This window comes from Mesoplodon densirostris, chromosome 19 (genome assembly GCF_025265405.1).
Source record: "Mesoplodon densirostris isolate mMesDen1 chromosome 19, mMesDen1 primary haplotype, whole genome shotgun sequence".
Taxonomy (NCBI): domain Eukaryota; kingdom Metazoa; phylum Chordata; class Mammalia; order Artiodactyla; family Ziphiidae; genus Mesoplodon; species Mesoplodon densirostris.
In genome coordinates, this window is record NC_082679.1 from 58,464,819 (window position 1) to 58,753,176 (window position 288,358).

General features: G+C 42.6%; 1 protein-coding gene across 1 annotated transcript; it reads right to left on the reverse strand.

Moving 5' to 3' along the window:
- Positions 1 to 35,410: 35,410 nt before the first annotated feature.
- CDYL2 (chromodomain Y like 2) lies at positions 35,411 to 212,446 on the reverse strand. Its single transcript, XM_060084158.1, has 7 exons — positions 212,187 to 212,446; positions 90,576 to 91,164; positions 56,531 to 56,748; positions 47,056 to 47,228; positions 40,657 to 40,867; positions 38,735 to 38,878; positions 35,411 to 36,170 (listed from the first exon to the last, which is right to left on the reverse strand). Exons 1-7 carry the CDS (start codon positions 212,208 to 212,210, stop codon positions 36,012 to 36,014), a joined length of 1,518 nt encoding a protein of 505 aa, XP_059940141.1. The 5' UTR covers positions 212,211 to 212,446; the 3' UTR covers positions 35,411 to 36,011.
- Positions 212,447 to 288,358: the final 75,912 nt, after the last annotated feature.

The following is a 288,358-nucleotide window of genomic DNA, read 5'->3' on the forward strand; positions in this document are numbered from 1 at the left end:
TCTACCCAGCACCCGGCAGGTACTTGAACCTGTTACATCTCTTTCCCATGTCCAAGGCAGGACAGCCCTTCTGTGTGGCCACACGCCTCGAATCATAAAATCCCCAGGGTTAGAAGGAACCATAAACGTCCGGGCATCCTGGAGTCCTGAATCACCTCGAATCACTCCCATCTCTCCCTGAAGAGTATTACAGTAGCTTCTGAATGAAATAAGCAGGGACAGCAGAGCCATCCCGGCCATCTCTCCGGCTTTATTGTGCTACAATCAGCACGGCCATCTCGTGTGGAGATGAAGCTGTGAAGGGCGGATATTAAAGCCACGGGCCGCGCTCAGCTTCCTCAGATCAGAGGCCAGATCCCCCACCAGCTGCTCCGAGCCACATCTGCACCCCTCGACCCCTGGCTGGCAGCGAGGAGGGCTCTGTCCTGGGGTGATGGGGGCCCCCCTGCGTGTTAGCACCCACCCTTCCTGAGAAGAGGGTCTTCCTGCAACATAAGCTAAAAGAGCAAAAAGCTATTAAAGAGATGGAGGTGGGGAGGAACATAGCATGCATGGAATTGTCCTCTCTTTTGAAAAGAAAATTCATTGTTTTCGAATAATCCGTGGCATTGATCTGTATTGTAAGAGCAGGCTTTGACCTCTTCCCCTCAGCAGAAAGGGATCATGGGGCCCTCATATCAACAAGGAGGACCTGGTTAAGATTAATAGTTGCCATTTATGTGCAAGGCACTATTTTCAATGTTTAACAGTCTTTGAAGGAGGTCTGTCCATCTTTGATTTACAGGTGAGGAAATGAAGACTCCGAGAAGGTAAATGGCTGATCCCGACCCATGCGGCTGGTGGTGATGAGCTGAGACCCACGCCCAGCTCCGTCTGCCTCTAAGCTGGATTCTCAAGCAGAGCTATTGCCAGGGATTTGGGTTCAAAATGTGGTTTAGTTTCCTAGAGCTGCCATAACAAAGTATCATAAACTGGGTGGCGAAGACAACAGAAAGTATTCTCTCCCAGCTCTGGAGGCTAAGATCCTTCCTGGCCTCTTCCCAGCTTCTGCTGGTGGCCAGCAATCTTTGGAGGACTTCAGTTTGCAGCTGCATCACTCCAATCTCTGCCTCTGGCATCACGTGGCCTTCTTCCCTCTGTGTGTGTCTCTGTCCCTGTTTGTCTTCTCATTTTCTTAAAAGGGCACCAGTCATACTAAAGGAGAGGCCCACACTACGCCAGTATGACCTCGTCCTAACTAATTACATCTGTGATGACCCTATTAACCAGTAAAGTCCATTCTTAGGTACTGTGGAGAGTTAGTACTTCAGTGTCTTTTGGGGGGACACAATTTAATCTATAACAGAGGACAAGCACCCAGAAACTCAGTTTCGAAACAAGATTCAGAGACAATGAGGAGAGACCTGGCCTCCTCCCCGACAGAGGGACCCCCAGATGGACACTTAATGCCTTTGGTCTTGAGTCTCTCTCTCCATCTTTGTCCACCTGTTACAAAGGGGATGGGCCCAGAGGAAGAAGCCAGCTCACCACTGCACTGTAGTAGGAATAAGAAAGAACCTGGGAGGAGGGAGGGTCAGTCTTTTAAATGTGGCACCCTCCAAACTGCAGTGTTCTGGGGAAAAACCTCTACAAACCTGTTCTGGTTAAGACTTTACTCTTATAAAACACACCTCATTAAACTGAGACAGGGTTCTCAGTTGCAAGCACGGAAACAAACTCGAGATGATTTTAGCTGAAAGGGAATCTATTTTAAAGAGAGGGTCTGGCTCACACAGTAGCTGGGAAGAATGCAGGACCTGGCTGTAACAACAGCCAGGAACAAGAGAATCTGAGAGCCAGAACCACAGTCAGAGTGAGAACCAGCACAGTGAGGACGCTGGTGCCACTGACCACTGACCATGGCCTCACTGCCATGGACCCATTGCCATAGCTGCCCAGAGGCCTTGGATATTACTGCTGAGGCCACCACAACTACCAGCAAAGATTCTCCACTGTCCCTGACTTTGGGGGGCCACTAGCTCCAGATTTAAAATCATTGGTTGCCACAATGAGGTATCACCTCACACCAGTCAGAATGGCCATCATCAAAAAATCTACAAACAATACATGCTGGAGAGGGTGTGGAGAAAAGGGAACCCTCCTGCACTGTTGGTGGGAATGTACATTGATACAGCCACTATGGAGAACAGTATGGAGGTTCCTTAAAAAACTAAAAATAGAACAACCATATGACTCAGCAATCCCACTACTGGATATATATCCTGAGAAAACCATAATTCAGAAAAATACATGTACTGCAACGTTCATTGCAGCATTATTTACAATAGCCAGGACGGCAACCAAAATGTCCTTTGACAGATGAAAGGATAAAGAAGATGTGGCACATATATCCAATGGAGTATTACTCAGCCATAAAAAGGAATGAAATAGAGTTATCTGTAATGAAGTGGATGGACCTAGAGTCTGTCATACAGAGTGAAGTAAGTCAGAAAGAGAAAAGCAAATACCAAATGCTAATGCACATATATGGAATCTAAAAAAACGGTACTGATGAACCTAGTGGCAGGGCAGGAATAAAGACGCAGATGTAGAGAACAGACTTGAGGACACAGGCGGGGAAGGGGAAGCTGGGATGAAGTGAGAGAGTAGCACTGACATAGATACACTACCAAGTGTAAAATAGATAGCTAGTGGGAAGCAGCTGCATAACACAGGGAGATCAGCTTGGTGCTTTGTGACCACCTAGAGGGGTGGGATAGGGAGGGTGGGAGGGAGACGCAAGAGGGAGGGGATATGGGGATATATGTATGCATATAGCTGATTCACTTTGCTGTACAGCAGAAACTAACACAACACTGTAAAGCAATTATACTCCAGTAAAGATGTTAAAAACAAATAAATAAAATAACATCATTGGTTGAGCCTCACACATCAGGGATCTAGCTGCAAGGGAGTCTGGGAAATCATGTATTTAGCTTTTTTTAGCTTCAATAGAGAGAGGTGGCCTCCTACAATAAGCCATACACTAAGAAATTTCTCAAATGTGGGAAGGAGTTTCAAATGTTGGGCAAATAGTGAAAAATAGCGCTCAGGGAAGATTAAACCTGCTTATCCAAGAGCAAAGGTAAGATGGGGATGGCAGAAAGTAAATTAGGGATTGCCACGGGTTACAGATGGGGGAGTAAGAAGAGGGCACACATGGGTGCAGGGTTTCTTTTCTGAAGTGAAGAAAATGCTCTGAAATTAGTGATGATAGTCGTACAATCAAACTGTATGCTTTAAGAGGGTGACTTTTATGTTACGTGAACTATATCTTAATGAAAAAAAGAAGTCTCAGAGAGGGATCCAGGCTCCTCATATTTGCAGGAGAAAGAGGACTCCGGGTCACAGCAATGTAATAGGCTGGACATGGGGGCATGTATACACGGGGCAGAGGAACATCTCCTCAACTTTCCCATGAAGAGAACACAACTTGATAGACGCGCGTTGGTCTGGGGGAATGGAGCAGAGTGAGCCAAACAAGTCAGTGGTCCCAAACATCCCATTTTCTATGGGAAAATATTCCACTTCACTGCTAATTGGGTCACAACGAATATACACATTCCTGCTACTCCTGCTCAGAAAGTCCACTGGTGATGGTCTTCCACTTGAGATGAAAACTTTAAAAAAATAAACTCATTGCGGGGAAGGCGATAGAGAACTAGGATATGGATTATATCATACCTGCCCTAGACCCTGTGCCAGGCACTGCCTACTGAATCCCATCCCCAGTTCTGTGAAGGGAAATTATTATCTCCCTTTTGCACATGAGAAAAATGAGCCACAGGGAAACCAGATGACTGGCCTCTAGGTTGTCTGACTTCAGAGCCCTGCTACCTTCACCACCACAGCTTCCTTGAGTGTATTTAGACAGGATGCAACGTTCCATGAGAATAACTGAGGTTGGCGGGTGGGGAAAGCAAGAGGAGAAAGAACAGAGGAGTAGCTACAGGAGGTAATAAATGACTTTTAAGAACAGGGATGTTTAAATTTTTAACTTTTGGGGATGTGCCTCTGCAAAGCCTTAGCCAAGTCTGTGGTCGAAGCACAGGTCTTAACTAAATGAGGACTAAATGAGGACCTTTATTGGCAAGGGCTGGTTGATTAAAGAAAATGTTTCTCATTTGGATAAGATTTAGAGATGGAACTTTCTAACAGAAGCCAGAAGTCTGATCTAAAATTGAACTTGAGGTTGTAAAACCACTTTGGAATTCACAGGCATTGCAACTGATCATAACTCAATCTTAGGGGGCAGGGAGACCCCCTTTATTGTGAGGATCCCACATTTCTTACCCCCAACATTAGACTTGGAGCCCTGGGCAAGATCAAGATCTGGCTCACTTTAGAACAAATAATCCTAAAATGTATATGGAACCATAAAAGACCCAGAATTGCCAAAGCAATCCTGAGAAAAAAGAACAAAGCAGGAGGCATAACTCTCCCAGACTTCAGACAATACTACAAAGCTACAGTAACCAAAACAGCATGGTATCGGCACAAAAACAGACATATGGATCAATGGAACAGAACAGAGAGCCCGGAAATAAACCCACACACCTATGGTCAATTAATCTTCCACAAAGGAGGCAAAAATATAAAATGAGAAAAAGACAGTCTCTTCAGCAAATGGTGTTGGGAAAGCTGGACAGCTGCATGTAAATCAGTGAAGTTAGAGCACACCCTCACACCATACACAAAAATAAACTCAAAATGGCTTAAAGACTTAAATATAAGACATGACACCATAAAACTCCTAGGAGAGAATATAGGCAAAACATTCTCTGACATCGATTGTACCAATGTTTTCTTAGGTCAATCTCCCTAGGTAATAGAAATAAAATAAAAAATAAACAAGTAGGACCTAATGGAGCTAACAAGCTTTTGTACAGCAAAGGAAACCATAAACAAAATGAAATGAAAACCTACAGACTGCGAGAAAATATTTGCAAATTATGCAACCAACAAGGGCTTAATTTCCAAAATATACAAAAGGCTCATACAACAAAAAACCAAACAACCCAATCAAAAAATGGGTAGAAGACCTAAATAGATATTTCTCCAAAGAAGACATACAGATGGCCAACAGGCACTTGAAACAGTGCTGAACATCACTAATTATTAGAGAACTGCAAATCAAAACTACAGCGAGGTACCACCTCACACCAGCCAGAATGGCCATTATTTTAAAATCTACAAATAACAAATACTGGAGAGGGTGTGGAGAAAAGGGAACCCTCCTACATTGTTGGTGGGAATGTAAATTGATGCAGCCACAATGGAAAACAATATGAAGGTTCCACAAAAAACTAAAAATAGAGTTGCCATATATGATCCAGCAATCCCACTCCTGGGCATATATCCAGACAAAACTAGAATTCAAAAAGATACATGTACCCCTATGTTCATAGCAGCGCTATTTACAATAGCCAAGACATGAAAGCAACCTAAATGTCCATCAACAAAGGAATGGATAAAGAAGATGTGGTACATATATACAATGGAGTATTACTCAGCCATAAAAAAGAATGAAATAATGCCATTTGCAGCAACATGGATGGACCTAGAGATTATCATACTAAGTGAAGTTAAGGCAGAAAGAGAAAGATAAATACCATATGATATCAGTTATATGTGGAATCTAAAATATGACACAGAAGAACTTATTTACAAAACAGAAACAGACTCACAGACATAGAGAACAGACTTGTGGTTGTCAAGGGGGAGGGGGAATGGGGGAGGGATGGATTGGGAGTTTGGGATTAGCAGATGCAAACTATTCTATAGAGAATGGATAAACAATAAGGTCTTACTGTATAGCACAGGGAACTATATTCAGTATCCTGCGATAAACTGTAATGGAAAAGAATATGAAACAGAATTTATATATATGTATGTATGTGTATATATATATATATATATATATATATATATATATATATGGATAACTGAATCACTTTGCTGAACAGCAGAAATTAACACAACATTGTAAATCAACTACACTTCAATAAAATAATTTTTTTAAAAACAGACCTGGTTCACCTTTGTGGTACCATTGACTAGCACATGGCAGGGACTCAATAAATGTTTGCTCAATGAATAAATTCAGGAATAAGTCCTCATATCACTAGATCACTAAATAAGTCAGAAACTGTATTTGCCTAAATAAGTCAGAAATTGTATTTGCCTACAAGTAAGAACCTAATTGCAGTATTAAAATGGATAAGAAGTCTGAAGGTGAGCAGTTGAAGTCTATGTCACAATGTTACAAATGTGCTTCTACCGTTCTGTTCTTTCATCTTTATCACCCATCTTCATGGTGTCAGGATGGCTGCTGTACCTCCAGATATCATGCCCACATCTAGAGGAAGAAGAGGGAAGAGACCAGTGGTTTTCTCTGAGCCAGGTTCTAGTTGAGAAGGGAAGCCTTTCCCAGGAACTTCTGCCTAGATTTCACTCATCAGAACTGCCTACAAGGGGTGCTGGGAATTTAAGTAGAGCAGAAGAGAGTTAAATAAATAGATGATTAAAGCAAGATACAGTAACTAAGGGAGGGAGGATCTCCCTCGTCATTCTTTGCAACCAAACTGGGGATCTATTTGGAATTCAAGCATTGCTCGTATCATTCTGAGAGTGATGACTGCTGTCAGAGACCATGGTAGAGGGAGGCCTGCCAATGAGAAAACCGAGGCTTGGGGAGATTAAGCTGTCGCAAGTTACACAGCTGGAGCTCAAAACCAACCCGAGGGGACTTCGAAGCTCAGGGTCATTCTGTTCCCTCCCTGGGCCAGGCCGGTGGGATTCTCCTGGCCCAGGGAGAGGATGGCCTGGAAGGGAGGCGTGAGTGGCCCCTCATCCTCTTGTCCTCCAGGACTGGTCCTGGAGATGTGTGTGGGAGCTTTCTCAGAGGCCTCGCTGGCGAAGCACACCGTCTGCCGGCAAAGTCTTAACATCAAACAAATTAAAGGCCTCTCAGCTCCGCAGCCCTGTTCCTACCTCACAGCCAGGGGTGGAGGGATGACGCTGGGGCCATGGGGACTCTGACTCACCACCGGGAGCTGACAGCACTGAGTGCTGCAGCATATTAGATGGGGAAGGAGGGGTGAGGGTGGAGAGCAGCCCCGTGCTCTCAGGGAGCAGGGGTCTGGACTGGGCTGGACCCTGACTTGAGGGGGACCCACACGGCCTTCCCCTCACCCTGGGACATCCCTGCCATGGTGGCTCAGGTCATACACCAGGCCCCTCTACCAGCCTTGCCCAAAGTTCATGAAACCGCATTAGGAGAAACGACAAAGTGCTCAGAGAGTAGGGGATGGTCTCTCCTGTGACTCATTTACCGGGATCCAGACTCAGCAGGAGAGAGGGGGCAGACGGAGAACCCAAAAGCGTCCCGGAGCAGCGCTGTCCAACCTTGCCTTGGCCATGACCAGACACACCACACCCTGGTAGATCCAAATACAGAACGGAACGAATCTGCACAAAGCAATCCTTACCTTTACTACCTGCAATACCCTGTCTGTGCTGTACCTTATTCTATCCTGTTTTCTTTTCCTTTTTAGTTTTTTGCAAATGCTGGTTGTCACCCACAAAAATGACATCACGAATCCATGAGGGAGAAGCCCGCAATTAGAATTTCGGTGAGTTACTACGTGGGCACTGTGCAATTGAACTGGGTTTGAACTGGCTGGCCTCAGAATCCAGCCAAGTGACTTAGCGTCTGACCTCCGGCCACTTTTCTTAATCACTCATACCATGTTCCCAGTTGCTGGCCTCCATTCTGGACCAGGGCATGGCCTCCTGACTGGTCTCCCTAAAATGCACCCTGGAACCCCCTCCTTGCACATTCCGTGCACAGCCTGTGGTGTATTTGTAAGCATGAGCATGCCAGCCCTTGCTCAATGCCTTCACGCTTTCCCTTTGATCTCTGGACGAAGACAAAGCTTCTGCCTTGGCTGACAAGCCAGTGACATGTGAGTGGTTTGACCCACCTGTCCCACCCCTCCCCACCTAGAGCACAGCCCGCACCTCAAATCCCCTCCCCCTCCAACCCCTTCTCGCAGCTCCAAACACACCCATTCTCCTGAGTGTCCTGTCAGCATCCTCACCATGCTCCCTCTTGCCACAGGGACTTTGCATGTCCTTTTTCCTCACCTCTTTACCTGCTTCACTCCTATCATCTGTCCTTCAGTTCTCAATTCAAAGTCACTTCCTCTGAGAAGCCTTCCCTGACTTCCTGAGCGAAGTCAAACCCCCCAGATGACCCCTTGGACTGCACTCCTCACCTGTCACGGTTGCAGTTCTACATTATTTAGAGAGTTACTGAGTTAATCCATTAGACTCCCAGACCAGGACTTCTCAGTCCCCCTGGGCATTAGAATCAACTAGAGACATTTCTAAGACTGCAGAAGACTGACTCCCTGCAACTGGACTATCACCCCTACCCCCCCACCCCTTCCAATTCAGTTACTGGGGGGGGGGGCGTGGCTTCCCAGCAGGGAGGAGAACCACTAGGCTGGTCTCTCAGCCTCATGATGGCAGGAGTGAGGTCAGCTTTCCACCCCACCATGTGCCCTAGTGCCTAGCTCTGCTTTAGAGTGTGTGGAAGGGAGGGAGGGAAGGGAGACGGAGAAAGAGGAGGGAAGGGGGGAAAGAAGGAAGGAGGAAGGGGGAGGTGAAGGAGGGAAGGAAGTAAGCGAAGGGAGGACAAGCAGCCTCCTTAAGGAGGATGCAACTTCCAACACAAAGAAGCTAAGGCTTTGCTTGTCTCAGTTCCAGCCCCTGGAAGATGCTGAGGGCCTGGAGGAACCGAGCAGGCTGGCAGCGTGAGAACCGTCGCCCCCCTCGGGGTCCCAGCTTACTGGGGTGCGTCTGCTGGCCCTGAAGCCTCCCCCAAAGCAGAGGAGGTGCCCTCACAGCCGGGGTGGGGTAGGGAATAGTTCTGAACGGCTGTAGGACAGGACAGGATTTCACCTCCATTCCCGCTCCGACCTCACACAAAGGGGCGCAGCTGCACTGACTCTCGTCCAAGCTCCTTCCTGTCTGGGTGACAGTACCCCAAGCCCGTGGGGCTGTAAGGGCAGGAGGACCGCCGGTTAGGGACAGAGCCTGTCCCTCAGCTAGGGGGTCCTGGGAATAGAGCACCCAACAAAAGGACAGCCCTCGGCCTCCCACAGCTTGCAGCACAGCAGGGAAGAAATATGTCAAATACGTAAATTGTAACAACCAATGAACTAAAGCATCACGGCTGTGCAAAATGCTGCCGGCGGGGGAGCGGGGAGGGTGGCGATGGGGAGGCATAAGGAGCAATGGCCTTGGAGCCACTCAGACCTGGGTCTGGGATGCACCTTCCACCTGTGGAATCTTGGACAGGTGGCCCCACTTCTCAGCCTCAGTTTTCCTAACTGTAAAATGGAGATAATAAGATGCCCTCATGAGGCTGTTTGTGGGGCAGAAATGCGATAATCTGTCTAAAGCGCTTAGCACTCTGTCTGTCCTGGAGTGAGCACCCGTCAGAGATGGGTGTTATCTCTGTTCCCAAGCGCAGATGTCAAAATTAAGGCTCAGAGGACAGAAGTCGGGCGCTGGGGAGACCTGGTCAGCTGTGTGTTTGAGGAACATTATTCTTTTGCTGGCTCCTCTCCACTCCAGCTTCGAAAGCTCATCACCTTCTGCTCTTCCTGACACTGTTTTCCCAGGTAGTCTTATCCTGTCCCATGGTTAGAATTCTACCTATAAGCTGATGACTCCCACATTTATATCACCACCCCTGGCCTCTGCCCTCAATGCTAGACTCATCCATCTTAGTCCACTACTTAGTCCACTCGACTGTCTAGTGGGCATCTCAAAATAAACACTGCCAAGGAAACCTCTTGATCGGCACCCTCACCCCCAAGTCTGCTCTCTTCCCATCTCAGAAAGGGGCCTCGATTCCTCCCTTCCCCTCACAGCCCACAGCCCATCCATCAGCAAGTCCTATTGTTCCTGCCTCTAAAATAAATCCCCAATCCACTTACTCCTCTTCACTACCACCGGCATCATCAAGGGCTCCACGATGGCTCACTCCTGGGGTCAGCAGGATAATGGCCCCCAAAGATGCCCACATCCTAGTCCCTGGGATCTGTGGATGTGTGACCTGACACAGCAAATGGGACTCTGCAGATGTGATTAAGTTAAGGATCTTGGGATGGTGAGAGGATCTGGGGTCATTCAGGTGGGTCCGATGTAATCAGGAGGGTCAGAGGCAGAGAAGGAGATGTGACAGGAACAGAGGTCGCAATCTCTCACAACAGAGAGAGATTGCAAAATGGCATGGTGCCAGCTTTCAAGGTGCAGAAGGAGCCACAAGCCAACAAAGGCAGGTGCCTCTAGAAGCTAGAAAAGAAAGGCAAGGACCAGATTCTCCCGTAAAGGCTCCAGAGGAGCCAGCCCTGCCCACACCTTGATTTAACCCAGGGAGACTCATTTCAGACTTCTGACCTACAGACAGTAGGACAATAAATTTGTGCTGTTTCAAGACACCAAGTTTGGGTTAAGTTTGTTACAGCAGCAAGAAGAACCTAATCCACCTCTGCACTGCCCTCACCTAACTGGTCCCTCTCTTCCTTCTGTTCCCTCCAGTCCATTCTTGCCATGGCAGACAACATGGGCTTTTGAAAAACATATATCAGATCACAACATCTGGTACATAATACCCTCTGATGAGTTCCATTGTATTATATATATATATATATATATATATATATATATATATATATATATATATATACACACACACACATACATATTTATTTATTTACTTGTTTGTTTATTTAAAATTTTTGGCTGCATTGGGTCTTCGTTGCTGCGCGGCAAGCAGGGGTTACCCTTAGTTGCGGTGCACGGGCTTCTCATTGTGGTGGTTTCTCTTGTTGCGGAGCATGGGCTCTAGGCATGCAGGCTTCAGTAGTTGTGGCACATGGGCTCAGTAGTTGTGGTGTGCAGGCTCAGTAGTTGTGGCTCGTGGGCTTAGTTGCTCCGTGGCATGTGGGATCTTCCCGGACCAGGGATCACACCCATGTCCCGTGCGTTGGCAGGTGGATTCTTCACCACCGCGCCACCAGGGAAGTCTGCTTCCATTGTATTTAGAATACAATTTCATCTCTTTATTGTGGCCGAAGAAGTCCTTCGATTCCTGGCCCCTGCCAGTCTCTCTGACCCCCTCCTCCCTCCCAGGACCCCCACAGCCCCCCACTTTTCCTCCAGGCTCTAGTCGCCCAGGACACCTTTCTGCTCCATGAGTGACTCTAGCTTGTTGCCACCTCAGGGCATTGGCTCTGCTGTTTCTCTTCCAAGGACACTTCCGTCACCTGTTATCAAGAGTCTAGCCTGAGGTCTCCTCTGACGACACCCTCCTGTTGAAGAAGCCCCTCTTGCTTTAACAAACGTTGGCCATGTTCCCCCATTTTACTTCCTTCCTGGCATTTATCAGTAGCTAAAACGATCTTGTTCATTTATTTATTTTTTTGCCTACAACTGTGCGTTTGCAGGGGAGGAGGGGTTTTTTGTCTCTCCTCTACATCCCCCAAATTATCAGCTCCATGGGAGCTATTTGTTTGTCTAATTGTTTCTTGCTGCTCTGGCACCGTAATGATTCCTGGGGTTAGCAGTACTCAAAACTTGTCTGTTTTAATGTCTGAGTGAATGAGTGAGCGAATGAATGAATGAATGAATGGACAGTGCAGCAGCTGGTACAGAGTCAGTGCTCAATAAAGGTTGTTTATTTAATATTATCCTCATCATGACGATCACCATGAGAAAGCTTGTTGTTAAGAACAGAGCCCTGCACACGTGTGGCATCCTCATTACTTCATTAGCTCCCCTCTAAGGGGATAACCAGCTGGGACGGCTTTGGGGCTCAGCAACACCCCCCCCCCGCAAGAGTCAAACTGGAAGACACAGGGGCCCGTGATGGGTGCAGGAAGTCTGGGCTGGCAGAGACCCAGTCTGGTGGCCAGAAGGGAGGGCAGAAACTTCCTTGGGGGAGATATTTGTGTTATTCCAAGTGCTAAACTCAGAGAGGCAACAAATGCCCGCTCTCAGCGCACAGACACACACACACACCACCTCAGCCCCAACAGGGCCTTGCCAGGCAGATCCAGCAAACGAGGAAGCTCTGGAGAATGGATTTGCAGGCGCCTCCCTGGGCACCATCTGGAGCGGCCCTCACATCATTAATACCCCCTGCAGCTGAGCACATGCTTTTTATTGGGATGAGTATAAATAAACAGCAACAGGAGCCTTGAAAGAAATGACCCCCAAAGGAAACCTGATCCTCAGGCAATTAGAACACTTCTGTTCAGCTAATTGCCGGCTGAAACAGTGATCTGGGTGCCAGTTCTCAAAAGGCGCCAGCGCTGGCCACCCCAGGCTGATGGCAGTCTCCCATACGGCCTGGTGCTGGGAGATGGCGCTCCAGCAGGTGTCCCGGAGGGTGTGGAGAGGACATTTTACCCCTCCAGGGACAGTTAGCAAAGCCTGGAGACATTTTTTGTTATTCCAACTGGCATTTAGTGGGTAGAGGCCAAGGATGCTGCTAAACATTCTGCAATGCACAGAACGGCCTCCAGACCAGAGAACTATCAGCTCAGAAGGTCAAGAGCGCTGAGGCTAAGAAACTCTCGTCCAGGGCGGGGAGAGGCCTACAAGGGCAGAAGCTTCTAATGAGTTCCAAACACCCACTGCAGGCCAAACACTTTGTCAAACACAGATTGCAGTCACTGAATCCTCAAAACATTATTGTGAGGTTTAATCGCCATCCTCATTTTACAGTTAGGGAAACTGAAACTTAAAGTGGTTTTTAAAAGGAGGCAGCTTGCCCAAGATCACCACGCCGGTCAACACAGAGCCGGATCTCAAAGCTGAACTGATGCCACAAAGCCTGAGCTTTCCCCTCCAAGCTGGACCATCACTCACCGTTATAAAGCCCCACCCTATGCTGGTCACTCTGACATAAGCATCTTCTGGACCCTATGGGACATGTGAAACGGTGGGAAAAGTGGGGCCTTTGGCTTCCTGTGGACCTGAATTCAATGTTCTGCTCTGCCATTTTTACCTGCCACACAACAGGTTATAGGCATGCTAATGAAACTCTCTAGGCCTCAGCTTCCTCATCTGTAAAATGGGCTGATAATGTGACCCATCAGAGGGTTTTCATGATATTTCACTTTGAACAGTGCCCAGAGCATCGAGGACCTCAACAAACAGTAGCTATAAGTGTGATTGTTACTAATGAGTTTGAAATTCAGAGCCACAGAGGTGCTGACTTTCATTAGGGAAGTGGGGCCATGTGGAGCGAGTAGGAGGAACTGCAGGTGGAGGGTGAGAAGGGGAGGGGGTTTGGGGGGTAGTGGGGAGTCGTTTCTACGGCTGCCAGAACGCTTGCCTCTAACTCCCCTCTGCGCTCCTTCCTTTGGGGAAAGCCTTGTATTTTGTTTACTGGTGAAAGTAACAAAAAGTAATGATTCTCTGTCTCACCAAATACCCAAATCTATAAAGTTCCAAATAGGACAAACCCTGTCTAGAGAAGCAGGCTGATGTGAGGATGGGGGAACTTCCCTACAGCTTGCTAGGCCACCTGGCTTCGAACTTCTCCCACCCTGGCCTTCTCTCCAATGGAAGGGAAGAGAACTAACACTTTACAACCTGTTCTGTGCAAGTGCTTTTGACGCAGCTCTTCCAATTTTCCCAGAAGTGCCTATGAAGTCCTGGCATTCCCATTTCACAGTTGGGGAAACTGAGGCCCAGGGAGGTTTATTAATTTTCCCAAATTGCTTAGCTGGGAAATGGAGATCTGAGCCCTGACTCCAATGCTGGTGTCTTTAAACACTTCACCTCAAGCCCTCGGCGCTTATGCAAGATGGCGGCAAGATTGATGAGTCCACTAGGACCTTCTCTCTAGCTCCTATCCCACTGGTATATGTTGGCCAGAGTGAGCATATTCCCCAAGCCCCAGACCAGGCCCCTAGTCTGAAGAGATTAGTGTACTCAAAGGGCAGAGGGGACTGAGAATCAAGACCCTCTAGAACAGCACCAAGAGAACTTTTTTGCAACGATGCAAATGTTCTATATCTATGTATCCAATATGGTCACCACCAGCCACAGGTGATGGTACATCTGAAATGTGGCTAGCGTAACTGCGGAACTCAATTTTTCATTTTATTTTATTTTAAATAATTGAATGTTAAAATTTAAATAGTCACAAATGGCCAGTGGCTCCCATATTGGACAGTGCAGAGAAGATGTAGGACTCTCAGTCTCTGAGCTTTGTGCCAACCATGTGCTTCTGAGAGCTCCCTTCCACAGGAGTTTCAGGTTTAAGATCCATTAGCCCTCAACTGCTCTGGGCACCTGGATGAGAAAGCCTCTTGGATGAGCTGACCTCATAAAGGATTGTCTCATTCATGTTTCCAGTCTACAGACACGTGCTGAGACCCTACTGTTTGTCAAGCCCGAACTGGGTATGGGTACCATCCCAACCCAGGAGGAGCTCTAGGGCTACTAGGAATAGTTAAAGAATAACAATAATCATGACATAATGATAATGATGATGATGAGGGTAGTGATGATGACAATGGTGATGATGATAATGGTGATGATTGTGATGGCGATGATTGTGATGGCGATGATTGTGATGATGGTGATGGTAATGGTGAATGATGATGCTATTGATGACAAAGGCAATATATATGTGGTAAGAATATGGACTTGGAGTCACTCTCTGGATTCAAATCCACATTCCACCATTTACTAGCTATGAGACCATGGGCAAGTTATTTGGTCTCTTTAACCCTCAGATCTCTTTTGAAAAATTAGGTTAATAAAAGCATGTCTCCCTAAGGTGGTTGAGAGCATTAAATAAAATATATAATGTGCATAGCATAGCGTGACACATAGGGAGGACCAATTAAATGTTAGCTATTATTATTATTATTATGTATTATTAGTATTATACACTACCACTGATTCAGGGCACACTATTTCCCAAATTGTTTTACACAATCTCAATTAGTCTTCACACTGACTCTACTCTCCTTCCCATTTGACAGATAAGAAAACTGAGGCTCAGATAAATTTAAAGGATTTGCCCAGGTTCTTAGAGCAAGTGGCAGTGCTGTGATTTGAGCCCCAGTCTACATACCTTCAAAACTTTTTAAGTTGCTTAATTGTCCAGGATGCTACAAATCAGAAACGTTAGGGGCTCTCAACATGGCACTTGCAGAAAGAGAAAGAGCTGTGTGACACGGATAAGTCCCTTCACTTCTCAGATCCTCAGGTGCCTTGGCCGTGAAACACTGTACAGATGTTGCAGAATCACATGGGTGAGTAAATAAGACAGCCCGTGTAAAAAGCGTTTCATGGAGCTTTCGCACATGGAACACTCATTATCAGCTCATTTTATCAACTAGCATTAAATCACTGAGCGTAAGCCTGGCACACAGGCTATGAATGCTGCCCCCTGACCTTTTCTCCATGCCCCCAGCCCCTTTAACGACACAGCACTAATCTCCAAACTGTTTTATCTCAGTGGGACAAAGGCAAGTGTTATTTCCCCACATGGCTTTTGACTGCCTGTCAAGGCACAGTGCGGAGGGAAGCAGCTCCAGGAAGCGGTTCTCTGCAGGGCTGCGCCTCTGCTGCAGACCCTCCCCGGGGCTGGGGGCAACCCGCCGCCCCTGATTATCACCCTGGGGAATCGAAGTGCAGAGGCTCTGTGAGAAACCCTGAAATTACTAACAATCAGCTGGGGTCAGAACCACCGGGGGAAGGGAGAGGGTATTTATAAACCGGGCGTCAGTGACTGAGCCTTCGGGAACCCGAGAGGGGAGCAGGCTCCCCACCCCGCAGGCAAACCAAAGAGGAAAAACACCAACACGCTCCGAGCTTGGGCCCAGGTCAAAAGCCACAGAGGGTGCATCCAAGTCCCCTTCTAAATTTAGAACATTCAGCCAAACCAGTTCTCCGGCTCACCCAGCATCTCTCCCCTTGGCTGGACCGGGACGTTCTTCCAAGAGCCAACCACACAGATGGGAGACCAGATCCCAACCCACTTTGTCTCTGGTTTTGTGCCCATCGCACTGACAGCCAGGACCCCTGGGGCCTTTCTCACACCTGAGACAGCGAGTTCAGATGTTCTTGCTGGCTGCGGACGCCAACCAGCTGCAGATCCTCAGACAAGCATCTCAAGCTTCCTATGTCTCAGATGTTCATCTATAGCATGAGTGAACCTAACCCAGTGGCATATGGTGGGCACCCAACCCGTGTGGCTGGACCGAGATGGAAACGAACCTGAAAGCCCCTGTTCTGAGTCTCTCTTTCCTTCTCTTTGACAAAGTTCAATACATTTACTTAAATATTACCTGTGTGTGTTCCAGGCTCTATTTTTAGGCCAGGGATAAAAACAGGGGTCATGGTAATTGTAATCAAAATATATTTCTCTATCCTTGACCCTCATCTACCATTGAGTGGCATCTAGCCCATCTTTAAAGGCCTCCTGTTATTCTAGTACCACTACCTCCACTGATAGCTGCAATAATAATAATAATAACAACAATAACCATAGCAACTAGCAGCTACTGAGGACTTACTGTGTACAGACATTGGGTAATTTTATATAATTTAATTCAATTATTTATAGCACATATATCTATCTATCTCAGAAACAAGGTTCATTTGACCCAACAATTAAAATTATACAACAGCAATACCAGGGACTTCCCCAGCAATCCAGTAGTTAGGACTCCACACTTTCACTGCCAAGGGCCCAGGTTCGATCCCTGGTCGGGGGACTAAGATCCCACAGCCATGAGACGTGGTGAAGAAAAATAAAAATAAATTTAAAAACCAGCAACATCAGTAACAATGCTCTTCTAATTCTCTCATGTAATCCTCACGTTGGCCCTATGACATGCGACCTCACCTCCCTGATTGAGTCCACAGGGGCGTCGTACATAAACTCAAGAACACGCCCCTCTTGGGTACCCCATGGAATCTGTCTGCCATGTATCCCTCCTGGCCGGCTCGGGCTCCACCTCTCTATGGGAGGGTCACTGTTGTCCCCAAAGCACCATCGCCCTGCACTATGCCCTCTAGCATGACGTCATGCCGTGCTCCAACAGCCACCCCCAACTGGGAAAGTACCTGTCCCCATTTGTGCTACATCCTGTTTCCCTGGTTACAAAACCCCGCAGCCGTGGGCGCTCAATGCCTCACCACGTTTTGATGGGTAGCAGGTCTCTGATTTTGTGCTCAGGCTTTATGGTAGCTGCCTTGCCCTTGGGAGTTCAGCAGGGAATTGTGTCCCTCACACAGCCCTGTTCCTGGTCTGGAGTCCATCTTCCCTCAGAATGTTTCTTTCCAGAGGCCTTGGGCAAATAACCCCATGAGGCCACTCCACCATCCTCTAGACTGGCCCAGATATCACCGCCTCCCAGGTGAACAAAAGAGTTTGTGCTGCCCAGCTGGGACTTCCACTCAGAAGATGGAGCTGCTGAACGGCCATGTCTTTCGGTTATCTTCTTAGTCCCAGGCTGGTTTCACAGTGACTCATCCGTGGTCTCCCTCTGCTGTTGTAAGAAACCCTGTGCATTGTTGAGACAACTGGTTAGCAGTACGAGTGCTTCTCTGCTCATGGTAAGTGCTCTGTGATGCAGGCTAAATCCCCTTCCTGAGTCCACGCACTCATCTCCTCAGGAAGGTAAAGGGTTCTTATGAGGTCAGACTCACGACTTCACCTCTTCAATTCCACATCCCCACCCCATGGGCTAACAGTAAGGAAGATGGGGGTTCTGAGCTGTCGACCAGAAATTCCAAAGCAAGATGTGCTTGAACTCTGAGCGTGTTTGGAATGAAGAAGCATCCCCCGATGTGGAATGACCATTGTCAACTGTAAGAACAGCCTGGCCCACACAGCACTGTCACGATGGCAGCTGGCTTGTGAAATGTTCTTGAAAGAAACAGCTCCGGCCACTTGGCTCCCGGCTGCTGCTTGCTACTCACCACGAAATTGCACGTGTTTGAAAAGTTGATGACATCTGGAGTTTTGGTCTTAATCAGGCTGCTTTTGGCACTACCTTTCCCGGCATGGAGCTCATTCTGGGTATTTTTCAAACTTGTATTTAGAGAATTCCATAGAAAAACCCCTACACTGAATCTTGCTAAAGCCACAGCTTGAAATTCCTTGACTTGCACATTTGTCTCATGGTTTGATGTGTATCAACACCGAGAAAGTTAGACCAGAGACCGTAAAGGTACAGCACCAAGCTATAACTAGATAGATTTCCCTCCATCTCCAGCCTTCAGGCCCAGCTCTGCCATGTCCCAGGTGTGAAGCTGGCAAATCACTTCTCTGGGTTTCTCTAACTTTGCCTAAAAAAATGGGGGAAATGACGTATGTAAAGCACTCAGAAATTAATTACATATTTTTAAAACAGAAGAACACTTTTAAAAAGTGTAACTATCATGTCATTATCCCACCAAAAAAATTACCAATAATTCCTCAGTATTATTCACACACAGGGCTTTTTTGTTCAAATCAGGATCTGACATAATCTTCACATGGCATTTGGTATGTATGTCTCTCCTAAATTCCCTCCTTCCATTGATATTTTCTCCTTTGAAATTCATCTGGTAAAGGAACCAAATGCTGAAACACTTTGTTCTGTACTTTTCCACATTCTGGATTTGATTAATTGCATTGATGGAGTTTTAATATATTTCTCTCCCATATATTACCTGGACATTGCAAGTTCTATTTAGAGGCAGGTGGTATTGTGTTTTGCCATGAGGAGGAAAATAATGTCCAGTTGTCTCCTTTTTGGTGAAATTAACAGGAATGGTGATCATTACCTAAATTTAATAACTCATGAGGGGTTGTGACTCAATCACTTTTTTTTTTAATTTTATTTTTGGCTGCATTGGGTCTTCATTACTGTGCACAGGCTTTCTCTAGTTGCGGGGAGCGGGGGCTACTCTTTGTTGCAGTGTGCGGGCTTCTCATTGCAGTGGCTTCTACTGTTGCACAGCATGGGCCCTAGAACATGTGGGCTTCAGTAGTTATGGCACGTGGGCTCAGTAGTTGTGGCTCACGGGCTCTAGAGTGCAGGCTCAGTAGTTGTGGTGCATGGGCTTAGTTGCTCTGTGGCATGTGGGATCTTCCCGGACCAGGGCTCAAACCTGTGCCCCTGCATTGGCAGGCGGATTCTTAACCACTGTGCCACCAGGGAAGTCCCTCAATCACTTTTAAGAGCACAAAAGGGGCCTAAGACCAAGAAGAATGAGGACCATCAGTACAGAGTAAAGCTCACAGAGCTTAAAACAAGACCACCCCACATTCCAAACCCAGCAGCTGCCATTTACTAGCTTGGACTAGTTATGGACTTGGAAAAGTTACTTAACCTCTTTGAGACTCAATTTCATTATCTGTAAAAAGAAGATCATAATATTATCCAACCAACTGGCTTGCTGTAAGGATTAAACAATGGATATAAAAGGCAGTGTATGAGAGCTGGAGGAACCATACTCCCCTACTTCAGACTATACTACAAAGCTACAGTAATCAAAACAGTGTGGTACTGGCACAAAAACAGACACACGGATCAACAGAACAGGATAGAGAGCCCAGAAATAAACCCATGTACTTATGATCAATTAATCTATAACACAGGAGGCAAGAATATACAATGGAGAATAGACAGTCTCTCCAATAAGTGGTGCAGGGAAAACTAGACAGCTACATGTAAAAGAATGAAATCGGAATATTCTCTAAAACCATATGCAAAAATAAACTCAAAATGGATTAAAAACCTAAATGTAAGACCACATACCATAAAGCTTCTGGAGAAAAACATAGGCAGAAGACTCTTTGACATAAATCACAGTGATTTTTTTTGCATCTATCCTAAAGTAAATAAAAGCAAAAATAAACAAATGGGACCTAATTAAACTTAAAAGCTTTCGCACAGCAAAGGAAACCATCAACAAAACAAAAAGACAACCTCCTGAATGGGAGAAACTATTTGCAAAAGATGTGACTCGTAAGAGATTAATATCCAACATACATATAAGCAGCTCAACATCAAAAAAACAAGCAACCCAATTAAAAATGGGCAGAAAGGGCTTCCCTGGTGGCGCAGTGGTTGAGGGTCCGCCTGCCGATGGAGGGGACGCGGGTTCGTGCCCCAGTCTGGGAAGATCCCACATGCCACAGAGCGGCTGGGCCCGTGAGCCATGGCCGCTGAGCCTGCACATCCAGAGCCTGTGCGTCCGGAGCCTGTGTTCTGCAACAGGAGAGGCCACAACACTGAGAGGCCCGCGTATCGCAAAAAAAAAAAAAGGGCAGAAGAACTAAATAGACATTTTTCCAAAGAGGAAATGCAGATGGCTCTTGGTGGTGGCATGGATGGATATTATTGAAGATGTGGGGAAGCCTAATCTCTCTCAGTTTCTTAATTGGGAACACTAAAGTAGAAAGTGGGATATCAGGATGGATTGATTAATGGGAGTACAACTATCCAAGTTGAGCTCCCTGGTAAAACATGAGTAGAAAACACCACAGGACCACCTACCTACCTCCTACCCCCAAGTGAATCTATTCTTTCTCCTCCCCTCATTTGAGACAGAGAAGCCAACAAATGGCAGCCCTCTTCCCAAGGGGGAACACCCAACCCCAGGGGAGAGATGCATATTTTTGTCTCCAGGACTTAGTCTCTCACTGAAAAACAAGGTCCAGTAGATGTTGGGTTCTCACTGATCAGGGGAGCACCGTCCTTGTCCATAGCGATATCTGAACAAGGGGTGGAAGGAGGTGGGAGCTGTCACCCCAGCACCTTGGAGACACTGGTGGGATTTCCTATAGGACAAGCAAAAGTGGGAATATGGGAAGGGAGAGAGGGCTTACCCCTGCAGTAATGAAAATGTGAAAGTGCCTTCTGTGGCTAAAATCTCCTCAAAATGATAATACCAGATGCTGACAAGTATATGGAGCCATAGGAACTCTCGCTCACTACTGGTGGGAATGCAAAATGGTACAGCCACTTTGGAAGACAGCTTGAGAGTTTCTTACAAAGCGAAACATAGTCTTTGCATACTATTCAGCAATTGCACTGCTACGTTTACTCAAGTAAGTTGAAAACTTATATTCAGACAAAAACCTGCACGTGAATATTTATAGCAGCTTTACTCACAACTGCCAAAACTTGGAAGTAACCAAGATGTCCTCCAATAGGTGAACGGATACACACACTATGGGACATCCAGACAGTAGAAATATAATCCAGCAATAAAAAGAAATCAGATGTCAAGTCACAAAGAAAACATGGAGGAAACTTAAGTGAAATAAGCCCATTTGAAAAAGCTACATACTGTATGAGTCCAACTATATGACAGTCAGGAAAAGGCCAAACGATTGCTGTGTAACAACATACCACAAACTTGGCAGCTTAGAACAACACAAATTTATCATCTCACAGTTTCCATGGGTCAGGAGTTGGGGCACAGTGTAGCTGAGTTCTTGGCTCAAGGTCTTGAGGCTGAAATCAAGGTGTCCCTTGGGGCTTGGCTCTCATCTGAGGCCCAGGTCCCCTTCCAATCTCACTCAGGGTTTTGGCAGAATTCACTGCCTTGTGTTTGTAGACTGAGGTCCCTGTATTCTTGCTACAAGCCACGGACTGGTGGCTGATCTCAGCTCCTAGAAACCTCCTGCCATTCCCTACCATGTGATTCTCTCCCTTTGGTCTCTCAAGTTTGAATCTCTAAATACTCCATCTCTGACTTCTAGTCTCATAAAGGTTCAACTGATTAGGGCAGGCCCACCTGCACTCAAGAACAGGGGATTATGTGGGGGTTGGAAATCTTGAAGCCATCTCAGCCTTCTGCCTACCATAGCCCCAAATCATTAAGCAGCTTTCTTAAACTAAACAGACTTGGTCTCCATCTGCAAAAGACACCAAGAAAGACCAAAGATAAGAAAATTATTTTATTTTTACACCCCCAGGATCAAAGCAGAAACACTTCTTTTTAGAAAAGAGAAAGAGCTGCAAAAAAATTGTTTTCTGTGACAAAGCGAAAGAGAGGCATGGACATATATACACTACCAAACGTAAGGTAGATAGATAGTGGGAAGCAGCCGCAGAGCACAGGGAGATCAGCTCGGTACTTTGTGACCGCCTGGAGGGGTGGGATGGGGAGGGTGGGAGGGAGGGAGATGCATAAGGGAAGGGATGTGGGAACAGATGTATATGTATGACTGATTCACTTTGTTATAAAGCAGAAATTAATTTAAAAAATTGTTTTCTTTTTTTAAAAAATAGAACAGCCATTTTCCCCTTCCTCCTGTTAAGTCAGGAAATATCCACCAGGAAGAGTTAAGTTTCTTTCACTCAAACTTAATTGAGTACCCAATGTTTGTAGGCACTATAGAAAGTAAAGGTAAATTTTCCTGCCCTCAAGGAGCAAACTGAACCGAGAATCCCATTCACTCATGTGTTCATTATTTTATTTCTTTATTTTCATTCAGCAAACATCATGTGGGCTCTCCCTCTGTGCAAGGCACAAAGCGCTGGAGATTTAAAACTGGTTTTTGCCTGCAAGCATACTCACAGTGTAAAAGCAACATCTTGAGTTGCAATATCATTTAATATTATTTTCAACTGCTTTAACGACAGTATCAGTTCTGACAGTTTGAATACAGTATACAGAAATCAGATTGTGGGTAGCATGGTGCAGCTGAAAGAAAAGAAGCCTTGGAATCTAAACTCAAATGACCAAGTTGACATCACCAGTGAGGGAACAAATGGGCATGATGGGATGCACTCTGAAAGATATAACATCACTTCTGTGATTGTCCTGCCAAAAATGCAGAGCCTGAATTTAATAATGGGGAAAGATGAGACAAACCCAAATTGAGGGGCATCCTACAAAATCTAACTAGCCTGTTATATTCTCTTCCAGCTGTCAAGGTCTAGAAAATCTTAGTTCCAGATTAAAGGAGAGTAAATAAATGTGATGCATGATCTTGGATTGGATTCTGGACCAGAAAAAGGACACTCATGAGACAATAGGTAAAGTCTAAATAATTAGATCATAATACTGTTATTAATGTTAATTTCCTGATTTTTATAATTGTGCCATGTTTTTGCAAGATGTTATCATTTGGGGGATCTGAGTGAAGGGTATGTGCAATTTGGGGGGTACAATTTTGGCAACTTTTTTTTTTTTTGCGGTACGCAGGCCTCTCACTGTTGTGGCCTCTCCTGTTGCAGAGCACAGGCTCCGGACGTGCAGGCTCAGCGGCCATGGCTCACAGGCCTAGCCGCTCTGCGGCATGTGGGATCTTCCCGGACTGGGGCACGAACCCACGTCCCCTGCATCGGCAGGCGGACTCCCAACCACTGCGCCACCAGGGAAGTCCCTTTGCAACTTTTTTATAAGTCAAATTATTTCAGAATGAAAAGACAAACAATACCGTATGCTAACACATATATATGGAATTTAAGAAAAAAAATGTCATGAAGAACCTAGGGGTAAGACAGGAATAAAGACACAGACCTACTAGAGAATGGACTTGAGGATATGGGGAGGGGGAAGGGTAAGCTGTGACAAAGTGAGAGAGCGGCATGGACATATATACACTACCAAACGTAAAATAGATAGCTAGTGGGAAGCAGCCGCATAGCATAGGGAGATCAGCTTGGTGCTTTGTGACCACCGAGAGGGGTGGGATAGGGAGGGCGGGAGGGAGGAAGTCGCAAGAGGGAAGAGATATGGGGACATATGTATAACTGATTCACTTTGTTATAAAGTGGAAACTAACACGCCATTGTAAAGCAATTATACTCCAATAAAGATGTAAAAAAAAAATTTTTTTAAAGACACATTGGAATTCCTACTCACTGCTTACTACTTTGTGTCCTTGAGCAAGTCACTTCACCTCTCTGAGCCCCAGTTTTCTCTCCTATTAGATCAAGGCATGCAAAGAGACTGGGCATAAAAACACTTTATAAGTAAGGAACTAATCTGAAATGAGTGTACATTATTTAGTTTTATGTCTGCATACGTTATTTCTCAATTCTTAAAACAAACAAGCAAAACCTGGAAGAGGTATCTGAAGCCAAGAGGAGCCGAGTCATCACATTATGTCACACCATGATGGCGGAAGACTTTGAACCCAGCTCTATTTGATTCCACACTTCAGGCTCTTCCTACTCCCCCAGGGCTGTTGCTATGATGATAATACTATAAGCAACGCAAGACAACAGGAGGAGGAGAAGGGGGAGAAAAAGACTCCACAATCAAACAGGAAATATGGCCCAGAGGAGACAGAATCTTAAAAGACACAACCGCAAGACTTCTAAAAAAAATTGTCAACCACAGCTCTGTTCTGTCAGAAATTGGCCCACAACGTCTGAATTTTCTCCTCTTTGTCAGTAACTGCTTGTCACCATCCAAATGTCTGTGAGAGCAGCCCATAAGCCCCTCTTTAGAAGTGAAAGTGTAAGCAAGTGTGGCTGCACAGGTGGCATCTTGGGACACCAAGTGTGGCATGAAGCTAGAACCCATCGGGTCCCCCGTCACCTCGAGACAGCTCATTTGCCATCTGTCCTGGTAAAGCCCAGGGCTCTGTGTTTGACCACAGCTGGAAAATCACAAGGACAAACTTTCCCCACCCTCGCCCACCGGGCACATCCCCGAGTGCTCTATTAGCGTGTGTGTGTTCCGTACACGATGGCTACACCTGCGGACCCCAACCGTCCTACAGCCACAAATCATTTTTAAGGCCCCTAATCCAGGAGGTTATTAAGTTACTTCCCACCAGTCACCATCTGGCTGGGGGGTTTCCAATGTGGGTGGGGTCTCCTGGCACTTCTCGATTTCCACAGCTTGGATGTCAGTCCCTGATGACAGACTTGCAGAGACTCTCCCTGCCTCCCAGTTCACGTCTTCCCCTCCTCCTCTGCATTCCAGCCATGTTTCCACTGCTTAAAGCGAAAGGGGAGGAGGTGGGTATCGGGCAATCAGCATGTATAGGACACCTACTACATGCCAGCCCCCCGCTATGGGAACTTTCTGCATTCGGTTCACATGAGCATCGTAATAACCGGTAATAGGAGTGATTGTGCCCATTGTACAGATTAGGAAATCAAGAGTGTGCCATTCATTAAAGTCAAATCAGAGATTTGAATGCAAGTTTGTCTGACCTTATAAAAATCATATACGTCATCTCTTTCCACTAACATCCTTGCCTTTGATCTCTCCAGTTGCTTCTCGGCAAAATCTCCCCACATTTTTTACAAACTGACAGTCCTTGAGGAGGAATTCTCATTGATCTATGCACACACTGGTGCTTACTGCCTGCCCGGTGCCCTGGACAGTCTATCAAGTGCACAGGTTTCCCCTCCCACCCTCCGTCGTGAACCCCCATGGTGGGTCTTGCCCCTGTTGTCCATTCTGTCACTGGGCGCTGGTGCGCAGCCAGCCACTCCAGATTGGTGCCCTGATCAGGCTTGTTGGCTCCTGGATGCTGACTTCTCAACTTGGCTCAGTGCCCAAAGGGCTCTCGCCCTCACCCCAGCTTAGGAAGGCACCCGGCCCATCCCTGGTCCAACGCCACTGCATCTGCATTTCCAGGAAGGGGTTTGGAGGATGGAGAAGTACAGAACTCACCAGAAACCTCAGAAGCCAAGAGTTTCTGATGCGGCTGCGTTAGGGAATCGCCAAGGAAAAGGGCACCAGGCCTCACACACGCTCGCATTTAATCCTCATGACAATCTTGAGAGAGGCAGTGTGAGCCCCACGTGCAGGAGGACACAGAGGCCAGAGAGGAAAAGGGTGTGCCAGGGTGTCACAGCCCGGGGACTTCTCTGGGGAAAAGGCTCCATCTGGCCATCAGCAGAGACAGGGTCTCGGCTGTGAGAGCAGAGGGACATTACCTGCGCTGAGTCCCCGACTTTGGCCCCTGGCCTTCACCAGCGTAAGTACTGATACGGCTACTCTTGATTTCATAACAGTGCTGTGCCAACAACGGTCCCAAAGATGTGTGTGTGTGTGTGTGTGTGTGTGTGTGTGTGTTTGTATATGTATGTAGGTAGGTATCCATCTATATACCTAATCTCATATTTTAAATAAATCTAATATATATATCTAATCTCATGCATATATATAAAGCTCATTTCATCACTAAAGAGTGACTATGCACATAGTGAAGACATGGAAACAACCTAAATGTCCATCGACAGAGGAATGGATAAAGAAGATGTGGCACAAATACACAATGGAACATTACTCAGCCATAAAAATGAATGAAATAATGCCATTTGCAGCAACATGGATGGATCTAGAGATTATCAAACTAAGTGAAGTAAGTCAGACAGAGAAAGACAAATACCATATGATAATCACTTATACGTGGAATCTAAAATATGACACAAATGAACCTATCTATGAAACAGAAACAGAATCATGGACATAGAGAAGAGACGGGTGGTTGCCAAGGGGGAAGGGGTTGGGGGAGGGATAGAGTGGGAGGTTGGGGTGAGCAGATGTGAGCTTTTATATACAGAATGGATGAACAACAAGGTCCTACTGTATAGCACAGAGAACTATGTTCAATATTCTAGGATAAACCATATGGAAAATAATATTTAAAAAAAAGAATGTATATACGTATGTAACTGAATCACTTTGCTGTACAGCAGAAATTAACACAACATTGTAAATCAACTATACTTCAATTTAAAGAAAAGAGTGACGAGGTGCCAACAGCTGTTCTAAACATTTTGTATATAGATAAAATCTCATTTACATATGTACATAATCTCATTTACATATGTACATAATCTCATTTATATATCTTTCCTATATGTGTATAAATCTTATCTATATAAAACCTCACATACATATACACATATGTAAATAACATTAAACCATTAAATAGTAACTATCTGTCAACTGTTCCAAAAATTACGTATAATGATACTTATATATAATCTCATTTGTGTAAATCTTGTATATATAAAATCTTGATATATGAAAATCTCATTTAATCATTAAAAAGGCTGTGTGCCAACTCTTAAATATTATATATAATCTAATTTTATATATTACTTTTACATATTTAAGTAAATCTCATGTATATAAAATCTCATATATACATCAGTCATGTGTATGTGTGCGTGTGTGCACGTACGCGCGTGTAAATCTCATTTAATCATTTAAAAACTCCTTCGGAGGCAGGCACAGCTGTAATCCCCAAAGGCTGAGCGAGCTCAAACACCCCGTGCATATAATACCAGGACTCAGCTGAGCTCCTGGCACCTCCACTCAGACCTGCTCCCCCAAGCCCTGGAGCGGTCCCTGCCTCAATTTGGGGGCAACTCCCGCTTTCCAGCTGCTCAGGCCCCAAATCCCAGGATCACCCTGGACTCAGTTCTCTCGCTCTTAGTCTGCCTTCAAAATACACTCAGGACTTCACTCCTTCTCATTACCTCAACTGCCCCATCCCAGAGTCAAGCCTTCGTTGAAGGCAGATGGACAATTACAAGAGTCTCCTCTGGGTCCCCTTACCCTCAGCCCCCTTTTGCCCACAGTCACAGAGCGAAATCTTAAAGCACAAGTCCGTCCCAGCCACGCCTTCCCACACCCTCCCACCTCCCTTTCATCTGAAGTCAAAGGAGAATGAGGCTTTAGCGATTTATATGTACCCCCTAAAACTTAGGGGACACAGTAGATTGGCATCTGACTCATGCCTGAGAAATTCAGCGAATAAGAGGCCAACTAGTTGACTGGTTAGTACACCAGTGCGGTAGTAGCTCCTGTTTGGAAGTTAGTTAGCTTGCACGCCCTGAGCTGTGTGGACAGAGGTTGCACGAATGCTCCCCTGAGCCACATGGGGACCAGGAGTGGCAAAGCGCTGACGTGGGGATCATCTTACCCTAAAGGGACAAACAGACCTCAGCTGACGAAGCTGGTAGTGGACCACCGGACTCCTAGGGACTGAAGAGGGAGTGATGGCCTGATGATATAGAGTTTACTTGGCAGTTATAAGAGACTGGCCACCATCAACTGAAGAGGTCACCAAGAAACCCATACGAGTTCCCTGAGAGTCTATGAGGCCCAGAGAAGGAAAGCCCCCCTGTGACAACAGGACCATTTGGTCCTTATAAAATCTTTCCAGCTCGCCCTAATCCAACGAGAAAAAGAAATGAAAGTCAGCAAGAATGAGTAAAGTCTTGAATGAAGTTGGAAGCATTGATGCTTAAATGGAACATGGCCATCTTTGACTACTGAATTGACACTGTGTTTGTGACTTTATATTATTTATTGGAAAGGTCCTACAGCCCACCTGTGCTGTCATCTAGGGTGAGGTCAGGACTATTCCATTAAGTCGACTTAAAGGGACAGTGAGAGACACAATAAAGTTGCTTCTGGGATTATACTCCATTACTGCTTATTCAATATATTGGCGACTCATTTAATTGTTGACGTGTCTAACCAGATAGGAGCCTCAGCCCACTTTCTCTTATGATTGGACAAGGGCTTCTTTCAGTATCATATCACATCAGTGTTAGCCTGTGAGAGACAGTTAAAGGAAGAAGGGTTTGTCTTATAGATGCTACACTCTGAAACATCTGAAAGGCCTCGTCCAGTCTCCTAGAAGGACCAGAAGCAGTCAGGAGCAAAGGACTTCCCAGGTTTGACCTTGACTACTTGGGATAGAGTCAGGACCTCAGAGAAAGGGTAAACAGGCACACAAGACGACAATGATGACACCAAGAACAAGAGAAAGGGAAAGGAAAGGGGACCAGCACAGGGGAGATCCTGGGCTCCAGCCAAGGCTGGCGGGCCCACACCGACAGAAAGGGGACCCGAGGCAAGATGAACAGTGAACGCTGCACAGTCCTCTATACTCTGCAGGTGTTCACGATTGTGCAGTGTTCTCTCTGGTACTGCGCTGTCAACACTCTGAGCATCACGGCAGGATTACATGCCTTTCTCACGTTCTTGGACCCCAAGCTTCGGTACGATGGGGAATGTCTGAGTCATCTGTGCCTGTCGGCACCTGTGCAGCCCGAGGCAGAGCAGGGGGCTCAATACTGCTGCTGGATGGACGGACAGGTAGATGTGACCTTGTGCAAATCCCTTTCCCAGAATTCCTTGCTGCCACGAGCCCCCCAAAGACTCCTTCTTGCTGTTGCCTGCAGCCTCCATGTCATCTCCGGAGCCAGGCGTCCTCAGCAGTGTGTCTTTCCTAAGAGCCACATGGTGATGACCGAGGCAGCGAGAAAGGATTCTGCATAATTCCTCAGTGACAAATACGGTCGTTAGCCACCTGCGGCCGCTGGGATTGTACAAAACCAAGCTCTCTGGAGGTTTACCTCGAGTGAGGAGGGGTCCCTATGCAAAGAAACATCCCAGGTATACTAGGGAAGGGGTGAATGAGCCCATCAACCTTCTGACAAACAATACCTGTGCCTTCCCAATCAACCACCAGCCTGAATAACTCGAAGCCTCAAGGCTGATGTGGGTGAGGGAGTCTCTGCTCCCCAGAAACCCGGACACAACTTAGAAGCCTCAGATGTCTCAACCCCCTGGAGGCCCCAGAAACTTCTCTGTTCAGAAACCACAGAACCTGTTTGAGAAACTTATGTGCAGGCTAACAAAGGGAGAACACAAGCAAACGCAGACGAAGTTTCAACCTTTTTATTCAAAGCAGCTTCTCACAATGTATAAATACTGCATATTAGCACACATGAAAAATACAACTTCTAAGGCACCCAGAAATGTGTTCATACACGTTACAGGACCATTCACAAAGAGAGTGTACAATTTGCTCTAGACAGTCAGCATTTGATAAATCAGAAGATTATTATCCCTCTGTACTGCACCCAGTCTCAGGGACTATTTACAGCATGGTGAGAAAGGGGCAGCTGTACCTGCTTTATAAGTCTATGAATTACTCATACTTACAGATATTCAGAACTAGTTAAAGACTCTCCCATGATAACCTGGCGAAAGAAAATGAGTAGCCTAATTTGCAAAGGTCTCCTTGGATTTTGGTGTGTGTGCTAGATCCATGATCAAATCCGAACACTCCCAGGGTAGGCTGGATACGTTTTTGGTAGCCTGCTTCATTATCAGAGGTTTGGTAATAAGCCTTACCACTAGAATCCCACTTCTTCAGTATCAATCATTTCTCAACTGGTTAATGGATGAATGATTTCATCATGGATGAAGATGGAGCATCACCTAGTGTGAGAAGTGAAGAAAATTCTTCTTGGGCTAAACAGGAAGTGGAATGGATTGATGGAGAACGAAAAGGAGGTGGAAATTGAGCAACTGCAGGATCTCCCTGCTCAGTGTAGACACATCTGAAGAACTCACGCTGGAGGCTTCTATTCAGATGGAGCAGTCCACACTGCTCAGATAACCTGAAGAATGCCAGCCCTCCACTCTTTATGGTACTGATATGGATAAAGGCTGGGACTACACAGCAGAAACACCAACCTGAGAGAGTGCATTTCAATCCGAAAAGCTCATCTTTCAGAGCCTTCTCAAGGTGACGACAAATCCTTCTGTAGGGCCAGCCAGGGGGAGCATGAGGTCGGTGGATGGGTGCAGTTTCTCTGTGCCATAAAGCATGTACGTCTCTGCCTAGATGTGCCCACAATCTATGAAACTCGTACTTTGCTGGAATAATGGAATTCTTTGGTCCTTGGTTTTATGAAAGGCAATTTTTTCACAATCCTGTCAGCATGGACATCAGCAAATGACTTCAAGCTGGGACGAATGGCACAGGGACACATTAAATACTAGATGGAAAACTCCACACCCTCCAAACTTCCCAGAGCCGCCTTAAGGAGCACCAACGTGAGGCCGGGTGTTGGGCCAATGAGGCGTGGTCAACCCACAGAGATGCCAGAGCCGAAGCTGAAAACTAGATGTCAGTTTCTCTGATTGACACACACACACTGCAAATATTTGAAGCAAATCTCCATCCTAATGGGAGATAAGTTGACTTTATGAACACTTATTTGAGATGAACCAAATAACTTGACTTTAGCTATTCTATGGCCCTGGTCTCAAGATCATCTTTAAAGCCTTGGTAAGGAGTCAGTAGGTAAGCAGGGCCAACTGAAAAGAATCATCATTAAAAAGAAAAATTTAAGTTCCAAATGTTAGTTGGTTTTATCAGATCCCAGACACAATGGACACACTGCCAGTGAGCTCCATGACTTACACGCCATTCAAACAGCCCCGGATAGACTGGCTCAGCTGATGTGTATGTTGTGCATCTAGTTTGCCTGTGCCCTGCTAAACTCAGGTTCAGTATGGCTTAACGCACCTAGTTCGCTGATAAGACACTCAGGACATGTGGGAATGCGGATTATGTACCTGAAATCGACTTCAGATTGTCTACACAGTAAGACTCACATGTAAACTTTGTTAGCATCTCTCAAGGAGTACTGACCACAGCCAGACTGGACGTTTCCAGGTCACCTGCAAGGAACCTGGAGTCAACCACCAAGGTCAGGAGCAGAAAATGCCATTGGTTCAAAACAAATGATGGACCAGCAGCCATCCCTGTGACCACATCTACACCATGTGAATAGTACGAAGGTGGCTCCAGAACACCTGTCCGTGGTCCCTTCGTATGGCCAAAGATAATCACCAAGGTGCCTATCTGGCCCCTGCCGCCATCAACTCAACCAAACTCTCCAGATTAGCCATGCCGTACAGACTGCACAGAGTCCATCCACATGGCTTACGCTACTTGGAAGAAACAACCCGTATTACCTTTTTTTTTTTTTTGCAACAAGCTTAAGGCTCTGTTCACAAACTCTGTCAACTGGCACACAGTGAGAATTTATGGGGAGATCTTCAACTACATATGTAGTTGCAAAGGTTGGAAAATTTACTGATCCTCATGGTAAGGCTTATTCACAAATTCAATACATTTTCAAGTTATACTTCAAACTCAATTACTTTGAGAAAAAGAAAATTAACCGGCTCTCTAACAACTTAAGAGCACTAGATTCTAATGGAAAACAAAAAACAAAAAACCATTGGCACCAAACCAGAATGCTATTTTGTTGAAAGAACAAGTGATATTAATGGAAAAGATTGCCTAAAACGCATATCCTAACTTACCACAGAGATATAAAAGTTTATATTCTGAAAATATATATTGTATTAAAGTCTGTAAGCATTTCAACCAAAATTTGCAGAAATAACTAAGCAACACTTATCTACAACAAAAATATACATGCAAGACAACCCCCAAATGGTTTCCGTTAAATATCTACAAAGGCAAAGTGTAGATTTTTAAAGATTATACAAAACCATTTACAGAGAATAAAATAAAATACTTAAGAAATCTCATTTAGAGTCTTAAATACTGTGTATATTAGTGAGGATGTCTAAACTAATATATACAACAGATCTAAGTATCTGAATACAGAAACACAGAAGAGAAGCAATTCTGCATTTTAAATATTCACTTAGGAAGATCTGAAGATGTTTCTATCTGTTTCTCTTTGTTAAAAAAATTTCCACAGAAACTAGACTGGAAAATTACATGAATGTGACTACATTTCAAATTAAAAAAAGTTTACAAAAAATTTTAAACCAACAATTAATAATGGGAAATGCAATTCAGCATCCAGTCAAGGCTATTTTTTAAATGTGGATATCTGGAGATACAGTTGCATTGATTAAAGTCTACTGTGATTATCATTTTTCCATCCTCATACTAAACTTCATATGGGAAAAACATATTTTCATGCTTCAGAGAGAACATTTCCTAGTTTACTTTATACCAAACAAGAATAACATTGAAAATCAATTCTCTACTACTTTCTCAGAGTTATCCAATTTCATTCCAAGAGGGTCACTTTTGATGGTTTTCACCCACAGTCATTATTTCAAAGCAGGAAGGGACATATGGGTATATCTACCTTAGGCTGAGGCTTCCAAATGGTGAGGGTCTCTGATGATCTTAGCAAAGTTCTCCAAAAAGTCCTCCTGGAACAAGGCTGTTAACGTGAATGTTCCACTGCAAGATGCTGGATGCTAATCACCAGGGGTTGGAGGAGAGGAGAGTTCTAACGCATGGCTAACAGGATGGCAAAGAATGGATTGTCCAGAAGGCTCCTTGACTAAAGAAGTACCCTCATCTTCCCACCATAGCTCTTCTTCCAACCCCAAAGGTAATTCTGGGATGGGGCTACCAAGACCAAGCATGATTCCTCCAAGAACCTGCCCTGGCTCTGGGATGTGAACGCCTGGGTGGGGAGGAGGCAAAGCAGAGTAGAGAGAGGGGAGAAAGGATCCTATGGGTGGAGAGAAGGTCCTGGGGTAGAAGACAAAAAGTGGGCCCTGTCTCAAGAAAGCTATGAGGTTAAACCCTGACACAACAACAGGTCTGGCAAATTCCAACCCAGGTCGATCAGCTGGAAGTTTCCTGGATCTCATCTATACATTATCAAAACAACTAACCAGAAAGTGAAAAATTCGGTGGTTTGGTCTACCCTGTAGCAAACAGATGTAATTGAGTTTTGCCCAATCTGTGGAACATCCTTGTAGAACTGACTGTATGGAAACAACCGAAACACAGACTGTCTTGTAAAACACCTCCTGTTATACACGAAACCTACAGGTTAACACCAGGCATTCCACCTTAGTGATGGTTTCACATTCCTACCTCATCATCAGAGATCCTTGAGGTGTTTAGAAGTTTAGATTTGATGATCCAAAGCTATGTTTTAGTTCAATGTTAAAACACTTCTGGTTTTTTCAGCAGGGAACAAAGATGGGCACTGAGCAAAAGGAATTTCCAAACTTCCTCTTCCATTCCAACGAGAATCCTAACACTGCTTCTAGAGACGTTGAACGTGGCTGCCCCTAGAAGGTAAAAAGAAAACGAAGTGCTCTTTCTTTAGATGACATAGGGATGGTTGAGAAGTTATCTGTCAAGGGTCAGGTTGTCTAGGGCCTTTGGTCTCAAAGGAAAAGACAAACCCAAATTGAGGTGTGACAACAGGTATTTGGGCAAAAGCAGGTGTTTCCCTGTAGAAACTCCCCATCATCTAGGTCTGCAGTTCCTATGGGAACCCCCGTGGAGCAAGGGGAGGGTACACTGGACTTCAGCCCCATCTTCCTCTGGCTGGATTCAGCCAGGGTGGCTGTCCCCCGGCCGAAGTGACAAGAAAGTGAGACATGTCCTCTTCCCTGACCCTCGAGAAGTCATGGGGAAACTCAGAAGGAGAGAGGCTTTCAACAGAGGGAACCAACACCATTTGGAGGATGGAGAATCCAGGTAAACTCAGGTTCACTGTTTAAAGGCCTATGTCTCTAGTTCTGCTACAGACGGTCCACCTGTTCTCCGAGACACAAAGCTCAGGGCCATGAGTCCTCTCCATCTTCCCAGTCCAGTGCATCCAGCTGCCTTCAGAGGAGGGAAGAGGACCAGAAAGGGAGAGAGAACTGTAACAATGACCCTCCCTCCCCTCAGCCGGCCTCCCCCTCCCCCAGCTGTGCCTAACTCTCACTGCTCACCTTTCTCTGCGGAAGGGTCAAGAGGGGCTGGTGACAAACAGAGGGTACTAGCAGGAGACGGGGGAGCAGGGGTCCTTGAGGACACCTGGTGGGGGGATTGTGACGGAAATGGAAAAATCCTGCCACTCTGGGAACCTAACGTTCTCTGGTGCTTGACCCTCGTACAGAACATGGTCCTGTCAATTCTTTGCTTGAACTCTGATGTTTACCTTCTCCTCTCCAACCAAAACCAAAACCCAAAACCAAAACCCCTCCTTCACCACAGCTGATCCAGGGACTTTGGGCTGATGGTCTGAATACAAATGCTGGAGCCCCCCTGCAGCCCACACGCCCTGGGACAGGAGGCCTCGTCCCTGGTTACTGCTCCATTACTGGACCATTCAGGCGGGAGGCCCCTTTATCTCCTTAAAGGGAGCAGAGTGAAGAGAAAACTCTTCCATGATTTCTCCCAAGAGCAAGTATTCAATTGTCATAGAACTGTTTTACACGCAGGAAATCTGGGGCAGGGCTATTCCTTTGATTCACAGAAATCCCGTTTTCATCTCTCTGAATTTTATTTCTACATGGTTCATTGCTAGAATGCACCAAACGGCATGAACCTTGTATGGGATTTGGTCCAGGGCAGTATGGAAATAATATCTGTGTGAACAACAGGTATCATAATATATAAACAAAAATAAATAAATTAAATAAGTCGGGTTAAAGAAAAAAAACATTTTCCTAGTAGTTATGTGTTTGCAAAACTAGCTTTACATATAATACACATAAATTATCAGAATTTCCACTTACATTGTTTTAAAAATATATATTTAACAAAATGCTCCTAAATGTACAATATCTGGGTTTGTAAATCACTCAACTGGGTTTTAAGACCAAGCCCTAAAAGTCACGCAGATTTGCATCAGAGAGGAGACCGAGGCTGGATCTACACAATCGTTCTGCTCATGGGTCTAGAAATTCCCTAAGATTGGTCGTCCCCTGTCACTGGATCTGTACTGAACCAGACAGAGCCATGGCAGCCAAGTTTCCAACTCAGAGGCACTGTGTAGACACAGCCTGAGTCAGAAGGATGGGGAAATTCCTGGACCAGGATGGTGCATTTCAGCAAGTGGGGAGAGGACAAGGGCACCTGGCAGAGGACTGGGAAGATACAGCCCTCGACAGCTCTCCAGCCAGTTGGGGTGGGGACACGGGGGAGGCCAAGTATGCTGCGTTTCCCATCGTCACACAAAACCAAACCAATGAGCAGCAACCAAAGCACACGAGGAAATGGACATGACCCTAGGTATAGAGAGACACCTTGACAGACTCCTTGGCCGGGAATACACTGTGCTCTGATTTCTGAAACACAGGGCAGAGCTGGAAGTCAGCTGCCCTTGAGCACTGGGCCCTCAGACTTCATAAATTTTGTCCTGCAGGTAGCTGAACAGGGAATCCAGGCCTTTGGAGGAACCCCAGAGCTGTTTGAGCATGAGGCATTCTTTCTCGTTCACATCTTCAAGCACCGACTTCAGGAAGCTCCGGACGAGGCATTTCGACTCCTCCAGCACCTGGAGGGAAACACACAAGCCTCATTAGCCTGGCGCCAGGGACTCTGTTCCAGAAGGGTGTACCTAGCCTCCTAATGTCCAAAGCCACAGGCGGTTGCCTCCTCCGGTCCGGGGCTTCCCAGGCCTCTGCCCTTGGCAACCGCCAGGAATGGATTGCAGGCATGCTGAGATGTCGAGCCCTCAGACCTTGGGATGGCTGAGTGGGACCCACATTAACCTCAACTGCAGGAGTGACACTGACATATACTCCGAGTCACTTTCTATGGATGTCATGAAAAAGTTTGGGAAATACTGCTTTCAACTCCCCATGCTACCTAAAGAATGGCTGGGATCACAGAGTAAGATAATTAAATGAACTCATGGTTGTCAAAGTATCCATGGGACCCACCCTGACAGCAATGCCCCTCGTTCAGGCTTAGTAGTTAAGAGTAGTAGTAATACAAGTAGTAATAAAAGTAGCAATCATTGTAATAGTAATAACAATGGCAGTAATTGTAGTAATGAGCAATAATAGTGATGACAATAGTAATGCTATAGTATTATAGCGATAACAGTAATGTTAGTGGTAGTAATCATGGTAACAACACCATAGTATTATAGCAACAGTAACAGTAATGCCAGTGGTTGTAATAATACTATAGTATTATAGTAGTGATAATGGCTGATATTCGTAATATAGTAGCAGTCACGGTAATAATAGTAATAATAATCATAATCATGAGTGGTAGCAAGCATGGTGATAAGAATAAGGCCACTACAAGCACTGTTAGCCGACCGGCTCTACGATAGGCACTTCTCCTGCATTCTTTTATTTCTTCCTCAAGTTAACTGCACAGCTAGGTAGTCACCTCCGCATTACAGATCAAAGATGTGAGCTCAGGAAGTGAAGGTGCCCCGAGCCGCCTGATGGACGTGCCCTGCCAACGCCTGGCTGATTCTGCAGGCTCCACGCTGCCTCAGTCTGGCAGAGGCATAGCCGGAAGCCGGGCGTCCGAGCATCCTTCCGCTGGCCTCCGCCATCCTCTGTGGACCTGGAGGCTTCGGTCCTCAGTCTCACAAAGCGCTTTCCAACAGAAAAAAGCAAGACAAGAGCTCCCTTGCTCAAGCAGGCTGGAAAGAGGCAGTGATCTTATCCCTCAGCTTGGGCTGGAGGCGAATGGGTGATGAGAAAGGGCTGGCAGACCAAGGGTGCCTCTCTCTTTCCAAGAATTGCTCCCAAGAACACCATCTCCTGGGGCCGTGGGGTAGATTCCCATCTCAGGTGAATCACCCCAAAGCTCCTGAATTCACACCTGTGGGTAGGAGAGGTTTCCTTGCAGTATTTCCTCAAAAGCCGGTTTCATCTGAGCACCTCCACTGCCCAGAGACCAAAACTCCTCAGTGGAGCCTTGGGGCCTTTCTCCTCCCTGCCTTTTCAGTCTTATCATCCCTCAACTAGCCCCTGCACCTGCTCACACCACCAGGAGCCGCTGCCTAGACTCCACGCAGGGTTTTGGACTTGTGTGGCCTCACTCACACCGTTTGCTCCGCTGAGAACTTCCACCCACCTCTCTGTGCAGCTGCCCCATGTCACCAATCATCCCTGTGTGCCCAGGCTCACGGGGTTTCCTGGGACTCGAGATTTTTGGTGTTAAAACGAGCAGAGTCTCAGGCAAAGTGGGACGAGTTGGTCACCAGAATCATCAGGAAGATTAAAAGAGAATTCACATAAAGGGATGAGCAAAGTGCTTGGCCCAACAAGGCTGCACCATCCCCACCCTGCCACTGTCACTGGGACCAACAGGCTTCCGGTGGGCAGAGCTGACACACAGTATGTGCCCAGTAAAGGCGGATGAGGCATATCAGGAGGGGAGTGGCAGCCGGGTGCAGGCTCGGGGTAGACAGGGAGAAGGAAGGGGGTGGTCACGGGTCAGCCGCACAATCCAGCCCAGCATCCCTGTGATGCTGAAGCACAGAAAGCGTCCGGGCCTGCTGCTCCCAAAGCACCTTCCTCATTTCCCACTCGGCCCTTTCTCCACCTTCAACGGGATATTTCCATACAGCGCTCAGAGCGACTTGGATGAGATAAAATCGACGCAATTAAAACCCGGTGTCTCCGCGGAGGTGTTATTTGTTTTTTAAGGTGTCTTCAGAGTCGAACAGGCAGGAGAAATGAGGTACCAGGACAGCGGAAACTGCTTTTTCTCGTCTCTCAACTGGCTTCACACCCTCTGTCCTTATTCGCCTTTCTCATTTCTTTGAAAACCATAGATGATTTGTATTTTCGTGCACGTTTAGGACTTTCTTTAAAGGCAACCCTTCTACCCCAGGGTATAAATCTCTTCTGTGAGGTTTTCACACTGGAGCTGATGGGGAATATCTAACAGTGCTGACCACCTCCCTCTGGATTTAAGCTCTCGGCACCGAGATGCGGTGTCTGTTAAATCACATACTCCTTTCACGTACTCCTTTCACGTACTCCCTGCGTGACCTTTGGCAAGTCAGTCACTCCCTTCTGGCCTCGTTGCCCTCACCTGTAAAATGGGTCTACTGCAAGCACAGGACACAGAGACTCGGGAACTCACCACCGCGCTGCAGGAGGCCATCTCCTTGACCCGCAGCATGACCTCCTGGCTGAATGTGGTTGGCCAGAAGACCTGTGACACCAGGCCTCTGCTGCACGCCTCCTGGGCGGTGAGCTTCCGCCCGCAGAAGAGCATCTCGTTGGCCTGAGAAAGCAAAGGCAGGAGAAGGCTGAGAGCCGGCACGCCTCCAAGCCTGCTCACGAGCCTGCCTGCTGTGGGCGACTGTCCCGGCTCCCAGAGTCAGCATCCTTAACTGGGGGCCAAAGATGCTTTGGGGGCTGCTTGCACACACCTGCGTCTACGTGCATCTTTCTGCACAGAGGGTCCACAGCTTTCACTGAATTCCCCTAAGAAGCCATGTCCCTGCAGGGGCTCCGCCTGCAATACCCACTGCCCCCCCCCACCCCCGTCTGGTGGCAGGGCTGCAGGAGGAGACGTGTGTCAGGCTGGGAACAGTTCACAGCTGATACCCCGTCCTCGGTGACTGATTCGGGGATGAGCAGGTGAGCCACCCGAGATGTTAAAGCTGTCTGTGAGGTCTCCAAGCTGGAGAGGGTGGGGAAGACTCTTCCTCCCTCTCTGGTGGCTTAAGTCACTGAGCCCAGGGCCACCTGCTGCTGTGGAGAGGGACGGGCTGCCAAGACAGCAGGGATGGAGAACAAGAGCCCTGCCGGCGCTGGGATTCCTGGGTGTGACACCCCCAAAAGGAGGCTCTACTGCTGGACCTGCCAGTTACGGCGACCGTTAAAATCCTTTCTTCCCCCCCTTTAAGCCAGTTCAAGTGTTTCCATCACCGGCAGCCAGAAAGGTCCCGAGTAAGACCATAATGCCAACGCAGAGAGGCACATCCCTCCCAGTGACCCGGGGCTGTGCACAGGCAGTGCCCAGGTACAAAGGGCAGAAACACCTCCTGCGTCCTGCCGTGTCCTCTGCGCCCCGCCCCCCAGAGACCTTCCCCTGACTTTGAAGCGTGCAGCTGTTGTACACAGTCTGGGAAGAGCAATGTGGGAAAGGTCCCGGGCACAGACAGAGCCCAGCGCAGTCACCCACTGACACCAACAGATGACTCTCCCGCTGGTAATCAGGGCAAGACGGTCATGGGCCCCACCTCCTTCACACAGCAGACAACCCAATCCCTTCCCTGCCTGCCGTCCACCTGCCTCCCCGGCCCTGCAGGCTTAGCGGCTCTCAGATGGATGTTGAAATGTCAAGCTCTCCCAGCCTGTGGATCTGTGCATGTGCTTCCCCTTTGTTCTGGTTCTCACTGGAGGGTCATGATGACCCAAGGGACAATCTTTCACGCCCAAGAAGAAAAATTTGTCAGGTCAGTAATAAGCCTGTGGATGCATCTGGTTGGACGTCTGAAGACAAATACACGTCATTGAACGTATTCAGAAACACCATCTCAGGAAGGAGAAATGCGAGGAAGGAACCCTGTAGAAGGAGCCAACCAGGACGCAGTCGGGAAGAACACGTCTCAATCAGCAACACTCTTGGAGTTTCAGAAATGATTGAAATAAAAGAAAGCGATCAGGCTGTACGAGGTTAACATTTTTGTGACCACGAAGGAACCGGGCAGAGCACAGGGGCCGAGATCAAAAGGGAAAGTGCCTGCTTCCAGGGCTCGCTGGCTGCCCCATCGTCCTACCGCTGCTGAGATGGTAAGCCGCGGAAAGCAGCCCCAGCTCCGGAGTCCAAATGGCCTTGCAATCCACTTGTTGGGCCTGCTGCATAGACACCAGCTGGCAGCAACTCTGGGAAGGCAGAGGAAGCTGACCCCAGATTCCGCAGGCCAGGAGCACCCCCGGGACTCTACCCACGTGAAGGGCTGTATCCTAAACCCAGGACAGAGGAGGGGTGCTGTGGGACCCCAAACCCATGGGTCACAGGGAAGGACCCGCTGCAGAGAGGAGGAGGCTTACCAGTGCAACACCCAGGATCTGGGGGAATGTATAGGAGGAACAGCCGGCGGGCGTGAGGCGGATGGTGGCGTAGGGGGTCTGAAACCAGGCTTTCTCGCTGGCCCACACGATGTCGCAGAGGGGCAGGATGGAGGCTCCTAGGCCCAGCGCGGGCCCATTGATCGCCACCACGATGGGCTTCTTAAACTGGATAAAGGCCTTCACAAAGTCCCTGGGGAAGAGAGAAGATCCTCTTTAGCAGGTTAGCAGGCCTGCTGAGACCCACGGACACCCCTGATTCTGTCGAGGCAGAAATAAGCTTCCCCAGGTGCTGGGAAGCACCCACAGATCATGAAGGAAGTGGGTGCTCAGCAGGGGTCTCATTCTCCCAGACACCAAGCCCCAGAGCTGCGGGCACAGGCGTGGCACACTTAGTGGGTGGTGCCAGATTTTCAGAGGGAAACTCATGGGGTGATCACGGTTTGCCCAGAGGGCCCCAGGTCATGCCCGTTGTCCCAGCACTGCACCAGGCTACCCTGTCCTTCCACCCCCAAGATACTGACAAAGTGTAAATATCCTTAAGGAAGATCACTTGAATGTTAAGGTTCTGAACAGAACCAAAAGGAGGGTGTTACAAGGAGGGGTACGTGAACTCAAGGAGGCAAGGAACATTCTAAGGGCACTGGCGAGGGTGGATATTGGTGGCTTTGACAGGATGAACCTCTTGTTATTCGAGGTGCTCCAAGGTTGGTCCAATGGTCACCCTGGGTGATGCTGTAGAGGGAAGTCAAGCTTCAGACGGTAGGCACAGGTGGGGATGGATGACATTTAAGAGTTCTTTCAGTCCTAGGATTGTCTGATTCTGAGTTACCTAAAGACATGCCAGACTCACCCAGGGTGGTTCCAGAATGCTGACAAGGGTCTCTATATTTGGGTGGCTTTGACCAAAATTGGGGCAGGACGCTGGGCTCCCCTGGAGGTGTGAGGCATCTGGCACCATGACTACGAATTAGGCGATATGCTATCTCCCTGCCCTTCTGCGTTGATCAAGGTTACAGCGTGCATCTTTAATATTAAACAGAGACACCTACAATAAACCTCTACTTCCTTGCCTTAGAACATTTTTCACCTTTCCCTTAGTTGCTGTATTAAGGTCTATGAAATTTTAATATTCATGTGGACATGGAGGAAAGATCCAGGATGTCTAGCAAAGCCTGCATCCCTCATTATTCTCAGGTGGAAGATCGGAAACTAACAAGAACTCATAAGAATAAAATCCAAACTCCTGACCATGACCTTGGTCTGCCTCTGCTTACCTCTCCAGACTTACCTCCTGTCTCTCTCACCCCTGCTCACTGTGCAGGAGCTGCATGGGCCTTCTGAGAGTTCTTGGAAAGCACCACTATCACAATTTGCAATTATCCTAATTATTTGCTTGCTTACTTGAGTTCTCCTCCCCCTTTAGTTCCTTAAGGGAACTCACAGGTCTGCCTTGGGCACTGCTTGGTCTCCATGCATACTGGAATTAACACTCAGTAAACAATCTCCCAGAATGAGAGCAAAGACTGCAGATGTGTGGCAGGGATGCATGAGCTATTCACCAGACCTGGTTTCCCTTCCCTCTTCTTCCTGAGGCTGCAGCTGGAACACGGTCCCCAGCCTCCCTTGCCGTTGGCTGTGGCCCAGTAACCAAGTGCTGGCCGATGGGATGTAAGTGGAAACCAAATACACACTTCCGGGCCTGATGCAGGGAAACCTCCCACCACACAGCCCCCCAAGCCCTCTCATCTTTTTTTTTTTTTTTTAGTTTCTGCTTTATAACAAAGTGAATCAGTCATACATATACATCTGTTCCCATATCCCTTCCCTCTTGCGTCTCCTTCCCTCTTGCGTCTCCCTCCCTCCCACCCTCCCTATCCCACCCCTCCAGGTGGTCACAAAGCACCGAGCTGATCAAGCCCTCTCATCTTGACAAGCTTGGCAATCTTGGCAAGCTTGGAAGACCTTTGTTGAGCCGCAAGATGGAAGGAGTTTGAGTTCCTGAGTCACCACTTGGAGGATAGTCATGGGCTGATCAGTAACTTCTGTTCTAGGTTCACATATATGTGAAGTAAATTTCTATCACAGCTGAGCTGTTATATATATTTGGGGTTCATTTGTTACAGCAGCCAATACTTAACTAATACAAATGTCGAGCTGATTTATCCCTTCTCAGTTGATACTATTCCCCCCGAATTCTTATCAAAAGATGTGGGTATCATGGTGATATGCTGGGATCAGATTGAACTGTGAGAAGACTGCTTAATACTCCACTGGGGTAGGGGGTATCTTAGAACCTACATGTTGTCATAAAAGTACACGCCCGGGCCTGAGACGTCAGATTTCCTGACTTGCGTGTGGTTCTGTGAGCAGATTCTCTGTGAGGTATCTCAGTCACTGCTGCCCCACTGTGGCTGACCCCAGAAGGATACTGCTGCACACAGGGAGACCTGGCACCATGGCCTTCTGAGTCCTGGTTTTCCAGTGGCCCATTTCCTGGCTTGACTTTCTAACTTCGTGGCCTCAGTCGCTGGTTTTAACAAGTGCTCTTTACCAAATGCAATTTGGAGTCTGCAGGAGATGCGGGGCTTCCTTGTAGGGTCCTTGGAACCACAGGGTTGGGGTGATTTTTAACAGATGTTCCACTCCTAAATCCCCTCATACGATTCCAGGATCTTGGATCTCAGAGTTGGGAAGGACTTTAAGAGGCATGGAGCCAAATCTTCCACTTGGTGCAGAATCCCCTCCACAGCCTCCCGAGGACACATCATGGCCTCTGTTGAACATTCTCAATGAAGAGGGTCCATCCCTATCAAGGCGCCTCCCTGCCGAGGCCCTTATGTGAGCCCCTCCGATACTCCTATTCACTCTGCTTCACCATCCACACGACAGTTCTTCCAGAATTCACCTGGGCCCTCATGACTTTCCAGAAGCTTCCCCTTCCAGACCCAGAGGCTTTCACGCTATTATTTCCAACTTGAACTCTGTGCAGGGGCACCAAGGACCCCCGAGGAGGGCTAAGGGGCCCAGGTGGGCTCAGCTCCGACCCTCCACCCCCAAGCTCCCGTTTCAGTCCAGCAGCCTCGTGAATTCATTTCCTTGATATAAAAATGTGATGCGCAGACTGCTCTCCCCATCCTTTTCCTCTCACCTCAAGCAGTAGATCTCTATCGCGAGGGCCTGCCGGATGTGGGAGCCAGACAACACACAGGATATTGCATGACAGACACTGCCGCTCAGATAGCTGATGCTGGTCTGGGTGGCGGGGCTGCGCTGGGGAGGTGGCTGGCTGTCTTCCCCCCACGTCAGAGTCCCTCGCTGCTCCCTCCCGGGCTGATGTGGCAGAAGGAGCAGGAACTTTGGGGTCTGAAAGACTTGGGGTCAAGTCTCAACACCGCCCCTCACTAGTGGGGAGACCTCGGACAAGTTACGCAGTCTCTGGAGCCTCATTTTACTTCTTGGAAAATGGGAAAGCCAGTGGGGTGTCCACAAGAATGAAATGTGATGGTCCACCAGGAGCACCAGCACAGTGCCTGGCACACAGGCCACTGCTATCATGGGCGGCGCATCGGCCAGGGAGGGTGGACACAGCTTTCGTTCCACTCTCAGTGGTCTGTAATCTGCTCACCTGGCCTGAAGGAGACTCAGCAAAATTCTGCACATGGGGATGTCTGGATCTCACCTGGAGCACTTGGCAACTGTGACCCCGTTATCCAGTCCCTTTAACCGGAGCCGTACAGTGCAGCCCTCCCACTGCCAAAGTTCAGAGCCAAGTCAGCCGGGGCGGGACCTGTGAGCACCAGGTACACATGGTGACAAGCATCCTGGGCCGCCCCCAGAAGCCCACTCCATAGTCAGACCCAGGCTTAGCTAGAACTTGCGGCTGGAAGTACCAGGAGTAACAATGAAAATAATCCTTTACACTTATTCTAAGTACTCATTCTGGGCCAGGCATGGGTCAAGTATTGCACACAAGTTATCTGATTCCTCTTTGTCCCAGCAGCCCGCCAGCAGGCCACCACATCCCCTGTGAGGAGTTCAGGTGAGGGCAGCCTCTCATCCAGGATTGGGCGGACAGCTTTGCTTGGATCCTGGATAGAGGCGCCTTCGGAATGAGTCATCTGAGCTCTTCCCACATCTGCCAGTCCATTCAGCGAACATCTGCAGAGGGTACACAGCTTCCCGGGCCATGCGCGCTCATGTCTTCTTTACGAAACTTTGAGGATGGGAAGGGAGCACCGCTGAGGGTACTGTGGCTGCGTGCCGAGAGCGTGCTTGTGCCGGGAGAATTGCAAGGGATGCCCGCAGGTGATAAGGTCCTGTGGCCAAAATATGTCCCAGCCATGCCAGATTGTGAACAAAGTTCTTTCACAAGAGACTGCTCAGACAGTAAATACGTTAACGTGCCTGGAAAATCCACAGGAGTGGGGACAGAACTCATTTACTGACAGAGCCCCTTGCTCACGATGCTGCTCTGGAAAGCTGCAGAACAGTCTCTGGGGAAGGTTTCTCTGCACTGTGTTCCTGAAACTGCTGGCGCGCTCAGTCAAGGTGCAGAAGCCTCTTGGTTAGTACGGGGTGGGGGTGCTCAACCCTGTCTTCATATTAGAAGCACCAAGGGAACTTTAAAACCCCCACCTCACACACATTAACTCATAAGCTCCTGGAGGGACCGTCGAGCAGCTGGGTTTTGGAAAAGCTCACTGGCCTGAGGACTGGTGGCCCAGGGGACACCCCCACTCCATCTCCCTGGGTCCCTGCCAGCCCACTAACTAGGAAACTCCACTTCCTCTGCCACCTTTCCCTTTGCTCTGCCTAAGAGAAACTCTCCTTCCTGATGAGATGGCAACTGTCTGAGCTCCACTGCCTGCGTTTCTCCAGAGACGAGGTCATGCGTTCAGCATCTCCTCCAGTTTGGGACTCCAGCTAATGCCACCAGTGAAATCCGTAAACCAGGTGAAGGGTACAGCCACGACTTTCCTCTGGCCACAGAGGTAGGCGCCCCATCTCTGATAGTCCCATAAATGAGAAGGGACGCTTATGGGGGACCCTGCTGGTCCCCTCACTATGTGACAAGGTGCCTGTGAAAAGACACAGCCGAGTGGAGCAAAGAACAAACGGCCGTGTACACGGCTGGACTATCTGCACATGGGCAGCCCGAGAGCAGCCTGAGACCACGACGCCTTTTCTAATAACTGCCTTCAGGTAGTCCACGTCTCTTCCAGCAAGAATTCTGCCACAGGAAGTGCACAGGGGTTTTAGAGCAGAGATTCTAGGGGATGCTTCCCCCTAACGAGGGACTCAGAACCCCACATGTGCAGGCATCCCTGTGTCACCTCTTGGAGGCTCTGCATCCCCTGGAAGCCTCCCTTGCCTGTGGGAATCAGCTTCCGGGAGACTCTGCCAGAGCCCAGTGAGACTGGAGGCCACAGAAAATCCCTAACACGCGGCCCGAGGCTCCACAACTCCACGCAGAGTAAGTGCTCCTTTTCAAGGGACCAGGAGGCATCACTGAACCGTGGCTTGTCTGAGGACCACATAAGATGCAGCAGTGGGCGTATGGGCCCTTCCCAGGATGGAGAACCCGTGACAGCCTTGCTGGAAATCACGATCACTTGCTTTTGACAAATGCATAAAGAATGGGGAAATAACTACCCTTCAGTGTCCCAGAGGAGACACTGATCTTTGGGGTTGGATGTCACCCCGAGGATCCCACTTTTTGCCCAAAGGCAATAAGACAGTGGGGGAAACATTCCCCACCCCGTTGGATCTGCATATACACAGCCCCCCACATCCGTCCTTCTCCCCAGGGCTGAGCCATGTCAGCTCCAGGAGGCAGGGACCCCCAGAAAAGCAAAGATTTCACCATCAGGCAGAGGGTGGGAGTAGTGTGTATAATACTTGGGCATTACCAGACACTGGGCTTAATACAAAGAAACAAAATCTCTTTTTGATCAAAAGAATAAAGTAGGATATAACCTAGAGTGTAAAAGCATCCCTAATTTTGGCAGGAAAACACTGGATGCCCAATTAAAATCTGAATTTCAGATAAACATCAAATAATTTTTTTAGTATATGTATATCCCACATACTGCATGGGTAGGGATATACCTAGGCTTTAGAAAATGTTTCACTGTTTGAAATTCAAATTTAACTGAGCAGTCTGTATTTTTTTTTATTATTAATTTTTTTTGGCTGCACCACGCAGCATGTGGGATCTTAGTTCCCCAACTATGGATGGAACCCGGGCCCCCAGCCACGGAAGCGTGGAGTCTTAACCACTGGACCGCCAGGGAAGTCCCTGAGCAGCCTGTATTTTTCAGTGGTAAACGTGGCAGCCCTAGGCAGGTCCCCAAGTGTTCGAACATGAGCAGGGCTCACCTGATGGCCTCTGCAATCCGGGTGCTCTCCTTCCTCCGGTCACTGGACAACCGGCCAATTAGGTAGGAGTAATCCAGGCCACTGCAGAACACGCTGCCCACGGCGCTAAGCAGCAGCAGTTTGCTGTCGTCCGTGGCCGCGTTGCAGAGCGCGCGCCGCACCTCCTTCATGATCTGTGGGCAGAGACGGATTTGCGGGGGTGAGTGTCCATTTGTAAGCCAGGGGCCTTCAGACCTATGCCGACCCCTGGGCGCAGAGGCCAGTCAGTCTACTCGGCCTGCGCAGGGAGCCTCCCCTGAACACACGCCACATCCAGACCAAGCAGTGAAACGCCAAACCAGGCACCCTGCACCATCCCGGAAGCAGCACAGAGCGCTACGGAGGTGCCAGTGGGGTCACTGGCTGCAGACTCGGAAGCCTGGCGTGCAGCCATCTAATCCCTGGTAAATCTCTGCAGATCTTCCTCCAGCGTTCGCTTGTTTAGCCCTTTCCGAGGGGTGGGGAAATATTCCTGTGCACAGCCCAGGTGAGGTATGTTAGCCATCACTAGAAGGCCCGGTTTAATTACACTCTTCTTAACCCTCAACTCCACTAAGATGCTCACGTGGGTCATAGGTGGCACGTAGGAAGTGGGCTTTGGCAACAGACCCAGAACGTTTTCCAGGTGCTGAGGAAAATAACCATGAAACACGTATTCTGTATCCAGCTAAACCATCATTCAAAGGCAAGGGTAAAGAGTAGGCATCTTCAGTTAAAAGAATGTCTGGGGCTTCCCTGGTGGCACAGTGGCTGAGAGTCCGCCTGCCGATGCAGGGGATGTGAGTTCGTGCCCCGGTCCGGGAAGATCCCACATGCCACGGAGCGGCTGGGCCCGTGAGCCATGGCCACTGAGCCTGCACGTCCGGAGCCTGTGCTCCGCAACGGGAGAGGCCACAACAGTGAGAGGCCCGTGTACTGCAAAAAAAAAAAAAAAGAATGTCTGCCACCCTTAGGCCCTCACTGAAAGAAATAAAAAAGGATGCACTTCAAGAAGAAGAAAACCATGTTCAGAAAGAAAAACTGACATGTAAGGAACAGCAACCAGCACAGAAAGTGGAGAATGTGTTAGTAAATCAATATAAGAATTGACTGTAAAAATCATCATACTGATAGTGGCTAATTGGAGGCTGGGGTTTTGCACAAGGTAGAACTATAGTCTTAGGCAATAATATTGGGTTAGATGACGAGAGTTAGGGCGTGCCGAGGTTATGTGTCTGGGAGTGGTGCAGAGGGTCGTGATCACGTTTAGGCTCCACTACGTGTACACAGCTTAAGGGAAACTTCTTAAAAGTACGTGAATTACAACGAATGGCTGCAGGGGAGGGGCAAAATAAAGAAAGCTCAATCACTCAATCCAACAGAAGTTAGGGAAGCAGGAAAAATAAGTGCAAAAAGTGCACAGTAAGAAAAAACAAGGCATTTACTTGCCTGAGTGGAGCTGACAGTCCAACAGGAGAGACAGTAAAGGCACGGGCTCTTAAAGGATTGTTATTAATGATTCAAAAGGCAGAATCACAGGGTATAGTGGGGAAATTTTATGAGAGCACTGTTTTTTAAATTGTAGTTTAAATGACAACCCCCCCCACCGCCCCGCTTAACTAAGCACTTAAGGGGGGTCAGGGATTGCATCTGTTAACTTCCACGCAACATTTTACTCCAAATAAAATTCCTGTAAGGTAGGGAATGGTATCCCAATCTTGCAGATGAAGCAAGGAAGACTCAGAGAAGCGAAGTAAGTGGTTCAAGGTCACCAGTAAGAGGCAGAACCAGGATGCAAATCTCACCCCTACGTCCCTTCTCTGTCCACGACTGCACACTGTAGGATGACTTAAATAAATGGATGAATCTTTGTGGGAAAAAAACCAGGCCTAGACGTCAATCTGAATCAAGACTCTCAGGGTCTGAGCTCTGTGAGAAGGACAGGAGAAGTACTTCCCACTCTTAACAGGGGATAAGCCACAGATACTCACTTTGAACATCAGAAAAGCTAACAGGCCACTATCATGTGGGTCCTTTAATCCATCTGCCTCCAGAAATAGACACACTCTCACCTAGATGTGAACTCTATTTCTCCGAGAGGCGAAGAAAACCCTGCTCTGAAGACATAAGCTGCACTTCTGCATGTGACTCCCCACGCGAGGGCACACGTACTTGTCAATTAGTAAAAACAAAATCAAACACAGCGGCTGCCTCCTTTACGAATTAAATGGAAAGTGGCTTTGTGTCTTGTTCATACAACAAAAGTACATGCTACATTTTAAATTTTAAAAATGTATATATCTAGTTAGTATGCCCTTCCTTTGCCTTTCTCGTGTTGATAATCCAATTTGGACTGATGGCTAAGGTGTCACCTTCTTGAAGGACCACGCCCCGTCCCACCACCAATTTTATAATGTAACTGGTGTGTTTAGAGTAAAAGGTTCTAAAATTATTAAACACTCCTTTGTCTTTTTTTTTTTTTTTTTTTTGCGGTACGCAGGCCTCTCACTGTTGTGGCCTCTCCCATTGCGGAGCACAGGCTCCGGACGCACAGGCTCAGCGGCCATGGCTCATGGGCCCAGCTGCTCCACGGCATGTGGGATCTTCCCGGACCAGGGCACGAACCAGTGTCCCCTGCATCAGCAGGCGGACGCTCAACCACTGCGCCACCAGGGAAGCCCTCCTTTGCCTTCTTAAACAGAACACATGGCACACGTGTAACTACCTCTCCATGGCAAGTGCTATAGCCTGTAAAGGAGCAGTCCCCTCAGAGGCTCCCAGGGCATGCTTCTGTTACAAAAGGTGCCAGACCATGGAGCATTTGGAAGTCCCAGGTCCGTTCTGGAGATTCACTGCCCCTGCTCTGCGCTTGCCAGCCACTACCTGCTCCTGCGTGAGTGTCTGCTAGAGAAAGCATGCTCCTCCCTGCTACTTCTACCTTTCGATCTGCCACGGGTTGGAAGCAGATGACCAAATCCATTAAAAGTGGGTATAGGGCTTCCCTGGTGGTGCAGTAGTTGAGAGTCCGCCTGCCGATGCAGGGGACACAGGTTCGTGCCCTGGTCCAGGAAGATCCCACATGCCGTGGAGCGGCTGGGCCCGTGCGCCACAACAACTGAGCCTGCGCGTCCGGAGCCTGTGCTCCGCAACAGGAGAGGCCACAACAGTGAGAGGCCCACGTACCGCAAGAAAAAAAAAAACGTGGGTATAAAAAGGGAGCAGACCAGGGTCCCTCTCTCTCCTTCATCTTTACTTGCTGAACTCAGTCACCCAGGGCCCGTCTCAACTGCGATCACTCTCACGAAGGCCTTCCCAAATACCCCAGACAAAATGCCACCCCCTCCTTTCCCTGACACCCCAACTACTTTAAACCCCTGCTCTGACACTTCTACAAACTCCCTGGGAGAACGTGTGTCTCCTTACTTCTTCCTGGTTCCTTCCTGATTTAAACCCCTGTGACAGGCAGCCTCTAAGGCAGAAGGTATTCACACCTGTGTGCAATCCCCTCCCCTCGAGTATAGACAGGACCTAGTGACCCACTTCTAACTGAGAGACTATGGTAAAGTGATGGGATGCCCCTTTCAAGAGGAGACTAAGATACAAGATGACTATAGCTTGTCTTGGCTGTCCTTTTTTTTTTTTTCCCTGGCTGCACTGCGAGGCTTGCGGGATCTTAGTTCCCCAACCAAGGATTGAACCCGAGCCCCAGCAGTGAAAGCGCCAAGTCCTAACCACTGGACCACCTGGGAATTCCCTCAGCCATCCTCTTTTGCTAAACCTCTTTCTTGGAGCTCTCGGTCTAGGGGATGCAGGCTGCCATGCTGTGAGCAGCCCTATGGAGAGGCTATGCCATAGTCCATGGGGAGTAGCCAATGACGAGGAACTGATGTCTCTGGCCAGTGAGAACCTGGGACCTGCCAGCAGCCAGCTGGAGGAGCCTGAAAGTGGAGCCTCCCTGACTGAAACTTCAGGTGAGAGTGCAGCTGCAGCCAACACCTCAACTGCAGCCTTGTGGGAGACTCTGAGGCAGAAGTACCCAGCTAAGCCAAGCCAGCACGCTTGACCCTCACAGACTGTGCTTGTTGTTTTAAGATGCTAAGTTTAGGGCAATGTGTTATGTCGTAGTATAACTAATACCATCCCTTAAGAGTTTAAATAAGGACTTCCCTGGTGGCTCAGTGGTTAAGAATCCACCTGCCAAATGAGGTGACACGGGTTCGATCCTTGGTCCGGGAAGATCCCACATGCCACGGAGCAACTAAGCCCGTGCGCCACAACTACTGAGCCTGTGCTCTAGAGCCTGCGAGCTACAACTACTGAGCCCACATGCCACAACTACTGAGCCCAGGTGCCACAACTACTAAACCTGCATGCCACAACTATGGAGCCCACATGCTGCAACTACTGAAGCCCGTGCACCTAGAGCCCATGCTCCGCAACAAGAGAAACCACCGCGATGAGAAGCCCACGCACAATGAAGAGTAGACCCCGCTCACCACAGCTAGAGAAAGCCCGTGCACAGCAACGAAGACCCAACACAGCCAAAAAAAAAAAAAAAAGAGCTTCAATAAAATAGTATTCTACTCATCTTTTAGCCCTATAACACCAGGAAATTGTGCATGTAACAGAATTTAATAAATGTTTGTTGGATTGAGTGAATGGCACAGTGTTTACCTCCTCAAGAAGTTTAGAGTCTAATGGAGGCAATCAGACATTTCACAAATTACCACACAGCTACACATACACTGACAACTGGGATGTGTTCTAGAAGGGAGAGTGCAGAGGCCACGAGAGACAGACATAACCTGATCCAGGAGGGGAAGGAAGACTTCCCTGTGGAAGCAGTGGCTGAGCTGACATCCTTAGGAACAGCAAGGTTCAGCTAAGCCAGGAGGGGAGGAAGGCTGCTTTAGTCAGAAAGACAAGCATGTACAAAGGCCCTGGGGCATGTGTGAGCATGAAGGAAAGCCAGGGTGACTAAAGTGCAGCGGGAGAGAAGAGTGGAAGTCCCAAATCCGTTCTTGAGATTCACTGCCCCTGCTCTGCACTTGCTAGCCATGCGATGTGAGATGAGGCTGGAGGGTCAGAAGCACCAGCCTCGCCAGCAACATTAGTTAAGGGTTTTGATTCTTATCAAGAATGAACAGGAGCCATTGATGTCTTTGGCGTGCGTGTGTTGGGGGTGGTGGTGTTGACTTGATCATATTTGCAGTTCCAACAGATCACTCTGCCTTCTGAAGAACGGATGACAGGGCAGGAAACGTGACAGTGGGCAGACTTGTTAGTAGGTTATTACAATAGTTCAGACAAAATAGCTAGTAGTGTGGACTCTCATGGTTGTGATGGAAACAGAAGGAAGCATATGAGAGCTATTTAAGAATTAACTGGCTTGCAGACGGTGTGGATATAGCAGATATGATCAAGAGGGTGTGAGGTGTGCCCCTGTGGAGGGTGGTGATCTGTCTGCCGAGGCTGGGAGCCACCAAGAAAACGAGGAACAGAGTGAGGGCCTGAGGTCCTCTCCTAATGGGAAAGTGAATGAGCTTTTAATCACCAAGACTCTGGACAATCTATTTTGCTGGCTCTTTCCTTAAGGGGCATTTTCATTATTTTCCTGGCTCTTTGCTATATTCCAGACAGGAGAAATATTACAACACACCTGCTAGCCTCAGAAGCTCGTTACTATACCCAGTAATGTATGAATTTCTGCCCATGAGGCCGACCCAGCCAACGTCACATATACAACTAGAAAAAGAATTCAGTTATGACCGTGAAGGAGGCCTCCCTCCAGTCCCTCCGTGAACGAGCAGGGCTGGGCCTGCTGGTGGCTGTTAAGTCACCTCCGTTTCATCTTAACAATGATAGGAACATTCACTGAATACCTCCTAGGTGCCAGGGACTCCAAGAGCCGCTTTTGCAGATATTATCTCTAATCCCACAGGGAAGATACTGTATAATTTCTGTAAATGAGAATGCTCAGAGAAGGAAAGTAATCCCAAGGTAACAGAAGAGGTAAATTAGTGGAAGGAGGATGCAAACCCGGTCTGCTAGGCTCCTGCGCTAACTCTCTACCCCTCCCTAACACCATCTCCTCATTTCAACAGGACCTTCATTTCGGGGCTACTTTACCCAGTTAGCCAATTTATCCATAGAGTCAATCCACTTTGGTTGCTGAAAGGGCTGAAAACACCCAATCAATGACCGTTTCTCCGTCTTCCTCCTGTTCTGTTACTGACAGACACCAATTAGGAGTAAACCCCCTAATTAACCAAGCCCACGCCTTGGGAGATGAGAACCTGGGCACCTTAAATCACTTGAATGCCACATGTTTCTGTGATGAGAAGGCAACAGTTAGTACACAGAGCTGCCCCAAAGAGACAGAATGAACTGGGAGACTTCTCATTTACTCGGTTTATCAGAGGAAAATACTGTGCCTTTTTCAAGCACGCTTTCTATTTTTTTTAAATAAATTTATTTATTTATTTTTGGCTGCGTTGGGTCTTCGTTGCTTTGCGTGGGCTTTCTCTAGTTGCAGCGAGTGGGGGCTACTCTTTGTTGCGGTGCGCGGGCTTCTCATTGCAGTGGCGTCTCTTGTTGCGGAGCACGGGCTCTAGGTGCGTGGGCTCAGTAGTTGTGGCGCACGGGCTTAGTTGCTCCGTGGCATGTGGGGTCTTCCTGGACCAGGGCTCGAACCCGTGTCCCCTGCATTGGCAGGCAGATTCTTAACCACTGTGCCACCATGGAAGTCCCAAGCACCCTTTTTAAAAGCAGTGAAGTAGAAAAAAAATCTAAGAAGGATTGGTCTCATGTGAATGTTTCATGATGAGCTTAAAATAACAAGGCTTCCAGGTGTATAAACATGTGAAGGAAGGGCGGCCTTTGGGGTGAACCACAGACCCCAGACTCTGAGTCCTACGCAGAGGTCTATACAGCAGAGAACCCTGAGGTGGTTCTGCTGAAGGTGGAGGGGGTAGAGACCCCCAAAACACCATGCTTAGAAGAGGGGCAACAAGCAACCAGCAGCCCCCCAACTCCACAGGCTTTAGCTGCTCTCTTCCCTCACAGGTTGACAAGCATTCCTGACTGTCACCCCACAATCCCGAAAAAGAGCCAGTCTATGTAAATCATAGTGACAAGACACGTGATTGCAAGTTCAAGGACACAGCACCTCCCACTCCACCCACTTCAGGGGCCACCCTGAGTGCACTGGACATACTGGGCAGTGCCAGGCCACCTAGCCAACTCCATCTGGCTGGGCGGCCGCTCCTTGACTGTGTCCCACCTAAAAGAAAACACACCCCTGTGGTTCACCCTCCAGGTCTGCATTGCTACGGTGGACACTGGAGTGCGGGATATTAAGGGACAGGAAAAGGGGGTTTGCACTGAACTGTCTTCAATGGGCCAGGCACTGGGCTGAGGGCCAGGACAAAAGGATGGGTGCAAGTGGTGAGGGCCCTGTCCTCCTGAAGCTCTGTGACCCCAGGCCTGTTCAGTTCTCTAGGCCTACCTTGTCTCCTCTGTAAGAGGTGGATCATAATAATCCTACATCAAAAGGGTACTGGTGGGATGAAATGGGATAAATAGCAAATATAAAGCCTGAAGAGCCGCTACTAGCCACACCATAGTCGTTTTTGTCATTGATCACTCTGCGCCCTGCCCCGGTCAGTCCAGTTGGAGAAGACTGCTCAGATGCATGTTTTCCTATATTTGCACCATTAACAATCTCTTCATTGCTCTAAGTATCCCATATTCTGAAGGGTGTTGTCTACCTAACTGCATTAAGCATTCCCTGTTTCCCTGTTCTCTTCATCTAAGACATAAGTAGGATTAGCATTTTAAAAAGTAATAGAGGAAAAAGATAAATTGGATTTCACCAACATTTTAAAAATTGTATATCAAAGACTGCTATCTAGAAAGGAAAAAGACAACCCATTGAATGGAAGTATCATAGCTCTGATAAGGGTCTAGTATCCAGAACATATAGAGAACGCTCAAAACTCAACAATAGGGCTTCCCTGGTGGCGCAGTGGTTGAGAGTTCGCCTGCCGATGCAGGGGACGCGGGTTTGTGCCCCGGTCCGGGAAGATCCCACATGCCGCGGAGCAGCTGGGCCCGTGAGCCATGGCTGCTGAGCCTGAGCGTCCGGAACCTGTGCTCCACAACAGGAGAGGCCACAACAGTGGGAGGCCCGTGTACCTCAAAACAAACAAACAAAAAAACCCTCAACAATTAAAAAAAAAATCCCATTTTTAAAACTAGGCAAAGGATTTGAATAGACATCTCTCCAAAGAAGGTAGACAAATGGCCAACAGGCACCTGAGAAGATGTCCAACATCATCAGTCAGTAGGAAAATGCAAATCAAAACCACAAGGAGACAGAACCTCACTCCCACTAAAACGGCTATAATAGAAAAGACAGACAATCATAAGTGCTGACAAAGATGTGGAGAAATTGGGACCATCACATACCACTGGTGGGGATGTGAAAGGGTCCAGCCACTGGGGAAAACAGTTCGGCAGTTCCTCAAAAAGTCAAATATGGAGTTACTATATGACCCAGCAATTCCGTAATCAGGAATATATCCAAGAAAACTGAAAACATATGTTCACACAAAAACATATATACAAATGTCCATAACATTATCTTTCATGATAGCCCAAAGTGGAGACAATCCAAATGTCCCTCAACTGGAGAACTAATAGACAAAAGGTGGCCTATCCACACATGGAAGAGGAATGAAGCACTGATCATGCTACCACATGTAGAAACCCCCAAAACGCTGTGCTGAGTGAAAGAAGCCAGTCATGGCAGACCATGTACTGTAGAATTCCATGTATACGAAATGTCCAGAATAGGCAAATCCATAGAGACAGAAAGGAGATTAGTGGTTGCCGGGGACTTGGGTGGGGGGAGAATGGGGTGACTGTTAGTGGGCACAGGGTTTCCTTTGGGGGTGATGAAACTGTTCTGGAATTAGTGCCGATGGTTGCACAACCTTGTGAATATACTAAACATCACTGAATGGTACATTTTAAAAGGGTAAAATTTATGGTATGTGAATTACATGTCAATTAAAAAAACTATAAGCGAGCTGTGTGAATATAATTCCATCTAAAGCAAAGAAATTTGACATGCTGATTATAATGCAGTTTTACTGGAAAAGCCCAAGATATGATGCTTGGTTTCGGGGGCTAATACTGACTAATTCTGTGACCGCAATCAGTTTATTGAATCTCTCTGTTTACCGGGGTCTTCATCTTCAAAATGGGATAATACAGTTACTGGTCATAAAGATCAGACGGATAACGTATGTAAGGTGATTAGTAAATTGGGTCCCGCGGTCAAGTCTGCACAAGTGTTGGCTGTCTCCATCAGCTCCTGAGGGCACAGAGAGAGAGCCAGCGCCCTACTGTGACTGCCTCAGAGTGACACCCACCTCCCATCCTGCCTCCTCACCTCAGGGGTCAGCGCGTTGTTGTCCGAGGTCTGGCTGGACAGCAGGATGTGCGTGAAGCCCTCTTCCTTGCGCACGACAATGTCCCGAAAGCGACAGTTGCTTTCGTTCTGGCGGACGCTGTACCTGAGCCTCTTGTCAAAGACGTAGTCCTTCTCTGCTTCCAGCTTCCTCTTCACGGGGCTGTGCAGGTTTAGTCCCCCGTTGGTCAGAGCAGAGCCTTCCAAAATCAGAGGAACAAAGTGAGAAACTGACTGGGGAACAGTCACACAGGAGTGTGATCAGAGAACGCTCAGATCTTCATGGAAAGGGTCCGATGTGGCCGGGACCCGTGTGCAGCTCTGCTCTGGGTGGTGAAGGGCCTGGGACTTAACGGCTACATCTCCAAACTTGGAAGAGCACAGAGGGGGCTCTCTGTGAATGACCCCATGCAATCCTTGATTCCCTCTCCCACACATCCACCCATGCGCATCCAGCTTCTGCTTGGATGCCTTCAGCAACAGGGAACCCGACAATGGCCATGAAACAAAAAAAACAAAACCAAAAAACTGCAGCTTTGCTCATAATAACCAAAAATCAGAAGCAACCAATATGCCCTTTACTAGGTGAATGGATAAACAAACTCTGGTTCATTCACACAATAGAATATTTGGCATAAAAAGAAATTCATTATCAAGCCACAAAAATACATGAATGAATCTGAAATGCGTATTACTAAGAAGCCACTCTGAAAAGGCTACACATTACATGATTCCAATTATGTGACATTCTAGAAAAGGCAAAAGTATAGAAACAGTAAAAAGATCAGTGGTTGCCAGGGGTTCAGGTGCAGTAAGAGGAGGGTGGAATTGGTGAAGTGTAGGGGATTTTTTTAGGGCAGTGAAACTACTCTATATGATACTAGGATGGTGAATATGAGACATAAAGCATTTGTCGAAACCTGAAGACCTACAGCATAGACAGTGAACCTTGAAGTATGCAAAATTCTTTTTTTTTAAATTAAGAGATGGAGGGAATCCAAGGATGGAATGCAGAATGTGATAAAAGAATCTAACTGTATGACAAATGTATGAAACCACCTCCCTGAAGGGGGGGGGGGGGAAGGCACTGACCTAAGTAACTTTAGGAATGAGTGGAGTCTGTAAAATTAAAGGCAAAATAACCTGCACAGAAGCAGTGTACTCCAGCTGATAAAGCTGATCACATGGAGGTAAGGACGAGTTAACATTACACATGAAGGCTGGAGTTGAACGATTACATAAACGGATGGCAGATGGGAAGAAGGTTTTTCAGGGTTGGAGTGGCAGTTTACAGGTAAGCAAGGGGAGGGGCCTAGAATGAGCAACGTGGTAATGGATGAGCATTGAAGACCTCAGTATGAACTCAATACAGATACAGATGGCTACATTCAGAAATATTTACAGATAAGCGTGTACAAACAGGTTAGTATATACTTGTGTATTTCCTTGCTCTGTCAGCTGAGAGGGCCCAGAGTCTGACATCCCAATAGCAGTGAGCACACCTGGGGCCCAGAGCTTGGTTTCATTCTCAATAACAGGAATCAGGGCTCTCTGGAGAAATGGCTGATTCCAGGACTGGGGCAAGAAACATGCAAGATAAGCTTGCAGAGGCTGAAAGGAAGGAAGTACTAAAAAAACAAACAAACAATAAATAAATAATAATAACAACAACCTTCACAATGATGGGGGTATGTCAAAAGGACACAGGAGTCAACTGAAAGAGCTTCCCATGGCCAAAGCCGGCAGAATCTGAGCAACGACATAAAGTCATATGTATTGCATTATAATTGAAAGTACAAAATAAATATCCATGAGTCCATACCGATATAATTAAATGAGATTAAATAAATGAATAAATGGCAGACAAGAGCCAAATCTCCCATGGAGAAGAATTCCAAACAGTTTATGTAGACGCTCTGCTGTCAAGGGGGTAGAACATCACTTCTTTAAGGGTGGGCTGCACAAAGTGACTTCCTTCCAAACGGTGTGGAAAGTTGGGGGGCTCAGGGGGGAGAGTAACAGTGGAGAAACCTGACTGTGGCAGATGGAGAAGTCAAAGCCTTGCTGGCCACGTGATCAAGACCAACGGCAACAGCGATAAGTCCTCGCGTGGTGTGCACCCCTGATACGATGTGAGGAGAAGGGCGCTGGACCTCTGGGGTCTTCCTCTCAGAAACCTACAATCCCAGTCTAATCATGCAAAAAAGGTCAGACAGATCCCAACGGAGAAGAGTTCTACAAAATACCTGATCAGTATACTTCAAAACTGTGAAGGTCATTAAAAACCAGGAAAGTCTGAGAAACTGTCACAGTGCAGAGGATCCTAAGGAGACATGACGACTAAGTGTGATGTGGGATCAGGATCTTGGAACAGACGTTAGGATAAGGTATGGACTTTAGTTGATAATGATGCATCAATAGCAGTTCATCAGCTGTAACAAATGTACCATACTAGTGAAGAAGTTCATAATAATAGGAGAGACTGAGTACGGGGTACACACGAACTCTATTATCTTTCCAAATGTTCTGGAAATCCAAAAAAGTGAAGTTCATTTTAAAGAGTACATTTTAAAATTAAGTTGACTTTAAAAAACAAAACAAAACAAAAAAACCCCCAAGAAAACCACTTCCCGGGCAATTCTGACATACAGGCAGGTTTGAGACCCTGGACCAGTGGTTCTTACACTTTTTTTTTTTTTTAAAGATCATGAACATCTTTGAAACACACCTATCTATCTATCTATCTATCTATCTACCTATCTATCTATCTATCTATGTTGGCTGTGCCGGGTCTTAGTTGCAGCATGCGGACTTCTTAGTTGCATCATGCAAACTCTTAGTTGCAGCATGCAGGCGGACCTAGTTCCCTGACCAGGGATCAACCCCAGGCCCCATGCATTGGGAGTGTGGAGTCTTACCCACGGGACCACCAGGGAAGTCCCCAGTTGTTCTTACACTTGAGCAGGCACCCGGATCACCTGGAGGACTGTTAAACCAGCCTGCTGGGCCCACCCCATGCTGCTACCCCTGCTGCCGTGACCAGGCTTTGAGAACCAGGGTCTGGATAACGTCAAGGTGGACTCAGATTCTTCGTTAGCATGGGGCGGGGGTCGTCTTGGAATCTCAAGAGCCAAGTCAAAGGCAGGGACCAGGAAATGCTTCCCTGGACCCTTTCCCTGCGTACCCCGTCCCCACCCAGACGAGCGCCCACCCCCAACGGGGCACAGAAGCAGCAGTGCCTGTGTCACCGGACAGCCTCCAAGAAGCCTCCTCATTTTGTACTTTTCCATTACCCACAGCAACTGGGCTTTGTCAAACACCATGATGTGGGTAAATGATTCAATGAACTCCGGAAAGTAAACGCGAGCATTTAATTAAAAGCCTTGTGTAAAGGGAGCTGTTTCTTCAGGGTCAACCTCAAAACCTCCAGCTCCTCAGAAGCTTCCTAATTAGAGCTGGCAGATCCGTGCTGGGGACCTGCTGGCAGAGGTCAGCGCATCATGGGAGCCACTCGCAGTGGCCACCAGCTCTTGCCCGTGAGAAGTCAGAAGCTCGGGGCTTGGGAAGATCAGTGCTTCCCGGGGCTGGGAGAGGTCTGATTAAACTCCTGCCCCACAACCAAGTCAAGGTGCTGCTTTACAATTATATGGAGGAGGAGGACCTGAGGGTTACCTTTTCTGAGCAGCTCTGTACGCTGCCTCTAAATTCCTCAACAGTCCTACAAAACTGCCATTCTTACTCCACTTTGCAGATAAGGAAAAGCGAGTAACTTGCTGGGAGCCATGAAGGTTTTAAGTGGCAGAGCCAGGATTACAGGCAGCTGCCTCTCCTCTTCTTCGTTCATTCAAAATCTAATTAGGGGCTTCCCTGGTGGGGGAGTGGTTAAGAATCCACCTGCCAATGCAAGGGACACAGGTTCGAGCCCTGGTCCAGGAAGATCCCACATGCTGCGCAGCAACTAAGCCCGTGTGCCACAGCTACTGAGCCTGTGCTCTAGAGTCCGAGAGCCACAACTACTGAGCCCACGAGCCACAACTACTGAGCCCGCGTGCCACAACTACTGAGCCCGCGCTCCGCAACAGAAGCCACTGCAATGAGAAGCCTGCACACCGCAATGAGGAGTAGCCCCCGTTCACCACAACTAGAGAGAGCCCGCACACAGCAACCAAGACCCAACACAGCCAAAAATAAAAATAGACAAATTTTAACAAATCTAATTAGTTATCACCTCCTATGGGCCAGCTATAACACTAGATGTTGGAGATGAAACAAAAATCAGAGAAATAAGGTCCATGCCGTCCCAGAGCTTGCTTCAGGCGTGGGAGGTGGAAAGTAAACAAGTAGACTAATAGTTAAAATAATGACAGATGGGAAAAGATACGGTGACATGATAAAAAATATTGGGTGGGGGGTTCTCTGTGAAGGAGCCCATGGTCTTTCTGTTAAAGCATAAGGGGAAGCAGCCCTTAAGGAACCATCTGACCAAATAATCCATAAAACTATGTGAGGAAAACAGACCTGTTTATTCTCTATTAGGACACATGGCTCACATCTCCAATGGTGACTTGGAAGATGCACCATCTCTGTGCCAGGGAAGGGAGGAAGCCTCCGTGAGGGCCCGGATTCACTCACGTACAGCTGCGTTAAGTTAACTTTCTGGACCTAACTCTGACCTCACACGGAGGTGCTCTCAAGCCCTCCTCTTCTGGGGAACCATGCCTCTGGAGAGATGGGGGCAGGCTGGCAGGGAAGGCACCATGGGATATAGAACATGCCGGAAGCATAGAAGTTTGGGGCTTTGCAGCCAGACAGCATGGGAATCCCAGCCCTGTGTTTGCTCATCAGGAGAAGCCAGGAAGCCACACGAGCCCTAGAGTGTCGTCTCTCCTTCGTCATAAGATGGGGTTAGTGGTACCTGCTTTTCATGGTTGTTCGGAGCTAATTTAATTAAGGAACTGATATGGGATTAGCAAGTGCCTGGCTCATTCTAGGCACTGCAGAAATGTTAGCTGAAGGATGCCAAGTCATTCCAAAAATGAGGAATTAGCTGGTGAGTCCTTGTAGCCCCGCCTCTCGCACTCCCAGCCCCACACACTCCCTCTAAGCCCGGGGAACAGACCCAGGAGAGATGGGTGAACACCCTGGTGAGCCCGAAGGCCAGAGTGAAAAACCAGTAGCGGCCGGCGTTCAAAGCTCCGCACCCCGTCCTCTCAGGGCTGCGAGGCTGGAGGTCACTATCCCTCCTCTGTGCCCTCACTTCCTGCACGCGGATGACTGCGAAGTGAAAGGACACGTGCTGTGCTTCTGGGACGAAGGAACCCCCCCGCCCCCGAATCAGGCTAGTTTCCTTCCTTCCACTCCCTTCAAGCCTTCTCACATTCCTTCCTTCAGAGTACACAGGAGTATTTCCCATTAGGAAGCCTCCATAAAATCATGCTCTGACACAGCCCCACTGCTCCAGACGTGCAGAGGTGACAGAGACAACACTGGGCTCACAAACAAGCATCTCTGTGTGTGTGTGGCAGAGCATCAGCACAAAGCTCGACATAGGGGTGGGGGCCAGGAGTGCTGGGCGGGAAGGGGACCCGGCGGACAGCAGAAACCAAGCCTCTCACTCGAGATGGGAGGAGGGACCCAGGGGATGGAAACCAGGCGACGGCGTGATGCCCTCCCACGAAGGCAGAACAACAGTGACAAAACCACGTGCTGTCCACGGCCAAGGCTTTATCGGGAGCTCTGGGCCAGGTGGAGGGAGAGAGAGGAAGCAAAGAAAGACAAAAACCAACTTCCCTCTTGAAATGAGCCTGTACACCAAAATTCTGAAATAGGAAGATACCTAATGCGCAGAATTCTAGCCAATAAAATCAATACTGGTGACAGGAACGAATCCAAATCAGATAAATTGAATATTATGAGACAATCTGACAAGGACTTTAGAATAGGAATGTTTAAAATGCTAAAAGTGATAGATGTGGGAAAAAGAGTCATTTAAAATAAATAAGAAATTCTCAGACAAAAGCACACAGAAAGGAAAAGAGCACAGGGGTAAGGTAAAGAACTTATTAAAAAGCAAATGACAAACAGGAAAAAATTTGCATATCACAGATAAAAGATCCTCAAATTGTAAAGAAATTTTAAACAGTGAGGACAAAAAGACCAAAATTCTTCCAGGAAAAAAAATGAACAGAAGACATGGACAGACAATCCACAAATACTACATAAAAATAGCCCTTAAATGTCAAAAAAGATTTCATCTTCACTCAAAAGAATCATGCAAACTAAAACTCGTAATAAAAGAAATGAAAGTTAAAACTACACTGAGGTACCATGTCTTACCCATTCACTTGGCAAAAGTTCAGAATCTTGACAGTATACTCTTCTAGAGAGGATGTGGGGAGCTGGGCCTTCTCTTAACTGTGGGTGGAATGCAAAATGGTACAACTACTATGGAAGGGAATTTGGCAACATGTGAGAAAACTGTTCATGCATGTACTCTCAACGTAGCAATCCCGCTTCTGGAAACATAACATAAAAATATACCAAAAAATATATATATATTTATTATTATTATTACTATTATTATTATTATTATTATATATTATTCCTTACAGCATTATTCACAATTGCAAAATATTGGAACTACCTAAACTTCCAAGCATAGATTAGGGATGTAAACTATGGTGTATCCACACAAAGGAATACTATGCAGCTCTAAAAAGAATGAAAACTATTTCTATGAATTGATGAGTGATTTCCAAAACATATCTTCAAGTAAAGAGAGGCAAGGTATAAAAGTATTTTACCTTTACTATAAGAAAGAAGGGAAAACAGATAAATCTGTTTATTTTTGCAAAAAGAAACAGAGGAAGAATAAGTCAGAAAACAATGAAACTGGATACCCACAGTGGTTGACAGAATAGAGCAGAAGGGATGGGGAAGGAGTATAGTTCTCTTCTACACTTCTGAGTATAGCTGACCCTCGAACAACGCAGGGGTTAAGGGCACCAACCCCATGCAGTAGAAAATCTGCATATAACTTTACAGTTGGTCCTCTGTGTCCACAGTTCTGCATCCATGGATGCAACCAACCATGGATCATGTAGTACTTATTTATTCGAGGGGGAGGATGATCAATACAAATAACTTTTGGACTCAATATAATGACTTATATACCCTCAAACAAATCTTGAATTCTTCTTAGTGGGTGTGCTTTTCGTAAGGGTAAGGGTGGAGCAATTCTACAATTATTTTATGAGAATTATAGGGTGAGCAAATGAGTAATTGTGTGATGTTATGGAGAAACAGCGTTCTCTCTGTGGGAGAAGGGACACACAAATATGGAATGTGGGAAGGCAAGGAAGAACTCAGTGGGATTAGAATGACATTGGAGGTATCAGTATGAACTCAGGGCTTTTAAAATTATATCTATTTCCTAGCTCCATGAGCTGAAAGGGCTTAGAAAAAATGAAGATCTCATAGCAATGAGCACAGTTAGACCCCAGATGTTGGCTTCTAAATACCACCCCCACTAAAATAATCCAGGACTTCCCAGAGAAATGGCTGCTTCCAAGGCTGGGACAGGCAAGGTACAAAGTGGGCTGGAAAGTCTTATTGTACCTGGAAGTAAGGAAGTGACCAAAAAAATAACCAGGCATGTCAAAAGGACATATGAAGCAGCTTGGAGGAGTTCCCATTGGCCAAATCTAGGACAATTTGAAAATAAAAGTAAATAAGGGGAAGAAATGGATTATAAACCATTGCATAAAATAATAATTTTCAAGTCTGAACTGATAATAGATAGAGATGATGATGATAGATTGATGGGAGGGAGTAAGGAAGGAAGGGAAGAAGGAAATTAGGAAAGAGATGGATGGGTAAGACAGAGGAAATAACATCATATGAAGTATTTCAGTGGAGATGAATAACTTGAATCTAGTCTTAAGGAAACATCAGACAGACTCAAAATGAGGAACACTCTGTAAAATAACTGGATGGTATTCTTCAAAAATGCCAGTGTTACTGAAGACAATGGAAGACCAAGGAACTGCTCCAGATTAAAGGGAACTAAAGAGACATGACAACTAAAGTCATCATAGGATTCTGGCCCGGATTCTATATTGGAGGAAAAAATAATCTAAAGAACATTACTGGGATAATAAGAAAAAAAATGGAATAAGAACCAAAGATTAGATAAAAGGATTCTATCAATGTTAAATTTCTTGAATTTTGTAACTGTACTGTGTTGACTTGAGAATATCTTTTTTCTTAGAAATACCTATACTAAATATCACTGGGGATGGAGGGAGGGATAAATTAGTAGTTTAGCACAGGGAACTGTATTCAATATCTTGTAATAACCTATAATGGAAAAGAATCTGAAAAACAATATATATATATGCATATATATATGTGTGTGTGTGTGTGTGTATACACACACATATATATATATATATGAAAAACTGAATCACTTTGCTGTACGCCTGAAACTAACACAACATTGTAAATCAACTATACTTCAGTAAAAACAAACAAACATAAAACAAACCACAAAAAATATTACTGTGTAAAGAGGCATGATGTATGCAATCTACACTCAAATGGTTCAGAAAAAGAATAATAATTTATATATAATCTGTATAATCATTTGTATATAAGTTCTAAGTGTGTACATATGTGTGAGTCTATGTATCTACATATACATGTACAGAAACACACATACACATACAGAGGAAGAGACAGCAAACATGGCAAAACGTTAAAAACTGGTAAATCCAAAAAGGATTACAATGTTTGATATGTTTGAAATTATTTTCAACTTATTATTTACAAGCAGTGACAGAGGCCTGAAAAAAATGAACTATCATCAAAATGCTGAGAGAAAATAACTATCAACCAAGAATTTTATACCCAGCTAAAACCACATTTAAAGGACCAAGAAATGGGTATTTTCAGATACCCCAAAACTAAAAGAGTTTATCTACCACAGACTCTAAAAGAATTATAAAGAGAAACTTCAGCAAATCAAAAAGTTAATTCATAGGAAGACAAGAGATAAAAGAAACACAGTTTGTTATTGTTAATTTAGTAAATGTAACTCCTGGCTGCAAAAATAATAAAAATAGTTTTTGGTGTTTAACAACACTGAGTGGACAAAACAAACACAAGAGGCTCATTGAGAAGTTAAAACCAAGTAGGGTCCTCCTTGTTATATCAACAGAAGGATATCACATCTGTTAGAAAAAATTCATAGTTGAGTATGTATGCTAAAATTTAAGAATACAAATACTATCTATGGTTAGCTTCCAAGTCAGCTCAGGGAGACGGAATATATAAAATGTACCAATTCACTTTAAAAGTATGAAAAGGGTAGGGGCTTGGGATGGGAGAGTGAGCAGAGAAACAGAATGATAATATTAAAATGCAAAATAGAATTAAAAAATCCAAATATATTAATAATCACATTAATTTGTGAGCAGGTTAGACTCCTATATTAAAAGATAGAGATGATCAGATTGGAGAAAAGAATAAAAGATCCAGGTGTGTGGAAGATTCCCTAAGGAGAGACTCTTGCAGACTGAAAAAGGCACCTCAACTCAGCTAGCAGGAGAAGGAAACCGGCCCAATCAACTGAGAAATGGTGGAAATACTCATAAAGTGTCAAGAAATGGTACACAGTTGTCACTGTGCGGCAGGAAGAGGTGTGTCAGAAAATGCACTGCAGTTTGTAAGACACACAAAGAGAAACAGAAGCTGTCCCGGGACGAGGGGTGAGCTTTCTGGGAGGACAGAGGGTAAAGGTCTGGGGGAGGCCACAGAGGACTGGACAGACGAGGGACAGACCACAGGACACTGCTGCACGCAGCATTAGCCACTCCAGGCAGGGCTCAGCGTCCGTGCCTACGTTCTCCACCAGGAACATGTCAAACCCCAGCACCGAAGAGCACCAAGCTTCCTCTGGACGTCGAGGAAGGAAGGAGAAGTTCAGACAGGACACCAAAGGATGCTATCCCCAGGGGAGGGTGTGTCATCTGTGCTGGTTTCACACTTAAGTCTTATTTAGGATCTTGGGCAGCTCTTTGTCATGGGCAACTGGGCTCGGAGCCATCTACACCTGCCCGGAACAATCCGCGATGGCTACTTCCAAGGTCGGTACAGCATCATCCTCAAAGTCCTTTCTCTCGATTCCTCACTGTAATGGAACAATCCTATTTTGTTGAGTGCTTATTATGTGATTCACATAGCTTACGTCGCCCAATCCTAAGAAGAACCCTATAAGACATCGTTTCAGCCACCTTTTAGAGGTGAGAAAAGCAAAACCGAAGGTCATGCCACTAGGAAGGGTCAGAATAGGGTTCAAGCTCTAAGAATCTTGACTTCAAAAGTGATGCTTGACTCAAGCAACAAGACTCGGAAACCGAACACTGGTCTCGGGCCCTCCCGCTGGTACTGGCTCTGAGGGATGTTCTGCTTTTCTTCCCAAGAGCCCACTGAACAAAGCAGGAAGGAGAATCTGGGTGCTACACCTGGCTCCAGGGTCACATGCAACTGTTACCAAGCCGAGCTCGTTTTACTGCATCATCATCATCTCTGTACCTGCCTGATGTCTCCACCTAACGGCGGGCTCTTCGGGGACAAACCTGAGAGTCACTCACTCTGTGTCTGCAGGACTGAGCACAGGGCCTGGAAGGCAGCACTGCTCAGCGCAGCGTCCATCAAGCGAATAAATGAGCAGAAAACAAACAAAGGCAAGTAACTGGAGCAGCCTCCTCACACCACATGGCAACTTCGCATTGAACACTCCTGATTTCGAAACACGTTCCTTGCTCATTTCTCAGCCTCTTGGCCACACTTCCAGATTGTGGTATTAGTCACACACATAGGAACGTCTGTTTCCTGAAATCAGGTTGCTCTCACACCTAGATGACTAACTCGCACTTACATCACGCCTGGCCCTTCTGCTTCACAACAGCCAGGCAGGACCTCACCTCTCAAAGGTGCCCAGGGAGAGAACACGGTGTGAGCGCTATGAAGTTTCCTTCCCTTGCGAAGAATATAGTAACAGTTTTTTGGGGTGTGAGCCATCAGGACACAGAAGGAAGACATCTCGAGACCAGAGTCACTCTCTCCCGGAATGCCTTTCCTCCCCTGCCCACCTGGTAATGGTCTCCTCATCATTCTCGACGCAGCTCTGCTGTGACCTGCTTAGGAATTCTTCCAGAGCAGCTCACCCCTCTTCTAGTGGCTGCTGGTACATCTTTTTTTTTTTTTTTTTTTTTTTTACAGCTTTTACTGACCTTCCCTCCATCCATTCAGCATGCAGTTCATGAGTGTCTAGGACAAACCTGGCTCCTGGGATACACTGATGGGCAGAGAGATGGATCCTGCGCATAAGAACTTACAGTCTGATTCAGCGCTGTCCTAGAGAACCCCCTACAATGCTGGAACTGTTTGATATTTGCACTGCTCAACAGAGTAGCCAACAGCTACATATGGCTACTGAAACTTAAAAACTTCCGTCTAATTTTAATGCACTGAATTCTAACTTTAACCACATGTGGCCGGTAGCTGCCGTACTGGACAGTGCAGGTAATCACGCAGCAGGATAATTACCTTGCATACCTTGCAAATCCTGACACTGCTTTTCTGGCACACCTGGCTCCCTCTTCACTGGCACACAGATTCTTAAAGGTAAGAACCATGTTAGCCTTTCCTGCATCTTTAGACTCAGTGCAACCCAGCACACAGAAGTGGCTCAATCACTGCTGAATAAATGAATGGGTGAACAAAGGAGCAAGTGCTAAACACATAACAGAGGACCTAGAGAAGTTTCTATCTCCTAACCAAAACCGGGAGAGTGAGAGCGAGAGGCTGGAGAGTAGGATAAGGAAATTGTGATGGATCTGCTGCTGTCCCCATAAAAAGGTGTGAATGTTAGGCACTTCCCGTCTGGCCCTTTTCCCCCAGCATCCCAGTCACGATCACCATCTTGGGAAGCAGACACATTCAGAGAGATAAGGGAGGGCTGGGAGCCCCCCCAGAGGGCACTTCACACTGGAGCACCTTCGGTTGCAAGCTGGGGAGAGGGCTGGGCAGAGGGGAGGCTTAAAATAAACAAGAGAGAAGACTCATCAGTTCCGCAGTTGAGGGAAACCACGCTTTGCTGACTGCGGGGTTAGGGTTTTCCAGCTGCACTTCTTAGAAGAGAAAGTGATAGTTTGTGCGCTTGAGAACCATTTCCTGGTCTGTGGTTGACTCACCGGAGATCCCTAAAGCGTGGACCGGTCTGAGGGTGCACTGGGAGGGGAAGTATGAGAGCGCAGAGTTACCGCACCGGGGCCTTCTTGTCTCTGCCCGTCAGAAGGAATGAGGTGCCACCAACAGATTCCGCAGGTGGGGACAGCAGCGCCTTTCCACAGAAGCGGGGCTGGGGGTCAGATCTCTAGAGGTGGGTGGGCCGGGGGCAGTGCTGAAGTTGAAAACACCCTCCCATCACTCCACCCACTCATGTGATGAGAGTTCAAAGAGCCCAACATACACTCAGTACTTGCACCAGTCACTTCATAGCTGGTCACTGTCCCAGCCCCTAACTGTCACCATGGACAGAATCCCTGATCTCAGAGCTGAATTCAATAGCAAGACTTGAATTTACAAGTACATTAAAAAAAAATCTTATTTAAGGCATTATGCTACGTGAAATAAGTCAGAGAAAGACAAATACTGTATATCACTTATATGTGGGATCTGAAAAAATACAACAAACTAGTGAATATTACCAAAAATGCAGACTCAGACATAAAGAACAAACTAGTGGTTACCAGTGGTGGGGAAGGGGCAGTATAGGTGTTGGAAAGTGGGAGGCACGAACTATTGGGTGTAATCAGGCTCAGAGATGTAGTACACCATGGGGGATATAGCCAATATTTTGTAGTAACTATAAATGGATTGTAACCTTTAAAACTGTATTAAAAAATAAATTAGCCAGGGCTTCCCTGGTGGTGCAGTGGTTGAGAGTCTGCCTGCCAATGCAGGGGACACGGGTTCGAGCCCTGGTCTGGGAAGGTCCCACATGCCGCGGAACGACTAGCCCCATGAGCCACAACTGCTGAGCCTGCGCGTCTGGAGCCTGTGCTCTGCAACAAGAGAGGCCGCGATAGTGAGAGGCCCGCGCACCACGATGAAGAGTGGCCCCCACTTGCCGCAACTAGAGAAAGCCCTCGCACAGAAACGAAGACCCAACACAGCCATAAATAAACAAACAAACAAACAAATATTTTTAAAAGGCAAAATTTAAATAAATAAATTAGCCAAATTAAAAAAAAATCTTCCTTGGCCATGTTAGTCACCATCTGGCATGTTATAATCATGCCTTATAAAATCTATACACTAGGAATTTCAAGAAAGCCTAGGCTCCCAAATTACTTCCAACTGTTAGGAGTGATGATGGTCACACATCTTACAATGTCTATTGCCAGTTGTCGAAATGTTTTAAACAGCAGAGCCTGAATTCAAAATGTAAAATAACCTGATTAAAAGGAAACTTTTCTACAGGTGAGATCACAGCTCCTGTGTTAAACCCCACCCAAGGCCACGCCGATCCTCAAAGCACTATTAGACCAGAATCCTGGCGCCCGGCAAAAGACTCCCTAGGGTCTCCAACGCAGAAAGCAACCCCACCGAAAAGCCATTTTCTCATCTGTTTTTGTCACTCCTCTGCTCACAAACTCTCCCTTCTGGCCTCACCCTATTTTCGAACTTCATCTCCCACGCCTACCCCTTAAACACCCTAATTTCCAGGATGATGTGAAGTTTCCTGCTTCTGGGCCATCTTCAGCTGCCCCTTGGCCCAGAATGCTGCTTCCGTCCACCTTCACACCTGGAATCCTCGGGGCCACCGGAAATGCTTCTCTTCCAGGCAGCTGACTCTTCTTCCCCAGGAATAGCCACCCCCGGGGGCCCCGATGGTGGTCTGTCTGGGGTCTTCCTGAGTGCTCAGCGCACTCGGATTTGCAGCTGGCCATCTGGGAGCATCTGATCCCTTAATTAGCTTAATAAGTTCTTTGGAAGATGAGGCTTGTCATCTCTAATCCCCAGTTCCCAACACACAGTGGGTACAAAGTAAATGCCTCTTTTTCCCTACTGAATTGCAGGAAAATATAATGATCTCAGAAGGCTAATGATCTCGGAAGAGCCAACTCTGACTACTGCTGAGGACACAAGTGACAGGGTCAGGGTCATCCCACCACCCAGAAGTGGGGCCTCTTGCGTTTGCCTTGCTGGTTGACATGAACGGAATGACAGTGAATATCCTAGTGTTGTTGAGAAGGCAACAGGGCACATGGCGGTAGGGAGGAAAGCATGCCTTTGAGTAAAGGGAGAGGCCCCATCAGCAGCGAGCCTGCCACCTAAGAAAGGAGAGAAGAGAAATTAACATCCGCCAGCACTGCCTGTGTGCAGGGACTCACCATTTAATCCTTTGTGGTGGGTACTGTTATCCCCCTAGGACAGAGGTGAAAACCAAGGCTTCAAAGCTGGAAACACTTGCCTAGAGTCCCTGGCTCAACAAGAGACGGTCTGTACTTGAACTCACAGACCCTCTGTCTCCAAAGCCCACCCTCAGTCTTTCCAGGCTCTTCCTCACCACAATGCCTCCAAAACCCACAACAACCTTACAGGAGAAATCCCAAAGCCCTTTATGTAAGCAGTCCTTCTCTTAAGAAATCCGCTGCATTTTCTCTTCCGCAGCGAAGGACGACACAAAATACAGAACATGTGACCCGAATGAAACACACTCTGCTGAAAAGGACATGCAGTGCCCTTGATGCAGGACAGGCAGGGTCTGAGCCCAGGGGCTTCCTTAGGAGCCGGTGAGACTGCGTGCATATTAAGGGTGGAGAAAGAAGCGCAGACAGCAGGGCCATGGGCAGGTGGTGAGAACAACTGTCAGACAAAGCTCTGGAGAGGGCATCCTTCAGGTGCTATCAAGAGCCCTGACGAAACATCGGCTCTCCGTGCCACCCCACCAGGAGCAGGTGTGCAATGTGAGAACGTGGGACAGTCTGCCTGGGGTGGGAGGTGCCATGGGTGGGCTTGACAGACATGCGACGATTCACAGGGGCTCAGGACCCCCACGTCTCCAAGCAGGAGAGGCTCCTTGCTTCTCTCTCTGGTTCGTCCATTCATTCACCCCCTCATTCGGTAGGTGTTTCTGAAGCACCTCCTATGTGCCCGGCAGGGTTAGGTGTTAGAGCTACAAGTGGAAGCAAAACTAGAGACCATCCCTGCCCTCATGAGCTGACAATCCAGAGAGGGAGGCAGCGGCTACTCGAGAAATCAGGCTGCGACCATTACAAACCGAGGTACGTGCTGTCAGCGAGGAAACACGGTTCTAGGTGTGGAGAAAACAGGAAGCTGACCTACCCTGGGAGTCAGGGGAGTTTCCATGGGGGGTACTGCTGCTTAGTGAGCCATGAAGGATGAGCAGAGGTTAAGTGCCCGCCTGAGGGCGGGCAGGGAGAGGCGTACACATGCCCAATACGGGGAGATGGCGTGGAGAAGGATGCGAGCGAGGCCAGACCAGAGAGGCTTCGCAGGGCTGGGGCGTGCGAGCTGCACAAGGGACTCTCTCAGCTTCTTCCAGAAAGAGTCCCCAACACCCTCCTACTGCAGGCTCTATCCATCCAGTTCTTAAGCCAACACTGCAGCTTCAGCCTCCCCTGCAGGGTGGTCCAGAATTGGCTGGGCTGCCGTGTTCTTTGCGATACGCTGATCCAAGGATCGGTGGGTGCTGTCATCTTCTCCCACAGGTCCTGCCTTTCTCCTTGCTCATTCTGGCTCATTCTATCAGACTCAGCTTGCATGTCACCTCCTTCAGGAAGCCCTCTCCTAACTCCCTTCCCAAGCTGGCTTAGGCACTCCTGCTTGTAACTCCCTCAATATCTTCTGTGTCTCTCCATCATGCTATGTGGGATTGCAACTATGTCTCAACAGTTCCTGGTATACAGTAGTCACTCAATGAGTACAGTTGAGTTTAAAAATATAACAAGGGATTAATATATACAATATATAAAATGCTCTGAAAAACAAATAGGAAAATACCAAGACCCAGCTAGAGAAACGAGCATAGGATTCAAATAATATAGCTAATATTTATCAAATGTCTACCATATGCCACGTAATAGTCTAAGGGATTTCTATGAATGAATTCACTTATTCTTTACCAAACCCCATGAGGCATGATTATATCTACATTTTTATGAATGAAGAATACAGCCCAGAGAAGCCAAGCAATTTGCCTGAAGCCACATGGCCAAATGCCTTGGTCCACCCACCATACTGAGTGTCACCTCCTGCTCTACTTGGCATGACGATACTTGGGCCCCTCCCAGGGAAGGAAACACAAGTAGGGGAACATGAGAAGATGATCACCCTCATTTGTAAACTGAAATCAAAACAACAGAGCTTGGAGAAGCATGATGAAGACTGGCAGCAGCCAGAGCTGGCAAGAGTGTGTGCCTTTGGAGGCATCTTGAACGCCCAACAGAGAGAGGACAGCTAAGTCCCTGCATACCATGAAACCCCAGGCGGCCAGAAAGGGGAAGCACATCCACATGCCTGACACAGATGGATTTTTAAATTTAAAACAAGATGTTCTCACCACCTCCAGTCTTTACCCAGATGCCACCTTCTCAGTGAGGCCTTGGCGTCTCACATGTGTGTGCTCGTGCGCCTGTGTGTATATACACCCACCACACCCAGAGACGTGGGATTATTCTTGTTCATCATTCCTTCAACAGATATTTGAGCAAACAGAACATTTTTACACATATAATACATAATGTGTAATATATATATATATATATATAATTTGCATAAGCTTAGAGAGTGGTCCAGAAAGATCTATAGGTAAATATTAACATCAGTCACCTCTAAATAGAATTTGGGAAAAAAGAAGGGTGGAACTTGAATTTTTTAAAAGCTTATACTTTCCATAGTGTTTTAATGTTTTAAACTGAAATAAGTTACTTTTTAACTTTAAAAAGGAAGGAAAGAAGGAAGGAAGGAGGGAAGGAAGGGGGGAGGGAGGGAGGGGGGAGGAAAGGGAGGGAAGGCGAGAAGGGAGGGAGGGAGGGAAGGAAGGGAGGGAGGGAAGGAAGGGAGGGAGGGAGGGAGAGAAGGGAGGGAGGGAGGGAAGAAAGGGAGGGAGGGAGGGAGAGAAGGGAGGGAGGGAGGGAAGGAAGGGAGAGAGGGAGGGAGAGAAGGAAGGGAGAGAGGGAGGGAGAGAAGGAAGGGAGGGAGGGAGGGAGGGAAAGAAGTCGGGGTGGGGAGAAAAGGGAAGGGGCATTTTGGAGACCTGCAGTTAGATAGGCCACCATCCCAACCCATTTCTCTCTCATGAAACCACCCTGAAATAGCAGTGAAGGAATAAATTTTTAGAAAGATATAAATACTCACAAGAAAAAGTGCAAGAAGGGACAAGAGTGGACAATGCATTTCACCATGGGGACAGGAAATAGGAAGAGGGAGGGCCAAGGTGACCGACCTGAAGTTTCCTCCAAGTGCCCAGGGAGGGAACGGGATGAGGCGGGGGCCGCTCCCCCAGAGCCTCTACAGCTCAGGACTTTGAGACGCCAAGGACCGGGGAGCGTGGCCGTGCCCAGCCGTGGACTCCAGGGGTCGGGGGGAGGGGGGCTCCAGAACTGAGTCAGAACTGCAGGAAGCCCCGGGGGGGACAGGGATCTGGGCCAAGGGCACCACAGAGGGTGCTGGGCTGGGCAGCCGAAGTGGACAGGTGGCAGCAGTGGAGGGCAGTCACAATCCCCTTCTCCACCTTCACCACTGACGTACAGGCCAGCAGGAGAGTTTGCTATTTCTGTCTTTTCTGACAGTTCATCCATAATTTAGGGTCAGGAAGTCATCAGGCAACCCTAAATCAAAAATGTAGAATCGTTCCTTCCATTGATTCCACTGATGACCTGCACAGCAGCTGGTCCTGTAAGTACAACTAGGGTCAGGTCCTCAGGCATCCAGGCATCGCCCACCCTGGCCCCGCCAGCCTTCTAGAAGTCTCCCTGAGTCTTTCCCTACACGCACCAGCCCCTTGGCCAAGCCCACCTCCTCCCCAGCCTGCAGGCACACCTTGCCCTCGCCTCCATCCTCCTTTGTCAAGGCTGGCAGCACACCATCCAGGTTCAGAGATGGGAGCAGACAAGCCACAAAGAGTCGATGAGCATGTGGAGAGAAGACCCAGCCTCAGTGGTAAGTGAAGAACCGTGAATCGGAGAGAGACCCCCCACAAACAATGCTGGCAAGACAATGGCAAAACTACAAATCAGACCTTGCTGGTTATTGTTAGATACTTGTACAGTCTTCTTTTTTTGCCAGGGAGAGGGGTAAAATCACCAGTACAAGCCTGCCTCTGGGAATTTATTCTAAGAAAATAATTGAGAAATAAAACAAGATAAAACCAAACTAGTTTAGACCCAACCTAAATGTCCAATGACAAGAGACTAAGAAAAATATTGTATGTTCTCTTGAAAAAATATAATGGCATGACTAAAATTACAAACATGAAGACCTGCCCAATGTGGAAATAGGCATATGCTATACTGAGTAGAAAAATGAAAATGCAAATGTTGTCATACAAAGTGTTTTCCACACACGCAGACACAAACACACATACATGTGCATGCACACACGTGAGCAGAACAGGCTTTTTCCCACTGTGTGATTAGGGTCTGGTAAGAAAGTCAGATATCACACATTTAAGGCAGTGTAAGAAAGTTTTTAAAGGCCCTGGATCTCAAAAAAAAAGGCTGGGTCAGAATTCTGACTCTACCACATTACCCTCTGGAGGTCCTAACTTCTGAAAGGCTCAGTTTCCTCACCTGTAAACTGGGGATGAAAAGATGACCTGGTTCATAGAGCTGTCAGGACTGCCTGAGGTACTGCATGTAAAATGCTGAGCCCCACACCCGACCCACAGCAAGGATGTAATAAATATATGTTATTGATGCCGTCACCGCTTTTGTCATTATTAGAGAGGCTCCAGCATTCGGAGGGCTTGAGCCAGCTTGTCTAAAATAAATGCTGATGTGGGATGCGTCACATGGAGATGCCTTGTGGAACTCAGAAAGTGCTTCCTGTCTTGTGGGAGCTGCTGTTCACCTCCCATCTCTTAAGATCAACAAGCAAACTTAAGCCAACTGGGCTTCCCTGGCAGCACAGTGGTTGGGAGTCCGCCTGCCGATGCAGGGGACACGGGTTCGTGTCCCGGTCCGGGAGGATCCCACATGCCGTGGAGCGACTGGGCCTGTGAGCCATGGCCGCTGAGCCTGCACGTCCAGAGCCTGTGCTCCGCAACGCGAGAGGCCACAACAGTGAGAGGCCCGCGTACCGCAAAAAAAAAAAAAAAAAACCTTACGCCAACTTCGGGGCCCGTCAGTCATTTACCAGTCCACACCAAGCAGATTATTCCATTTACATGCACTGTCTGATCCAGAGGACAAAATTCATGTTTCCTTGTTACCAACTGGTTTCTGCCCATACAAGAATATAAACCCACGTGCCTCAACTTTCTTCCCTCCACATTCTCCTACGGGCCAGTGGTCTGCTGAATAATGCACCCCCAAAGATGTCCTCATGCTAATCCCCAGAACCTGGGAATATGTGACCTGATGTGGCAAAAGGAACTTTGTAAATGTGTTTGAGGCTCTTGAGATGAGGAGATTACCCTAGATTACACTTTGAGTGGGCCCAGTCTCATCACAAGGGTCCTTATAAGAGAGAGGCAGGAGGGGCGGAGTCAGAGAAGGGGATGTGACAATGGAAGCAGAGGTCAGAGAGAGAGATGAGGGCCACAAACCGAGGAATGCGGGCGACCTCTAGAAACTGAAAAAGACAATTAACCCAATCCTCCCCTAGAGCCTCTAGAAGGAGCACAACCCTGCCAACCCATTTTAGACTTCTGATGTCCAAAACTATAAGAGTATAAATGTATGCTGCCTTAAGCCACCCGGTGTGTTACAGCAGCTGCAGGAAACTCATATGTGCTGTTAGCCCACTAAGGGCACTTGGATTTCATAGGTGGGATCTGGCATTCAGGAGTTGCATTGTGGCTCGATTCCAGCTCCACCTCCTGTGGCACTTGGACACATCTGAGAGGTGTGGGAAATGGGGGCATCTCTGCGGACAGCACTCAGGAGGGTCCCTAACACGTGGCAAGCACTAGCCATTTTTTTTATTCGACTTGTTGTTTCTTTTCCTTTTTGTTTGAAACAGCTTTGTTGAGATATAATTTACATACTATAAAATCCACCCATTCAAAGTATATGATTTAGTGATTAGCAAGTGTACTTGCAGAGTTGTGCAACCATCAGTCACTCCCCATTCCTTTTGTTCTCCCAGCCTCTGGCAACCACTAATCTACTTTCTGTCTCCATAGATTTGCCTGCTCTGGACCTTTCAAATAAACTGTCATACAGTAAGTGGTCTTCTGTGACTGGCTTCTTCCACTTAGCGTTGTGTTCTCAAGGGTCCTCCAGGCTGTAGCCTGTGTCAGTACTTCATTCCTTTTTACGACTGAGTAACATTCCATTGTATGGATGTAACAAATTTTGTTTACCCTTTCATCAGCTGATGGAGGCTGTTGACTTTTCTTTTTTGCTATTTCTTCTAGCACTGAAATAAACTTTGATAATTAAGGGAGTTCCCTTGAAGTGTTGTGAGTGTGCGGGGGCGTGTGTCTTTTAATCTAAAGCCTAGAGTTAAAAAAATGATATAAATGAACTTATTTACAAAACAGAAACAGACTCACAGATTTCAAAAACAAACTTATGGTTACCAAAGGGGAAAAGTGGAGGGGAGGAATAAATTAGGAGTTTGGGATTAACAGACACACACTACTATGTATAAAATAGACCTACCAACCAACAAGGACCTACTGTATAGCACAGGGAACTCTGCTCAGTATTCTGTGATAACCTACTTGGGAAAAGAATCTGAAAAAGAATGAATATATGTATACGTATAACTGAATCACTTTGCTGTACACCTGAAACTAACACTACACTGTAAATCAACTATACTCCAATAAAATTTTTAAAAAATAGAAAATAAAGCCTAGAGGAAAATCCTCAGGACTGGCAATTCCATCTCCCTAGAATGCCAAGCCAGCATCTTTGGAACCACCGAAGTATCTCATAGGAAGACTCAGGGATGCTGGCCAGAATGCTGCCCTAGGACCCTGGGGAGAGCTGTGCTGGTCTGAACCTAAATCCCTGAAGTGTCTTTTTATAAAACGGGTCACAGACCTCTGAGAGCGTCAGCATCCCCAGACCTGGCACCACCTAGCTCCTCCCTTTGGCACTCCATGTCCCCACCCCTCTGAGCCTCAGTTTCCCCATCTCTAAGCAAGGCTAATCATAGCTATCCTTGTTGTGTTGCTATGTTGTCAAGTTGCTAGGTCAGAGAGCCAGTGAGGGGATGAAATGATATGCACTGGTTAAACACAAACAGTGAGGTTTCCACTACAGTGGGAGCCCAGCACCACATTAGCAGCACCATTAATGGAGACTGGCTCTTTGCAGGGCCAGTGCAGGTGGAGCCAGAGCCCTGGTCCTGGGGGTCCACCCTGGTAGGAAGGGCTAGCTTTTCACCAACATCTGCAAACTGAATTTTACCATTGTTTTGAGACACTCTGCAGACAATGTACCCCTCTCACAGCTTGTGACTGGGGAGGGGGGCGACTTCTACTCCCCACTCCCCATCTTTTGTTCACCACTGACGAATGGGACTTGGAAACAGTTCCTAAGATTTTTTTTGAGAGCGGAAAACAGTATCGGAGCTGGCAGGGAAAGTAATCTGTCAATTTCCGAGTCTTGACAGTAGTCAAGATTCCATCAGCCTCCTCTGGATGCCAAAATCAAATCCGGAATTGGGGAACCCACAGGGAGAGTCGAATTCCCCCTTGGATTTGCCTTGCGTCAAGCTGACAGTCAGATTTTCCATCACAGCCAGGCACTTTCCACTCAGATGCAGCCGCCACGTTGGACAGGTCTGCACGTTACCCGTAAAAGGGTTTTAAGTTCATTCATTCACACAAGTTGCTCACTTGCCATGCTTTGAAAGACAAAACCTAAGAACCCCTTAGGCTTTGGTGGTTGTTATGTGTCTGGAAAATGACCCACTTTTGAAAAAACAAAAAGGTTGGTTAAAGTCTGCTGCCTGGGAGTGGGTGTTTCAAGTTTGTTAAAAGAACAGCTGTGCCCAGGGAAACGGATACCTGCCTTCACAAGAGGCCCCGCGTGGACACCCTCTTCAGACTTTCTGTGAGTCACCAGATGGCTTGGGGCCACTGCCCGCGCCACTGGGGACAAGCTGGGCACCTCCAGAAGCAGTGGTGATTCTAAAGGTCATGAACCAGGGTCAAGATCAGGGCATGGAACAAGATGTTTCTGAAACAATCACAATTTTGAGGAAGTATCAGGGAAATATAACAAGCCCAGGAGGGTTTTTCAGGACTTTTACCACTATACTCTTAAGTGAATCTAGCCTAAATTTTCCTTGTTCCTCCCTTCCTTGTCTGGTTTGGAAACCCAAGTTACACTGGTCTTTTCACAAGAGTTGGAATGTTTTCTCTTTTTCTGTTCCCTGCAACCATTTGGATATGAGAGGGAAAGTTTCTGTTCTAGAATATTAGGTAGGCTTGGTTGTAAAATCATCTGAGCCTTGTGTGCCTTCTTCCCGCTTTATATGAGAGATGTGTAAAGACTGATTTAATAATTTAAGAGTTATTGCCTGAGGGAGACCTTCAAGATGGCAGAGGAGTAAGACATGGAGATCACCTTCCTCCCCACAAATACATCAGAAATACATCTACACGTGGAACAACTCCTACAGAACACCTACTGAATGCTGGCAGAAGACCTCAGACCTCCCAAAAGGCAAGAAACTCCCCACATACCTGGCCGTGTGGCTGACAGGGTCTTGGTGCTCCAGCTGGGTGTCAGGGCTGTGCCTCTGAGGTGGGAGAGCCAAGTTCAGGACACTGGTCCACCAGAGACCTCCCAGCTCCACATGATATCAAATGGCGAAAATCTCCCAGAGATCTCCATGTCAACACTAAGACCCAGCTCCACTCAACAACCAGCAAGCTACGGTGCTGGACACCCTATGCCAAACAACTAGCAAGGCAGGAACACAACCCCACCCATTAGCAGAGAGGCAGCCTAAAATCATAATAAGGTCACAGACACACCAAAACACACCACCAGACATGGTCCTGCCCACCAGAAACACAAGATCCAGCCTCATCCACCAGAACACAGGCACTAGTCCCCTCCACCAGGAAGCCTGCACAACCCACTGAACCAACCTTAGCCACTGGGGGCAGACACCAAAAACAACAGGAACTACGAACCTGCAGCCTGCGAAAAGGAGACCCCAAACACAGTAACTTAAGCAAAATGAGAAGGCAGAGAAACACACAGCAGATGAAGGAGCAAAGTAAAAACCAACCAAACCAAACCATACAAATGAAGAGGAAATAGGCAGTCTACCTGAAAAAGAATCCAGAGTAATGATAGTAAACATGATCCAAAATCTTGGAAATAGAATGGAGAAAATACAAGAAATGTTTAACAAGGACCTAGAAGAACTAAAGAGAAAACAAACAATGATGAACAACACAATAAATGAAATTAAAAATTCTCTAGAAGAAATCAATAGCAGAGTAACTGAGGCAGAAGAACGGATAAGTGACCTGGAAGATAAAATAGTGGAAATAACTACTGCAGAGCAGAAGTAAGAAAACAGAATAAAAAGAAATGAGGACAGTCTTAGAGACCTCTGGGACAACATTAAACACACCAACATTTGAATTATAGGGGTCCCAGAAGAAGAAGAGAAAAACAAAGGGACTGAAAAAATATTTGAAGAGATTATAGGTGAAAACTTCCTTAATATGGGAAAGGAAATAGCCAATCAAGTCCAGGAAGCTCAGAGAGTCCCATACAGGATAAATCTGAAGAGAAACATGCCAAGACACATATTAAGCAAACTATCAAAAATTAAATACAAGGAAAAAATATTAGAAGCAGCAAGGGAAAAACAACACATAACATACAAGGGAATCCCCATAAGGTTAACAGCTGATCTTTCAGCAGAAACTCTGCAAGCCAGAAGGGAGTGGCAGGACATATTTAAAGTGATAAAAGGGAAAAATCTACAACCAAGATTACTCTACCCAGCAAGAATCTCATTCAGATTTGACAGAGAAATTAAAACCTTTAAAGACAAGCAAAAGCTAAGAGAATTCAGCACCACCAAACCAGCTTTACAACAAATGCTAAAGGAACTTCTTTAGGCAGGAAACACAATAGAAGGAAAAGACCTACAATAACAAACCCAAAACAATTAAGAAAATGGTAATAGGAACATACATATCGAAAATTACCTTAAATATAAATGGATTAAATATTCCTGCCAAAAGACACAGACTGGCTGAATGGATACAAAAACAGAACCCGTATATATGCTGTCTACAAGAGACCCACTTCAGACCTAGGGACACATACAGACTGAAAGTGAGGGGATGGAAAAAGATACTCCATGCGAATGGAAATCTAAAGAAAGCTGGAGTAGCAATACTCATATCAGACAAAATAGACTTTAAAATAAAGACTATTATAAGAGACAAAGAAGGACACTACATAATGATCAAGGGATCCATTCAAGAAGAAGATATAACAATTATAAATATTTATGCACTCAATATAGGAGCACCTCAATACATAAGGCAAATGCTAACAGCCATAAAAGGGGAAATTGACAGTAACACAATCATAGTAAGGGACTTTAACACCCCACTTTCACCAATGGACAGATCATCCAAAATGAAAATAAATAAGGAAACACAAGCTTTAAATGATACATTAAACAAGATGGACTTAATTGATATTTATGGGACATTCTATCCAAAAACAACAGAATACACTTTCTTCTCAGTGCTCATGGAACATTCTCCAGGATAGATCATATCTTGGGTCACAAATCAAGCCTTGGTAAATTTAAGAATATTGAAATTGTATCAAGTATCTTTTCCAACCACAATGCTATGAGACTAGATATCAATTACAGGAAAAACTCTGTAAAAAATACAAACACATGGAGGCTGAACAATATACTACTTAATAACTAAGAGATCACTGAAGAAATCAAAGAGGAAATCAAAAAATACCTAGAAACAAATGACAATGAAAACACAACAACCCAAAACCTATGGGATGCAGCAAAAGCACTTTTAAGAGGGAAGTTTATAGCAATACAATCTTACCTCAAGAAACAAGAAATATCTCAAGTAAACAACCTAACCTTACACCTAAAGCAATTAGAGAAAGAAAAACAAAAAAACTCCAAAGTTAGCAGAAGAAAAGAAATCATAAATATCAGACCAGAAATAATTGAAAAAGAAATGAAGGAAACAATAGCAAAGATCAATAAAACTAAAAGCTGGTTCTTTGAGAAGATAAACAAAATTGATAAACCATTAGCCAGAATCATCAAGAAAAACAGGGAGAAAACACAAATCAATAGAATTAGAAAGGAAAAAGGAGAGGTAACAACTGACACTGCAGAAATACAAAAGATCATGAGAGATTACTAAAAGCAACTCTATGCCAATAAAATGGAAAACCTGGAAGAAATGGACAAATTCTTAGAAATGCACAATTTGCCAAGACTGAACCAGGAAGAAATAGAAAATACAAACAGACCAATCACAAGCACTGACATTGAGACTGTGATTAAAAATCTTCCAACAAACAAAAGCCCAGGACCAGATGGCTTCACAGGCGAATTCTATCAAACATTTAGAGAAAAGCTAACACCTATCCTTCTCAAACTCTTCCAAAATATAGCAGAGGGAGGAACACTCCCCAACACATTCTATGAGGCCACCATCACCCTGATACCCAAACCAGACAAAGATGTCACAAAGAAAGAAAACTACAGGCCAATATCACTGATGAACACAGATGCAAAAATCCTCGATAAAATACCAGCAAACAAAATCCAACAGCACATTGAAAGGATCATACACCATGATCAAGTGGGGTTTATCCCAGGAATGCAAGGATTCTTCAATATACGCAAATCAATCAATTTGATAAACCATATCAACCAGCTGAAGGAGAAAAACAATATGATCATCTCAAAATATGCAGAAAAAGCTTTTGACAAAATTCAACACCCATTTACGATAAAAACCCTCCAGAGGGGCTTCCCTGGTGGCGCAGTGGTTGAGAGTCCGCCTGCCGATGCAGGGGACACGGGTTCGTGCCCTGGTCTGGGAAGATCCCACATGCCGCGGAGCGGCTGGGCCCGTGAGCCATGGCCGTTGAGCCTGCGCGTCCGGAGCCTGTGCTCCGCAATGGGAGAGGCCACGACAGTGAGAGGCCCACATACCGCAAAAAAAAAAAAAAAAAAAAAAAAAAACCTCCAGAAAGTAGGCATACAGGGAACCTACCTCAACATAATAAAGGCCATATATGACAAACCCACAGCCAACATTGTTCTCAATGGTGAAAAACTGAAGCCATTTCCTCTAAGATCAGGAACAAGACAAGGTTGCCCACTCTCACCACTATTATTCAACATAATTTTGGAAGTTCTAGCCACAACAATCAGAGAAGAAAAAGAAATAAAAGGAATCCAAATCGGAAAAGAAGAAGTAAAGCTGTCACTGTTGGCAGATGACATGATACTATGCATAGAGAATCCTAAAGATGCTACCAGAAAACTACTAGAGCTAATCAATGAATTTGGTAAAGTAGTAGGATATAAAATTAATGCACAGAAATCTCTTGAATTCCTATACAATAATGATGAAAAATCTGAAAGAGATATTAAGAAAACACTCCCATTTACCACTGCAACAAAAAGAATAAAATACCTAGGAATAAACCTACCTAGGGAGACAAAAGCCCTGTATGCAGAAAACCATAAGACACTGATGAAAGAAATTAAAGATGATACAAACAGATAGAGAGATATACCATGTTTTTGGATTGGAAGAATCAACACTGTGAAAATGACTATACTACCCAAAGCGATCTACAGATTCAATGCAACCCTTATCAAACTACCAATGGCATTTTTCACAGAACTAGAACAAAAAATTTCACAATTTGTATGGAAACACCAAAAACCCCGAATAGCCAAAGCAATCTTGAGAAAGAAAAACGGAGCTGGAGAAATCAGGCTCCCTGACTTCAGACTATACTACAAAGCTACAGTAATCAAGACAGTATGATACTGGCACAAAAACAGAAATATAGATCAATGGAACAGGATAGAAAGCCCAGAGATAAACCCATGCACATATGGTCACCTTATTTTTGATAAAGGAGGCAAGAATATACAATGGAAAAAGACAGCCTCTTCAATAAATGGTGCTGGGAAAACTGGACAGCTACATGTAAAAGAATGAAATTAGAATACTCCCTAACACCATATACAAAAATAAACTCAAAATGGATGAAAGACCTAAATGTAAGGCCAGACAGTATAAAACTCTTAGAGGAAAACATAGGCAGAACACTCTATGACATAAATCACAGCAAGATCCTTTTTGACTCACCTCCTAGAGAAAAGGAAATTAAAACAAAAATAAACTAATGGGACCTAATGAAACTTAAAAGCTTTTGCACAGCAAAGGAAAGAATAAACAAGACGAAAAGACAACCCTCAGAATGGGAGAAAATATTTGCAAATGAAGCAACTGACAAAGGATTAATCTCCAAAATATACAAGCAGCTCATGCAGCTCAATATCAAAAAAACAAACAACCCAATCCAAAAATGGGCAGAAGACCTAAACAGACATTTCTCCAAAGAACATATCTAGATTGCCAACAAACACATGAAAGGATGCTCAACATCACTAATCATTAGAGAAATGCAAATCAAAACTACAATGAGGTATCACCTCATACCGGTCAGAATGGCCATCATCAAAAAATCTACAAACAATAAATGCTGGAGAGGGTGTGGAGAAAAGGGAACCCTCTTGTAGTATTGGTGGGAACGTAAAATGATACAGACACTATGGAGAACAGTATGGAGGTTCCTTAAAAAACTAAAAATGGAACTACCATATGACCCAGCAATCCCACTACTGGGCATATACCCTGAGAAAACCATAATTCAAAAAGAGTCATGTACCACAATGTTCACTGCAGCTCTATTTACAATAGCCAGGACATGGAAGCAACCTAAGTGTCCATCGACAGATGAATGGATAAAGAAGATGTGGCACATATATACAATGGAATATTACTCCGCCATAAAAAGAAATGAAATTGAATTATTTGTAGTGAGGTGGATGGACCTAGAGACTGTCATACAGAGTGAAGTAAGTCAGAAAGAGAAAAATAAATACTGTATGCTAACACATACATATGGAATCTAAAAAAAAAAACAAACCAAAGTGGTTCTGAAGAATCTAGGGGCAGGACAGGAATAAAGACACAGATGTAGAGAATGGACTTGAGGACATGGGGAGGGGGAAGGGTAAGCTGGGACGAAGTGAGAGAGTGGCATGGACATATATACACTACCAAATGTAAAACAGATAGCTAGTGGGAAGCAGCTGCATAGCACAGGGAGATCCGCTCGGTGCTTTGTGACTACCTAGAAGGGTGGGATAGGGAGGGTGGGAGGGAGATGCAAGAGGGAGGAGATATGAGGATATACCTATATGTATAGCTGATTCACTTTGCTGTAAAGCAGAAACACACCATTGTAAAGCAATTGTACTCCAAAAAAGATGCTAAAAAAAAAGAGTTATTGCCCTATTCAGGTTTTCTAGTTGTCAGTGAGTCTGTTTTGTTTAGTTGTATTTTTTTAATGAAATTGACCATTTTCTCCTGGCTTTCAAATTGAATGGTACAGAGTTAATCTCAGTTTCTCAGGCTTAGAAGGATTGTCTCTGTCCGTCAATAAGAAATGAGGGTGAGTCCAAGAGGCTTCTGCCCCACCAGCACTCTGGGGGTCCCCCAATCAGGGCATATTTTTTTTCAATTTTATTTTATATTGGAGTATAGCTGATGAACAATGTTGTGATAGTTTCAGGTGCACAGCAAAGAGACTCAGCCATACATATGCATGTACCCATTCTCCTCCACACTCCGCCCCCATCCAGGCTGCCACATAACATTGAGCAGAGTTCAGTCAGGGCATATTTTTATCAGGGATCAGGAACTGCCTTGTACTGCCTGGGAGCCAGCTGAGCAGTGATCTAGGGACCCAGTCTGGAGTAAACTGCCTGGGTTTCTCTCCTAGTCCCAACCTGGACCCTTGTAACTTCAGTCTCCTCCTCCGAAAAATGGGTAGTGTCCTAGCAGCTGCCAGTGAGGACTAAGAGGGTCACCAAAGGACGTTATAAACTCCAAGGCCTAACAGGGAAGTTCCCATGCAATAAGACTTCCACTTAACAACTTCATTTCACAAACTTTCAGCTTACGAATTCTCAGGAATGCAAACTCAAGAAGCAGAGCAAAAGGGCTTCAACTCTCCCCCGTATCACCAACTGGTGTTCCCAAGCACTGTCTTGTCATTTTTGTCCCAACCACCTTGGTGCTTATTCGCCTAAAGCAGCGAGCAGCTCTGAAGCATCCCTGGACCAGCGGCAGCATCTGGGAACTTGCTAGCAATGCAGATTTTCAGGCTCTCCTCCATACCTACTAAATCAGAAACTCTGGGGGTTGGCACAGTAACCTGTGCTTTAACATACCCGCCAGTGGATTCTGATGCCGGCTCCATGCCTGAGAGCCCGAGGTTCTCGAAAGTCATAGGGCATCTCCCATGTTCACGCTTCGTTCTGAAGTGCTTTAAAAACGTGGTTACTCCATTACGATCAATAAAAGGAAAACCATCAGGGTGTTGATAGAGTGAGTCGGAAGAGATAAACAAACATGAGAGAAGCGAAAGCTGAGATAATTTTAAAAGATCAATGGAGAGACGATGGCAAGTGTTGCACGTTTGTGTTGGGATGACTCACTCAGTGATAGGAACGATTCTGAAAACACTGAATCAGGCAGCGTCTGAGATGCAGCGCCTGGGCCACAGACAACACTCATCGGGAAACAAGGGCGATGATTCTCCAAATTCAAAGAAATGTGAACACGGGGTCACCAGGTCAGCATCAAAGTGGAAACTCACTGGCTTCATGGAAATCCGGAAAACGCTGGGCGTCTGTGTGTTGTGCTGGGGCTCAGAGTTGGCTCCTAGGCAGGGGTGTGTCCACAGGTTAAAGGCTCATCTGAATCTGTCAAAGATTGATGCTTTGGCCTATTCTGATGAAACAGAACTAATCAGCTCTAGACCAGACCATAGGAGGAGTTCACTAACCCAACCGTTTTTCTATATGGATGAAACAGGTCCGTTTTAGGAAAAAAAAAGAGAGAGAGAGAGAGAGAGAGAGAGAGAGGGATGCCTGGTAGAGAGTGCATTAGCAAGAAGGAGAAATTATATCAGGTTATAAACGTTTAAAGGACTAAATCACACTCCCACTTACAAGCTAAAAACTGAAGGAGTAACTCATCTACCAACAAAGGATGGGATCTATGAACCACCCATCACTTACAACCAAACGCTTATGCAGGAACTACCGTATATACCATGGCAGTTAAAATTCAGCATTTAAAAGACACAATCCACACCCTGCCCCCTGAGATTCATTGGACTGGAGTCGAGCCCACTTTTAACAAGCTCCCGAAGGGATACTGAGGCAGATGGTACTCGGACCACAGAGCCGTTTGTCATTATGGGAGAAGAATCAGAAGCAAAAGCGGCACTGATTCGCTGCATGCGCTTCACAAACATTGCTGGGGAAAATGCTGTCTGAAACCAAAGCACCACCCGCTGGAGCCCCAATTTAGCACCTGTTCCCACAGCTCAGATCGGGGAAGTCAGCAGTAAATGAGTAACGTGTTACATAAGTTGCTTTTCTGTATGCAGAACCTTAATTCACCAAAGAGAAGTTGAAATCATATAAAAAGCAACAGCCCACCCCCAAAACAAATGCTGGGAAAGCGTAGCCAGGATCTCCCCGTGCCCCTTCTGCAAGGCAAAGATGAGGCCCCCTCCGTGCTGAAAACCCTGCTTCCTCACCCTTGTGCCACTGGGATCCGGATCCTTGGTGGCAGTGGTCAGAGAAGGTGGGGCCGGGGAGGGGGGGTAGGAAAACATTCAGGGTCTGCCTGGGCATGGACACCAGCTGCACCAAGACTTCCCTCGGGCTGAAAACATAAGTGGAGTCATGTTGTGCTTGACTATGCCTCTGACCCCTGGCTGGCAAGTTCTGGAACGACACAACCCCCTCTGTCTTGGGTCTTCTCCAAGAACCCCAAACCTTTCTCTCCTCTCTCTCTCTCTCTCTCTCTCTCTCTCTCTGGCAAGGATTCTCAATCTTTTCCTCTTCCCAGCTACTCCAAGACCTGGATATTATGCTATTTCTAACTACAGTGTTAAAAGCTGACCAGGGCTGGGGCATTTATCACCCCAGTGACCACAGAAGATGTCATGCAGATACGGAAAGGCATACCATCTACGTAACATATGTGTTACTCCTTTCAGTGAGTCAGCCTCAGGAGTCTTCTCAACAACGACCCAGAGACACCCACTCTCAACCTAGCGGAGAGCAGACTGTAAGTTTCAGAGGGTGCAGTCCTTATCTATCTTTTTATTACTTTACTCCAAGCACCTAGCATGGTGATTAACTCTCAGGAAGAACAAAAGAAGTATTGAATCGATTTAAGTTGACACCTGATGTGAAACGTAATTATCACCCCATTTTGCCACAGAGCAGGTCCCCAAATGCATGAGAGCCACCTAGGGCGCTTGTTAAAAACCCATCTTCTGGGCTCCACCCCAGACTTAGTAAATCAGATTCTACAGGATTTGCGTTTTAACAAAGTGCCAGGGAATCTTACACACATGAATTTGAGAACCACTGCCTTAGGCTTATGAGAACCTCAAGGACACCAATATTGTGGGATGCGATTAAACAAGAGGGCCCTTAGGGAACACCCAAAACCAAACAAACGAGAGGCAGGTGGCTTCCTCCCCTCTGTCCAGGCATGGGCCCCAGTGGAGTAGAGAACATTCAACATCGGGAAAAAATGAGGCCAAGAAGAGATCAAAGACAAGAAAGACCTAGGGGAGCACTCGAGGTTAACAAGGCCACCACTGAGGCCGGCGGGCTCATTCTCATCTGTTTCCCCGGGTCATGGGGAACCATGCTCCATCACCAGATCGCGAACCGGCCGGTATCGATGAGGCCCAAGGACAGATTTGCAGACAGCTAGCAGCCCTGCCCCGCTCTGGAAAAGGGCATGGAAGGAGAAGTATGGCTTCATCAAAACTTCTCTACAGGTCTGACTTCCCTCTCGGCCCTGCAGTGTGGCAGCTCGAGTCAGCACACCTCCCTGCCCACGTTCCCATCCCCCCACCCTCAGGGCAGCCTTGAGCAGGGTAGAGGGCTGCTACCGGCCGGGGTGCCAGCAATCACACCCAAGTTCCTTGAGCCTGCACCCAAGGAGCCTCACAAGCCCCCCTTCCAGAGAGACAGGGAATCCCTCTGCTGCTGTCCCAGGAACATCAAACACCGATGTTTGTGCCAGGCCTCATTTACACAAGCCCACTCCTCCCCAAGAGATGGATTTTTAAAACAAACAGCTTTTCCATATGTTAGCAGGCAGAGTCATGTCAGCATCAGGGATCCCCAGACAGAAACATGAGTCAATCTAGGGCAGAGACTGCTAAATAAATCCTGTTTGGGTGAAAATTCCTCTCTCTGGAGAAAGAGGAACCTCAAAGCGGATCGCTCAGATTCCGGATCGCTCGGATTCCCCGGCAAGAATGCCTCAAGACGCCATGTTCTCCCCAGCCGGGCGCGCCCTGAGCACTCTGAACTCTGAAATCATCATCCCTCTAACGTGCATCTGCCTCTGTCACCCCATCCTTCCGGAAACTCTCCCAACCCGTCCTACCTGCGTCCCGGCACCCCTATTCCCACACGCACTCTGGTTCCATCCAGGGCATTGGGTGGCCCTACTCTGTTGGGCATGGGTTGTCCACACTCGAGCAGGATTTCCTGACATCCCAAGGCTTAGAGTTCTGGCAGCTAAAGAGAAAAATGCACCACGTGGACACACGGGTACCTGAGAAATGAAGGAACCCCGGTAACAGATGCACATGGCTCACCTGGGAGACTCAGCCACTGAGCACTACTGTGGAGATGTCAGATTTGGGAGCTTGAATTACCTGGGTCATCGCCTCCTCTTTCCTTAGTTTTGCTTGTGGGGACTTGGTTAGAGGGGGGGATTCCTGAGTCTTTGCTGTGTTGCTTGCGGGAGGTGGCAAGAAGGTACAAAGCAAAAGAACTGGCCTAGGAGGGGGTCGGGGCAGCACTTAGGACCTAACACAGACATGGGGCCAGATCATGCATGTTAGCGAGAGATGAGGGGCAGGAGGCTCCAGCTTAAGGACCAGCTGGGAGAATTCCAAGTCCAAACTGAGAAGCAGCAGAGCCTGGCCCAGACCTCGCCTCTCCAGGCTACAGAGCTGAGGGCACGAGCCTGGAAGCAAGGGCTCTGGGAGGTGCATGCAGCCTCCGAAAGGCACTGGTCCTGTGGGGACATGAGTCTCTGGTCCTGATGGGTGAAGACTCTGAGCCGCCCTCAGAGCAGGGGCTCCAGAGCGGTTACCATGGCTTCGGGTGCCTTTAAGCGCAGCCAGGGATTTCCGATGCGGGACAAGCCTTGGCTGGAGCATCCGTGGCTGGGCGCTCCACCCACCCCAGGCATAGGTGTCTGTAACCAGTGCAGGCACGTGAGCGAGCCCACAGTGCCCTAGGTGAAAGAGACAAAAGGCCAATTACTGCCTGGCTGAAGGTCAGGGCCGGGGTAGGGGCAGTGTGTTTCCCTAGGCTGCCCGCAAAGCCCCATCCGAGAGGAAGACCAGCCACGTACCGAGTCCATTCTCCGCCAGCGCCGCGGGGCTCACGTGGCAGTCGCCCAGGTCCTGCTCACCCACGTCATTCAAATCCAAGCCGGGCTGGTGGGACCCGTTTCCAAAATGCCTCTCTTCCTTCTCGGAGCCGGCGTCCCCGTTTTCCATCCCGTTCTGCACCTTTTTCAGGGGCATTATTTGCAAGCCACTGGGGGTAGTCCTGTAAGACACCGTCTTGGTGGCCCTGTCCCCGCCTGCAGGGGGCTTGGCCGGGTACCCTTTCTTCGGCTTGGACAGGGAAGGGTTGATCCGCTTCCGTTTATGGGAAGTCCCTTTGCTCTTGCCGGATTCCGAGGGTCTGTGGGATAGTTTCTCCACCGAGGGGCCTCGGCCGTCCCGCAGAAGCTTGGAGGCGCCGGGCTGCTTCCCCGACTTGAGCCTCTTGTCCTTGGCCAGGTGCAGCCCGTTGAACTCATCAATGAACTCCTCGCAATGCAGCAGGTGGTGCTCGGGCTCCCACGTGTCCTCCGTGCTCCCGTAGCCTTTCCACCGGATCAGATACTCCCATTTTCCCTTCTTGTTCTTCCTCTTGTCTACAATCCTTTCAACCTGGGATGCAAGAGGAGAATCAGAAAAGAGAGAGAGAAAGAAAGAAAGACAGAAGGAAAAAAAAATTAGTCCCAGGTCACAAGAACAATGCAGAGCCCTCGGGATAGAGGCATCCGCCCTGGCCATGGGGCAAGCTGCTCCCGAGGCAGGAAGCTGACCCTCCCAGGAGGCTTCAAGAAGGCTGGTTTATTTTATTTTTTATTTTTTGCGATACGCGGGCCTCTCACTGTTGTGGCCTCTCCCGTTGCGCAGCACAGGCTCCGGACACGCAGGCTCAGCGGCCATGGCTCACGGGCCCAGCCGCTCCGCGGCATGTGGGATCTTCCCGGACCAGGGCACGAACCCGTGTTCCCTGCATTGGCAGGTGGACTCTCAACCACTGTGCCACCAGGGAAGCCCAAGGCTGGTTTATTTTAGGACATCGCTGAAGGGAACCAGTGGTGAACAGCAACCATCATCGTTGTTTCCCATGACAACTGCATGATGCCACACCTGCCTGGCTGCATCGACCTGTCCATCCAAGGCTTACTCTTACTCGAAATCGCATTGCAAGCGTTCACTGAAGATCTTTATTCTTTTCATCGCACCAAAGTAGAATCAGACTTTTAAAGACCAATTTGGTGTGTGTTTTTCACTGTTACTTATAATAATAAGTAACACTGAGTGTTTACGTTAGAGGCACTCTGCTAATGTATCCTCACTTACAACGATACTAATGATTAGTAATATTTGCTGGGCATGTGTGAGGCAGACGCTACTAAATGCTGGGCAGGGATGGTCCCATTTCATTTTCTCCAGACAACAACCCGATGCAGTAGGTGTTCTTCCAATCCCCCCACTTTACAGAGAGGGAAGTGGGGCTGAGAGACTGTCTCTCAACCAAGCTCCAAGCTGGTAAGAGCAGAACTGGGATTTGAACCACTCTCACCCCAAGTTTTTTTTCTTAATCATTAGGCCATACCAACTCTCTCTCAACTATAAAAATCTTCCATATTGGCCAAAAATGACTCGAATCAATGAAACCCAATATCCCCTATTTGGCTCCCCCAGCTGCAACATAGGGGGTACAGCTGCGAGGTAAGGTGATGGGTGACATTTTTTGAGCGCCTATTGTGTACCTTGCATAACCCCACGGGGCGTACATTATTAATGCTCCGATTTGATAGATGAGGGGTTAAGTATGAGGCAACCTGCCTACAATGCAGGGCTAAGAGGTGGTAGAGGTACATCTGAACATATATCTGGTTTTCGAGCCATGTAACTCCCGTCTATGTGCCTTCAAAAGTAAGTAAATCTCTCTTGTCTTCAACAAGACATGGGAAAACACACTTAGAAAATGACAGTCCGAAGGCTAATCGGTGATTCGGGGTGAAGGGTGTGTGAGGCTTCACGTATTATTCTCTCAACTTTGCTATACATGTGAAATGTTTAATTTTAAAAAATTGACAGAAAATTTCCAGTGCTTTACCCAAAAAAGAGGTAAATTTCAATGAAAAAGTAAACAATTATATTCAAAAGTTTACTATAGCTTAACGTCAAGATAATATACTTTTCTAGGATGGAATTCGACCCAGTGAAATGAAGTAATAAGTGAGGAATATGCCCTCGAAACTCATGGAAGAAAAACTAATATGAGAGGGGAGAAGCAGTTACAGTTATACTTGATAATTGTTAAAGATGGGTAAGAGGTAAATGTGGGTTCATTATACAACTCTTTATGCCTGCATGTTGGAATTTTTATGTGTCTAAATTTTTCCATAATAAAAAATAAAAATTTTTGAAAAGTGAGATTATCTCCCAATGATCTATACACAACAGAAGCTATGCAAAATAATTAAATGACTTTCATTGCTTTGCACTTAATAAATATCTAAACAGCTAGGCCATATTGCCTCTTTATAATACTGCTTCTTCACAGACAATTTAAATTGTTTCCTTAATTGATCCATCTGAAATCAAATTGGCCTATTTCTATGAAAATTTCCTTCCTTATAAAATGCTCTGTAAACATCTGTTTTAGATTTATTACATAATTTTTAGTTGTATCACACAAACTCTATAATAGCTTGAAAAAGTAAAATCACGCCAAACGAATCCAACTTCCAATCTCTGAATCAAGGAATGGGACTAGCTGGGTATTCATTTGTGATAATGCTGCAGAAAGTCAAGAGTGTCTCTGGAGGAGCCTGCAGCTTTGCCCATTTTAGGACTTTGAAGGGGGAAACCCTCTGCAAGTTAACGGAGGGAGGAAAGTGAACAAGCAACATGGCACTGCTGGAAATAGCAGCATCCCTGAGAAGGCCAACCTAGGAGTGTCAGGAGGAAGCCCAGAAACATCTAAGGGCTATGAGCTAAGGGATGTGTGTTGGCGTGGAGGTCTCCAGCTTCAGAAAGCATGTGCTTGGCTCCCAGAATGGAGAAACTTCTTCCCCAGAATAAAGCAGAAAACCATGTTAGACAAAAGAGCCAACACAGTGATAGGTGGGTAGGTGGATGGATGGGTAGATGGATGGATGGATGGAAAATGGATGGTTGAATGGATGGCTGGATAGTGGAAAACCAGCTCCTCCCCCAGTGTGGCCCCAAGTAGCCATGTAGACACTCCACCCTTGCTGGATGGATGAACAGATGGGTAAATAGTGGGATGGGTAGGTGGGTGGATAGACAGATGGATAAACAGATGGGAGGATAGTGAGATGGGTAGGTGATGGAAAGGTCTATAAATGGACAGATGACTAGATGGATGGGTGACAGGTGAAAGGGTGGGTAGAGAGGTGAGTTTAAGAATGGATGGGTGGACGGATAGAGGGCGCACACTCATCAAAATGAAGTTAGTATAGTATTTAAGAACACATGCTATGGAGCAAGACTATCTGGTTGAAATCTCCTGCTTAGGAGTCGTGTGTTCTTGAGCAAGTTACTAAACCTCAGATGACTCACCTAACAAGGGGGAAATAACAGCAGCTACCTCATAGGGTGATAGTGGAGAATATACAAATAAGGAGATTAACATTCCAGAGTAAAGGTCACTTCATCTTGCATACCCTCCTGTGAATACAAACCTGGGTGGTATCTAAAGATGTTTCTCCACCCTGCAGAACATGACCCCCTGAGGACACTCAACTCCTCCCCGGGAAGAAGACAGAGTCGAGTCCACCTACTTAGATAAGTCCTTCCTGCTTGACTGCTTGGGCAGTCAGCAAGGGTGGAGTGTCTACATGGCTACTTGGGGCCAGACTGGGGGAGGAGCTAGTTCTCTCCCCTCCTAGTTACTGGAGGATTGAGTCACAAGTGGCTTTATGAGGGACAGAAAGGCCACTGCTTCCACCTCTGGTCCCATCCAGAAAGCCACTGGGTGGCTTGACAGTCATTTCTACTTAAATTAACCCAATACCAACAATGAACAGTATTAACAGGATTATTAATGGCCTGACATGCAGGGGGGAAACTATTGGCTCCTCCACTTTCTATTCACATGACCCTGGGCAAGTTGCCCAGCCTCTCTGGGACTCAATGTCCCCATCTGTCAAACAGAAATAGTAATAATAATAATAATAATAGCAGCTTCCTGCAAGGTTGTTGGAATAAGGAATAAGGTGTGACTGAGAAAGTAGAGTGCCTTGAACACCACAAAGCACTAACGAGGACATGAGTGGAACTGCTCTGAGAAATATAAAACTTCAGGTGACAAAAGTGATTTTATATACATGATTTCTTCTACCGTTTAAACCTTTTGTAAAAAACGGGTTTTTTCAGGTTCAGAAAAACAACTGCTTTTTCTGAAAGATGAAAATGCCCACAAGGAGCTCAGAGGAGAGCTGGCTCCCAAACACCCCACCAGACTTTGAATGCACCACCCCCTGGGACCTAATCTCCTTCTTTACATCCCTGTACAGGTTTTCTGACCCCCTTTTCCTCTTCTTCTCGGGAGATCCTCAAATAGAACCAGAACTCTAATCTGTTCTGTTGATAACAAAAGCCTACATTATTTAGGACCTGAATGTTAAATGACTGCAACGTTCTCTGTCTGGACATCCTGTCTTTCCCTTAAGCTCCCCCCAACCTCCGCCACTGTCCTCAACTCCTCACACCTGTTGAAAACAGAGACCTGGGCCCCCAGGTTCTAGCAGCTCTGCTCTTGATGCCCCGCGCCCACGCTACCTGCACAGGCCTTGTGCACTACCTGAGGCTCAGGCCCTCCAAATGGACACAATGGTCAATTCCCTTCTCCTGTTGTTACCTAGGAATGTGTGAATGATATTAAAAAAGCATGTGCTCACACATCTGCCACCTTCTCTATTCAAAGGTAAGCAATCTGAGGCCCTGAAGGATTCCTTTGAGTTCAACCACATCATTAATTAACATGTTCTCTCTGTGATGCCCGCTAACACAAGATGCTACTCTACTGCAGGTGGGGGCAGGGAAATTCTGAGGCAATTATTACCAGTGTCACCATGACAAGCGGATGGCTGTCTCGTTAGGAATGAGGATGATGACAATCACCTTTAGTGGTACATGCTAAGTTCCAGGAACTGTGTTAAGAACTTATAAGCTTTCCACCGGGCAGTATTCTCACCACTGACAGGTGAGGAAGTTGCGGCTCAGAGAAGTTAGGTAAGTTTCCCGCCATCACACAGTCAGTAGGTGGTTAGCCAAGATTGGAGCCCTAGTTCATCTGACTCCTCGGCCCAAGGAGAGGCCACCTGGCTACACCTCACCAGTGGGAAGCCACCAGAACCAGGCAAGCAAGGGGCCAAGCATGTGGCCCACAAGCACTGAAGAAGAAGACGGCTTCATGGAGTCCTTCATCCAACACTGTAATGTGTGTCCGTACACAAGGCGCCACAGGCCATGGTGAACCCACAGACCGCCAGCATGGCACCCACAGGCTGGTGGGGACACAGCGCTTCAATGAGGGAGCACAAAGTCACAGGTGATAACAATTATGAAAAGTGCTCTGACGGTGAAGAGAAAGGGGCTGTGAGAAAGAATGGCTACTTCAAATTGGATAGACAGGGAGGTTCCTCTGAGAAGGAATGGGGCCTTCAGAGATGGAGAAAATTTGGACCAGTGAGAGGCCTTCCCAGGCAGCAGGACAGCCTCCTCAGCTGTTCACTGGCAGGTGACCCAGTAACACCACCACCACCTAACATTCACTCAGCATTTACCAAATGCCAGCCACTGTCCTATGGGATCCCTACACAGTAATGTAACATTATACATATTAACTCATTTAATCTTCAAAATACCTGAACGAGGTAGGTAACTTTATTCTCTTTTTGATAAAGGACAAAACTGAGGCACCCAGGGATTAAGGACCTTGGCCAAGACCCCACCTCTGACAAGCAGCAGAGAGATAAGACTTGGTTTGATGCATCTTGGCTCCAGACCCCATGCTTTCAATGATGACACCATATCCACTCCCCACTCTTGCTCAGTGAGCCCAACCTGACTGAGGCTGATGGCATACGTGCAACTTCTGATGCTCCTCCCAACTCCTGCCAGGTCACAGAAAACCTACAGCATCTTTACATGGCTTGAAAGTGGCCTATCAAAGAAAACTCTAATTCAAAAAGATACATGCACCCAAATATTCATAGCTGTATTATTTACAATAGCCAAGACATGGAAACAAATGTCCATCAACAGATGAATGGATAAAAAAGATGTGGTATATATATATGTTGGTATATAATATATACAATGGAATGTTACTCAGCCATAAAAAATGAAATAATGCCATTTGCAGCAACATGGATGGACTTCACCTATCATACTATGTGAAGTAAGTCACACAGAGAAAGACAAATATCATATGGTATCACCTATATGTGGAATCTAAAAACAATAATACAAATGAACTTATTTAGAAAATGGAAACAGACTCAGACATAAAAAACAAACTTATGGTTACCAAAGGGGAAGGGGAGGGAGGGATAAATTAGGAGTCTGGCATTAGCAGATACACACCATTATTTATAAAACAGATAAACAATAGGTCCAACTATATAGCACAAGGAACTACATTCAATATCTTGTAATAACTTATAATGAAAAAGAATCTGCAAAAGAATAGATATATATATGTATGTTAACTGAATCACTTTGTTGTACACCTGAAACTAACACAACATTGTAAATCAACTATACTTCAATTTTTAAAAAAAGTAGCCTGATGAGCTTGACTCTCTTGGGGTCCCCCAGCATGCCATGTGGGCCTCCCTCCCCTCCTGCTCCAATTCTCCATCAGTTCAAAGGAAAAAAGACTAATCATCAGTCATATTTCCTATCCCAGCTTCCCATCAAACCAAAAGAGTATGTAAAATGACAATAGCTCGGGAATCCAGGATCACCAACGAAGATTTTCCAGACTCTGGAAGGAAGGCCCCTCACACCAGATGATGTTGGATGAGAAACTTTGGGTTACTAGTACATGTCTTAACCTCTGAATGCGAAGAACAAGGCCGAAAAGGAATAAAGGAAGATGAGGTCCACAACTGCTGTCTGCCCACACACACACCAGAGCAGCCATCCTTGGACATTCCCCGGATTCTGGACCTCAAACCCCACACCCACAAGGACCTCTCACTCTGTATCCTTTCAACATCCTGGGACAGCTTCCTTGGAGGTGGAGAGGCACAGGCTCCGATCTTTATGACTCGGGGTATGAAGTCCTCAGGAAGAGTAAAGATGGGACAAGTTCTGGGGACAACCAGGTATGGACTGTTTCAGGTCTAGAAGATGGTGGTTGCTTCAGATTATCTAGTCAGAGAAGAAGGCAGTAAGAAGACGTGGCATGTCCCGCTCAGTCCAGCCAAACTAGGGTATACTAAGGAAATAGCTGCAGACCAAGAAATTCGGCTCAGAGCCGTGCAATTCAAGCTAGCTTCGGGTGAGGGTCTGAATGGGGAACACAGCGGCATCCAAGTGAGGAGGGGACCAAGAGGAACTCCCACACCCACTCTGTTGGAAAACACTAAACCAGAGAGACCTCTGTTTGATCAAGAGCACACAGACAAAAACTGGTAACGTATTTATAAAAACTTCTAAAACAGAGCAGAAGCCAGAACTACAATCCTGCAGCCTGTGGAACAAAAACCACACTCACAGAAAGACAGACAAGATGAAAATGCAGAGGGCTATGTACCAAATGAAAGAACAAGATAAAACCCCAGAAAAACAACTAAATTAAGTGGAGATAGGCAACCTTCCAGAAAAAGAATTCAGAATAATAATAGTGAAGATGATACAGGACCTCAGAAAAAGAATGGAGGCAAAGACCGAGAAGATGCAAGAAATGTTTACAAAGACCTAGAAGAATTAAAGAACAAACAAACAGAGATGAACAATACAATAACTGAAATGAAAACTATACTAGAAGGAATCAATAGCAGAATAACTGAAGCAGAAGAACGGATAAGTGACCTGGAAGACAGAATGGTGGAATTCACTGCCATGGAACGGAATAAAGAAAAAAGAATGAAAGGAAATGAAGACAGCCTAAAAGACCTCTGGGACAACATTAAATGCAACAACATTCACATTATAGGGGTCCAAGAAGGAGAAGAGAGAGAGAAAGGACCAGAGAACATATTTGAAGAGATTATAGTTGAAAACTTCCTTAACATGGGAGAGGGAATAGCCACCCAAGTCCAGGAAGCGCAGAGAGTCCCAGGCAGGATAAACCCAAGGAGAAACACGCCAAGACGCATAGTAATCAAATTGACAAAAATTAAAGACAAAGAAAAATTATTGAAAGCAGCAAGGGAAAAATGACAAATAACATACAAGGGAACTCCCATAAGGTTAACAGCTGATTTCTCAGCAGAAACTCTACAAGCCAGAAGGGAGTGGCATGATATATTTAAAGTGATGAAAGGGAAGAACCTACAACCAATATTACTCTACCCGGCAAGGATCTCATTCAGATTCGATGGAGAAATCAAAGCTTTACAGACAAGCAAAAGCTAAAAGAATTCAGCACCACCAAACCAGCTCTACAACAAGTGTTAAAGGAACTTCTCTAAGTGGGAAACACAAGAGAAGAAAAGGACCTACAAAAACAAACCCATAACAATTAAGAAAATGGTAATAGTAACATACATTTTGATAATTACCTTAAACATGAATGGATTAAATGCTCCAAGCAAAAGACACAGGCTCACTGAATGGATACAAAAACAAGACCTATATATATATATGCTGTCTACAAGAGACCCACTTCAGACCTAGGGACACATACAGACTGAAAGTGAGGGGATGGAAAAAGATACTCCATGCCAATGCAAATCAAAAGAAAGCTGTAGTAGCAATACTCATATCAGATAAAATAGACTTTAAAATAAAGAATGTTAAAACAGACAAGGAAGGAGCCTACATAATGATCAAGGGATCAATCCAATAAGAAGATATAACAATTATAAATATATATGCACCCAACATAGGAGCACCTCAATACATAAGGCAACTGCTAACAGCTATAAAAGAGGAAATTGACAGTAACACAATAATAGTGGAGGACTTTAACACCTCCCTTACACCAATGGACAGATCATCCAAACAGAAAATTAATAAGGAAACACAAGCTTTAAATGACACAATAGACCAGATAGATTTAATTGATATTTATAGGACATTCCATCCAAAAACAGCAGATTACACTTTCTTCTCAAGTGTACACGGAATATTCTCCAGGATAAATCACATCTTGGGTCACAAATCAAGCCTCAGTAAATTTTTAAAAAATTGAAATCATATCAAGCATCTTTTCTGACCACAAGGCTATGAGATTAGAAATCAATTACAGGGGGAAAAAAACCCTAAAAAACACAAACACATGGAGGCTAAACAATACGTTACTAAATAACCAAGAGATCACTGAAGAAATCAAAGAGGAAATCAAATAATACCTAGAGACAAATGACAACAAAACCACGATGATCCAAAGCCTATGGGATGCAGCAAAAGCAGTTCTAAGAGGGAAGTTTATAGCAATACAAGCCTACCTCAAGAAACAAGAAAAATCTCAAATAAACGATCTAACCTTACACCTAAAGGAACTAGAGAAAGAAGAACAAACAAAACCCAAAGTTAGTAGAAGGAAAGAAATCATAAAGATCAGGGCAGAAATAAATGAAATAGAAACAAAGAAAACAACAGCAAAGATCAATAAAACTAAAAGCTGGTTCTTTGAGAAGATAAACAAAATTGATAAACCATTAGCCAGACTCATCAAGAAAAAAAGGGAGAAGACTCAAATTAATAAAATTAGAAATGGAAAAAAAAAAACACCTTCTGAAACACATCAGAACGAGATCATAACTAAAAATTCTCAGTAATATCCTACTAAGAGAAGTACTACTATACATTTTTGGATAGCATTTGTGTCAATGTTTTCAAAGACTACAGAAAATATGGCCTCTGTTTTTAAAAGATAGAGAGAGGAAAGAAAGATAAATGATGAAATAAAATAAATAGGTTGAGTAGGGAACTGAATCGAAAGAAGACCCATTTACATAAGAAAGGATGTAAGGAAACCAAAGGGGGGAGGGGAACCACAGGCAAAGAAATAAAATTCCCATTGGAACCAGGAAATGACAGAGCCAACATGCAGAAAATGAAATCAGTGATGTATACGACATACTTGAAGAGCTCTCCAGGAATGCAGAAGAAAAGGACACAGAGGTTTTTAAAGAAAACATTAAGGAAAATGAGTGTAGGCATCCAGGAGGGTTAACAGAGACCCAAGCAATGTAAGTCTGACAAAGGGAAAAAAATCAAAATGGGACAAGAACATTAATAAGGCATAACAGAAGAGATCTCTGTATCTTGAGTCCGTAGGTCAAAAAAAGATCTCTAATGGCGGAAGCAAAGGTTGAGAATAAATCAACTTTATTTCTATTCTTGCAAAACTTAATTTCGAAAAATTAAACTCCCCACCTCACACCTCATCCAAAATAGTACAGACGTTGGAAACATAAATATTGTAAACTTAAGAATTCTAAAAGCAGTCAAGTGGACCTTCAGTTGGGAAGGAAGGAGGAAGACATTTCATTGGTTAAAGGACAAAACTAACCCATTAAAAAAATGAGCCTGGAGGATCTCATAATGCCAAAAAATAAGAAATGTTCAATCAATCAATCCATCAACCCCAAATGATGGCAGTGGAATGCCAAAGGAGCCAACTGAAAGAGGTCCCAGTGGCCAAAGCTGGAATAATTTGAATAAGAAAATAAATAGTGATAGTACTACATGTATAACCTAAAGAGTAAAATAAATACCCATGAGTTCACCTGATATAAATAAATGAATTAATTATCAGAAGTTGGCCTGCAGGCCAAATCTGGCCCAGTGTCTGTTTTTAAGAATAAAGATTCATTGGAACACACCACGCCCATTCATTTATGTATCATTTATGGTGCTTCACACTATCAGAGTTAGTTGTGTAACAGAGACTGTATGGTCCACAAAGACTAAAATATTTGCTATATGGTCCATTACAGAAAAAGCTTGCTGACTCTGGAATAAATAAACAAATGGGAGAAGGGACAAATATTCCTTATAGCCAAATGTAAAAAAAATAAGGGAAATAGAAAAATCACCATTAGAGCACCACAGTAATAACTGCTACAGACAAGAGCCACAGATGGATGCTAAAACTAGTTGGTAAAACTTTAAAGAGAAATAGGATATTTGCATAGCCTGAAAATATCTCCCCCGACATATTTATGAACTATCATGGTAGTTTTAACAGATGCCCACCAATTGATCCTCTTCCCTTTAGGAGGTGCAGCTTAATTGCTCTCCCCTTAAGTGACTGGACTTAATGACCCCTTTCTAACAAACAGAGTATGCAAAGGAAAAAAAGAGTACCTGTACGGTGCAGAAACCTGGCCCACACCAGTGATCAAGGTTACATCACCTGCATAAATCGTGTTGTTGTCATGTATACTCTGATCTGATTCACTGAGAACCACACTTCCCCTCTGTGGTATAATCCCCCAAACCCATAACCTATTGATTACACATCCGACAAACCCAAACTGAAGGACAGTCTACAAAATACTTGACCAGTACACTGGAAAAGTATCAAGTCACAAAATACAAGGAGACCAAGATATGGCCTTAGATTGGAGGTGACTGAGGAAAAGCAGTAACTAAATGCAATGTGGTGTCCTGGACTGGATCCTAAAACAGAAAAGGATGTTCATGGAAACACTGGTGAAATCCTAATAAAGTCTGTAGGTTAGTTTACAGTGTAGCACCAATGTTAATTTCTTAGTTTTTATAAATGTACATGGTGTAAGATGTAAATAATCATGAAAACTGGTTAAGGGGTATATGGAAACTTTGTACTATATAACTCTTCTGAAAATCCATAATTATTTCAATTTTTTTTTAACGTACAATTGCAGGTTACGCGAAAACTTTAAAAAAAGCATATGAATAATGAGAACAATCATAAAACCTAACAATTCCAAATACTCATTATATACTTATTCACTTAGTAATAAAAAATAAAAGAAAGAACAAAAATATATCAGGCAGGATCAAATTTTGTAAAGAATATCAAACTAAAATTTGAGGAGCAAAAATGCATTAAATAGGAAAGGAAGTTTTTTTACTTAAAAAATACTTACTAAATACATAATAGTTATGAACTTTTCTGTATCAAATAACAAACCCAAAAGTAACTTTTAAAAGTTCAACAGAAAATTGATAGAAACAATTTGAACTGAAGACTTAAACTCAATACTTTCAGACGGAGACAGATCAAGCAGATGAAAAGTATGGATATAAAGAATCTGACATATAAATATGATGGCTGATCAAGTAAATATTACATATATTTGTATGAACACAAATTTTAACTGCATAATTTATAAAGAAAATAAACTCTACAAAATTTCAAGAAAATCATCCATGGAACACTTATAAAAATTGATTAAATACAAAAATGTAAGAGGAAAATAATCCCTAATGAATGCCAAAAAAGAAGACTGTGATCTCTAAATACATACAATGCTATAATACTAGATAACACAATTTAAAAATAAATCCCAACCACTTATAAATGAACAAACGACCCTAAGTAACCATCAAATAAAGAGCTAAGAAAAAACGACAATAACATTTTTTTCAAAAATCAAAAAATGAGTACACATGTAGTCGAACAGTTGGGAGGCAGAAATAAAGAAGGAAGGAAGAAGTTAAAACATCTACCCTCAGCGAGCAGTAAAAGAAAACAAATACTCTTGGGCAGAAAGAGGAAAGAATAAATATCAAAGCAGAAATTAACAAACTAGAAAATGTAAAAAAGCTGAACTCATTGACATTCAAAAACTGATTTTTGAAATAAAGAGCAAAAATGGCAGAGTAGGCAGCTCCGAGGGTTTGTTTCTCCACAGAAACAATGATAAATCAAGCAAAAACATCAGAATCAACTGTTTTATAATTCTGGAAAACAAGGTTTGCAGCAACCAAACTGAAGGCTGAATCAAGAAAAACAGCTCAAAAACAGTAGGAAAGCTTTTTGTCATTTTTATTTAGTCTTGCCCCACCCACTCCCCAGCTCAGTAGCAGTCTTGAAGAAAGCAGCCCACATCCCCAGTATGGAACCACGGTCCTTGGTTCTGGAGGAAGAGAAGCAATCCTTATCCTCAAAGAACTGTATTTGTTCTAACTTGTCTAGGGGCTACCTGAGGAATGACATAAGCACTTGTTTTTGTTTTCCTCAAAACTTACTTAGGTTGGAAAATAGCTACGCAGAGTCATTCTTTCAAAACAATGTATGCAAATGCACAATCTGCTGCCAAATGGGACAAAAGAGTACAAGTGAGAAAAACAATAGATGCACCAAAAGCCTGTGAGGAAAAGATGAAGAGTTTCCTTGGGAAATTCAGGGATTCAAAAAAGCTACATACATGCCCAAGGCAGGAAACATGCCCAGAAAAGATGGCCCTAAAACTTTCCCGTCTGGCTGATCTCTAAACTTAGTGCATGCAGGAAGTGAAGACTAAGGCAGACTTGTAAATGCCCTGGCTAAGCACTGAAGGAATGTCCCAACACAGAGCCAATCTGAAAAGCCAGAGGGAGGCTTGCTTCCTTCCTTCCTTCCTTCCTTCCTCCCTCCCTCTCTTTCTTCCTTTATTTCTATTCTTTACTTCCTTATTTATTTCTCCTGGCATGCAAGGAAATCTGTCACAACCAGCTTAACACAAGATAAAGGAACAGAGAGTTCATAGACCACACATGACAAAGAGTACAGACTTAAAAAAAAACAGTTTAGAAAAACCTCTAAACAAACAGCCACAGTCCACAACAAGAAACAAGACCAAACCCTGACAAGGGGGGAAAGTCTAATTTCCAGAGTTACCACGTAATAATATTCAAACTGTCCAGTCTTCAATAAGAAATTATGAAACATTCAAAGAAACAAGAAATATGGCCCATTCACAGAAGAAATTAACAGAAATTTCTCCTAAGGAAGGAAAGACATTGGACTTACTAGACAAAGACTTTGAATTAACTGTCTTAAGTATTCTCAAAGGGCTAGAGGAAACCATGGACAAAGAGTTAAAGTAAGCCAGGACAACAATGTCTCAAAAAATAGAAAACATCAATAAAGCAATGAAAATTATGAAAAGGAACAAAAGGAATCTGGGAGACAAAAAGCACAATAACATACATGAAAAATTCACAAGAGAGTTTCAATAAAAGATGTGAAAAGGCAGAAGAAAGAATTAGCAAATTTGAAGGTAGTTCAATTAAAATTATCCAGTCTGAGAAGCAGAAAGAAAAAAATAAAGGGAAATAAACAGAGCCCAAGAGACCTGTGGGACACTGTCAAGAGTAACAACATACACACATAATAGGAGTTCTGGAAGAAAAGGAAAAAGAGAAAGGGGCAGAAAGAATATTTAAAGAAATAATGGCCAAAATTGTCCAAATTTGATAAAAGATATAAGTGTACACATTCGAGAAGCTCAACAAACTCAAAATAGGATAAGCTCAAAGAGGTCAACACTGAGATACATTACAATCAAACAACTGAAAGACAAACTCAAAGAGAGGATCTTAAAAGCAGCAAGCAAAATGATTCATCACATACAAGGGATCCTCAATAGGATTAACAGTCAATTTCCAATCAGAAACCATGGAGGCCAGAAGGCAGTGGAATCACACATTTAAAGTGCTAAAAGAAAAAACTGTCAACCAAAAATTTACATCTGAGGGCTTCCCTCGTGGCGCAGTGGTTGAGAGTCCGCCTGCCGATGCAGGGGACATGGGTTCGTGCCCTGGTCTGGAAAGATCCCACATGCTGTGGAGCGGCTGGGCCCGTGAGCCATGGCTGCTGAGCCTGCGCGTCCGGAGCCTGTGCTCCACAATGGGAGAGACCACAACAGTGAGAGGCCTGTGTACCACAAAAAAAAAAAAAAAGATACCACAAATTAAAAAAAATTTTTTTAAGATTACAATAGATATTTTGTTAAATAAATTATGTATAAATTGATAAACCTCTAGCCAGACATAACAACAAAGAAAGTGAATGAAAACCCAAATTACCTATAACGTGAATGAAAGAGTGGACATCCACAGAGACCCTCACATATACATTTAGGTCCATAATCCATGTCTGCCAGGTGGTGGGGAGAGAGGGATGAACAGGCGGAGCACAGAGGATTTTTAGGGGGGTGAAACTATTCTCTGTATTATAATGATGGATACATGTCATTACACATGTCTCCAAACCCACAGAACGTACAACCCCAAAAGTGAACCCTAAGGTAAACTATGAACTTTGAGCGACAATGATGTGTCAATGTAGGTTCATCAATTTAAAAAAAAAAAAAAAAAGACAGGCACCTCCCTGGTGGCACAGTGGTTAAGAATCCACCTGCCAATGCAGGGGACACGGGTTCGAGCCCTGGTCCGGGAAGATCCCACCTGCCACGGAGCAACTAAGCCCGTGCACCACAACTACTGAGCCTGTGCTCTAGAGCCCACAAGCCACAACTACTGAGCCTGCATGCCACAACTACTGAAACCTGCATGCCTAGAGCCCGTGCTCCACAACAAGAGAAGCCAGTGCAGTGACAAGCCCGCACACTACAACAAAGAGTAGCCCCCACTCGCCGCAACTAGAGAAAGCCCGCGCGCAGCAACGAAGACTCAACGCAGCCAAAAATTAAATTTTTAAAAAAGACAAATGACAGATTGACAAGATACTGACATGTATAACAAAGGGTTAATGTCCAGACCATATTTTTTAAAACTGTGAAATCAACAACAAAAAATTTAAAACAATAAAAATGGGCAAAGAACCAGAATAAAAAATTCAAAGAAATAAAAATGGATATAACATGGAAAAGCACAGTCAATCTCATCACTTATCAGCAAAAGCAGCAATGAAACAATGAAGAAGATTGGCAAAAATAAGGTTGATAATACGCATTGGCAAGGGTGTGAGGAAATGTACAGCCACATATGCCTTTGGTCAGAGTGTAGACTGGTATACCCTTTAGGGTAATTTAATAGATATCTATAAAAATTTTTAATGCACAGATAATAGATATCTTAAAATTTTTTAAATGCACACACACAGTATTTATATGTAGGGTCACATCACACTAGTTCAGGCCAATGGACCATGAGCAAAAGAACTGTGTGTCCCCTCTGGAGAAAAACCATTTCATTTCTGGCTCTATCTCCTCATGCTCGTAACACCAAGGAAGCCATAAACTGTTTTTGGTGCAGCTGCAGGAGAGTTAAGCCTCCATCATCAGCCTGGGCCCCTGAGGGGCTGGGTGGAGCTGACCCCCCCCCCCGCACCAACCCGCCCTCCTCATGTAGCATGAGTGAAAAATAAAACTCTGTTGCATCAAACCACTGGGAATAAAAACTGCACAAATCCTTGACCCAGCAATTTGTCTTCTGGGTTATCTATCCTGACTGTACAACTGTTTCTAAAGGGAAAAAGAAATAAAGGCAGACCGTAGGTAATCATCTATCAAAGGAGAATGATTAAAGAAATTAAAACAGAGCTATATGCTTTGATGTAATAGTATGACTCCATTTCTGTTAAAATACACATATGCAAATGGATACGGGGCTAGAATAATTCACTGTTAATTGTCTATAACTGTTGCCTAATTCTTAACAACGCTCGGCTCTCAGGCTGGGAGTGGGATCAGGGAAGAGGCACTAAGGGCATCCTTCATTTTTATTCAATAGTCTTCTGCACTGTTTAACTTTTCTCGGTGCAAGCTATTTATATAGTATCCGTGCCACTGTTAAATCAATAAAAATATTTTTAAATAAATGCATTTCCTATACAACCTAAACGACCAGCTAGATGATATAATGGGAAAACTGAGCCCATTCCAAAAAGCAACCAGAAAGATTAAATAGCAGAGGTTAACTTTTACAAGAAATATTGAGAAACCGTAACAGGAAAAGCCACAAAATTCTGCTGAGATATTTTAAAGGGCTCAAATGAATGGAGCTATATGTACAATGATTCTGGGTGGGAAATCTTAACATATTAAAGATGTCAGATTGCAACCAACTGATCGATAAAAATCATGCAGTTACAATCAAAATCCCAATGGGTCCATTTTCAGAACTGTTCAAAATGATTCTCAAGTACCTCTGGAAGAATTAAACAGAAATAGTTAAGAGATTTTGAAAAAGAAGAAAAATGAGGAGGCATTTCCACAATTATATAATAAAGCACGATATAAAGCCACAATCATTGTGAGTATAGTATTTGGGCAGGAAAAAAATCAAATGAATAAGAGAGGAAGCCCAGAAACAGCCTTCAGTATATTAGGAAGCAGAATCTGAAAGGGAAAAAAAGTGGCATCAAAAATTAGTGCCAAAAGGAAAAATTCTTGGATAAGTGGGACGATTAAATAGGAATGGGGTGAGAAGCAGATCCTCACCTCACAATAGAGGAATCAGAGTTTAGTGTTTGTTTAAATCTAATTCCAGATGGTTCTGAGAGTCAGAAAGCTGAAGGACACACACACCACCACCACCACCGCTGCATACAAAACTGAAAACCTAGAATAAAATGGAGGTGGAGAGCCATCTGATTTTTAGTTGAAAGATACCCTATATTTAAAAAGACTAATTTTTCACTCTGAAAAATTTTGTATATAAAAATAGAAACAAAATCAAAAGGCACACAGTAAAATGGAAAAAAAATCAAGAGACATTTCAGACAAAAGCTTAAGTAATTACCACATGAAAATCTCAGGAACATCATTAAGAAAGGTACATAAATGAGCAAAGGGCATGAAGAAACTCTTCACAGATGGTATATACAAATGGCTATTAAATATGTAAAAACACTTTAATTAATGAGTGAAAAATGTAAACAAAAACAAGAATGAGGTGCTGGTTTTTATCCATCAAATTAAAGGGTTTTTTTTTGAAAATCAATAGTGCTTAATGCTGACAAGGGGATGGACCCCTTGATGTACCACTGTGAAGCGCCACAACTTTCAGAAGAGAATTTTACAATATGTATTAAGAGCCTTAATACTCTTTTACCCAGTAATGCCTCTTCAAGGACTCCAAAAACTTGGCAAAGCATCATACATGTCTACTGCAGCATACATGGAAGCAGACTAAAACGTAAATCTCTAACAAACAGGTTAAAATGAAACATGTATGCTCTAAAAATTGTATCTACAAATAGGCTTTAATGATGTGGAAAAGTGATGAAATATTAAATGGAAAACAATGATTTTCATAGCTTCAGGGAATCCTAAATTGTTCCAGTTATGGCCCTTAACAAGTAACATCTTTCTGTGTGCGCTCCCTTTGCAGTGGGACTTCACCTCTCTTCTTATCAAATGGTGGAGTGTATTTTCCAACCCTTGAATCTGGAGTAGGCTTATGACTTGCTTCAACCACCACAATGTGGTAGAAGTGACGTCATTCAACTCCAAACTCTAAATAAGCCTTAAGAGACACTGTAGCTTCTAATTTCACCTCCTTGGTCCACTGCCCTGAGACCACCAGGTAAAGAAGCTGGTCTAGCTTATAGAGGATGAGAGGACCAGAGGTGCCCAGCCAGCTGCCAGTACCTGGTGCCAGAAAAGTGAGTGAAGCCTCCTTGGACCATCCATCCCAGCTGCATGAGTAAGCCCAAGACACCAACAGAGACCATCCAGCTCACCCACTGAATCATGAGAATGATAAACTGTTATTTTTCAGCCACTAAGTCTGTAGCTGATACACCATGATATAAAATTGTATTAGAGAACTAGCTCAATCATGTAACATATGACACACGTAACCTTAGACAAAAAGACAAGAAGGAAATATTAACAAGAATAGAAAACCTTATTTATAGAATTATCTCAAACATGCAGAATACATACACCTGGGAAAAGAGAGGAAAGGCTGTGAATGCTATATCCAGGGAGTAGGATTCGAGTTGAGTATCTTCATTATATTCTTTTATATTTATGAATTTCCTTTTATTCACAGAAAAACACATGTATATAGCATTATGCTTTAAAAATTCAGTTATTTCCCCAACTAGATTGCGAACTCCTTGCTGCTAAGTAAAGACTATGTCTTTCGACTGTAGACCTGAAGGCTTGTCACGTAGCAGGTGAACAATAAATGTTTGATAAATGAAAACATGGAGTACCTGGGCGTCACAGTTTCCGGATTTTTGGGCTGTGGCTGCCAAACTCCTCTTGCCCCCCGGCTTTCCCCTAATGTCCAATGGACCAGACTTGGTGCCCAGGGGTCAATGACCACCCATCCAAGTTGCCCTACGTCAGGTCTCCTGGCCGCCCTGTGCTGGCTCAGGCCAAAGGGCCTTCCTGTGGGGTCCTCTAGGGACTGTTCTGGTTACCCTGTATCATCATATCATTTCTAGATTAACCATATAAAATTACTATTATCATTTCAATGTAACACTCCAAGCATCCACAGCTGTTCTCTCAGAGCTAATACAAAATATGGAACTCATTTATTCATTCAACAAACACTTTATTGAGTGCTTACCACGTGCCAGGCGCTATGGTAGACACCAGAGGTACAATGGTGAGTAGAAGCAAATCTCATGGGCATACAGTCTAGTGGGGGAGGCAGATACTGATCAATAACATCACCAATAAACATATAGTGACAAACACTAAACGTTTGGAAAGAATTCATTGCTTGACCCCGGCTACCAAGAAACAATTAGTTATACTGAATTATCAACCTGGAAGCATGGGACAGCCCCAGAGGAAACCATTCCCCTTCCTACACAAAAGTAATTAGCAGAGGTGACAAGAGTGCTCTAGGTTATAGAAAATATGGACAAGAATGAAGTTGAGAAGGTCTGTGGTGTGGACAGGGACCACCTGGAAGAAGGAAAAGGAGGAAACAAAGGCTGGGGGTGCAGGCTTCCTGGCCTACTGCCCAGACCGGGCAATCAAACATCTTCATCAGAGTGAGGCAGACAGAGGCCTGTGTCTCATTCAAGGGGAGCAGGGGTGGGTGTAGGAAGGGCTGGCTCTTTGACTGCCTGGCTAAGGGACTGGATGAATCACACCTACAGATTCATTTCCTGGCAGATAAAGTGAAGGTCTGAGCTGCAGCAGTCAGAGACTTCCGCCTCTGTTCTGGCAAGTCCTACAAATGGACGGAGGTGTCATGTCACAACAAGTCACCTCGGGGCAGTGTGGCCAGTGAATATCCCCCCTTCTAAGTCCATCCACCCAGAGCCAGCCACTCTGCTTGGGGAGAGATCAGAGATCTCTGATACCTGATACCGCATTTGGAGCTAAAAGAACATTTCCAGACAATAAAAAATAAATGTGAAAAACCTTGAACAAGATGATCCTTGTTTAAGGAGACTTCTGGAAATTCCCTTCTGGTTCTATGATTTTAAATGCTCTAGTAGAGAAGTAGCCTCAAAGAGGCCAGAACACAAAGCTTCCCCAGGTTGCCTTCACCAAACTCCTGGCACTTGTGGAGTCATTCTGATGTCTAAGCCCACACTGAAGTCATGATCCTTTCCTCATTTTTAACAGATTGCATGTTTGTACAAAATGGGTTATTCTGTTTGTAACAGAATGGCCACATCTAGCCCTCCAGAAAGACAGACCCATTAAGTTAGGGGAATGAAGCTCATCTGAACCCTGGCACAGGTCAGGGCTGGTACTTCAAGGGGGCTGTAATACAAGGCACAATTGTTTCATTGCCATTAACGGGGAAAATTCCAGTAAGAGACCATTGATGTCTCTTACACCACAAGTGTCTTCTCTTCCAATATGGCGTCAGGGTACTGAGGGAGTCTAGATCACCTTACAATTATCCAGAAAGCATGGCAAATGGTTCCTCTTCCAACAGAAGGGCTCAGAGGGCCAAACTCCTCATTGGTGGGGCAAAGATGGCACCCTTCCCTCCCCTGTGTGCCATGAGAAGGTTGTAGAGGATGTTAGGTCAACGGAAAAACCAGCATGGGGGCTTCCCTGGTGGCGCAGTGGTTGAAAGTCCGCCTGCCGATGCAGAGAACACGGGTTCATGCCCCGGTCCGGGAAGATCCCACATGCCGCGGAGCGGCTGGGTCCGTGAGCCATGGCCGCTGAGCCTGCGCATCCAGAGCCTGTGCTCCGCAACAGGAGAGGCCACAACAATGAGAGGCCCACGTACCACAAAAAAGAAAAAAAAAAAGAAAAAGAAAAACCAGCATGGGAAGGAAGGATAGGAGGAAACTCCCATTCACCCAATAAGAAATAGAGAAGTCACAGCCATTATCTTGGTACAGTCTCATCACTCCCTTAGAAGGAGCCAATACTATCCCATGTTGAGGATGAGGCTCAGAGAAGATTTCCATCAAGGAGAAAACTCAACCTGTCCCTTGAGAATACAAAGGGCATCACTGTACCCAAGAGGCAATCAATACGTACTAGCTGGTAGCCAGACCTCCTTTTAAAAATGAACAAATAGGGGCTTCCCTGGTGGCGCAGTGGTTGAGAATCCGCCTGCCAACGCAGGGGACACGAGTTCGAGCCCTGGTCTGGGAAGATCCTACATGCCACGGAGCAACTGGGCCCGGGAGCCACAACTACTGAGCCTGCACGTCTGGAGCTTGTGCTCCACAACAAGAGAGGCCCACACACCACGATGAGGAGTGGCCCCTGCTAGCCCCAACTAGAGAAAGCCCTTGCACAGAAACGAAGACCCAACACAGCCAAAAATAAATAAATAAATAAATAAATAAATAAAAATTTTAAAAAAATAAGAAAAGGAATTCAATATAATGTGGTACATGCTCTTTAAAAAAAATGAACAAATAAATAAAAGGCATGGTCTTCTTTTTAAACTTATAAATGGAAAATACCAGACGCTCATTTTGTAGTTCAAATTCTTCTCAGCTCCAACGTATGAATACAGAGCAGACAGGAATCTGGTAAAGATGGAATCTGTATTACAAAGTAAAACTGATGCAATCCCTATTTATTATAAAGCAAAGTGAGGCAATTACCTACCTACATTCCTATTTTTAAATACAAAGATAAAAACTCTCTTCTGGAAACACAACTCCTGTTTGCAAATTGAATAGAAGCATAAGACACCAGTCCAACAACAGGAAATACAAATAGAGGAAGCACAGTGAGGACTTCCCTGGTGGCGCAGTGGTTGAGAATCTGCCTGCCAATGCAGGGCACACGTGTTCGAGCCCCGGTCCTGGAAGATCCCACAGGCCGTGGAGCAAATAAACCCATGTGCCACAACTACTGAGCTTGCGCTCTAGAGCCCACATGCCACAACTACTGAAGCCTGCACACCTAGAGCCCGTGCTCCGCAACAAGAGAAGCCACCACAATGAGAAAACCACACACTGCAACGAAGAGTAGCCCCCCCTTCGCCGCAACTAGAGAAACCCCGCGCACAGCAACGGAGACCCAATGCAGCCAAAAATAAATAAATAAATTTATTTTTTAAAAAAAGAAAAAGCACAGTGAGTTCTGCTTATAACTTGTTTTGAAAACACACATTTGTTCCAGTACGATTGATATGAAGGTACAATTTGAACATAATGCAAACTTCATGTTCACGTGTGCAGTTTTCACCCATCAGAAACACTAGGTGAATGCAGAAACCCATACATAATGTGCACTCACACGCACACACACACATGTCACACATCTATCAGCCGCCTCAGTTCGCCATGTGTGTTATGAGCCACAGCGATCCACAATTTTCCTCGATTCAGACAACCCTCCTTCCAAATTCACAACCACTCTTCAGCTGCAGCCCTTCTCAAACCCACTTCCACAGGCCAACCTCCAGTCACATGTATTGTTGTAGGTATGTGTTTCTTAACCACTTAATATGTTCAGAATTGTGCTGACTTCTTTTTTTGACTGTGTCACTGACAAAGTTTTTGAGCTTTGTGCCTTAATCCCACTTCTCCCATAAACCCTGTGGGTTTTTATTGCATGATTCTGGATAGCATGGTGATTTTTAGGGACACCTAAGTCACTTCAAACAGAACTTGTTGTACGTGGAAAAATGTTCTTCCACGGTTGATTTAATTTTTAAAGGAAATACACAGCATTTCAAACTGCTACAGCCCTTCTAGCAGTCATCTGGCAATATATACCAAGTTATGCCTATGTCTTTTGACCAAGTAATCCCATTCTAGGAAACATAAAACATAATTCAACAGGGATTGTAGACATAATTTAACAAGAAAAAGGAAACATGACATGTGAAGATGTTCATTGTGAAACTGATGTGTGTGTGTATGCAAAGCCATGGAACATTATAATTACAACGACTATGTAACCAAATAGTAAATGACTGTAATATATGGTTTGTTAAGTGGAAAAGGGAAAAAGAATGTATGTAAACTGATTAACAGTATGAAAACAAAGTCTGGGAAAACAATATTTGTTTACACAAGCACACACACACAAGCACACAGAGTTGTGTTTTAAATTTTTAAAAAGCTAAGTCACCAAGAAGGATTTTCAATAAGCTAATTTTCAGTTTTGCTAAAAATCAGAAATAGTTCTTCACTGCGTATCACATACCCAGCACACTATTTATTTCAAGATGTGAAGGAAGTAATTTGAAATTTTAGTTTTGTGAATACATATTTTTGTACCAGTACCAATCTGCATCCTGAACTACAGCTGGTTATCTTCAGTCTGTCACTAAAACTAATTTGCAGCCTGCTGCTTTCTGTAAATATGGAAACAATGGTCCCTTTGCAACACGCAAATACACAGGGCAAAACATACCAACAGAAAGTAAAGCTTTTATTGAAAGACTGGTGAATAGTACAATGCTTACACGCTGCCTATGTTAATGGGAGAAGAAATGGGAGGGTTTGATGGAAGCAGGGCCATTACCAAGAAGACAACTTTCTGGACAAACCAGATGGCCAACAGGAAGTGAGGATTTTTCACATTTAGCACAGAAGGAACCACCCAATGGGTTCTGTGAAAACTATAAACTCTGTATCTTGAACCATTCATGTCAGAATCTCTGAATCAGTCCAAATTCTCATGCGGGAAAGCAGACATTGACAACGTGGAGGGGAAGTGGGTGGACACGCCTGTGTGTACACCTGGGCGGGGGCAAAGATGGGACCACTTTGAATATTTAATAGAAAGTCCTATTCTTATTAACATTTTGTGAGTTGGCTTTCCCGTACCCAAAAGCTCTCTCCTCCTCTGAACACCTGGGATGCAGAGTAGAAAGGAGTGGATCTTAACAGCTCTGGGGTTTCATTCAAGCTGTTTGCTGGGTGACCTCAGCAAATTGCTTGACTTCTCTGAGCCTCCCTTTCCTCTTCAGAAATGCAGGGATAACAGTATCTCTCAAATGGCTGTTCTGAGGATTGAGTGTTTTAAAAAGCAACACCCCTGACCCTAAGAGGGCTTAACAAATACTCATTAAATCTGAAGCCTAATATTTCAAGAGACATTCCTTCTGCCCCTACCCCTCAACTTGACCCCACCCCTGATGTCCCCAGAAAGAACATAATGTCCTGGCTGACTGCATTCAATATGGCACCGAGGGATGGACAGCCCAGCAGGATCCTGAATTATCATGTATCCAACCAGCACTGGAATGGACCAACCAGCTTCACTCACCCCGATCGCTGCAGCCATGTGTGTAGGGGATGATGAGGTTGGGAGGAAAAGGGGAGAGTGAGTGCTAAGAATTGCTCTTTAAAAGAAAAAGAAAAAGAAAAAAACAAACCACTGCTCACTGTGGTTCAACTGAATGCAATTAAGTTGTGTCTGTTTTAATTTAATGTCCAAAAAGTTCCTCCAAAATAACCACTTGATGACCTGGAGACTGTGCACGAAACCACTGGTGTAAGGAGGGGTAGCTGCCTGGTGTCCTTTGCCTGCCCTTGAAATTCTCTCTGATTCATTCATCAGCATCACCACGATGCAGGCTGCTCATTCCTCTACATGTCAGTTAGCCCCTCACGTCTCCCAGTACCTCGCCACAGCAGCAAGAAATCGAATACTCGCGGACATGAATGCGGCAAACCAATCCCATCCCGAGCAGCAGCGCAGGGGAAGCCGTATCTCCCCCCACCCCTCACTGCGTGGGAAAAGGTGGGCTACCAGGAAGAGGAGGAAGGAGGACTCTTTAAGCCTGAGCAGGGTGCTTGGAATGGAAAATCATAATGCAAACCCCTCTCCTTGAAAGGTGCATATGGTAAGGCAGCCCTGAGCTGCAGTGCACAGATCTGGAGCAAAGGGAAATGGGCTGCGAAAAGAAAATGCAGTTGCTACCAGACACATCTGTTGCCCTGCATTTGATTTATGTAGCATGTACAGCTGGCTCTATCAATTTGCTATCCACTGGGTGTCACAAGCTCAGCGACGTCCAGCCCAAGGGGCACTGGTCTCCTTGGTAGAAAATAGGGACTTTCTGCCAATACCTAACAGAGGGACGACCGGGGGAGGCCACAGGGATATTGGAAGCCGAGGGCACCGAGGTCCAGTGGGTGTGGCTTCATTAATAAAGGGTTTAGCTATAGACCAGAGCCTCTCTTCAGCCCCCAGCAGCCCTACTTACTAGTACAAGACTATCTCTTCCAGAAAGCGTGTTCCTTGAGGGTGTGGCCTGTGATCTACTAAACTCTGTCTTCTTCTCCTGCAGCTCATAACGCCCTGGGCAATTCATAGCACATGGTAGACGCTTAACAAGTGCTAGGTGGATGGGAGATGGGTACAAGGGTGAGCAGAAACGTGGATGAAAACATGGATGGATGGAGAGGTGGACAGAGTTTGAAGAGAAGCCAGGAGGGGCTGTGAATACACTACACTGGGGGAAAACTCTGAAACCATTCAGAAGACTCAATCGGATTTTCATCTTCTATCTGTAAACATCCAGAAGACTGACAGCATTTTAAATTAAATCAAATGGCCATTCGGATGCACTGTAGCAGCAGCCATGGGTCACTCTTCAAGATGTTCCATTTGAACCATACTGAAACTTAACCCAGAGCTCAAAAGATCCCGCTAATCCTCTGATTAGCTTCAGAGAATCAATGGTCATCTGGGGATGACCAGGACCTTTGACACCACCCTGCCTCTATCAGTAGAGTTTGTGGAAGTGACCCTGTGTGACTTCTGTGCCTAGACCATAAAAGTGCCATTCATTTCCACCATGCTCTCTTGGGATACTCATTCTTGGAACCCAGCAGCCATGCTGTGAGGAAACCCAAGAGAGCCCCTATGGAAAGACCACACTAGGTATTCTAAGCTCACAACACAGCTCAGGTCCCAGCCAACAGCCAGCATCAACCACCAGACATGCAAGCAAAGATGCTTCCAGATGATTCCAGCCCCCGGCCATCAGGTCACTCTGCCCTGAGGTCTTCCTAGTGGAGGTCCCAGACACTGTGGAGCAGAGACAAGCTGTTCCTAGGTTCCCTGTCTGAATTTCTGATGGCAGAATCTGCAAGCATTTTAAAACTGTTTTACACCATTAATTTATGGGATGGTTTGTTTTACAGCATGTTAATTGGAACACTGGAACTGAAACATTATCCCCAAACCCAAACCACTTAGCTCAAGCCTTGACACTGAGCCTCCATCCTATTAGCCCCTAGACTGCAGGGGTGGCCCTTTCCTCCTTTAGCCTTAGATACTTTTGGGGGTCTTACCACCAAACATCAATAAAATAAATAAGTCAAGAGACTGCTGCCCATCTGGCTTGTCACCCACCATGTATATATCTGTTCTGTAGCTCACACATTAGATCAGACTTCCTTGGACCTGCCACAGTTCTGGCTGCTTCAGTAAAGTCATCTCTGACCCCGGCTCTCTCTGCTTCCCCAGCTGTTCTGGTTCATAAATCCCAGCATACCTCCCATAGATGCCAACCTGGGAACCCTGAGAAGAAATACTATCTCCGCATTCCACGTTCAATCCAAGTAACTCTGAGGCTCACCTGAGGCTGCCAGGTGAAAGGTAAATTAGTCCAAAAGTAGGTTACCATTGCACTTGATCAAAGCTCCAGTTTCAGAGATGAGATGAAAGGTGAGCATTTATAACGCTCCTTTAGTGGACAGGCAGATTCCACAGAGCAGCATCAGTATGGTATTTCTATCCATCCCACTGGGTGGGACGTAGCCGGGGCCTCGGAGCAGCCTCGGAGCAGCCTCGGAGCCCCTGAAGGCACTCAGGAGCAGAGACATAACCCTGAGACAGAAACATCAGCAGACACAGAGTGGTTGGTTAAGCTCACACAAATGAGTGGTTACACCTGACTCACCTGGAGGAGCAATGGAGGTGAGACCAGAGTGAGGCTAACTAAAGCATGATGCACAAATACAACTGGGACGTTGGTCAAGCCATGAGCCACTGTGGCTGCAAGGACCAGGCAGCACAGAGAGGAAGAAGTGTTGTATCTGGCCCAGGCCCTGAGGAAGGAGGGACTCACACACACCGTATTCCTGCATCTTGGCACTGGCCTGAGAATACAGGAATCTTTGTGGGATCCCAAGTCATGACCTCTTCATAATCAACAGCGACCCATGGGTAGGGAAGATGACAACCAGCATCAACACCCCAACTAAGCAGCGACCCAAGAGGAGTAGTTATTTTGACAATCAGAGCATCTCATCCTTGCCTCCCAAAAGACTCTCCGCTGGCACCGCCCTAGGACACCACCAGCCTCTCACAGCAGCCTCCAAGTGGAAAACCCCACACCACCCTGGCATCCCTTCCTCCGTTCTCTATCCTCCCTCCAGAGAGGGTTTTCACAATGAAAATCTAATCATGCTGCCCACTCTCTAACCCTGCTTAATAGTCTTCAATGGTGTCCCACTAATCAAAGTAGAAAGTGTAAAATCCCTAACAGCGACTATGGGGCCCTGCCCAGTGTGGCATCTCCCTCCCCCTCCTGCCCCTTCACCCTCCCCCTCCCCCTCACTCTCTACCCTCCAGCCACTTTCTGGAATCACCTATGCCCCTGACCCTCACCTCAGGGCCCAGCCCTGGTGCTCTGAAGGGTGCGTTCATCTCCCATCTCTCTTCCCCTAATTAACTCCTATCCACCCCTTAGATGCAAGAAGTGGGTTCTGAGCCAGACTTCCTGGGTTCAAATTCCAGCCCTGCCCCTGACTTGCAGTTATGCCCTCGGGCAGAGGTCTACCTAGAGTCTGTCATACAGAGTGAAGTAAGTCAGAAAGAGAAAAACAAATACTGTATGCTAACACATATATATGGAATCTAAGGAAAAAAAAAAAAAGGTCATGAAGAACCTAGGGGCAAGATGGGAATAAAGACACAGACCTACTAGAGAATGGACTTGAGGATATGGGGTGGGGGAAGGGTAAGCTGGGACAAAGCAAGAGAGTGGCATGGACATATATATACTACCAAACGTAAAATAGATAGCTAGTGGGAAGCAGCCGCATAGCACAGGGAGATCAGCTCAATGCTTTGTGACCACCTAGAGGGGTGGGATAGGGAGGGTGGGAGGGAGGGAGATGCAAGAGGGAGGAGATATGGGAACATATGTATATGTATAACTGATTCACTTGGTTACAAAGCAGAAACTAACACACCATTGTAAAGCTATTATACTCCAATAAAGATGTTTTAAAAAAAAATGAAGTCCCTCCTGGGGGATGATAATCATTCCTGCTTCATGGGGTTATTATGAGGATTACAGAGTTAAGATATGTAAATTAGGGAAGTCACAGGACCTAGCACATAAAAAGCACTCAGTAACTGTGGGATCCTTATTCTTATCTCAGCTCGAATATCACTTCCACAGAGAGAAGCCTCATTTGGTTCCCCACACTGAGATTCCTTCATTAAATGCTCTTTCCTTCAGAGCACTTACAGCTTTGTAATTATATATCCTTTAGCGGGACGATTTGACTAGTGTATGTCCCACCCACTGGTCCAAGAGTGGGGTGTGTGTCTGGTTTTGCCCACATGATAGATGGTAAACTATCCCATAATATATAAAACAGTGATAACCTGCAGCTGCCATGATACTGAGCACCTCATATGCACAATTCCATTTAATCCTCACATCCCCCCACTGGGAGAGACCATCGTACCTGATTTACAGATGTGGAAACTGAGGCTTTCAGAGTTAAAGTGCTTGCTTTAAGGGTCAAAGGTTGAACTGGAGCCTACCCGCTCCAGTACCTAAGATCTGTATCACCCGACCATCTTGACCAGAGCTGACGTACGGCTCCCAGGCAAACAGGCTGGGATGGTGGCCAGACTCGGGAGTACGATTGGCCACAACAGGGAACGGATGCAGCTGAAAGAGGTGCAGTCTGGCAGTCACAAAGTCCAGTCTGGCAAACGTGACCTGACACCCAAGGCACCAGCAGCAGGTGATGAGGGGATGAGTGGCCGGTTGCAGGATGGAAAATCTAGAACAGCAGCCGGCAGGCAGGCTCGGGAAAGCCTGTCCCAGCAGCCAGGCCTTGGCTGGAGACAGAAGCCCGGTCCCTAAGAAAGGTACTGACCAGTGGCAGGGAAGGCCTGGGATCTACAGAAACAGGGAAGTACGAAGGTAGCAAGGACTTAGGGCCAGGAAACAATGCGGTGACCCAGGCACAGAACCAGGAAGCCAGGCGAATTGATCTTGGCAACAAGACCAAAGTTGTCAGAACTAGGGCACGAGCTCTGCACTTGACGACTTAATGCTCCCAGGGAACTGGGCAAGAGCCCTGGGCTCCCGAGGGACTGCTTCGAAGAGAACACCACTCATCTATCCCTCCATAAGTACTGATGGAGCACCTGTTATGTCTCTGGCCCAGGCCAGGCCCTGAAGAGGGAGCCTCGAACAAGACAGACACAGCCCTTGCCTCCTGTGAGCTTGAAGTCTAGGCAGTGTTTCTCAAACCAGAGTCTGGGGACCCTCTGGGGGTGTTAGTACACATGAGGATTCCTGGGCCCTGCCCCAGAAGGAAGTTAGAAGCGGGAACTTGTGTGGCCTTGACTAAGTCACCTAACTTCTCAGAGCCTCAGTTTCCCCATTTGTAACCAGGAAATAAGACTGGCTCATGGGTTGCTGTATTAAATGTACTCGGCACGTAGTAGGGATTCAACACAGGCTGGGATCATCATGACCATCATTTACATCTTCTGCATCACCATCTTCGAATACAGTCTATGAGACTTCATTTGAACAAGACCACTGGTCACTGGCATGCACTAAATTTTGAGAATCACTGCATTGTTTTTAGCTCTGCAGGCAGTTCCTGCTTTTCCAACAAGGGGATCAGCCAGCGACTCAAAATTGAGACAAACAAGTATCTGCACTCAAGGCCGCCTGAAGGAAAACAAGGTCATCTGGGACCCCAGCTCAGAACCCGTGCACGCTGCCGTCTCTCCTAGAAGCCCAGACTCAGCGACAGGAAGCAAGGAGGCCATCCCCGACTGCTTCACGCTGTGCAGTCACGGGGGACAGGAAGCACCTTGCTCACAGCTTGCGTCTGTCTGCGCAGAGATGATGACTCGGCCCGAGGGGAAACCGAGAAGTCACCAAGTCTGCCTTGGCCACTTCTTTCTGGCCCCAGTCCCCCGTGAATTCAGGGGGAGTTTCATGAGCACCATGGATATTCCCTGTGCTGGGTCATTTCCCAGCAACCATCCCGTCTCCTATGCCTTGACGTTAAAGCAATTATAGAGTAAGACAACATGTAGGCAGAAACAAGCAGGTCACGAATGAGGGTGTAAAGATAGGGAATCCAGGTTTCTGCAGGGCTCTGAAACTACGCAATAATCGTACCAGCTGAGGAGATAAACCCACTCGGCTGCTCCAGAGCCTCTCTCCACTTCCCCTTACCGCTCCCCCTCCCTGGGGACGCACTGGATTCCATGCTGGATCCTGGAAACCACAGACAGCCAGCTGAACTCTAAATGCCAGAAACCCAGCAAAGCACGGAGACAAAAACTAGGGATGTTTTGCCCATGTTTGCCCGTGCAGATGTGATGCTAATTTCTACCGCGTTTACGAACAATCACCATTTAGAGCCCAGTGACCAGGCAGTGCAAAAATCACCCACACACATAAAACCCCCGACAAACCTTGTCGTCATTTCCATTTGATCCCAAGAACAGGAAATACTCTGGCAATGAGTGTGCACTCTTCTATCAAAGCAAAGACACGATGCTCTGCTGACAGTCTTTAAACCTTGAGGGACTTTACTGGGGACCCTACCCAAGCCTTCAATGTGGCTTCTCAGAGAGTTGTTGCTGCGGACAAGGTGTGTCCCCGGCGTTTCTACCTGGGACTCAGGATGCATTTTCCTCTTGGACCAATACACACATGAGGGGAGGCTGGTACGCTGCTCTGATGAGTACAGTAACTCTGCAGCTTTAGCGAGGGAAGACTTCAGTGGGCTGGCCTGGGACTCCAACTTGTAAAATCAAATGCTGGGAGCCCAACCACTTCAGAAACTGAGCATGTGTGGTTGCTTAAAGGCCCTCTTTAGAGGCACTGGTGGGGCTCCTTATCTTAAATAAGAGAATAGACTAAAATAGCCAAAGAGAACCCACATCACATCATTATAGGGAAGTGGCTACAGAGACATGATACCTCATCCTGAAGAGACTTTAAACACACTGAGTGCATTTCCGCTAAGACCCCAGGAAAATGTCACGTCCTCCCAGGCAGTTGGGGGCTTCCTCTGAAGCCCATGCAGTGTCCCCCATGCGTGGCCAAAACAAGGAGAACAGTACATCACCATGAGAACGAGCCCCGCAGGGCACGAGCACCAGGACAACCAATCACTGCTATCCTCTGGCTGCTCCCATGTGCCCTGAGAAACACTTCACCTGCGGTAACTTACTGACTCCTCACAGCTCCCAGCTGATAGGTGAGCAAACTAAGGCTCAGGAAAATTAAGGCATCTGCCTAAACTTACAGAGCTAACACGTGCTGAAGGCTGGATGTGAACCCATAGCTGACTGGGAAGCCTGAGCTCTTTCCCGCGAGCCTGAGCAAGTCTGAGCAGAGAAACACCGCTCCACAGGAAAAAGTCCTTCCGTCGGGGCTGCTGGGGTAGGTGGTGATGACTGTCCACGCTGCTCCTTGGGCTGCGAGCTCTTCCTTGTTCACGAGGCTCAAATTCAGCCTGGGCATCTGTGACCACCTTCTTCTAAGCAGATTTATCATCTAGCACACAACCCACTACATTTCACTGGGTCTAAAACACACACAATTTTCCATGTTATCATGTCTGCAACCAGGATTAAAATCAAGGGTGCCTTAACAGTGGCCCAGCTTGGCCATCCTTCTGCTTCTCCAGGACGGAGCTCAGCAGCGCCCACAGGGACGACTCGGCTGTTACGCCCCCCTCCTCACCACGCCCTCCCCTTTATCCCGGTGCCACCCAGTCCCCAGAGTCCTGCCCACCCTTCCCTCCACCCACTGAACCCCAGTGCGGGAGCCCCAGCTGCGCACTCGGGGACTGTGCACCAGGCAGGGCGAGCGAGAGATCCTGGCGTTGCCCAGGGCTGGGGTCTGCCGGCTGCGCCAGCGCCCCCTATAGAGACCCTCCGTGATGGAAGGGTGGTTAGGGAACTACTTGGGCGCCATCTAAAAGAGCCCTATGAACACATTAGAAGTTCCCACTGACAGGGAAGCACTGAGTCATCATATATTTGACAGGGGTATTTGGGGGTTTTTTTAGCGTGGAGGTTCTCAATCTTGGCTGCACACTGGCGTCAGTTTTTAAAAATATCAATTAAAAAATAAATAAATAAGGAAGGAAAGGAATGAATGAATGAAAACCAATGCCCAAACCCTAAATTACTGATGTAACTGGTCTGAAATGGGGTCTGGGCATCACGAGATGTGATTGCTCCCCAGGTGATTCTAATGTTTAGAGGCACGTGAAACAACAGAGCTTCTTTTTTTTTTTTTTTTTTTTTTTTTTGCCGTACGCGGGCCTCTCACTGCTGTGGCCTCTCCCGTTGCGGAGCACAGGCTCCGGACGCACAGGCTCCGGACGCGCAGGCTCAGCGGCCATGGCTCACGGGCCCAGCCGCTCCGCGGCATATGGGATCCTCCCAGACCGGGGCACGAACCCGTATCCCCTGCATCGGCAGGCGGACTCTCAACCACTTGCGCCACCAGGGAGGCCCAACAGAGCTTCTTATAATCACTGGTGTCTCGGCGTCAAGGAAAGCGAATGCAGTGCCAAATGCTCAGAATTTACCCAGGGGACTCAGCTAAGTCCCCCAAACACTCCAGTTGCTTTTTTTAGATTGAGGTAACATTACATAACATTTTATATATGGCTTGCAACATTATATAAATTTCACATATACAACAATATATTTCAATGTCTGTGTACACTACACCGTGCTCATCACCAAAAATTTAGTTTCCATCTGTCACCATAGAGTTGGCCCCCTCCCTTGCACTTCCCCTCTGGTAAACACTAATCTGTTCTCTGTATCTGTGGGTTAGTTTTGGTTTGGTTTGGTTTGTTCATTAATTTTGTCTGTTTGTTTTTTATATTCCACATAGGAGTGAAATCATACAGTATTTGTCTTTGTCTGACTTATTTCACTTAGCATAATATCCTCAAAAATCCATCCATGTTTTAGCAAATGGCAAGATTGCATCTCTTCTATGGCTGAGTAGTATTCCATTGTATATATATGCAGACAACTCATACAACACCAAAAAAAAAAAAAAACCAAACAACCCCAACTAAAAAATACATAGAGGATCTGAATAGACATTTTTCCAAAGAAGACATACAGACGGCCAACAGTCACATGAAAAAACGTTCAACATCATTAATTATTAGGGAAATGCAAGTCAAAACCACAATGGGATCTCACTCTAGCTCTTTCTGATGAGTCACTGTACCAGGTCAACAATGGCAAAGCTGGGTGTGCTTTGCATACAGAAGAATGGGTGTGTAAGCTTCATGTATATTTTATCTGCAATCCTCAGAACGGGTTTTATCAGGCCCATTTTACAAATAAGGAAACTGAGGCTCAAAGAGGTCTTATTACTTGCCCAAAGTTACAGAGGAAGTTATTGGCAGACCTCCAACACCTATGCCCTTTCCAAAACATCATGCTGGTTCTCCAACATATTGTGTCTCCTCTATGGACAGGGCTAGCAGCTAGAATCCAATGACAGGTAAGCCACAGGCTATGTACTCTTAAGAGTTTATAATCCACTCCAGAAGGCAGATTGGTACCCTGGCCATTATCATCCAGGTCACCCTCCAACATACAAAGGGCTGAGGAAGTCCACAAGATGAAAAAATACTCTTGACAAGAGGAGTCAGTTTCCATATAGGGGAACACTGGACTTGCCCCTTAGGGTCAGGAGGATTTCCACAAGCACAGTAGAGAGAGAGGGCAAAGGCACGGAGGGCCCAGGTGCCATGACCCCATCCTGCCGCAGGGCGTGAAAGCCTCTTACCTGCCAGGGTCAGCAGGAGTGCTATATATCCATCCTCTCTGGCCCTGTGTGTCATGGTACCCATTTCAGGGACCTGCTTAGGCTTACCATCTGCCTCCAAGTACGTTTAGGTGTGTGGCACGGGTCCAGGAATTACTGGAGAGAGGAAAGGCAGCCTGGAGAGCCATCTCAGGCCATCTCTTCTTAAGAGCTGTTTCTCCCTACACAAAGGCTGCATTCCCTGTGCATGGCCCAACAGCAGGGAACTTTGCCCAGAAGGGTTGTATTAATTAATCCCTGGCCTGGTATCAAGTCCAGCTTTGGCCTCACAGCCCTGAGGAAATGAGCTGAACATCCAATTTACAGTTTGCATTCCGTCTGTGGCTAAATCTGAGGCTGGGAGATGGGACCTTAACTTCAACTGCTTCTGCACCCCAGACTCCCCACACTGCAAACCCTCTGAGTGTCAGAATGCATTGTGGCCCCAGTGGGCCTTCCTTGGAAGGGCCACCACACTCCAGATGCTGTGATTCCCCTGGAGGACCACGCAGGACAAGCACCATCCTGCAGCACACTGACTTTATCTCAACAAATCCTCCTTCTTCATAAATCCCACAAATCATTCCCTTCCGTTCCTCAGGCCACCTGTTTTTGTAAATAAAGTTTTACTGATAACACAGTCATACCCATTTTTTACATATTGTCTTTCTACAGCTACTTTCCAGTCTTGATGACAGAATTGAGTAGTGGACAGAGGTTAAATGGCCCATAAAGCCAAAAATATTTATCCTCCGGCCCTTTACATAAAAAGTTTGCCAACTCCCACCAAAATGAAAAAGAAAAAAAGGAGGAGGAGGCAGAGACTTAGGGAAATTATTTATGTCTTAGTGTTCCTGTCACACGGCTCTTTTCTTGATTGTTATTTTCTATCATTGTTAGGGTTATTTCTCTCAAAGAACAAATCTGCTTTAGAACCTCGGAGAGGGACTTCCCTGGTGGCACAGTGGTTAAGAATCCGCCTGCCAATGCAGGGGACATGGGTTCGATTCCTGGTCCGGGAAGATCCCACATACCACGGAGCAACTAAGCCCTTGTGCCACAACTACTGAGCCTACGCTCTAGAGTCCGTAAGCCACAAATACTGAGTTTGCGTGTCACAACTACTGAAGCCCACCTGCCTAGAGCCCATGATCCACAGCAACAGAAATCACCGCAATGAGAAGCCTACACACCAGAATGAAGAGTGGTCCCTGCTCGCCGCAACTAGAGAGAAAGCCCGCACACGCACACAGCAACGAAGACCCAACGCAGCCGAAAAAATAACTAAAAAAAAAAAAAAACCTTGGAAATATCCCACTTAACGCTGGACGAAGATCCAGATTCATTAGTATGGCCCATAAAATCCCCTAACACCCTCCCTCTGCCTACCTCAAACACACACACACATACACACACACGAAACATGACACAAAATATTTCAGTGTGACTTGCCTATAGTAGAGGCATTGTTTTACGAAGTTTTTGTTTCACACACATATACATACACAGTCATTTATGTACTGAGCCCACGATGCAAACTGTTTTTTTTTTCAGTAGATCACAGTCAAAAAAGTCTGAAAGCCACTACACTAAAACTCTATGAATTCGATCTCACATCTGCCCACTGCTCTGCATCACCAAGTCATGAAATCTCTTGCCCAGACCTGTGTGGCAACCACCTACCTGTTCCACCTGCTTCCAGTCCTCACCCCAACCAGTGCATTCTGCATGCGCTGCCCAACTCTGAAAGGCCCTGTCCTGAAACCTTATGGCAGTTTCCCAGTGGTTTAGGAATAAAATCCAGGCTTCTCATCACTGCCCACAGATACATATGGTCTGCTGCCTGCCTGCCCGCCGCACTCCTGTACCCCACCCCAGTCCTGCTGCCGTCTAGTGGGTCCTTGGCCATGTTCAACTCTTTCCCATTGTAGAGCCTCTTTGTGGGTATTATCCCCTTGGATACTGGGCTTGAATTGGGCTTAATTAAGTAAATATTTTAACTTAATATATTGGGGAATACACTGAGCTTGAGTATTGCCAAGTCTCATATATCCACCTTTAATGCGTACGCACACACACACACACATATGCCTTGCCTCACCAACTCCTATGCATCCTTTAAATCCTAGTTTAATATCACTTCCTCAGAGTATCTCCCCTGAAGCCCTAGACAAAATCAGAGACCCCATACTTTTAGCACTCTTTTCTATCCCTTGGAACACAACACAATTGTCATTAGCAATTTGGGTGATTCACCATGACTCTCTTCTTATACTCCCGGACAGCAAGCCCCATGTACAGGTTCTATGTGTGTCCTGCCCACCACTGTGTCCCCAGCATAACCCCCAGCCCACAGTAGGTACTCAGGAAACATTTGTTGAATGGCTGAGTCAACAAGTCACCTTCTATAGTCTGCAGATCTCAACCCACAAATTTCAAATTCTCATTGTCACGTCTACAAACTACACTCAGCCGCTGGGGCCTAATTTCCACAAGAAGTTTTGGCAACTGGTGTGTCTGACCGACCTGAGGAACCTGAACCTAGGCTGAACTGGAAAATGCTTGGAGTCTTTTGCTCCCGAAGGCCTGCCAGCCCCAGTGTGACTGGCATGCTTTTGTGACAAACACATGCCCTGCTATTCAAGAGTGAGACCTGAGTTCCAGATGAGTGAACCTTCATTTGTTCAAATTCTCACTTGTCCCGAACATTCTCAGTGTCACTCTACCCACAAGCTTCTAATAAGCTGGGACAGGAATCTTTCATCTTCTGAAGTGGGATGACAATTAGTTACTCACTGGCTCTTAAAAGGCCGACTGTGAAATGTTCCTTCGCATATATTCAAGCTTCTTCCATTGTATGTGTGTGAGTCACAAAGAAGCAGTGACATCTATTTCAAGTTCAAAAATGATTTGCTAATCCAAAAAAGAAAAAAAAAGTCAGGTTCAGATGAATTAAGCTTGGTATAGATACCAACAGGAAAAGGGGTATGTGGGAAGAATTGAAAGATTGGAATTGACACATATACACTATTGATACTATGTATAAAATAGACAACTAATAAGAACATAGTGTATAGCACAGGGAACTCCATTTAATGCACTGTGGTGACCTAAGTGGAAAGGAAATCCAAAGAAGAGGGATATACATATATGTATAGCTGATTCACTTTGTTGTAAAGTAGAAACTAACAAAACATTGTAAAGCAACTATACTCCAATAAAAATTTAAAAAAATATATTGGCCATGAGTTGAAACTATTGAAGCTGATTGATGGGTCCTTGGAAGTTCAGGATATTATTCTCTGTATTTTCGTGTATGTTTGAAATTTCCCACATGCACACTGAAAAATTATTTGATGAGCACTTAGTAACTCAAATAAATATTCATCCACATGTTTGCTCCCAATAATAAGCATTTGTTTTTAAAACTGGCAATGGAATGAAAGCATTTGTAAAATAAAGAGGCTGATTTTAGCACAACAAACAATAATTATATGCCCTATCTCCAATTTAATTATAACCCTTTATACTAAAATAACATCAAATTTTGAATGAATTTCTAATTAGTATGGGTAAAAAAAGTGAAATTCTATTTAGAGCAAGTTTTAAATAACTAAAAACATGACCCCAAGTACAGAGCTCGACATTCAGTATGTATTTACTGAATGAAAGACAGGCTAAGGCATGTTTCCCAAAGTGCAACTAGTTTTAGATTAAGCACAAAGAAGATTAAGAATGCCTAGGGTTCAGATCTTGGTTCCGATATCATTCTCCAATAAAAGGAACAAGGACTCCTTGGAGAAATGGCTGATACTAGGGTTGCAACAGGGAATATACAAAATAAGCCTGGAGCATCTTGTGGTGCCAGAAAGTAAGGAAGTGATTTAAAAAAAAAAAAAAAGATGGAGATGTGTCAAAGGGACACATGAGGCAACCTGAAAGAGCTTCCAATGGCCAAAGCTGGAAAATTGGAGTAAATAAAATAAGTAAGGTAGTAGTAGATTATAACCCAAATTATAAAATAAATATCCAATCATATAAATTAGCAATTAAGTAATTAGATGAATTAGGGAAAAGAGACAAATCTCCCACACAGAAGAACTCCAAGTAATTTATGTTAACATTCTCCCCTCAGGAAGGTTGCTTAACTCCCCAACCTTGAGTATGGTCTGAGCTCAGTGATTCGATTCCAAAGAACAGAGGATAAAAAGAAGAAGGGGGTACCTTTACAGTAGAGAAACCAGATATGACCTCAGTCCCATGATCAAGGTCAACATCAGTGGTGATAAGTCATGTTGACGGCATGCACCCTTGATATGATGAGAAAAGAATGGTACTTTCCCTCTGGGGTCTTCCTTGTAGAAACCCATAACCCAAAGTCATCATGAGAAAAACATCAAACAAACCCAACCTGAAACAAAATACCTGCCCAGTATTCCTTAAACCAGTCAAAGGTATTAGAAATGAGGAGGACCTGAGAAACTGTCACAGATCAGAGGAGGCCAAGAAGACATGACCACTGAATATAATGTGTTATCCTGGATGGGATCCTGTGTTATACAAATGAGCCAAAGACAGCCTCTGTAGATTGACCCCTAGGTTGTTTACCTTTTCATAGCAGGTTGTGAAGCTCGCTGGTACAAAGCTCCAAAGTTTACACATCCAATTGTTTTAAATATAGCCCAAATGAGCAGATTTTCAGCCATTTAGAGCCTGCTTGCTTTGCATATCCTGCAAAATTGCTCCCAACATCTGCTAGTCATAGGTAAGATAAACTCTGTAACTATGAAGACCTCAGGCCCCAGCTGCCCCTCAGACTCTGCTGGGCTGGGAGCAACATCACCAAGACCCATAAGCCCCCTCCACCTCCCCTCTCTCCCCTGGGACTTCCTCTGCCCTCCCACCTTCTGAGTAGTGACTCCTGTACCATAGCGCCTGCACAGTCTCATGCTGCAAGGGGCCTCCCCTACATGCAAACCGGTCAAAGCATCGTCCAAACAAAGTCTGTATGTGCTTCTGCCACCTCACCGTCATAGCTTTTTCCGTGACCAGCCCCCAAATTCCTCAATTCTGAAATAAACAAAAAAAGTCATTAAGGAAAATTCAATGAAGTCCAAGTGAAGTATGGAGTTTAATGCATAGTAATTTACCAATACTGGGTCCTTAGTTGTTGCAAATGTACCACAGTAACTTATGACGTTATCAGCAACAGAAAAAACTGGGTGGGGAGTATACAGAAACTCTTGTAGTATCTTTTCAGATTTTATGTGAATCTACGACTATTCTTAAAATGAAGTCTATTTAAATTTTTTAAATGATTAATAAGAGGTGGGACGTCTGTAACAGCTGTGTCAGGAGCTCAGAGGATGCTCTCCCTCAACAAAACCACCACTTAACTGGTGAAAGTTATACAAGAAAAATAAATATTTAATGTCTCTGGAAATTGTCCTAAGTGCATACAGCAAATGGAGAAACATTTATAAAAACAAGTATCTACTAAATCTCAATAGTAAAAGTGAGAGCCTGTGGCATTTGATCTATGACCTGCCCCCTCCCACCCCCGCCCAGCTCTAAGTTACAGATGCCCTACTCCAGGTGGTGCAGCCAAGAAAAAGGAGGTTCCCTTTCCCCCAGCTCCCAGTCTAGGGCTACAATTCTACTCTGGGCGGGGGCAGGCCCCCAAAGTCTCTCATCCTCCCTTCCTACCCCACCCCTCCACCAGCTCCATGTTGCAGAAGCTCAGGTACAGGTGAGGGACTAGGAGTTCCTTCCCCAACACAAATCCCATTTACAGGACAAGGGCTCTATACTAGGCTTGGCAGGGGCCAAGAATACTGGAGCTTTAATCCCCCCTCCCCAACCCAGATGGCTTGTAGGGTGGAGGTTGCATGCATGGAGGGGAAAGCGAAGAAGGGTCTCCCATCCTTTCCCCAGTGCCCATGCACAGAGTGGAGGTATCACTCTGGGAGATGTGAGCTTCTGTCCCCAACCCCAGCCCTGACACAGTAGTGTAGAGGTTCTGCCCAAACGGAGGAGAGGCCATCAGAACTGGCAAGCCAGAAGCTATGGCCTTAAGGAACTGACATTATGTGGAACACAGCACGGAGAAATCGTGCCTAAGGATATTGTTGAAAACAGTGAAGACACTGGTGGCAAGCAATTAAGAGAAGACTAGTAGTTCCATGAAACTAGTACCATCACACAAACAGCAGACCAATCATAAGTTTAAAAGAAAGAATAAGGGAAAGGGACACTCAAGAAGGGCCTCCCTGGAATCATACTCATCCCTGGGAATCCAGAAACCTGAGCACATGTGTTAGGCAACATCCATTCAGAATCAATCAGACCTGGATATGAAGCAGACTTAAAAGCATTCCCCCATATGGATGTATCAGCAAAGGGTAGGGGCCTTACTGGTTCAAGAGGTTTAGGCACAACCTCTGACCAGACACTCATTGAGCAATAAACTATGATGACCCTGGGAAGCTAGGCTTAAAATCATACTCATTCATCCCTGGTCGTCTGGAAGACTCTGCACATGTGCAAGGCTGCATCCCCTCAAGAGTGACCAGAGAGGGAACATCCCAGATACCAGTCCCCAGCACAGGGCAAAATCATAAACCCTAAAAGTAGTCTCCAAGCCACACACAAATCCAATGGTAAAGAGTAAAAATGTAACTGCTTGAAGGGGCACAGGCACACCATCTGACCAATTAGTGGCCTATGTTGACCCAGAGGGAATCCCTAGGAAGCCAGGCTAAAAGATAAAACAAGATGGAAAAGCTGAGCAGGGACAGACTACACGTTGCAGAGAAAAAAGAATTAGTTCAGCCTAGTTGTTAAACACGTAAATAAGTGACCAAATATAAACAACAACAGGCCATGGTTGGGGGTGGAGGGAGAGAATCAGTATCTAGATCTGTTACAATATATTATCTAAAATGCCCAGTTTTCAACAAAAAATTATGAGAATTGTGAAGAAATGTGGTGTGTTGAATAACAGGGCAGAAAAGCAAACAACAGAAACTGTCTCTGAAGGGGCCCAGATATTGGACATAGCAGACAAAGACTTTGAAACAACTGCTGTAAATGTGTTCAAAGAATTAAAGGAAACCACGTTTAAAGAATTAAAAGACAGTATGATGACTACAGCACATCAAATAGAAAATATCAATTAAGAGATGAAAATTATTTCTTAGAAAGAAACAAATGGAAATCCTGAAGCTGAAAAGTACAATAACCAAATTAAGATGTCATTAGCAAGGCTCAATAACAGATTTGAGTCAACAGAAGAAAGAATCAGTGAACTTGAAGATAAATCAGTATAGATTATGCAACCTGAAGAACAGAAAGAAAAAAAAAAGCTAAAGAAAAATGAACAGAGCCTTAGAGAAATATGGGACACCATAAAAAACACACCAACATATGCATAGTGGAAGTTAAAGGACAGAAAGAGAAAATATTAAAATAAATAATAGCTGAAAATATCTCAAATTTGATGAGGAACACTAATCTACACATCCAAGAAGCTCAACAAACTCCAAGTAGAATAAATGCAAAGATATCACACCAGGATACATTATAGTCAAATGCTGAAAGTCAAAGATAAGGAGAAAGTCTTTAAGGAAGTAAGAAAAAAATGACTCATCATATACAAAGGAACTACAAGAAGATTAACAGAAGACTTCTCAGCAGAAACAATGGAGACTAGAGGGCAGTGGGGCAACATATTCAAAGTGCCAAAAGAAAAAACTGTCAACCAAGAATCCAATATCTAGAAAAGATAACTTCTAAAAATGAAGGCAGAGTAAAGACAGCCCAAGATAAACAAAAACTGAAAGTATCTGTTGTAAAGCTAAATAACTAAAACAAGAAAACAAAGATATATAGCTAATACTCCAATAAAAGAGATTTTAATTTTTAATTATTCAATTAATACAAAAGAAGGTAGAAGAAAGGAAAAAGGTACGGCCAGAACAAATAGAAAACAAACATTAAGATGATAGAAGTAAGCCTAGTCATACCAATAACAACACTTAATATAACTGGTCTAAACACCCCAAGTAACAGAGATTATCAAATTGAATAAAAATGCAAGAACCAACTATATGCTGGCTACATGGAACACACTTTAAATACAGAGACACACATTGGTTAAATGTAAAAGGATGGGAAAAGACATGTAATGTTAACACTCCAAAGAAAGTTGGAATGGCCATTTTAATATCAAAGTAGATTTCACAGCAAGGTGTATCACCAGGGAAAAGAAAAGTCATTTCATAATGATAAAAGGGTCACTTCTTTGAAAGCACATACATTTAACATTTATGCACCTAATAACAGAGCTTCAAAATACAAAAAGCAAAAACTGACAGAAGTGGAAGGAGACAGATCCACAATTATTTTCAAAAGCTTAAAAAGACTTCTCTCAAAACTTAATGGAACAAGTACACAGAAAATCAGTACATATACAAAATCAGAATATAGAAAAATCTGAGCACTACTATCAATCAACCTGACCTAGCTGACACTCCATCACTACTTGTGACTCCAAGTTGACTAGCACACTCTGCCCCATGACAGCATAATAAACATTCTTTCCAAATGCACACAGAACACTTGCCGATATAGTTCACAGACTGGGCCATAAAACAAGTCTCAAGTTAATAAGACTGAAGTCATACAAAGAATGGTCTCCAACCGAAGTGGAATTAAATTATAGATTAATAAGAGAAGGATGTCTGGAAAATCTCTAAATATTTTGAAATTAAGCAATACACTTCTCTAAATAATACACAGGTCAAAGAAGAAATCAAAAGGAAATTAGAAAGTATTTTAAACTAAATGAAAATTAAAACAAAACATATCAAATTTGTGGTATGATGCTAACAACTCTATCAATAAAGAACTAAGGTCTCAAATTAACCTCAGATTCTACCTCTAGAAATTAAAAAGAAGAACAAATTAAACCCAAAGAAGCAAAATAAAGGAAACATTGAAGATAAGAGGAGAAATAAGCGAATGGAAAACAGAGAAATGATAGAGAAAAATCAATGGAACCAAAAAATGGTTCAATGAGAAAAATCAATAAAATTGATAAACCTCTATCCAGAATGATCAGGAAAAAAAGAGAGAAGATACAAATTCATAATATCAGTAACAAGGGAGGTGACATCATTACAGATTCTACAAATCTTAAAAGGATAATCAGGGAATATTATCTTTTAATTTTTTCCCCCAAAATGTAACATGTATATGAAACGAACAAATTTCTGGAGAGACACAAAGACAAGGCTCTTGAATTCAAGAAGAAATATATAACCTGAATAGCTCTGTGTCTACTAAATAAATTGATTTTGTAGTTTAAAATCTTTTTAGAACAGAAACTCCAGTTTTACCAAACATTTACTACTACTCTTTGTAGTAGTAGTAGTAGTAGTAGTGGTAATTCAATACAAACTCTTCTAGAAAATTGAAGAGGAGAGAATACTTCCCAACTTGTTCTATCAGGGCAACTTTATCATGCCACCAAAACTACACAAAGATATTACAAGGAAGAAAAAAAACTACAAACCAATATCCATCATGCACATAAATGCAAAAGTTCAACAAACAATTTTAGTAAACACAATCCAACAATATATTAAAAAAATTATATATCATGACCAAATGGAATTTTATCCTCAGGATGCAAGTTGATTTACCATTCAAATAAATCAATGTAATTCACCATATTTACAAACAAAACAACAAAAACCATACGAACAATTCAATTGATGCAGAAAAAACTTTTGACAAAATCTAATATCCACTCTTGAATTTTAAATTTCAGCACATTAGGGACAGAAGGAGATTTCATCAACTTGATGAAGTGCATCTACCAAAAAACAAACTAACAAAAACAAAAAAACCCAAAAAAACCTACATCTAGCTAGCATTACACCTAATGGTGAAAGACTGAATGCTTACCCCCTTACCTCATAAACAAACAAGACAAGGATGTCTTCTCTCACCATGTCTACTCAACATTTATTGGAGGTTCTATCCAGAAAAAGAAATAAATGGCATCCAGGTTGGAAACAAGGAAGCAAAACTGGTTTTATTCCCAGAAGACTTGATTATCTAGGAGATAATCGAGTTGAGTCTTCAAAAAAAAGCCACTAGTACTAACAAGTGAATTTATCAAAGCTGCATGATATAAGATGAATATACAAACGTCAATGATATTTCTATATTCTAGCAATGAACAATCAGAAATTAAATCTTTTTTAAAAATACCATTCACAATAGCATCAAAATATATGAAATACTTAGGAATAAATCTGATAAAAGATTGTAAGACATACACTGGAAACTACACTGTTGAGAAAAATTTAAGAAGACTCTTTTGAGTCTTCTTAATTTAAGAGTCCAGAAATAGACCCACACACATATTATCAACAACTGATTTTTGACAAAGGAGCAAAAGCAACTGAGTAGAGAAATATACAGTCTTTTCATCAAATAGTGCTGGAACAACTGGATATCCATATGCAAAAAAGAATTTCAATTCATACCTCACACTACTTGCAGAAATTAACTCAAAATGGATCACAGGCCTAAATGTAAATCCTAAGACTATAAAACTTGTAGAATAAAATAAAGGAGAAAATCTCTGTGACCTAAGGTTAGACAAAGATTTTTTAAATAGAACACCAAAAGCACAGTCCATAAAAGGAAAAAATTGGACTTTATCAAAGTTAAAACTTCTGTTCTTTGAAAAAAAACATTAAGAGATTGCAAAGACAAGCCATGAACTGAAAGAAAATATTTTGAAACATATATCTGATAAAGGATTTGTATCCAGAGTAAAGAACTCATAAAACTCAATAATAACAAAACAATCCAATTTTTTTTAAATGGGCAAAAGATTTGAGTCGACACATCACCAAAAACAGTATGCAGATAGCAAATAAGCACATAAAAAGATTCTCAACATCATCGTTAGTCGTTAAGGAAATTCAAATTATAACTATAATGGAATACTACTATACATCCAAAAAATGTCTAAAATTAATATTGAGCATACCAAATGTTAAATATGGAGAAACTAAAACTCTCATACATTGCTGGTAGGGATATAAAATGGTATAACCACTTTGGAAAAAAGTTTGGCAGTTTCTCAAAAACTTAAACATACATCTTCTATATGATTCCTCTATTCCACTCCTATGCATTTAACCAAAAGAAATAAAAGCATACTTCTTTCAAAGTCTTGTGCATCAATGTTCATAGCAGCTTTATTTGTAATAGCCAAAACCTGGAAGCAATCCCCATGTCTGGCAATAACTGAATGGATGAATAAATTGTAGTATATCTATGCAATGGGATATTACTTAGAAATAAAGGGAGTGAACTATCAACACACTCAAGAACTTGGATAAATCTCAAAATAATTATATGAAATGAAAGAAGCCAGACAAAAGAGAGTACCTACTGTATGATTCCATTTATACAAAACTGTGGAAATGAAACTACTTCAGACTGACCTAAAATTGCTCAGTAGTTGACTGGGGTGGCTAGGCAGTGAAAGAGGTAGGAGAAATTACAAGGAGGAAAGAGGAACTACCTGGAAGTAACGGATATATTCATTAGATTGACTGAGGTGATAGTTTCACAGGTACTTACTATGTCAAAATTTATACAATTTTACACTTTAAATATGTATAATTTATTGTATGTCAATTATATCTCAACAAAGCTATTAAATAAACACCCTTCAAGGCATAAGAGAAGATAATCCACATGCAAAATATGAATAGGATGCTATAAAGAAGGATTATTCAAAGAATCAAATAATAAAGTTCTTGAAAATTAAAAACAGTACAGAAATAGAAGGGTTAGAAATAGAAGGGTTAGAAGACAAAGCTGAGGAAATATGAAATATGAGGTAAGAATACAATCAGAAGGAAGACAACAGGGGAAATATAAGAAACTTGGAGAACCAGGAAATTCAACATCTGAATAACAGGAGTTCAAGAAGTGAAAACAGAGAAATTAAAAGAGAAAAAAAAATCAATAAAATAATTCTGGGAAATTCCCACAATAATTCTAGGAAATTCTGAACTTCTAAATTCAGAGTCCACTAGGTATCCCAGACAAGGATCAAAAAAAGACTAACCCAGGTCACATCCCTATGAAAATTCAGAAGTGGACTTCAGAGATAAGATTCTGAAATCTTTCAAAGTGGAAAATAAAGTTTTACATCCAAAGGAGGAATCAGAATGGCTCTAGATTTCTCAAAAGCAACACTGAACACTAGGAACAATAAAGCAAAGTCTTCGAAATCTTAAGGAAAAATGATTTCCAACCAAGAATTCTATACTGGGCCAAATAATCAATCAAGTGAAAGAGTAGAATAAAGACATTTTTAGAAATGTAAAATCTCAAAAAATTAACTTCCCCCCAAATTAACTGTGCTCCATCATAACAAAGGTGTAAATCAAGAAAGAGAATACATAAGAGATACAACACAGTTAAGGAAGCAGGGACTTCCCCAACTAGTGGCCAAGGGGCTCCAGGGTGCCAGCTGTGTACTAGACCTTGAGAAAAGTCAGTCCAGATTGGAGCAGGTGTAACTAATTTTTGGCCAACAATACTTCAAGGCTCTGTATTCAGAGCCACCTTCCCTCGAGAATAAACAGGCGCAATGCAAGCCACTAGAGCCATCACATTCACTGATGAGCTCCATGATGACGGGACAGACGGACTGAACGAGGAGAAGATAAAGTACCATAGTTCACTGATGCTGAGACTGCCTTTTTTACATGCTAACACCTCTGAAATCAATATATATCTTACAACCGAGGGAGTGTCATGGTTTACTTGGCTGTGTATTGTTTTCTGCCTTCGTGGGACATCTCATCATTGACAGCACTTTTATCAATACATCCAGTCAAATATGGTACATTCCCTACATAAGTGGCTAAACTGAAGTCTGGAGGCTCCTTTAGTCAAAATCTTGGCAACAACCTTCTGATCTCCATAGGCTGCAATGCAGAGAAAAACACAAATCTGCCCAATCAAGAAAAAGTCTCCTCTCTAAACATCCAAGCTTGAATGTGCACAGAATTTCTTTGGAAGGATACACACGAAGTGGGTAAAGACCACAGTCACGTCTAGGGGGATGGTTGAGGAAAACTACTTTCCCTATTTACCCTTTAGCTCCTTTTGAATTGTGTGCCATGAACATATTTGACCTATCAAAAAAGGAACAAAATTTTAAAATAACTCAGTAAATGAATGTATAAAAATATTTAGAAGGTAGTCTAAGAATCTGGGCATTAGGGGTAATGAAGATGACTCTGAACTGCCAGACAGTAATGTAAGGACTTTCTTTGGTTCCATTTGTTCTGAAACTACTACACTCATCTCTCTTAAGGTCCACACACTTCCTTTGGATGGGTGATAGCCCTTCCTAAACAAGAGTCAAGTTGGGACTGCTGAGGAACAGGAAATACACACACACACACGCACACACACACACACACGGATTCTGTTGCCTGACTCAAGGTATCATGGTCTATTCAGTCTATGAAGAGGTGTAAGCACAGCAGACTCAGAGGCATCTGCAGGAGAGGGTGAAAGTTGTAGCAACAAGCCAATTTACCCCACATCTTTGGATAATGTTCTTCCTACAGCCACTCCCGTAGCACTGGGCCTCTTGTGGGAGCGATGAAGACAGCTTACCAGGAGGAGTACAGAGGTAGGAAGAAACAAAATCAGTTATCAAAATAAAAGCTCTTAATATTATTCCAGAATCTCTGCTGCATATTTTTTAAGATACCCTGAGAACCTCCAAGGGGCCACAGTTGCAGCCTGGTTAGAGAGTGGGCAGGGATGGGACAGGTAGAAAGCCAATTTCTCTATCTGCTGGAAGCACTCTGAATAGTGTCATAATGCCATCTTGGCTATGCAGTGGCCTCACCCTATTCCAACGTTCTGAAAATGTTGAAAATTCTGGACATTCTCCAAGGCTCTCTGGACAGGCTGACTGCACCTTCCTGGAAGGCATTTGTGACCTCACTTCATATCCAGTAGGACATGGCAGTTTCTGAACTCCCATCCCTCTGGGGACATCACCACTATGGCAAGATGGAGAAATGCCTGTCTGAGCTAGAGGAAACAAAGGATCTTGGATGTGCCTCTTCCCCAGTGCTTTGTCAATAAACCCAAGTAAAGCAGTTGGCACCACACAGGAAACTGCCCAGAGGATAAAGTCATGCAGCAGTGAGATCATCAAGGATTTTAAATGTTCTCATAACAGATCACATATGCAATGACCACCTTGGATCAGAACTATTCAATGGCTCCTAACTGATTTCTGCCTCAGACGCCTTGCTCTATTCTTCACTTGGACACCAGGTTGAGCTTTCTAACATATAAATCTTACTGCCTTACCTCCCTCTTAAAACTCTGCAATGGCTTCCCAACAGAATTAAGTCCCATCCTGAAGGTAAGACATATAAAGTCTCCCAAAATTATTCTGAATGGGAGACTGGCTTTGCTAACTAATTATTACCAGGAATAAAGGTAGCAGATAAACTAGGATATACAGTTATGCTCCATGAACTTAATATCAAGCCACCATACTTCATATAGATATGTGGGTGGACATTTTAACACAGTTACCTTCTCACAGACTATATTAGGAAATGCCATACTCAAAGCTCAATATTACAAGAGTGTAACTGTGAGACTTTATTTGGCCAATGTGTACATCTTGCTGAATCTACTTCAGGTGAAAAAAGCTTTCAAGTTAGACCAATGGTAGACAGGCTACACAGAGGAGAACTTTGGGGACCACCTATGTGTTTGTACCATGGAGCTTTGGAGAGGCATTTTACCTGGGCATGAAGTTGAGATGCTTGGGATGTGGACCATGAAGACAAGAGGATGCTAGAGGTGCCCTGGAGGGTGAAAGCAAGGTTGGAAAGCAGACACACTGTGGCTCTAGAGGAGCTAAGGCAGGACATCTAGGTAGGAAGAAACTGGACAGAAACTCAGAAAAGGGAAGTAGGCTTGGGAAGGGGATAAGAGGAAGACCTTCTCATAGGAAGTCAATCGATTTGGCAATTAGAAGCACGGGGTTTGGACCCACTCATTTGATGAGGTTTATTGCACTAACACTCACTATGTGAAAAACATTGTGTGGGGCTTTGGGGGTACAGATGTACCCCCTTAAGTTTAGGGATGTTTTCCAGGAAATGGAGGTGTTAAATGACTCACCGTCACATGCACATTCGCTAGACAGCTGGTCCTCTATTTTGTAACCCAGCGCTACTGTTTCTTCAATTGAAGGTGCCAGAAGTGATGAAGGATCTCCCATCACAAGGTGTTCCAACTGCTGACCATCAATGGACCTCCCAGGCTACGGTGATACTATTGATGTCCCTCCATTCAAAGGCTTCCTACTGATCCCCGAGGGCCAAGCTTCATCCCGTATCCTTCACCCACTTGGCAAAGGTGCACTGTCCTCAAGTCACCACAAAATGAGCGCTTACCACCCAGCTCAACCCTCTTTCTTGGCACTGGCTGGTTCTTCCAGCCATGCACATAGCTCACCTGCCCTCCACCGTCAAGGGCAAGAACTCTTCAGAGCATGAAATGATCGCAGAAAAAGAGGCCCCAATGAAGGAAACAGACTAAGATGTACCTCAAAACCGAGGACATGCTAGAACCTGCCAGCCAAGAATACAAATGGTGCCCAAGCTACTGAACTTGCCAATAAGCCGCAAAGAAAATTTATATCAATTGTACTCTTCCGTATTATAATGGGTCTGTACATAGATCAAAAAAATATTTGAGATGGAAGGGTGTGGCGTTCTAAACAAAGCACAGTCCGATCGCATCCTTACAGACTCTGGCAGGTTTCTCCCAGTCTGTGCATCAGTTTTTTCATCTGTAAAATGGGGTCGCTATTGACCACCTCGTGATCAGAAATAAACGAGCGCACTGCTGTCAGCACTTAGCTCTGTGTCTGCCAAGCAGAGGCCCTCACCGGATGGCAGTGATGACCATTACCACCATGCCTGATGTTACAGGGCTCCAGTGGCCCAGCTGGGGGCAGTAAGGGGATTCTCAGAGGTGGCACAGACCCCCAGAGGATTGCCCCAGATTCCACCTTGAGCTCTGGGGGTTTGGTCTAGAAGAGCACCCTGGAAATTTTGCTCCAAGACATTTTTCTCAGGGACTTTCTAGAAATAATCACTGGACTCCCTACAGAGTGCTCTGTGAGCCATGGCGTTGCCTCCAGACCACACCCTCCATGTGCGCAGTGTCTCCAAAAGAATTCTAAGCCAGTCAGGGAGCTTTGACCAGCTCTGACTTTCAGACAAGACATTTGTCCTTTACCAGCCTTGGACTCTGCCTGTCCATAACAGAGGCTAGAGAGAGCGTGTTTAAGGAGGGACTTTGGAATCACTCAAGGCCGGGTCTGCACTTGCTAGGTCAGGGGCCTCGAGCAGGTCAATAACGACTCCCAACCTTGGTCAGCTCCGGCCTCTTGGCTAAGAGACGCCTGGCCAGCTTGCCCTCAGTCACTAGCCCTTTACGGCATAGGCCAGTGACCTTGAGACTGTGGAACACCCAGCTGCCACAGCTGGCCACACGCCAGGGCAGCGTGTGCAAACCTCTCTCTTGTGGGCCGTTTGGCAGCTCCTAAATCTAATTGCAAACAGCAACACATCCCCACCATCAATACATGTATAATTCACATTGTTTCGGAGGCCTTTAATGAGTATGTCTCATTTGTCTGTTCTCATTTCTAACGGAGAAACACGACACCTGTCACACATAGAATGCTAATATGAAGAACCCTTTACACAAGTTTAGTGTGCAAAATTGTCCAACCCACAGCATTCAGCAAACTAAGCACTTATTTTTAATGAACTAATTTTGAATGTACTAAGCGCTCACTACGTGTCACAATAGCAGTGGACAACAGAAGTCCACAGCTGAATCCCTGTCTCGTGATGTGAGGAGGAGCCGGGAAGACACAGCCAGCAAACGCGAACTTGTCTACATGGCAGGAAGAGGCAGGTCAGCGGTGTGGTTGAGCAGTGGGACTCTGGGTTCAGACTTCACGGGTCCAAAAAGCTAACGCTGGGCCCTAAGAAGGAATGAAGTGCTCCCACAGGCTACAACTGGACGCACAGAACATTGTGCCAAGCGAAAGGAGCTGGTCACAAAAGGCCAGAGACTGTATGCCTCCATCTCTCGGAAATGTCCAGAACAGGAAAATCTATAGACACAGAAAACAGAGTTGTAGCAGCCAGGGGCTGGTGGGAGGAGGGAGAGAGTCACTGCCAATGGGTATGGGTTGCTTTCTGAGGGGATAAAAATGTTCGAAACTCGACTATCGTGGTGGTTGCACAGTGTGAGGAATGTAACTAAAACCACTGACTTGTATACTTTAAGTGGGTGAGCTGTAAGACAAGTGAATTATATCTCGATAAAGCTGTTTTTAAAATAGAGTAATTTGGGGCAAATTATTGACTTCTCCAAACCTCATTTCTTCATCTGTAAAGTGGAGATGATGATAATAATGGCAAATTATAAATTACTGTGAAAATTCAGAGGGATAACTTTGTAAAAAGCACTCATTGCTTTGACACTTATTGTTATCAGCTATAGAAGCTCTGAGGATCATTCACAACAAGCAGAAGGTGGAAGCAACCCAAGTGTCCATCAACAGATGAATGGATGAACAAAATGAGGTATATACACATACAACAGAATATTATTCAGCCTTAAAAAGGAAGTAAATCCTGTCATATGCTACAACCTTGAGGACATTATGCTAAGGGAAATAAGCCAGTCACAAAAGGACAAATACTATACGATTCCATTTATATGAGCCGCTTAAAAGAGTCAGATTCATAGACACAAAAAGTAGAAGGTGGTTACCAACAGCTGGGGGCGGGGAAAATGGGAAGCAAGCATTTAAGGAGATGATTCACACAATTCAGTTTTGCCAGATGAAAAGTTCTGGAGATGGATGGTGGTGAAGGTCATACAACCATGTGAGAGTACTTAATGCTACAGAACTGTACACTTAAAAATGGCTAAGATAGTGGGGACTTCCCTGGTGGCGCAGTGGTTAAGAATCTGCCTGCCAATGCAGGGGACACAGGTTCCAGCCCTGGTCTGGGAAGATCCCACATGCTGCGGAGCAACTAAGCTCGTGTGCCACAACTACTGAAGCCTGCGCTCTAGAGCCCACAAGCCAAAACTACTGAAGCCCACGCGCCTAGAGCCCGTGCTCTGCAACAAGAGAAGCCACCGCAATGAGAAGCCCATGCACCACAACCAAGTGTAGCCCCCGCTTGCCGCAACGACAGGAAACCCACACACAGCAACAAAGACCCAATGCAGCCAAAAATTTTTTAAAAAATGGCTAAGATAGTAAATTTTATGTTATGTGCATTTTACCACAATTTAAAAACAAATTAAAAGACTGGGGGGATATAAGAGCTGGAGAAATGAACACTGTGGGGAGGAGGGAGAAATTTGGAGAAGGCTTCACAGGACAAAAGGCTCAGGAGCTGGGCCTTCCCTGGTGGTGCAGTGGTTAAGAATTCGCCTGCCAATGCAGGGGACACGGGTTTGATCCCTGGTCCAGGAAGATCCCACATGCTGCAGAGCAACTAAGCCCGTGCGCCACAACTACTCAGCCTGCACTCTAGAGCCCACGAGTCACAACTACTGAGCCCACGAGCCACAACTACTGAAGCCCATGCACCTAGAGTCCATGCTCCACAATGAGAAGCCACGGCAATGAGAAGCCCATGCACTGCAAGGAAGGGTAGCCTCCGCTCATCACAACTAGAGAAAGCCCACACACAGCAACGAAGACCCAACGCAGCCAAAAATTAATTAATTAATTTAAAAAAAAAGACTTGGGAGCTAAAGCCTCATCAGAGCAGACCAATGGAGTGTCTCGGTGCCCACAGCCCCAGGACAGAACCAGCATACCAGTCATATGCTGGCGCTGCCTTCCAGGAGTGATCTGACTGCCTCCTGCTCTGCCATCCACTCTACCACCCAGCACCAGCCCACGGAGCACTAAGTGCCAGCTCAGAGCTCGGGGGTGTGGGATCAGGAGTGAGTCACGGGCTCTGCTTTCAGACAGACAGACTCATTCCCTGCCAGTTAAGGAAGCTCTGCAGAAACAGAAGCCCCACACCTGGGACCTCCCGTTCACAAACAGGCCCTAGAGTCCAATGACCCAGAAGTGGCGATCTGGATTATCCCAACAGAGCAGCCCAAGTCTGCTGGGGGTGAAGCTGAGTCATGCTGATGTACAGGAACAAAAGACTCAGGAACCATCTCACGGTTCTCCTTTGTACGTTGTTTTCTCCCATGTGGTCGTGAGGGGAGGGTGGGTGGCAAGCAGAAATTACAGAAGACAGGAGAGCTGCTTACAGGTCTCTAACTCAGAAAAAAAGAGACTAACTAAATTAGGCAGGGTTGACATCCACACAAGTTTGTCCCTTTAGTGTCCCTCCTCAAACTTGGTGCAGACCATGGGATAAGCAAGTCCAGTAAGATGCAGCAAAAACCAACGTGCCTGAAATTTGCCACTTGTGTTCCCTACTGCAACCCCCATCCTCCCAAGGCCCAAGATCCTACAGATATATTCCTACTCTTTATCTTTTAAGTCTGAAGTGGTAGAGGTTGGGGGAAGGAAGAAGGGAATACAGAGACAGCCAAATGTAAGCATGGGCATAAGTTACCTGGGAAGCACTTGGAAGTCCTAATACAGAGATACAACTATGACGCCCACCCTTTTGAGCTCTGTAATGCATAACTTTGCACCATTAAAAAGTGCAGCCCTGATTTCTAAAATCATTGTTTTAAATATTGTTTTAAACTTCTAGCCAATGCAATAAGGCAGGAAACAAAAATATAGAAGTAATCTATAGGAAAGAATCTAAAAAATATTATTTGCATAAATCATCGTACATCTAAGTAGCTCAAGAGAGATGAATTGAAAGAATTTAGAGTAAGAAAATTCAGAAAGATGTCTGGTTACAAAATAAAGATCTAATCAACATTCAGCAATAACTGGTTAGGAAATATAGTAGGAAAAGAAAACCTATTTATGGAGGCAACAAAAATATAAAATGCCTAGAAATAAACTTAACAAAAATGTGCAGGATTAAATGAAGAAATCCACAAAACAACTGTGATACATAAAAAAAACAATTTTACCAAATGAAGACACTTCTATATTTGTGGATGGGAAGTTTCATTACCATAAACATGTTAATTTTCTCAAGATTAACTTTAAATTTAAAGCAATTTCAATCAAAATCCCATCTGGATTTTTTAAACCTGACAAATTTATTTTAAGTAAATAAGAAGCAGGAATAGCCTAGAAAATTTTGAAACAAAAAGAAAATGAATTCAGGCCTTGCACTACCATTTATTAAAACATAAAGCTATAACAAAGTAGCAACTGGTGTAAGCAGAGACAAAAAGAAGAAATTTCATAAAAAGCTCAGAAATAGACCTAGGTATACATTATATGCATACATATATATTAGAATTTTGCATATAATAAAAATGACATTTTAGATTCTAGATTCAGTAAAGAAAGTGGGTTTGGATAACTGGTTAATTATTTAAAGAAAAATTATGAGATGCCTACCTCCTATCAACCAACATGAATACAGTTTAATTCAAGAATTAAATTTACAAATAAATACATTCACACACATATGTAATTCAGGGATAGAGAAGATCTTCCTAAGCTTACGGAAAATTTTAAAAGCTTTTGTTACATAAATAGTTAAAATGTCTGTATATCGAAGAGTGTCATAATCTAAATTGGAAAAACCATTGTGAGGGAAAGACTCATAACATAAATGGTAGACAAACATTTATTACCTTTACTGTTTTTTTAAATGAATCTTATGATTCAGTAAGAAACCGATGAGCACATCAATGGAAAAGGTCAGGAAAAAGAATTGTGGGAAGAAAAAAAAAAAGTGAAATGACCAGGAAACAAACAAAAGATATTTAAACTCACCAGTAATAAAACTCTGAAAAATAAAACATGGAATTGGCATTTTTCACAACATTGGCAAAAGTTAAAATACCTGACCAGCACTGGCAGATGTTCAGGTAAATGGGCACTCACACGTACTGCTGGGCAGCTGTAAATGCTGGGCTACTTTACAACATTCCTGGAGGGCCATTTGGCAACGCCCGTGAAAAACCTTTATGAAATGGTCACAGCTTTTGATCAGTAATTCCACGTTTAGAAAACAGCCTAAGGAAATAACCAGAAGTATGTGCAAAGTTGCAACATCATCATCACATGTTATGGCACCATGTGTACTTATTAGACACAGTTCTCTGCTTTAAATGGATTGTGTAACTTAATTCTTAAAAAGTTAATATCTAGATCCTGATATGATCTCCATTTTTACAGATGAGGAAACTGATGCACAGAGAGATCAAGAAAATCATTCAACATCACACAACTAGTATGTGGTAGAGCCTGGATTCAAACCCAGGCAAGTGTGACTACCTAGGCCCAGACTCTTCAACACTAAGATGCCATCGGGGAAGCATCGATACCAATAGCGCATCTTGAATACTACCTAACATCCAACAAAAGGGATTGATTTAAGTACATTCTGGCATAGGCACATAACAGAATTAATGGATAGATGGACAGGTAGATGAGTGGAAAGATGATGGATGGGTGCGTGGGTGGATGGGTGGATGAATGAGTGGCTCAAATCACAAAGCACTGATTTAGGATTTCCACTCACAAGTACTGAACATTAACTTCACGGCAGGCAAATTTCCAGGTTCCATTTCAGCCCTCACCAAAACAGCCATGGAACAATTAAACACCAAAGTCCAAGGCTTCTGCTCCCAGGAGTAAATGATGAACAGAGACAGCATGAGGCAGCCCCGAAACCAGAAGGTGTTCTCTTCCCGAAGTTCGTAAAAACGTCTTTGTTTCATAAAAGAGAGAGAGGTCAAAAGAATTCACAAAGTATGAAAGTCTTTAATTAAAGTCTGGGTCTCAAAGAACCACAGACAAGAGGCCTGACAAGGGCTTCCCTGGTGGCGCAATGGTTGAGAGTCCGCCTGCCGATGCAGGGGACACGGGTTCGTGCCCCGGTCCGGGAAGATCCCACATGCTGCGGAGCGGCTGGGCCCGTGAGCCATGGCCGCTGAGCCTGCGCGTCCGGAGCCTGTGCTCCGCAATGGGAGAGGCCACAGCAGTGGGAGGCCCGCGTACCACAAAAAAAAAAAAAAAAAAAAAAAAAAAGGTCTGACAACTGTCTGCATTGATACAGTAGTTCTGATAGGAGGTAGCACGCCAACGTGGACTAGCGTATCTGGGACAGAGAGGATTACCAAGGATGCTGTAAAAGTGAGGACAAGAGAAGAGGACTCAGAACAAGCCAGGAGAGATGCTCCCTACATCCTTGTAGGGTCTCACCTACATCTGGTGAGGAGGGATTGGCATTAAGCCCCAAAACCATGACATTTGAGCTTTATGTTTCATTATTTGTTACTATCTTAATCCAGATAAGATTATTTCCTATAATATATTAATCGAAAATTTAAAAAAAATTTTTTAAACATTTAACCTCTTCATATACAATTATGGATGAAGACAACAGACGACAGAAGGCAACATCCTGGTGAACAGAATAAACTAAAAGAAAGATGAGGTCCCTCCTGAACACAGGAGTGGCATCTACTAAGTGCGCCAGGCATCACGGTAAGTGGCTGGGGTGGTGGTGGGATTGTACTGTTGCTACTGGAGCTGCTGACCCCCCTAGATGAAAAGGGAACATCCGATGTGAGTGTGTCATATAGATACTTCACACCCATGTACTCATTTATTCACTCACTTAATACTTGCAAACCCCTGGGAGTTAGGTATCTTAGTCCCATTTTAAAAATAAAGAAACTGAGGCACAGAGAAATTAAAGCAACTCAACAAAGCCCCACACTGATTCGAACTGAATCAGTGCGATGCTAAGTCCAGAGATGCAAAAAAGGTGGAGTCCTGAGAAACTCCCTCCAGGGAGGGGCTCACACGCGCGGGCAGATGTCACCCTGTTCTCCATGCCTTCCCTTTCCTGCCTTGGTTTCCCCGCAGCCCCATTCTATGAGCCACTCTATGAACCACAGCTGAGCTCCAGAGAGTTGCCAGAACTCTTCTTCGCTGTCACGTGCTGAATCCCTTAACACCCGCTTCACACAGACACCGGGAAGAACATCCTTCCTGAAAGAAACCCTATTCCATAGTCCCGACCTCAGAAGGCTTTTTATTTAATCCTCCCAACAACCTTCCAAGAAAATGTCATTGTCCCCAACTCACGGGTGAAGAAACAAAGGCTCTGGGAGGTTAAGCAGCATGCCCGGGTGATAGGTGTTGCACCAGCTCACCAAGACCTACAGTGAAAGTCCACGTGGGGGGGTCTCGACCAAACTAAGGTCTGATACCATGTGTCAAAACAGCCAAGGGACTTCTGGTTAACTCAGCCCTGGCAGGCTCTCTTCTTGGCTGACAGGGTAGCAAAGCAGTAATTTTATCCTTGTGACAACAGGCAGCACATTCACGCATAATCAGAAAGGTGACGATCTTGGACCATCACCCTCCTGCTATGAGTTATACAAGCCCAGCACCGAGCTATACAGTAGTACTGAGCCACCTGCCTCCTCTTCTCTCAGGACAGCTCTGCACACAGGCACCCAGGGGCCCTTTGGGTACCACAGGGCCAGTGACAGAGATGGAACAATAAAAGCACCATTGCTAGAGGTCCTCTGGATGATGAAGTGCGTGCACAATGCTTTTTTCCTTCACCTGCACAAGAACCCCCAAAAGCCAGGTATTGCAAGCATCCTGCCCATTAGAACAACCAAGATAAGAAGTTCAAACAAGCTGCCAGAGGGTGCCCTGGCTAGAATATGGGGGCGGCGGGGGGGAATGGGATTTTTTTTTTTTTTTTTAAATCCTTAAAGGTGTGTGTATTTTATTTTATTTATTTATTTATGGCTGTGTTGGGTCTTCGTTTCTGTGCGAGGGCTTTCTCTAATTGCGGCGAGCGGGGGCCATTCTTCATCGCGGTGTGCGGGCCTCTCACTATCGCGGCCTCTCTTGTTGCGGAGCACAGGCTCCAGACGCGCAGGCTCAGTAATTGTGGCTCACGGGGCTAGCTGCTCCGCGGCATGTGGGATCTTCCCAGACCAGGGCTCGAACCCATGTCCCCTGCATTGGCAGGCAGATTCTCAACCACTGCACCACCAGGGAAGCCCCGGGAATGGGATTTTTAACTGAGACTGTCTGATTCCAAATCCCCTGACCTGTGCCCAACATCAGGCAACCTCTTTTGTGTGAACTGAACATCTGGAAAGCCAGATGTCCACTCCCTAGGACATTAGTGACCCCGAAACCAGGAGCCCAAATGAAACCCTGTCACAGACACTCAAAGACCCCAAGGCAAAAGGCAGTCAGAATGGAATCAAGAGCACCTGGGGTACGTAATCCCGGCCCGACCACTTACCAGCTGGGTGACCTTGAGAAAATCATATAACCTCTCTGGGCTTTAAGTTTCTCATCCATAGGAGGAGGAGAATAACAGTGCCCACCTCTTAGAGTCGGTATGAAGATTAAATGAGCTAATACCTATAAAACACTTCCAATGATGTCTGCTGCCATAAGGACTCAATAAAACGATACACGTCAGCGATTATTATTACTGTTACTATTTTTACAAAGAGATGACAGCGTACAGGTTTCCAGCTTGTTCGAGGAGGTGATTTTGCTCCTAGATTTGGCTTTGAGGAGCAAAACAACACAATTGCAACATCACTCTATGATGCCTGTGGGCCATTTGAAATCAGCCCTACACAGGACCGAGGTTTTTAAACCAAACACTAGGGTGTGGTTATGCACTTGGAAAGGTTTCAATCCTGATGTTCCATTCTTGTTGCTCCTCCTGCCTCAGAGGACGGGGGAAGGCAGGTTAGACCAATGACACCACTGTTTACCCAGACTGGTAGCACATCACCACCACCTGACTGAACAGCCCTGTGGTTGTCAGGACAGCCCCTCCTCCTGCCAATCAGCACACCTGCTGCCGACCTGCCCAGTGGGCATCATCTGCACCCAATTCCTCTGAATTTGAAGAGTGAACTGTAAAGGGAATGAAACTCACAAGACCAGACCTGTTCCCTAGCCCTACCTTCCACCTTTGGCTCTGAGGACGAGGTACCTCCCACCAGGTACCATATCAGGGTGCTGGGCTGTATCTGGGTAAAAACAGGGGCCATTATCCCCCATCCGCATAAAGATCTGCAAGGGATGGGAGGCTGAATTCCACTCTGTCTACCTGGCAGAAGCACGGGCTGAGTGTGTAATAAAAAGACACAAAATGAGCCTACCCCGCTGACCAGGGGAGAGCTGGCTTTATAATCCCGAGCGCTAAGGATTCAGGAGTGCATTGTGCAACAGGACGAAAAGGGCTTTTTAAACGTGCTTGAAATGTTCCATTGGGCACTGACTCCAGCCGTGACCTCTGGTTTTCTTCTTACAACCAGGTTTCTATCTATCTATCTATCTATCTATCTATCTATTTGCTGCGTTGGGTCTTCGTTGCTGCACACAGGCTTTCTCTAGCTGCGGAGAGCGGGGGCTACTCCTCGTTGCGGTGCGTGGGCTTCTTACTGCGGTGGCTTCTCTTGTTGCGGAGCACAGGCTCTAAGCGTGCGGACTTCAGTAGTGTGGCACGTGGGCTTAGTAGTTGTGGCTCATGGGCTCTAGAGCGCAGGCTCAGTAGTTGTGGCGCACAGGCTTAGTTGCTCCGTGGCATGTGGGATCTTCCCGGACCAGGGCTCGAACCCGTGTCCCCTGCGTTGGCAGGCGTATTCTTAACCACTGTGCCACCAGGGAAGCCCACAACCAGGTTTCTTGAAGTGCGGATTCTAAACAATTTTCTCTGTGTCCTCTCAAGTGTTCTGAAATCTTCTGACTGTTCTGAGTCGGTGCTGAAGACAGAAAAAAGTAACCCCAAGAACGGAGGGCACAGGAAGTCGAGGGTCCTAGACAGACTGAGAATGATTCCTGGCTCCGAAAGCCCACACAGAATCTTCACTCAGCCACCATACAGGCCAGGAAAGAGATAGACCACATCGGACAGCCCCTCCCCAGGGTGTGAGAGAGACCAGCGAGGTTGCAGGAGTGTCTCTGGCCAGATGGCGCAGCACAGGACCGAGGTTTTTAAACCAAACACTAGGGTGTGGTTATGCACTTGGAAAGGTTTCAATCCTGATGCACAATGTCTCTCTCTGGGAGACTGCTTCCCCCACAGCCCTACTATTGTTGGCTTAGGGTCATTTAAAAACTGAGCTGACTTTTAAAACCAGGTAGACTTCACTTAAAATCCCAGCTTCTCTTCAGAAAAAAAAAAAAAGTAAGAGAAAGGAAGAACTGGCAGCCCTGGGTCCACATTCCAATACTGGCTGGATTTTAACGATTGGCCCTCCTGGGTTTGCCACACTCCCCACTCTGGGCTATAGTGTCCCCAGAGCTGAGCGTCAGGTGCCCTTTATCATCATGTGTGCTGTTGGTTTTCTTATGGCATAGAAATAGCTCTCTGTCCTCAAAAGCATCAAAACATAAAATTAAAACAAAAGGTGGACGAAAAGCCCACATATTTCAAGAAGAGTGGGGAAACGTCCACCACACGTCATCTTCCTCATTTGCATGACCAGCCTGGACCCCTCGGTGAAGAACACAGCATCTGGTGTCAAGAGCTGGCGGGGTTCAAATCCTGGCTTGGCAACTTCTGAGCTGTGGGGCTGCAGGTACGGGCTTACCTTCTCTAAGCCCGGGGTTCTTCGTTATTAAAATACCGAGGCTTCGTGGGGTTTGGGAAAAGATTTAGGAAGATATTGCATGCAAAGCGCTAGGCGCAGGGACCCAGTTAGTGTTGAATAAGTGCTGGCGGTCACTGTCATCAGTGTTGTCGCAAGAAGCAGTCGTGGTGGCAGTGGCGGTGGTAGCTGGTGGGAACGGGGTAGTCTGCCTTCTGGAGCCACTTCTTGCATTTGTTTCCCTCCCAACTTCTGAGGCCAGAGACCCACACAAGGCCACACCCAAAAGCTGTCCACACAGACTCTTCCAGGACCACCGAGCACGCACCTCAGCTTCTTTGCCTTACAGACTCGTACACCGCACCAACTCTCATCTCTGTTACAGACCTGTTTATCTGGCTTCGGCTGTTCCCTCTGAATGCAACACCCTTCCCACCTCTGCCTACCTGGCGGGCCCTTACTCACGTTTGAAGACTATGATCAGACATCAGTACCAAGAAGGATTTCCTGGATTCTCAGGCAAGATTCCTGAATCCAAACATTCTACATTTGTTCGTCTTCCCCACTAGACCATGAGCCCTTTGGAAGCAGTCAGCCCTGTGACCCCAGCCCCCAACACACAGGTTCATCCATGGAGCCGGTTCTCACCAGTAGGTGTTCTTGGAAGACAGCAGAACATAAAGGAAAGAGTGCAGGTTAGGGGGCCAGAGCCACAGCTTTTGTATCCTGGGTCTGCCATTTAAAACTCAGGTGGGTAATCCTGAGCTAGTCCACTTCATCCCTGGAGCTTGGTTTGCACAAATGGAAAACTGGGCTAACAAGATGTACCATGAAGGATCCTTGTGAAGAAGAGAGGAACAGTAGTGAAACAACTCAATTCATTATTACCAGCACCCCCAACTACCATCAGACCCAGCTCCTCAACCACCACCACCAACCCCATCCCCAACATAACTTATGACCCCTGACCTTAACTGTCCCCCATCTCCCACTCTCCTAAACTTCACTGCACTGAGAGCTCTAAGGGGCCCAACGTGGCCACGGGTTCCAAAATACTCCACCCTGACATAAAGAAACCCATCAAAGAGGGTAACGTCTTAGAAGGGAGCTAATCATATGTTCTCTCTGGACATGTCTAAATACTACCATGAAGAATATAAGAATAGGGCTTCCCCGGTGGCACAGTGGTTAAGAATCCACCTGCTAATGCAGGGGTCATGGGTTTCATCCCTGGTCCCGGAAGATCCCACATGCCGCGGTGCAACTAAGCCCACGTGCCACAACTACTGAGCCTGCACCCTAGAGCCCGAGAGCCACAACTACTAAGCCTGCGTGCCACAACTACGAAGCCCGCGCGCCTAGAGCCCATGCTCCACAATAAAGAGAAGCCACCACGATGAGAAGCCTGCGCACAGCAACAAAGACCCAACGCAGCCAAAAATAAATAAATAAATTTATTTTAAAAAAACAAAAAAAGTTACGGAAAAAACCAACAAACAAAATGATCCTAATCAAAGGAGAAAGGGATTAATTTTTAAAAATAATTACGAGAAATAAAAAGTAAAAGTTTCCTTAAAAAACTAAATATAGAACTACCATATTATCCAGCAATCCCACTCCTGGGCATATATCCAGAGAAAACCATAATTCCAAAAGATACATGCACCCCAATATTCACTGCAGCACTATTTACAGTAGCCAAGACATGGAAGCAACCTAAATGTCCATCAACAGATGAATGGATAAAGAAGACGTGGTACATGTATACGATGGAATATTACTGAGACATAAAAGAGAATGAAATAATGCCATTTGCAGGAACATGGATGGACCTAGAGATTATCATACTAAGTGAAATTAAGTCAGACAAAGACAAGTAACAAACGATATCACTCATATGTGGAATCTAATTTAAAAAAAGATACAAATGATCTCAGAATCAAAGACTCACAGATCTTGGAATCAAAGTTATGGTTACCAAAAGGGAAACGTGGGGGGAAGTGATAAATTAGGAATTGGGATTAACATATATACAAGACTATATATAAAGTAGATAACTAATAAAGACCTACTGTATAGCAGAGGGAACGCTACTCAATATTCTGTAATAACCTATATGGGAAAAGAATCTGAAAAAGAATGGAGATATATATATATATCTGAACCTAACACAACATTGTAAATCAACTATACTCCAATAAAATAAAAAACAAAAAAGTAAAAAGAGAAGATTGGGTCAAAAAAAAAATCTAACATCAGTTCTTTTAAAAGGACTGATTAAAAAAGACAAACCTCTAGCAAACCAAATCAGAGAGTGAGAGAACACAAAACGTAACAGACCATCTATGAGAAAGAAGCTATAAACACTGAGTGATCTTCAACTATTATATTTCCTCTACAACCAACAAACTGGAAAATACAGAAGAATTCAATGATTGTATTAAGACAACCCCCCCCAAAATAACCAATTATCAAAAGACCTCATTAAACTAATAACCAGGAAAGAAAATAGTAAAAGTTACCAAAGAACAACTGGAGATGGGGAAGGATGTGCCATGCCCAAACTATTTTTATTAATTCTTTCAAACTTTCAAACAGTAATATAAAAGTTAGTCAACAGATTTTAGATTATAGAAAAATATGGAATCTCCCAGTCCATTTGGGGGCTGGCATAATTCTGGTTCCAAAACCAACACAGATAATGCAGGAAAAACAAAAGCAAAAAACTTTAGACTTCTATTCCAGCCACAACAGAGCAACTTTTAAGAAACCAATGTCCCTGCCAAGAACAACCAAGAAAGCTGCTAGGATTCATCACCTGTTCTAAGACACACAAGGCAGCCAGGATCTAATGCACCAAAATTCCAGAGGGAAAAAAATTCATGGAGGTGTGCCTAGCATTCTGTATCCTGGTCTTCCCGTTGGGTTATTTACCAGCTCTTAAATGGTGTGGGGTTAGATACTGAAAGGCTTGGCAGAAACACAAAGAGAAAGCAAAGAAGCACAGGAAAGCTAAGGAGAGGTTTCCACAGTCTTAGAGGGCTGGGAAGACAAAAATTGTGATCAGCACCTATCAGGCACTCCAGGGCCCAATCAAGACTGGAGGGTCCAGGGACTTCCCTGGTGGCTCAGTGGATAAAAATCTGCCTGCCAATGCAGGGGCATGGGTTCGATCCCCGATCCAGGAAGATCCCACATGCTACGGAGCAACTAAGCCCGTGCGCCATAACTACTGAGCCTGTGCTCTAGAGCCCGCGTGCCACAACTACTGAGCCCATGTGCCACAACTACTGAAGCCTGCAGGCCTACAGCCTGTGCTCCTCAACAAGAGAAGCCACCCTGAGGAGAAGCCTGCGCACTGCAATGAAGAGTAGGTCCCATCGCCACAACTAGAGAAAGTCCACGTGCAACAATGAAGATACAATGCAGCCAAAAATAAATAAAATTAAATCTTAAAAAAAAATAAGACTGGAGGGTCTATGATAATCTCTAGGTCCATCCATGTTCCTGCAAATGGCATAGAAGGGAGGCAGTGTGCCTATACTCTGCACCTACTCTCCCTTTAAAATAGTTGATGTTTAACTAAAGAAGGGTTAGAGACTAAACTCCTGAGCAGAAAGAAGCTGAACAGCTGAAATGAACTTTCAGGAGGGTCATGGAGCTGGGAAAATAATTTTTGGAGTTCAGGATCCACCAAGGCAAAAACAAAACTGAAGGCTTTCAGCTAGGGAGAGGAGGATGACCAGAAGTTACCAAGTCGAACAAAGACTGACAATCAGCCTCAGCTTCTGATCAAATGAGGTGATGTGCCTCTTCTCTGCCTGACGGAGGACAGGATAAATCCTTAGGAGACAGGCTGAGTGAATCCTCTTTGCAAAAGGGAACATCATCCACGACATGAATAAATGTCCAGCATTCAATCAAAAATTACCAGGCACACCAAGATGCAGGGTCAAGAGTCAGAATAAATATTAGACCCACAGGCAATATAAATACTGGAGTTATCAAACAGCACCTTGAAAATAACTGAGAAATAGATAACCACCTGGAGAATTTAACCAGAGCAGAATTTATCTAAAAGTAAAAACAGAATAACTGAAATTAAGAATTCAATACATGAGTTTAACAGCATATAAAACACAGAATCAGTAAAGTGAAAGATAGGTTAGAAGAAAATATCCAAATAGAATCAGGCAACAAAAACAGGTAAAAATACAAAAAAAAAAAAAAGAAAAGAAAAGAAAAAGAACACAGTAGGCATGGGGAACATGGTAGCAAAGTCTAAATATGTGTGATAGGAGCCCCAGAAGAGGAGGAGAGAAAGATGGCAGAGAAGCATTATGTGAAGAGACGATGACCAAGAGTCTCCTAAAAATAAAGAAACTATCAAGTCACAAAGACCACAAGCAGAAAAAATAAAAAGAAAACAACACCTAGAAACCCCACAGTAAAACTTCTGAAAACCAAACACAAATTCTCAGAAGCAGCCAGAGAAGGAAACAAAGTCACATTACCTTAAAAAAAAAAAAGACAACAATAAAACTAACATCCGAGTTCTCAATAAAAATAATAGAATTTCTGAGAGAAAATAAATGCCACTTAGAATGACTTATCCTATGGAAATACCCTTCTAAAGTGAAGTAAAAAAAAGGGACACTGTGAGATGCACAACAGCTGAAAGAATTTGCCACCAACCAGTGATGTGCTAGTAAATATTTAACAAAACTAGTTGTAGTTTTCTATTTCTGTGATATAAATACCCCCACCATGACTGATTTTAAGCCACCAAGGTGACATCACTGAATGTAGAGTTGGAAAAAGATGCACACGATCAGTTCTCAGGGTCATGCCACTGTTACAGATAAACGTAAAAGAATTATTTAGGAAGAAGAAAAATTCTTCCACAATGAAATTTGGAAATGCAATAAAGAATGGAAATCAGCAGAAAGAATAAATATGTGAGTAACTATAAATGAATATTCAATTCAATGAATAATAATGGCATGTGGTCTTTAAAATACCGTGGAATGAAAATGCATGGCAACATTAACAAAGAAGTGGGACAAATGGAGTCAAAGTTTCCTAAAGTTTCGGGAAGTAGTAAAACTCTCATTTACATCAGTCTTTAGTAACGTAACAGAGACAGAGCCATACATATATGGTCAATCAGTGTATTATAAAGGGAACACTGAGGTAGGGGAAAAAATAACCTCTTCAAGAAACAGTGGATTCCCAACGTTAAAAATAAAAAGAATCTTGATGCCCCCCAACCTCATACCATACACAAGAAATCAATTCCAGATGACCACCTGTCTAAATGCAATAGGTCAAACAATGAATATTCTATAAATAGCAAAGGAGAACATCTTCATGACCTTCAGGTAGGAAGTCTTCTTAAACTAGGACACAAAAAGCATTAAGAAGCTTTTATATATAAAGGAAGAGATTGATAAAGTATGCTTCCTTAAAATTAAGAACGTCTGCTTATCAAAAGACGCGATTAAGAAAATATAAAGGTAATCCATAGATTGTGAGAAGATACGTAGAATACATATGTCTAACAAAGAATTTGTTTCTAAAATATATAATCCACATTGTCAAAAGCCCGGGTAACTAACCAGGTTTCTGGGAAGAAACGAGGTAGGAGGCACCGGGAGGATGGATTATAACAGGATAATGATAACAGAAGCATGCCTTGTGCATCATCTTATTTGATCTTCACAGTAATCCTTCAAGGCAAGTGCAATTTTTATCCCTATTTTACAGGCTCAGCACAACCCTAGTCTCCAACATGCTCCTAAGAGCCACCACCATGCATGGAGAAGGGTACTGAGATGCTTGGTTAGACACAAACTGTAATCAATGTTTGCCAATCTGTGAAGCACCAGCAAGGACATGGATGTATCAGAGGTCCCCTGCAGGAGCGGCTGCAACCAATACATGGGCAGAGCCCAATGTGAAACAGACTATATGGCTTTCTGAGGGATGCGTTGACAAGAGTCTGGGACTCAGGACAAATGGAGTTTAAGCCGGGAGCAAAGGCGACCCCAATATCAGAAGTTAGGAGACGCTGCCATTAGAGAATTTTTTGCACAGGAATTTCATGTAGTTTGGAAAATATGCCAGAATCTCAGAGCTGTCACATCCATCGTGATCCATAAAGTGTGGCCTCTCATGACCAGGAATAATATTGTAGAAAAGGGCAGTCCAGTGTCAGCCCACATGGCTCCAGGGCTTGTCTGAGGTATGACCCTGGACAAGTCACTTAGCCCTTCTACTAATACTTGCTTCCCTTATCTGTACCAACAGAGGTGATAACAGCCCCCCATCAGGGAGGACTCGGCAGGGGAATCCACATGGAGAACTGGCATCGACTGAGTGCAATAATTACTATGGTGAGATTGTAAAGTTCATTTGGGAGTGTGATGGAGTTTGGCCCTCTTTCCCCCAAGTATTCATCAACTGGGGAATCAACAGGCCCCCAGAAGACCCTCCTGCAGCAAGGAAGAGCAGGGTCTCAGATGGGAAGGTAGACACTGCCTCATGGGTGAGAAGCCCATATGACTTCCCAAGAGAAGTATCCTCAGAACTTCACTCTTGAACTTGGGTAGTGGCCCAGCAACACCACCTGCACTTCCAGGGGGTGGAGGGGTTGGTAAGGGGCTTGGGCTTCTGCCCTTGCTTCCCCTCTCAGAGTCTTGGTTCCCTCACCCGCACTCTATTTAATGCATGGAGGTATTTTAAGATGGCAAAATACGTAAAATGCCTGACATTTCCTGGTTGCTCAGCAAGCATCAGTACACTTCTGTGTGTCAGCAGGGATGCTTGGAGACTGCTTGCATTTGGAGAGTGGAGGGAACTGTGAATTCTTACCCACTTAATCTACCAAGGAGTCTGGGCATCTCAGATCTATGGGAGGACGAATAGGAAGGGCTCCCCGGCCGCCTCAACCCTGAGTCCTCACACAGGAAAAGGAGAAATCAATGGGGGACCAGAGACCACACTCAACACTTCACTGTTTGTCTACAGAGACCTGGCATCTGTGGGGAAGGACTTTAAATAGCTACAACCAATAAAAGGCATAGCTGCCCTTGATGGACAAAAGGGCCAATAAAGAATCCGGCCATATCTATCAAAAGTCCAGAAAATATTCTTACCTTTGACCTGCTAATCCTGCTTCTACAAACCTATCCTATAATTTGAGATAGAGGGAGATGCAAAATATTCATCACAGAGTTATAAAAAAATTATAATCACATAAACGAAACCCTAGGCCATTTAGAAAAAGCTCTCTTAAATAATTATTGGGTAAGTGGATAAAGAGATTAAAATATAAATTAGTTCAAAAATAGCAATAATGATAATACGACATAGACCGCTCTAGAAGATATATGGCCAAAACTATAATCGTAAGAAAATTATTAAAAGTTTTATTATTAAACAAGTAAGTATAAAATTAAATGCACCAACAATCCAATTCAAGAAGTTAGGAAAAAAACAAAATAAAACCTAAGTAAAACAGAATCACAGCATTAATAAGGTGAAAAGCAGAAAAAAACTAAACAGCGTAGAATTCAAGAGCTGGTTCTCTAAAAAACACTACTATAAACAAAAACTACCACCAGCAGACAAACCTCTATACGGTCTAATTAAAGAAAATAATGAGAAAACAAAAATAGACACAATAAAGAATGAAAAAGGGTAAAAATATGGCAGCAATTCAAAAATGACAGGAAATTATTTAAGAATTAATCAATTCTAAAATTCTCAATGAAATAGAGGGTTTTCTGGAAATTTTTAAGTGAACACAATTGACTTAAGAATTCAGAACATCAAATTAAGCAAATGCTGTAGATGAATTTGAAAAAGCTGCTGAAGAATACTCCCAGAAGCTTTATACAATGTTCCTGATGCAGTAAAGAAAAAAAAAAAAAAGGAACATGTCCTCAGTCATTTTATGACATTTAGTGACCTTGACAGAAAAATTTGATTCACACACAAACACAGAAACTAAAACTAAACCTACAGCCAGTATCACTTAGGAATATAATATTTTTGAAATCCACAAACATAATAAAATAAAATATACCTCTATCAGCAAGGATTTGTCCCCCAAAAACTATGAATGCACTAATATAATCATATTAATTAGTGGAAAAAAATCACATTATCTCAGTCATTTTTAAAAGGCATCTGATATTCATTTCCAGTTTTTAAAATACAGCAAACTAGGACCAGAAGAACATTCCTAGACTTAGTTTAAGACTAAACAGCCAACATCAAACTTAAGGTGAAGTAATACAGGCATTCCCATTAAAATCATGGGTAAGGCTCCTATCACAACTGTATTTAACATTGGTAAACAAAGCAAGTAAAAGAAATAAGAGCTTCCATTATCAGGAAGGAGAGAAACTGGCCATTATTTGCTTAAAACTGAACTCAAAAAAGTAAGAGAATTAAGTAGGAGACCATAATAACTCTTAACATGGCAGGTTATAAAATAAGTATTCAGTAACCAATAATTTACCCTATAAAATTAATAAACAAACAATATAATAAAGATGTATTCTCAATAACAAAAACAAAACTGAACAGAACATAGCTAAGAAAAAAAGGACCAAGAAATACGTAAAATTCACATGAAGAAAAAAAAAATTACTGAAAGATACAAATGAGATCTGCACCAATTAGAGACATAAGCCAATTGGCCTATTAGTAAATAAGAAAGTTCTTCCCAAGCTCAATATTAAATATTTAATTTATTATTCTAATCCCAGCTACTAAGATCTTATTTGACTTGAAAATTGATTCCATAAATTCACATGGAAGATAACTGGGCTAGTATAGTCAAAAAAATTTTGAAACATAAGAAAAAAAGCATTATACAATTATGTGTAAATATATAATGTTTATATATTTAATCTTATTACATAACATAATATATAAAAGTAATATGTTATATATAATTAAATATAATATTATTATATAATTACTACAATAAGTATTAAAAATTGTTAAGTAAAGCAAAGAAAGTTTAGTACTAAATAATGTGACTTTCTGGCAAGCCCTTCAAAATGAACTGGCTTCAGATGTGTACTCTCAGGTTAATTGAATGATTTTAACCCATATACTCGGGTTTCCCTGGTGGCGCAGTAGTTAAGAATCCGCCTGCAAATGCAGGGGACACGGGTTTGTGCCCCGGTCCGGGAAGATCCCACATGCCACGGAGCAACTAGGCCCGTGAGCCACAACTACTGAGCCTGCGCATCTGGAGCCTATGCTCCGCAATGGGAGAGGTCGCGACAGTGAGAGGCCTGCGCACCATGATGAAGAGTGGCCCCCGCTCACCGCAACTGGAGAAAGCCCTCGCACAGAAACGAAGACCCAACACAGACAAAAATAATAAAAAATAAATAAATAACCCATATACCAACTGAATACTATCACATTTTAAAATAACATGCTACAAGGATGGCCAAAACAATAAATCATAGTAATTATAAATAGAGGAGTACTTCTGTCATGATGGTTTTGAGCACATCAATCAAATTATTCTTTTTGATATTGGATGGTGTTTGCTGCTTGTGTGGATAGGAGGGAGTTACAACCTACCCTGCTCTAGAATGTGGCAAAACAGACCACACTCCTGAGTGTGAAAGGGTACTTGGAAGCAAATGCATAACTATAAAGACACAGTTGCAGGGGAGTAACTGCATTGAGAAAAAAATAAACACACAAACTTAGAATAACAACAAATTCAGGAACTGCACAAACCACTTCGAGTCTAACCACACAACTGCAAAAGTTTCCCTAAGACCAGGAAACTATCGGGGGAATTCTAAGATTCCCTGAAACATGTGGAGAAATCTTGAACTATTTTTTTTTCTTTGAGGTCCTGTCATAAATTCTAGGAGAAATGACTCAGATGATTTGGAAATTACTAGAGTTACTCGAATTACTAGAAATTACTGTCTTCGGGTAAGTTAACTGTAGCAGCACGAAGACTGTTTAGAGATTACTGCTCTAACCTGAAGGCATATTTCATTTTAAGGAAAAGGTGAAAATCTAGAATTATAAATGCGGTATCACTGTTCACTTTACGAAGATGGCTTGCTACAGGGCTCCTTTAAAAATAGCAGGCTACCCTCATGCAATTATGTTATTATCCAACTTGGGAATGCGTTCATCTGTTGTACAGACAAGGCACACCTAAGCGAAAACTTAATAGCATTTGTCCCTAAGAAAGCATCCTGCTTTCTTAGAGGAGGTGCATTGCCTCTGGTATGTTAAAAACAGTGTTAAAATAGTTGTACTCCTTGCAGCGTCTTCTCACCTAGGCTCTATTATTGGAGGGAGGATAAAAATCTTATGAGCTACATAGATCACTAACTACAACTCTGGGTATTTCATCTATTATAGGTTCAGGAAGAATGACAGGTGAGCAAGAAGACACAGAAGTGAGACAGACTGTGGGAGGACTCACCCCAAGGAGTACTTCCCAGAACTTCTGCTGCCAGTGTCCTTTCCCCACGGTGAGCCACAGCCACCCCCCACCTCTGCAGGAGACCCTCCAACACTAGCAGGATGGAAACCTCCAGCTTCTTCAGGTCTTCCCCCTAAGTTTTTAGTTCTTTATCCCAGTCAGCCTCCTCTGGATGCTCTGTTCCTTGGGAATGTCCTTCTAGGATGTTACATTCAGCTGTGGTCTGACTTATGAAGGTGAATAGCTCTCAGATGGCAGCTGCATCAGGACAGCAGAGAGCAACAGTCACTGTGGGCTGCTTTTCCATCCACTGGCTCATAGAAACAAGAACAGAGAACAGAGCATTGCAAAGACCAATTTAAGCCTACGTGGAAAATCCATAACACAGCCCAAACCCGATACACCAGAAATACAGCTACACGTGGAACAACTCCTACAGAACACCTACTGAACGCTGGCAGAAGACCCCAGACCTCCCAAAAGGCAAGAAACTCCCCACATACCTGGGTAGGGCAAAGCGGAGAGATTCCCGCACAGAGGAGCGGTGACGAGCGGCACTCACCAGCCCGAGAGGCTTCTCTGCACCCCCGCCGGGGCGGGCGGCGCTGGAGCTGAGGCTCGGGCTTCGGTCAGAGCGCAGCGAGAGGACTGGGGCTGGCGGCGAGAACTCAGCCTGAAGCGGGCTAACGTGCCACAGCTAGCCGGGAGGGAGTCCGGGAAAACTCTGGAGCTGCCGAAGAGGCAGGAGACTTTTTCTTCCCTCTTGGTTCCCTGGTGCGCGAGGAGAGGGGATTAAGAGCGCCGCGTAAAGGAGCTCCAGAGACGGGCGCGAGTCGCGGCTGAAAGCGCGGAGCCCAGAGACGGGCGTGGGACGCTGGGGCTGCTGCTGCCACCGCCAAGAAGCCTGTGTGCGAGCGCAGGTCACTGTCCACACCGCCCTTCCGGGAGCCTGTGCAGCCCGCCACTGCCGGGGTCCCGGGATCCAGGGGCGGCTTCCCTGAGAGAACGCACGGCGCGCCTCGGGCTGGTGCAACGTCACGCCGACCTCTGCCGCTGCAGGCTCGCCCCGCACTCCGTGCCCCTCCCTCCCGCCGGACCTGAGTGAGCCAGAGCCCCCGAAGAGGCTGCTCCTTTAACCCTGTCCTGTCTGAGCGAAGAACAGACGCCCTCCGGCGACCTACACGCAGAGGCGGGGCCAAATCCAAAGCTGAGACCCAGGAGCTGTGAGAACAAAGAAGAGAAAGGGAAACCTCTCCCAGCAGCCTCAGAAGCAGCGGATTAAAGCTCCACAATCAACTTGATGTACCCTGCATCTGTGGAATACATGAATAGACAACAAATCATCCCAAATTGAGGAGCCAGGAGTCAGTGCTGTGCCTCTGAGGTGGGAGAGCCAACTTCAGGACACTGGTCCACAAGAGACCTCCCAGCTCCACATAATATCAAACGGCGAAAATCTTCCAGAGATCTCCATCTCAACACCAGCACCCAGCTTCACTCAACGACCAGCAAGCTACAGTGCTGGATACCCTATGCCAAACAACTAGCAAGACAGGAACACAACGCCACCCATTAGCAGAGAGGTGGCCTAAAATCATAAAAAGTCCGCAGACACCCCAAAACACACCACCAGACGTGGACCTGCCCACCAGAAAGACAAGATCCAGCCTCATCCACCAGAACACAGGCAGTAGTCCCCTCCACCAAGAAGCCTACACAACCCACTAAACCAACCTTAGCCACTGGGGACAGACACCAAAAACAACGGGAACTACGAACCTGCAGCCTGCAAAAAGGAGACCCCAAACACAGTAAGATAAGCAAAATGAGAAGACAGAAAAACACACAACAGGAGAAGGAGCAAGATAAAAACCCACCAGACCTAACAAATGAAGAGGTAATAGGCAGTCTACCTGAAAAAGAATTCAGAATAATGATGGTAAAGATGATCCAAAATCTTGGAAATAGAATAGACAAAATGCAAGAAACAGTTAACAAGGACCTAGAAGAACTAAAGATGAATCAAGCATCGATTAAAAACACAATAAATGAAATAAAAACTACTCTAGATGGGATCAATAGCAGAATAACTGAGGCAGAAGAACGGATAAGTGAGGTGGAAGATAAAATAGTGGAAATAACTGCTGCACAGCAAAATAAAGAAAAAAGAATGAAAAGAACAGAGGACAGTCTCAGAGACCTCTGGGACAACATTAAACGCACCAACATTCGAATTATAGGGGTTCCAGAAGAAGAAGAGAAAAAGAAAGGGACTGAGAAAATATTTGAAGAGATTATAGTTGAAAACTTCCCTAATATGGGAAAGGAAATAGTTAATCAAGTCCAGGAGGCACAGAGAGTCCCATACAGAATAAATCCAAGGAGAAATACACCAAGACACATATTAATCAAACTGTCAAAAATTAAACACAAAGAAATCATATTAAAAGCAGCAAGGCAAAAACAACAAATAACACACAAGGGAATCCCCATCAGGATAACAGCTGATCTCTCAGCAGAAACTCTGCAAGCCAGAAGGGAGTGGCAGGACATAATTAAAGTGATGAAGGAGAAAAACCTGCAACCAAGATTACTCTACCCAGCAAGGATCTCATTCAGATTTGATGGAGAAATTAAAACGTTTACAGACAAGCAAAAGCTGAGAGAATTCAGCACCACCAAACCAGCTTTACAACAAATGCTAAAGGAACTTCTCTAGGCAAGAAACACAACAGAAGGAAAAGAACTACAATAACGAACCCAAAACAATTAAGAAAATGGGAATAGGAACATACATATCAATAATTACCTTAAATGTAAATGGACTAAATGCTCCCACCAAAAGACACAGACTGGCTGAATGGATACAAAAACAAGACCCATATATATGCTGTCTACAAGAGACCCACTTCAGACCTAGAGACACATACAGACTGAAAGTAAGGGGATGGAAAAAGATATTCCATGCAAATGGAAACCAAAAGAAAGCTGGAGTAGCAATTCTCATATCAGACAAAATAGACTTTAAAATAAAGACTACTAGAAGAGACAAAGAAGGACACTACATAATGATCAAGGGATCGATCCAAGAAGAAGATATAACAATTGTAAATATTTATGCACCAAACATAGGAGCACCCCAATACATAAGGGAAATATTAACAGCCATAAAAGGAGAAATCGACAGTAACACAATCATAGTAGGGGACTTTAACACCCCACTTTCACCAATGGACAGGTCATCCAAAATGAAAATAAATAAGGAAACACAAGCTTTAAATGATACATTAAACAAGATGGACTTAATTGATATTTATAGGACATTCCATCCAAAAACAACAGAATACACATTTTTCTCAAGTGCTCATGGAACATTCTCCAGGATAGATCATATCTTGGGTCACAAATCAAGCCTTGGTAAATTTAAGAAAATTGAAATTGTATCAAGTATCTTTTCCGACCACAATGCTATGAGACTAGATATCAATTACAGGAAAAGAGCTGTAAAACATACAAACACATGGAGGCTAAATAATACACTACTTAATAACGAAGTGATCACTGAAGAAATCAAAGAGGAAATTAAAAAATACCTAGAAACAAATGACAATGGAGACACGACGACCCAAAACCTATGGGATGCAGCAAAAGCAGTTCTAAGAGGGAAGTTTATGGAAATACAATCCCACCTTAAGAAACAGGAAACATCTCGAATAAACAACCTAACCTTGCACCTAAAGCAATTAGAGAAAGAAGAACAAAAACATCCCAAAGTTAGCAGAAGGAAAGAAATCATAAAAATCAGATCAGAAATAAATGAAAAAGAAATGAAGGAAACGATAGCAAAGATCAATAAAACTAAAAGCTGGTTCTTTGAGAAGATAAACAAAATTGATAAACCATTAGCCAGACTCATCAAGAAAAAAAGGGAGAAGACTCAAATCAATAGAATTAGAAATGAAAAAGGAGAAGTAACAACTGACACTGCAGAAATACAAAAGATCATGAGAGATTACTATAAGCAACTCTATGCCAATAAAATGGACAACCTGGAAGAAATGGACAAATTCTTAGAAATGCACAACCTGCCAAGACTGAATCAGGAAGAAATAGAAAATATGAACAGACCAATCACAAGCACTGAAATTGAAACTGTGATAAAAAATCTTCCAACAAACAAAAGCCCAGGACCAGATGGCTTCACAGGGGAATTCTATCAAGCATTTAGAGAAGAGCTAACACCTATCCTTCTGAAACTCTTCCAAAATATAGCAGAGGGAGGAACACTCCCAAACTCATTCTATGAGGCCACCATCACCTTGATACCAAAACCAGACAAGGATGTCACAAAGAAAGAAAACTACAGGCCAATATCACTGATGAACATAGATGCAAAAATCCTCAACAAAATACTAGCAAACAGAATCCAACAGCACATTAAAAGGATCATACACCATGATCAAGTGGGGTTTATTCCAGGAATGCAAGGATTCTTCAATATACGCAAATCAATCAACGTGATACACCATATTAACAAACTGAAGGAGAAAAACCATATGATCATCTCAATAGATGCAGAGAAAGCTTTCGACAAAATTCAATACCCATTTATGATAAAAACCCTGCAGAAAGTAGGCATAGAGGGAACTTTCCTCAACATAATAAAGGCCATATATGACAAACCCACAGCCAGCATCGTCCTCAATGGTGAAAAACTGAAACCATTTCCACTAAGATCAGGAACAAGACAAGGTTGCCCACTCTCACCACTCTTATTCAACATAGTTTTGGAAGTTTTAGCCACAGCAATCAGAGAAGAAAAGGAAATAAAAGGAATCCAAATGGGAAAAGAAGAAGTAAAGCTGTCACTGTTTGCAGATGACATGATACTATACATAGAGAATCCTAAAGATGCTACCAGAAAACTACTAGAGCTAATCAATGAATTTGGTAAAGTAGCAGGATACAAAATTAATGCACAGAAATCTCTGGCATTCCTATATACTAATGATGAAAAATCTGAAAGTGAAATCAAGGAAACACTCCCATTTACCATTGCAACAAAAAGAATAAAATATCTAGGAATAAACCTACCTAAGGAGACAAAAGACCTGTATGCAGAAAATTATAAGACACTGATGAAAGAAATTAAAGATGATACAAATAGATGGAGAGATGTACCATGTTCTTGGATTGGAAGAATCGACATTGTGAAAATGACTCTACTACCCAAAGCAATCTACAGATTCAATGCAATCCCTATCAAACTACCAATGGCATTTTTCACAAAACTAGAACAAAAAATTTCACAATTTGTATGGAAACACAAAAGACCCCGAATAGCCAAAGCAATCTTGAGAACGAAAAATGGAGCTGGAGGAATCAGGCTCCCTGACTTCAGACTATACTACAAAGCTACAGTAATCAAGACAGTATGGTACTGGCACAAAAACAGAAAGATAGATCAATGGAACAGGATAGAAAGCCCAGAGATAAACCCACGGACATATGGTCACCTTATCTTTGATAAAGGAGGCAGGAATGTACAGTGGAGAAAGGACAGTCTCTTCAATAAGTGGTGCTGGGAAAACTGGACAGGGACATGTAAAAGTATGAGATTAGATCACTCCCTAACACCATACACAAAAATAAGCTCAAAATGGATTAAAGACCTAAATGTAAGGCCAGACACTATCAAACTCCTAGAGGAAAACATAGGCAGAACACTCTATGACATAAATCACAGCAAGATCTTTTTTGACCCACCTCCTAGAGAAATGGAAATAAAGACAAAAATAAACACATGGGACCTAATGAAACTTCAAAGCTTTTGCACAGCAAAGGAAACCATAAACAAGACGAAAAGACAACCCTCAGAATGGGAGAAAATATTTGCCAATGAAGCAACTGACAAAGGATTAATCTCCAAAATTTATAAGCAGCTCATGCAGCTCAATAGCAAAAAAACAAACAACCCAATCCAAAAATGGGCAGAAGACCTAAATAGACATTTCTCCACAGAAGATATACAGACTGCCAACAAACACATGAAAGGATGCTCAACATCTTTACTCATTAGAGAAATGCAAATCAAAACTACAATGAGATATCATCTCACACCAGTCAGAATGGCCATCATCAAAAAATCTAGAAACAATAAATGCTGGAGAGGGTGTGGAAAAAAGGGAACACTCTTGCACTGCTGGTGGGAATATGAATTGGTACAGCCACTATGGAGAACGGTATGGAGGTTCCTTAAAAAACTACAAATAGAACTACCATATGACCCAGCAATCCCACTACTGGGCATATACCCTGAGAACACCATAATTCAAAAAGAGACATGTACCAAAATGTTCATAGCAGCCCTATTTACAATAGCCCGGAGATGGAAACAACCTAAGTGTCCATCATCGGATGAATGGGTAAAGAAGATGTGGCACATATATACAATGGAATATTACTCAGCCATAAAAAGAAATGAAATTGAGCTATTTGTAATGAGGTGGATGGACCTAGAGTCTGTCATACAGAGTGAAGTAAGTCAGAAAGAGAAAGACAAATACTGTATGCTGACACATATATATGGAATTTAAGAAAAAAAAATGTCATGAAGAACATAGGGGTAAGACAGGAATAAAGACACAGACCTACTAGAGCATGGACTTGAGGATATGGGGAGGGGGAAGGGTAAGCTGTGACAAAGTGAAAGAGCGGCATGGACATATATACACTACCAAACGTAAGGTAGATAGCTAGTGGGAAGCAGCCGCATAGCACAGGGAGATCAGCTCGGTTCTTTGTGACCGCCTGGAGGGGTGGGATAGGGAGGGTGGGAGGGAGACGCAAAAGGGAGGGGATATGGGAACATATGTATATGTATAACTGATTAAATTTGTAAAATTAAAAAAATAAAAAATAAGGTAAGGGATAAAAAAAAATAGTCTATTTCTTTATATCTTGATTAGTGTTCCATTTTATGGGTGAACAGTATTTATTCATTCACCCACTAAAGGACAGTTGACTCATTTCTACTTTTTGTCTATTACAAAGAAAGCCACTATGAATATTTGTATACAGGTTTTTGCATAAATATAAATTTTAATTTACTAGGAAAAAAAAAAAGACACAGAAGTGACCAATTATCTAGAGCCATATTCTTAAAATTATAGAAACTTAGGGCTGGACTCAATCCAATGACAATTTCTCCCTCAAAAGTTTAAAAGACTCATTGAGAACATGTGCTTCTGTGGACTTAATGCACAAGTGTGACAAAGTGAATTAACTCGGCAGGTGAAAGTAATGGGAACCAAATGGACCATGCCATGTAGACTTTTTTTCTTTTGCATTAAAGGTTATACTCCATTTATACTTATTGTAAAATACTGCCTACATTCCCCACGTTGAGCAATAAGTCCTTGTAGCTTATTTCATACCTAATAGATCTTTTAACTGAGATGGCTCAGTCCAAAAAAGGAAAGAAGGTACAGCAATATCAGCATCACAAAGAAGCTTGTTAGAAATGCAAACCTCGGGCCCCACTCCAAACCTACAGAATCAGAAATTCAGAGAGTGGTTGCTGGTAATCTGCTTTAACACGCCCTCCAGGGGATTCCTGTGCAAACTCCAGGTTGAACCACTGGCGGTTAAGTAGCCATCTGAGATCCAGTCCTTTGCCAAGGAGCTACGTGAATTTGGAAAAGTTATTTGAACACTGTGAACCTCTGTTTTCTCCTCTGCAAACTGGGGTTCATCACAGTATACATCTATGGCAAAGGGCCGTAAGATTAAAACACACAAAGAGCTTAATAAGGAGCCTAATGTTCATGGTGGTGGTTTTGACGGTTATCGGTTTCAATTGCTGTCATCTTTACCAGAGCCCTCAAAACCCTCCCCCACACAGATCTGAATCACCTGTGGAACGTCTATAACCGGCCTATACAGAGACTACACCCCTTGCCAATGCTGACTCCGGGTCTGGGGTGAGGCTGGGGGCACCGTAGTTTATAAAACCCCACAGGTGATTGAGATGTGTGCCTCCTTTTTAGAACCCGAACTTCAGGAAAGCAGATTTAAAACAGTTTGAGATTCAAAGGCTACGTCTGTGGTCCAGGGATGCTAAGAAGAAAGGCGGCTCAAAGGCACTTCAAAAGAGCCCCCAGAGTGAAATTCTGACTATGCCAGGGCAGAGGGTCCCAACAAAGAGAAAGAATTTAGTACCTAGGGAAGAATGTGACCACAGGGAGAGCCTGGGCTCCACAGAGACATGAGGCAAAGGCACGAGGAGAAGAAAGTGACTAGGTCAAAAACGGTGGGCGACGCTAAGACCCAGAACTCACAGCTGCAGAGCTGCTGGCCACCATCAAGCCATTCAGACCAAAACCCGACTCAGGAAGGATGCTCCACCATTTAGAAGAGATGTTACAGTCGCATTACACGAAACTACATTTGATCCTCATCATTCACAGATCCCATATTTGCGAATTCTCCAACTCACTAAAATTCATGTCTAACCCCCAAAATCAATACCCAGGGGACTTCGTGGTCATTCAAGGACACACACAGAGCAGGGACAATTGAATCATCCAACTAGCACGTACCCAGCTGAGACTGAACAAGAGCACGTTCTTCCTTCCTGTCTCAGCTCCCATACTGCAAACAAGTGTGCCTTTCCCATCTATTTAGTGCCATGCTTTATCATTTTTGTGCTTTTTGATGGTGATTTCGCTGTGTAAAATAGCCCCAAACACGGTGCTGGAGGGCTGCCTAGTGGCCCTAAGCTGAGAAGGCTACTGGTGCAGAAAACAAGTGTGTTACATTAGCTTCCTTCAGGCGTGAGTTTATAGTGCCACTGGCGTGCTTTCAACGTTAATGAATCAATATTATGTATTAAATAAGGTGTCTCTGAACAGAAAGTTTACACATAAAACGAGGTTATGTACTGTGACAAGAGGCTCACAATTCTAAACTCTACGTTTCCCCAAGGAAATGGTTCAGTACAGCCATCCCTCAGTATCCTGGAGCGTGGGGTGTGGGAGGGGTGGGAGTGGGTTCCAGGACCTCCCTCGGATACCGAAATCTGCTGATGCTCAAGTCCCTAATGTAAAATGGCACGGCATTTGCATACAACCTAGGCATCTCCTCCTGTATACTTTAAGTCATCTCTAGGTTACCTCTAATACCTAATACCTAATACATTGTAAGTGCAGCGCAAAGAGTTGTAAATACAACGTAAATGCTATGTAAAGAGTTGCTGGTACAAGGCAAACTCACGTTTTGCTTGTGGAAACTTGCTGGACTTCTGCCCCCCCTCCCCGCCCCTCAATATTTTCCATCTGCAGTTGGTTGAATCTGTGGATACAGAACCCATGGATATGGAGGAGCCTAGTGTACTGGCAAATCCCACGTTCACAGGGACTTTATAAAGCACGTAACTGTCGTGACTAACAAGCACGGCAAATCATGAGAATCAGCTGTAGCTACTCAAGACGTATTGGCTTGGCCAAAAAGTTTGTGCAGTTAATGAATATGTCGTTCAATGAAGTTCTTGGTGAAAATGAAAAATGTGTCTTTTATTTTTACTTAAAACCAAACAAACTTTTGGGCCAACCCAATAATTTCTTTCCATCATTCCAACAAAGAAAGGGTAAAACAAAGAGAAGAGAGAAGGGAATTTTAAAAGCTTCACATCTCTGAACTCAGATTAGTTACAATCTGGAGTTCCAAAATAATGCAAGTCCATTCATTCAACAAATATTCGCAGAGGCATAATGCTGGGTGCCCATCCTAGGGATACAGTGGTGAAGATGAACAAAAACCCCTACCCTCAAGGAGCTTACATCCTACTGGGATACCATAAATAAGTTGATTTTCTTTACAGGAAATATATAGTATGTCAAAGAGTGTTAAGAACTAGGGGAAAAGACAAAATAGGGAAGAAGGTATAAAATAAGAGACGGGTGTTGAATATGAAATAGGGTACCCAGGAGAAATCAGAGATGTAGAAAAGGGAGCTAATATTGAAAAGAACAAGACAAGATAATCTTTAAATATGGAATGATTTAACATGTTTTTTAAAAAAAACTTGAAAGATAGCATTTAATAAAGTGGCTAGGTATAAGATGAATAAATAAAAATCACTTACTTTCCTATATTCCAGCAATAAGTATTCTAAAATATGATTTTAAACATAATTTACATGGTGGCCTCAAAAGCTATATAATACTTAAGAAGGCCTTAAGAAATACACATGACCTATATAAAAGACAACTGCAATACTGTTTTGAGAGATTTAAAAAGAGATTTGGAACAATGGAGCTTAGGGTTTTATTCCAGAGAGGAAGATCGAAGAAATTAAAGTATCAAAATCTCCCCAAATTAAATTTAAGACTGATGCAATTCCACTCCCTATCCCAGTGTAAGAAAAGAAAATCTTTTACTATGAGTAATTAAAACAGACCAGCACTATCAATACTAAAATATTTATAATGAATAAAAGGGTATGTTGTTGGGACAAGAAAAGACAGATCTCTGGAAAAGAATATAGAGATTAAAAACGTGGGGACTTCTCTGGCAGTCCAGTGGTTAAGACTCCACACTTCCAATGCAGGGGGCACGGGTTCAATCCCTGGTCGGGGAACTAAGATCCCACATGCCGCTACTGTACTTTTATGCACTGTGGTGAGGTGCCAGCATAAATGGTCTCTTTTTTTAAGGTAAATTTGGTATATAACATTATATTAGTTTCAGATGTACAACATTATAATTCAGTATTTGTATACACTACAAAGTGATCAGCACAGTAAGTCTAGTTACTACCCATCACAACTGACCCCCCCTTCACCTTTTTCACCCACCCCCCAACCCCCTTCCCCTTGGATAACTATATAGCAATGTGTTCACTGTATCTATGAGTTTGGCTTTGTTTTATAGTTTGTTTTGTTCTTTAGATTCCACATATAAGTGAAATTATATGGTATGTCTTTCTCCGTCTGACTTATTTCAGTTAGCATAATGCCCTCTAGGGCCATCCATGTTGTCGCAAATGGCAAGATTTCATTCTTTTTTATGGCTGAATAATATTCCATTGTATGTACATATATGTACCACATCTTCTTTATCAATTCATCCATCAAGGAACACGTTATTTCCATATCTTGGCTACTGTAAATAATGCTGCAATAAACAGAGGTGCGTATATCTGTCTGAATTAGTGCTTTTGTTTTCTTCAGATAAACATCCAGAAGCAGGATAGCTAGATCACATGGTAGTTCTATTTTTAATTGTTCTGAGGAACCTCCATACTGCTTTCCAGAGTGGCTGCACTAATTTACATTCCCACCAACAGAGTATGAGGGTTCCCTTTTCTCCACAACCTTTCCAACACTTGTTATTTATCTTTTTGATAACAGGCATTCTGACAGGTGAGAGATGATACCTCACTGTGGTTTTGATTTGCATTTCCCTGATCTTTAGTGGTGTTGAGCACCTTTTTATGTGCCTGTTGGCCATCTGTATATCTTCTTTGGAAAAATGTCTATTCAGAGTCCCTGCCCATTTTTCAATCAAACTGTTTTTTTGTTGTTGTTATGGAATTTTATGAGTTCTTTTTATAATTTGGATATTAGCCCCCTATCGGACATATGATATGCAAACATCTTTTCCCAGTTATAGCTTGCCTTTTAATTTTGTTGATGGTTTCTCCTTCACTGTGCAAAAGCTTTTTAGTTTGATGTAGTCCCATTTGTTTATTTTTGCTTCCTTTGCCATTGCCTTTGGAGTCAGGTCCAAAAAATTACTGCCAAGAGCAATGTCAAGGCAGTTACCACCTATGTTTTCTTCTAAGAGTTTTATGGTTTCTGGCCTTACATTCAAGCCTTAATCTCTTGTTAGTTAACTTCTGTGTACGGTGTGAGATGTGGTCCTGTTTCATTCTTTTGCATGTGGCAGCCTAAATGGTCTTCGATATGTACTGTAGGAGTCACCTGCATCAGTGGGGAAAGAAGTTTAGTAAATAAATTGGGTTGTGTCATCTTGTTAGTAACGTGGAACAGGATGAATTTAGATCCTCATACAATGTGCCCAAATTAATTCCATACTGATTATATACTGAGAAAAAGTAAATTAATATTCCATAAATGATTTCTTAAAAGTTCTCCTGGTTTTTATCTCACTGTAGAGGGTGAGGAAAAGGGCAGTGTCAGTCTGGTAATAGAGAATTGTCCTCAAACTGTTGTTACTGTTCTTTCCTTTTGGAAATAGCAAAATTAAAATAAAACAAAAACAAAGCATGCTGTCTACCTTTATGGTCGGGTAGTACATTTTCATTTAAATGTGCAATGAAGCAGAGATAATTTTGTCATAGTCAGAAGACTGTTTCGACCCCCCTGAGCAAAATAAAATAGTGGGTTCCACATCATATTAGACCTCAATTCTCTAAACTAACTTCTGGGAAGTGAGGCAATGAGAGGCCAGCCCTGGATTCAGATGGAAAAGCCCAGGGCAGATGCTGGATGCTTTCAGGTAGCAAGTACGTGTGGGGCTTGGCCCATCAGGGGGAGTGGAGGGCACTGTTAAGAAAATAAAGGCCTTATCAGGAACAGGGGTGGTCTTAGCACCCACCTTGTTGTTTCAGGGATGACCTGGGGACCAGCTTAACTCTGAGGACTTCTCCCAACAAAACAAGCGTGGAAAGGAGGTCCAGGGGCAAGGCCCATCCCCAGCCACTTCCATCCTAAGGGAGCACCTGGCCTGGGAGAAGCTGGCCTTGTGCTGAGTGAGGGGGAAGGGGTGTGGAATGGGCAGTGGGTACCACCTCTACATTGTACAGTCAGCCCTTCATATCCGTGGGTTCTGCTCCTGTAGATTCTGCCAACCGCAGGACAGACCATACTACGCCATGTTATATGAGACTTGAGCATCTATGGATTTTGGTATCCGTGGGGGTCCTGGAACCAGTCTCCCACAGTTACTGAGGGAAGACTGTGCATCTTTTTATAGAGCCTAATACACAGGCCTCTTTGCCTTTTTACAGGTCTAGTGTCAAGGGCCCTCAGTGCAAAAGCTCACTGCAAGGTGGGCCAGGTGAGGTCTGCATAAGCTTGCCCACATCCGACCCCACAATATTCATTCCGTCCAAGCTAGCCCATATTCCACTCTGCATCCATCTGACATTCATCTAATCCCTGGTGGCAGGTTTCTAAGTTTAAAAGTGATGGAAGAAATGACAAAAGACACAAAAAATAGATTTAACTACATAAAAATTATAAAACAATTACTAAAAAGCAAACATTAAATACTTTCATCAAATCTGACAAATATCTGAAATCTCTAACATAAAAAACAAAGAACCTTTAAGCAAAGTACTTCCACCCCAGTTAAAAAACAATAGGCATACTGGGGAAAACAGTCTGACATTTCCCCAAAAAGTTAAACATAGAGTTACCAAATGACCCACTAATTCTACTCCCAGGTATATACCCAAGGTAAATGAAAACCTACATTTACACGGGTGTTCACAGAGGCATTATTCATGATAGGCAAAAACTGAAAAACACCCAAATGTCTATCAGTGGAGGGATGGATAAACAAAATGTGCTCTATCAACACAATGGGCTACTAATTGGCAATAAAAAAACAATGAAGTTCTGACACAGGCTACAACATGGATAAACCTTGAAAATATTATGTTAAGTGAAAAATGTCAGACACAAAAACCCACATATTGTAGGGTTCCATTTACATGCAATGTCCAGAACAGGCAACTCCAAAGAAGTTGCCTAGGGCTGGGGGCGTGTAGAGGGGAGGGTAGAACAGAGTGACAGGGTACATGTTTTTTCAAAGGGATGATGAAAAATATTCTAAAATCCATTGTGGTGATGACTGGCACAACTCTGTAAATATGCTAAAAAACCACTGAACTGAATAATTTAAAGGAGTGAATTGTACAGTATGTGAATCCTATCTCAATACAACTGTTACTGGCAAAAGACAAGGAGAGGAAATTCACAATGGAGGACATTCAAATGGCCAATAAAACATAGAGGGAGATGAACAACAAGGATTTACTGTAAAGTACAGGGAACTATATTCAGTATCTTGTGATAACCTATAATAGAAAAGAATCTGAAAAAAATGTATATACATATAACTGAATCACTTTGCCGTACATCTGAAACTAACAAAATATTGTAAATCAGTTATATTTCAATTTAAAAAAGAAAAAAATAGAGGGGCAAGTTTAACCTCTACTACCAAAGAAGAATAAATTAAAGTGAAAATCCATTTTTCACCTATAAAGTTACTGAATGCTTTTTAATGATAATACTCAGACTTGACCAATGTTTAGTGAAAACAGTATTCTCCAGTTGGTAATGAGACTTAAAATTGGTATAACCTTTCTAGAAAAAAAAAGAGTAATAATAAATATCAAAAGCTTTTAAAAAATAATCTGATCTCGACACAGCCCAGTGAAGTAGGTACTATTCTTATTTAATGCCTTTACGAAGGGAAAAACTGGGGTTTCAGAAGGTACAGAAGTTTTCCAAGACAACACAACTAGTAACTCCGTATACATCATATATCTGACTACAGATTCTGAGCTCTACAACGTGCAGGAGGCAAAACTACTCTCTCCAAAAAAGAAGTATAAAAAGCAACAGCACAAAACAAGAGAGTAACGTTTAAAACCTGAACCAGGAATAAAGAAGTACCAGCCATGCAATCTTCACAGGTGTAAATCACGACAAAATATTCAGTAAGTGCTTACTATATACCAGGCACTGTTTTTTACACATATGAACACATTTAATCCTCCCCACCACCCTAAGAAGCAGGTACGATTACTCCCATTTTGCAGATGAGTAAACCAAGGCACAGAGCAGTCTAGAAAACCTTCCAGTGGTCACAAAGCTACTTAGTGGCAGAGCTGGGTTGTGACTCTGTGTGGCCCCAGAACCTGCACATTCCCCCCGACACCACGCTGCCTCTCATACTCTCCCAAAAGAAAGACAGACAGAAGACAATCAGCCTTCAACATGGTGGAACTTTACTCAACTATATAACAAATGCATAAATGGATTTTTTTTCTTTCATTCCCCAATTACACCAAGGAATACCCCAAGTATTTTGCATAGCACTTTCCAAAGAACTCTCTGAGCATATCTTCCTTTGGAGAGACTCATTATACTTAGCTGTGTTTCTCAGGGGAGGAGAGCTTCATTTGCTACTTTTCACAGGCGCTTAATGCAACAGGGAAAACACCCGCCCCATTTATTCTGGGGTGGGGCTTTCATTGCACGGAGGTTCCACTATTCATCAGCATTTACAGAAAACAGAACTGCTGAAAGGAAGGACTATCAGGGGTCATAAGATACGATGAACACCGAATGCAAAATAATTTGGTTTCTAATCATTTCATTCTTGCTCAAGGCATCCCCAAAGACTTTTCATGGTAGATGAGGCCTGAGCCATGGAAGTGGCCTAGGCTACCCTCATGCACCCTGTAAAAGCTCGTGTCTACATAGTCACAGGATGCTAGAGAATGAGATGCTGGTTAGTGTCAAAAAATTCATTCCACCAATATTTATCGAGCGCCTACTATGTGCCAGGCACCGGACGGTCTCGAGCTCTCACTATAAGATAGGAAAAGGAGCTGCAGTTGAAGCTGTCATCAAATGGCACTGAGCTCGTATGGAGCGTCCCTGGTCTGCCCTCTTCTCCTGCGCCACCTTCTCATACCATGCACATCAGTGAGAATGGCTCCCTCTTCTAGAGCACCTTCCCTGTACCCATGCTTTGTGAGTGTCGAGCACCTAACATGAATTAACTCATTTAGTCTTCCTATCAGTCCTGCAACACCATGGCTACTCTGCCCATTTCACATAAGAGAAAACCAGGTTTTAGAAAGGTAGAGCCAATTCCCCCTACTACCACACTGGTAATGAATGAAGGACCTGGGATTAGAACCTGGTCTGGATAGTTTCCTAGTTTATGTCCTTTTTACTAAGTCAAATAAGCATGTTTCGGCCCATGAAGGAAGTCAAAGAGCATATAAGAGACTCTGGCAACACCCTAAACCTCATTCCCCTCCGTCCCGCCTCCCCATTCATTAGCCATCAGACCTAGCTCCCATATATCTCTTGAACTTGGCCCACTCATCACTGTCCCCCAATGTCAAGGCCTCAAGCATCTCTCGCCTATGAGAGCTGATGTCCATGCTTCCAGCTTCCTGCTTGAGAGGCAACATAACAACACGAAATCAGGCTGCCTGGGTTCAAACCCTGCCTCTTCCATCTATTAGCTTTGTAAATTAGTTTTGCAGCCTCTTGGTGCCTTAGTTTTAATGTCTGTTTAAAAAAATAAAAGGTGCTTGAGAATTTTTTTAAATGATGCAGATAAAGCACTCATAGAAGCAAATGGAATATAAGCATTCATAAATGTTAGCTGTTGTTATCAATATGATTCTATTACTTACAAAGCCTGTACTATCAAAAGCATAGTGCTGGGCTTCCCTGGTGGCGCAGTGGTTGAGAGTCCGCCTGCCAATGCAGGGGACATGGGTTCGTGCCCCGGTCCGGGAAGATTCCACATGCCATGGAGCGGCTGGGCCCGTGAGCCATGGCCGCGTAGCCTGCACGTCCAGAGCCTGTGCTCCGCACCGGGAGAGGCCACAACAGTGAGAGGCCCACGTACCGCAAAAACAAACAAACAAAAAAGCATAGTGCTGACCACCAGTCTCCTACTATAAAACCTTCAATGGTTCCCTATTACTCCAAACTTCTTAGCATAGAATATGATGGACCTCATCAAGCAAGTACCAAACACCCATTACACCATCATCTCCCATAATTCCAGCCCATGTGCTTCAGTCATGTCCATAGCCAGTGGCTCCACATTTCAGGAGTAAATGGAAGAAATGGAAGTGTCTTGGTTTTTAAGATCATGCATGTTCAGGGATATGGTCACATTCTAATCAGTTGTAATTTATTAGGTCATTATGTGATTGAGCTAATGGGTCAAAAAGTTGTAATACTAGAAAAACATTAGCCCAAGCATAAGCTGAGGGAAGTGATGGGGGAGGCCAACATTTACTGAGCACTTATACGTGCAAGTAACTATACTAAAGCTTAGCAAGCATCATCTCTCAACTAATTCTCAGGCTCTAAAAGATATGTATCATTTTCCCTTAGTCTTGGCATGCTATAAAAGAAGAGCCACTCTATGGACAGCCAAGTTGGTTAGAGAAGGGACTCTGCACATGCTGATACCAGGCTGTCACCATAAACATAAGAAGGAATCCTTCAGCAGAGATTGGAAGCTCTGGTCATGTCAACACTTCTGGCTGCAGCTCCTTCTGCAAATAAGGCAAAACAAAATAGTGGGAAGTATCAACTTCTAGTTCCCTTCATCTCAGCTTGAATGATCTGAACAGGAACTAATACTTTTACAGGCAGAGTCTTAGCTCAACTCCTAACACTGGACAAATAAAACACAGATAAAGACACTGAAAAAAAATCAGACATATTTGCACAGATGAAATTCAGGATACTAAACTGGGGAATCAGATTACTCACTTCCCAGTACAACAGTAATGAAAAACTTCATAAGACTTTATGTATTATACAATATGCATTCTCAATGACTTTGAGACCATCACATCCATGAAAAGGAAATTAGAGTTTAAAATAAAATAACTGCAAAGGTATTAAATTAAAAAAGCATTTCTGTATTGTTTATATGATAAAGTACCAGGTTTTATAAAACCAATGTATCTATTTTGCGAAACAAATGGAGTCAGCAACAGTCACTGCAGAAAACTGAATGAGATAATCAGAAGACTAGCTTATAAAGTTCTCTGAGAATTAAGGAGGAAGAACAAATGAGCAAAACGTTAGAAATATTGAGGGTAATATCCAAAAAAACTACAATATATTAACCAATGTTACATAATTAAGGAAGAAAGTAATAACCAATAACATAATTTTGAAGGACTTCACTACGTATCAAAAGACCTGGTACCAACCTATATTAATGAAAACTGCATACTAGATATATACTTCTGAAATGCATTAATTTAAAAGATAAAGAACAAATCTTACAAGAACCACAAAAGAAAGTTATTAAGTTTTTAATCATGTTAGCATCAGACTTCTCCTCCACACCATGATTTTCAAGAGAAAAAAAAAACAAATGTGCAACCAAATCTTCACAACCAGCCAAGATGAATACTGTTCATGTGGAAGAACAAAAAAACCTCACATTTTCCAAGTTCAGATCTGCAAGAGCCCACAAAGTACATCACCCATACATTTGTTCTTCCTGAGCAAAAACAAACAAAAAGAATTATACCACGGACCAAAACGTGTATCAAAATGATAAATTTTAAAATGAGGCAGATGTGCCATCAAATAATTCATAAGCACAAAGAAAAGTAAAATGTAGAATTGCTGTCTAATTCTTAACAATGTAACTATATAAAGGCTGTTTATCTTTCCTTAAATAAGACATAGTATTTAAAAACCTATAAAAACAAATATAAAATCCTTGGTTATTCCAACAAAAACTGAGGAAAAGTTTTACACACTAGACACCACTAAGAACTCTGCTTCCTTTTTAACATAGAAAAATAGAGGAACAAGAGAATTAAAAAGGTATTGACTAATTATCCAGACAAGAACTGGGAGAAAATGGAAAATCAGGGAATTGATCTAGAATTGGGGCCATAGGAGGGCATTTCCTGAGCCAGAAGAGTCAGCTAAGAGGATCACAAAGGTTGGACCTGCTGAGAATTCGTACTGGAACCCTGAAGTTCTGCCCTCTAGGAGTAGGGTAAACAGTAAGTAAACTAGCCTATAAAGACCTCTGGCAAGGGACTTCCCTGGGGGCTCAGTGGTTAACAATACACCTGCCAATGCAGGGGACAAGGGTTCGAGCCCTGGTCCACGAAGATCCCACATGCTGCGGAGCAACTAAGCCTGTGCGCCACAACTACGGAGCCCACGCCCCGCAACAAGAGAAGCCACCACAATGAGAAGGCTGCGCACTGCAACACCGGAGAGCCCCTGCTCTCCGCAACCAGAGAAAGCCTGTGCGCAGCAGCGAAGACCCAACACAGCCAAAACTTAATTAATTAATTAATTTTTAAGAAAAAGACCACTGCCAAGATTTCACTTATCTGGCTGGTCAAGAAAATCTCCACCCCTGTAAGTGGTTCAAGATGAGCCTATCTTCCCCAGTGTCTGACAAAAGCAGATGAATATCAAATCTAGAGAAAGTAAAATCATTCAAGGCCTCCATTTAGTTACACAAAGATTTTTTCCCCAAATACAATTCCAAGAACAAAAGCAAAGATAAACAGACACAAGAGAAGACAATTTTAATGAGAACTGGCAGAAATACCAGATAGTACAAACAGGTGCTCCAAATGTTGAAATGTCAAAGACTTTAAAATAACTATGTTTAGTATGTTCAAGGAGCTAAAAGACAATATAGAAATTTTCAACAAAGAAATGGAAACTGAAAAATAACACAGCAGATTTCTAGAACAAAAACAACAACAACAAATTAAAGCCTCAGAGGAAGAATTTTAAGACAAACTAGACACAGATGATTAAATGATTAGTGAATTGGAAGGTGAATTGGAATATAACAAGAATGAAACTGAAAAAGTGATGAAGAGACAAAGAGGCTACAGGGAAAGACTTTAACATGCATTTAGAAGGAACACCAGAAGGAAGAGAAAGGGCAGGGTGAGAGAGAAAAGGGCTAAGTATTCCCCTAAATTGATGAAAAACATCAATTCCATAAATTCAAGTAGCCCAATAAACATGCCAGCCACAAAAAAATGGAATGGCATCTCTAATCCCTGGAAGGAAATCACTGCAGCCTGAGAATTCTTTACTCAATGAATAACTATCCTTCAAGAATGAATGTGGAGAGAGCAGAAGCAAGAAGAACTACAATCCTGCAGCCTGTGGAACAAAAACCACATTCACAGAAAGATAGACAAAATGAAAAGGCAGAGGACTATGTACCAGATGAAGGAATAAGATAAAACCCCAGAAAAACAACTAAATGAAGTGGAGATAGGCAACCTTCCAGAAAAAGAATTCAGAATAATGATAGTGAAGATGATCCAGGACCTTGGAAAAAGAATGGAAGCAAAGATCAAGAAGATGCAAGAAATGTTTAACAAAGACCTAGGAGAATTAAAGAACAATCAGAGATGAACAATCCAATAACTGAAATGAAAACTACACTAGAAGGAATCAATAGCAGAATAACTGAGGCAGAAGAACGGATAAGTGACCTGGAAGACAGAATGGTGGAATTCACTGCCATGGAATAGAATAAAGAAAAAAGAATGAAAAGAAATGAAGACAGCCTAAGAGACCTCTGGGACAACATTAAATGCAACAACATTCGCATTATAGAGATCCCAGAAGCAGAAGAGAGAGAGAAATGACCAGAGAAAATATTTGAAGAGATTATAGTCGAAAACTTCCCTAACATGGGAGAGGAAATAGCCACCCAAGTCCAGGAAGCGCAGAGAGCCCCAGGTAGGATAAACCCAAAGAGAAACAAGCTGAGACACATACTAATCAAATTGACAAAAAGTAAAGACAAAGAAAAATTATTAAAAGCAGCAAGGGAAAAACGGCAAACAACATAAAAGGGAACTCCCATAAGATTAACAGCTGATTTCTCAGCAGAAGTTCTCCAAGTCATAAGGGAGTGGCATGATATATTTAAAGTGATGAAAGGGAAGAACCTAGAGCCAAGACTACTCTACCTGGCAAGGATCTCATTCAGATTTGACAGAGAAATCAAAAGCTTTACAGACAAGCAAAAGCTAAGAGAATTCAGCACCAGCAAACCAGCTCTACAACAAATGCTAAAGGAACTTCTCTAAGTGGGAAACACAAGAGAAGAAAAGGATCTACAAAAACAAACAAAAAAGAATTAAGAAAATGGTAATAGGAACATACATATCAATAATTACCTTAAATGTGAATGGATTAAATGCTCCAACCAAAGACACAGGCTCACTGAATGGATATAGAAACAAGACTCATATATATGCTGTCTACAAGAGATCCACTTCAGACCTAGGGACACATACAGACTGAAAGTGAGGGGATGGAAAAAGATATTCCATGCAAATGGAAATCAAAAGAAAGCTGGAGCAGCAATACTTATTTCAGATAAAACAGACTTTAAAATAAAGAATGTTACAACATACAAGGAAGGACACTACATAATGATCAAGGGAGCAATCCAAGAAGAAGATATAACAATTATAAATATATATGCACCCAACATAGGAGCACCTCAATACATAAGGCAACTGCTAACAGCTATAAAAGAGGAAATCAACAGTAACACAATAATAGTGGGGCACTTTAACACCTCACTTACATCAATGGACAGATCATCCAGACAGAAAATTAATAAGGAAACACAAGCTTTAAATGACACAATAGACCAGACAGATTTAACTAATACTTATAGGACATTCCATCTAAAAACAGCAGATTACACTTTTGTCTCAAGTGCACATGGAACATTCTCCAGGATAAATCACATCTTGGGTCACAAATCAAACCTCAGTAAATTTAAGAAAACTGAAATCACATCAAGCATCTTTTCCAACCACAATGCTATAAGATTAGAAATAAATTACAGGGAGAAAAAAAGAATGAATGTGAACACCATGCAAAAAAATAAATTCAAAACAAATTAAAGACCCGAATGCAAGACCTGGAGCCATAAAACTCCTAGAAGAAAACGTAAGCAGTATGTTTTTTGACACTGCACTTATTTTTTTTTCTTTTTTTGGATATGTCTCCTCAGGTCCTCAGGCAAGGGAAGCAAAAGCAAAAATAAACAAACGGGACTACATCAAACTAAAAAGATTTTGCACAGTGAAGGAAACCAACAACAAAATGAAAAGGCCACTTACTGAATGGGAGAAGATATTTGCAAATGATACATCTGATAAGCGGTTAATATCCAAAATATACAAAAAAACTCATACAATGCAACATCAGAAAAACAAACAACCCAATTAAAAAATGGGCAGAGGACCTGAATAGGCATTTTTCCAAAGAAGACATTACAGATCACTGAAAAGCACATGAAAAGATGCTCAACATCACTAATCATCAGGGAAATGCAAATCAAAACCACAGTGAACATCACCTCACACCTGGTTCAATGGCTATTATCAAAAAGACAATAAATAACGTGTTGGTAAGGATGTGGAGAAAAGGAAACCCTTGTGCACTGTTGGTGAGAATGTAAATTAGTACAGCCACTATGGAAAACAGTATGGAGACTCCTCAAAAAATTAAAAATAAAATTACCATACAATCCAGCAATTCCAGTCCTGGGTATTTAACCAAAGAAAATAAAAACACTAATTAGAAAAGATATATGCATCCCCATGTTCACTGCAACAATAATTACAATAGCCAAGATATGGAAGCAACCCAAGTACCCATCAACAGATGAATGGGAAAAGAAGATGGAATATTACCCAGTCATAAAAGAGAATGAAATTTTGTCATTTGCAACAACACAGATGGACCTAGAGGGTAATATGCTAAGTGAAATAAGTTAGACAAAGACAAATACTGTATGATTTCACTTATATGTGGAATCTAAAAAACAAAACAAATGAACAAACATAACAAAACAGAAACAGAGTCATAGATACAGAGAACAAATGGGTGGTTGCCAGAGGGGAGAAGGGTGAGAAGAGGAGAGAAATAGGTGAGGGAGATTAAAAGGTACAAATTTCCAGTTGCCAAAAAAAAAAAAAAATGAATCATGGGTATGAAATGTACAGTGTGCAGAATATAGTCAATAATTATGTAATATCTTTGTTTGTGACAGACTATAACCAGACTTATCATGGTGATCATTTTGAAATGTATTGAAATATCCACTCACTATGTTGTGTAACAGGAACTAAAACAGTGCTGCAGGTTAATTACACTTCAAACACAACTAAACAAACCTATAGAAAAAGAAATCAGATTTGTGGTTACCAGAGGCAGAGGGAGGGAAGGACTGTCAAAAGGTACAAACTTCCAGTTAAAAGATAAATAAGTACTAGGGATATAATGTACATGATAAAGATATTTAATGCTGCTGTATGTTATATATTAAAGTTGTTAAGAAAGTAAATCCTAAGAGTTCTCATCACAAACAAAAATAATTTTTTTCTATTTCTTTAATTTTGTATCTATATGAGATGATGGATGTTCACTAAACTAATTGTGGTAATCAGTTCATGATGTATGTAGGTCAAATCACTATGCTGGACACCTTAAACTTATACAGTACAGTATGCCAATTATACCTCAATAAAACTGGAAGAAAAAAAAGAATGTGTGTGAAATAAAGATTTTTTAGGCAAAGAAATATGAAGAGAATTTGCTTCTCACTAAAGGAAATAATAAAGAGTGTTCTTCAGAGAATGATCTCAGATGAAGGTTGGAAATGGAAGGAGGAATAAAGAGCTCCAAAAATGGGAAATAAGGGAAAGTCAAAATAATAATAACAATGTCCTATGGGGTTAAAAACATACATAAATAAAACACTAAAAAACAATAGCACCTAAGACAAAAGAGCGTAAATTGGAGCAAAAAGACTTCTAAGACCTCTGCATCATCTGGGAAGAGTGTAAAAAGCCAATTGATATTAGAATTTAAGTCAAGTGTGTATGTTAATCTCTAGAGTAACCACTAAAAGAAAAGGAAAAAAAATAGAGGAAAAATGGGATAATAAAGTTTTCTTAATAAAAATACAAGAAAGAAGATAAAGAGTAATGCAGAATAGGTAAGACAAAGAGAAAGCACAGTAAATGGTAGTTTTAAACCCAAATATATGCATAATTACATTAGATATAAATGGTCTAAATACTCCAATTAAAACATAAGGGTTATCAGATTGGATTTTTTTTTAAAAACCTAACTATACGCCATATCCAAAGACACATATAAAACATAATGGATACAGAAAAGTTGAAAGTATAATGATGGTAAAAGAAATGCCATGCAAACATTATTGAAAGAATATAATGTGTCTCCACTAAGAGCAGACAAGTATTCTTTAAAGCAGAACACTTTACCAGAGTTTAAAAAAGATTCTTTTATAATGGTAAAAGGTTCAATTTCCAAGAAATATATAAAAATTATAAATCTGTATGCACCTAATATCATAAACTCAAAATACATAATGTAAAAATTTATAAAACTATATCAAAATATAAAATACAAGAATGACAAAATTACAAGGAGAAACAGACATATCTATAGTCAAAACAGATTTTTATAAATCCTCTCAATAACTGATAGAACAAGCAGACCAAACACTGAGCAAGGACAAATGTTTTAATATACAAATAATAACACTGACATAAAGGACATACATAGGATGTGCTATCCAAAAACTGCAGAGTAAAACTGTTTTAACACACATGAAACACAGAGTAGCCACATACTAGGTGATAAGGCAAGTATCAACATATTTTAAAGTGTCAATATCATAATGTTTTCTCTAACAAAACAATTAATCCAAAACTCTATAGAACAAAGATAACTAGGAAAATCTTCAAGTTTGGAAATTAACAAATATACTTCTAAAGCAAAATGGAAATTAGAAAATGTTTTAAACTCAATAATAATGAAAATATTACATATTAAAACCTGAGGGATATGGCTAAAGCAGTATTTAAATTAAAATATACAACTTTAATCAATATACTTGGGGGAAAAGGCAGGGTGAACATTAATGAGCTAAAAACAACTATGTCAAGAATTTTTTTTTTTTTTTTTTTTTTGTGGTACGCGGGCCTCTCACTGTTGTGGCCTCTCCCGTTGCAGAGCACAGGCTCCGGACGCACAGGCTCAGTGGCCATGGCTCATGGGCTTAGCCGCTCTGAGGCATGTGGGATCTTCCTGGACCGGGACATGAACCTGTGTCCCCTGCATCGGCAGGCGGACTCTCAACCACTGCGCCACCAGGGAAGCCCCAAGAATTTTTTTAACAAAAAGGAAAACAAACACAGAAAAGGTAGAAGGATGAAAATAATAAAGATAAAAGCAGAAATAAATGAAATAGAAAAAAACAATAGAAAAATCTACAAAGCTAAGAGTTAGCCAAAACACTTTTAAAAAATTAAACCACTAACAATTATTACTAGGGAAAAAGAAGCAAGAGGATAAATATAAGCGTTCTCAGTAATGAAAAAAGGAAAATCACCATACAACTTAAATAGGTAAAAGAATATTAAGAACAAACTTCATGTACATGGGGGTCTCTTGGTGCTGACAGTGTTCTATGATATGAAGACCTGGTGATAATGAGACAGGTACTTACTCTATAATTCATTAAGGTGAATATTTATAATTTGGGCAATAAATAAGTAAACATATAAGAGAATGGATAAAATATATAAGGAAAATAGAAACAGAAAGCAGAAGTGGCCAAGACAAAGCAAAATTAATTCAACTGATATTAATGGCATGTTCACTATGAATCTCTCACTACACTAGGGGTCAGGACTACACAACAGTGAGACAAATATACTTCCTTCTCTCGTGAGCTTTAGAGGAGTCAGACATTAACCAATTAGTCATGCAAATAAGTTCCAAACCATAACAAGTCCTATGAAAAAAATAAAAACAAGATATTAGAATATAAAACAGGGAAACCTAATCTGTATTAGATGTCAAGGAAGACTTCTTATAGGAAGAGACATTGAAAAAAAGAGTCAGAAAATGAATATGAATTAATAAGTGTAGCAGGAGGACAGCATTTCACGAAAAGATAGAAGAGTATTTTGAATAGTTCATTACAATGAAACATGGTACATTCAAAGTCAGTAGGAAGGCCAGAATGAACAAAGCACAAAACGTAAAGGTAAGAGTAGTAAAATAGGCAGGGGCCACAACAGGAAGGATAAGCAGCATAGCAGCTGGCTGAATGTATCAGAATATTTTTAAAAAATCATCAGCAAGAAGGACCTTTTCCAAAATATGGAGCATTAAGAAATCTGTTGTAAAATTGTATCAAATGATCAAAAGAGGATTTCAATAGAAAAAACTATTTTTATAAAACAGGGAACTATAACATGTTCAAGGAATCAGATTTTCTATGCATAGTCCCTCTCTGAAAGAGCTACCTGAGGATATACTCCAGCATCATGGAACACAGTTCATGTTCCATGAATATGAATATATAAAAGTGTAATAAGTGAGGGTATAAGTAAATTTATATTTAAATATAAATAATTGTTGATAATTTAATTATTATAATAAAGAAATGTTAAAATTCAATGCCTAAGATAGTAGGTACAGTATAAAAACAATAGTAACAAAAAAATCTGTATATAAGATTTAAATAATTAAATTAAAAAACAGGAGAGGTGGACAGGAGAGAGGAAATAAAGAGCAGCTAAGTTGCTTACCTTCTTCAAGAGGGAAGCTCTAACAACTGTTTAACTCTAGACATTAGCATAAAGAATAGTATCAAATTTGTTAAAAAAATTAAGGACAACCATTACAAAAATAAGAAGCATATATAAAAATACCAGAATACTAAAAGAAAAAAAAGGTCACAAAATAATCAATCCCAAGAAAAGCAAGTAAAGGAAAACAACAAAGCATGATAAACAGAAAATATAACATATGATTTCATAAATAATTTCAAACGTATCAGTATTCATAATAAATATTATCTATATACATTAACATGGAAACCTATTCAATACTTCTACAAGAAGACCTTGAGACTTCAAACTAGCTCTCATCTTATGAAAAACCAGTAAGGATCTAAGGAATTTACTTGATATAATTAATCAGCTTTATTTAATAGGTATATATCTTAACTATCAATATATACTTATTCATATAATATAGATACCACATTTTGTGCTCTCTAGAGGCTATGCAATTTCAAGTATCAATAAAATATTGATCAGACATTAAGTCACAAAAAATTCAGTAACACTGCAAAAAGCAGTTAAATATACATCTTAATCTCTGACCACAATGTATAGAAACTTGAAGTTAGAAACAACAAAGAGAATAAAAAAATAATATTAATTTAAATATTTTAAAATCAGAACAGAGACACATACCCTGATTTTCTTGTTCTACAAAATGCTAAGTAAGAAGCTTTTGTGAATTGTGAGTGAGAAAATCCTAAAATGGATTTTTATCAGGTCAGTTTATATGTCTTTATGAAAGTATGGAAAGACTTATCATAACAACATGGAACCACCACAATAAGCAAGTCCTTTTCACACCAATCTCTTTTCTTCCTTTAAAAGGATTTGAAAATTGCACATAAGAAAAATTACACAGATGTACAGTATCTTAAAAGCAACAAAGCATTTGACAAAATTTTCCATATCATTTAGGAAAAAACCATAAATGTCAATAACACAAGGGTAATGTAAAGAAACAAAATAGTGAACTAATAAGGATCTCCAAAAATTGTCTCCTCCATAACAGCAATAAGAAAACTGGCAAATATTGTCAGTACCAGCTTTTTAAAAACTCTGGAAATTAACCAAAGGCTTCCAGCAATCGGTTGTGGTGTGTGTGGGGGGGATTTATTCAAGAAAAATATCTGAATCTCAGTAAGAACAGCAAGTTTTGTTATGCTTTAACTTGTCCCATTTCATGCTTGGTACTCACTTGTCCAACACACTTCTCTAGGTTACCTATGCTAAAGCCCAGAAATAAAAAGCCTACACAAGCTGGAGAGAACACTCAATCAGGTTTTCAAAATAATTTCAATAGGCTAAAGAGGCAAGGTGCAAATTTAACAGAAATCACTGTACCCATTTAGGTTAGAAAATCAAAAGAACAGTATGTGCTAGAACAGGCTCCAGATACAACACTGGGAACTGTTGGTGTGAAAAGAAATCTAGGAGGTTTTAATTGACTTTAAGATTCATATGACCCAACCAAATAACAAAATGGCTTTTGTAAAATGCCCACACTGTTCTATCAAGAAAATATAATGATTATAAACATATGTGCATTTAACAATATAGCCCCAATATATGAAGCAAAAATTGACAGAATGGGAGAAATATACAGTTCTACTATAATTGGAGACTTGAATACTCCACATTCAATAATGAATAGAACAACCAAACAGATCAATAAGAGAACAGATGATGTGAAGAATACTATAAACCAATTCCACCTAACATACATATAAAGGATACTCAACAACAGCAGAATATACATTGTTCTCAAGTGCACACAGTATGTTCTCCAGGACAGACCACATGCTAGGCCAGAAAACAAGTTTTACTAAATTTTAAAAGATTGAAATCACACAGAGTATCTTTTCTGACCACAATAGAATAAAATTAGAAATCAACAGTAGAATGAAAATGGGAAAACTCACAATTATGTGAAAATTAAACAGCACTCACTTAAACAACCAATGGGTCAAAGAAAAAAAAATCACAAGGAAAATTAGAAAATATTTAAGACAAAAGGAAAACATATCAAAACTTAACAGATGCAGTGAAAGCAGTGTTCAAAGAGAAATTTACGGCTATAAACACATTTTAAAAGAATAAAGATTACAAATCAATAACCTAACTGTATAACTTAAAGAACTAAAAGAGGAAAAGCAAACTAAGCCCACGCTAGCAGAAGGAAATAAAAAAAAAATTAGAGTTGAGATAAACAAAATAGAGACCAGAAAAACAACAGAGAAAATCAATGAAACTAAAAGTTGGTTCTTTGAAAAGATCAACAAAATTGAGAAACATTTAAATACACTGACAAAGAAAAAAAGAGAGAAGACCCAAACTGGTAAAATAAGAAATGAAGGGCTTCCATGGTGGCGCAGTGGTTGAGAGTCCGCCTGCCGATGCAGGGGACACGGGTTCGTGCCCCAATCCCGGAAGATCCCACATGCCGCGGAGCGGCTGGGCCCGCGAGCCATGGCCGCAGAGCCTGTGTGTCCGGAGCCTGTGCTCCGCAACGGGAGAGGCCACAGCAGTGAGAGGCCCGCGTACAGCAAAAAAAAAAAAAAAAAAAAAAAAAATAAGAAATGAAAGATGCAACATTACTACAGACCTTAAAGAAATAAAAAGAATTATAAGAGAATATTCTGAACAAATAGCATTGTTCATGTAGGTTATCCAGTTTGTTGGATACCTACATGACAAACTGGATAACCTTCATGAAATGGAAAAATTCCTAGCAACACACAAACTACCCAAAACTAACTCAAGAAATAATAGAAAATCTGAATAGACCTATAACAAGTAAGGAAATTGAATCAATAAACAAAAACTTCCCAACAAAGAAAAGGCCAGGACCAGATGGCTTCACTGGTGAATTCTAACAAACATTTAAAGAGGAATTAATACCAATACTTCTCAAATTCTTCCCCCTCCCAAAATAAAACTGAAGAGGAGGGAATAAATACCTCTTAATTCATTTTATGATGTAAACATTACCCTGACACCAAAGCCAGACAAAGATTACAAGAAAAGAAAACTACAGGCTAAAATCTCTTATGAATATAGATGCAAAAATCCTCAACCAAATACTAGCAAAGCAAATCCAGAAGCATATAAAAAGGATCATACATCGTGACCAAGTGGGATTTATCCAAGGAATGCATGGGTGGTCCAACATATAAAAACCAGTAAATGTAATACATTAACAGAATGAAGAAAAAAACACATGATCACCTCAGCTGACACACGAAAGTCATTCGATAAAATCCAACACCCTTTCATAATAAAAATGTCAGAAAATCAGAAACAGGAAACTTTCTCAACATGGTCAAGAGCATTTATGAAAAATACACAGCCAACATCATATTCAGTAATGAAATACTGAAACCTATTCTCCTAAGATAAGGAACAAGACAACACTGCCCACTTTCTCCACTTCTTTTCAACAAAGTACTAGAAGTTCTACCCTAAGTATGAAAGCAAAACCACAGGCAACAAAAGGAAAAATAGATACTTCATTAAAATTACTACTTTTGTGCATCAAAAGACACTGACAAGAGACTGAAAAGACAGCCCATAGAAAGTAAGAAAATGTTTTCAAATTATATATCTGATAGGGGTTTAATATCCAGAATATATAAAGAACTCCTATAACTCAACAACAAAAAGACAAACAATCCAATCTAAAAATGAGCAAAAGACTTTGAATAGACATTTCTCCAAAGAAGATATACAAATGCCAATAAGCACATGAAAAGATGTTCAACACTTAAAAGTAAAGCAACAAGTACAGGTAAAGATGCAGAGAAATTGTAACCCTCAATACACTGCTGGTGAGAATGCAAGATGGTGTAGATGTAGTGAACAACAGTTCGGCAGTTTCTCAAAAAGTTAAACAAAGAGTTACAATATAACCCAGCAATTCCACTCTTGGGTATATAACCAAAAAGAAAAAAAGAACTCAAACAGATACTTGTATGCCAAGCTCATAGCAGCATTATTCATAATAGCCAAAAGATGGAAACAACCCAAGTGTCCATCAACAGATGAAGGGATAAAAAAATCTGGTATACACGAAATACTATAGAATATTATTCAGCCACAAAAATGAAATTCTGACTACACGCCACAACGTGAATAAACCTGGAAAATACTATAGTAAGAAAAAAAATACAGATAGAAAGGGCCGTGTACTACATGATTCCATTCATATGAAATATCCAAAATAGGCAAATCCATAAAGACAGCAGATTAGTGGTTGCCAGGCTAGGGAAATGGGGAACAACTACTTAATAGGTATAGGGTTTCCTCTTGGAGTGATAAAAAAAAATGTTCTGGGGACTTCCCTGGCGGTCCAGTGGCTAAGACTCTGTGCTTCCACTACAAGGGACACGGGTTTGATCCCCGGTTAGGGAACTAAGATCCCACATGCCACGTGGTGCAGCCAAAAAAAGAAAATAATAATAATAACAATAACAACATAGCAGGATCACAGGACTCTTCATCCAGTGCTCCATTCATGAAGGCCAGCTTCCTTTAAAACAAAAAATGTTCTGGAGCAAGGCAGTGGTGATGGTTGCACAATAGTGTGAAAATACTAAGTGCTACTGAACTGTATATTTAAAATTGTTAAAATGGCAAATTTTATGTAATCTAGGTGATCCTTAAACAACACAGGTTTAAACTGCACATGTCTACTTATACATGGATTTTCTTCAATAGTGAATACTACAGTACTACACAATCTGACGTTGGTTGAATCCACAAATGTGGAACCACGGATATGGAAGAACCACAGAAAGAGAGAACCAACTCTAAGTTACACATGGATTTTCAACTGCAGGGAGGGTCAGTGCCTCTAACCCTAGCATCGTTCAAGGGTCAAATATATATATTTTACCACAATTATTAAAAATATTAAAAAAATATGTAAAACTTTGACATCCAAAAAAAGCTAGTAAATCCTTCAATGCACTTATTCTACTGTTTTTCTCTTTTCTACTTTATTAATGTTTTTTTTATTTACACTTATTCCTTCTTTATCTTTTCCCTTTATTCATTTTGTTGTTCTTTTTCTAACTTTTTGAAATGAATACTGACTTTATTCTTTTCTGTTTTTAATGTATGTGTTTAAGGTTAAAAATGTTCCTCTAAGCACCCATTGTACAGAAGTTCTATGAATACTGTTTTCATTCATGTTATTTTTTAAATATTCTGCAATTCAGGTTCTGGTTTTCCTTAAAAATAAATTAATAAAAAGTCCACTGTCCAAATTACAAGAAGTGACCTTTACTGTTGAAACCAAGAATTATTCTAGGTAATACATTTAAAGTAGAGTGCTAAATAGACTAGATATATCCAGGAGAGAACAACCAGGAAGGTAAAGGATTGGGAAACACATCCAATAAGAGCGGGAAAAAAAATACAGTGATGCTTATTCTGGAGGAGAAAATGGCCCTAATTTCTAGTAGCCCAGACCTTTCTGGAATACTTGGAAGACTTCCACAAGCACCTTTTATGCTCTAGGTGCTGGAGATACATCACTGAACCAGATGTAACCGTGTCTCCAAGAAGACAGTCCTTAACTAAGTACAAAAATAAATGACTGATTACAAGGACCAATGCTGTGGAGAAGCACAGGATGCTCAGAGAATACATAACAGGGAGGTCTACTGTGGTCTGGGAGTCAGGGAAGGCATACTTGAATCAACTTTAGAGCTGAAAAGGGATGGAAAAGGAGACCAGGCTGGGCCAGGGATCTCCCGGGCACAAGAAACAGCATGAGTAAAGGTCTTGAAGCTAAAAAACGTTTGGATGCCTGAAAAGAGGCAGCAAGAGTGGTGCACAGAGAAGAAAAGGGAGAGCTGTCTTAGCTGAGCCTGGAAAGGTAGGCAGGTTCAGAGCATGTTAAGTATTTGGAATTTTTGCCCGAGAGCAACAGGAAGCCATTGAAGACTTCAGGAAGAAAGTGACATGTTCAGAATTACCTTTTCAAACAATCACTTTAGATACAGTATGAGGACAGAGAGTGGCAAAGAGGCAATGTTGGGAGTCCAGTTAAGAGGCTATTGTTTCTTCCAGAAGGGAGAGAGGGATGGCTTGGACCAGAATGGCAGTAGGGGAAAATGGAGCTACCCAGGAAATGAAACTGATAGCTCTTGGTGACTGAATTCACAGCTCTTATCAACAGGTAGAAATTGCACAAGAAGGCAGACCTTGGCTCACTAGAACAAGGCATTTTCCAACAGCTAGGCCAAAATGGAAGAGCCTGCCCTTCAAGACAGAGCACCCTGTTTCCTTTGAAAGTTTTCTAGGAGAAACGGGGTGATCGTATGTGAAGGATGAATGGCTGGTTGAGGAATCAGACGAGGTGACATCTAAGACATCCCAACCTCTAAGACTCTTTCCTTTTTTTTTTTTTTTCTGGCCATGCCGCATAGCATGTGGGATCTTAGTTCCCCGACCAGGGATTGAACCCATGCCCCCGCCGGTGGAAGCATGCAGTCCTAACCACTGGACGGCCAAGGAAGTCCCTAAGACTCTTCTCTAAAATCAAGAGAAATGTCAGGCCATCTGGACAACTCAATGTAAAACACCTAGGAAAGAAATAAATCGTGTGTGTTTGTGTATGTATATGTATTGTCTCATATCTCAGTTTTCCTATCTATTCAAACTGAGTTTCTTCTAGAAAAGTACATGGATAAATGATTGTCAGTACTTTACAGCTTGTCATGCAGATGGTGAAAAAATTGTACTACTGCTCTCTTTCTGGTTCTTTGTATTTAAGTATTGATATAAAGCTTCAACTTATTTGTACATATCAACTTAATTTTAATAAAGATGAGAAACATGTAGAAAACAAACCTATGGTTACCAAAGGGGAAAGAGGGGGGAGGGATAAATTAGGAGTTTGGGATTAACATATCCACACTACTATATATAAACTAGATAACCAACAAGGACCTACTGTACAGCACAGAGAGCTATACTCAATATTTTGTAATAACCTATAAGGGAAAAGAATCTGAAAAGAATATATATATATATATATATATATATATATATGAATCACTGTGCTGTACGCCTGAAACTAACACAACATTGTAAATCAACTATACTTCAATTAAAAAAATAAAAAGAGAATTGTGAACGCTCTGTTAATATATTCTTTTCAGCCAAGTGTACAGACCTGTCTACTAGAATCTGGGATTATTTGCCTCACCCATGCGAAGCCTAGCTGTTTTGAGGACAAATGCATACAACCAAGGCACCACTGTCCAACAGGCACCACAGTATATGGCAGTAAAGAAAGAGTTTCAAACACACCATCCTGCCAGTTCCAATCGTGACGGGATGCAAACACCATGCCAACCAAAACAAAACCAAAACAAAACAAAACAAAAAGCACGTGGAAAAATGCACAGAGACTCATAAATACGCTGAAAGAATGAAACGACACTGACCAAGAAATGTTACCAACTGCCCTCAAAACCAGTCTTCTTCTCAATGCAAAAGCCTGAGTAAGGCCGACCAGCACCAAGGCCACTGAAATTGGCTCCTGCATCATAATTACTAGATGGCAGAGCCATCACTATTTCTGAAGCAGCATGACTTAAAGCAGTGTTGAAAAACATCTACTCAGACAGACTCAAACGGAAGGTTTCCCGTCCCAATTAACTCACTTCACACGAACTCCTTCACAGGCCAACGCACAGGCTGGCCTGTGTCATCCCTGTCTTGAACAATACAACATACATAATTATGTTTTCATGCTAGAAGTATGAGGAAGCAGAAAGATTTTCCTGTTCCTTTTCTTGTTTTTGATGTAACACCCACTGACCCATACCACCTGGGATTCTGTGTAAAGCACAGGTGCAAAAAAGTGCTAGCGCAGAAACACCACCTAGTAACAAAAGGAGGGAAGTTAGAAGGAAAACTACGGGCATCTTATAAATTACCAAGAGGTGAGTACCTCAGATGACCTCGTGTAAATCTTGGTTTTTCCATCTGGTGGCTGTGAGCCTCAGTTTCTGAATCGTAAAATGGGGATACTACTAGTACTAATCCCATAGGAAGAACTAAATGAGATAATGCACGTGACAATTTACACAGTGTCTGGCACACTGAAAACACTCATTAAACACTATTATTACTGCTTTTACTATTATTAGTAAGACTATTTTATACAAGAATCATAGGAAGTTACACTTCAAAAACCTCTTTATACATCAACCAGGATCAGAGATCAGATTTCTTCAAAAGATATACCAATTCATTAAGTCAAAAGCGAATGGGATTTGCACCAGCTTCCCAAAAAGTCAATACCATAGACATAGCCACACAAGAGTTGGGAGAGTGGGGGGATAATAAAACATAGAAGTGCCTCAAGATTTCAAACACTGTGGAATCACGGCCATGTTTGATAACCAAGACAAGAAAACAATCTGTGACAATCCTACATGGTACTAAAATATACATCAATTTTGGAGAGAAAATTAGGTCAATAATTTGAAGAAGATCCATTATGTTTTTACATCCCAAAGGCAGCCATTGTGTGGTTCCTGCAAGACCCTTACCAAAGTCTGTTCCACAAACCACCATGTGTACCATATTCTTCAAAGTGAACATGGTTTTAGGTGGCAATGCAGACAAGTAAACACAGCAATGTAAATATCAGGACACTAAAATGCTACCCATTCACTTTTTAATGCCAAAGGAGCTTGGGATTCCATGAGTTGATCTGACTTCCAACAGTTCATAAACGAGTCTGGACTTCCAGGAAAAGTTTAGATATCAAGTGCTCCCCATAATGTCAAGGCCTGTGATGCCAGTCGATGAGGCAGGTCCTAATCCCATTCTCCATCAACGAGAGGATTAAACAAGACTCAAGGCCGTGCTGAGCCTCACTGGCCTCCTTTACTAAGTCTTGCGTAAGAAAGCGATAATGACATCAAGATTTCCAAGGCGACTCTCCAGAAGAGTCGAGGAAGATATCATCTCTGTCTCATGGATGACACACTCAGATTTTAGTGAAGACAAACAGCCACTTTTAGCATCTCAAGCACTTCAAAAGAGTAAAAGAGTCCCTCAATTCTGATCACTTGTTGGAGATGTTAGTGAAAGACTGAGCAGAGGACTTCAAAACTCTCATCCGACTCCAAGATTCAATAATCCTTTGAATACAAGACTGTATTAGCTTTACTGATAACACAAAGCCGAATGCTGTCAGTGAGTTTTGCTTATGAGAAACCAAAAAAATTATTAATTGATCAATAAAGACATAGAAAATAGACTCAAGACTTAGACACCCTTAGGAACACTGAGATTGAAAATGACTTCAAGCTTCCTACAAAACAGACTGTAGAAATATGAGACAATTTCAACTTTCATGTAAATGAAAGACCTGAACAGATTAATTCTTTCATTAGATTGTTTTCTGAGTCTTGTCAGGCCATCTGGACAACTCAATGTAAAACACCTAGGAAAGAAATACATCATGTGCTAGGTGCTAAAGATGGAACAAGTCAGAGGGAATCCCTGCCCTCTCAAAACTTACAACCCAGTGGGAGATTCAGAGAATAAGTTAACAAATTACCACCTATTAACATGAGTGCTGTGATGAGAGACGAACAGGGTTCTACAGGAGCCCAAAGAAAACCCTTGATGAGTCAGGGAAGTTTTGCCAAGAGCAACATCTCAGCTGAGACCTAAAGGCTGAGCAAGAATTAAGGAAGCAAAATTGTGGCAGGGCTGGTAATGAAGATCGTCCAGTCACTTGGGAGGGTGTGGTTAAAGGACAGCACATGGAACATCCAAGAACTGAGAGCAGAGCTCTCTGGATGGAATATCTGCTGTAACTGGAGAACTAACAGATGAGAAGGGGCCAAATCACAAAGAGCCTATACATCACTTAAAGATACTTCATCCGGAGAGACATAGTAAAATGGGGATTTTAGAAAGAACTTTCGGTTTCCCTGGTGGCACAGTGGTTAAGAATCCGCCTGCCAATGCAGGGGACATGGGTTCGAGCCCTGGTCCAGGAAGATCCCACACGCCGCGAAGCAACTAAGCCTGTGCGCCACAACTACTGAGCCTGTGTCTAGAGCCTGCGAGCCACAACTACTGAGCCCTCGTGCCACAACTACTGAAGCCTGTGCACCTAGACCCCACGCACCGCAACGAAGAGTAGCCCCTGCTCGCTGCAACTAGAGAAAGCCCGCACGCAGCAATGAAGACCCAATGCAGCCAAAAAATAAATAAATAAATTTATCCAAAAAAAACCCTTTAAAATAAAAAGAAAGAAAGACCTTTGTGAGCGCAGTATGGAGAAAAGTTTAACTAGATGCATAGATATCAGCTGAGAGGTAGCTGAAACAGAGAGTGACTGAAACAATGGGAGCTGTCTCCTGAATTAAAGTGGTGAGAGTGAATATGAAAAGGACGGGCTCAAGAAATATTCAGGATGCAGCTTCAACAGAACATACATGATGACTGGGCAAAACAAAGGAGGCCATATTTCTAGCTATGGAACAGGTGGATGGAGGTACTATTGAGGCTAGGAACAACAAAAGGAAAAGCACGTCTTACATAGGTTGAACGTAAGTTCAATTTTGGATATACTGAGTTTAAAGAGCCCAAGAGGGTTAGATGGATATCCTCTCCGGAGCTCAGGGAAAAAAAAAAAAAAAAAACAGGCAAAGTGTCAGGGACTTGGGCATCACCCATATAGTCACTGTAGCACAATGAGAAAACAGAAGAACCCTCGGTCAACACAATTAAGAAGCTCCAAGTTTAAGGAACAGGCAGCAAAGGATGAGGACATAAAGGCAGCTGAGGAGTGGGAAAGCCAGTCAAGGAAAATGTCTCAAGAGTAAGGGGTGGAGACCCAATAGAAATGACGGCCTGTGAAATATCTCCCCGCGTGTGATCCTACGCTGCACGCTGTATGGAGAGATAAGGAATCACAAGCACGATCCCAACACAGTGTGTCAGTACTCAAGACCTGGGCTGCCCCAAGAAGCTGTCAAATGACAAATGATGTCTTTGGGAAGGGCCAATAACCTAAAATACAACCTAGGTGACAGACATGTATTCTGGTGGATCCAGAGCAGACAGATTCACCAATCAATCAGTGAACAGCAAAAATTGATGGTATTGGATAATGTGATACTCCACCCAGGTCCCCTTTTCAGGGTCGATGTGCCCAACCCCTCAATTCTAGGAATATCCATGCTGCTAAAGACTCACAGATGTGCCCCTCAAAGGGAACTGCCCTCCACCACAGGGAGCTGCCCTGCCCAAGAATACATTCCTCCCACCGCCTCCAAGGGGCAGCTTACCAGCAACAGCTACCTGACTTAGGGATATGAAAGTCCAGTTCCCTGGCCTCAATATGGTACATTTCTGAAGAGCCATCCCAGCTCCCAAGCCTTCCTGAGGATCCACTGAGACCTCAGTTGTAACCTCACTGCTGGTCTGCTTCACCATCTGTCCCATCCTGCATTCCTCACTTCCTGACAAGTGTATCTCCCAAGAGCATCCTTCAGTAAACCCTCTGGATACAATTCTCCAGTTCAGAGTCCAGCTCTAGGCAGACCAACCTAAACCAGATGGTGCGTATCAAACTGGGCCACAACACTGAGGCTTGAGTAGAGAGGCAGAGGTGCCCATGGTAGAGGTGGCTGCAAACTGTAGGGCGGTCTTTGTATGTGTCAGCGTGAGAGGGGCTCTGTCACATGCAGCACTTAACAGAGAAGGGCCACTCTCAATCCAGTTGTCACCCACAATGAAGAACAATGGCTTGAATGCTTGAATGCGCCTTAAGGGACTTGTGTTACCTAATAAACCTACATAAGATCTGGTGGGAGGAAAAATGGAAACTTGAATTTCAAGGACAATCCGAAGTAATCTTAGAAAAGGGAGAGAGGAAACAATAAAGGATGCTCACTCAAGAGAAAGCCGAGGTGGCCGAGAAGCGTAGGTTTTGAATGTTTTCAATGACTCATTCAACAAATATTTATTGAAAGATTATTATGTGCCCAACAAAGTGCCACAACTCGAGAAGACAATCATGGAAAAAACAGACATGGCCCCTGCCCTCACAGAGCTTAGAATCCAGCAGAAAATTCTGGAGTTCAGGAATGGAACCCTTTTCCCCCATCAAAATGATTCCAGGAAACCTAACACATAAAATCAGATACATGTGATAACTTCTAAGTGGAGATGTCTTCTGTAAGTATAACATGACACTTTCTTATCACTGAGTTAACTCGTGAGAGCGATAAAGCCTATTCTGATTAAGAGCAAAGTTTTTAAATGAGGTCTGAGGATGTTACTGTCTTCCTATGACAGCCTCGGCAATTTATTTCCGCATGTGATTTGCTTGTCCATAAGAAAACAATCTCTGATTTGCTACGAAAAGCAGTTGCAAGTGGTATCAGATTTGGTTCGGTTTCATAATCTCGCCTTGCAATCTCAGGGTGTCCTTCACTCTAACTGATCCTGAAGTCTGATGTTTGTTTCATGGTTGAACCTTTAACATACAACTGCTCACATTCTTTCTCTCAAATTTAAAAGTCAGGGCAGAAGGACCCAGAACTCTCAATAAACTCCCCCACCACCTTGTATACAATATAAAGAGACAAAGCTTTAGCCATTCAGTTATTGCCACACACTGATTATTACACCAGGTCTAGAACATTCACCACCGCACCACCTGAACCTTGAGTGGTATTTAATGGAGTGAGGTGCATTGTGCTACAAAGCGTGTTTGCTTGTACACTTTCACGTGAGGAGATATGAACAGGCCTAAAAATTTTTAAGAACGTTGCAGACGTACAATGTTGCTAATACAGTGCATTTACTGGAAGTTCAAGTTGTATGTCCAGAGATGGCAAGAGAAGCTGTATTCTGAGGTCTGCTCGCAAAAAACAGTTGAGCTGGCTGCCCCTTTTAACATACTAAAAACACTGCCTTGTGTTAAAAATGTGGTATACAAGCATATGCGGGCGTTAGGTTTTTTTCACGATCCCATTCTGAACAGCAGTTTGAAAGACGTTTCTGGCTGCAGCCCCACCATCTAGCATAATTCTAGGCACGTAGTTACCAAACAATAACTATTTGATTGGTGGATTACTGAACAAAAATAACTATTTTTAAATAAAATTCAAATCCAGCATCTATATAAGATCCATGGTTTATTAGCAAGAGCCCTTGAGATACAATTTTTAGGACACTAGACTCAAAGACAAGGAAATGAAAATCAAAGAGGAAAATTCCCTGATCAGGAATCTGAGAGTAGGGTGGTGGCCCCTCGGCAGGGGAACTCCTGGTGTGGCAGAGTGTGGCCCAGGGCCCCAGTCCCGCATACATGTCCCTCCAGTCTCCACAATGATGCTTCTGTAAGTCACTTAGAAAGCAATGTGGTGATAGATCGACGCTGGGGGGATTCCGGGAGAGACGGGATGACTGGAGTGAACGAAGAATATTTTTTATTTTTTACTATTTAACATTTTATTGATAAAAACATCTATGATTATAAATTGCATTAGGTTTTCTATTATCAAACACATGGTTAAGAGAAAGCAGGACATAAAATGACCAACTTATGGCTCTCCCAGGCTTCCCAGGAACCCGATCACAGCTTTATATAGGCCTGGTCAACGGATGGGCATTGCACCTGAGTGACAGGACCTTTGGAGGCATCTGCTTCCACCCAGTGGCTCGGGCTAACTGGGCAATGTCAGAGGGGGACAACTAGCTGGAAGGAGGGACAAGAAGGCATGCATCAGGACCAAGAGGAGCTATCCCACGGCCCCCATCATTCACTCAACAATCAGAGCAGAGGCTAACTCAAGGCTGGGGTCAATTTCAGACCCAGAGGAGGCCTCCCCAGGGGTCCAACACCACCTCTGCCTGCCATCCTGAGCATGGCTCCAGGGAACAACTCCAAAAGACAAAGAAATGGCAGGATTCTTGGAGCTCTGAGCTTGCCCGCCTTCACACCTACAGAAAAACAAGACGATGACAGGTACCAAGAAGTACGGTGTTTATGTGAAGAAGTAACAAGACTCAATCAGAAGGAGGAATTTCAAAAATAGAAGAGCTCTCATTTTACAGCAGAAGCCATCAAGGTTCAAAAAGACTAAAAGACAGATCTAGCTTCACAGTGTTACCAACTGGTGGTATGTGGGCGAGTACGCTGACTGTATCAATTGGGGTTCACTCAGAGAAGCTGAACCACTAGGAAATATACATTGAGAGATCTAACAAGGAACTGGCTTATGTAGTTGTGGAACTGGCTAGGGAAGTCTAAAGTCCTTAAGGCAGGTCATTAGGAAGGGAAACCTGGAACTCTTCCAGGCTGAAGCTGCTATCCACAGATGGAATTTCTTCTTCTTCAGGTAAGCCTCCGTTCTATTCTTAAGGCTTTTCAACTGACGGAATCAGGTCCACCCAGATTATCTAGAATAATCACCCTTAAAGTCAACTGATTATGGACCTTAATCACATTTACAAAATAACCTCAGAGCAACACCTATTTTAGTGTTTGACTGAATAACTGAGACATAAACACCATCACATTCATTTATCAATAGCACCCCAGTGATCTCTCTCCTCTCAGAGACTTGCTAGTACAACAAACCTGTTAATAAAGAACTTTATCAATATATCAAGACCTTTTCCTTGATTACACTTTATTTTGAAAGGTTCTGGGTGACGATATTAAACATGCTCTACTTTTTTTCTCCAGCTAAAATTACCGAAGACGTTGGACCCAACTGTCATAGTTCAGCAGGAGAGAGGTTTGTAGAATTCATGGAAAATCACTTCTTCTAAGAATGTAAGTCCAATAGCCCAAAGTGTATATCACAATTTTTTGTTATCCAAGTCATCCAAAGTAGCAGAGCATGTGTAGAACTAGGAGAATGGAGATGGCTGATCCATTCTCCCACTTCACCCCTCAATACTACACTCACTCTCTCCTCACTATCAAACTCAAGACTCTTTTTTAATTGAAGACTAGTTGATTTACAATGTTGTGTTAGTTTCTGGTGTGCAGCACAGTGATATATTCTTTTTCAGATTCTTTTCCATATAGTTTATCATAAGATATTGTATACAGTTCCCCGTGTTATACAGTAGGACCTTGTTGTTTATCTATTTTATATATAGTAGTGTGTATCTGCTAATCCCAACCTCCGTATTTATCCCTCCCCCACCTTTTCCTTTTGGTAACCATAAATTTGTTTTCTATGTCTGAGTCTGTTTCTGTTTTGTAAATAAGTTCATTTGTACCACTTTTTTAGATTCCACATATAAGCAATATCATATGATATGTCTTCCTCTGTCTGACTTACTTCACTTAGTATGATAATCTCTAGGTCCATCCACATTGCTGCAAATGGCATTATTCTTTTTTATGGCTGTCACACTCAAGATTCTTGAAAGTGTTAACCATGTAAGATGTCTCTACATCCACATTCCCCACACACATACACCCACTCCTCGTCACTGTCACACTGCAATCAAGCCCTCCCACCAGCACACTCTATGGAATAGACAGATGTCCCTTAAGGTTACCAATGATTTATTGGTTATTACACCCAAAGGATCCTGTTGACCCTTCTTTCATGAAATGCATTTTTCCACTGCCTTCCATAACAGCAAAGCCTCTTGTTTTTCCTTCTACCGCTCTTGCTATTCCTTGTAAATCTGATCTTCTTTCTCTTCTTCCATCCTGTAAATGTCCACTTTCTCCAGTCCTCCTCCAATGGACCCTCCTCGTGTTTATACCCTGTCCTTTGGCTTTCATTATAATCTATACACTAATGATTTCCAATCTCTATCTCCATGACAGATAATGCTTTTGAGTCTCAGGCTCACATGACCTACTGCTATGAACATCTATACCTGGATGTCCCACGAACACACTGAACTCATTGTCCTTTCCACCGTCCCCACTTCCTCCACTCAATGCTTCTTCCTCGGGTCTCTACCTCCATGACTGGTTCCACCATCCACCTAATGGACCAAAGCAGAAACCACGAAGTTATCCCACAACTCCTGCCTTTCCCTCAGTCCCTACATACTGTCAGTCAAGTCTTACTCGAGCGGGGAAGAGGAGAGTACAGCTGAAAATCATATTTCCAGCCTCCTTTGCAGCTAGGTGTGACCATATAATTATTCAGGCCAATGAGATGAAAGCAGGATTGCATGGAACTTCCAGCAGCTGTTTACAGAGGATGACTCAACTTTTGCCCCTCCCTCCCTCCTGTTTCCTCCAACTTCTTACGCAAAAGATGGCTAGAGCTCCATGGCCACCTTAGATCAAGCAGTGACCTTAAGGGTAGAAGCCACAGCTGAAGATGAAACAGATAGAAGGAGCCTGATACCCTGAGAAGTTCATGGAGCATCACACTAACCCTGGACTGCCTAACTCCCAAGTTTATTTCGTGTAAGAAAATAAACCTTGTTTAAGCCACTGTTACTGTACATTTTCTATTATAAGCAGCCAAACAAAATCCTGACTGGTATACCAAATTATGTCGATTCTTTTTAAATCTTTCAATTCCAACCATTTCTCTCCATCTCTACTACCACTCCTTTGGTTCAAGTCACCAATGTCAGTTGTTTCAATTACTGAAAGAGCATATTAACTGGTCACTATACTTGTAGTCTTCCTCCAAACTAATCCACTGTCCATTTCTGAGGGGGAATCTAAGATTATGTATCAACAGTGTTAAAAATGTTAGCATTCTTCAACCTAGAAATTTCACTTCTCAGAATTTATCCTCAGGAAAATAATAAGATAGGAAGACAAATAATTATGTTCATGGAGGTTAATAACAGCAATATTTAAATGGTTTATAAATGGAAAAAATCTAGATGTCCAACAAGAGGGGATCAGTTATACACAAAATAGTGCATCTATTCAAGTGAAAATTGGCCTGTCATTAAAAATCCCAATATAGAGTAACATTTTAAGATAAAAGGAAATGCTCATTTTATATATATGTATACATATATTAAAAAGGGTTATAAAACAATATGTACCCTATGTTCCAATTTGATATTTTAATTACATAAATACGTACAGAAAGTAATTTCACTCTTATATTTGAATCTACACCAAGAAAGCTATCATTTTAATTCAGATATCACATTAGTATTTAATAAACATCAAGTGTATGCTAAATGTATAATAATAGTTACCTTAGCTATTATAATTTTTTTATGTTTGTATTTTTCCAAGATGCAACAACAAATATAAATTGCTTTCAAAAACAGAAAAGATAAATATTCTCAGTAAGTCCTGCAAACCTGATCATGCTCATTTCCTAGTTCAAAGTTCTCCACAGTCATCACTTCCTCTGGAAAGCTTTCTCTCATTCCCCCAAGGCTGGTCCTCCCATGCTCTTAGAGAACACCATCTTGCCCTGTACTAACACGCTTCCCACAGCACGGCAAACTGCCTACTTTCTTAACTATGTCTTGCACTAGACCATAGGTCCAGGGAGCACAATCTCATGTTTCTCTAGTATAGTGCCTGGGATATATCTGGTGTTCTATTTATGTGAAATGAGCAAATGAATGATGGTGTTATGAATTCAGCCACATCTACACCTCTCTTCACCATCCAAGAGATGCCGAAAAGGACCCACATCTTTGGAAGCTAAATGTGTCCCCAATACTTAAGATCTTTGCTAACTACCATGCCTGAACCATCCCTTTTCAATTGATCAGGCTGCAAGAAGCCATATAAACTCCTTTCAAGGACAGTTTAAGCCCCTGAAGAAATGATCTTATGTGATGAGGAATGACTTCACATAAAAGTCTATACTACTTGAAAACAAGCTGATATCTACCCACATGGGATAATTTAAAATAACTTTCAAAAGCTGGGAGAATCATACACCCATTCGATATTCCTCAGGTGCCTACCATGTGCCAAGAAATCAATTCAACTCATCCGATATATTTTCTTTGATGATATTTTCCTCTGCAAATACTGGTACAGAGATTCAGAAGTTTTATCACTGACCACACGTTTCACCTCAGGCACGAGTGGTAAGTAGGAGAATATGCCAAGATAACAAATTGTGTTGATTCTTATGTGATTTTCATAGTTTGTTAATATTTTTAAGCAATCATAGGAAAGAGCTCTCACAAGGAAAGAGAAAGACAAAGATGTTTGAAGACCTTAGAACAAAGCTGGAAACACACTCAAGTGCCTTCCTTTAATATGAGTAGGGGCCGATCGTGGCATCAAGCACTACTACCTTTCCACCATCTTAACTTGCCTAGCAATGCTGCAAATTACAGATGAAGAAGCTACAGAAAGATTTCTCTCTATACAGATGAATGCAGAGGGCTACGCTCTGGGCCAGATTTAATTTCAGTGAAAATGGTCTCTATTAGAAGAGAATGGCGTCTGTGATCTACAGAGAGAAGAAAGAAGCACAAGCCCAATTTGAAGGCTGTAAAGGATGGACTGACCTGGTGAGGGCAAACACCAGCCAGGTGGAGATTTAACTGAGCTGTATTTTTATTAGATTTGGTTTGGGTTTTGCTCCTGGTTACGAAGTTCCAAATGCTTTCAGCAGTCGGCCTCAATCCTCTTTTTCCCACAAGCCTGTTATTTTCAGTGCGTGATGTGGCAGGACGCAGGGTGCGTATGTAGCGCTATAGCGGAGACACCAGTGTTCATCACTGCAGCAGCATAGATTTTTTTTTAACATCTTTATTGGAGTATAATTGCTTTACAATGGCGTATTAGTTTCTGCTCTATAACAAAGTGAATCAGTTATACATATGTTCCCATATCTCTTCCCTCTTGCATCACCCTCCCTCCCACCCCTCTAGGTGGTCACAAACCACCTAGCTGATCTGCCTGTGCTAGCAGCATCGATTTTTAACTAGAGTAAATTTCTTTCAACAAAACTAAAATCCTATTATTATTGCTATTTATTTTATTTGGAATGAAATGAAAGCAGTATTTTTTAATATATATACACATTATGCACGTATTATATAAACATATATATGTATATATTATATACATATGATATAAACACATACATATTTATGAGATATGGATACATGCATGCATATCAATCCCCCCCAAAAAAAAACACATGGCACATTTGATCCTTTTAAGATAAAACTTTGGGAAATATAAATCAACAGAATGTTGACAAACATCAGGAACTGACACTGCTAAGTCCATCTCGATAAATTTCAACTTGGCCACTACTGACCTTCTCTATAGACATACAGCACTCTCTTTGAACATTTCTGCCACCAAAGGGGAGACCTCCTCCATAATGTCAGCTAATCACACAGGGGAGAGTATAAAATACCACCCAACAGCCACAGGGAAAGCCACATGGTTGAAGCTTAGATGCATTCAATGAACGCATCTTTTAGTGAATAACCGTCTAGCTCTCTGGAAGGTGAATCAGTCAAACTTCCTTTCAGAGAGAACTGAGAGCCACCCCTACACATGGTACTACCACCACGGAGAGACCACAAGCCAGAGCAGAAAAGAGAACAGAGAGTAGTGCTCAACACAAGCATAACAAGGTCAGCCAAGGTACTTTATCTATACTTAAGTCAGTCTTCTGTTCAGTGATTCAGTGAACAAGTATTTGAATGCGCAAGGACACAGAGATGGACAAGACAACTGGGCTCCTTATTCCACTGATTACGTCTTCCTGATATCCAAGCATCTTAGCGAATGTTGACGAGCATCCTGGGGCTACAAACTCTAATGCCTACTGGAGCCAGATAAGTAATTTACGAGTGAAGCAGAAAGGGTACCTGGTAAGAGGGAGCACTGGGACAATTATAAACTAGACATCACATGCCCCATCTAAAGACATTCAAATCCAATTCTCTTATCTACCATCAAGGTGAGGCAAAACACACAGCTAGCCTAGACGTGGCTCACAGATTACCATTTCATGACTCTTACGTTTAGCAAAATGTAGACCAGAGCATCTGGATAAGGAATTTCATTTTGCATCTAGATTATCTGATTTTAAAATGCTCAACCCCTATTTAAGATCACCTTCCTATAGGTGATGGCTATGATATACCGGACGATGATGAGAACCCTGCTATAAGAGAAATAATCTATCAAGAACCAAAATTTTGGAAACTGAGCTTGATTCCATATTTCTTCATTATGACTGAAGAGTGTCATTACATAAACAAAGTTTTCATTTGTTGGTGTCTTTAAAATTAGCACCTATTCCTTAAAAGATGCTATTCAGGGAAGGCTTACTCTTTACAATTTCATTGTCTGAGGCACCAAAGAGAAGTTGAAGAATCTCTACAATCCAAATCACATCTTCACCATAAAAGGTCAAGGATAGTGTCAGCAGACACACAGGTGAAATAAATCAATTACAAATGTAATAGTTCTTGCCCACTCAAAATGTGGGTTCTTGATCGGAGGTTACAAGAAGCCATTTTATATACCCTTGAGTATAATATTTAATTAAAGTAATATGATAATTGAGAATGGTATCAGTTTTCCTCTTTTTTTTTTCTTTAAAGGTCAATCAATGTACTGGATATTCCAAGATTTGTCCTTAAATCAACATCCTATTTTTTACACACACAACAGTTTTACAGTTACAAATATATATGCTAATGGACAGTTAGCACTTCTTAATTGTTTTTAAAGCTAAATTTGGTCAACAAATTCCTCAGTATGTGTTATGTAATGTAGACACAGGCTATAAAAATGTTGACATTGGTTATATACTGGTAATGCAATTTAGCCCTTTTAGTAATGACTGTGCAAATAATCAGCCACAGGAAAACTATTTTACATCTAGTACAATTACCTACTATCACAGAAGTAATTATTATTATTGTCTTGTTTACTGAACTTAAATAAGAACTCGCTGAGGTGCTAAGATACTTCCAAGGCAGGTGTGAAAACTCGCCTCTTAACAGACTCATCTGGCAACTATAATTACCCATGTTAAGGAGGGCATTTCAGATGATCATTAAACAAGAAATTATCCCCAGAAGGTTCAAAAGTTCCAAACTTTAAATGGAGAAATACTGACAGCTCCTAACGTGTCCTCTTAATTCCCTCTTGATGCAGCTTTTCACCAGGCAAGGTCAGCAGCTCTAAGATGACTCAAGATCAATGGGTAGAAAAATCCATACTCCCAGCGAGATGAGCTTTGCCCCTGAACAATATCTACTTTTGGCCAGTGTCCTAATAGTGCTGGTTATACTTCGGGAAGCTCAATCAAACATCCCATTTTACTGTGCTTCAACGTTCTTGGTTTCAGAAATTGCTCCACCATCTTAAAATAGGCAAAAGTGCTTGGATGACCCATTGGGCACAATCTTCCAAAGTTCTTCACCAGGTCTCTACCCAACTTCATCTTCTCTGTCAGCACAGGGATGAGGAAGGCAGTAGAGTAGAGAAGAGGTCAACTTGGATCATTCTTTCAAGGAACCCAGGAACATGTTAGCTGGATGGTTCAGCCCCAGCAAATATCATGGGGTTTCAGTCAGTATGTTCACCAGCGCTGTGGTCATCTGAATGCTTGAATGGGGCTGGAGGTTCTGCTTCCAAGGTGGCTCACAAACACAAGCTTGCTAAGCTCGTGCTGGTTGTTGGCAGGAGGTGTCAACTCCTCACCACATGGACCTCTCCATAGGACTGGAGTGTCCTCTCATGACACCTAAGCCCACTAGTGGTCCATGACTGCACCTCACCAAGTCCAGAATCATCCAAAAGACCCTGGATGCACAGGAAGCTGAGATGCTACCTTGCCTGTTCTCCACTCTTCCTCTCTCACACCCGCCAGCAAATCCACCATCTGAAAACGCTTCAGCTGTCCAGAAAGCCCAGAGGAAAAAGCTCACTGTGGGTGAATCACCCCTGTGGTCTCCTACCCAGAAGGCTAATTCCACCCCTTGGGGTGCTCATCTCAATTTAACCAAAAGCCTTGAGAACTAGAGCTAGTGTTCATCGATTTATGTGCAGGGGAGTCCAGGTCCAGGCTGAACTCTGACTTGCTTCTTGGAGGATCAGCAGGCCTTCGGGTTGAAGATGGCAGGTCTCTTAGCTTCCTTATCCTGAACCTTCTCTTGGGGCCAACAGCTCTTTCGGGCATTCTCCCCAGGGAAAGGGGGTTGCTTCTTGTTTTGTCCACTTGTCGGGAATCCAAAAGCAGTAACTGTTGTATCCAGAGCTAGTAAAACCTAGCTCCCAGAGGCCATGGCTATTTCTCCACTGTTTCAAAGATGCCAGACTAATGTCTTCCTTGAGCACTTTTGAGACGCTTTCAAAGTATCTGATGCTGGCCACTAACCTGTGTGGACCTGGAGACAGGTATCCACCGAGGGTGACGTAGAGCGTTAGAAGCTGGGCTCACATCCCATGTCCTCTAGCAACGTGCTACCACCCACCTCCGCCTTCCATGTGCTCTTCCTTCCACCGAAGGCCCTCTACAGCGCCCCCTCTCGCCCCCAGTGAGCACGACACCCGCAAGGACCGCCCCCACGCCCCAGCCCCGAGCCCGTGGCGGGGGCAGCAGGTGGGAGGAGGGCGGAGGTGGCCTGGTGGCCCCGGGGAGCAGTTTGGCGGGTGCCTCCCGAACTCCTCACCCGGCCGCCCCCTCCGCGGCCGCCCCCCCAGGACCCCGCCTCGGCCCGGCCGGGCTCCGCTCCGTCGGCCCGCCTCCATCCCCTCCCGCGCCCCCGGCCCAGCCCGGGCCGCGCACCCCCGGGCCCGCACCCCCGCCGGCCGCCGCGTGGCCCCCCGCATTCCCGGCACGTCTGGCGCCGACTTTTACCTGTACTTTCTGCACTCGAGGCGGCTCGTCGGGCGAGAAACACCTCCCCGGGACCGCTACCTCCCCCGCCCCGGCTCCGCCCGGCTTCCTCCTTCCCCTCCAAGGCCGCAAAGTAGATGGAGTAAGAGAGTGTGTGTGCGAGAGAAAGAGAAAGAGGGAGCGGGCGCGGGCGCCGCGGGAGGGCGGGCGGGCGGGAGGCGCGCCCGGCCCCCGCCGCCCTCCGGCCGCCGCCGCCGCCGCGGGCTCGGCAACTCCGGCTCGCGCCTGGCCCCGGCCCCGGCCCGGTCCCCGCCGCCAGCCGTCCGCCCGCCGCCCGCCGCCCGCCGCCCGCGGGCTGGGGCCGGCCCGCGCACCCACGTCCCCGTACCTCGTAAAGGTCCCCAGAAGCCATGCCAGGCTGCGGAACTTGGCTCGCCGGGTGTGCGCGTCTTCTCGCTCGCGCCCTCCGTGCGTGTGCGCGAGGGGGGCAGTGTGCGCGTGTGTGTGTGCGCGCGTGTGTGTGTGAGTGTGTGTGTGGTGTGTTGAGTAAACTGTGTTTTTGCAGAATGACAGGCTTGGGGGCTGCCTATGCGCAGAATCAGAGCGGGCGGCGGCGGGGCTGGCGTAACCGGCAGCGGCGGCGGCGGCGGCGGCACGAGCGCGGGCAGTAGCGACGGCCGCGCAGCGCGCCCGGGAGGCACAGACGCGGCCCGAGCGCCGCGGCCCCCACGACCCGGCGACCCGGCGGCGGTGGCTGCGGCGGGCAACGGCTCGCCCCGGCGCCGCCTGCAGGAAGCCGCCCCGCGCCCGCCGCCGGCCCGGACGCTGCTGCCACTGGGCGAGTCCCCGCCCCCCGGGAGCCCGGCCCGGCCCCCCGGGCGGGGGGGGGGGGCGGGGGCGGCTGCCCGGCCGCGCCCCAGGGGACCAGTCCCGGAGCCGGGGAGCGCCCGGGCCCGCCCCGCCGCCCCGGGCCAGCCCCGGAGGCGGCCGGCGGGGCCCCCCGGGGGTGGCGGGCCAGGTACCCGCCGGGCGCACCCGGCCCCGACTGCGAAGGGGCGGCCGGAGGCAGGTAGAGGGCTTCGGGCCGCGGCGGGGAAGGGGCCGCCGGCAGGCTCGGCCGGCCAGGGGGCCTCCCCTCTCGCCCCCAACCCCCGCGAGGGAGTGGGCGCCGCCCGGGTAGACGCGGCCCCTCCCCAGCTGCATAGCCCCTCCCTCCAGTCTGGTTAGTGAGATGTGGAGGCCACAGGAGGAGGGACGCAATGGCCCATCCAGAGGCGCCCGAGAGAGCCAGGACTGCACCCCGGTCAACCCTGGAAAGTCTTTAGAGCCGGGCGTGCCCTTCCCTCAACCACCCCCAGCCCCCATTCATTCACTCATCCATTATTCAACAAACATCTTCCAAAGTCTACCCAACTGCACCGTGTCCCTGGTAGGCATGACGGGGACCCTGCCCACAAGGGAGTTTGAATCCAAGTGGAGAGATGAACCACGCGCATGTGAGGCGGATTCAATCGCTCAGCCAAAAGGAGCTCCTACTATGTGATAGGCTCCAGAGCTGGAGGGACTCTGAAATCCAAACGAGTTCTTAAGTTATCTCTTCCTACTTCATTGTGGACAAGTGGTCACCTTTCTGTTTAAAGATACACTTAACTGAGGACTTGGGAAGGCAGGCTGTTCTGAAATTGGAAGAAAGGTCTTCCTCATCCTCGCCCAAAAAATGCCCAGTTGGTCTCTTTCTCCAGCTGTGATGTGGACTTAACTCACATCCTCCCTCCGTCTTTTCCTATTTGTGAGACTATGGACAACTTACTTTACCCGTCTGAGCCTTGCTTTCCTCATCTCTAAATTGGAGATGGTAATACACACCTAAGGTGATGTGAGAATCGAAGAGAGGATCTCTGCATACATAAAGTGGCCTAACCCAGCAGAATTCCATAAAGTTATTTGTGTCTGAACTTGAACCCTGAACTGCCCTTACGGAGAGGGAGATGGCAAAGAGGAATTACAACAAGAGGAAGGGTTTAATCCAGACATTATCAAATTTTTAAAAGTCACCAAATTTTTCAATTAAAAAAAATTCCACAGAATCTGGACCACAGGGTGTTCATGTCTGGCTCATTCCAGGACACATGAGTTTGCATATGCTGTTCCCTCTGACTAGAATGTCCTTCCACACTGAATCCATCTGGAAAACTGTTCCTGCAGCAGCTTGTTTATCTTTGTATCATAAGCATGGCAATGTGATCACTATTCCTATTCCTGGCAGAGTGGGTACACAATGAATGTTTGTAGATTATACCAATACAACCGATTTTATACCAATTTGTAGTTAAAATCCCATATTACTATGATGGGGGGAGGAAGGGTGAGGGTGTGGAAATAAATAAAGTGTATTTGGTTTAGAAACTGTGGAGATTGTCATAGCAGTTCTCTTCCCTTTTCATACTGATATTTTCCCCATAGTCATTGTTTTAAATAATAATATTAATAATAAGCAGTTCTCTATCTGTAGGTCACAAAACAAATTATAATGATCCTTAATTTGTACTTGGGAATAAATGCACCACCATAGCATAAGGATGTAATTTGGAAGTAGAAGACAAGAAAGAAACTGGGTTTGGAAATAATACGCTCAGCCAAATTTGAATATATAATCAGTAGTTTTACAAAAACACCAAAAACTTGTGCTGGCCAAGAACTCCCTGGGGATGTGAGCACAGTTTGAAAAAACCTTCGTCTAGACAACAATTGTTTACGGAGTTCAGAGAAGGAGATATTAACTGCGGATTGGCGTGCTCGGGGAGTACTTTATGGAGGAGATAGTGTTGTAATGGACCTCGAAGACTCATAGAAAAGGAGTGACTTTGGAGAAAGAGGTAAGTGTAGATGGTGGGCAGTGCTGCAATGGGATGGGCGTTAGAAGACTAGAAGATTGATTCGTGGAAGTCACAGCACATTGGAAAATGAATGTGGCTCTGTTCATGGAGAGTCTTGAATACCAAGCTAAGAAGCTTGCAATTTAGCTAGTCCGCAGTGGAAAACTGGTTGAAGACTGTTGAATCCATCAAAAGCATGTGGCAATCAAAAGTTGTGTTAGAAGACAAATTCTAGAAGAAATATGAAAAATGGACTGCAGGGGTTGAGGTTAGAGGCAGGGAGACCAGGGGCAGTGGACCACGGTGGTAGAGGTAGAAATGAAGAAGAAAAACTGGATTTACAGGATGTTCTGAAGGAAGGACCCGCTGGCCACAGACTTTCCTTATGGCTACTCCACCTACTTCCATAAAGTATTTGATCCACATCAACAGGACTTGATGACTAACAGGATGTGTGTGTGTGTGTGTGTGTGTGTGTGTGTGTGTGTGGAATTGAGGGAGGGGGTGAGCAACTAAGGAAAGAAAGGATACAGAGATGACTAAGGTTTTAAACTGAGTGACTGAGCGCCCCATCCGTCATAACACCATTTTTTTTTTTTTTTTTTTTTTTGCGGTACACGGGCCTCTCACTGTTGTGGCCTCTCCCATTGCGGAGCACAGGCTCCGGACGCGCAGGCTCAGCGGCCATGGCTCACGGGCCCAGCCGCTCTGCGGCATGTGGGATCTTCCTGGACCAGGGCACGAACCCACGTCCCCTGCATCGGCAGGTGGACTCTCAACCACTGCGCCACCAGGGTAGCCCTCCCCTAACACCATTTTCTTTTGAGCTTGCCCCCAGACCATTGCTGGCTTTTGGAAAAGCTTCCTAAAGGATGAAGAGAAGGTTCTTCACCCTCTGTGGGAAGGTCAGCCCAACCAATGGACAGAGCTGCTCCAGGTTCTTCGGATGACATACAACCATCGTTGCTCATGGAGAATGGAAGATAACTACTATCTTCCACAAAGTGGGATGGATGGACTCTTCATACTAGTCACAATCAAGGACAGCTGATAGAAACTCAAACTAATTTAAAACAAAGAGAGAATTTACTGACTCGCGTAGATTAGAAAAAGATGGAATTGCTCTCAGCGTTGGCTGGATTCAAGGTCTCAAAGGATATAAAATGGAGTCTCTCACTCTGCCTCTCCACCCCCCATGCTGGACCCTTTCCTGTTGAAGATGGACTTCCTCCAGGCATCTGAGAATATGGCACCTGGCAGCTCACATCATCCCAGCTTAGAGACCTCACAGAGTATTTCGAACGCCCAGGGAAAGGCTCTGCTTGGCTGATGTGCATCATATGTTCTTGTCTTGGCCCAATGACTGTAGCCAATCACTGACAGTGCTCAGCTTAAGTCACATGCCCACCTATGGGGCAGGAAGAGTGGAATGACTGGCAGCTTTACCAGCATTACCTGCTTGGAATTGAGGATGAGCAGAAGCCCAAAGGAACAGGGGAATGGATGCTGGGAAGATAGATATTCACTATATTCTAGAACAAGCCTGGGGCAGAAAGGGAACTTAGAAGCAAGGGCAGTGGCTGCCTAGAACATGGCCTTGCAATAGACCAAGAACAGCCAGTTTAATATCCAAGGACAGATTGTATCCACTGCCCTGACAGAGCCACTGCCACATTAGAAAGTGGCAATCTCCTTCTGATATCACTTGAGACCTGATCTTGACCTCCTGTATAGTGGGATGGTTGAACATTTCTGCTCTAGATTCAGATCGCCTGGGTTCCAATTCCTGCATCATCACTGCTAGGTGTATGCTATGACGCTCTTTACTTAACCTTTCTGTCCTTCCATTTCCAAAAGTATGTGTTATTTATTGCTACACGATAAATTATCCCCAAAACTTAGTGGCTTAAAACAAAAGGTATTTCTTGTCTCACAGTTTTTGTAGGTTAGGGATTCAGAAGCAGCTTAGCTGAGCCCACACTCAAGGAGAGATGAATTAGCTTCCACCTTCTAAAGGGAGGACCATCAAAGAATTTGTGGACATATTTTAAAACCACCACACTACACATGTAAATTGAGGTGACAGATAACCCATAGAGTTTTTGTAGAATTAGATAAGATAATCCATGCAAGGCACCTGCCACTAATAACGGCTGAATAATGGTATCTGTTATAATTAATATTACAACTACTACTACCAGCTTCAAACTTGTATGTGTCACTAATATCTTTGAATGTTCAAGATTCCTGTAGAAAGGCATTAAATCAAATAAAACCTTCAAACTGAGTATTGTTTTTAAGCCACATAGAAACCCTTGTTACTAACTAAACTTTATTTTTAGCATTAATTTTAAAACATTTTACTTCAATGGTAATAATAATGATAATAACAATAGTAATTGAAGTAAAGTCATACTTATTCAGTGTCTACAGCATGTTAGTTATTATTCTCACTGAACAAAACTAATAATGCCCTGCCCTCAAGGAGCTTACAGTACAGTGGAGGAGACAGTGAAGGAAATAAGAAAATAACATACATATGTAATATTATTTCCCGGACTGATAACCACAAAGAAAAATGAACACAGGTAAAGAGACAGAAAGGAACTGACACGGGTGTATGCTTGGAAGAGCATACTGGTTTAGATAAGGTGGTTAGCTAAGACCTCACTAAGGTGATGACATTTGAGCTGAAACCCAAAAGAAAGTGAAAGAGAACACAAATCAAATCAGAGGACAGAGAATGTCAGAGAGAGAAAACAGCAAAGGCAAAGCCCTGGGGGTGAAGAAGCTTGGTATGTTCAAAGTCCAGCCGTTAAGCAAGGTGGCTGAAGCTGAGTGAGCAAGAGCACAGGTAGAGGTCAGCCCGAGAGCTAACCAAGGACCAGATAGATAGATAGATAAATAGATAGATAAATAGATAGATAGATAGATAGGACCTGGTAGGCCATGTAAAGAATTGAGATTCCACTCTCAGTGATGTGAGAGGTCATTGGGAAAGCTGTGAACAAGGAGATGATATGGTTGGATCACTTGGCTCCTGGGTAGAGACTGGAATGAAGAGGAACAAGAGGGCTGCTGGACACCATGCTGGAAGTCCAGGTATAAGATCCTTGTGGTGTGGACTAAGAGGGAAAGTGTCAAGACAAAGAGAAGTGGTTGGATGGGAGGTGTAGAGCGGGATAAGTGGGCTATGAGGAACTTAGAAGAATCCTAAATTTTTGGTCTGAGTGTCTGGGAGAATGGAAGTGCCATTTACTGAGACGTAGAAAACTGGGAGAAATGTAATTGGTAGGTATTTGTATTTGTATTAGGCCTGGGTGTGGGGAAATCAATAATTCAGTTTTAGAACATGTTAATTGTGAGATATGTTTAGACATCCAAGTGGACATGAGTGGGGATTCAATAATGTGAATCAGAGGGGCTTCCCTGGTGGCGCAATGGTTGAGAGTCCGTCTGCCAATGCAGGGGACGCAGGTTCGTGCCCTGGTCCGGGAAGATCCCACATGCCGCAGAGCGGCTGGGCCTATGAGACATGGCCGCTGAGCCTGCGCGTCCCGAGCCTGTGCTCCGCAACGGGAGAGGCCACAACAGTGAGAGGCCCGCGTACCGCAAAAATAATAATAATAATAATAATGTGAATCTGAAACTGAGGCTAGATATGGTGGCAGTGGTCAACACACAAATGGTAAGGACTGGGCACATACCTGGAAGGAAAGGGGGCCTAGGACGGAGCCCTAGAGCAGTTCAGCATTTAGAGGTCAGGGAGAGGGTGAGGAACCAGCAAAGGAGTCTGAGAAGGGGTGATTGAAATAGGAGGGAATCAAGAGAGTGTTGTGTCCCAAAGCCAAGTGAGAGACAGAGGACAGATCATTAAATGTCTGTGGGAGGCTGGGTGAGAAGAGGACTGATCATAGCATCTGGCAACGTGGAGATCTTTGGTGGCCCTGACAGGGCCCATTTTGGTGGAGCAGGAAAGTTGAAAGTTAGACAGAAGTGAGTTCAAGAGACTTAGGCAGAGAGGAAGTACAGATGGTGAGCACAGGTTACTCATTCAAGGCCTTTTGCTATAAACAGCAGAGAAGTGGGTCAGTAGATGGAGGGGGCATCAGATGCAGGAAGGGTTTTTAATACAGACGATATGATAACAAGTCTGTAGAATGATAGGAATGACACAGTAATGAGGAGGAAATCGTTATGCAGTAAAGAGAAGAATTGCAGGAACAGGGTCCTTGAAAAGGCCAATGGAGAATGGATGCAAAAGGCCAAAGTGGAGGGGCTAGACTTAGGAGCACAGAGTCCATCTGTACTGGGTTGAATAGTGTCCCCCTAAAAGTTGTGTCCACCCGGAACCCCAGAACATGACCTTATTTGCAGGTGTAATTAGTTAAGATGAGGTCATACATGATTCAGGTTGGCCCTAAACCAATAACTAGTGTCCTTAAAATAGAGACAGAGACCAATAGGGAGAATGCCATGTGACAATGGAAACAGTGATGGGAGAAATGCGTCTAAAAGTCAAGGAATGCCAAGGACTGCCAGCAATCACCAGAGGCTAGGAAGGAAGAATTCTTCCCCAGAGCCATTGCCGGGAGTGTGGTCCAGCTGACACCTTGATTTCAGAATTCTAGCCCCCAGTACTGCGAGAGAATACCTTTTTGTTGCTTTCAGCCATCAGGTTTGTGGTAAGTTGTTATGGCAGCCACAGGAAACTAATACATCATTCTCTGGAAGAACAAGGCAGGCCAAGCGCGTGGCTGCATATGAAGTCACTGGCAGGTTTGGAGCTCTCTTCTATTACAGTTAAGTCCCCTACATACGGACCTTCAAGTTGCGAACTTTCAAAGACGTGAACGTGTTTTCACATGTCCAATCACATAAGGCATGAGTGAAATTGCAGCTTGCCCTCTGTCTCCGTTGCTGACGATCCTTCAGCTCTACCATCTCCCACCTCCTCTCCCTCCTCCAGTCAGTAACTCTTCTTGCCTGTTCCCTCGGTGCCAGTCCCTGTATGCCAGCTGTTGTGCTGTACTACTGTACTTTTTAAGGTACTGTACTGTAAGATTAAAAATGTTGTCTTTATTTTTTGTGTTTGTTTTTTATGTATTTGTGCAAAAAGTATTATAAACCTATTACAGCACAGTATTAATAGCCGATTGTGTTAGTTGGGCACCTAGGCTAACTTTGTTGGACTTACAAACGTGCTCTCAGAATGAAACTTGTTCATATGTAAGGGACTTACTGTATTTCTATATTCCCCATGAAATGAGCCACAAAATCAGCAGATGAAAGTGAGGGGTATCAGATAGGGAAACGTGATTTGCCTGGAACAATACTTCTTTAATCTGTTGTCTCCGCAGTATTATTATTATTATTATTATTATTATTATTATTATTTTGCTGTACGCGGGCCTCTCACTGTTGTGGCCTCTCCCGTTGCGGAGTACAGGCTCCGGACGCACAGGCTCAGCGGCCATGGCTCACGGGCCCAGCCGCTCTGTGGCATGTGGGATCTTCCCAGACCGGGGCACGATCCCGTGTCCCCTGCATCGGCAGGCAGACTCTCAACCACTGCGCCACCAGGGAAGCCCCCCACCCAGTATTATTAATAACACCACCTTTCACTCCTCAGGCTATCTAGATTTAGACCAAATATGTATTGTTTTTCTAGTGTCAGATGTTTGAAGACAGATTTTAAAATATGAAAAGTTGACTTGGGGAGAAGAGAGGACTGACTTGGAGAATAGAGATGTGTTGCTGGGAGGTACGGAAGGCCCACTGGATATCTATGATCAGAAGTTAATTAGACCAGTCAGCAAGGTTGTCCTTTATCCAATAACTTTCCATTGTTCAGGGCAAGCTGGGCATTGAGTTTAAGCAAGGGGGGGATTTGCCATGTGAGTTCAATGGAAGGAGAGAGAGGAAATGAAGTTAAGAGTATATGTAAGGAAGTGATTGTAACGAAAGGATGATGGTGACCGAACCTAAGCTAGATAAGGAGGCATGTGACAACATGGGGGCCGTGTAGAGATAATACAAACAAGATTGTTGGTCAGTGAATTGGTACAAAGATTGTTCGAGTGAGGACTGCTGCAAGTGACAAGAGCTCTTGAAGTGGTGCAGTCAGTGATAGCAGTGACCACTCGTGAGCAATTACCTTGAGCTGCATGCTTTTGTTTCAGTTTTTTTTTTTTTTTTTTTTGGTCACACCACCCAACTCGTGGGATCTTAGTTCCCCGACCATGGATCGAACCCGTGCCCCCCTGCAGTGGAAGCACAGAGTCCTAACCACTGGACCGCCAGGGAAGTCCCCACTTGCTTTCCACGTATGAACACCTTTTGTTTCCACCGCCTCTTTCTTGTTTCCTCTACTCACACGGTAAGGACCTACTGTTGTCCCAGCAGGACAGAGACGGGATCCATGTTCAGAACCTTGAAGACCTTAAGAACAGAGGGTGAATCCGAGGTAGGAACTGAGGGTTGGAAAAGACCACGGATATTGGGGCTGGAAGAGGGGCTGAGAAAAGAGGGAAGGAGAAGGAAAAGGAAGAACCTTCCAGAAACCCAACCGAGAGAGTCTTTGAATGACCTTAATTGAAAGGAAAAGTAAAGAAATGTGTTGAGCTGTTTACAGACTCAGATGATTTTCAGTGGAGTGAATCTGCCTTTTCTTCTACGCATTGTATGCAGAACTGAATTATTATATGCATATTGTATCATTTCAACAAGAAAAACAATTGGCCTTATTTTATAGATGTAAGAAATAAAGGTCATAACCCTGGAGATATGCTCCAGAAAGGGAAGGTAGACCTTCTGTTGCCTGAAGTAGGCCCAGACTCCCTGTGGGCTATGTGCACAGGAAACAGTTATTTCTTGCAGAGCCCACCGGGGAAGAAGAAAACCCAAGTGTTTGGCTTTAAGCCTTAACTAAGAAATTGGTCCTGTGATTTTGAAATCTTGGAGTAGGAAATGGGTGAATATTGGGAAGCAAAAAGTATCAGTTTTTTAGTTGTGTGTCTGTGTGTGTGCGTGTGTGTGTGTCTGTGTGTGTGTGTGTTGTAAGAAGAAGGAATGTGGACTTAAATTTATTGGCCCAACACTCCTTTGTCTAAGAAGATCAAAATGCAATTTTTTTGTACATAGTATATCAATGACATGACTGTGAAGGAGATATGTTTATCAGTATAGCTTCAAGTGACTAAACTCTATCAGAGGATCTCAATTTTTGCTCTCAAGATCCATTGACAGTCTTCAGCAAGACTGGGAACGCCAAAGAGCTTGTGTTTACATGTCTACTGTTATTCACAGTATTAGACATTAAGTTGAAAACATTTTAAAACAGGAGTTCACACACAAAAATAACACACAAGCACACACTCTTGTTAGCCACCAGAGGAATACAGTTGTCTAGAATCATGAAACTTCTAGAAAAGTACTCCATACACTAGTGAGAGAATGAGAGTGAAAAAGGCAAAAGTATCTTGGTATTATTACGGAAATAGTTTTGACTGTATGAATCCCCGAAACGATTTCAGGGATCCTGAGGGACCTGGACCACTCTTTGAGAACTGCAATTCTACAGAATTGTGTAAAAGGCTATCTCTGTTGTGGGTAAAGTTGCATCTTTGAATATTATATGGAAATGTTTCTTTTCTAAATAGACTTAGACGGCATGGTTCCTACATTATAGGAGGTGAGTGTGTATGTTCTCAACCACAAAGTCCCCCCAAGAGGAGCCCAGAAATAAATGCTCAGAGGCCCTTACACAGGACCTGAGAGCCTCTTTCTTCACCACAAGCTTCTGGAGGAACCCTAAGGGGACAGAAATCTAGTACTAAAGAAGACCTACAGGGGTACTTCTCCCTCTTTTCCTCCTCCTCCTCTTCTTCTCCTTCTTCTTTTTATTTTTTATACATTTATTTATTTATTTATTTTTGGCTGTGTTGGGTCTTCATTGCTCTGTGCAGGCTTTCTCTAGTTGCAGCGAGCGGGGGCTACTCTTTGTTGCTGTGCACAGGCTTCTGATTGTGGTGGCTTCTCTTGTTGCAGAGCACGGGCTTTAGGTGCGCGGGCTTCAGTAGTTGTGGCGTGCGGGCTCCATAGCACAGGCTCAGTAGTTGTGGCACACCGGCTTTGTTGCTCCGTGGCATGGGGGATCTTCCCAGACCAGGGCTCGAACCCATGTCCCCTGCATTAGCAGGCAGATTCTTAACCACTGCGCCACTAGGGAAGCCCTCCTTCTTCTTTTTTAATCTTTTTTTTTACCTTTTTTTTTACATGAAAAATTCCAAACCAATGCAAAAGTAGAGAAAATAATGCAGTAAGCCTGCATATACATACCCATTACTAGGTACAAAAAACACCAGCCCGAGCCCATTCTTATTTCTTCTCTACTGTCCCATTCCCTCACCCCACATGCTAGATTATTTTTAAGCAAGTCTAAGAAATTACATCACTTCATCTGAAAGTGTGTCAATATCTCTAATATAGAAGGACAGGTAGCATGTAACTACAACACCACCATCGCACCTAGATTAACACTAATTGTTTGATATCATCAAATATTCAGTTGATGTCCAAATTTCCCCAGTTGTCTCATAAATACCTTTTCACAGTTGGTTTGTATAGATCATGACCCCTGTCTCTTTTTCTTGCAATTTATTTGTTGGAAGAACTAAAGCATTTGTCAGCAGCGTCATTTAGCATGTGCTTTGGTACCTAGTATCTCCTACATGCTGGTAGCTAGATCTAGATTTGGGTTTGTTTGGGGGGCAAGAATACTTCATAGCTGGTGTTGTACACTCCCACCAGAAGGCACATAGTGTCTGACTGTCTTTCTTTTTGTAATTTTAGCAGCCACTGGTGATCTCTGCCTAGATCCATTTCATTAGGTGTTGCAAAATGGTGGTCATTTATCACTCCTTCCTTATTTATCAGCTGGATACTTCTATGAAATCTTCCCTGACCAACTCTTTGGTTGCCCTAAGGCATATCTGTACAGGAAAGGATTGCTAAATTCTTCATTTTTTTCTTTTATTTATGTTTTCCAAATTATGAGTTGGTTCTCCAACATCCTCCAAAAGATCATACGCTATTTGTTTTAGTGCCATGATGAACTCATGAATTTTAACATATTTAATATATCTCACCCCACTGTCATTGTTTCTCTTCTTATTGATCAAATTGTTCCTGTTTTTGCAGTTGGTTCTTGAATCTTTTTTTTTTTTTTTTGCGGTATGCGGGCCTCTCACTGTTGTGGCCTCTCCCGTTGCAGAGCACAGGCTCCGGACGCGCAGGCTCAGCGGCCATGGCTCACGGGCCCAGCCGCTCCACGGCATATGGGATCCTCCCAGACCGGGGCACGAACCCGTATCCCCTGCATCGGCAGGCGGACTCTCAACCACTTGCGCCACCAGGGAGGCCCGGTTCTTGAATCTTTGAATGCATCCTCACTTTCCGGTATGAAAACATACTCAGGTATAATAACCACTTCCTGCACCAGATCTGGAATCTACCATTTCACCAATGATCCCTGGTTCTTTTCACTGAGAAACGTCATCAAGATGCCATAAAGTGAACATCAACTTGTACCTATGGGTTGGTCATTGTTTCTAGACCTTTTCAATGAACAAAGATAGAAATTTTTTGTAGTCCTTTTGGTCCTTAGGGTATATCCCACAAGGGATGTCCAGTCACATTTCTTTGTCTTATAGTCCCTTGAAATAACTTCTCCATGCTTGGTTAAGCCACCAGCTCACTACACACTTAGAGTCATTTGTTTTCATTTTGATTTTAATGTTTAGAGATTACATTTTTATTTTCTATTTAATTTTTTAATTGTATAAATATTTACATCATTCCAAAATTAAATTTGTAAACACAGTATATTTAGGGAAGTCTAGCTTCTACCATTTTCCCTCCAGTCTGTTCCCTCCCTCCCTCTGTAGGTAACCATTTTACTTCATGGTTTATTAATGAATTTTTTAACATAAATAAAAATGCATATACATTCATATACCCCATTTCTTAGATAAGTGTTAGTATACTATGCACACTTTTCTCTACCTTGCTTTTCTCACTAAACATCATATCTTGTAGATCATTCCTTAGCATTATTTAGAATTATTATTCTTACAGCTGCTTAATATTCCATGATGTGGCAGTATCATAGTTTATTCAGTCAGCCCATTGTTGATGGACAGCCTTTCGCAGTTACAAATGGTACTACAATGATTAGCTTTATGCCTGTATCTTTTTTGAATTTTTGCTAGCCTATAGCAAGATTTCAATTTTTTGAAACTTGACTTCAGAAAATGTACTGATCGTTACAATCTGTTGGGAGCAAGGGTGCCCAAAAGCAAGCCTCACCCCTGTGGGGAGGGTGCTAGGTTTATTTTTCTTTCTGAGAGGAGTAGCCACTGCAACTGTCAATCATTATGGCAGAAAACTAATCTGGAGGTGATATATGGGTACTTGCATTGGGGAGGGAACCTGAGGCTCCATGAAAAAGAAAGCCAGTGGAGGAAGCCATTGGAGAAAACGAGAATGAGATGGACCGCAACCAGAATTACCCAGTTTAGGAAGTGGCCTTGGCAGTGCCAGATGGGGACTCAGGTGGAGGAACTCGGACCTGTGGTCTTTAAGGATAGCCCAATAATTAATCTTAACTTTCTCTGTGTTCAATGTCTCTTATCTCAAAGTCTTCAGTTTTGTGAAACGTTGCAGCACTATCTTAGTTATGCTATGGGGAATTCAGAGTCAAGCCTGTATGTATGATTGGAATGTACTGATAAAGCAGAGAGTAGCCATCCGTCCTTATGCCGTGCCCCCAAGGCAGCAGGGTAGCAGCAGAAGCAGCTCGAGGGAACAGAGTAGCTCATGATTCCAGGAAGTCAGTGAATGCTAATCCTATAGAAATCCTTGTGACCCAGAGAATGGTGTCATAGAATTAAGAGATGGTCCAGGTTTGGGTCCTTATCAGCCTGTTGAGTGGAGTCAGACTTCCTGACGAAGGTTGGCCACAGAAAAAGCACATAGACGGATAGAAACTCATTCTCAAGAGGTCTTTTCTTTTAAGTAGAAAAAGACCATTGTGTGTTGACTGAGGAAATATTAATGATATAACATTAAGTGATTAATAAGCAACTACAAAACAAGGAGTCCAGTACCATTTTTCTAATTAACCATTTATAAAATGTAAAATATTGATTTCTGGTGTGTAAATAGACACATCAAAATGGAAATGATAGCAATAAACTTAGAATGGGTGATGAGATTATGGGTAATTATTTTTCTTTGTATTTTTCTTTGTTTTTGAAAGATTTTTATATTAAAATGTTATTTTGAAATGAAAATACCTAACTCAAAAAACTGGGCAAGGCAAGGGAATTAATAGGGAATATAGAAATGAAGAAATATGAATGGGCAAGTAACTTAGGAAAAGACTATTCAAACACACTTGTTATAAAAGAAATTCAATGTAAAAGAACAGCAAGATGTCATTTTAATTAATCAATTAATGATTTTTAAAAATTAGTCCAATACTTGGTATTGCTAAGAATGTAGAGAAAACAGCTTATGTACAATGTTGGTAGGAAGCTAAATTGTTGCTATCTTTTCTGGAAGGAAATTTGACATTGTTTATCATTCTCCTTAAAATGGTCATATCCTAAGTAATTGAACTTCCACAAATTATTCTAAACAAAAAATTAGGTATTTGTATAATGACATGTTTAAGAGTATTTATTATAGTCATTTATAATACCAAAAATGATTAAAATGTACATGCCTAAAAGGTTAATATTCTTCAGGTAATTAAAATCATGACCTTCAAGAATAGTTACAAACATGGGGAAAAGTTCATTATACATTGTTGAGTGGAAAAGGCAGATTACAAAATAGTATACCTAGTATGATTACAGTTTTATTCATAAAACTGTGTGTGTGTGTGTGTGTGTAAATGTGTAACAATGTGTGTGTGGTAAAATGTTAACAGTGATTGAATATAGAAGGATATTTGGGGTTTCTCCATAGACATTGTTGAATTTTTAAATGTTCCACAATGATCATATAATATACATACACATAAACAGACACATTTATAGAATCAGGACATTTTGTTTAAGGAAATGTTATTTTAAAAGTAAAACAAGGTTCAAACTATTATATATAGAATGGATAAACAACAAGGTCCTACTGTATAGCACAGGGAACTATATTCAATATCCTGTAATAAACCATAATAGAAAAGAATGTGAAAAAGAATGTATATGTATGTATAACTGAATCACTTTGCTGTACACTAGAAACTAACACAACATTGTAAATCAGCTATACTTAAATAAAATAAATTTTTTTAAAAAGTAAAGCAAGGTTTGGTAGTGGGAGTTTACAGAAAAGTAATGGGAGGTAGCTAGAATTATTCATTATCCTGTAAAAAGAACCAGGGCTTTTTAGAGAAATGGCTGATTCTAGGACTAAGGCAGAAAATATACAAAATGAACCTAGAATATCTTATAGTACCAGAAAATAAAGAAGTACTCAAAATGAATAAATAAACCCACAGTGATGGGAGTATGTCAAAGAAGCCAACTGAAAAAGCTTCCAATAGCCAAAGCTGGAACAATCTGAGTAACAAAATAAATTTAGTAGTATTGGATTATATCCAAAGTATAAAATAAATACTCATGAGTCAAATACTAATATAAATGGATGATTAAATAAATAAATAAATGGGTTAGAAGTGACAAATTTTCCTGTGCAGAAGAATTCCAAATAATTTATGTAGATACTCCACACTCAAGGAGGTGGAGCATAACTCCCCACTCCTTAGGTGTGAGCTGCATATAGTGAATTCCTTCCAAAGAGCACAGTATGGAAAGGAGTGGGGGAGACCAATTTTAGAGTACAGAAACCTGACAAACACAACCTCAGCCATGTGATCAAGACCAAGGTCAAATAGTGATAAGTTGTGCTGATAGTATGTACCCTTGATATGATGTGACGAAAATGGCACTCTACTCCTGTAGTCTTCTTCTCAAAAACCAAAGACCCCATTCTAATCAATAGGAAGTTATCAGGCAAATCCCAACTGAGGGACATTCTACAAAATATCCAACCAGTACTCGTCAAAAGCTCATCAAAAACAAGGAAAGTCTGAGAAACTGTCACAACCAAGAAGAGTCTAAGGAGATATGATGACTAAATGTAATGTGGTAACTTGGATAGAATGTTGGAACAGAAAAAAATGGTATTAGTAAAAATTAAGGACATGTAAATAAAGTATGGCCTTTAGTTAATAGCAATGTATCAGCATTAGCTGCTAATTGTGATAAATGTACCATACCAATGTAAAGTGTTAATAATAGGGGAAACTAGGTGAGAAGTATATAAGAACTCTCTGTACTATCTCTGCAATTTTTCTGTGAATATAAAACTATTCTAAGAAATAAAGTTTATTTTTTAAAGCAAAGTTCTGTAACAAAATACAATAAAAGCACTTTCAGAAATTATCTCTGCAGGGCTCTGAAGGAGGCCATTAAAGACAAGGTTTTTTCTGGAGAAAAACTTTATTATATTGATTTCAACTAACAGCATATCTAAAAATACACACTAAGAGGAGAAATATTTTTCTTTTCATTAAGATAAGAGTGAAATATTGCATTTTCCTGAACATATAGATGTCCATAAGGCTGTAATTTCACTCTACTTTATCACAAAGTAAGAGGGAAAATAGTGAATTCATCTGAGGAAAAGGCACACCTAAACAACAAGAAATCTGGAAAGAGGAGGGATCCAGGGAAGAACTTGCCTCTGAAGATGAGCTACTCCAAAATTCAGAAGAAAACTGGAAGTTTTCCGGTTGGGATTCTCAAAGGACAAATAAAAAACGCAAAAAATAGGTTCTATAAATAATGACCAGAGTATCCTAAGAAAAGATAAAGATTAATAGGCAAAAGAAAAAAATAAAAAGGGAAGTGAGTGACATAAAAGATTTCAAGGAAATTTAAAATGTTGTAGAAGAATTAAAATCAACATTACAGACAATAAATGATAGTACGTGATGTGGACAGCAAACTTAAGAATACCTCCCAGAATTTAGAATAAAAGGACAAAGAGATTGAGATGAAGAGAGAAAATATGATAATCATGGAAGATGGAGGATGGAGAACAAAGATATAATTTTTTTTAAGTGCTACTAAAGAAGAGGAAAAACAGAACAGAAGCAAGATCTGAAGCTGTAAAGGAAGAAAACAGTGATGCACTAAAGACTTACCACTTTATAGAAATTTTAAATGTTAAGCATTTTATACCAAGAAATTAGTCATTTATATGTAAAGACAATACAATAACATTCCCATATGAACATGAACTCAGAAAATATGCTTTTTTGGGGGGGAAAAAAAATTACCTAGCGCTTCCCTGGTGGCGCAGTGGTTAAGCATCCACCTGCCAATGCAGGGGACACGGGTTCCAGCCCTGGTCCAGGAAGATCCCACATGCCGCAGAGCAACTAAGCCCGTGTGCCACAACTACTGAGCCCATGTGCCACAACTACTGAAGCCTGCGTGCCTGGAGCCTGTGCTCCACAACAAGAGAAGCCACCACAATGAGAAGCCCTCGGCAACTAGAGAAAGCCCGCACACAGCCACAGAAGACGCAACGCAGCCAATAAATAAATAAATAAATAAAATCTATTTTTAAAAATTACTAATTATATATTCCAATTTAAAAAGCCTCAGGAATGGAACTATCATAAAGAAACCAGCAATAAACACTGAGATATGTCAAAATAGTGAGGTCTAAGTAACTGTTTGAAATCTACTTTTAAAACTGAAAGTGAATGTAAAAGTAACAATGTAATAATATCAGGTACTTAAAGCCTGTGAAGAAGGGGGAAGTAAACTGTATTAAATACTTTGCCTCAAATGGGAGATGGTGGGTTGGGGAGTCCAAAGATACCCCTTTGCTCCTGACTCTGCAATTAGAAAAAAAATCACAGAACAAATCTGAAACACTAAAGATAATCTCTATGAGAATTTACATGTTACATTAGCCTCTAAACACAGACAAATATAAAAGCAAAGTCGATAATAGTCCATAGAGCATAAGACAAAAAATAGAGATAGCAAGGAAGAATAAAAAACAGGAAACATGAGTGAAGATGACAGGGGTAATATTTACTATAATGACAAAAGTAAATGGGATAAAGGCCCAAAAGAGAGGCAAAGACACTTAAATTAGGCTACAAAAACATGTTAAGCCAAAAACTACAGATGACCCTTGAACAACGCGGGGGCTTAGGGGTGCCCACCTTCTGCACACAGTGGAAAATCTCTGTGTGACTTAAAGTTGGTCTTCTATATCCATCGTTTCTCTGAATCCGCAAGTCCTCTGCATCCGAGATACTGCATCCTTGGATTCAACCAACAAGGGATCCTGTAGTACCATAGATTTTACTATTGAAAAAAATCCACCTATAAGAGGATCCCCGCAGTTCAAACAGACATTTTTCAAGGGTCAACTGTACGTTTTTCACAAAATATAAATATAAAATAAAAGTGATATAATGTGTTTAAAAAACAAAAGACTACAAGAAGATGTGGTATAAATGAAAAATGAATACTAGATGAAAAAGAAATCTAGGAAAAAACAATAAATGTGCCAGAAGGGAAACTTTTATGGTAACAAGGGATATAATTCAAAATGAAGATAGGGTGCAATATTCAGCAAATACTTATCAATTCCCACAGCCTTTTAGGAACAAAATAATGCATGAAACATTTAATGTTAGCTACTACTAAAATTTAAAATAAGTGTGTAACTTTCTTGAGTGGTTCTGCTGCTTACAAATATTTCATTTAAGTATATAAAGAAAAAAACCTCTTAGAAATACAAAGAAAAACTGACACAAACACTGTAATTTTGTGAAATGTCAACAAACCATTATTGTTTTTAGAAGATAAACTAGACAAAAATAAACAAAATATAAAGGATTTAACTCATAAAATGAGTAAGCTTAACTTTTAAAATGAGGTGAGGAGCGAGTACATTTTCCTGGAAATTATGGAAAATTTATAAACATAAAACATATAATAATAAAATGCACAAATTCAGTACAATTATTTCTTAATAACAGACATTCCTTGAGGATAGTTGATACTGAGACTAATCCTTTCAAAGTAAATCTCCTTAAAAGGAAGTTCAAAACTTCATAAGAAGCACTGAAGAAAAGTTGGAGTGGAATTTTATCTTGAAAAATGAAACAAAAAATTATCAAGGTAAATTTATTTTATTACATATTTAATGAAATTAAAGAACAAAAAATATTGATTTTGGCATATTCTGACAAATTTGTGATCTCATGATACAACACCCCTCATGTTTGAATAATAGAAAGAAAAACTTTGCTGAAAAAAAAAAATCAAAGCTTTTATCAGTTTCCCAAGGGTCCTTTCAATGCTTTTCTCTTTAGATGTTTCTCCCCTGACACTATACGTCATCATCTTGTGATTTTCCTCTTCTTTCACTTGCATTCTGCCAGATCCTCATTTGTCAAAGAAATTTGGGTGATTGCAGCAGTTCTCCAACATCACCTTCAACCTTAAAAATTCTTCAGGCTCTCTTTTTGATCAAATATAATATGTTTGCTTTGTTTTGTCAGGAAAACATCCAATAATCAACTAAATGACCATGATCAACCAGATGGCCAGGTAAAGACACTGGTCTTACCGGTGAAAGGACCTTTAAGACGAGATCGATTTTATAAATGCTTAATTCCTCAGTAAACATTTCATGTTGTGACAATTTTGCTACCCTATACAACTTCATAACCGTAGGGAGTTAGATATTGAAGTCTCCCCTTCTTGGAATGTAAAACAAACTATCCTACATAATTATGTGTGAGAAGATGTCAAAATTGCAATGACAGCTTATTTAGAAGTTAATCACAATGAAAACAGATGATATCAAAACTAATGGAATGAAAAAAAAAACTAATGAAATAGAGCCAAGGTGTTAATCAGTAGTGGAATTTATGGAGTTAAATGCTTTCATTATTAAGTAATATTGAAAATAAATAAACTAAGCACTTAACTTCAAAAAAAACTGGGAAAAGGTATGGAATCTAAAAACAAGGAGTTAAAGATATAAATGGCGGTCAAAAATTAAATTCTGATTCTTTGAAAAGAACAACACATTCCAAGTCTAAGCAAAGGAAGGAAGGAAGGGAGGGAGGGAGGGAGAGAGGAGTGAAATGAGAAAGAAAGAAATGAGGGAAGCAGAGGAAAAAGGGAGTAAACAGGGCACAATTACATAAAGTTAGGAATGGCAAAAAGGTCTCCAGAAGAGATCAGGTTCTGGAAGACTTTTTTTTTTAAACATCTTTATTGGAGTATAATTGCTTTACAATGGTGTGTTAATTTCTGCTGTATAACAAAGTGAATCAGCTATGCATATACATATATTTCCTCGCTCTTGCGTCTCCCTCTCACCCTCCCTATCCCACCCCTCTAGGTGGTCACAAAGCACCGAGCTGATCTCCCTGTGCTCTGCGGCTGCTTCCCACTCGCTATCTATTTTACATTTGGTAGTGTATATATGTCCATGCCACTCTCTCACTTCGTCCCAGCTTACCCTTCCCCCTCCCCGTGTCCTCAAGTCCATTCTCTATGTCTGCGTCTTTATTCCTCTCCTGCCCCTGGAAGACTTTCAAAGTCCATTTGTTCTTAAAACGAAATTAACAATATAAAGTGACTGCTATCGCCATCTGTTGGTGGCAGACAGAGTTGACAACTTTCCTCTGGCTTTGTTCCCATCTAAGAAATCTTGTAAATCAAAGTTTCCAAGTTATTTTAAATTTACAGCTTCTGAAATATTTTAAATGGTACAAGATACCTTAGATGTTATGTCAATAAAATTTTTTTCATTTTTAATGACATTTATTGTTTTCTAATTTTACAAGCAATACAGTTTCATTGAAGACAATTAGAAATACATAAAAGCATAAAGTGAAAATTAGCAATCACTCATAATCCCCACCCCCCAGGGATAACCATCATTATCATTTTGATTCATTTCCTCCCAGTGTCTACATATTGTTTTAATTGGGGTATAATTGACCTACATCACTATGTTAGTTCCAGGTGCACAACACAGTGATTCAATATTTCTATACATTATAAAATGATCACCATGATAAGTATAGTTACCATATGTCACCATACAAAGCTATTACAATATCATTGGTTATATTCCCCATGCTGTGCATTTCAGCCTCGTGACTCTTTTTTTTTTTTTCTAACTGAAAATTTGTACCTCTAAATCTCCTTCACTTATTTCACTCATTCTCCCCCACTCCCTCCCCTCTGGTAACCACATATTTGTTCTCTGTATCCATGAGTCTGTTCTGTTCTGTTTGTTCATTTGTTTTGCTTTTTAGCTTCCACATATAAGTGAAATGATATGGTACTTATCTTTCTCTGTCTGACTTATTTCACTGAGCGTGATACCCTCCAGGTCCATCCATGTTATTGCAAATGGCAGAATTTCATTCTTTTTATGGCTGAGTAATATTCCATTGTGTATATATACCACATCTACTGATGGACTTAGGTTGCTTCTATGTCTTGGCTGTTGTAAATACTGCTGCAATGAACATAAAGATGCCTATATCTTTTCAAACTAGTGTTTCTGTTTTCTTTGGAAAAATACCCAGAAGTCAAGTTGCTGGATCATATAATAATTCTGTTTTTAATTTTTTGAGGAATCTTCATACTGTTTTCCATAGTGGTTGCACCAATTTACATTCCCATGAACCGTGTGCTAGAGTTCCTTTTTCTCTGCATCCTCACCAGATCTTGTTATTTATTGTCTTTTTGATAATAGTTTTTCTGACAGGTATGAGGTGATATTCATTGTGGCTTTGATTTGCATTTCCCTGATGATTAGTAATGGTGACATCTTTTGATGTTTCTGTTGGGCATCTGTATGTCTTCTTTTAAAAAATGTCTGTTCAGGTCCTCTGCCCATTTTATAATTGGGTTGTTTGTTTTTTGATGATGAATTGTATAACATCTCTGTATATTTTAATATTAACCCCTTATGAGACACAGAGTTTGCAAAGATCTTCTCCCATTCAGTGGGTGGCCTTTTCATTTCATTGATAGTTTCCTTTGCTGTGCATGCTATGTCAATTAACCCTAAAAACTTAACTAAGTGGGAAAATGTGTTGGAAATTATAAATCACTAAAACTGACTTGAGAAGTACAAATGTCAAAAACACAAATGGGGCCTCCCTGGTGGCACAAGTGGTTGAGAGTCCGCCTGCCGATGCAGGGGATACGGGTTCGTGCCCCGGTCTGGGAGGATCCCATATGCCGCGGAGCGGCTGGGCCCGTGAGCCATGGCCGCTGAGCCTGCGCGTCCGGAGCCTGTGCTCCGCAACGGGGGAGGCCACAACAGTGAGAGGCCCGCATACCGCAAAAAAAAAAAAAAAAAAAAACACAAATGACTATATAAGAAATTTTTTTTAAAAAAGCTTTCCCCAACTTGTTTTAGGACCAGAGAGTATTACAGGTGAGGTTCTTTTATGAAAATACCTATACTCTTGAAACTGTTCTGAAATTTAGAAAAAGAGGAAGACTCTCTAACTAATTTTTTAAAATCAGTATAACCCTGATGGCATAAAAAATCTAACAAAAATACCCCCAAAAAGGAAATTTAAAGATATTACAATATTAAATATGGAAGCAAAAGTCATTTTAAAAATTATAACAAGATAAATAAAATTATATAGTCAAAAATATCACACCGTGTCCAGTGAGCATTATTTCCAGATGTACAGGATAGCTCAATATATGAAATCATCAATCTGATTCACCATGGTGATAGACCCACAGATTAAAAACTCTGTGAGGATCTTTAAGTATAAAAAGAAAACATTTTGATAAAATCCAACTACATGTCTGGTTAAACAATCCTAACAGTAGAGTTAGAAGAATAGTTCATAAACATCAATAAGATTTCCTCTTCTAAAATCAGGAGTAAGAAAATGATTCCTGAAATAACCACTATTATTCAGTATTGTCTTGGAACTTTGGGTCAGTGCAGTAAGTTGGAAAAAGAAATAATATGTAAATTTCAGGAAAAAAAAACATATATCACTATTTGGTTTCAAAAACCAAAGAGAATTAACTAAAAACTATTAAATAAATAAATGAGTTCAGAGTTCTAATTTTATTAGAAAATAAATATAAACCAAGATAATAGCTTTCCTATATACTAGTTACAATCATTTATAAAATATCATAGGGGGGAATTATTTCATAAAAGTATCAAAAACTATAAAATTTCTTGAAGTAAATTTTAAGTTTAAGACACACTTTGTCATATCTACAAAACTCTAAGAAAATGTAAAACATAGTTTGGGCAAATAAAATAACATACTATGTTCAAGGATGAGAAGACTTAATATTGCAAACAAATTAGTTCTCCTCCAAATTAATCCAAACATATAATGCAATCCAACCATTATTTCAATATGACTTTTTTTTGAAAATAAATGGTACAGGTTTTCAAAAATTCAACTAGAATAATAAACACAGAGATTACTCAAGACATTTATTAAACAAAGGGAAATAAAATGAACCTTTCCCTAGGTGACTTTAAAAGTACAACCCAACAGAATGTCCAGGAAATAAAAGAAGGATCTAAAAGAAAGTGGCATGTGATAAAAGCAGCATCACAGAGCAGCATGGAAAATAAGACTATTAATAAATGGTATTGAAACAACTGGCTAAGTACTTCAAAAAATAAAAAGTTAGACCCTACAATAAACATACGGTAAGTTATACTTAATTCTGAATTGTCGACTGCTCTTCCTATTAGATTATATTTCCATGTCCCATGGCATAGACTTGGCCATGTGACTTGATTTGGTCAGTGAATATGCCACATCCTAGTAGAAGTTCAATGTGCCATTGCATGGTTCCACCAGGGCTCTTTGTCCCTCTGGCAGGAGATAGAGGCTGCTCCTTCAGGTGGGGTCCCAGAACGAAGCACACCTAGACCAGTACCAAAGCTAGCCTACAGCCAATATGCAAAGTGAGTGAGAAATAAATATGTATGATTACAAGCCATTAAAATTTAGGGATCATTCGTTACCATGAACAACCTAAAGAAAATTTGGGTGGTATAGAAATAGAAAGATGAAACGTAAAAAAGAAACTATGAAGTCTCTAGAGGAAAATATGGATGAATGTTTATATAATCTTATGTCTATTTAAATGTAACATGGAGGGACATTACTTAAATGAATCAATTTAAAGCTTTGGCTACATAACAGGTTAAAATTTCTTTTCTACAAAATATTCAGCCAACAACACACTGGGAAAATTTATGTACAACACATATGTCAAAGGATTCATATGAAAAAGTTCTTACCAGTGGAAAAAAGTAATGTTGGGATTTCCCTGGTCATCCAGTGGTAAAGAATCTGCCTCCCAATGCAGGGGACGCGGGTTCCATCTCTGGTTGGCGAACTAAGACCCCACATGCCACGGGGCAACTAAGCCCATACGCCACAAATACTGAGCCCATGCCTCAACAAGAGAGCCCGCGTGCGGCAAACTACAGAGCCCACGTGTTTGGAGCCCGCGCGCCACAACTAGAGAGAGAAAACGTGCACACCACAACTAGAGAGAAGCCCACATGCTGCAACGAAGACCCAACGCAGCCAAAAAAAAAAAAGAAAAGAAAAGAAAGAAAATAGACTTCCGGGTAAGATGGCGGACTTCCGGGTAAGATGGCGGAAGAGTAAGACGCGGAGATCACCTTCCTCCCCACAGATACACCAGAAATACAGCTACACGTGGAACAACTCCTACAGAACACCTACTGAACGCTGGCAGAAGACCCCAGACCTCCCAAAAGGCAAGAAACTCCCCACATACCTGGGTAGGGCAAAGCAGAGAGATTCCCGCACAGAGGAGCGGTGCCGAGCGGCACTCACCAGCCCGAGAGGCTTGTCTGCACCCCCGCCGGGGCGGGCGGCGCTGGAGCTGAGGCTCGGGCTTCGGTCAGAGCGCAGCGAGAGGACTGGGGCTGGCGGCGAGAACTCAGCCTGAAGGGGGCTAACGTGCCACAGCTAGCCGGGAGGGAGTCCGGGAAAACTCTGGAGCTGCCGAAGAGGCAGGAGACTTTTTCTTCCCTCTTGGTTTCCTGGTGCGCGAGGAGAGGGGATTAAGAGCGCCGCGTAAAGGAGCTCCAGAGACGGGCGCGAGTCGCGGCTGAAAGCGCGGAGCCCAAAGACGGGCGTGAGACGCTGGGGCTGCTGCTGCCGCCGCCAAGAAGCCTGTGTGCGAGCGCAGGTCACTGTCCACACCGCCCTTCCGGGAGCCTGTGCAGCCTGCCACTGCCGGGGTCCCGGGATCCAGGGGCGGCTTCCCTGGGAGAACGCACGGCGCGCCTCGGGCTGGTGCAACGTCACGCCGACTTCTGCCGCTGCAGGCTCGCCCCGCACTCCGTGCCCCTCCCTCCCGCCCGGCCTGAGTGAGCCAGAGTCCCCGAAGAGGCTGCTCCTTTAACCCTGTCCTGTCTGAGCGAAGAACAGACGCCCTCCGGCGACCTACACGCAGAGGCGGGGCCAAATCCAAAGCTGAGACCCAGGAGCTGTGAGAACAAAGAAGAGAAAGGGAAACCTCTCCCAGCAGCCTCAGAAGCAGCGGATTAAAGCTCCACAATCAACTTCATGTACCCTGCATCTGTGGAATACATGAATAGACAACAAATCATCCCAAATTGAGGAGCCAGGAGTCAGTGCTGTGCCTCTGAGGTGGGAGAGCCAACTTCAGGACACTGGTCCACAAGAGACCTCCCAGCTCCACATAATATCAAACGGCGAAAATCTTCCAGAGATCTCCATCTCAACACCAGCACCCAGCTTCACTCAACGACCAGCAAGCTACAGTGCTGGACACCCTATGCCAAACAACTAGCAAGACAGGAACACAACGCCACCCATTAGCAGAGAGGCTGCCTCAAATCATAAAAAGTCCGCAAACACCCCAAAACACACCACCAGACGTGGACCTGCCCACCAGAAAGACAAGATCCAGCCTCATCCACCAGAACACAGGCAGTAGTCCCCTCCACCAAGAAGCCTACACAACCCACTAAACCAACCTTAGCCACTGGGGACAGACACCAAAAACAACGGGAACTACGAACCTGCAGCCTGCAAAAAGGAGACCCCAAACACAGTAACATAAGCAAAATGAGAAGACAGAAAAACACACAGCAGGAGAAGGAGCAAGATAAAAACCCACCAGACCTAACAAATGAAGAGGTAATAGGCAGTCTATCTGAAAAAGAATTCAGAATAATGATGGTAAAGATGATCCAAAATCTTGGAAATAGAATAGACAAAATGCAAGAAACAGTTAACAAGGACCTAGAAGAACTAAAGACGAATCAAGCATCGATTAAAAACACAATAAATGAAATAAAAAATACTCTAGATGGGATCAATAGCAGAATAACTGAGGCAGAAGAACGGATAAGTGAGGTGGAAGATAAAATAGTGGAAATAACAGCTGCACAGCAAAATAAAGAAAAAAGAATGAAAAGAACAGAGGACAGTCTCAGAGACCTCTGGGACAACATTAAACGCACCAACATTCGAATTATAGGGGTTCCAGAAGAAGAAGAGAAAAAGAAAGGGACTGAGAAAATATTTGAAGAGATTATAGTTGAAAACTTCCCTAATATGGGAAAGGAAATAGTTAATCAAGTCCAGGAGGCACAGAGAGTCCCATACAGAATAAACCCAAGGAGAAATACACCAAGACACATATTAATCAAACTGTCAAAAATTAAACACAAAGAAATCATATTAAAAGCAGCAAGGCAAAAACAACAAATAACACACAAGGGAATCCCCATCAGGATAACAGCTGATCTCTCAGCAGAAACTCTACAAGCCAGAAGGGAGTGGCAGGACATACTTAAAGTGATGAAGGAGAAAAACCTGCAACCAAGATTACTCTACCCAGCAAGGATCTCATTCAGATTTGATGGAGAAATTAAAACCTTTACAGACAAGCAAAAGCTGAGAGAGTTCAGCACCACCAAACCAGCTTTACAACAAATGCTAAAGGAACTTCTCTAGGCAAGAAACACAACAGAAGGAAAAGAACTACAATAACGAACCCAAAACAAGTAAGAAAATGGGAATAGGAACATACATATCAATAATTACCTTAAATGTAAATGGACTAAATGCTCCCACCAAAAGACACAGACTGGCTGAATGGATACAAAAACAAGACCCATATATATGCTGTCTACAAGAGACCCACTTCAGACCTAGAGACACATACAGACTGAAAGTAAGGGGATGGAAAAAGATATTCCATGCAAATGGAAACCAAAAGAAAGCTGGAGTAGCAATTCTCATATCAGACAAAATAGACTTTAAAATAAAGACTACTAGAAGAGACAAAGAAGGACACTACATAATGATCAAGGGATCGATCCAAGAAGAAGATATAACAATTGTAAATATTTATGCACCAAACATAGGAGCACCTCAATACATAAGGGAAATATTAACAGCCATAAAAGGAGAAATCGACAGTAACACAATCATAGTAGGGGACTTTAACACCCCACTTTCACCAATGGACAGGTCATCCAAAATGAAAATAAATAAGGAAACACAAGCTTTAAATGATACATTAAACAAGATGGACTTAATTGATATTTATAGGACATTCCATCCAAAAACAACAGAATACACATTTTTCTCAAGTGCTCATGGAACATTCTCCAGGATAGATCATATCTTGGGTCACAAATCAAGCCTTGGTAAATTTAAGAAAATTGAAATTGTATCAAGTATCTTTTCCGACCACAATGCTATGAGACTAGATATCAATTACAGGAAAAGAGCTGTAAAACATACAAACACATGGAGGCTAAACAATACACTACTTAATAACGAAGTGATCACTGAAGAAATCAAAGAGGAAATTAAAAAATACCTAGAAACAAATGACAATGGAGACACGACGACCCAAAACCTATGGGATGCAGCAAAAGCAGTTCTAAGAGGGAAGTTTATGGCAATACAATCCCACCTTAAGAAACAGGAAATATCTCGAATAAACAACCTAACCTTGCACCTAAAGCAATTAGAGAAAGAAGAACAAAAACATCCCAAAGTTAGCAGAAGGAAAGAAATCATAAAAATCAGATCAGAAATAAATGAAAAAGAAATGAAGGAAACGATAGCAAAGATCAATAAAACTAAAAGCTGGTTCTTTGAGAAGATAAACAAAATTGATAAACCATTAGCCAGACTCATCAAGAAAAAAAGGGAGAAGACTCAAATCAGTAGAATTAGAAATGAAAAAGGAGAAGTAACAACTGACACTGCAGAAACACAAAAGATCATGAGAGATTACTATAAGCAACTCTATGCCAATAAAATGGACAACCTGGAAGAAATGGACAAATTCTTAGAAATGCACAACCTGCCAAGACTGAATCAGGAAGAAATAGAAAATATGAACAGACCAATCACAAGCACTGAAATTGAAACTGTGATTAAAAATCTTCCAACAAACAAAAGCCCAGGACCAGATGGCTTCACAGGCGAATTCTATCAAGCATTTAGAGAAGAGCTAACACCTATCCTTCTCAAACTCTTCCAAAATATAGCAGAGGGAGGAACACTCCCAAACTCATTCTACGAGGCCACCATCACCTTGATACCAAAACCAGACAAGGATGTCACAAAGAAAGAAAACTACAGGCCAATATCACTGATGAACATAGATGCAAAAATCCTCAACAAAATACTAGCAAACAGAATCCAACAGCACATTAAAAGGATCATACACCATGATCAAGTGGGGTTTATTCCAGGAATGCAAGGATTCTTCAATATACGCAAATCAATCAACGTGATACACCATATTAACAAACTGAAGGAGAAAAACCATATGATCATCTCAATAGATGCAGAGAAAGCTTTTGACAAAATTCAACACCCATTTATGATAAAAACCCTGCAGAAAGTAGGCATAGAGGGAACTTTCCTCAACATAATAAAGGCCATATATGACAAACCCACAGCCAGCATCATCCTCAATGGTGAAAAACTGAAACCATTTCCACTAAGATCAGGAACAAGACAAGGCTGCCCACTCTCACCACTCTTATTCAACATAGTTTTGGAAGTTTTAGCCACAGCAATCAGAGAAGAAAAGGAAATAAAAGGAATCCAAATTGGAAAAGAAGAAGTAAAGCTGTCACTGTTTGCAGATGACATGATACTATACATAGAGAATCCTAAAGATGCTACCAGAAAACTACTAGAGCTAATCAATGAATTTGGTAAAGTTGCAGGATACAAAATGAATGCACAGAAATCTCTGGCATTCCTATATACTAATGATGAAAAATCTGAAAGTGAAATCAAGGAAACACTCCCATTTACCATTGCAACAAAAAGAATAAAATATCTAGGAATAAAAAAAAAAAAAAAAAAGAAAATAAAGTATTTTTTAAAAAAGTAATGTTTTAAGGGGCCAAGGATTTTTTTTAAAGTTTATTCTTAAAAGAAAGGATATAATAACCACAGAAAATGTTAAAATATATTTAACCTCACTATCACCAAATAAATGCTAATAAATATTGAGGTTCGTTTTTTTAACAATCTTATTAACAAAGATAAAAAGTATGATCATGCCCAATGTTGGCAAAGGAATATGGAGAGAGGCACTCTCTTATACTGTTCTTAAGAGTGCAAATTTTTTGGAAAGTAATTGTACAAAATATTAGAAGACTTAAAAAGTGACTCAGAAAGTCTGCTTCCTGGAGTTTATCCTTAAAAATAATTGGATATGGGCAAAAATATAGATACATATCATTATCATTTATAATAGGGAAATATCTTTTAAAATCTTAAATGGTTAAATAAATTTATCATACTGTTTTTTTTTTTTTTTTTTTTTTGCGGTATGCAGGCCTCTCACTGTTGTGGCCTCCCCCGTTGCGGAGCACAGGCTCCGGACGCGCAGGCTCCGGACGCGCAGGCTCAGCGGCCATGGCTCACGGGCCCAGCCGCTCCGCGGCATATGGGATCCTCCCAGACCGGGGCACGAACCCGTATCCCCTGCATCGTCAGGCGGACTCTCAACCACTTGCGCCACCAGGGAGGCCCTATCATACATTTATACAATGGAATTCCATACAGTCATTGAGGATGGTTATGTAAATGTATATTTATAAGAAAAGACATATATGACTTAAAAAGGCAAAACACAACTTAAAAATATTTGGTTAGGGACTTTCCTGGTGGCACAGTGGTTAGGAATCACCTGCCAATTCAGGGGGCATGGGTTCGATCCGGGGTCCGGGAAGATCTCACATGTTGTGGAGCAACTAAGCCCATGAGCCACAACTACTGAGCCCATGAGCCAGAACTACTGAAGCCCGTGCGTCTAGAGCCAGTGCTCGGCAAAAAGAGAAGCCCCAGCAAAGAGAAGCCTGCGCACTGCAACAACGAGTAGCTCCCACACGCAGCAACAAAGACCTAACGCAAGCAACAACAACAACAACAATTTGGTTGAACTCTACTCAATGCTCTGTGGTGACCTAAATGGGAAGGAAATCCAAAAAAGAGGGATATATGTATATGTATAACTGATTCACTTTGCTGTACAGCAGAAACTAACACAACATTGTAAAGCAACTATACTCCAATAAAAATTAATAAAAAAGTTTGGTTATAACCAATTATTTTATTCTAAGAATATATAGTATAAATAATATGTATATATGTATATTTCAGTTGTGTGTACATATTTGTATCCATACATAATTTTTTAATATCTAAAACTGAAGGAATAGCTAAATAAGTAATTTTTGGTATATATTTTTTTCTTTCATTCATATGCATTTTCTAAAACTTCAACAATGTATTATTTATGTATTAGAAAAATAATAAATTTTTTGAGAGTATTCTAAAAAGCTGTGTTGCTTAAACCTCATTAGGGTGACAGATCTCTGAGAATATATGGAAGGCTATTGATTGGCTGACCTTGAAAATGCACACATACAGCGAGACACAGAACTTTGTATGGATTTCCAGTGACTTGTCATTTCTCTTGAATATAAATCCATGGACATCTAGATGAAGAACGCTTGACGTTAAGTATTGTACACCTCATTTCTGTCTCTGGAAGTCATAACCTTGGGTCCGCTCAGTCCACGTATCTAAAATGAACAAGACCCAGCGTTGTTTAACTTAGTGTTTTCTTAAGTTGACAACGTTTTGAGAATGAATGATGGCAAGGTCTGTCATGAGAACAGCATCATTAATCCCCCCCATCACTAGAAACAAGGTACTAGGAAGTATATCCAGGGTTCCTGAATTGACTGTCTGTCCTTCCAAAGCAAAGTGTGAATTCCCTTAACCAGGACAGCCAAGAGAAATGAAGAAACCTATTCTGCTCTGGTCTGGTCTGATCTTCTTCCCATGTTTGAGGCTCCACATGTCCCATGCTGAGGTCCCTAAGTCTTTATCCAGACTGAGTGGTGCTGCAGCTTTCTCACCTGAATTTTGTTCTATATCTGTGTCCGCTTTGCCTGTTTTGTTCTCTCACCATCTTATTCTAATGATGGAGTGAAGGAGGGTCTATGTTCTTCCCCTTAACCGAAGGGCACGAATGGTTGAGACCCAAACCGAAAACCCATCACCTCCTTCCATGCCAAGACTACAGCAGCACTAGCCCTTATCTAGCCAGTTCACACTTTGTAACATGGGGCTCTGAAGAGTGTGCTTTTTCTCTCCTAGACAAGGCATTCTGAAGGCCCCTGAGACCCGGAGATCACCCACCCAACCATAACTGGTGTCACTTGAATTCTTCTAAGTGTGACACAGACTCTCAAAAGCTGAAAGATTAAATGAAGTTATGATACCCAACAGCTTCTACATGTAAAGGTAAGTCAAATCCATAGGACTGTATTGCCTGTCTCTCATGATTTATCTCTGTAGAAAGTGTGAGCAGAGATATAAATTAAGGATTCAGGATGATAATTTCTAAAGCTGTAAAATGTCTAGGCAACAAGATAACATGTATATCCAAATATTTAAAGTGAAATGTGTCAGATATGAGAAGTTTACTGTTTTCAAGCAAAAGATTTTTTTTAATGGAAATCTTTCAGAAGAAGCTAAAACATTTCTGTGCCTTGGGCAGAATATATGGAACATAGATTAACCTTTTCTATATGTCTCTGGATAATTAGGTATGTCAGCTTTTGCACTATGCTGTGATATAGAGATCCCCCTGGGGATTTTCAAGCATACAGGGCGACTGCAGCTACATGAAATGACTTAGAGCTACTACAATGCTGACTTCATACTTTTTCTTTTTATAGTTTTTTTGGTCTCCTCCCATGCTATCATCACTTTTTTTATTTGAGCAGGCTTCCAACCATTTAGCCAAGTTTTGATAAAAATTGAATCCAAAGTAAAAATATATAAGCTACAAGAAAGATGTGAGGTTCTCTGCTTAGATTCTGCTTTTAGATTCATACTACCTTTAGAGAATGAAGTTTTTCACCTCTAATTTTCTGCACAATCGCCACTAATTGTTTTTTTTTTCCCCCCTGGATTCCTAACTATGTTGAAGAAAGGTAGGTTTGGTGGATAGGTGACATTCGGTCAAATAAGATGTTATTGAATAAAATTAAACATGTAATGAAGGTATGTGCAAAAGAAAGAAATGGGGTCCTTGGGAAATGATACAGGAAAAAGCACAACTTAAACCAAACCAGAAGAAAGGAGGGAAGGGAAAGTTCTTGGCATTTATTGACACTCACTATTGCCAAGTACTGGGATGAGAACATACTGTTTCACATTTAGGATTCACAGTTAGGATTCCATTCATCTGCAACAGAAAACAGGAATTTATTTAACTTTTCTAACAAAAAGCCTAAAAGTTAGTGGTTGCTGCCTGTGGTTCAATTTCTCAGTGATACTGTCAGAGATCTGGGCTCTTTCTTATTCTGTTCTGCCATCATTCACAAACTGCCTATATCCTGGTGGTTACAAGATGGCTGCTGCAGCCCCAGACATCACCTCCAATGTTCGAAGCAAAATGAAGAAGAAGGGACAAAGATTTTATCCCTGTGAGACTTTTTATTTGGAAGCTTGGCCTTCTTTGGGAAACTTCCCCTTTCATCTGCTTATCCAGATCTAGGTCACAGGCCCCTGGGCTGAGATAGGGTTCCTTTTTTTTTTTGACTGTGCCATGTGGCTTGCAGGATCTTAGTTCCCCAATCACGGATTGAACCAGGGCCATGGCAGTGAAAGCACCAAGTCCTGACTGGGAATTCCCTGAGATAGGGTTCTATTATCCTGAAATAAATTAGGATGCTGTTAGCAAAAAAAAAAAAAAAGTATAAAAAATGTATGGGTGGGGAAAGCTATTGAGTAGTCCACAGACAATGTACACCAGGCAGATATTGCCTCATTTAACCTAACAATAACTTGTTTTATTGTAATAGGGAAACTGAGGCTTAGATATGTGACTTGTCCCAATGCACACAAGGCAAAATTTGAATTTGAACCTATTGCTCTTCCTCTCTCCATGATCACACAATGGCAGTAAAAACACACCATTCATATTTAGAAAATATATTCCAGCATGTGGAGTAAAGCTATTTCCCCAATATATACAGAATCTTCCAAGAAGTATTATCTTTCTCTTCACCCAAGTTTGTAAAGGCACAGTGGTCACTTCCATAGAGCGGGGATACACTCAGTGTGTGATACACAGAGAGAGCACCACTCAGTGTGCTGCTCCTTCTCCACCGCTCCAAGGTAGCATCGCTCTCCTGTCTCTTGCCAGGGCTGCTTGGTCACGGCCTCCAACTTCATCAGGCACCTGCCTCGACTCAGGTATTGAACTTTCAGCACAGCCTCACCTTTGGCCTCAGAAATCAGAAAATTCAACTACTCCACTCACATCTCCCTCACCTCTCCACCTAATTCCAGTGAATTGAGACAAAACAGTATTTACACTTGGGTGTTTTTCCTCTTCACAACGGTACCATCATTTTCGAGCACACTGCAGAAATTAAAATCATTGCTCCTTTTTGTTTAATAAAAATCCTGCTTTGGGACACATGATAAGCAACCTTATTGAGTTACTTTTGTATTTAACATTTTCCAGAAGAAAATAATGTTATATTTTGCAAAAGTGTGAAAAGGGAAGTGATTGCACTATAAGTCTTTAGTAGTTAAAATCTCCCTTAATTCCTTTTCATCTCAATATTGCTTCCGTGATTACTGTTTTGAAACTCATACCCAATTGGGTTAATGGTGCCCCATTAAACTTGGCAACCCATGGGTGAACTTCAGAACATCCATTAAACTGAAAGCAAAATTGTATGTGTGTGCATACGTGTCTTTTTCTGGAGAAAAGATCCATAGATTTTATCATATTCTCTAAAAGACTGGATTAGTTTCCTAAAGCGGTCATAACAAATGACTAAAAGCTTCCTGACTTAAAATGACAGGAATTGCTGTCTCAGAGTTTTTGAGGACAGAAGTCCAAAATCAAGATGTTCCCAGGACCACATTCTCTCCAAAGGCTCTAGGGGAGGTTCCTTCCTTGCCTTTTTCAGCTTCTGGTGGCTCCTGGTGTTCCTTTGTTTGTGGTCACATCATTCAAATCTCTGCCTCCGTCTTCACGTGGCCTTCCTCCCTGTGTCTCTATGTGTTCTTTTCTGTCTCTTATAGAGACACAAGTTGGATTTAGGCCTCACCCTAATCCAGCATGACCTCGGCTTGATCCTTACCTTAATTACATCTGCAAGGACTCTTATTTCCATACAAAGTCACATTCTGAGGGGGACATGAATTTTGGGAGGACACTATTCAATCCACTAAGGATCCATGACCCTAAATACTTAAGGACAAAGGACATCCCAAGCTCTGGGGATGACATTCCAGGGTGTCCTGGATGATACTCCACGGCCTTCAGACTCTACCACCATCTCATATCTCTGACCTCATTTTCCACAGCCACCCCACTTCTCCCAGCTTCCCAAACAGCTGCCCTGATCTGCTTCCCACCCTTTGTGATGCCTTCTCTCTGAGGCTTTTCCATCTCGCTGTAGATGCAACACACAACCTTTGATCCTCCACCTCCTTGCTCCACACTCTTCCCACTAGAGAACTCAGCCACACCTATCACCAACTTTTTATGTTCCTGAAAAAGCCTTGCAAACTGAAGTCTGCAACCCTGACCCAATCCATCCTGTGTCCACAAGAGTTAACATTCACTGAGACTTCATTAATTCTCTGAGTATGCGGCCCCATGTAGTGACCACATATCAGGTAGGTGCTATCATTACTTGCACTTTATAAGTGAGGGGAATGAGGGTTAGACAAAGGGAAGAATTTGCCCAGCATCACACAGCTAGCAACAAGCAGAGCTGGGGTTCCAACCCAGATGCAGCTGAGTCCTGAGCCTGTGCTCTTGACTATCAAGAATAAGCTTAGCACATTCTCAGATAATAAAAGCTGAAGGAGTTCATCGATAGTAGATCTGCCCTACAAGAAATGCTAAAGGGATTTCTTCAGACTAAAATGAAAGTACACTAGACAGTAACCCAAAGCCATATGAAGAAATAAAGAATTCCAGTAAAGGAAACTACAGAAGTAAATGCAAATAGCATTTTATTTTTGGTTTGTAACTGCTCTGTGTTTCCTGTAAAAGTAAAAGTTAAATGCATGGGGAAAAAAAGAATAAGCTTACCATGTTCAAATAAAGATAGCATGATTGGAGCAAGGCAAAGAGTGGCAGGAGATAGAAAGGTAAGTAGACCAGCCCTTGATTAGGTAAGGACTCACATGCATGGAAAGATAAAAAGTAATTCTGAATGTGGTGGAAAACCAACAGGGACATTGAGGAGAATGAGATCTGGGACAAGATCATAAAGTTATTCGTTAAAAAGAGTAGTTTCGGGCTTCCCTGGTGGCGCAGTGGTTGAGAGTCCGCCTGCCGATGCAGGGGACACGGGTTCGTGCCCCGGTCCGGGAGGATCCCACATGCCGCGGAGCGGCTGGGCCCGTGAGCCACGGCCGCTGAGTCTGCACGTCTGGAGCCTGTGCTCCGCAACAGGAGAGGCCACAACAGTGAGAGGCCCGCGTATGGCAAAAAAAAAAAAAAAGAGTAGTTTCACTTATTCATTCATTTCTCCATTTACTGAATGAATATTTATTGAGAACCTACTACTACATGCAGGGCACAGTGTGGGGTAATGCAGATACAATGGTGAACATGTCAGATGAGACCCTGGTCTTCACTGAGCTTGTATTCTAGTAGAAGAAGAAAGGCAATAACCAAGGAGGAGCTAAACAAGCCAATGCAGTTAGTGATAAATACTACCTAACAAACAAACAAGCAAACAAACAAAAACAAACAGAACTACAGAATGGCAGAGAGGCAGGGGAGGAACACTCTAAATGGGGAGGGTTGGCTGGCAGGGGGCAATGAAGGTCTCTCCAAAGAGGTAACATTTGAACTAAGACACAAGCAATGATGAGGAACCAACCAAGCGAATATCTAGGGACAAGATTTAGGAGAAAGTCGAGAGACAGAGAGAGAGGATGAAAGTGTGTTAGGGCTGATTTAGTGAGCAAAACTACAGGAGAAAGAAAAGCCTATGGAACTGAGACCACAGCAATAATACACAAACGTTACAATTCCTACAGCTGCATTTAAACAGTCTTGGTAGGATTGGGGGAAAGGTGAATTATTGCCATTTGGACACTCTGACTATTCATTAGTACTCCTGACTAATGGAAGAGAATGAATATTGGGCAAGAAAAATGACTGCAGCGAGTGCCTTGGCACCTCCAACTTTTCACCTTTGGCAAACAGCCTTTTCAATGGCCTCTTGTGCTTGTTCCCAGCTGGCAGCTGGGAACTCCCAGAACTGTAGGGAGACGTAGCAGACACGATCTTTGTGATGCAACAAAACTAAGAGATGTTTGGGGGACACACTTCAGAAGATGACGTAGAATTCATCCATCTTCTGAAGCAAGTGATGCCAGCAAAAAGCGTGGGCTCCAGCCCATGCAACCCCAGGCTCTACCATCTTAGAGCCATCTCCTACCTCATCTCCCTTCCTCTCCTTCATGTAGCCAGGTCAGGCAAGAAGGATTAGACTCCTGCCCCTTGGGAAAGCTTCAGGTTGTACGTGACCTTGAGAAAGCCACAGATACCTGTGCAGGACACACGTGCCCAGGGAGACTCGTGAAAAGGCAGGGCCCACTTTGTACCATTGCTTGACAATTCTTCTCATTCACTTAGTTCTGTAAGCCAGATGCCCCCAGTACTGTCTGGCTTGCTGAGGGCACATTTTCTTTTATTATCCAAACAACATGGCTCAAGGGCCCATCTTAGTACCATGAGAAGTCCTGTCTCTTTTCTAGGGTCTGAGAGAGTGTGAATGGGGAGGAGAGAATGGGACAAAACACATTTCTACTGGTCACATCTTTGTTCTGCTTCTTCTGATTACCACTCATCTTGCTTCTTCCCCTCTCTCTCCAAACAGCACTATCCAAGGTTACTGTGTGTGGTTCACTTTCACTGAGGCTTTTAAGGACAACAAAAGAGGTTTCTTCAAAATCACTTCCTCACAACTGGAGAAACTCAACACCCAATTTAAAATAGTGCCATTTCGTTTGTAGGTCCCCAATTTCCTCCTCCATAGGGAATTTATCACTGCCATGATTTTCCCTAAGGTGCTGCCTGTTGCCTTATTACTGAGGCCCTCTTCTCACGTACTGGGTCCCTCAAACCCTCTTTCTTGGGCTGTCCATCAACACTCAAAATCCTTACTTTTCTAGTGGAAGCAGTTGAGCCCTCTCACCCTCAAAAACCTAGGCTTTGCCTAGACGTTGGCAAAAAAGCAAGACAGAGGCTCACCTTTCTCAGCCACACAGCCCATTGAAGTATTTTATCCATCAAAGAGCCATTCATCTCTAACATTCATGCTGTTCTGTCCCTAACAGATGGAAACTTGACACTCATTTTTTTTCATTAAACAGCATTTTTTTTTCTTTCTGCCACACTGACTCATGATCCTATCAAGCTATATCAAGACAAACACAGTCAATAAATTCACTTCCCTCCATATTTAATTTCCCTCCTCATTTACTTTCTGAGTGAGTTTTGTTTTTCTTTAAAGCATCATGTCAGAGTACTATGGAACACCAGTAGCACCTCTCCACAACTGTAATAACCAACACCATGCCACAACATTGCCAAATATTCTGCTGGGGCAAAATGACTCATGTGGGTAACCATTGGTCTACTGAACATGATTTTCACTTGTCATGTCGCTCTTTCATCTCCTGGGTGCTCTGAAAAACCACAACAGCTTCAGATTGCCAAAAGAAACCAACGTGGGTGAGGTGTTGGCTGCGTCTTAGGACTCCTGTGATGGACTGGCTGTCCCTGAAGCGATCTATCAAGAAATCCCTGAAGAGGGAATTCCCTGGTGGTCCAGTGGTTAGGACTCCACGCTTTCACTGCTGAGGGCGCAGGTTCGATCCCTGGTCAAGAAACTAAGATCCCGCAAATTGCACAGTGCGGCCAAGAAAAAAAAAAAAAAGAAAGAAAAGAAAGAAAGAAAAAGAAATCCCTGAAGAAGATTCCTAAGCAGTTCAAATATAGAAATTGGCTTTGTCTGGCTGGCCAGAACCAAAACATCTGGTTGAATGTTAATGTATCCAATTTTTAGTATGCTAGCAATTCCCAATGATTGAACGAACTTTTTCATCTTTCACTCTTTTTCTTTTTATTATTTTTTTACATCTTTATTGGAGTATAATTGCTTTATAATGGTGTGTTAGTTTCTGCTTTATAACAAAGTGAATCAGTTATACATATACATATGTTCCCATATCTCTTCCCTCTTGTGTCTCCCTCCCTCCCACCCTCCCTATCCCACCCCTCTAGGTGGTCACAAAGCACCGAGCTGATCTCCCTGTGCTATGCGGCTGCTTCCCACTAGCAGCCGCAGAGCACAGGGACATCTTTCACTCTTTTGCAGGCTTATACCCAGCCCAATCCCTGGGGAACCCTTCATGTCAAGAGGACACAGTTGAAGTGAGGCACAATTAGGAAGAACTAGCCTGTTTAACATCTAAATTGAGTAGCTTTGCAGGTCATAAACCCCCACGAACTTCCCTACAAACTTGTTTCCAACAGGGATGTCTAAGGCCAAGTTCTTTTTTTTCAGGGTCACCTTTAAAATTTGATATCCCATTACAATGCCATTGCTTCTGGAAGGAGGGTCACATCTTGACCACATCAATGAATTGATCCCACCCTTTATAAAAATAAGCCTGGCTAGAGGGCCTCCCTGGTGGCGCAGTGGTTAAGAGTCCGCCTGCCGATGCAGGGGATACGGGTTCGTGCCCCGGTCTGGGAGGATCCCATATGCCGCGGAGCGGCTGGGCCCGTGAGCCATGGCCGCTGGGCCTGCGCGTCCGGAGCCTGTGCTCCGCAACGGGAGAGGCCACAACAGTGAGAGGCCCGCATACCGCAAAAAGAAAAAAAATATAAAAAAATATATAAAAATAAGCCTGGCTAGAAAGGAAAATGGGAAGACGAAGGTAGTCCAGTGGAATATAAGAAGGGGACATTCCTCCTAATAAGGGCAAGGAAAACATTGGCCTCCTTCCACACTTGGCCAAGAGCAGCCCTGCTTCTGTTTAGTCAGTTTCGTGGGCTGCTCCATTCAATTCTCCACACTCTCATTCATTCATCTATTTCATAAAAGTTGGCCAAGGACTGCTGTGAGCTATGGCCTTCACTAGTGACTGGAGATCCAAGAATGAATAAATGACGAGGAAGCAGAGCATCATGATGAAGAACACAGGTCCCCAGTTCAGATATATCTGTGTTCCAATCCTGTCTCTGCCACTTACCAATTTGTGCAAGTCACTCACCCTTCCTGAGCCTCAATGTACTCTTCTGTAAAAGTATTGTAAAAGTGAAATGAGAAAATGATACAAGGTACTTAACACAGGCTTTGGTACACAGTCAGTAATCTATAAATGTTAGAGATGATGATGGCAGTCATCATGATATTTCTTAATGCTATTTTCACTCTTCTCAGGAAGCTCAAAATCAAGTATGTGTCAGGGTGAGGGGATCAGGAAAGTAGACAGTTAATTCAGCCAAGGGTGCTGGGTGCCAGGACAGAAATCTCATGGAGTACAGTGAAGGCACACAAAAGAGAACGGTCAACCACACGACAAGGGAAAGGAAGAAAGAAGCAGTCCTAGAGAAGGCAACCTGTGAGATGGACCAAAGTTACCATATAATCACTCCTCTCCTCAGGAATGATGCCCCTTGACCAAGGTCTCAAAGTAATTCTCCTTGAGGATGCAAAAGAATGGCCATTGGAAGAAACTCCAACACACCTGCACAGGCTCTTTTCCAATAGTAAGGGGGATGAAGTTGCACATCTGCTGTGTCTAAGGAAACAAGTCAATGCCAAGATGGAGAAGAAGGTCAAGAAAAGGCGTGGCAAGACATGGAAGCAACCTATATGTCCATCAACAGGTGAATGGATAAAGAAGATGTGCCATGTATATACAATGGAATATTACACAGCCATAAAAGAGAATGAAATAATGCCATTGCAGAAACATGGATGGACTTAGATGGCATTATGCTAAGTGAAATAAATCAGACAGAGAAAGAAAAATACGATATGATATAACTTACATGTGGAATCTAAAGAATACAACAAACTAGTGAATATAACAAAAAAGAAGCAGACTCACAGATACAGAGAACAAACTACTGGTTACCACTGGAGAGAGGGAAGGGGGGAGGGGCAACAGAGGGGTGATGAATTAAGAGATACAAACTATTAGGTGTAAAATAAGCTACAAGCTTATATTGTACAACACAGGGAATATAGCCAGTATTTTATAATAACTCTAAGTGGGGCATAACCTTTAAAAATTGTGAACCACTATATTGTATACCTGAAACTTATATAATATTGTACAGCAACTATACTGCAATTTTTTAAAAGATTTCTTTAAAAGAAAGAAAAGGCATTGGAACAGAAGAGCTCAGTCCTACATGAAGCCAAAAGGCACAACTGCTACCCTACAATTTTTGTTTCCACTCCCCAACTGCTTTCAGGTGGCCACATTTACAAATGCTCACAACCCAACAGTAAGAAGACATGAAGCTATTCTGTTTCCAACAACTAGTGTGTTGCATTTACACAGCTTTGAGTCTTTCAGGTGGCCCAAGATTCCAGAAAGGAATCAGTCTATAAGGGAATGATGAGGGTTTTGAAGAGAAATCCTACGTAGTTGGTGCTTAAAGGATTCCTTTGTCTCCACAAATCAGAATAATGCAAAGCTGCCATAACCGTTCCTTCTTGTGATTTAGATGTATATTTCATTTGCAAGGTGGAGAATTTACAAATATAGACTTTTATTTAGGGACTGAAACTCAGGGCACCACATCTACTCAAGAACAGGGTGAGAAAATGGCACCCAAGTCATCATTAAAGTTTTCAGAACAAAAGGAAAGTTCAACAGGGAGATTGCTCAGCTATTTCTAGAGTATGAATGTTGCCTTGGGAAGAACTATTTCATTCTTTTTTTTTTTTAAAAATGCATCTGCTTTGAAGACTTTCCTGTTTTGAAATCCTATCAGTTCTAAAAATCAAGATATTTCCTTCAGCTTATTTATGTAAAAAGTTTCCTTATTGATATCTCTCACAAAGTCATTGAGTCCTGGAGTAAGAAGTTACTCACAAGTGGCCTGTTTTGGCATACGCTTTGCTATTTGCCTTTTTATTTCAAGTCCTTGAAAATGAACTTTAACACCTCTTTCTGATTGCTAGGGTACACAACCAAGTTGTCAATAGAAATATAAAAGACTGCTTATATTTTTGAAGATCCTTACTCTTTCTTGTGTAATTATCAGTCATGATTTGAGATTAAGTAAAATTAAGGTTTGTTTTTTTCTTTTGCAGTGTTCTTTTTTCCCCGTGCATCCCACTTAAATGAGCACACTCTATTCCCAATACATCATAAACTTGCACGAAGAGATTGCTTAACAGAGAGGTTTAAGAACTTGTCCTCATTTCAAAGGGGGACGCGTAACATTAAAGATTCATACACATTGAGCTTCCTGCTTCTTTGATAAGAAGAAAGAAAATGCATTGTGAAATGAGTTTTTTAAAACAAGCAATTAATTCTTCAACTGCTCTTTTTTTCTTTAGCCTTAACTTGCCTGGTTATTTATGAGCCAGACACTATTGTAAATGAGTTGTAAAATCTGGTGACGTGGGGTGCCAAGGCATAAGTGTAAATGAAATATGCTCCTGTCTCCAGGGGTGGAGGGACCAACCTCTCATTCCCTGAAGGAATAAGCCCCCTTGATGCGCACCTGTGATCACCAGGCTCTTAAACCTTTTTTGTTGATATAATCTTCCATTCAACTAATACTTAATGATGTCCTTTTATGTGCTAGGTACCAAGGATACAGTGGTGAGCAAAACCAGTCATGGTCCCTGCCCTCATGGAACTTACAGTAGGGGAAGAAAATTACAAGTTAAAGGGAAACACGACGGCTTCCCTGGTGGCGCAGTGGTTGAGGGTCCGCCTGCCGATGGAGGGGACGCAGGTTCGTGCCCCGGTCCGGGAAGATCCCACGTGCAACGGAGCAGCTGGGCCCGTGAGCCATGGCCGCTGAGCCTGCGCGTCCGGAGCCTGTGCTCCACGACGGGAGAGGCCACAGCAGTGAGAGGCCCGAGTACCACACACACAAAAAAAACCAAGAGAAACACGAGTAAGTCTGACATAGAAAGTACAGTCTGCTGGGTGGTCCTGAGAGGGCTTCCCGGAATGATTAGCTGGGCCACAGACCAGGCGTGGCTGTCCAGGACAGGCAGACTAACCCAATCTGCTAGCCAACTGACTAACAGTACTACAAGCGCCTTCACCTCCAGAATCATGGGGCAAAGTACTGAATCACATATCCTCCGTGAAGTCCATCCTAAAAACTAGTGCTCTCTAACTAAACAAAAAGTCCTTTACTTATTTTTTTCTGTAAAGAAAACAGAGGCTCCACCTACTGTTCATTCTCCAGCTTTCCCCCTGTCTTCTGAATCATTATTTATTCGTTTCACTTTGCACATAACAACTTATAACCACAGTAGAATGTCATTCTCCAATGAGATTGGGAGACGAGCCATTGATTGCTTAAAAGTCTTAGCCAGTTACAAAAGTATGCCATTAAACAATGCATGTGTTAAATATATACGACGTACATGTGCATGCTGGTCAACTGATATCTGTAATGGGGAGGCAAGGACTTTTCTGTGAGCGGGGACACCTGCTTGCAGTGCTGTCCAGTGGAACTCTCTGTGATGCTGGAAATGTTCTATACCTGTCCTAATGCAGTCATCACCAGCCACATGTGGCTGAAGGCACAACACCTGTGTGTGGTATTGGCCAGCACAGGATATGACTCCTGTGTTATCTTTCCTGCATAAACCACACCCATATGCCTCCTCTCTGGTTTTCAGTCTCGGTTTCTTTAAAATGGAGTGAGAATTTAAAGACAATTGTGACACACTCTGAGAGCAGAATCCTTTTAGATTTTAATATTTTTTCCTAAATTTTTTACAGGTCTTTAGCTCACACCTAATCTGATAGTCATTTTCTGGAGCAGATTGCATCTTTCAGGTCTTTTGAAGTATTCCACACCTGTCTCCCCTTCTTATTCCTTCCTGGTTCCTCTCTTGAGATGGTCAGCTTCTCACATGGACAGACTGGAGGCGGGAGGGAATGGGTTCCAATAGGCAGAGACTCTATAGAGTTTCCCCCCTCTGAGCTGGGCAAGACCCGTGCGGCCAGCATCACAGAACTTTGAGGCAGAGATTGTAAGTGACAGATCCCAGGAAAAGGGGAACATTACCCTTGGGCTTGGGACGCACAGGGAGCAGAATACCCTGGTGGAGGAACAGTGTGCCTTTCTTGAGTAAAGAGTTGGAATCTTATTTGCAAATCATAATATATAGATGTCTTATGAACACAGCAAAAGGGAACAGAATGAAACAGAAACGTTTGATCAAATACCTAAATTAACAAGGGGGAAAACAGAAAGAAAAATGGAATAAATAGCAATCTGATGAAATCAGCAAAAAATAAAGTTAAAAAATTAATAATTAAAATAAATGATTATGAAGTAATTTCCATTCCTAGAACATGCCATGAACTTTACTCCTCCACCTCTAGGTTTACCCTCCCTGCATTTCTCTGCCTATGAGGCTCAATGGCTTTTGGTATATTGAGGGTTGTGTGTCCATCACCACAACCAATATTAGAGCATTTTCACTGCTCCAAAATGGAACCCTCTCCCCTTAGCCATCACCCCTTCTGTGAGCCACGGCCTCAGTTATCTCACAATCAGTTTTTTTGTTTGTTTGTTTTGTTGTACGCGGGCCTCTCACTGTTGTGGCCTCTCCCATTGCGGAGCACAGCCTCCGGACGCACAGGCCCAGCGGCCATGGCTCACGGGCCCAGCTGCTCCGCGGCATGTGGGATCTTCCCGGACCGGGGCACGAACCCGTGTCCCTTGCATCGGCAGGCGGACTCTCAACCACTGCACCACCAGGGAAGCCCTCACAATCAGTTTTGAAAGACTGATTGGTCTCACAGTTCTTCATTTCCTGAAATGCAACTCTACTTACAAAAGCCTTTAGTCTTGCCTAGATTGTTTGGATGTTTAGGAAATTTCATTAAACATTTGCTATGCACCAGTAACAGCTAGACACATGATACAAAGCCACCGCCAACCTCAGGTATGGGAAAGGTTATCAACCAGCATCCTGACGATTAGAAACAATACTAATTGCTGCCCAACACTGGATATTCATATGCTGCTGTATGTTCAAGAAGGAATAGATGGGAAATAAAAACCCATGTAGAGTCAGATGGGTCATAAGGATCAAGACTGAAAAATAGTACCTTAAATAGGAAGACATTTGGGTCTGGTTAAATATCACACCTGGAAACCTTGTATGAGGTTCCATATATGGTGATGAAAGTATGGGATGATTTAGACTGTACTGCTGTGATGACTGAAAGAGAATTACTGAATCAGAATTAGACAGACATCTCAGTTTTATTAAAAAATCACATCCCCATTAGAAAAACACTTGAGACTGTGGACCAGATAAAGAATGGAAATGCAAATAAAAGAGAGAGGTAGGGGAGACAGTGTGGTGCAGGTTGACAGGAGTTTCTGTAGCTGACATAATAAACTCCTTTAGGGATAGGTAACAGGGATATATTGAGCCTATGTGCATGAGAGCACCTTCGTGAGGTTTCATCCTGCCATCTCTTTCCATTTTTATGCTTCCAACTCTGCAAGCATGAAACCATCTATGTTGACTCTCCTCTCTAACTTAAAAGCTGTGCTGTGGGAAGAAAATATTGGACACCAAGATGATGAAATTACTTGTCTGACAGTTTCTGAATGTTGACCAGTGGTGCCAGCTATAGTGGCAGCCAGCAATCGCTCTTCCTTTTCCTTACACGCCAGAAATGGTGAGTCCACCTGGGGATGCTATGATAAGAAATCAAGAGAGATCATAAAATGTTCTGAAGTTCAAGAGAAAGGTGTAAAGTTCTAAGTAAGGTTCAAAGAAGAGTTTCCTGTAAAACAGTTTTCCAATGGAAGATCATTTCACCAGTATGTGCATAATTTGAGTTCTTACAGAACAATGTAGTATTTCCAGATTTAGATATCTTAACTTCAAACAAGCTAAGATATCTAAATATTATGTGGTACCTATGGCAGAGTAAAAAATAAATTAGTTTTAAAGTTTTACATATCCTAGTAGAGTTTTATTAAAATTAAAATATTTAATATTTTAATATTTTAAATATTTAATATTTAAAATATTTAAAATATTTTAAAAATTTAAAAAATTTATTAAAATATTAAGCCATCATTTTGCACCAATGAAAAACATCCGGATTAACTTGAAAATGAAAAAATAACATATAACTAATATTTAATAATGGGAATACAGCAACTATATTTTACTTATCAATTCAAACACATGGAATTTGTTTTACCCTCATTTCCTTTAAAAATGACACATTTATAAAAATGATAAATTACTTTTTGAAATGAAGTTTTTATTTCCCAGGAAATCCTTCTTGATCTGAAGAGAGGGATGTGACTAGGGTCCCTTATCAACAGGGTTTGATGTAACAGCAGCACAGAAACCAAGAATGGAACTGTGCCACAGCACTGATGAAAAGATCCATCATCTGCTTTTCCTTCCTCTGCTGTTCTCGTTCAGGTTTCTGTTTCAGCCTCTACATCTGAGCCATCTTCTCCTCAGTAATAAATGATATTTGTCCCATGAAATTTATGAGCTTTTCACAGTATAAAATAGCATCAGATAAAGGCATTCTTCACCCATCCATTTCAACTCTCACCATCACAGATCCAGCTTAGTGGAACTCAGCATCACCATGGATCATTCACTTCAGGAAATCATTCTTCAATTTCTATAATAAATGATTTTTTAAAGTGGGCAATGTTTTTTCTTTTCAAAACTAAGGATATAACAAGTATGTAATAATTCTATCACATACTTATGTTTAGACTCTTGGATAAATGATATTCTACTAAACTTCACGAAATAAAAGAATGATTCATAAAAGATCCACTGTTTATGTTCAGTAGGATACAAGGGAAATATTTTTATTAAATAAAAACAAACTGATATAAAACACCAACTGATATAAACATTTTTAATTAAAAAAAATTTGTATGGGACATGGCAAAAACAATGCTGCCCAAACATGATTAAATGCTGCATAGAACAAATTTGAGAAACACTAACAGAATTTTTAAAAAATCAACTATTAAAGCAATATTGAATGAAAATAAAAATATTAGAGGAGTTGGCAGATAAACTGGACACATTACAAAAATTTCACTAATGAGTGGATCTTTCTGCAGAAAAAGAGCAAATACAGCAAAGCAATACTCAAAAGTATAATAAGAGAAAATCTATACAAACTAAGCATTTTTAAACTTTGAGAATGAGATATTTCAAGCAAAACTGACAAATGAACATCCTCACCAAAACACATAATGGTCACATACTAAAAAAAAAAAAAAAAAGACTGGAAAGTGGACTTTGGATTAGGCAACCCAGAAGTCAGGGTAAGAGCCAAACTTCTTGACTCAGAGCTCATGACCTTAATTTCTTTACCACTAGCTTAGTCCTCAACCAGTTCATTATTCCACCTATTCCACTGAAACTCCTCTTACCAAGAAAAATTGATTCCTTCTGTGACTAATCCAAAGAACAATTTTCAGTCCTCATCTCCCTTGATCTGCCAGCAACATTTGATACCACTGAGTACTCTTTTTGAGAAATATCCTTTTCCTTGGTTTCCAGGGTGCCAAACTTCCCTGGTTTCCCTCCTATCTTTCCTAAGCATTTTTATGCATTCTCCTTTCCTGGAATCATCCTAATGTCAGGAAATCTTACAGGCTCTGTCTTTCTTCTTGACTCCATCTACACAGCTTGTGTGTGCAACCCTATCTTCTCCCCAAGCTTCCATTACCAGGGATATGCCAACAACTCCCAAATCCATATCTCTAACTCAGTCCTTTCCCACAAGCTCCAAATCCATATATTATATTTCCTGGATATGGCTAGACTTGACCACATAACTTTTCTCTCTTCCTCTCCCAAACTTGTTCCTGTGCCATTGTTCCCCACCTCAATAAATGGCACCATTATCTATTCTGATGCTCAAGCCAGAAATCTAAAGGTTATTTTTGACTACTTTCTCTCCCTCTCTTGCATACCTCAAAAACTTAGTCCTCTTGATTCAACATGTTAAGCACATCTCATATCTGTATATCTCTCTCCATCCACATTATGGTCACCATCGTCCAAGTCACAATTATCTTTCGACCAGGCTCCTATAGTAGCCTCCAATCTGGCTTCCTAGCAACCCATCTTGTGTCCCACCTAAATCCATTCACCATTCTGCAACCAGAGAGATCTTTGTAAAATAGAAAGATGATCATGTTGCTTACCCAAACCCACCACCTACAACTCTTTAAAACTTTTCATTTTGGCTCTTCTTTTAGGAAAATATCTCAAATCTCAAGTAACCTTATAGAACCCATGATCCTGCATACTTTAGGCAGCATTCTCCCCTTTGCTTGATTCTCCTCCAGGCTTCCTCAAATGTGACACCTATTTCTTAAATACTTGTGCTGGCATATAATTTTCCCCTTTGTCTATAAATTTTTTTCCTTCCCACTTCGTACCTCTTAACCTATCCAACTCTGACTCATCATTCAAGTTTCTTCTTTCAAGTTATTACTTGCTTAGGGAAGATTCTCTTTCCTCCTTATTTGGGTTAAATTCTATTAGCTAGAAAACAAATAATCCAATTTAAAAATGGGCCAAAGACCTCAACAGATACCCCACCAAAGAAGATATACAGATGGCAAATAAGCACATGAAAAGATGCTCCACATCTTATGTTATTAGGAAAATGAAAATTAAAACAACGACATACCATGACACACCTATTAGAATGGCCAAAATCTGTAACACTGACAACACCAAATGCTGGTGAAGATGTGGAGCAAGAAGAACTCTCATTCATTGCTGGTAAGAATGCAAAATGGTACAGCCACATTGGAAGACAGCTTGGCAGCTTCTCACAAAACTAAACGTACTCTTACCACATGGTCCAGCAATTGCACTCCTTGATATTTACACAAAGGAGTTGAGAACATGTCCACAAAAAAAAACCCACACATGGATGTTTATAGCAGCTTTATTTGTAATTGTCAAAACTTGGAATCAACCAAGAAATCCTTCCATATGTAAATGGATAAACTGCGATGCATTCAGACAATGGAATATTATTCAGCACTGAAAACAAATGAACTATTAAGCCATGAAAAGAAAAGGAGGAAACTTAAATGTTATAACTAAGTGAAAAAAGTCAAACTGAAAAGACTACATGCTGTATGATTCCAACGATATGAGTTTCTGGAAAAGGCAAGACTATTGAGACAATAAAAACATCAGTGGTTGTGAGGGACGAGGGGAGTGGGGAGGAATGAATAGGTGGAGCACAGAGGTTATTTAGGACAGAGAAAATACTTTGTATGATACTGTAATGATGGAAACATGTCATTATATAGTTGCCCAAACCCATAGAATGTAGAAGAAAGAATCTGTGAACTTGAAGATAGAGCAATAGAAATTATCCAGCCTGAAAAATTGAGGAAAAATATTTTTTAAAAATAAATAGAGGGGCTTCCCTGGTGGCGCAGTGGTTGAGAGTCCGCCTGCCTATGCAGGGGACACAGGTTCGTGCCCTGGTCCGGGAAGATACCACATGCCGCGGAGCGGCTGGGCCCGTGAGCCATGGCCACTGAGCCTGCGCGTCCGGAGCCTGCGCGTCCGGAGCCTGTGCTCCGCAACGGGAGAGGCCACAACAGTGAGAGGCCCGCGTACCGCCGAAAAAAAAAAAAAAAAAAAAAAAAAATAAATAGAGACTCAGAAATCTATGGGGAAACATCAAGCACACCAGCATACATGTAACAAGAGAGAGAAGGAGACATAAGATTTTTTGAAGAAATAATGCTTGAACACTTCTCAAAATTTATAAAAGCACTAATATATCCATCCAAGAAGCCTGAACAAACTCTAAGTATGTTGAAAATAAATAGATCCACACCCAGAAACATCATAGTCAAATTGTAGAAAACAAAAGACAAAGAGAAAATCTTGAAAATAGCAAGAGAAAAAAGACATGAAGTCCAAGGGAGATCAGGACAAGGCCAGGTGTCCAGTCAGCCAAAGATGTACTGTCACTGGCCTGGAGACACAGATCCATCCCAGTCCTGGACCCAGTTATGCAAGCACTATTTGGTCACTTGTATATCATTTTCTCCAAGCTCCAGCCACCATCAGCCTAAGATCATATTTGGAGGCAGTGCTTGAGGCAGAGATCTAGGAGGCTGGCAGTGATGGCAGAATTGTCCTGGCCACAGCCCCGTGCTACTTGAAAAGCAGTTGCCCTCATGACAACCACAATAAGATTAACAACAGACTTCTCATCAAAAACAATAGAAGCCAGAAGACAGTGGGATGACACTTAAAGTACTGAAAGAAAAGACTCACAGCCAATAACTTTATAACCAGCAAAACTATCCTTCAAAAATGATTATGAGGGCTTCCCTGGTGGCACAGTGGTTGAGTGTCCGCCTGCCGATGCAGGGGACACAGGTTCGTGCCCTGGTCCGGGAGAATCCCACATGCCGCGGAGCAGCTGGGCCCGTGAGCCATGGCCACTGAGCCTGCATGTCCGGAGCCTGTGCTCCACAATGGGAGAGGCCACAACAGTGAGAAGTCCACGTACCGCAAAAAAAAAAAAAAAAATGATTATGAAACGATGACTTTCCCAGATAAGCAAAGATTGAGAGAATTTGTTGCTAGCAGACCTATATTACAAGAAATAATAAAAGACATCTTTTAGGCTAAAAGGAAATGACAACAGACAGTTATTTGAATACACAGAAGAAATGAAAATCACTGGAAATGGTAAATAAATAAGCCAATATAAAATATTTTATACATATATTGTATCTTCTCTTAATTGTTTTAAAAGACATTACGTTGCATAAAGCAATGATAATAATATTGTACTGTTGCATTTTACCATGTATTGATGGAATGTATATGATAACATGGTAGTACAAAGTGGGGATAGGAATGGAGACATATTGCAGCAGAGTTTCTGTATTTTAGGAAAGTTGAGAGTATGTTAATCTGAAGGCAACTGTGAAAAATTGAGATGTATATAATAATCTTTATAGTAATCACTAAGAAAATAACTAAAAATATAGTAAAAAAATCAACAGAGGAATTTAAAAAGAAACATTTATGTATAGGAGGAAGACACAGAAAACAAATAGAAAAATGACCAATGTAAATCCAACCATGTAAATAATTACATTAACATGAATAGTTTGAATGTCTCCAATCAAAATGCAGAGATTATCACATTGGAGGTAAAAAAAGCAAGAGCCAACTACATGCTGTCTATGGAAAACACCTTAAATTCAGACACAAATAGGTAGGAACTAAAGGGATGGAAAAAATTTACAAAGCTAATTGTAACAATAATCAAGGTAGAGTGACTATATTAATCTATGAGAAAATAAACTTCAAAACAAGAAATAGTACCTAAGAGAGGAATATCTCATAATGATAAAAGGGTCAATATATATCATAAAGATATAATAATTATAAATTTATATGTAACTAATAATGAAGTCTCAAAACATATGAATCAAAACTGACAGAACTGAAGGAAAAATAGACAAATCAACAATAAGAGTTGGATATTTCAATAAATCATGCTCAATAATAAATAGAACAAATATACAGAAATTCAACAAGGATATGAAACACTTGAACAACATTATCAACCAACTTAACATATTTAGAATGCACCATGCGATTACTGAGGAATGCACATTCTTTTCAAGCACACACAAAACATTCTCCAGGATAGGCTATATATTAGGCCACAAAGCAAGCCACAATAAACTTAAATGAACTGAAATCCTACAAAGTATGTTATCTAACCACAATGGAACTAAATTAGAAATCAACAACAGAAAGAAATCTGGGAAAACTCAATTATTTGAAATTTAAATAACATACTTCTATATTACTAATGGCTCAAAGAAATAGTCAGAAGGGAAATTAGAAAATATTTTGAATTGAATGAAAATAAAAGCACAATATAGTAAGGGTTATGAAATGCAGTTAGAGCCAGCATTACATGCCTGTATCAGAAAAGAAGAACAGTCTCAAATCAATAATTGACCTCTAAATTAAGAGATTAAAAAAAAGAGTCAAATAAATGGCATACGAAACAGAAAAACAAAGAAACCAAAAGTTCGTTCCTGGAAAAGATCAACAGGGGCTTTCCCGGTAGCACAGTGGTTAAGAATCTGCCTGCCAATCAGGGGACACGGGTTCGAGCCCTGGTCCAGGAAGATCCCACATGCCGCGGAGCAACTAAGCCCATGCACCACAACTACTAAGCCTGCGTTCTAGAGCCCGCGAGCCACAACTATTGAGCCCACATGCCACAACTACTGAAGCCCATGCACCTAGAGCCCACGCTCTGCAACAAGAGAAGCCACCTCAATGAGAAGCCCACACACCACAACGAAGAGTAGTCCCCGCTCGCTGCAACTAGAGGAAGCCCACACGCAGCAATGAAGACCCAATGTAGCCAAAAATAAATAAATAAGTAAATAAAATTTTAAAAGAAAAAGAAAAAAATCAACAAAAGTGACAAACCTTTAGATTAACCAACCAAAAAAAGAACAGAGAAAAAGAAAACAAACAAAAAACAAGACTGAAAAAGGGGACATAATTACTCACCCTGCAGAAAATAAAAGAACCATAAAATAATATTATGAGCAACTTTAGGCCAAGAAATTAGATAACTAACCTATATGAGATGAACAAATTCCTAGAAAGAAATTCCAAATTCATTCAAAAAGAAAAAGAAAGTCTCATAGACCTATAGCATGTAAAGAAATTAGGTTAATAATTACAATCTTCTCACAAAGAAAAGCCAAGGCCAAATTGGCTTCACTGGTAAATATTATCAAACATTTAAAGAAGAAATATTATCAATTCTTCATAAATTTTTTTTCAAAATATAAAGGAGAAGGAAGCACTTCCCAATGAATTCTAAGAGGCCAGAATTACCCTGATAACAAAGGCAAAAATATCACAACAAAAGAAAACTACAAATCAATATCCACCATTAGTATAAATGCAAAAATCTTAAACATAATATTAGCGAACTGAATTCACCAACACATCAACAAATCATATAATCACACCAAGAATGTATTTATCCTGTGACTTACCCAGGAATGCAAGGTGGGTAGCACATGATATTCTTAGTGAATGAAGAAAATGTAATTGACAAAATCTAACACTCATTCATGATAAAAATCTCCCCCAAAAATGAGGATTCTAAGGGAGTTTCCTCAACCTGATAGATAATATATGAAAAATATACAACTTGTTCCATACTTAAGTGTAAAAACTGAATGATTTTCCCCTAAGATCAGGAGCTAGGCATAAATGTCTGCTTTCAATAAATCTATTCAACATCATGATGGATGGTCTACATGACAAAATAAAGCCAAAAAAGGAAAAAGAAGAAAAGAAATTAAAACAATTCAAATTGGAAAGAAGGAAATACAACTGTTTTTATTGACCATTGACATGATACTGTATATAGAAAATCCCAAAGGGGAAAAAAAAAGAAAACCTAATATTATAATATAAAATAATGTAACACAATATAATAACAAATAAACAAGTTTAGCAAGGTCATAGGATCTAAGATCACCATACAAATGTCAATTGTATCTATATATATTGATAATAAAGAATCCAAAAATGAAGAAAACAACTCCATTCACAATAGTATCAAAATAGAAAAAAATAATGGAACATAATATGGAGCCCATAAATGGACCCAAACGAGTATGGCCAACTGATTTTCAATAAAGATATAAAAGTAATCCAATGGACAGGTGATACTCTTAAACAAATGATATTGGAACAATTGGAACTCATAGCAAAAAAAAATAAGAAATCACACCTTACACAAAAATAGTTACTCAGTATGGATCATAGATTTAAATGTAAAATATTATAGGGGGTTCAAGGGATTTGGGAGCTGATCAATAAAAAAAGACATGACCATGAGAGGCAGTAATACACACGCTCTATTGGGCAGGGGTTGGACAGGATTGCCTGAGAGGGAAACTCCCTCACAGTATGAGACCATCCAGAGGTTCACAGTTGGGGGGCCTCCACCCAGGATGGGAGGAGGGCAAAGGAACTCCTGGGGAAGAGGATGATCTGAGAGGAGGTTTACATGTCTAGGTGCTGTCACTTAGCTGCACAGTAGAGAGTCTCTTAGAGAGCTCCTTGGGGTCTTTCCTTTTTAAAAAATATTTATTTATTTATTTTGGCTGCGCCAGGTCTTCATCGCAGCACACAGGATCTTCTTTGAGGCATGCGGCATCTTTAGTTGCATCACGTGGGATCTTTTAGCTGTGGCACGTGGGCTCATAGTTGTGGCATGCGGGCTTCTTAGTAGCATCATGTGGACTCTTAGCTGCAGCATGCATGTGGGATCTAGTTCCCTGACCAGGGATTGAACCTGGGCCCACTACATTGGGAACATGGAGACTTACCCACTGGACCACCAGGGAAGTCCCTTCTTGGGGGTCTTATAACTAAAAAGCTCTATCTTACTAATGGTCAGCAGATACTCTGTGAGGTTTCACAAGGTATGCAAAGCAAGCAGGCTCTGAATATCCTTGTTTCGGCTATTTTTTTAAATAATTAAATGTGTAAAAATTTGCGTTTGGCACCAGTGGGCTTTTGAGCTAATAAGTCTCCGCCTGCAGTGAAGAAATAAACAACCTAGGGGTCAATACACAGAAGCCATCTTTGGGTCATTTATATAACAAATGTAAAACTATAAAATTTTTAGAAGAAAATATTGGAGAAAGTCTTCGTGACTGAGAGTTACGCAAAAAGATTAAAAGGATATACAGATAGCAAGTAAGTATGTGAAAAGATGTTCAACCTCTCAGGGCCATTAGAGAAATATAAATTGAAGGCAGAATGAGATACTACTGCACACTGGCTAAAATTAAGGCTGACAATACCAAGTGTTAGAAAGGATGTGGAGCAACTGGACCTCTCATATATGGCTAGTTGGAATGTAAAATGGGGGAGCCACTCTGGAAAAAAGTATGATGGTTTCTTGTACAATTAAGCATACTTTAACATACAATTGAGCAATCAAACTCCTGGGTATTTATCCTAGAGAAATGAAACTTCTGTTCATACAAAAATCTGAACATGAATGTTCAAAGCAGCTTTATTTGGGATAGCCTAAAACTGAAACAACTTAAATGTTCCTCAATGTGCAAATGAAAAGACAAACTATGTACATCCATAAAATGGAATATTACTCATCAATAAAAGTAAACAATCTAATAATCCATGCAACAGTATGAATGCATCTCAAGAGCATTATGTTAAGGGAAAGAAACTAGACACAAAAGACTACATGCTGTAAAATTCCAGAGTATGTAATTTGTGGAGAGAGAAAGCAGATTAGTTGTTGCCTAGGGCTGAAGTTGCAAATGTGGATTAACTGCAAATGGGCATGAGGGAACTTTGTAGGGTGGTAGAAATGGATTATGGTGATGATTGCACGCTTCTATAAATGTGCTAAGAATCATTAAATTGTACATTTACAATGGGCAAATTATACCTAAATAAAGCTGTTTTTTTAAAAAGCATAATTGGTTAAAAAAATATGACAATGTAGAATGGAGTTTATATCATATGTAAAAATAAAATGTATGACACCATAGCACAAGGGTTAGGAGGACAGAAATGGAAGTACAGTGGTCCCCCTATCAGCGGAGATGGTACCCCCAGTGGATACTTGAAACTGCAGATAGCATATAATCCTATATATGTTTTTCCTATGGTACATACATACTCATGAAAAAAGTTTAATTTATAAATTAGAAACAGTAAGGAAATATCTGAATTGCCAGCATCACTCCTCTTGCACTTTGGAGCCATTATTAAATAAAATAAGGGTTACTCAAATACAGTCTCTGTGATACTGCAACAGTCAATCTGATAACCAAGGTGGCTACTAAGTGAATAAGGGGCAGGTAGAATATACCATATGGTTATACTGGACAAAGGGATGATTCATATCCTGCATGGGATGGAGCAGGACAGCACAAGATTCATCATGCTACTCAGAAGCGTGTGCAATTTAAAACTTATGAATTGTTTGTTTCTGGAATTTTCCATTTAATACTTTCAGACATTGGTTGACCGGAGGTAACTGAGACCACAGAAAGCAGAACCATGGATAAGGGGGGACTACTGCATACTACTGTAAAGTTCTCATATGTAAGGTGGTATAATATCACTTGAAAGTAGACTGTAGGGACTTCCCTGGCAGTCCAGCGGTTAAGACCAAAAAAAAAAAAAAAAAAACCCAAAACATAAAACAGAAGCAATATTGTAACAAGTTCAATATTTTAACAAGTGCAATAAAGACTTTAAAAAATGGTCCCCATCAAAAAAAAATCAAAAAGAGAGTAGACTGTAATAAGTTAAATATACATACTATAAACCCTAAAGCACTCATTGAAATAACCAGAGAAAGGGTTATGTATGATAAGCCAACAAAGGAGACAAAATGGAATCACAAAATAATTTAATTAATCCAAAAGAAGGCAGAAGAAAAGAAAAAAGGGAACAAAGAATACATGAGACAAAGAGAAAAGAAATAGCAAGATTATACGTTTAAACTTAATTATATTAGTAACCACATTAAATGTAAATTGCCTGGATACTCCAATTGAAAGTCACAGACTATCAGACTGGATTAAAAAAATCAAGATTCAGGCTTCCCTGGTGGCGCAGTGGTTGAGAGTCCGCCTGCCAATGCAGGGGGCACGGGTTCGTGCCCCAGTCCGGGAGGATACCACATGCCGCGGAGCGGCTGGGCCTGTGAGCCATGGCCGCTGAGCCTGCGCGTCCGGAGCCTGGGCTCCGCAACGGGAGAAGCCACAGCAGTGAGAGGCCCACGTATAGCAAAAAAAAAAAAAAAAAATCAAGATTCAACTGTTTGCTACCTACAGGAAAAGCACTTCAAATATAAAGACACAAATAAGTACAAGTAAAAGGATGCTAACACTAACCAAGAGAAATCTGGGGAAGATATATTAAAATCAGACAAAGTAGATTTCAAAGCAAAGAATATCACCAAGGATAAATAAAATCATTTCCAATGATAAAGAGGTCAATTCATGAAGAGTAGAAAACAATCCTAAATATTTTGTACCCAATAACTGATCTTTGAAATTCATGAAGCAAAAACTGATTGAATTATAAGGCAATATAGATAAATGCAAAATTAGAATTTATTTCAAAACTGATCTAAATACTTTATAGAACAAAGAGAAAATCAGTAACTATTCAGAAGATTTGAACAACAATATAAATCAACTTGATGTAATTGACATTTACAGAATGCTCTGGCAAAAACAGCAAGATGACATTCTTTTTAAGTGTACATGAAACACTTATCAAAATAGTTCATATTCTGAGCCATGAAAGAAGATTCAATAAACATAAAATATTCATGTCATACAAAATGGGTTCTCTGACCATAAAAGAATTAAATTAGAAACCCATAACAGAAAGATCTCTGGGAAATCCCCCAAATATGTGAAAACTAAATGAGACAATTCTAAAATAATCTATGGCTCAAAGAAGAAATCATGGAAATTATAAAGTGTTTTGAACTAAGTGGAAATGAAAGCACAAAATATCAACATTTGTGGGAAGTGAGGAAGGGAACTTCAATACTTACCTTATAACATATGTGAAAAGTTAGGTCACAGACCTAAGTATAAAATCTGAACTATAAAACTTCTAGAAAAATCCTAAGAAAAAAATCTTTGTGATCATGAAAGGGATAAGATTTCTTACATGGGGCATAAAAAGTATAGACTATGAAAGAAAAAAAAAAGATAAACTTCATCAAAACTTAAAATGTCTGACTCAAGAAAAAGAAAAGACAAGCCACAGACTGGGAGAAAATATTTGCAAAACACATATCTGATAAAGGACTTACATTCAGAATATTTAAAGAACTCTTAAAATACACACAATAATTTTAAAAGCTTAATTTTAAAACTGAGCAAAGGATTTGCACAAACACTTCACCAAAGAAGATATATAGATGGCAAAATAGGAACATGAAAAGATGCTTGCTATATTGGTAATTGGTTATTAGGGAAACACAAATTAAAATACCACTACAGGGACTTCCCTGGTGGTGCAGTGGTTGAGAGTCCACCTGCCAACGCAGGGAACACGGGTTGGAGTCCTGGTCCGGGAAGATCCCACATGCTGCGGAGCAACTAAGCCCGTGCACCACAACTACTGAGCCTGTGCTCCAGAGCCTGCTAGCCACAACTACTGAGCCCAGGTGCCTAGAGCCCATGCTATGCAACAAGAGAAGCCACCACAATGAGAAGCCTGCGCACCACGACAAAGAGTTGCCCCCGCTCGCCGCAACTAGAGAAAGCCCGTGCACAGCAACGAAGCAGCAAAAATAAATAAATTAATTAAAATACCACTACACTATTAGAATGATGAATATCTTTTAAAAACAACTGTCAATACTAAGTGCTGGTGAGAACATGGAGCAAATAGATCTCTAAACAAAGGTGGTCGTGGGAATACAAAGTGCTATAAGCCACTTTAGAACACAGTTTGACAGTTTCTTATAAAGTTACAATACAATTACCATATGACCCAGCAATTCCAATCCTAAATATTTACCCAAGAGAAATGAAACATTGGTCCCTCAAAGATCTATACATGAATATTTATAGCAGCTTTACTCTTAATTGCCCAAACCAGGAAATAATGCAAATGTCCATTAACTGGTGAAGACATGAACAAATAGTGGTATATAGCCTGACAAAGAGATACTACAGGGGAGTAAGAAGGAAGGAAATACTGAGTACATGCAACAACATCAACAAATCTCATAAGTGAAAAGCCCAGATACAAAGGTTATAGACTGTGATTCCATTCACTTGGCGAACTGGAAAAGGCAAAACTGCAGACATAAATCAGATGAATGGTTTTCAGGGGCTGGGGTGAAAATAGGGGATTGACCATAGGAAATGAGGGAACTGGAACTTTTGGGGGTGATGGAAATATTCTACGATTGCAGTGATGGTTACATGACTACGTACGTCAAAATTCGCCCAATGGTATTGTCTCCATAAGGTAAATTTTACTGCATGTAAATTGTTCTTCAATAATCCTGACTTTGGGGCTTCCCTGGTGGCGCAGTGGTTGCGAGTCCGCCTGCCGAGGCAGGGGACACGGGTTCGTGCCCCGGTCTGGGAAGATCCCACATGCCGCAGAGCGGCTGGGCCCGTGAGCCATGGCTGCTGAGCCTGCGCATCCGGAGCCCGTGCTCCACAACAGGAGAGGCCACACCAGTGAGAGGCCCGTGTATCGCAAAATAATAATAATAATAATAATAATAATCCTGACTTTGGAAAAAGAATATAGGTAAGGGGGAAATATTAAAGATATGTAGGCTAAGAGTTTTCCATGCCTTAAAAAAAGTCATGAATCTTTATTTTCAAAAGTTGTTCTGAGGGAATTCCCTGGCAGTCCAGTGGTTAGGACTTGGCGCTTTCATGGCCAGGGCCAGTTCAATCCCTGGCCGAGGAACTAAGATCCCACAAGCCACATGGCACAGCCAAAAAAAAAAAAAAAAAGGTTTGCTGAGATGAGTGAGAATAAGATAAATAAAAATAAATCCACAAGTTAAAAACATGGTGGTGAAGCTGTGGACCTCAAAAGGCAACAGGAAAATCTTAAAGGCTATGGAGTGAGCAGAGGGTTGGATATGCAGCAGAGGAGGGTTGACAAGACTACCTGTAGATGAATAACAATTAGACTGACAGGAGACTTCTCAACAACAACAAAAGTCAGATGATAAGGGTATTTCAAAGTTGCATGAAAAAATAACTTTGAGTCTAGAAATATCTATTCACCCAAACCACCTTTCAAAGTAAAGGGGGAGCTACCATATGATCCAGCAATCCCACTCCTGGACATATATCCAGAAAAGATGAAAACTCTAATTTGAAAAGATACACACACCCCTATGTTCCTAGCAGCGCTATGTACAATGGTCAAGACATGGAAGCAACCTAAATGCCCATCAGCAGATGAATGGATAAAGAAGATGTGGTACAGATATACAATGGAATATTACTAAGCCATAAAAAAGAATGAAATATTGCCATTTGCAGCAACATGGATGGACCGAGAGTATATACTAAATGAAGTAAGACAGAGAAAGACAAATATTATATATCACTTATATGTGGAATCTAAAAAATAATACAGGGCTTCCCTGGTGGCTCAGTGGTTGAGAGTCCGCCTGCCGATGCAGGGGACACGGGTTCGTGCCCCGGTCCAGGAAGATCCCACATGCCGCGGAGCTGCTGAGCCCATGAGCCATGGCCGCTGAGCCTGCACGTCCAGAGCCTGTGCTCTGCAATGGGAGAGGCCACAACAGTGAGAGGCCTGCGTACCACAAAAAATAATAATAATAATAATAATACAAATGAACTCATTTATAAAACAGAAACAGACTCACAGACATAGAAAACAAACTTATGGTTGCCAAAGGGGGAAGAAGGGGGAGGGATAAATTAGGAGTTTAGGATTAGCAGATACACACGACTATATATAAAATAGATAAACTAAAAGGACGTACTGTATAGGACAGGGAACTATATTCAATACCTTGTAATAAGCTATAATGGAAAAGAATCTGAAACATATATGTATGTATATAATGAATCACTTTGCTGCACAACTGAAACTAACACAATATTGTAAATCAACTATGCTTCGTTTTGTAAAAAGTAAAGGGGGAAAATGATAATTTTGGATAAATAGAGATGGGAAGAATTTAGCACTAACAAACCCTCACTGCAAGAATTACTAAATGTTACAGTACTTTCAGCAAGGAGGAAATTGAACTCAGAAGGAAGTAGAGTGATGCAGGAAACAGTAAGTAGAGAAACTAGTAAACACGTCAATAAATCTGAGTAATAACAGAATAATAACAAATGTTGAGGGAATAAAAACAACACAGTGGTGATATCAGTGATACCATTTAGCAATAAAAAGGAAGAAACTAGCTCAACAACTTGGATAGATCTCAAGGACTTTATGCTGTGTGAAAAGAGCCAATCTCGAAAGGTCACATATGGTACAATTCCATTTATATGACATTCTTGAAATGATACAATTACTGAGATGGAGAACAGATTAGTAGTTGCCAGGGGTTGGAGACAGTGGTAGAGCAGGGGTGAGGGTGAGACCATAAAGGAATATCACAAGGGAAAGCTTTATGGTGGTGGATCAGTTCTGTGTCTTGATTACAGTAGTGGTCACACAAACCTACACGTGATAATACGACACAGAACTATAAATAAACATTGTACCGATATCAACTTCCTGGTTTGATATTGCACTGTATTTGTATAAGATATAAGTTTCAGAAGGTACTGGGTGGAAAACACAGAGACCACTCTGTACTATCTTTGCAACTTCCCATGAATCTATAATTATTTCAAAAGAAAATATTTAAAAAAAAGATGAAACCACTAAATAATAAAAATATAGAAGTATAGAAGATGGCAGGGGAGATCGGAGTTAAATCATTTTAAGGTCTTCATAGGTTTGAAAAGAGGACAAAGATATTGATTAAACCTTAAGTCATCTATGTCATTAAAAATTTAAGGAGGTGGCTCAGTGGTTAAGAATCCACCTGCCAATGCAACGGACACGGGTTTGAGCCCTGGCCCAGGAAGATCCCACATGCCGTGGAGCAACTAAGCCCGTGTACCGCAACTACTGAGCCTGTGCTCTAGAGCCCGTGAGCCACAACTGCTGAAGCCCGCGTGCCTAGAGTTCGTGCTCTGCAGCGGGAGAGGCCACTGTAGTAAGAAGCCTGCGCACTGCCACGAGGAGGGGACCCGCTCGCCACAGCTGGAGGGAGCCTGTGCATAGCAGTGAAGACCCAATGCAGCCTAAAATAAATTAAATAAGTAAATTTATTATTTTTTTTAATTTAAGGACGACAATAAAAGAACAAAAAAAATGTACAGTTTCTAAACCAGAGAAGGAGAGGGGAAACATAATAAGGAAAACTTGATTAATTCAATAGAAGTTATGAAAGGAAAAAAGAGTAAAGTGGCTTGCTAAAACATATATATTCAAAAAGTCATAACTTTCTTACAACATCAGTAATAATGAATTAGGAAAAAGTAATACAATTCATAATAATAACAAAAGAATTATAATATTTATTAAAAAATTCTAAATGAAAACTGTGTGTGGCATACGAAGAAAACTACAAGTATTTATGGAATAAGTGCTGTTTATACATAGCTATTTGGCCTTGAGAGATAAAGAAAGGAGAGCGAGTTTCGAATTTGTTCATGAAAAGCATGTCCTTGATAAGAAAGCAAAAGTAACAACGTTGTGCTGGTCTGCAAGGGCTGACTGCAAGAATGCTGCAGTTTCTAACGTGTCAAACTTTGACCAGCTGAGTAACATAAAGGATGTGAGTCCTTAAGTCCTCCTAATAAGTGGATGCCACTTAATCCGTTTCTGATGGAACAAGCTTGGGGAGGACTCGGGAGTTGAGGGTTCCTACGTCTCACTGGAGCAGGTGTGCAGCTCTAAAAATGTCTGGGGCCTGATCCTGGTGGGAAGGTGGAGGTACTCAACCCTTGACTTGCTGCGAACAAGGCTGTTGGTGGTACTCAAGTCAAGCTTAGTCCACATCACCACTGCAGCCAGCCACGTCTCACCCCAAAAGAACATCCTAACCAAAGAGGGTCTTGCCTTAGGGTTAAGACTTCTCTTATCAGGGAGAGGAAGAATAGCTGTGACTACTTCTATCCTCTTTATGAACCACACCCAATAAATGGGTCTTATCCTTTTAAGAGACTGATGAGGAATATTGAGTTCAATGGTCTCATCTGGGTGGGTTTGGGATGATCCAAATTCCCCCTCTCCACACGGATATTGAATTCTCTAGTTAACTAATAATTCAACTGGAACACTACATGTGGGTAAAATAACAATGCTCATTGATAAAATATACAGCAAGCTATGCTCCTGAAGAGGGAGTTATCTTTCCAAACCAATGTGTAGGTTTGAATTACTATGATTTCAATAAATATCCCAATGGGATGAGTTTTGAACTTGACAAAATTATAATAGCTAGTATTATTTAGAACTTACTGTGTGCCAGGTATTAATCTATGTGCCATATGTGTTTTAATTCCATTAATCCTCACCACAGCCCCATGAAGAAGATGCTACTATTGTTTTTATAGAAGATACTACTATTATTCTCATAGAAGATACTGAAGCAACCTGTCCAAAGTTATAGAGCTGGTAGATGTCAGTGCAGGATTTGAACTTGAGAAGTCCACCTGTTGGGCCCATTCTAAATGGCACTGCAACTTGTCTTTTAAAATAAAACTGGAAAAATAAATAGATAAAGCTATCAAAGAAAAACACCAATGGAGGCAGACTAGCCCTAACAGCTATCTCAGGGTGCAATACACAGTGTAATATTATATGAGAACAGATAAAGGGAACTGGTGGAACAAAACCAACCATTGAGAAACAGAATCTATTGTGTACATTGATTTAATTAAAGGTGTATCTAAAATCAGAGACAGAGATTTTAGTAAGTTGTGTTAGCACAGCAGGCTAATAACTGCAAGGAGAGGGTAAAGATTCACTCTGAATTAATAATGTCTCTTTTCACCATGCACAAACAGGTATCTCAATGGGGATAAAGAGTTAAAACCAAACTGTAGGGCTTCCCTGGTGGCGCAGTGGTTGAGAGTCCGCTTGCCGAAGCAGGGGACACGGGTTCGTGCCCCGGCCTGGGAAGATCCCACGTGCTGCGGAGCAGTTGGGCCCGTGAGCCATGGCCGCTGAGCCTGTGCGTCCGAAGTCTGTGCTCCGCAACGGGAGAGGCCACAACAGTGAGAGGCCCGCGTACAGCAAAAAATAAAATAAATTAAAAAAAAAAAAAAAAAAAAAAAATTAAAACCAAACTGTATCATAAAAAATAGAATGCATATCATTAAATATTTATCAACTTTTGATGGAGGAGGAATGCTTATGTAATAAATTACAAAGGAAAACAGCAACTGACCTGATAACATAAAAATGTAAATTTTCTGTTAACTAAATAAAAACTCAGAAAGTTCGGAGGCAAAGGCAAACAGAAAAGTTATAGCAAATATAACTTAAAATCATACAAAATGCAACTGCACTGTTTTGTCAAGTTGCTTTAAATTCAAAGTACTCATTGATGTCCTTAAAATAGAAAGAATTTTCAGAAATCAAAGAGCAAAATACTAAAACCCCAGAAAAAAAATTGACATAAGCAGAAAATCAACAGAAGAGACACTAATGTTCAAAAATTCACTTTTAATTCAATAAAAGATGCAAATTAAAACAATAGGTCATTTTATATTTCCCTTTGTTGATAAAGAGTTCTTTTAAATAATGGTAGTAAGATTGTAAAATAGGTATAAATGCATGCAAACTTTGTGTAATACAATTTATCAGAACAGTATAGTTACATTTTGTGTCATTTTGAATTAAGTAAATTAAGTAGTGGGATATAAACATCTTAAGAAAATTGTACTTTGTGTGCAATATTTTAAATAATGCAAAGCTTGGCATTTTTAAAACTTGAAAAACAGCAAAATTACTGAGCTTTCCAACCAAGGGAATTGTAAACTGTGGAGATGCAACATACCATGGAAATTGGGAGTTTGGACACCAGAGACAGGTCATTTGGGTTTAAATTCTTCCGTTTACAAGCTGAGCTATTTACAAGCTGTGTAAACTTGGACAAGTTACTTTACCTATCTGTGCCTTGGGTTCTTCATCTATGAAGTGGTAATAATAATAATAACCACCTTATATGTTACAAGTATTAAATGAGATAATATATTTAAAGTATTTAGAACACAGCCTGGCATGTGTAAGTATTACATAGTGTTTATTATGACAGGATCATGATGGTGCTGATGATCATTATGATCATAATGATAATGATAATGGTTGACATTGCCACATGATGGCACCAGGTTAGCAGAAAACAAACATACCCATTATCCTTTGTCATTATTCTGACCCATACTGCTGTTAAGTGCTAGACATTCTACAGATGATTTTCTTGGGTATGTACTATTATGCTATAGTATTCAGTAAAAATAATAGTTTATAGTAAACAGCAAGTTTTAAATATGAATTTTCAACTATTTTTATATTTATAAGAAGGTTTGTTAAATAATAATACAATTACTATTGCTGAAATGGTAACCCCAAATCAATAACTTTAAAATAGAAATTAGATATATTACAACATTATAAGAAGAATTTTTTAAAACTCATGATACACTATGCCCTTTGAAAAAACTATCAAAGAATGCTGAAAAATAAAGAATAATTAAAGCAAAAATAGACTGCAGTAGTTGAAGATTTATGCACACCAGGAATACCCTCTCACACAAACTTCACATTCATTCCAATTGGAAAATCAGCCTTGGATTTTCAAAGTCTTCAGGAACACTTCCCTCACATAAAATGCAACCACCTGGTAAAGGCAGAACCAATAAACCTACGACAGTCAGGACCCTTTATGTACTGGCATCAAAATACATAAGAATTGCTATAAAAATCTCAAGAAAGAACTGACCAAAAAGTTAGACTAAAACACTTGATTTTTAAGATAAAATAAGTAGACAAATATATATACCAAGATATATACCCATTCTCTATTTGTCTCCAAAGAAAACCTCAAACTCTTTTCAAAGTTAGAATTCGTACAGGCCATAGGCTCTCACCATTTTATCACCAGCAAAGTTTTAAACTGTTTATAAAGTAGCTCTTGAGTCAGGTTGGAAATAAAATCTGTATTTCAAGACAATTTAGAAAATTTCTTCAACAACAATTAGTAGCACATTTCAGAGAATTCAGTCAAAGCTGTATTCAGGGGAATATTCATAGCCTTAAATGCTTTTGTTATTGAACAAGAAATAATAAAAACAAACATTCAACACAGAAAGCTATAACCTGTAGAAAATGAAGTAAGTAATTACAATAAAGGAGAAATTATTACACTAGAAAATAAAATAGAACTGATATAACTGAGGATGAGTTCTTTGAGATGGCCAGTTAAGCAAACTTTAGCAAGTTTAATAAGGATATATATGTATGTGTATATATATATATATATATATATATATATATGAAATGAGATAGAGAAAATACAAATAGAAAACTTTTAAGAATAAAAAGTAAAATTTCTCTCTAAGAAATCTCACTTCTAGATATAGCCATAAAAATCCAAATAACATTTAAACAAGCCTAACAAAGCAGCATATTAAAATAGCCATAGCTACAACAAAATAAAGTTTAAGAAAGCAAAGATGGTTCCATATTAACAGGAATAGATAGGAAAAACTTTGTCTACTTCAATAAAGGTAGAAAAGCATTTTCTAAAGTAGAGCATCCATCCCTGCTTATTTTTTTTAAATCTCCCAATAAAATAGGAATTGAAATATACTTCTGTAATTTAGTAAAGAATATCAATATCAACTGGTAAGCCAGCAAGTAACAGCACATTGCTCATTAAAACAAACAAACAAAAAACCACCAAAGGCATCCTCATTAAAATAGACAACAGGACAAGAATGTCCATAATCACTTCTGTAATTTAAGATTATGGTAGAAGTTCTGTGTACCATTGCAATACTCCTTATCTGTATACAACACAAGTATATATCTCAACAACAACAGCAACAACAACAAATCAATTGTAAAACTATTGAACCTAATAGGAAAAATTTCCAAAACGTCTGTTTACATTGGTTATAATGGCTTGATAGTTTCAGTTTGGGATGAAAAAAAAGTTCCAGATGTGGTTGGTGGTGGTGGGTGGACAACAATGTCAGTGTACTTAATTCCACTAAACTGTACACTTTAAATGCTTAAAATGGTAAATTTAGTGTTATTTATGTTTTACCACAATAAAAAAATGTCAATGGTTTAGATATCTTGGAATAATAATGGCACTATAAAAGTGCTTGATTTTTTTTTTTTTTTTTTTTTTTTTTTGCGGTACGCGGGCTTCCCACTGCTGTGGCCTCTCCCGTTGCAGAGCACAGGCTCCGGATGCGCAGGCTCAGCGGCCGTGGCTCACGGGCCCAGCCACTCTGCGGCATGTGGGATCTTCCCAGACCAGGGCGTGAACCCGTGTCCCCTGCATCGGCAGGCGGACTCTCAACCACTGCGCCACCAGGGAAGCCCACGATAATTATTTTTTAAATGAATGACTAGTTTTGAAAAGTTAATGGGAAAAAAACAAGCATTCACAATAAGAGAGAGAAGGAAGGAAGGAAGGAAGGAAGCAGGGAAGGAAGGAAAGGAGGGAAGGAACGAAGGAATGAAGGAAGGAGGGAGGGAGGGAAGGAAGGAAGGAAGGAAAGGAGGGAGGAAGGAGAAAGAGGAGAAGGGAAGAAGAGAGTGAACAAGGGATGGAGGATGGGAGGGAGGAAGATGCAGGACTCTTATGAAGCTAAAAATGTTTATTCAGGGACATCAAAGACAACTGAGTTTTTTCAAAAGGCATCACATTCTTTGGATAAAAACATTCAGTATTACAAAGGTCTAAAAATTCTCCAAACTAATCTTTAAAGGTAATTCAATTCTAGTCAAAATATCAGCAGGATTTCCCTTTCAGAATTTGACAGGATAATTATAAGGTTTACCTAGAATAATAAATGAGTTAGAAGAGCCAAGAAGATTTTGAAAATTAGTAATGAGGAAGGAGGAGCCATTCCAGAAATCCATAACGTGGTCTATAATTTCTTTTTCTTCCTTCCAGAAGACTAGAAGTTCTGCTTCTCCCAGCTCACTCACAATTGTCCAGAGAAAGAAAAGACATTGGTGCAAGTTGCTAAAAGTTACTTTAACCAAGTAAACAAGCACCTTCAGTAGAATATGTTTTTAATATATTGTTTATTTTTTATTTTTAAAATAGAACACCACAATTGGAAATAAACTTTACTAGTTCTGCTGTATAAATTAACCAAAGTGTATTACAGAATGCTTTTTTTAAGATTTTTTTTTAATGTGGACCATTTTTAAAGTCTTTATTGCATTTGTTACAATATTGCTTGTTTTAGGTTTTGGTTTTTTGGCCATGAGGCATCTGGGATCTTAGCTCCCCCACCAGGGATCCAACCTGCCCAACAACTGGACCACCAGGGAAGTGCCCAGAATGCACTGATATTCTGTGATTTGGGCTCTGAGATTTAAAGTTATTCAAGTGTTGTCTTCTTGTACAATTAATGAAAGTAAAACCTTTCTATAAAAAATAAGGAAGGGCTTCCCTGGTGGCGCAGTGGTTGAGAGTCCGCCTGCCAATGCAGGGGACACGGGTTCGTGCCCCGGTCCGGGAAGATCCCACATGCCGCGGAGTGGCTGGGCCCGTGAGCCATGGCTGCTGAGCCTGTGTGTCCAGAGCCTGTGGTCTGCAACGGGAAAGGCCACAACAGTGAGAGGCCCGCGTACCGCAAAAAAAAAAAAAAAAAAAAAAAAGTAAATCTTCTACTGTCCATTGAAAAACCATAATCAACAACAATTTCTTTTTTTTTTTTTAAGAAGATGTTGGGGGTAGGAGTTTATTAATTTATTTATTTTTGCTCTGTTGGGTCTTCGTTTCTGTGTGAGGGCTTTCTCTAGCTGTGGCAAGTGGGGGCCACTCTTCATCGCAGTGCGCGGGCCTCTCACTATCGCGGCCTCTCGTTGCGGAGCACAGGCTCCAGACGCGCAGGCTCAGTAGTTGTGGCTCACGGGCCTAGTTGCTCCGCGGCATGTGGGATCCTCCCAGCCCAGGGCTCGAACTCGTGTCCCCTGCATTAGCAGGCAGATTCTCAACCACTGCGCCACCAGGGAAGCCCAACAACAATTTCTTAAAGGGCAGTGTTTTAAGTCAATAAGAAAATTTTGAATTATTTGACATTTGCCATTGAAGTTACAGACTGATCATTTGTGGGGAAAAAATAAAGTTAGTTCTCTAAATCATAGCTTACACTAACTTGAATTGTAAATGGATTGAACAGTTTAATTCTTCCATACATTTAACAAATGTTTACCAAGTACACATTTATGCACTAGACTACTGTGAGGTAGCAAGGACAGAGCAGTGAACAAGACCCACACTCATGGCGTTGACCACCGAGCTGTGGTCTAAGGGTAAATGCCAATAACTTCAGTGGAATTAAGAAAACATTCTACAGTTAGGTGTCAGGGATCTAGTCACGGCAACTCTAGGATTAGGTGATGTTTCACTTCCCACCCTGCATTTCTTTTATCTGGTGAACAGATCTATCCGGTGATAACCCTTTGGCTTTTCACCTTCCCCTTGGTGATAGTAAACTTCAGGTGGTTTCCTGCTTACCTTTTAGAAATAGTGGGTGGGGAGGTAATCAAGCCCTAGGATGTTTAAAATTCAGCTTCCTCAACATTTCAGGGCAGATATGGAGGAAGGGACACATAAGCTCACAAGGAGGTGGAGGGGATCTCCCAGAACAAAGGGCAAAGGTAGCAATCACAAGATAATGTATCCTGCCACCCTTGATAACATTTTCTCCATCAGGGTCAGAATTACTGAGAAGAGAGAAGAGAAATTCAGCTTAAAAATAAATATATACATAAGTCTCTCTCCCTCTCCCCCTCAGTGCTTGAACTGGGATGTCACCTGACAGGTATAATGTGAGGTGTAGCATGTGGCTAATAAAACAGCTCTGATCCTGCTTCCCAATTGTTTCTACCCTAATTGACATGGCAACCATAATGCAGACATCAAAGATTGAATTGCACAATTGGTTGTTTAATTACCTCTGGGACGATGCCAGAGAAGTCCAGGGTCAAGGGATTCACAGAACAGGGGCTCTGACCTAACCTCACGGGTCAGGTGAGGCTTCCCTGAGGATACTTGAGAACTCTGAAGCCGGAGAAAGAATTAAACAGGTAGAGTGACTAAGATAGAGGCTGAGCACGTGCAGAGTCTGTAATAAAGCAGATGGCCCTCTCCAGCACAGGTGGGCATCATCTAATCCATTAAGCACCTGAACAGATCAAAAAAGTGGAAGGCTGAATTTGCTCTCTGCCTGACTACTTGAACATCAATCTTCTCCAGTCCTTGGTCCTCCTGGTTCTCAGGCCTTCACACCTGGACTGGAAACTACTCCATTGGTCCTCTGGCTCTTGGGCCTTTGAACATATACCACCAGCCTTCCTGTGTCTCCAGCTTGCAGGTGGCAGACTGTGGGACTTCTCAGCCTCCATACTCGTGTGAGCTAATATCTTACAGTAAGTCTCTTAGCTTTTTTTTTTATTACAAGCCAATCATATATATATATATATATATATATATATATATATATATATATATATATATATATATATATATGATTGATTCTGTGTCTCTGGAGAACCCTGACAAATACAGATTCTCTCTTAGTCAGTCTGAGTTGCTATAACAGAATACCATAAACAGGAATGGCTTAAACAACACAAATTTATTTCATACAGTTCTGGAGGCTGAGAAATCCAAGACCAAGATGTGGGCAGATCCATTGTCTGGTGAGGGCATTCTTCCTTCTTTGCAGACTAGCCATCTTCATCTTGAATCTCATATGGTGGAGAGAGAGATTATCTCTCTCATATCTATTCTTTCCCCCCGCAAGGCAGAATAATAATCTGTTGCTTTATTTAACCAGTCCCTATGGATGGACATTTGCATTAATAGGTTTTGGCTGTTACAAATACTGCAGAAGTGAATATCTTTGCACACGTCTCCTTGTCCATCTGTACAAGACGTTTTATCAAAGATCTGCCTAGAAGTGAAATTTTCATAGTCTTTATCAACACTTTAAAAATCGTGATACATTTAAAGAGTACCGGTTCCATCCTAAAAGCAGACAGTTATTCATCAAGTTGAAATTGGGGGACATGTTTTATACATTTCTTGATCTCTATAGAACCAATCTCTTATTTTACAGAAATTAATGACCCAAAGGAAACTTGTGTGGGTCCTTCAGACACTTCCTACCTCAGCGATCAGAAACACAGTGGTGATAGCTGGTCAGATGGTCACTTAGCACACCAGAGATGACAAAGAAGATCGTGGCCCCAGGTATGTGGGTGTGCTGTTGCCACTCACAGCATGCTTTTACCCATTAAGGTGGATGTTATAATCCCTCCTTTGTCCAGAAAAGGAAACTGAGGCTCATAGAGAGCCTTTTTTTTTTCAGGTTTATGAGATAGGTTTTTTTTAAATAGATCTTTATTGGAGTATAATTACTTCACAATACTGTGTTGGTTTCTGTAGCACAACAAAGCGAATCAGCCATATGCATACACATGTCCCCATATCCCCTCTCTCTTGAGTCTCCCTCCCATCCTCCCTATCCCACTCCTCTAGGTGGTCACAAAGCACTGAGCAGATCTCCCTGTGCTATGCTGCTGCTTCCCACCAGCCAACTATTTTACATTCGGTCGTGTATGTATGTCGATACTACTCTACTTTGCCCCAGCTTTGCCCTCCCACCCCATGTCCTCAAGTCCATTTTCTAGGTCTATCTCTTTATTCCTGCCCTGCAACTAGGTTCATCAGTACAATTTTTTTTTTAGATTCCATATATATGTGTTAGCATATGGTATTTGTTTTTTCTCTTTTTGACTTACTTTACTCTGTATCTCATATCTATTCTTAAAAGGGCACTAATTGCATTCATGAAGGTGCACTCTCATAACCTAATCACCTCCCAAAAGTCCCACTTCCAAATGCCATCACATTGGCAACTTAGGCGTCAACATATGAAATGGGGGGGGGGACACAAACTTTCAGTCCATTGCACATACTTAGTTACTTTCATTACATCTGGTTTCATTTTCCCTTTCTGTTGACACTGTACTATTTCTCTCTCACACTTAAACCTTTGCCTGTACATTTTCAAAGAGTGTTTTTAAACACTTGAAAAAATAATATTATTTTATCAAATTGAGAATAGTAATGTGTGCAGAATAAAATACAGGCTTGGCTACCTAGGAGAGTTCTATGGACATCTGCTTTTCTTGACTATGACCTCATTCCAATTCAAAGTCTGTTATTTGGGGGGAAAAAAACTGATTTTTTAATCTCTCTTTAAACTCCATTTAAATTATGCTCAAAATGTCCTATTCTCATCAATCAGAGGAAAAATGCAAATGAGTAATAAATATGAGAAAATGTTCAGCACTCAACTAATCAAAGAAATGCAAAATAAAACAACAAGGTAATAATTTTTACCTACCAAACTTGCAAATGCTTTTTATTTTATTTTATTTTATTTTATTTTTATTTTTTATTTTTTTTGCGGTATGCGGGCCTCTCACTGCCGTGGCCTCCCCCGTTGCGGAGCACAGGCTCCGGACGCGCAGGCTCCGGACGCACAGGCTCAGCGGCCATGGCTCACGGGCCCAGCCGCTCCGCGGCATATGGGATCCTCCCAGACCGGGGCACGAACCCGTATCCCCTGCATCGGCAGGCGGACCCTCAACCACTTGCGCCACCAGGGAGGCCCGCAAATGCTTTTTAAATATCAATACTGGATGTTGGCAACGGTGAGATACAACTCATGTAATAGTGCTCGTGGTAGCAGAGACCGAAAGATATTTTGGCAATATAGATCATGAGCCTTCAAAACAATCATAACCTTTGACCTCATAAATTCTCTGCTAGAAATCTAGTATAGAAAATAATGTAGAAAATCAAAGATCTATGTACAAAAAAATTCAAAGCAGTGGCATAAAAAGAAAAACAAAAAAACTGTCAACATCCTACAATTGATAGTTTTGGTCACTGTTTTCAGGCTATTTTCAGTAGAGCCCTAGAGTTAAAAACGGGGAACCAGTGGGGCCAGAAAGTGGTCAAGTTGATAGGACTCTGAGTCCTATATTTCAGCTTTTATCTATTATACATATTGAGTTCCAGTTACAATTCACTTTTTGGGGGGAGGGGTGTGGAGGAGTTAATCATCTGTGAGTGATGTGCAACCAGATTCCCAAAGCTAAGCACAGTGCTTAGCTCATAATAGGTATTCAACAAATAGATGATGTTTGTTGTATATTTAAGGGTTTTTTTCCTGATTAAAAACAAGTTTGAAAAGTATTATAATCAGGAAATTGAATAAATACCAGAGGTTGGCAAACTGTAGCCTGTGAACCAAGCCTGGCCCACCACATGTTTTTATAAATAAAGTTTTATTAAGACACAGCCACCCACACTCATTCACTTACATGTTGTCTATGGCTGCCTTTGTGCTGCAACAGCAGAGCTGAGTAGTGACAGGGACTGTGTGGCCTGCAGTGCTAAAGATATTTACTCTCTGGCCCATTACAGAGAGTTTGCTGACCCTTGCTCTATGTCATATACTGCATGCCGCCATTTTAAAATATGAAAAATATAACAATAATAATAAATGAAAATGTTCACAACGTGATGTTAAGTGTTAAAAGTTCAAAAACAAAAGTGTTGGTGAGAAGGTGAGGTAACAGGAAGTATCCTATGCCACTGATGAGAGTGTAAATGGTTACAAGCACTTAGGAAAGCAGCTTGGCATCGTCTCCTGAATTCGTAAGTGTGCAACCTATAACTGACATCTGCAAGTTGATGTCTGAACAGAATCTTCATTCCTAGCAGCTACACAATGGAAATGAGGGCACATGTGCACTAAAAGGTATATTAAAAGAATGTTCACAACAGCATTATTTGAAATAGACCCAAACTGGAAACAACCCAAACACTCATCAAAAATAGAGTGGATAAATATATTATGGTAGATTCATACAATGGGAAAAAATCCTCAGTGCAAATGCATAAACTCTACTCACAACAGGGCTGAATCTTGCAAACATAATGCTGAGAACGAGAAAGCAGACAAAAAAAGAGTATATACCATATGCTTCTAATAATAAATAGAAGCCTAATAATAGGCAAAATTAATTTATGACAGATACTAGGATATCCTTTAACTTTGGGGGAAACGGAGAGGATACACATTTGTTGGGGGCTTTAAGAGAGGCTTCAGAGGGGCTAGTAACCTTTCATTTCTTTACCTGGGTGGTGGTTACATGGCCATTTTCACTTAGCAATAATTTATTGATTTGTGCACTTTTCAGTGTATATTTCAAATTTTGATTTTTACAAATGCTTTAAAATGAATGTATAATATGGTCCTAATTTGGGTGAAGAAAGAAAGTATGAGACTGTATGTGTGAGTGCATCAAAAAAGCAACCTATAGGACTACATCAAAATCTTGAGAAACTGGAACTTCAAAAAAAATAATAAAATACCTAGGAATAAATATAACCAAGGAGGTAAAAGACCTGTATTCATAAAATTATAAAACAGTGATGAAAGAACTTGAAGATAACACAAACAATGGAAAGATATATTATGTTCATGGATTTGAAGACTTAATATTGTTGAAATGACCATACTACCCAAGGCAATGTACAGATTCAACAGAATCCCTATCAAAATACCAATGGCATTTTTCACAGAACTAGAACAAATAATTCTAAAATTTGTATAGAAAAACAAAAGACCTCGAATAGTCAAAATAATCTTGAGAAAGAACAAGGCTGGAGGTATCACAATCCCTGATTTCAAACGATACTACAAAGCAACAGTAATCCAAATAGTATGGTACTGGCCCAAAAACAGACACATAGATCAATGCGACAGAATAGAGAACCCATAAATGAGCCCACACGTATATGGTCAATTAATCTATAACAAAGAAGGCAAGAATATATGATGGGGAGAAGACAACTACTTCAATAAATGGTGCTGGGAAAACTGGACAGCTACATGCAAAAGAATCAAACTGGACTACTTTCTCACACCCTATACAAAAATAAACTCAAAATGTATTAAAGACTTAAATGTGAGACCTGAAACCATAAAACTCCTAGAAGAAAACATAGGCGGTATACTCTTTGATACTAGCCTTAGCAATAATTTTTTGGATATGTCTCCTCAGGCAAGGGAAATAAAAGCAAAAATAATCAAATGGAACTACCTCAAACTAAAAAACTTTTGCACAGTGAAGGAAACTATCAATAAAATGAAAAGGCAGCCTACTAAATGGGAGAAGATGCTTGCAAATGATATATCTGATAAGAGGTTAATATCAAAAATATACAAAGAACTCATAAACTCAACATCAGAAAACCAAAACCTCAATTTAAAACTGTGCAGAGGGGACTCCCCTGGTGGTCCAGTGGTTAGGACTCCATACTTCCACTGCAGGGGGCAGGGGTTCGATCCCTCGCCAGGGAACTAAGATTCCAAATGCTGCACAGTGTGCACCCCCCCAAAAAAAAAGTGTGCAGAGGACCTGAATAGACATTTGTCCAAAGAAGACACACAGATGGCCAACAGACACAAGAAAAGATGCTCAACATCACTAATCATCAGGGAAATGCAAATCAAAACCACAATGAGATACCACCTCACACCTGTCAGAATGGCTATCATCAAAAAGACAACAAATAAGAAGTGTTGGCAAGGATGTGGAGAAAAGGGAATCCTCATGCACTGTTAATGGGAATGTAAATTGGAACAGTACGGAGGTCTCTCAAAAAATTAAAAACATACGATCCAGCAATTCCACTTCTGGGTATTTTCCAAAGAAAACAAAAACACTAATTTGAAAAGATATATGCAGCCCTATGTTCATTGCAGCATTATTTACAATAGTTAAGATATGGAAACAACCTAATTGCCAATCAATAGATGAATGGATAAAGATGTGGTACACACGCACACACACACATACACACACACAAAATGGAATATTATCTAGCCATTACAAAAAAGAATGAAATCTTGCCATTTGTGACTACATGGATGAACCCAGTGGGTATTATGCTAAGTAAAACAAGTCAGAGAAAGAAAATACCATATAATTTCACTTATATGTGGAATCTAAAAAACAAAACAAATGAAAAAACATAACAAAACAGAAGCAAGGTCATAGATACAGAGAACAAACAGGTGGTGGCTAAAGGGGAGTGACCTGGGAGATGAGTAAAATAGGCGAGGGAGATTAAGAGGCATAAATTTCCAGTTATAAAATAAATGTCAGGGGACTTCCCTGGTGGTCCAGTGGTAAAGAATCTGTCTTCCAATGCAGGGGATGCGGATTCAATCCCTGGTCAGGGAACTAGGATCCCACGAGGAGCAACTGAGCCCTCGCACCACAACTACTGAGCTCGTGCCCCTTAACTAGAGAACCTGTGTGCCGCAAACTAGAGTCCACGTGCCCTGGCACCCGCGTGCCACAACTATAGAGCCCACGGTGCTCTGGAGCCTGTGCACCACAACTAGAGAGAGAAAACGTGCATGCCACGACTAGAGAGAAGTCCACACGCAGCAATGAAAGATCCTACACGCCTCAGTGAAGATCCCGTGCCGCAACTAAGACCTGGCGCAGCCAAAAATAGATAAATAAATATATATATATATATATATATATTTTAAAAAGCTATTAAAATAAGTGAGTCAAAATGTACAGCTTGGGGGCTTCCCTGGTGGCGCAGTGGTTGAGAGTCCGCCTGCCGATGCAGGGGATACGGGTTCGTGCCCCGGTCTGGGAGGATCCCATA

Bases quoted from the DNA above. Each gene is read 5' to 3' on its own strand.
- CDYL2 (XM_060084158.1), bottom strand. From the start codon at position 212,210: ATGGCTTCTGGGGACCTTTACGAG. The intron at 91,165-212,186 runs GTACGGGGACGT...CTTGCATCCCAG, and splicing joins CTTCTGGGGACCTTTACGAG to GTTGAAAGGATTGTAGACAA. The intron at 47,229-56,530 runs GTGAGGAGGCAG...CTCTGCCCACAG, and splicing joins ACAACGCGCTGACCCCTGAG to ATCATGAAGGAGGTGCGGCG.